The 288,358-nt window shown below is 37.7% G+C and overlaps 2 protein-coding genes and 1 non-coding gene across 3 annotated transcripts; all 3 read right to left on the bottom strand.

The window, feature by feature from the left end:
* Positions 1-48,112: 48,112 nt before the first annotated feature.
* On the bottom strand, positions 48,113-67,167 carry GBP5 (guanylate binding protein 5). Its single transcript, XM_077120347.1, has 11 exons — positions 67,001-67,167; positions 63,978-64,186; positions 63,235-63,362; positions 61,978-62,087; positions 61,518-61,711; positions 60,907-61,149; positions 59,778-60,058; positions 58,763-58,975; positions 57,807-57,909; positions 57,330-57,511; positions 48,113-49,288 (listed from the first exon to the last, which is right to left on the bottom strand). The coding sequence occupies exons 2-11, from the start codon at positions 64,165-64,167 to the stop codon at positions 49,169-49,171; spliced, it is 1,764 nt and encodes a 587-aa protein (XP_076976462.1). The 5' UTR covers positions 64,168-64,186; positions 67,001-67,167; the 3' UTR covers positions 48,113-49,168.
* Positions 67,168-94,789: 27,622 nt separating this feature from the next.
* On the bottom strand, positions 94,790-218,623 carry LOC143649106 (guanylate-binding protein 6-like). The gene is given in 12 exon segments (XM_077119354.1): positions 94,790-94,987; positions 95,794-95,984; positions 96,307-96,409; positions 110,381-110,578; positions 110,580-110,594; positions 111,278-111,561; positions 112,270-112,515; positions 127,394-127,590; positions 127,767-127,876; positions 137,735-137,862; positions 216,647-216,652; positions 218,434-218,623. Coding segments are annotated over 12 exon segments (1,866 nt in total).
* On the bottom strand, positions 153,793-153,955 carry LOC143651037 (U1 spliceosomal RNA). Its single transcript, XR_013159783.1, has one exon. It is a non-coding gene; the product is annotated as a U1 spliceosomal RNA (small nuclear RNA).
* Positions 218,624-288,358: the final 69,735 nt, after the last annotated feature.

The raw sequence follows: 288,358 nt of genomic DNA, 5'->3' as shown, positions 1-288,358 counted from the left end.
CCTTTATTTCTGTGAGGTCAGTGGTTATGTCTCCTCTTCCATTTCTGATCTTATTTATTTGCATCCTCTCTCTTCTTCTTTTTGTCAATCTTGCTAAGGGCCCATCAATCTTATTGATTTTCTCATAGAACCAACTTCTGGTCTTATTGATTTTCTCTATTGTTTTCATGTTTTCAATTTCATTTATTTCTGCTCTGATCTTTGTTATTTCTTTCCTTTTGCATGCTTTGGGATTCATTTGCTGTTCTTTCTCCAGTTCTTCCAAGTGGACAGTTAATTCCTGCATTTTTGCCTTTTCTTCTTTTCTGATATAGGCATTTAGGGCAATAAATTTCCCTCTTAGCACTGCCTTTGCTGCATCCCATAAGTTTTGATATGTTGTGTTTTCATTTTCATTCGCCTCAAGGTATTTACTAATTTCTCTTGCAATTTCTTCTTTGACCCACTCGTTGTTTAAGAGTGTGTTGTTGAGCCTCCAGGTATTTGTGAATTTTCTGGCATTCCGCCTATTATTGATTTCCAACTTCATTCCTTTATGATCCGAGAAAGTGTTGTGTATGATTTCAATCTTTTTAAATTTGTTAAGACTTGCTTTGTGACCCAGCATATGGTCTATCTTTGAGAATGATCCATGAGCACTTGAGAAAAAGGTGTATCCTGCTGTTGTGGGATGTAATGTCCTATAAATGTCTAAGTCTAGCTCCTTTATAGTAATATTCAGATTCTCTATTTCTTTATTGATCCTCTGTCTAGATGTTCTGTCCATTGATGAGAGTGGGGAATTGAAGTCTCCAACTATTATGGTATTTGTGTCTATTTCCCTTTTCAGTGTTTGCAGTGTATTCCTCACGTATTTAGGGGCATTCTGGTTCAGTGCATAAATATTTATGATTGTTATGTCTTCTTGTTTAATTGTTCCTTTTATTAGTATATAGTGTCCTTCTTTGTCTCTTTTAACTGCTTTACATTTGAAGTCTAATTTGTTGGATATTAGTGTAGCCACTCCTGCTCTTTTCTGGTTGTTATTTGCATGAAATATCTTTTCCCAACCTTTCACTTTCAACCTATGCTTATCTTTGGGTCTAAGATGTGTTTCCTGTAGGCAGCATATAGAAGGATCCTGTTTTTTAATCCATTCTGCCTGTCTATGTCTTTTGATTGGGGAATTCAGTCCACTAACATTTAGTGTTATTACTATTTGGATAATATTTTCTTCTACCATTTTGCCTTTTGTATTCTGTACATCATATCTGATTTTCCTTCTTTCTACACTCTTCTTCATACCTCTCTCTTCTGTCTTTTCGGTTCTGACTCTAGTGCTCCCTTTAGTATTTCTTGCAGAGCTGGTCTCTTGGTCACAAATTCTCTCAGTGACTTTTTGTCTGAGAATGTTTTAATTTCTCCCTCATTTTTGAAGGATAATTTTGCTGGATATAAGTGTCTTGGTTGGCAGTTTTTCTCTTTTAGTAATTTAAATATATCATCCCACTGTCTTCTGGCCTCCATGGTTTCTGCTGAGAAATCTACACATAGTCTTATTGGGTTTCCCTTGTATGTGATGGATTGTTTTTCTCTTGCTGCTTTCAAGATCCTCTCTTTCTCTTTGACCTCTGACATTCTAACTAGTAAGTGTCTTGGAGAATGCCTATTTGGGTCTATTCTCTTTGGGGGGCGCTGCACTTCTTTGTTCTGCAATTTTAGGTCTTTCATAAGAGTTGGGAAATTTTCAGCGATAATTTCTTCCATTAGTTTTTCTCCTCCTTTTCCCTTCTCTTCTCCTTCTGGGACACCCAGAACACATATATTTGTGTGCTTCATATTGTCCTTCAGTTCCCTGATCCCCGTTCAAATTTTTCCATTCTTTTCCCGATTGTTTCTGTTTCTTTTTGGAATTCAGATATTCCATCTTCCAAATCACTAATTCTGTCTTCTGTCTCTTTAAATCTATCATTGTAGGTATCCATTGTTTTTTCCATCTTTTCTACTTTGTCCTTCACTTCCATAAGTTCTGTGATTTGCTTTTTCAGTTTTTCTATTTCTTCTTTTTGTTCAGCCCATGTCTTCTTCATGTCCTCCCTCAATTTATCGATTTCATTTTTGAAGAGGTTTTCCATTTCTGTTCATATATTCAGTATTAGTTGTCTCAGCTCCTGTATCTCATTTGAACTATTGGTTTGTTCCTTTACTGGGCCATATTTTCAGTTTTCTGAGCGTGATCCATTATCTTCTGCTGGCATCTGAGCATTTAGTAAAATTTCCCTGGGTGTTGGACCCAAGAGGTTGAAGATTTTTCTGTGAAATCTCTGGGTTCTGTTTTTCTTATCCTGCCCAGTAGGTGGCGCTCGTGGCACACGTTTGTCTGCGGGTCCCACCAGTAAAATGTGCTGTGGGTCATTTAACTTTGGAAAACTCTCGCCGTGGGGGAGGTTCGCCAGCTGAAGCGGCTTGGAAGAGTGCCAATCTGAATCTCCCAGCCGGCCTGGGGATCCGAATGCGGGGAGGGTAGCTGACCACCGCAGCCCGGGAGAGCGCCCGTCCGAATCTCCTAGTGGGCCTGGGGCGCCAAGCGTGGTGGCACGATGCCAGTCACCGCGGCTTGGGGGAGTGCACCGTTCCCAGCCGGACTGGGAAGCCACGTGTTTGGAAGGGACCCCGGTCACTGTTTTCCGCGGCCTGGGGATCTCCGATCCAATTCTCCCAGCTGGTCCGGGGGGCCGCGCGTGGGGAAGCGACGCCAGCCACTGTGGCTTGAGGGGACCACCTGTCCAATTCTCCCAGCCGGCCCAGGAAGGAGGGAGGGAGGGACTCCGGCCGCCTTCCGCCCCGGCCCGGGGATGCCCGCGCCCCTCGGCGATCTCACCGCAGCGGGTTCTCCCAGCCAGTCAGCCGTTCTAGAATGGGGTACGCTGTCTTCTTGATCTCTGTCGTGGTTCCGGGAACTGTTCTGTATCGTTTCTACTCCCCTAGTAGCTGTTCTGGAGGAGGAACCCATGGCAATGTGACAGTATCCGATCCCTCAAAAGGCTCTGGAAGTTTAAGACAACTTTTTTATGTGCATGTGTTTCACCTCCAGGAGAAAATTTCCTTTCCTCTGTTCCTTCTCCAAGAATCCAGATCTGATCTGTTTTTGTGCAGAATCTTCTTCCCAGCTGCTCTGGTTTAACTTCTCTTCCTTATTCAATGCCCTCTTTTATTATACTTTTCAACCCTTGGACACAACTTGCCCTTCAACAGATCAGTTTTCCCTTTTTTTCTAATGAGGCTTTTCTGCCTCTTGCTGCCTCCTATTCTAGTCTGCAAGTATATATGCAATATAATTGAAATGGAATGGGTTTTAAAAAGGGGAATTTATTAAGTTGCAAGTTTACATATTCTAAGGCCGTGAAAATGTCCAAATTAAAACAAGGCTATAGAAATGTCCAATCTAAGGCATCCAGGGAAAAACACCTTAGTTCAAGAAGGCTGATGATAATTAGAGGGCCTCTCTCTCAACTGGAAGGGTGCATTGTGAACATGGTGATATCTGCTAGCTTTCTCTCCTGGTTTCTTATTTCATAAAATGGTTCCCTCTTAGAGGGTACCAATAAGCAACCCCACTTTGAATGGGTGGAGACACATCTAATCAAAAGTTACCATTATGATTGGGTGGGCCACATCTCCATGGGAACAATAAGAAAGCACCCACCCAGCAATTTTGAATGAGGATTAAAGAACTTGGCTTTTCTGAGGTTCACAACAGATTCAAACCAGCACACTTCCCCATTAGGGTAGCCCATTCAAGGGAGCCAAATGGAGTCAATACTCCAAAGATCCATTTTCTCATTTATGTTATCCAGTAATCAGAGATCAGGTTGTGTGTGTCCACCTCTTGCCCACAGTTCTGCCATGATCTGATTACAGTTTCAAACATACAGTATTGAATAGGGATTATTCTACCTTTATGAAATGAGATTTTGATTAAAACATGGCTTTTCTAGGGGGCATACATCCTTTTAAACCAACACAGTAATCAACAGTTTCCTAGTTACTGTTCATAAGATTCATTTGGAAAGTGTCATAATTTTTTCTGATGCAGCTTGTGCATGGACTGTGCATTTAGAAACAGTGCACAATAAAATAAATAACAAATTTAGATTCTTGCAATCCTTCCTTCTCTCCATCCCTCCTTTCTTCCATCCCTCCCTCCTTCCTTCCTTCCTCCGTCTCCCTTCCCTACTTTCTTTCTTTCTCTCCTTTATTCTTTCCTTCTTTCTTTCTATTTATAATTGCTATGTCTTACTGTTGAATTCAACCCTTTATCAGTACATAGTGGCCTTCTTTATACCTCATTTCATTTTTTGATTAACATCCTTTCTTTTTCTGATATTATTATAGCTATCTCAGCTTCCTTTTGGTTAATTTTTGTATGATATAATTTTTTCTCCCATCATTTCACTTTCAACCTACTTGTATCTTTGGGTCATGCTTTTTTATCCATTCTGCCAATCTCTGGCTTTGACTAGAGTGTTTAATCTATTTACATTTAAAGTAATTACTGATATTCAGGAATTTCTTCTGCCATTTTGCAGTTCGTTCTTTTTAAGTCATACCTATTTTTGTATGACTTTTCCATTAATGAAACTATTCCATTAATGCCCTTTCCTATTTATTTGTACTTTTTTGTATTGTACCATTTTTTAGTCCCTTCTCATTCCTTTCTTTATATATTTTTCATATATTTTCTGTGGTTACCACAGGGATTAAATTTAACATCCTAAATCTATAACAACCACATTTGACTTGATAGCAATGTAACTTTAATAGCATACACATACATATGTACTGTTCCTTTACCACTTTATCCCTCGCTGTGTAGTACTTGTTACATATTAAATTTTATACATTGTATATGCAAAACTATAAATAGATTTTTCATGACTTTTTATGCATTTGCCTTTTAGAACCTGTAAGAAATAAAAAGTAGAGTTACATTTGGAAAGCACGATAGAATACTTTGGCACTTATAATTACTCCTATCATTAGATTTCTTGAGGTATTTATTTCTATATACTCTTCACTTCACTGTCTTGTATCCTTTCCTTTCAGTCTGAAGAACTCCCTTTAGTATTACAAATAGAGCAGGTCTAATGGTGACAAATATCTTCAGTTTTTGTTTCCCTGAGAATATCTTAATCTCTCCCTTGTTTTTGAAAGACAATATTGCTGGGTATAAAATTCTTGGTTGGCAATTATTTTCTTTCAACACTTTGAATATTTTGTCCTACTGCCTTCTTGCTTTTGTGGTTTCTGATGATAAATGAGCATTTAATCTTATTGGAATTCCTTTGTACATAACACGTTGTTTTCTTTGGAAGCTTTCAGAGCTTTCTCTTTTTCTTGGCATTTGGCCATTTGATAAATATGTATCTGGGCCTGGGGTCTTCAAGTTTATCCTGTTTGATGTTCCTTAGAATTCTTGAATGTGCATATTCATGCCTTTCATTAAATTTGAAATGTTTCCTGTTATTATTTATTTGAATATTTCTTGTACCCTTTTCTCTCTTTTCCTTCTAGAACTCCCATATTAAATATATTGGTATGCTTGATGGTGTGGCATTGGTCTTTTAGGTTTTGATCACATTTTTTTCTTCTGTATTCTATTCTATTCATTCATTTTGCTTTTTAATTTTTTAATTTTTAAACAGTTTTTATTGTGAAATATATACAAAAAACAATAAATTTCAAAGTACATTTAAAATTTTTGTGTGTGTGCTGTATGGTAGGGGTCACATATGATTCTTTTTCCATGCGAATGTCTCATTACTGCAGTGCCATTTGTTGAATTTTGGGTGGTGGTGGTGGTGGTGTACTGGCCAGAAATCGAGCCCTGGTCTCCCATATGGTTGGCAAGAATTTTACCACTAAACTACCCATGCACCCCTCAAGCACGTTTTTTTTTTTTAACATGGACAGGCACTGGGAATTGAGCCTGGGTCTCTCGCATGGCAGGTGAGAGCTCTGCCTGCTGAGCCACAGTGGCCGTCCCTCAAAGCACATTTTAACAAGTAGTTTTAGAACAAATTTCAAAATATGATATGGGTTACAGTTCCACAATTTCAGAGTTTCCTTCTAGCTGCTCTAAGACACTAAATAGACTAAAAAGAAATATCAATATAATGATTTAGTAGCCATACTCATTTGTTAAATACTATCTTCTCTGATACAACTCCTTCTCTTTGATCCTTCCTCTGCTTTTTTAGGGATATCTGGACAATAGCCATTCTAACCTCTTCATGTTGAAAATGGGTGTCAATGGGGTGGGAGATGCAACTGGTTGATGCTCATGGAGAGACTGGTAACTCGGGGTTTCAGGGTTTATTTGGTCTAAAGACCATCTGTAAATTATAGACTTCTGAAAAATAAACATGGTGAAATTTTTGTAGTGTCTCATAAAGAGACCTGGATATTCTTTAGGGTTTAGAAGAATACTGTTTGTTGGGGCTTGGCAGACAATGGCAATTACCAATATCTAGCTGAGGCTTGCATTAGAGTAACCTGCAGAATAGCCTCTCCACTCTATTTGAATTCTCTTAGCCACTGATACATTTTGTTCCATTTCTTTTCCCCCTTCTGGCCAAGTACGCATTGCCAGTCCCACAGTGTCAGGACCAAGCTCATTCCAGAGATGCCAGGGAGACTTACATCACTGGATATCATGTCCCACATAGAGGTGTTCACTTTTTTTTTCTGTCTTTTGTCTTAGTGCCTGAATCATTCCAAATGTCTTGACTTTGAGTTCACTGACTTGTTCTTCTATCATTTGCCATCTCTTGTTGAAATCCTCTAGGGAATATAGTCTTCAACTCCAGTGTATCTGTTCCCTTTCAAAACTTTCTCTTTATTGAGTCTCATAGTGTTCATTCATTGTTTTCCTGGGACCATTTAGTTTTTTCTGTGTTTTCTTTTATCTCCTGGAGCATAATGCAGACCATTTTTTAAAAGTTTTATTCAGTATGTCCAAAGTCTGATCTACTTTATTGATGATTTCTGGGTTTTATCACATTACTTTGGATGGGGCATCATTTCCTGTTTCTTTGTTTGTCTTGTAATCTTTTGTTACACACTGAGCATCTTAATATTATAAAGTGTTAACTCTGGTGTTTAGTCCCTGAGCTCTCTGTTCCTTAACAAGTAGTATCCAGCTACTGATATGATATAGATTTCTTGGGGTTGCCAGAAACTAGCAAAAACAAACCAACTTATGCAAAACACCATTTGAAGTCTATGCATATTGGCTCCATTTTGGCTGGTACTCTCCTTCAGAGTTTAGCCTTTCAGTCATGAAGATCAACCTGAGCAAATGAGGTCCTTCCTGTCTTTTCTGAGACTTCATCTAGTCCTGGCATGTGCTTTCCTTGGGCTTTGGATTTCCTCCATTTATAGGTCACAAATGACCCTCAACTCATAAGAGATAGACTTTCTTTCCCTCCTTGGTGTTTCATTGCATGACTTAAAGCAGGTAAGCCTTTGCCTTAGGCCACTTTAATTTAATTTTTTCCTTCCATTGCTTTAGCTGCCTTTTAGAGGCTTCTGCCATTCTGGGAGGGCAAGTAAGAGGCAAGTTCAGCAGTGATACTATTAACCTGGAATGGGTGCTGCAATTCAGGAGCAGGAGGACAATTTCTCAGCTTCCCATGCTTGCTCCTTGTGCTCTTCTCCTACATGCAGCTCCTTGTGAAACCAGGCCATTAATTTTTGAACCTGAAAAGTAAGCTGGATATTACAGTCACCCAGCTAAGGGTAAGGATGAGGAGAACTGAAACAGAGTGCACGCACTTCTTGGGTATTAACTGTTGAGGAACTTCATGGTTTTCACTGAGGTCACAGACTCGAGAGTGTGGGGTAGGTCAGGGTGGAAAAAGTTCATGGTTAACCACACAACCGGTTTCAGAATCCAAGTGTACTCCCTCTTTTGCAATTCTTTTGTCCCCCTCCCTCCCCCCTGGTAAATATATTTCACCAGGTTAAGTTTTAAAGTTTAGGTTGACAATATTTTCACTAGCTTGTCTCTTAGGAATTTTCTTTCTTTGAGGGAAGAGGTTTGTTTCTTTTGTTTCATTTTTAATTTTTTCCTTGCTCATCTATTTTCTTTTCCCCTTTCTGTTATTAAAAAGTTTTATTATTAACATATTACTTTTCCATTAACAATAAAAATACCTATATGCATAAATATAGGTGTTTTAAATCTCAAAGATATTTACTATTATTTTCTGGCACATTCTTCCAGATTTTTTTGTCTGCTTATACTGGGATGAATCCAGATTTTGGGGTACCTGAAAGGTTATATAATTTGCATGCCATCTTTGAATAAAATAATGGAAAAACAAATTCAAAAGTGGAAATTTATTTAAAAAGAGCCAAGAAATCCCAATGAATAAAATTTTAAAAGGCTGACATTACCTCTCAGTTTTCATTTTTTTCTTCTTTTGGGGTTTTTCTATGCCATCATATCTGAATTTCAATATGAACAATAACTCTAGAAAATTGTTAGAGCGATTAGGTATTTTGACTGTTTTTCTCTGCCCAGAATGAGTGTAATGAAAAGATGCTATGATGTCAATTCCATTTTGACCAATAAACATTTCTGTGAAATTAGTTCTTTGACAATAACAGTATTAAAAACTAAAAGCAGTCATATATTAAAGATTCAATTTTTATAGCACTTTCAAAAAAAGATTCTTAATTGGATAAACTTGTATAAACAGAAACTTTTGCAAGGAATAAAATATCAGAAAATTAATTCTTAGCCGAGAATTTTACATCTGCCTTTTCACTTTGATATACAAAGCAAAACTGGGAATCATTGTTATGAAAAAGTGTGTTTAATATGAATTTATAGCCTTTCTTTCCTAATAGTAAATATAAACATGTACTCTTGTGAAATCCTGGTAAAATTAGATGATCAACTTTTCAAATTGTCTTCACTTGACAGTATTAAAATTAGGCATTGCTATTTTTTCTTGCAAATCTTGGTGGCACATGTACTGGTACATGTAACTCAAATGTGGGAACCATTGCTCTTGGATATTTAAAGATGAGCAAGCAAAGTTCTCACTTTTGGTGAATCTATATCTTCCAGGGAGCAAATAGTATGAAATAAAGGAAGAAGCAGTGGGTGTTAAAATAATGTTGCAAGTAAAGTGAGTGGTTCTCTATAGAAGCAGCAGTTAATTATACTAGGATGATACCTAGATGAATTCATGAATGATGTGCCATTAGTTCTGGAGCTTAAAGGATGACTCATATTTTAGCAAGAAGTGATAGGAGGAGATACATTCTGGAGCAAAGAAAGGGAATGAGCAAATAGGTAATGGTAGGAAAGGACCACCAAAAAATCAGCCAGGATCTATGGAAGCCAGGGTAACAGGCAGATAGAGGATGAGATTGAAAGCTCTATTGTCTCATGTTCATGGACTTTATTTCACAGGCAGGTAGTCTTGAAGCTTATTAAGCATATTCAAAGCTGTGCTTGAATGCCATAGCACTGATGGCACAGTGAGAGAGTAAAGTAGGGATTCTGGAGATAGAGGTCATTTAAGAGGCTGTTACTGTAGCTTAGAAGATATGTGACAGTCTTACCAATCTAGGTTTATGTGGATGGCTCCACAGGATTCAGGATTCAGGGATTTAGATTCCTTTTAACTTTTTGTACTGTACCCATTAAGGCATTGTACTCACTTGCAAATTCAATGCTTAAATGTTGCCATGTAGGTGACTCAGACAGTAGGAAGGGAAAAGAAGGAAAGATACATTACAGGCTCAAAGTTCTCTGGCTCAGACCCACAAGTGAAAAGTAATTCTGTTCTTATACCAAGTGTCACTGAAATTTCACGGCTACATCTAGCTGTAGGAGCAATTAGAAAAATATAATCCTGAGTGAGATTGCCACAAACTCATCTTGCAAAATAGAATTATATAATATTTAGATTTGAAAGGGGAATGTAAGCTTGAGGTCTAAAAGTTTATGTATTCAACCGTATCAGAGACAGATTTTTTAAAGTCCTGAAATTAAACCTTGCAAATTCAAGTACTTGAATCTAAGTTGGGCTAAGTGTAGTGTCCCTGTACTTCCTTTGATGCAAAACAAACAAACAAACAAAAACCAGAAATTGATGGAGGAGGAAGATGGGCACATGACCCGATTCCAAAAAAAGACAGGGCTTCTTTGTCTGTATCTGGATCCAGGAAGTTTTCTTCCTTCCTTCCTTTTTGTCTTTTCTGTCTCCCCTCACTTTGCTCTTTCTCTTGCTCTTTTCTCTTCTCTCTTTAAGTTTTGATAATGAGGGTATAAAATGTGAATTTAGAGATGAGAAAAGTAAACCTGTCTAGGTTTTTTCATCTTGTAAATAAGTACTAGATTATTATTTGCAATGGAGATAAAAATAAACTTGGGGCCTTACCTCCATATTTCATGGTTTGCAATTGCTGCCAGCAAAAATAACTTTTAAAATTACATTCCATAAATCTAAGTCACAAGCATTTACTAAATGGTTTCCTAAAACCGATAGAGCTTAATGAGGCTTTATTTACCTGAAATGATTTTTTTTCATTTTCTACTAACTTAATTTCATCATGAAGGCCTAGCATCTTGGGTTTGAAAGTAAGTATTTATTTAATACTTACTTTTTCTGTACTTGGGGCCTAGTGGAATTTCTCAGACAAGAAAAGTGTCATCTTAACATCCTGCTACCAAAAGTCTAGATAGCAAATTTTGAGGTGAAAGATTCCAATGCTACTTAAGCACCACCTCTTCCAGAAAAGCACAAACCTCAAGTAGTTTCAATTATGAAAACTGTTGAGAGTAATTCTTCAGTTGAGAAAAATTGATTACAAAAGACTAATAAACTTTCTTGGACAAAATTCATAGCTTTGGTCAATACTAAAATAGGAGAGGGTAGCTACTGTGACATACAATTTAAAACAACTCCAAACTAAAATCATCTTGGATATTATGAGCATAGGAAGAAAAAACAGAAAAAGAATGAGAATTCGGAGCTATACATAATGAATGGAAATGGACTTTGTTAGGTCTAGTTGGCTGTAATAAAAATGTCTCCTTCTCCACAAGCTGGAGTAAAAGTTGCATCACTAGATGGAAAGTACAGCCTCAATTCACTCTTACTGTACCCAGAACACAGGCCTTAATTGAAAACTGAAATAACTGAAGCTTTTAATTTGCAAGCTATATAAATATTTAAGGGGGAAAAAAGAGTCTTAATTAAGGCTTGCTCACTAGAATGTTATATTAAATATTTGTGAGTTTATAGGGTCAAGAATTTCACCCATGCCTCTCTCTGAGAGGGTTAAGCTGGTCACCCCTGAGCTCTCTCCATGTATGTTTAACCCATGGTGCCTCTTTTCACTCATTCACCCTTACGTGAAATAAGACTTGGCTTTGTGCCATATCCCTGATGGCCCCCACAGGTACTCCCTGGTGTACAGCCCCAGACTCTTGGCCATTCTTCCCATGGGTGGACCCCTCATGGACTCAGATTGTTCTGATTCCCCTGAACAGCAGGTTCAGTGACTTGCAAGTGAATCTAATAGGAATCAGCACCTTACCGTTATTTCCAAATTCCATCTAGAAAGCATCTTAACAGGAGTTGGTTGATGTGGTCCCCTCCATGGCCTGTTGTCCCTTTTAAACAATTCCAATGGTCCTCTGTGATGGCCCATTTAAAGTTGACTAATTTTTGAATTTGTTATGAGGGGGTTAGGTTTTACTGTTATACGGATTGCCCATTCTAACTCCTCTTCAGAATCTATTCAATAATGGGAAAAATCTCTTCTTGGTTTAACTTTCCTTTTTACCTTTTCTTGTGGGAAGAGTTGTCTACTAGAACTACTAGCATGGGAGAGAAAGCAGGATGCAACATAAAGCCTGAAGAGCTCTAGCTTTATTATTGGATTAGCCACTCTAAAGAGGTAACACTGTAGTGGAGTTTTTGTTCAGGTCTGTGGTTTTCTCTAAGCTTCTTGAATCTAGACAATTTACCAAGAGAATTTGCCTTCTCATTCACCTCTAGCACCATTTTGTTATCTTGGAGCATAATAATCTTTGTTACAAATGTAAGAGTATACTGCAACACATAAACTTCATAATACTTGCTCATCTAATTCCTGCGATGGGAAGTGATTTAGATGTCACTGAACTAAATTGCAAGCCATTTTGTTTTTGTTAAATTTCCTAAGGTGTCAAATATAAAAAAATTGCAGCAGTGGCTTTACTGGGACCTAATCTGGTTAGGTGCCATCTCTTTCCTCTTTTCCTCTATCTTTATTTCTCCTTTTATCTTTCAGTATCCCCAAACTGTTCAATCTAGTTAGCTGATTTAAGCTTCCTATTTTGTTCCCTCTCTATATACTTGGTTCATCACAAAGATAAGAAAACAAGGGAAATTTCTACTTTCTAGGGCAGTAAACATTTGGAGGAAAACTTATTAATCCAATAATAAAGCTAGAGCTCTCCAAATAACTCCTTTTTTGCAATGGCTACTAAGATCACAGCTAACATCAGCATCTCCCCCCCCCCCCCATGATGTGCTTAATTTCAATTATTGAGAATGAGCTTGGCCATTTACACAATCTGGAATGAGTTTAAGCCCATGTAACCATGACATCCCCTGGTTCCACCACATATCACATTATTTAGAAGTTGCTGGCCCAACTGAGCTGTAGAAGAAACAAGATACGATTACTCAAGATGTAGTTAGGAGGTCAACTTGGAGTATGACCCTTTGAGTATGGGCCACCAACCTTCTGGGTGCTGTATATATTTTAAACTCATAGTCATTATATGGTGTTGTGTTCCCAACAGGTGTATTGCATGGTCTGGAGATCAGGAGAGGAAGGATGTGTGGATCTATTTACCATCACTCACAGTAACTTTTTAGCAGGAACTTGTGCTTCCTATCCCTGCATCTCTAGACTTGTGGTTCTAGAAGTCGTGATTCCCAGAGAAGGATTACTTCCTTCAGGGGCCATACTAAACCTAAAGCTGTAGTTGCTGCCTGTTCCATCCAGGAATCTTGTGCCACTTCACCAACAGTCACAGAAAAGAGTAAACATACTGGTAATTGATTAGAGTAATTGTCCCTGATCATCTTGAAGTGGTAAGGTTGCTGATGCCTAATAAAGGCATGGAGGAATAAGTTTGGCAACAGTAATAACATGTAAGTCTTAACAGGATATATGTTCCTTACAGAACCTGTGTTTTGGGAAGGAGATAGAGATATTGAAGACTAAGAAATTATGATATATTAGAAATGAATGTTTTAATTTCTTTGCAAACATTTAATCATAACTTCTAAACAAATAGAAAAGAAAAAGAAAAAATAATATATACTCTATCAAAAAAGAAGACACAAAAGAGAGAAAAGACATCTATTAAAGGAAAAACAATTTTTAAAAGCATGTAATGGTATAATGGATTCAAACCCAGAACAAAACAGTATTGTAGTAAATAAATGAATTAATGCAACAGGAATAATTCATAGTGTGCTGAGTGGACAAAAATAAATTGAACTGGGTGGGCCACGGTGGCTCAGCAGGCAGACTTCTTTTCTGCCAAGCCGGAGACCCGGGTTCGATTCCTGGTGTCTGGCCATGTAAAAAGTAAATAAATAAATAAATAAATTGAATTTAGATATTGGGAGATATCTAAATGCAAGAATTTGGAATGGTTAAATATAAATTAAGGGGAATTAATAAACTATAAAGAATAAAATAAAGAAATTATAGTGTGTGTTTGTGTCTGTAATGTAAATAGTATAATGAGAAACACACTATAAGAACAATAAAGCGGACTTCCTGGAAGATGGCGGCTTAGTAAGATGCGCGGATCTTAGTTTCTTCTCCAGGACAGTTACTAGGGGAGTAGAAACGATACAGAAAGCGCCCAAAGCCACAACAGAGATAAAAAAGACAGCGTACCCCATCCTGGAACGGCTGGCTGGCTGAGAGAAGCAGCTCGGGTGAGATCGCCGAGGCGCGCGGGCCTCACTGGGTGGGGCGGCAAGCGGCCGGAGTTACTCCCTTCCCCCTTCCCGGGCCGGCTGGGAGAATTGGAGAGGCGGTACCCTGAAACCAAGGCGGCTGGCGCCCACACCACGCGCAGCCCCCCGGACCAACTGAGAGAATTGGATCGGAAATCCCTAGGCCGCGGAGAACGGTGACGGGTGGGGGAGGCCCCTTCCAAACCCGTGACTCCCGGGGAACGTGCACTCTCTCGGGCGGGCTGCTGCCGCTGGCGCCCTCCCGCCACGCTTGTCACCCCGGGCCGACTAGGAAATTCGGACGGGCTCTTTCCCGGGCTGCGGTACCAGCAACCCTCCCTGCGCTCGGACCCTGGGCCGGCTCAAGCCGCTTCGGCTAGCGAACTCCCCGGACGGCGAGAGTTTTCCAAAGTTTAAGGTTCCACAGCACCTTTTACTGGTGGGACCCGCAGACAAACGTGTGCCACGAGCGCCACCTACTGGGCAGGATAAGAAAAACAGAACCCAGAGATTTCACAGGAAAATCTTCCAAACTTTTGGATCCAATACCCAGGGAAATCTGTCTAAATGCGCAGACGCCAACAGAAGATAACGGATCACGCTCAAATAATTGAAAATATAGCCCAGTCAAAGGAACAAACCAATAGTTCAAATGAGATACAGGAGCTGAGACAACTAATGCTAAATATACGAACAGAAATGGAAAACCTCTTCAAAAACGAAATCGATAAATTGAGGGAGGACATGAAGAAGACATGGGCTGAACATAAAGAAGAAATAGAAAAACTGAAAAAACAAATCACAGAACTTATGGAAGTGAAGGACAAAGTAGAAAAGATAGAAAAAACAGTGGATACCTACAATGATAGATTCAAAGAGACAGAAGATAGAATTAGTGATTTGGAGGATGGAACATCTGAATTCCAAAAACAAACAGAAACTATCGGGAAAAGAATGGAAAAATTTGAACAGGGTATCAGGGAACTCAAGGACAAGATGAACTGCACAAATATACATGTTGTGGGTGTCCCAGAAGGAGAAGAGAAGGGAAAAGGAGGAGAAAAACTAATGGAAGAAATTTTCACTGAAAATTTCCCAACTCTTATGAAAGACCTAAAATTACAGATCCAAGAAGTGCAGCGCACCCCAAAGAGATTAGACCCAAATAGGCGTTCTCCAAGACACTTACTAGTTAGAATGTCAGAGGTCAAAGAGAAAGAGAGGATCTTGAAAGCAGCAAGAGAAAAACAATCCATCACATACAAGGGAAACCCAATAAGACTATGTGTAGATTTCTCAGCAGAAACCATGGAGGCTAGAAGACAGTGGGATGATATATTTAAATTACTAAAAGAGAAAAACTGCCAACCAAGACTCCTATATCCAGCAAAATTGTCCTTCAAAAATGAGGGAGAAATTAAAACATTCTCAGACAAAAAGTCACTGAGAGAATTTGTGACCAAGAGACCAGCTCTGCAAGAAATACTAAAGGGAGCACTAGAGTCAGATACAAAAAGACAGAAGAGAGAGGTATGGAGAAGAGTGTAGAAAGAAGGAAAGTCAGATATGATATATATAATACAAAAGGCAAAATGGTAGAGGAAAATATTATCCAAACAGTAATAACACTAAAAGTTAATGGACTGAATTCCTCAATCAAAAGACATAGAATGGCAGAATGGATTAAAAAACAGGATCCTTCTATATGCTGTCTACAGGAAACACATCTTAGACCCAAAGATAAACATAGGTTGAAAGTGAAAGGTTGGGAAAAGATATTTCATGCAAATAACAACCAGAAAATAGCAGAAGTGGCTATACTAATATCCAACAAGTTAGACTTCAAATGTAAAACAGTTAAAAGAGACAAAGAAGGACACTATATACTAATAAAAGGAACAATTAAACAAGAAGACATAACAATCATAAATATTTATGCACCGAACCAGAATGCCCCAAAATACGTGAGGAATACACTGCAAACACTGAAAAGGGAAATAGACACAAATACCATAATAGTTGGAGACTTCAATTCCCCACTCTCATCAATGGACAGAACATCTAGACAGAGGATCAATAAAGAAATAGAGAATCTGAATATTACTATAAAGGAGCTAGACTTAACAGACATTTATAGGACATTACATCCCACAACAGCAGGATACACCTTTTTCTCAAGTGCTCATGGATCATTCTCAAAGATAGACCATATGCTGGGTCACAAAGCAAGTCTTAACAAATTTAAGAAGATTGAAATCATACACAACACTTTCTCGGATCATAAAGGAATGAAGTTGGAAATCAATAATAGGCGGAATGCCAGAAAATTCACAAATACCTGGAGGCTCAACAACACACTCTTAAACAACGAGTGGGTCAAAGAAGAAATTGCAAGAGAAATTAGTAAATACCTCGAGGCAAATGAAAATGAAAACACAACATATCAAAACTTACGGGATGCAGCAAAGGCAGTGCTAAGAGGGAAATTTATTGCCCTAAATGCCTATATCAGAAAAGAAGAAAAGGCAAAAATGCAGGAATTAACTGTTCAATTGGAAGAACTGGAGAAAGAACAGCAAACTAACCCCAAAGCAAGCAAAAGGAAAGAAATAACAAAGATCAGAGCAGAAATAAATGAAATTGAAAATATGAAAACAGTAGAGAAAATCAATAACCCAGAAGTTGGTTCTATGAGAAAATCAACAAGATTGATGGGCCCTTAGCAAGATTGACAAAAAGAAGAAGAGAGAGGATGCAAATAAATAAGATTAGAAATGAAAGAGGAGACATAACTACTGACCTCACAGAAATAAAGGAGGTAATAACAGGATACTATGAACAACTTTACGCTAATAAATACAACAATTTAGAAGAAATGGACAGGTTCCTGGAAAGACATGAACAACCAACTTTGACTCAAGAAGAAATAGACGACCTCAACAAACCAATCACAAGTAAAGAGATTGAATTAGTTATTCAAAACCTCCCTAAAAAGAAAAGTCCAGGACCAGACGGCTTCACATGTGAATTCTATCAAACATTCCAGAAAGAATTAGTACCTACTCTCCTCAAACTCTTCAACATAATCGAAGTGGAGGGAAAACTACCTAATTCATTCTATGAAGCCAACATCACCCTCATACCAAAACCAGGCAAAGATATTACAAAAAAAGAAAACTACAGACCAATCTCTCTAATGAATACAGATGCAAAAATCCTCAATAAAATTCTAGCAAATCGTATCCAGCAACACATTAAAAGAATTATACATCATGACCAAGTAGGATTCATCCCAGGTATGCAAGGATGGTTCAACATAAGAAAATCAATTAATGTAATACACCATATCAACAAATCAAAGCAGAAAAATCACATGATCATCTCAATTGATGCAGAGAAGGCATTTGACAAGATTCAACATCCTTTCCTGCTGAAAACACTTCAAAAGATAGGAATACAAGGGAACTTCCTTAAAATGATAGAGGGAATATATGAAAAACCCACAGCTAATATCATCCTCAATGGGGAAAAATTGAAAACTTTCCCCCTAAGATCAGGAACAAGACAAGGATGTCCACTATCACCACTATTATTCAACATTGTGTTGGAAGTTCTAGCCAGAGCAATTAGGCAAGAAAAAGAAATACAAGGCATCAAAATTGGAAAGGAAGAAGTAAAACTATCACTGTTTGCAGACGATATGATACTATATGTAGAAAACCCAGAAAAATCCACAACAAAATTACTAGAGCTAATAAATGAGTACAGCAAAGTAGCAGGCTACAAGATCAACATTCAAAAATCTGTAGCTTTTCTATACACTAGTAATGAACAAGCTGAGGTAGAAATCAAGAAACGAATCCCATTTACAATCGCAACTAAAAGAATAAAATACCTAGGAATAAATTTAACCAAAGAGACAAAAAACCTATATAAAGAAAACTACAAAAAACTGTTAAAAGAAATCACAGAAGACCTAAATAGATGGAAGGGCGTACCGTGTTCATGGATTGGAAGACTAAATATAGTTAAGATGTCAATCCTACCTAAATTGATTTACAGATTCAATGCAATACCAATCAAAATCCCAACAACATATTTTTCAGAAATAGAAAAACCAATAAGCAAATTTATCTGGAAGGGCAGGGTACCCCGAATTGCTAAAAACATCTTGAGGAAAAAAAACGAAGCTGGAGGTCTCGCGATGCCTGACTTTAAGGCATATTATGAAGCCACAGTGGTCAAAACAGCATGGTATTGGCATAAAGATAGATATATCGACCAATGGAATCGAATAGAGTGCTCAGATATAGACCCTCTCATCTATGGACATTTGATCTTTGATAAGGCAGTCAAGCCAACTCACCTGGGACAGAACAGTCTCTTCAATAAATGGTGCCTAGAGAACTGGATATCCATATGCAAAAGAATGAAAGAAGACCCATCTCTCACACCCTATACAAAAGTTAACTCAAAATGGATCAAAGATCTAAACATTAGGTCTAAGACCATAAAACAGTTAGAGGAAAATGTTGGGAGATATCTTATGGATCTTACAACTGGAGGTGGTTTTATGGACCTTAAACCTAAAGCAAGAACACTGAAGAAGGAAATAAATAAATGGGAGCTTCTCAAAATTAAACACTTTTGTGCATCAGAGAACTTCATCAAGAAAGTAGAAAGACAGCCTACACAATGGGAGACAATATTTGGAAATGACATATCAGATAAGGGTCTAGTATCCAGAATTTATAAAGAGATTATTCAACTCAACAACAAAAAGACAGCCAACCCAATTACAAAATGGGAAAAAGACTTAAACAGACACCTACCAGAAGAAGAAATACGGATGGCCAAGAGGCACATGAAGAGATGCTCAATGTCCCTGGCCATTAGAGAAATGCAAATCAAAACCACAATGAGATATCATCTCACACCCACCAGAATGGCCATTATCAACAAAACAGAAAATGACAAGTGCTGGAGAGGATGCGGAGAAAGAGGCACACTTATTCACTGTTGGTGGGAATGTCAAAGGGTGCAACCACTGTGGAAGGCAGTTTGGCGGTTCCTCAAAAAGCTGAATATAGAATTGCCATACGACCCAGCAATACCATTGCTAGGTATCTACTCAAAGGACTTAAGGGCAAAGACACAAACGGACATTTGCACACCAATGTTTATAGCAGCGTTATTTACAATTGCAAAGAGATGGAAACAGCCAAAATCTCCATCAACAGAAGAGTGGCTAAACAAACTGTGGTATATACATACGATGGAATATTATGCAGCTTTAAGACAAGATAAACTTGTGAACCATGTAATAACATGGATGGACCTAGAGAATATTATGCTGAGTGAATCCAGCCAAAAACTAAAGGACAGATACTGTATGGTCCCACTGTTGTGAACGGACATTCGAGAATAAACTTGAAATATGTCATTGGTAACAGAGTTCAGCAGGAGTTAGAAACAGGGTAAGACAATGGGTAATTGAAGCTGAAGGGATACAGATTGTGCAACAGGACTGGATATAAAAACTCAAAAATGGACAGCACAATAATACCTAATTGTAAAGTAGTCATGTTAAAATACTGAATGAAGCTGCATCTGAGCTATAGGGTTTTTTTTTGTTTTTGTTTGCTTGTTGGTTTGTTTGTTGTTGTTGTTTTTTACTATTACTACTACTATTATTTCTTTTCTTTATATTGACATTTTATATCTTTTTCTGTTGTGTTGCTAGTTCCTCTAAACTGATGCAAATGTACTAAGAAACAATGATCACGCATCTATGTGATGATGTTAAGAATTACTGAGTGCATATGTAGAATGGTATGATTTCTAAATGTTGTGTTAATTTCTTTTTTTTCTTTCCGTTAATAAAAAAAAATAAATAAAAAAAAAAAAAAAAAAAAAAAAGGAGCTAGACTTAACAGACATTTATAGGACATTACATCCCACAACAGCAGGATACACCTTTTTCTCAAGTGCTCATGGATCATTCTCAAAGATAGACCATATGCTGGGTCACAAAGCAAGTCTTAACAAATTTAAGAAGATTGAAATCATACACAACACTTTCTCGGATCATAAAGGAATGAAGTTGGAAATCAATAATAGGCGGAATGCCAGAAAATTCACAAATACCTGGAGGCTCAACAACACACTCTTAAACAACGAGTGGGTCAAAGAAGAAATTGCAAGAGAAATTAGTAAATACCTCGAGGCAAATGAAAATGAAAACACAACATATCAAAACTTACGGGATGCAGCAAAGGCAGTGCTAAGAGGGAAATTTATTGCCCTAAATGCCTATATCAGAAAAGAAGAAAAGGCAAAAATGCAGGAATTAACTGTTCAATTGGAAGAACTGGAGAAAGAACAGCAAACTAACCCCAAAGCAAGCAAAAGGAAAGAAATAACAAAGATCAGAGCAGAAATAAATGAAATTGAAAATATGAAAACAGTAGAGAAAATCAATAACCCAGAAGTTGGTTCTATGAGAAAATCAATAAGATTGATGGGCCCTTATCAAGATTGACAAAAAGAAGAAGAGAGAGGATGCAAATAAATAAGATCAGAAATGGAAGAGGAGACATAACTACTGACCTCACAGAAATAAAGGAGGTAATAACAGGATACTATGAACAACTTTACGCTAATAAATACAACAATTTAGAGGAAATGGACGGGTTCCTGGAAAGACATGAACAACCAACTTTGACTCAAGAAGAAATAGATGACCTCAACAAACCAATCACAAGTAAAGAAATTGAATTAGTCATTCAAAAGCTTCCTAAAAAGAAAAGTCCAGGACCAGATGGCTTCACATGTGAATTCTACCAAACGTTCCAGAAAGAATTAGTACCAATTCTCCTCAAACTCTTCAAAAAAATCGAAGTGGAGGGAAAACTGCCTAATTCATTCTATGAAGCCAACATCACCCTCATACCAAAACCAGGCAAAGATATTACAAAAAAAGAAAACTACAGACCAATCTCTCTAATGAATACAGACACAAAAATCCTCAATAAAATTCTAGCAAATCGTATCCAACAACACATTAAAAGAATTATACATCATGACCAAGTAGGATTCATCCCAGGTATGCAAGGATGGTTCAACATAAGAAAATCAATTAATGTAATACACCATATCAACAAATCAAAGCAGAAAAATCACGTGATCATCTCAATTGATGCAGAGAAGGCATTCGACAAGATTCAACATCCTTTCCTGTTGAAAACACTTCAAAAGATAGGAATACAAGGGAACTTCCTTAAAATGATAGAGGGAATATATGAAAAACCCACAGCTAATATCATCCTCAATGGGGAAAAATTGAAAACATTCCCCCTAAGATCAGGAACAAGACAAGGATGTCCACTATCACCACTACTATTCAACATTGTGTTGGAGGTTCTAGCCAGAGCAATTAGACAAGAAAAAGAAATACAAGGCATCAAAACTGGAAAGGAAGAAGTAAAACTATCACTGTTTGCAGACGATATGATACTATACGTCGAAAACCCGGAAAAATCCACAACAAAACTACTAGAGCTAATAAATGAGTACAGCAAAGTAGCAGGTTACAAGATCAACATTCAAAAATCTGTAGCATTTCTATACACTAGTAATGAACAAGCTGAGGGGGAAATCAAGAAACGAATCCCATTTACAATTGCAACTAAAAGAATAAAATACCTAGGAATAAATTGAACTAAAGAGACAAAAAACCTATATAAAGAAAACTACAAAAAACTGCTAAAAGAAATCACAGAAGACCTAAATAGATGGAAGGGCACACCGTGTTCATGGATTGGAAGACGAAATATAGTTAAGATGTCAATCCTACCTAAATTGATTTACAGATTCAATGCAATACCAATCAAAATCCCAACAACTTATTTTTCAGAAATAGAAAAACCAATAAGCAAATTTATCTGGAAGGGCAGGGTGCCCCGAATTGCTAAAAGTATCTTGAGGAAAAAAAACGAAGCTGGAGGTCTCGCGCTGCCTGACTTTAAGGCATATTATGAAGCCACAGTGGTCAAAACAGCATGGTATTGGCATAAAGATAGATATATTGACCAATGGAATCGAATAGAGTGCTCAGATATAGACCCTCTCATCTATGGACATTTGATCTTTGATAAGACAGTCAAGCCAACTCACCTGGGACAGAGCAGTCTCTTCAATAAATGGTGTCTAGAGAACTGGATATCCATATGCAAAAGAATGAAAGAAGACCCATCTCTCACACCTTATACAAAAGTTAACTCAAAATGGATCAAAGATCTAAACATTAGGTCTAAGACCATAAAACAGTTAGAGGAAAATGTTGGGAGATATCTTATGGATCTTACAACTGGAGGCGGTTTTATGGACCTTAAACCTAAAGCAAGAGCACTGAAGAAGGAAATAAATAAATGGGAACTCCTCAAAATTAAACACTTTTGTGCATCAAAGAACTTCATCAAGAAAGTAGAAAGACAGCCTTCACAATGGGAGACAATATTTGGAAATGATATATCAGATAAAGGTCTAGTATCCAGAATTTATAAAGAGATTGTTCATCTCAACAACAAAAAGACAGCCAACCCAATTACAAAATGGGAAAAAGACTTGAACAGACACCTCTCAGAAGAGGAAATACAAATGGCCAAAATGCACATGAAGAGATGCTCAATGTCCCTGGCCATTAGAGAAATGCAAATCAAAACCACAATGAGATATCATCTCACACCCACCAGAATGGCCATTATCAACAAAACAGAAAATGACAAGTGCTGGAGAGGATGCGGAGAAAGAGGCACACTTATCCACTGTTGGTGGGAATGTCAAATGGTGCAACCACTGTGGAAGGCAGTTTGGCGGTTCCTCAAAAAGCTGAATATAGAATTGCCATACGACCCAGCAATACCATTGCTGGGAATATACTCAAAGGACTTAAGGGCAAAGACACAAACGGACATTTGCACACCAATGTTTATAGCAGCGTTATTTACAATTGCAAAGAGATGGAAACAGCCGAAATCTCCATCAACAGAAGAGTGGCTAAACAAACTGTGGTATATACATACGATGGAATACTATGCAGCTTTAAGACAGGATAAACTTATGAAGCATGTAATAACATCGATGGACCTAGAGAACATTATGCTGAGTGAGTCTAGCCAAAAACTAAAGGACAAATACTGTATGGTCCCACTGATGTGAACAGACATTCGAGAATAAATTTGGAATATGTCCTTGATAACAGAGTCCAGCAGGAGGTAGAAACAGGGTAAGATAATGGCCAATTGGAGTTGAAGGGATACAGACGGTGTAACAGGACTAGATACAAAAACTCAAAAATGGACAGCACAATAATACCTAATTGTAAAGTAATCATGTTAAAACACTGAATGAAGCTGCATCTGAGCTATAGGTTTTTGTTTTGTTTTGTTTTGTTTTGATTTTACTATTATTACTTTTATTTTTTTCTCTATATTAACATTCTATATCTTTTTCGGTTATGTTGCTAGTTCTTCTAAACCAATGCAAATGTAGTAAGAAATGATGATCATGCATCTATGTGATGATGTTAAGAATTAATGATTGCATGTGTAGAATGGTATGATCTCTAAATGTTGGGTTAATTTCTTTTTTTCCGTTAATTAAAAAAAAAAAAAAAAGAGAAGGGATAATTGGAGATGAAGGGATACAGACTGTACAACGGGACTGGATATAAAAACTCAGAAATGGACAGAACAATACTACCCAATTGTAATGCAATTATGTTAAAACACTGAATGAAGCTGCATGTGAGGTATAGGTTTTTTGTTTTTGTTCTTTTTGTTTTTTTTTCTTTCTATTATTGCTTTAATTCTTATTCTGCTGTCTTTTTATTTCTTTTTCTAAATCGATGCAAATGTACTAAGAAATGATGAATATGCAACTATGTGATGTTATTAAGAATTACTGATTGTACATGTAGATTGGAATGATTTCTAATTGTTTTGTTAATTCTTTTTTTAATTAATAAAAAAAATGTAAAAAAAAAAAAGAATTAATGATTGCATATGTAGAATGGTATAATCTTTAAATGTTGGGTTAATTTCTTTTTTTCCGTTAATTAAAAAAAAAAAAAAGAGAAGGGATAATTGGAGCTGAAGGGATACAGACTGTACAACGGGACTGGATATAAAAACTCAGAAATGGACAGCACAATACTACCCAATTGTAATACAATTATGTTAAAACTCTGAATGAAGCTGCATGTGAGGTACAGGTTTTTTTTTTTTCTTTCTATTATTGTTTTAATTCTTATTCTGTTGTCTTTTTATTTCTTTTTCTAAATTGATGCGAATGTACTAAGAAATGATGAATATGCAACTATATGATGTTATTAAGAATTACTGATTGTACATGTAGATTGGAATGATTTCTAATTGTTTTGTTAATTCTTTTTTTCATTAATAAAAAAATGCTTTGGTTTTTCAAAATAAATAAATAAATAAATAAATAAATAAAAAAGAACAATAAAGCACATCTTGACATATAATCTCACCCAAATGATGAAAATCCCTGTCTTCCAAGAAGATACATTGTTATGTTCGTACGAACCTTACAACATAGACTCAAAATTGAGCAAAACCGACAGAACAAAAGAAAGAAATAGACAGGACAACAATTTAAAGACATATTTGTCACAATTCTCTGACTGATAAAATAAACCTACAAAATCAGTAATGATTATCAAGATTTTAGTATGATTAATAAAATTGAACAAATGGGTATTCAGTGTATAGATCGCTGTGCCAAAACACTGCAGAAAACATCTATCTATCTACCTATCTGTTTTCTAAACATTTGAGAGTAGGTTGAATCCATCAAGCTCCCTGAATACACAATACTTCCATATACATATAATAAAAACAAAGATATCAAATAACCCATTAAACAAAAAAAAGAGAATAAGGATATCAAGTTTAAGAAATTAACATGAAGTTTGCAGTCTATATTTCAATTTTTTTCTTATGTCCCAATAAGGTCTTTAGAACCTTTTTTGCTCTCTTAATAGATCCAGTCCAAGATCATGTATTTATTTGCTACTGTCAGCTTACTCGCCTTTTAAAAAAATTGTAGAAGCATATATCCCATGCTAATTATTCCCAAGCATACCATTTACTGGAAATAATCACACTCACAAATTTGTGATAACCCTCACCACCATCCATTACTAGAATCTTCCCACCACCCCAAACAGATCCTACACCTATTATGCTGCAATTCCCCATTCCTCCCCCCGCCTACCGCCGGTAACATGTCCTCTACTTTCTGACTATGAGTTTACATATTCTAGCTATTTCATATAAGTGGAATCATACGATCTCTCTCTCTCTATGTATGATTTATTTCATTCAACATGATGTCTCCAAGGTTTATCCACTTAGTGACATGCATCAGAACTTCATTCCCTTTTACAGGGTCAGAAATATTCCACTGTGTCTATATAACATTTTTTAAAATGCATCCATCTGCTGATGTTATTTGGTTTGCCGCTCACCTGCGGATCAATTTTTGGTTCACGCCCACCATTTGGCTATTGTGAATAATGCTGCTACGAACTTTGGTGTACAAATATCTGTCCAAGTGCCTGCGTTCAAGTCTTTTGAGTGTAGGCATAGAAGGTGCATTGCTGGTTCATGTGGTAGTTCGTTGGTTAACTTTTTGAGGAACTGTCGAACTGTTTTCCACTACATGACTGAAGCCCGGGATGACCTGCTGCAGCCATTGGTGCATGTCCAAGAGGGATCAGCTCATCAGGGAGCACCTGTCACCTCTCAGCTTCCTCTAGACACACCGCAAGGCTGAGCTGCCCAGAGCCAAGGGTCTGCGGGGCAGACCGCAGGAAGTGATTTGGCTCAAGCACTACAGACCAGGGGCGGGAGGAAATTTTCTGCCTCACTCTCTGAGCTGCTTCCTAGGTGTGGCTCCCAGGGAAGTGGGATTTTTTTTTTTTTTAAGAAGATGAAAGGAGGTATACAGGTTTTTTATAGCTTTCCCAGCATCCGGATGCGGAGAATCGAAATTGAAAGTACAAAAAGCTTTACAGTTGAAAATTGTCGTTGTTTTTAACGGGACGGGAGACCGGAGTGGGTGCGGTGCGGCTGAAGGGAAAGTCCGCGGATAACTTCACACCCGGCTTGGGGAAACCGGCTCATTCCCATTTCGCAGTTATTTTAGGTTTTCTTAGCCCCCACCCTGGATATAGAACACCAGAGGGGATATAAGCGGAGTAACACTAGTTTGAGAATATTTCAACAGCCTGTTCTTTAGGGGTATTTTGTCAGAGATGTGCATTGTTGAAAATTTTTACTTGCTCATTTCTCTTTTTTTCTCTCCTCTCCTTTTAAAAATATTCTGTTATTAACAGGAGCACTCCGTTCATAAAAAGCAAGAATGCATATACGTTTGTGCAGGTGTGTCTATGACCCCTAATATTCTAGTTCAGAGAAAATCACTATTATTTTGTTGTATATTCTTTCTGATATTTTTCTCTGCTTCTTCTAAGGAATATCCGGGTATTCGAGGGCATGAAGATTATACAATGTAGGAGTCTGCTTTAAATAAAATAATACAAATTTGGAAGTGAATATTTATTTTTTTGATATTTATTTTAAATGACATCATAATAAACAACAAAATTTTAAAAACAGACAACTGCTACTAACATTGTCCTGTTTTCAGTTTTTACTTGGGTTAGGCCCTATCATATTTGAATTTCAGGATGAACATTTGAGAGATGTACAACAGCAATGTATAGGCAGTTAAAAATTGCGTCCCATTGCACTAAGTTACAGAACTACAATTTTATGATCAAATTGCAGTTTTTCTACATCTGTTGCTTTATAGATGGATATATCATTTTACTGGATTCTTGTGGATTGAACTGTGAGAGTTGTGACAATGGTTGGCTTTAGAAGGTTTGTCAGTTGTAATAAGAACATTTAGGGTATTAGTCATTTTCAATGTCTGTACCTGGCTGGTGATTTAGGTGTTAATTTTCTAATTATATTTTACAGTGTACATTTTAGGTTTTATGTACTGCTCTGTCTGAATCACATCTCACAATTTTTAAAAGAACAAAGGGGCTGAAATTTATCAAAATACCACTTAAAATGGTAAGGAATTTTGTTGTAATTGATTGAGATATGGACTCAAAAGAGGTTCTCTTTTTTTTCTTCTTAAATTAGATAAAATTGGAATTATTAAGACTTTTTTCCACGTTAATAAGAGATTTTTGCTTCCAGAGATAAAGTAGGGATACTCTTCTCTATTTCTTCCAATATATACAACTAAACATTATATATAAAGCAAACAATAGAAGACTTATAAAAGTGGAGAGAAGAAGGCAGGTTGGCAAGGGACCTTGGGACCTAAGGAACGACGTGGCTGTTTTCTTCCCTAATATATATACAAGATTTGGTGATAGAAAAGCTGACAACCTAGACATACCAACTGGTGTGGAAACCCATGATACAAGGATGTTTTCTGTAGCTAAAGGACGAGGAAAGAGGTAACCTAACAAGACAAAGAAAATTTTAGACAAACAACGCAGAAAAATCTGCTGGCAAGCCCATCCCCTATAAGAAAAGACCAAGTATGGAGCTTAGAAGTCCACCTGCACCAGGCTGTACGAAAGCACGTCAGTCCCCCTGCTGCTGTGGTATCAGATCCATTATGAATTTGGACTTGCATTCTCATTGAATGGCCACAAGCGCCTCCTCTTCCTCTTCCTCCTCCTCCTCCTCCTCCCTCTGGTCTACCTTCTTGAATGGTGTTGGGGAAGCCTAATGGAGAGGCAGGACTTTCATTCATCACTGCCCAGCTGCCACCAACCACTGAATGTAATCAGTGTAGACCTCATGGAGAGCTGAAACCCCCACCCTTGCCCAGCTGTACAAGAAGCCTCTTCTTCCAAGACATCAAGAGAGGCTGAAGGGGAAGCCTAGAATTCCACCCCACCTGCAAGTAATGAGAGGACAACCTTTCCTGTCTTTGCCACAATAACAGTAATTTCAGTAGCTGAGCTACTGAGAAGATGAAAATGAATAGGATCCTGAGAACTGCAGGGGTGAAGTTTTGTTTGGTTGGAGCAAGGATGGTTCTTACTTGTTCAGAAGGGTAGGAAACAGAGAGAGGAACAGGAAGAAGAGGGAGAGAAGAAGAAATGAATATGGGAATAAAAATTGTCTTTATCAGAGTGAGTTGGGTTGTCCTTTCATGTACCCTGGAGGAGGAGTGATCAGTGTGAGGCAACTACTGGTTTATCAGGATATACTCACCATCGTTCTGCTCTACCAGCCAGTTAATCAGGTCACATTTCCCTGTGTGATCCCTCTCTACAATAGCTACAGATAAGGAATCTTGTAAAGATTCTTTAATGTTTCCAGATTCAACCACAGCTGCTGATTCTTGTTTTCTGTAGTATCCTGTAAATCCCCCCAAAAATCTCTCAGGAGTATATTAAACCACATGCCATTTTTTTGATACAAGACTATCCTGTATATCGAACTATGGATACCCCATAGTTTCTCAATAATAAGACTAGCATTGGGAGTTAGCACAGCTAACTGTGTTCATCATTTGCCTAATCTCAGTGAAACTGGTGAGGACCTATTATGTATTACCAACCTCAAAGACTTAACGTCTGTAACAATGCTGTCTATCATTTATTGAATCCCCATTGTGTCCAGTCCTGGTCTGGGTGACTTACATACATGATCATATTAACTCTTACAAAACCCTGAAGATTAAAGATGCATATTCTTCTTTAGTAGATAAAGTAAATGCAGTAGGAAAAGGTCGAAAATTTTGTACAAGATTATATATAGTGAGATGCAAAATCCAGAAGTTAAACACACATCTCTCTATTACTGTATTTCTTTCTGCAAAAACTTACTTGGAATAAACAGTTTAAAAACTTTTTTTAGTCCCATAAGTCCTTTATAAAGAAATAAAAAGGATTTTCTATTTATTTTTTCAAACCAGTCTTTGTAATATATTAGTGATCTGAATAGATGCTGTTATTTCTTTGTGCCTGCCAGTAATCCTACAAACCACTAAGAAGTTTCCAGACTAATCAGTATTTACATGTCTCATCAAGGAATTCGGTTCACTTCACATTTTTTGAAGACTGTATAACCTTGGCATCTAGACTTAATTCATGCTTCTGCTCTCTTTTTCACCAGATATTTGATGATTGGTTTTTGTGACCAGATACTGTGCTCCATTTTGGTGTACAAAGATGAACAAGATACAGTCTCTGCCTCCAAAGTGCCAGAAAAACTAAAAATGCTAGAGATAGCTTCATTTGTGAGTAACAGAAAAATCCCAGCAAACTGTGGCTTAAAGAAGATGAAAGTTGTATTTGTGGTGGTGGTGGTATTTTAACTCTCACATAATATTCCAGAAGTAACTAATCCTGGACTGGTATTAAGAATCTACTTAAGTCAGTAGGCACACAGCGTTCTTCACAAAGCACTTCTCAACCTGGATTTCGTAGTCTTCTACTTAGGAACCTGAGAAGGATATCAGAATCAAAACTGAAGATAATTATTGGTGTTCTTAACCACTTGGGATGTGTACCCCGTGTCAGTGGTGTATGTGTATGAGTGAAAGGAATTTGGAAAGTCCACTTCATCCAAGTGCTCAACCTTCAGGAATCACAAAATCATCTGCTTCCCTATCTCTTCCCCATCTCAGACCCTAGAAGGCTTTCACAGGACCATTTCTTTATGTAGCTTTCACCATTGGATTAGGGTCCTTAGTACAAGTAAACAATAGAAAAATTTAATTACTTCACCAGCTAATACCTTAGAAGATACTTTCTTTGGTAGCAGTATGGTTATAGAAGAGTTTTCCTTTTTTTTTCTTCCAATTTGCTACTTGCTCTTGTGAAAAGCTACCCAGTTTGATGAGTAATCAGTATTTGTATAAAATAATTAGGATATATGGGTAAACAAAGATAGCCACCAAATCATCTCCTTAAGATTTTACATATCTGCTTATTGGAAATATTTTCTACACAATGGTTCCATCCAATTCAATATCTTTTTTCCCTTCCACTACCCACACAAATATGCTAGGTTCCAGGACCTCTGGCCTCCCAGAGGAGAAGATGTGGACATGCCAGATGGGGTGGTTAGAAAGGTCTCTTTGAGGTTACGTGTAAGCTGAGAACAAAGGCAGATAACTGTTTGAGTAGTGGGGTGGTGAATATATCTGAATATAATTTAGGAAATACAGTTTCCTGATGGTTAGCCATGAGCTCAGAAAAAAGAGCAGAACAGACAAATAAGCATGGGGGGAGAAGCAGTGGTTACTAAATTTTTAACATTAATAAATATTATGTTCATTGTGATATTGACCTTAGAAGAATAGCAGAGTATAATTCATAAATACATAGGTTTGAGGCCAAGGTGTTTGTTTTCAAACTACATTCTAATGTTCTATTATTCTGCAATCTTGAGCAATTTACCCAACTTCTTTCTCTTGGTTTTCTCATCTATAAAATGGAAATAATAATAGCACCAGTCTCTCAGCACTTCATGAGAAATGAGTTAATACCTTTAAGGTACCTTAAATATTTTCTTTATTATTAGGGGTAAAAGTGAGCTCACAACTCAACCTGTCTGGATAGATTATTTTAACAAATGAAATACAGGGAGCCCAGAATAAGAATGAGGGCCTTTAATTCTGTATAGCTTAATGGAATGCCTGGATATATCCTAGAATATATTAAGCAGGTAATCAAAAAGTATTGACAATGTCCCTTGAGGGATAGGAGAAAAAATATGGACCTATTAAACTTTACCGTCAGGTAATCCCCTGACACTGTGTCAAACTTTAAGGACACCCAAATCAATAGGCCAAGCCTTTGATCTTGAGGTTTACTCTTGTAAAGCTTATGTAGGTAGCAGAGAAGCTTAGCCAACTTATAGGTATTCCTGAGAGTTACTTGTCGAGGACCTCTTCTGTTGCTCAGATGTGGCCTCACTCTTTCTAAGCCCAACTCTGAAAGTGAAATCCTTGCCCCCCACTCCATATATGGGACAAGATATCCAAGGGTGAAAGTTTCCCTGGCAGTGTGGGAAATGACTCCCAGGGATGAGTCTAGCCCTGGCACCATGGGATCAAAATTCCATCCTGACCAAAAAGAGGAAAAACTGTAACTAATAAAGTACTAGTGGCTGAGAGAGTTCAAATAGAATCAAAAGGCTACTCTGGAGGTCACTCTTAAGCAAGCTTCAGTTAGACATTGCTACCTGAATGTCTAAGTTATAACTTGCCAAACCTCAACCAAAACCGTTCCTGCCAATCCTGAAGACCACCTAGGGCAATATATAAGATCCTGCAAGTGTTCCAGGCACTAGGGTAACTTTCCAGAAACCTACAACCTTCAGATGGGTCCCTGGACCATATAAATCCTGAAACCTAGAGGGCCCAGCCTCTTCTAACATCAGCTTGTTCCATCTCCCCGCCCCATAGTAGTGACAGACCCTTCCAACATGAACAAGAATGACCATGGTCCAAATACCCTTAAAGAGTGAGATAGAAAGATCAAAGGTGACGGTGGAGTTACACAGAGAAGGTAGGGTTTAACAAACGAATATGACGGTTGAGTCATTAAATTGATATTTATTTTAGTCTCCAGTATCTTAGAGTAGCTAGAAGTAAAAACCTAAAATTGTGGAGTTGTAACCCATACCAAAGTCTGAAATCTGTTCTACGACTAATTGTAGTGCTGTACTTTGTACTGTATTGCTTTTTTGTATATATATGCTATTTTTGAAAAAAAGCAAAAAGTCGATGTGATGATAAAAAAGTATTTATTCCTTCTAGCCTCCTATATTCTGGAGCAGCCAGAAAGACAAATCCGAGATGATGGTATCATAGCTCTTGACAAACTCTGGGATCTGTCCTGTAACTTGAAGAGTGCTTTGAAAGCTATTGCTTTTTTCTTTCTTTGTTTTGTATATATGCTATATTACACACAAAAAAAATTTTTTTAAAGCCAGGAGAGCAATTATATATGATCGGGGTGGGGGAGGAGTTATTAATTTGTAGGAGGCACAAGAAGCTTCTGGGGTAGTGATAGTTTTCTTTTTCTTGATCTGGATAATGATTCCTGGGATATGTCTATTTATTGATATTTCACTGAATGTTCACTTTTGAGATGAGTACTTTGCTGTTCTCATATACTTTAAAAGTTAAAAGAATCTCTGGCTGAAGTCCTTATATTAATAAAAAGTCTACGTGAGGTTTTAACTGTAAATCCACTGTCTCAAACAAAAGCAACAGGAAAACATGCTTCAAACTGGTGCCTGTTCTGTGTCAACAATCAAGAAATAGAATTCAGAGACTCTTGTAAAATCACTGGACAATTTAAAGCACCATATAAAGTTAAGATTCTTACCTAAACTATCTGGAAAATAAGTTTAGATTGAAAATAACCAGTTGGTATGTCAATGGATTTGGGGCTATGTTCTACTCTAATCTGAGAGAAATTGGCAAGGACACACTGATTCTGTCTTGCCTGTGGCTTTCCTTACTTTCTGTCTGATTAATTTTCTGCAAATAATAAAATCTGAAGTTGATTTCCACATTTCTTCATGAATAAAAGTTTAGGGTCAATTTGAGGACAAAATTTAAAGTTTTTTTTCTTGCTAGAATAGTGAAAATGAAAGTAAGAGTAAGGCAGGACTATTTCAAAATAGGACTTATGGTAAGAAATCAGCTGCTTTTTCTTCTGATCAATACAAACTATTGCTTATGTCAGAGAACCGAAAATAACTCCAGGTCAATGGAATGTTTTTGTGAACTTTGTACATAAAAGAATTGAATATTTTGCCTGTCCTCCAAAATCTATTACAGTTAAAATTATTGTCTGTAGATAGTATTGGAAATGTTAATATGTTAAATGTTAAATAAAGTTAGTACGTCTGTAGATAATTATCTATGGATAGATTTGGACATGTTGGTTGGGAATTATTTAATTCATGGTGTGTGTAGTATTTTTGAAAAAGCATTTTTATTTCTGGAAAACCTAATTGATCAATAATGTATGTAGAGAAATATACCAGGATATATAATTCAAAATTAACAATATTTTTAACTCACTGAAGGGATTATAATTACACTTTATTTTTATAGTCTTCTGTGTGTTATATCTTTTCAATGATTGTGAATCACATATAATCATAGAAATGCACATACATAACAATAACATACTTTCTAATTTTAACACTCTGCCTGGAAAACTACCCCTGATTTTTAAAAAAATGATCATCTTGAAGATGATCTAAAACATAAACCTTTTGGTTCTAAAGACGCTTAGCTATTTTATATGGTTTCAACATTTGGTCTACACAATGTATACAGATATGTAGACTGTAATGGGAGGCACCATTGTGAAATTTTTGTTAATTTTATGTACATTGACTCCTTCCTCTAATGCCACAAAAACCTTTGGCCTAGATTTTTCCATTGTGAAGACTTAATTGGCTCAATGCTATCTTAGAGTCAATCTATAAATGCTTGAAAGTAACCAGTGCAGGGATAGTGATTTTAACTCTGCCATACCACACAACCTCCAGCAGTTCTAAAATTAGGTTATAACAGTAACAGACACCACTTGAGCTACATGACAAATCAGTGAGAAGGATGAAAACGGAAGTCATGAGGGTGTAGATAAGTGGTTAAGTGAAAAGCAGGTGCATAATTCAGCTCCATTTTAATAACCGTCCTTCTATTGCACAACCTTTAGTCAGGTGTAAATGGATCGACTCCAATTAAAAGATAGCTGCTTGATTCAAGTTCCTCATATGTAAAATAAGAGCTTGCATCCTTTTGTAGGTGAAGTTCTTCAGGTGTTGAGGGGATGATATGCAAGCTCTCTACTCTGCCTGCACAATGTGGAGGCAGACACATGGCACCCAGTCCCCTCGAAGTGCAGCCACTGCCAGTGTGCTGCGCATAGCACATACCACAATATCCTGCAGCTTCTGTACAACCCAAGTCTCATGGCCATCAGACCAACAGCAAGACGGTCAGCACAGCAGTTTGCATTTGATTGGTAGGACCTATTGTTTCCTTGGTTGTTTGAACCCATCTTTATTTTGTGAGTCTGAGTAACAAGATATCCCTCCACAGTGCAGTTGTCTTTATATAAAAGCAATACTCCAGATAGTAGATTGGCTTAGGGTTTAATCTTTGAGTGCAAAAATCAACCCGCAATGTATGCCCTATAAATATATCAATGATGGATTAAAAATGGTTGCAAATTTATTGCTGCTCCTCCTATGGAGGAGAGATTCCATTTCTTCTTGCACTGAATCTGGACCTTGTAATTTATTTTGATCAATAGTACTCAGCAGAAGGTGTGTGGTGCATAAGGCTGGCTCTTAAGAGATCTGTGGCTTCTGCCTTTGCTGCTTGGAACATTCCCTCTTGGAAGCCAGTTTTAGTCTGGCATGTTGTGAGGATGCCCAGGCTAGATACACTGAGAGGGAGCAATGCCTCTTGGAAGTGCCTCAGGTGTCAGACCTGTACGTGAAGCCTTTTGGGATTTTCCAGAACAGCTCAGTCAGTAGCTGAGGAGAGAAAGACCACTCTGGGAACATGGTATGGGACTCTGAGCACAGCGGCCAGAGCTGTCCGTATGTTATGGTCCCCAGTAGGAGATTTGACTGGGGAATCTTCCTGGCTCTGAGGGTATATATTCACATTTCAAAAACAAAATGGTAAGAAGATATACATTGCTGCCCCTATCCCTGACTATCCTGTAGGTAATCATCGTTATTAGATATTTCTATCTTCCCAGTGTTTCTTTATGCAAGCACAAGCAATAAAAAATCTATTTGCACACATACTGATTTTAAATGTAATTTATTGAGATATATTCACACAGCATAGAAACCTACTGAAATATACATTCATTGGTTCACAGCACAATCACCTGGATGTGTATACAGCCCTGTGATCAAATTTAGAACATTTTCATTACCCCAGAAAATAAATAAAATTAAAAAGAAAAACCTAATCCTCCCATACTCCTTATCCTCCCCTATTATTAACACACTGTGTTGGTGTGGTACATTTGTTACTGCTAATGAAAGAGTATTAAAACATTTCTGTTAACTGTGGTCCATAGTTTGCAATAGGAACATTTTTCCCACATGCCCCCTTTATCATTAACTTCTTATAATAATATGCACATGAATTTTTTTATAGATGAAAATAATCTCTTACTTCCCTCTTACTTAAAAGCTGGCAAACTATTCATTGTATACACTACACCCCAATCATCCTTACTTCCTTTTCCATGTCTTCATATAGTTCCCTCCTGCAATGAGTAGGGTTGACCTGTGAAAAGAATCTTGCAGAAATGGCAACTATGACATATTAATTAGTAAAGCTATGGATATTAATTAACAAAGAAATTTATATTAGTTCTCTGTTGCTGCTGTAACAAATTGCCACAAACGTAGTGATTTAAAATAGCACAAATTAAAGGTCTTACCAATGAATGTCAAAAGTTTCAAAGAGTTAAAATCAAGGTATTAGCCAAGCCATGCTCCTTTTGGATGCTCTGAGGGAGAATGTTTCCTTTCCTTTCTGCCTTCTAGAGGCTGCATAGCTTGCCTTGGCTAATGCACCCTTCCACCCTCTTAAAAGCCAGAGCAACTTCATATATCTCTCTCTGACTCTGATACTCCTGCCTTCTTTTGGGGGGTTTACATTGACCCACCAGAATAATACAAGATAATCTTCCCAACTCAAGATTCATAACATAATCATATCTGAAAATTCCCTTTGCTATTTATGGTAACATATACCAAGGTTTCTAGATTTAAGATGTGAATACCTTCAGGAGTATTATTCTACATGCCACAAATGCTTTAACTTCACTCCAAAACTCTCCCATTAACAACCACCAGGGTGTTGCTGGCATTTTTTATTTCAACTTGCCAAAAGAAAAAGAAAAAAATTAATTATCTTGCTACGGCTGCCACTTTTACTATCACCACATATTGGGTCTGTGTTTATTTAATTTACCAATGTCTTTAATTTTTCTGTCATTTACATTTATTATATACCTATTCTAAAGTGTGTTGTATATTTTTCCTTCACCTTTCTAGTGATAAAATCTTCAAGGTTTTAGCTGGCAGGCAATTATGCCCCAAATTACATTTGCCAGCTATTCTCAAGGCTAGGTATGGTCATGTGAATAAGTTACAGACAAAGGGAATGTGAATTGAAAGGATTGTGTGCATCATGGTGGTTTTTACCTGTAAGAAAAGTTCTTTTCCTCTCTATTATTTTCTCCCTTCCCACTGTCTGGCACTTGAATATGAATGTATTGTGCTTTATTTCACTTGACAGGTTAAGGCAACATCCCAATGGATGTTGGAGCCCTAAGATAGAAGAAACTTTGGTCCCTGAACGGTCTCAAATGGTGATCCATGGGCTGGAACCACCCAATTCCCTGGACCACCTAACAGCATGACCATTTTCACAAGAGAGAAATGAATTTCTATCTTATTTCAGCATTACTTGACTCTCTGTTCAGATCACTGAACCAATATCCTGTTTAGCATATTATTCTCATATAATCTGCTTATTCTATGAAATGAACTTCAGAATAATTCTTTGAAATTTCCCAAAAATTTTAGGTAAGATTTCAATATAAATTTTAATATTATATTTAAAAATCTTTTTAGGAAGAATTTATAGCTTACAAGTAATGAGTCCTAATTTAAAAATTTGGTAGGTTGTTTCTATTCAGTCAAATTAAGGGAGCCAGCATGATCTAGTGGTTAAAAGTCAGGTTTTATTTATATTTTAGAATTTAAACTAGCTTTAATACTAGCTTTTGGTTTTATTGCCTCTTGAAATAATATCTCCTACACATTTTGTAATTTTAGAGTGTATGTCTAACTTATTTGTGATTCTGTATAATGTCAGTATGTGTGCATCTTTCATGAATAATAGGGGAAAAGGATGTAATGTATTTTCTCTTCATCATGTAAAACAAAATACACACAGAAACAATAAAAACTGTATTTCAAAGATTCTCAAAAATTCCTTTTTCCATACTTTTGTTTATCTGAAAATGAAATGCATCTTCCAACTGACAGAGTGTTATTCATTCTTTCAGTCAATAATTATATGCTGAGAGCCTATTGTGATCCAAACTCTATTCTAAAAGATGCAGGTACAGCAATAAATAAAATACTATCATACCCATGATTCTGCTGGGAACATAAACCAAAAAACTAGTAAAATATTCAGTATGTGATCCATAATAAGTTCCCCATGGAGCAAAATTAAGAAGCTAGAGGGGATAGGGAGTGCTGGGAAAAGGGTGGGCAATTTTAGATACACTAGTGAGACAAGACTTCACAGAGAAGGTGACGTCTAAGCAAAAATCTGAAGGAGATGAAAGGAAGCCTATCTTAAAGCCTACCTTAAAGAATAATGATCTTGAGACTTCCTGGAAGATGGCGGCTTAGTAAGACGCGCGGATCTTAGTTTCTTCTCCAGGACACCTACTAGGGGAGTAGAAACGATACAGAAAGCGCCCAAAGCCACAACAGAGATAAAAAAGACAGCGTACCCCATCCTGGAACGGCTGGCTGGCTGAGAGAAGCAGCTCGGGTGAGATCGCCGAGGTGCGCGGGCCTTACCGGGCGGGGTGGCAAGCGGCCGGAGTTACTCCCTTCCCCCTTCCCGGGCCGGCTGGGAGAATTGGAGAGGTGGTCCCCTGAAACCAAGGCGACTGGCGCCCACACCACGCGCAGCCCCCGGACCAACTGAGAGAATTGGATCGGAAACCCCCAGGCCGCGGAGAACGGTGACCCCGTGACTCCCGGGGAACGTGCACTCTCTCGGGCGGGCGGCTGCCACTGGCGCCCTCCCGCCATGCTTGTTGCCCAAGGCCGACTAGGAAATTCGGACGGGCTCTTTCCCTGGCTGCGGCGACCAGCAACCCTCCCTGCGTTCGGACCCCGGGCCGGCTCAAGCCGCTTCGGCTAGCGAACCCCCAGGACGGCGAGAGTTTTCCAAAGTTTAAGGTCTCACAGCACCTTTTACTGGTGGGACCCGCAGACAAACGTGTGCCACGAGCGCCACCTACTGGGCAGGATAAGAAAAACAGAACCCAGAGATTTCACAGAAAAATATTACAACCTTGCTGGGTCCAACACCAAGAGAAATCTGAATAAATGCCCAGACGCCAGCAGCAGAAGACAACTGTCCACGCTCAAAAGATTGAGAATATGGCTCAGTCAAAGGAACAAACCAATAGCTCAAATGAGACACAAGAGCTGAGACAACTAATGCTGAATATACGAACAGAAATGGAAAACCTCTTCAAAAATGAAATCGATAAATTGAGGGAGGACATGAAGAGGACATGGGCTGAACATAAAGAAGAAATAGAAAAACTGAAAAAACAAATCGCAGAACTTATGGAAGTGAAGGATAAAGTAGCAAACATAGAAAAAATAATGGATAGCTACAATGATAGATTTAAAGAGACAGAAGATAGAATTAGTGATTTGGAGGATGGAACATCTGAATTCCAAAAAGAAACAGAAACTATAGGGAAAAGAATGGAAAAATTTGAACAGGGTATCAGGGAACTCAAGGACAATATGAACCGCACAAATATACGTGTTGTGGGTGTCCCAGAAGGAGAAGAGAAGGGAAAAGGAGGAGAAAAACTAATGGAAGAAATTTTCACTGAAAATTTCCCAACTCTTATGAAAGACCTAAAATTACAGATCCAAGAAGTGCAGCGCACCCCAAAGAGATTAGACCCAAATAGGCGTTCTCCAAGACACTTACTAGTTAGAATGTCAGAGGTCAAAGAGAAAGAGAGGATCTTGAAAGCAGCAAGAGAAAAACAATCCATCACGGACAAGGGAAACCCAATAAGACTTTGTGTAGATTTCTCAGCAGAAACCATGGAAGCTAGAAGACAGTGGGATGATATATTTAAAATACTAAAAGAGAAAAACTGCCAACCAAGACTCCTATATCCAGCAAAATTATACTTCAAAAATGAGGGAGAAATTAAAACATTCTCAGACAAAAAGTCACTGAAAGAATTTGTGACCAAGAGACCAGCTCTGCAAGAAATACTAAAGGGAGCACTAGAGTCAGATACAAAAAGACAGAAGAGAGAGATATGGAAAAGAGTGTAGAAAGAAAGAAAATCAGATATGATATATATAATACAAAAGGCAAAATGGTAGAGGAAAATATTATCCAAACAGTAATAACACTAAATGTCAATGGACTGAATTTCCCAATCAAAAGACATAGATTGGCAGAATGGATTAAAAAACAGGATCCTTCGATATGCTGTCTACAGGAAACACATCTTAGACCCAAAGATAAACATAGGCTGAAAGTGAAAGGTTGGGAAAAGATATTTCATGCAAATAACAACCAGAAAAGAGCAGGAGTGGCTATACTAATATCCAACAAATTAGACTTCAAATGTAAAACAGTTAAAAGAGACAAAGAAGGACACTATATACTAATAAAAGGAACAATTAAACAAGAAGACATAACAGTCATAAATATTTACGCACCGAATCAGAATGCCCCAAAATACGTGAGGAATATACTGCAAACACTGAAAAGGGAAATAGACTCATATACCATAATAGTTGGAGACTTCAACTCACCACTCTCATCAAGGGACAGAACATCTAGACAGAGGATCAACAAAGAAATAGAGAATCTGAATATTACTATAAATGAACTAGACTTAATAGACATTTATAGGACATTACATCCCACAACAGCAGGATACACCTTTTTCTCAAGTGCTCATGGATCATTCTCAAAGATAGACCATATGCTGGGTCACAAAGCAAGTCTTAACAAATTTAAAAAGATTGAAATCTTACACAACACTTTCTCGGACCATAAAGGAATGATGTTGGAAATCAATAATAGGCAGAGTGCCAGAAAATTCACAAATACGTGGAGGCTCAACAACACACTCCTAAACAACGACTGGGTCAAAGAAGAAATTGCAAGAGAAATTAGCAAATACCTCGAGGCGAATGAAAATGAAAACACAACATATCAAAACTTATGGGACGCAGCAAAGGCAGTGCTAAGAGGGAAATTTATTGCTCTAAATGCGTATATCAGAAAAGAAGAAAAGGCAAAAATTCAGGAATTAACTATCCATTTGGAAGAACTGGAGAAAGAACAGCAAGCTAACCCCAAAGCAAGCAAAAGGAAAGAAATAACAAAGATTAGAGCACAAATAAATGAAATTGAAAACATGAAAACAATAGAGAAAATCAATAAGGCCAGAAGTTGGTTCTATGAGAAAATCAATAAGATTGATGGGCCCTTAGCAAGATTGACAAAAAGAAGAGAGAGGATGCAAATAAATAAGATCAGAAATGGAAGAGGAGACATAACTACTGACCTCACAGAAATAAAGGAGGTAATAACAGGATACTATGAACAACTTTACGCTAATAAATACAACAATTTAGAGGAAATGGACGGGTTCCTGGAAAGACATGAACAACCAACTTTGACTCAAGAAGAAATAGATGACCTCAACAAACCAATCACAAGTAAAGAAATTGAATTAGTCATTCAAAAGCTTCCTAAAAAGAAAAGTCCAGGACCAGATGGCTTCACATGTGAATTCTACCAAACGTTCCAGAAAGAATTAGTACCAATTCTCTTCAAACTCTTCAAAAAAATCGAAGTGGAGGGAAAACTGCCTAATTCATTCTATGAAGCCAACATCACCCTCATACCAAAACCAGGCAAAGATATTACAAAAAAAGAAAACTACAGACCAATCTCTCTAATGAATATAGATGCAAAAATCCTCAATAAAATTCTAGCAAATCGTATCCAACAACACATTAAAAGAATTATACATCAGGACCAAGTAGGATTCATCCCAGGTATGCAAGGATGGTTCAACATAAGAAAATCAATTAATGTAATACACCATATCAACAAATCAAAGCAGAAAAATCACATGATCATCTCAATTGATGCAGAGAAGGCATTTGACAAGATTCAACATCCTTTCCTGTTGAAAACACTTCAAAAGATAGGAATACAAGGGAACTTCCTTAAAATGATAGAGGGAATATATGAAAAACCCATAGCTAATATCATCCTCAATGCGGAAAAATTGAAAACTTTCCCCCTAAGATCAGGAACAAGACAAGGATGTCCACTATCGCCACCATTATTCAACATTGTGTTGGAGGTTCTAGCCAGAGCAATTAGACAAAAAAAAGAAATACAAGGCATCAAAATTGGAAAGGAAGAAGTAAAACTATCACTGTTTGCAGACGATATGATACTATACGTCGAAAACCCGGAAAAATCCACAACAAAACTACTAGAGCTAATAAATGAGTACAGCAAAGTAGCAGGTTACAAGATCAACATTCAAAAATCTGTAGCATTTCTATACACTAGTAATGAACAAGCTGAGGGGGAAATCAAGAAACGAATCCCATTTACAATTGCAACTAAAAGAATAAAATACCTAGGAATAAATTTAACTTAAGAGACAAAAAACCTATATAAAGAAAACTACAAAAAACTGCTAAAAGAAATCACAGAAGACCTAAATAGATGGAAGGGCACACCGTGTTCATGGATTGGAAGACGAAATATAGTTAAGATGTCAATCCTACCTAAATTGATTTACAGATTCAATGCAATACCAATCAAAATCCCAACAACTTATTTTTCAGAAATAGAAAAACCGATAAGCAAATTTATCTGGAAGGGCAGGGTGCCCCGATTTGCTAAAAGTATCTTGAGGAAAAAAAACGAAGCTGGAGGTCTCGCGCTGCCTGACTTTAAGGCATATTATGAAGCCACAGTGGTCAAAACAGCATGGTATTGGCATAAAGATAGATATATCGACCAATGGAATCGAATAGAGTGCTCAGATATAGACCCTCTCATCTATGGACATTTGATCTTTGATAAGGCAGTCAAGCCAACTCACCTGGGACAGAGCAGTCTCTTCAATAAATGGTGTCTAGAGAACTGGATATCTATATGCAAAAGAATGAAAGAAGACCCATCTCTCACACCCTATACAAAAGTTAACTCAAAATGGATCAAAGATCTAAACATTAGGTCTAAGACCATAAAACAGTTAGAGGAAAATGTTGGGAGATATCTTATGGATCTTACAACTGGAGGCGGTTTTATGGACCTTAAACCTAAAGCAAGAGCACTGAAGAAGGAAATAAATAAATGGGAACTCCTCAAAATTAAACACTTTTGTGCATCAAAGAACTTCATCAAGAAAGTAGAAAGACAGCCTACACAATGGGAGACAATATTTGGAAATGATATATCAGATAAAGGTCTAGTATCCAGAATTTATAAAGAGATTGTTCATCTCAGCAACAAAAAGACAGCCAACCCAATTACAAAATGGAAAAAAGACTTGAACAGACACCTCTCAGAAGAGGAAATACGGATGGCCAAAAGGCACATGAAGAGATGCTCAATGTCCCTGGCCATTAGAGAAATGCAAATCAAAACCACAATGAGATATCATCTCACACCCACCAGAATGGCCATTATCAACAAAACAGAAAATGACAAGTGCTGGAGAGGATGCGGAGAAAGAGGCACACTTATCCACTGTTGGTGGGAATGTCAAAGGGTGCAACCACTGTGGAAGGCAGTTTGGCGGTTCCTCAAAAAGCTGAATATAGAATTGCCATACGACCCAGCAATACCATTGCTAGGTATCTACTCAAAGGACTTAAGGGCAAAGACACAAACGGACATTTGCACACCAATGTTTATAGCAGCATTATTTACAATTGCAAAGAGATGGAAACAGCCAAAATCTCCATCAACAGAAGAGTGGCTAAACAAACTGTGGTATATACATACGATGGAATATTATGCAGCTTTAAGACAAGATAAACTTATGAACCATGTAATAACATGGATGGACCTAGAGAATATTATGCTGAGTGAATCCAGCCAAAAACTAAAGGACAAATACTGTATGGTCCCACTGATGTGAACGGACATTCGAGAATAAACTTGAAATATGTCATTGGTAACAGAGTTCAGCAGGAGTTAGAAACAGGGTAAGACAATGGGTAATTGAAGCTGAAGGGATACAGACTGTGCAACAGGACTAGATACAAAAACTCAAAAATGGACAGCACAATAATACCTAATTGTAAAGTAATCATGTTAAAACACTGAATGAAGCTGCATCTGAGCTATAGGTTTTTGTTTTGTTTTGTGTTGTTTTGTTTTGATTTTACTATTATTACTTTTATTTTTTTCTCTATATTAACATTCTATATCTTTTTCGGTTATGTTGCTAGTTCTTCTAAACCAATGCAAATGTACTAAGAAATGATGATCATGCAGCTATGTGATGATGTTAAGAATTAATGATTGCATGTGTAGAATGGTATGATCTCTAAATGTTGGGTTAATTTCTTTTTTTCTGTTAATTAAAAAAAAAAAGAGAGAAGGGATAATTGGAGACGAAGGGATACAGACTGTACAACGGGACTGGATATAAAAACTCAGAAATGGACAGCACAATACTACCCAATTGTAATGCAATTATGTTAAAACACTGAATGAAGCTGCATGTGAGGTATAGGTTTTTTGTTTTTGTTTTTTTTGTTTTTTTTTTCTTTCTATTATTGTTTTAATTCTTATTCTGTTGTCTTTTTATTTCTTTTTCTAAATCGATGCAAATGTACTAAGAAATGATGAATATGCAACTATGTGATGTTATTAAGAATTACTGATTGTACATGTACATTGAAATGATTTCTAATTGTTTTGTTAATTCTTTTTTTAATTAATAAAAAAAAAAAAAGAAAGAAAGTAGAAAGACAGCCTTCACAATGGGAGACAATATTTGGAAATGATATATCAGATAAAGGTCTAGTATCCAGAATTTATAAAGAGATTGTTCATCTCAGCAACAAAAAGACAGCCAACCCAATTACAAAATGGAAAAAAGACTTGAACAGACACCTCTCAGAAGAGGAAATACGGATGGCAAGAGGCACATGAAGAGATGCTCAATGTCCCTGGCCATTAGAGAAATGCAAATCAAAACCACAATGAGATATCATCTCACACCCACCAGAATGGCCATTATCAACAAAACAGAAAATGACAAGTGCTGGAGAGGATGCGGAGAAAGAGGCACACTTATCCACTGTTGGTGGGAATGTCAAATGGTGCAACCACTGTGGAAGGCAGTTTGGCGGTTCCTCAAAAAGCTGAATATAGAATTGCCATACGACCCAGCAATACCATTGCTAGGTATCTACTCAAAGGACTTAAGGGCAAAGACACAAACGGACATTTGCACACCAATGTTTATAGCAGCATTATTTACAATTGCAAAGAGATGGAAACAGCCAAAATCTCCATCAACAGAAGAGTGGCTAAACAAACTGTGGTATATACATACGATGGAATATTATGCAGCTTTAAGACAAGATAAACTTATGAACCATGTAATAACATGGATGGACCTAGAGAATATTATGCTGAGTGAATCCAGCCAAAAACTAAAGGACAAATACTGTATGGTCCCACTGATGTGAACGGACATTCGAGAATAAACTTGAAATATGTCATTGGTAACAGAGTTCAGCAGGAGTTAGAAACAGGGTAAGACAATGGGTAATTGAAGCTGAAGGGATACAGACTGTGCAACAGGACTAGATACAAAAACTCAAAAATGGACAGCACAATAATACCTAATTGTAAAGTAATCATGTTAAAACACTGAATGAAGCTGCATCTGAGCTATAGGTTTTTGTTTTGTTTTGTGTTGTTTTGTTTTGATTTTACTATTATTACTTTTATTTTTTTCTCTATATTAACATTCTATATCTTTTTCGGTTATGTTGCTAGTTCTTCTAAACCAATGCAAATGTACTAAGAAATGATGATCATGCAGCTATGTGATGATGTTAAGAATTAATGATTGCATGTGTAGAATGGTATGATCTCTAAATGTTGGGTTAATTTCTTTTTTTCCGTTAATTAAAAAAAAAAAAAGAGAAGGGATAATTGGAGATGAAGGGATACTGACTGTACAACGGGACTGGATATAAAAACTCAGAAATGGACAGCACAATACTACCCAATTGTAATGCAATTATGTTAAAACACTGAATGAAGCTGCATGTGAGGTATAGGTTTTTTGTTTTTGTTTTTTTTGTTTTTTTTCTTTCTATTATTGTTTTAATTCTTATTCTGTTGTCTTTTTATTTCTTTTTCTAAATCGATGCAAATGTACTAAGAAATGATGAATATGCAACTATGTGATGTTATTAAGAATTACTGATTGTACATGTAGATTGGAATGATTTCAAATTGTTTTGTTAATTCTTTTTTTAATTAATAAAAAAAAAAAAAAGAATAATGATCTTGCTAGAGGAAGCAACTAGTGAAAATATAACTAATCAGAACAAAGACGCCATGTTCCAAAACAAGAAGTGGGCCAGGGTGGCTGGAGCAGAGTGAGTTAAGAAGACAATAGTAGGAAATTAGCTCAAAGAAATAACAGAAGCCCGATCACGCAGGCCGGAGATGTCCTTGCTTTTCATTTTCAATGATATGGGCTATCATTGGATAAATTTTGAGTGAAAAAGTGATACGATCCTAGTTTACTGTTTGCCTTTTTTTTTTACATGTGATTTTACTGAGATAGAGTCATGCCATATAATCATCCAAAGTATAAAATCACTGGCCCACTATATCATCATGTAGTTGTGCATTCATCACTACAATCAATTTTTGAACATTTTCATTACTCCAAAAACGAAAATAGGAATAAAAATAAATATAAAATAGAGCACACAGAACAACTCATACCTGTTATCCCCTCCTATTTCCATCCATTTTTGTCTTTATTTTCTTACTCATCTGCCCATATACTGAATAAAGGGAGCGTCAGTCACAAGGTTTTCATGATCATATGGTCACATTGTAGAAGTTATATGGTTATACAATCATATACAAGGCTATTGGATTACACTTCAGCAGTTTCAGGTATTTCCTTCTAGCCATTCTGATAAACTAGAAACTAAAAGGGGATAGCTATGTAACGCATAAGAATAACTTCCAGAATGACTTCTCAGCTCTATTTGAAATCTCAGCCAATAACAGTTTGCCTTTTTAACTTTTCAAAGACTAAGCCCATTTCTTAACTTTCTGAAAACTTGGTGTGTGTGCTGTTTATTTTCTAGTGAACTAATTTATATTTTCTTAGTTTTTTAAAGCCCTGAATAAGTGTTTGCTACAGATTGATGACCCTTGAGGAATCTCTGGTCAGAAAGTTAGTATTTAATGCTTTTCCTCCTTCCAAATCATATGGGCATAGTTTTTCTCCTGTCAAAGGAAGTTTAAAGGGCAGGCCACGGTGGCTCAGCAGGCAGAGTTCTTGCCTGCCATGCTGGAGACTTGGGTTCGATTCCCGGTGCTTGCCCAGGCAAGAAAAAAAAGGAAGTTTAAAGCAAATCTATAACTTAAATAAGGGGAGATGTCATATTTTAGACTAAAAATAATTCACAATAGAAGCACTATGAAGATCAGAAAGTATAAACCAGCTTTTGGTCATTCTAGGGAATTTTCAGCGTTCACTTGCAGTGCCTCTTCTTATAATTTTGCACTCAATGACCCTCCTCAGTCCTATGAGATCTAAATATTTGAGAATGACAGAGAGACAGGAAAGCTGGTAGGGAGGAACATGTTTGGACCACTGGTGAATACAACATGGTCTTTGGACGTTTATAAAAGAAAAAGATGATCTTTATTTTTCCTTGGAGATACAATAGAAAATGCATTGGATTAGAAATCTGAAGCTATCAACATGGTCTATAGTCTAACAGCATCAAGCTGTAGAAACTAAGATACATTTTGCTGAGTCTCAGGTTTCTGTAAAATCTGTTAAGATGGATAGAAGTAAAATCAATATTGAATAAGTACATAGAATTGTTTTTTTCAGCCATAACATTCGTTTGTACATTAAAATGTATTTTATTTTCTCCTATACGAATTGAATGGCTTGCAAAGGTAATTATAGAGTATTATCAGACAAATGTCCAGTCAAATATGCTGTGGTTGTATCTCCATCTTCTGAAATGTCCATTCAAATCTAAAAATACAGTTGAGTAACACCAGACCTTTCCTACGGGAAGTTCAGAATTAACAAAAGTCTCCAAAGAAATTACGGAAGAACTGACATTAGCATGTATCTGCATTTCTTCTATAAAGTAAGCTATATTTTCAGCAATTGAAAAAAATCCATGCTCCTATAATATAACTAACTTGGAAATTCTTATAATTATATGGGAGACAATAGGATTTTGTGTAATGTTTCCATAAATTTAAAAACCTTACTGTACTTAGAAAAAACAACAAAAGAAAACCAAAAAAAATCTAATAAAATGTGCTTTATCTACTGATTTAAAGTAATTCTTAATCTCTTTAAGGAAAGTCAGAAGGCTTTCCTATAGATGTTCAGTAATTGAGGGAAAATTAAGAAATAAGGAGAGTCTTGGTTTTCAAAAGTTTTATGTATGTTTACGGTTAAAGTGCAAACAGATACGTTTATATAATACATAAGTTTTTTTAAATCAGTAGGGTTTTATGGTGGATTTAATTGTGTGCCCCAGCCTGGATGTGTTCTTGCTCTTGGTCTGCATTCTGGTAGGGGGATATTCATTGTAAATAAGATCTCTTCAACATGTTACTTCTGTTAATTTGTGGCCCCACTGAATCGGGTTGGGTTTTAATATGAATTATTGGAATCCTTTACAGGTAGAGCAAAACTCAGAGCAAGCCAGAAAAGGCCACTATGCACATTGCCATGTGACAGAAAATTCAAGGACCAAGGGCCAGAAAAGGCCACTATGCACATTGCCATGTGACAGAAAATTCAAAGACCAAGGGTCACTGGCAGGTAGCCCCAGAATGCTACAGTATTCTGAGAAAAATATCACCCTACTGACAGCTCAGTTTTGGACTTCTAAGCTCAAAACCATGAGCCAACTCACTATTGAAGCCCATTCATTGCATGGTATTTGCCACAGAAGCCAGGAAACTAAAACAAACATGAATGCGAGAATTGAGATAATTTAACTCTAGCATCATAAATCAGTACAAAATTAAATTAGCCCCATCATATTTTTGGTACGCTATATAACATCATTTGTACTATGCCTTCATAAGTTTGAAAAGATTCTAAACCTGGAATACACAGTATTTTAGCCTACAGTCAATCATTTTAAGTGCTGAAATATCCTATTTAAGTTATGCCGTGTGTGAGGGTAAAGAAGAAAGGGAAAGTGTCTATTGTAGCCCTTCAGCCCCCTGACACATTTTCTATTTCATGCTAGTAATTCCTTTCATCTCCTGGAGGATCTGAATTTCATTTTGTGGTTATTTGCATTTATCTTGGAATGTCTCCATCTAGACTGTCTATTAACAGTGCCCATGAATCATATCATTGAACAGCTTCCACCCATTTGGGCACTGTACATTATCTCTACGAAGAAGCTAATTTAGTTGTCTTTACCATTGGTTCTTCCCTTTGATGGCACTCAGCACATACCCACTTGGCAGGAGTGGGCCCAGCTGAGCCCAAGGCTTTGGTCACGTTCCATTTGACTTGTCCATGTGGTAAGATCACTTTCAGTGTCCTTAGATAGATGTGGAAAACCAGAGAAGTGGCATTGAAACAGAAAAGAAAGCATCTCCTGATGGAACCAACCCAATAATACCCCAAAACAAGGCAGTGATAAAATGCCTTTTATTATATAACTCATACTCTCCTTAAGGAAGTGAGCATCATTTAAACTATTGGACTGTTGAGAAATACAATTTACCAATTACAATGACCATAACTTTATGACTCTCTGTAGAAGTTTGATATAACAATTATGAAGGTCATGTAAATGATAATTGTCTTAAGTATCATAGTTTTTCATTCCAGGTCTATGTACACTGAAGGTGAACAAGAAAAGGAAGTGCTGACATTTGACTCTTTAAAGTAAGGTACATGGATCACCGCCTCGCGAGCTGGCAATTCTCTGGTACTGCTCAAGCTGATTTTGAAGTCTTCTTTGTTCTTCTTCTAATTGCCGTTTCAGCATTTCAGCTTGTTGCTAAAGAGTGATAAAGAAAATTAGAGATTAGCAAAAAGCAATCTCCTAACCACTGGGAAAAAGTCCAAACCATTGACGTTTCCTTATTTATTTTAGCCCACCAGTAGCAACAGATCCTCTTTGAATTCTTTTCCGTTCATGCCCATTTTACCTTTCACTGTGGGGTTTTCTACTTCTATAATTATTCACCCTTCATTTCTTTCTCTAGCTCCAGAACCATCATTATCTCTCTTTTTTTTTTTTTAAACAAGATAGGCTTTTATTTATCTCTTATGTAAATGACATCTGGAAGTAGGTAGTCTATGCTTCATAGACATTGGAAATCCAGGCCCCTTCTATCTTTCTGTTCCATTCTTCCAGTCTATGATTTTTATTCTTTTTTTTTTATTAATTAACAAAACAATTAGAAATCATTCCAATCTACATGTACAATCAGTAATTCTTAATAACATCACATAGTTGCATATTCATCATTTCTTAGTACATTTGCATCGATTTAGAAAAAGAAATAAAAAGACAACAGAATAAGAATTAAAACAATAATAGAAAGAAAAAAAAAAAAAACAAAAAAAAACCCTATATCTCACATGCAGCTTCATTCAGTGTTTTAACATAATTGCATTACAATTGGGTTGTATTGTGCTGTCCATTTCTGAGTTTTTATATCCAATCCCGTTGTACAGTCTGTATCCCTTCAGCTCCAATTATCCCTTCTCTTTTTTTTTTTTTAATTAATGGAAAAAAAGAAATTAACCTAATATTTAGAGATCATACCATTCTACATATGCAATCATTAATTTTTAACATCATCACATAGATGCATGATCATCATTTCTTAGTACATATGCATTGGTTTAGAAGAACTAGCAACATAACCGAAAAAGATATAGAATGTTAATATAGAGAAAAAAATAAAAGTAATAATAGTAAAATCAAAACAAAACAAAACAAAACAAAACAAAAACCTATAGCTCAGATGCAGCTTCATTCAGTGTTTTAACATGATTACTTTACAATTAGGTATTATTGTGCTGTCCATTTTTGAGTTTTTGTATCTAGTCCTGTTACACCATCTGTATCCCTTCAACTCCAACTGGCCATTATCTTACCCTGTTTCTACCTCCTGCTGGACTCTGTTATCAAGGACATATTCCAAATTTATTCTCGAATGTCTGTTCACATCAGACATCCTTTAGTTTTTGGCTAGACTCACTCAGCATAATGTTCTCTAGGTCCATCCATGTTATTACATGCTTCATAAGTTTATCCTATCTTAAAGCTGCATAGTATTCCATCGTATGTATATACCACAGTTTGTTTAGCCACTCTTCTGTTGATGGAGATTTTGGCTGTTTCCATCTCTTTGCAATTGTAAATAACGCTGCTATAAACATTGGTGTGCAAATGTCCGTTTGTGTCTTTGCCCTTAAGTTCTTTGAGTATATTCCCAGCAATGGTATTGCTGGGTCGTATGGCAATTCTATATTCAGCTTTTTGAGGAACCGCCAAACTGCCTTCCACAGTGGTTGCACCATTTGACATTCCCACCAACAGTGGATAAGTGTGCCTCTTTCTCCGCATCCTCTCCAGCACTTGTCATTTTCTGTTTTGTTGATAATGGCCATTCTGGTGGGTGTGAGATGATATCTCATTGTGGTTTTGATTTGCATTTCTCTAATGGCCAGGGACATTGAGCATCTCTTCTTGTGCATTTTGGCCATTTGTATTTCCTCTTCTGATAGGTGTCTGTTCAAGTCTTTTTCCCATTTTGTAATTGGGTTGGCTGTCTTTTTGTTGTTGAGATGAACAATCTCTTTATAAATTCTGGATACTAGACCTTTATCTGATATATCATTTCCAAATATTGTCTCCCATTGTGTAGGCTGTCTTTCTACTTTCTTGATGAAGTTCTTTGATGCACAAAAGTGTTTAATTTTGAGGAGTTCCCATTTATTTATTTCCTTCTTCAGTGCTCTTGCTTTAGGTTTAAGGTCCATAAAACCGCCTCCAGTTGTAAGATCCATAAGATATCTCCCAACATTTTCCTCTAACTGTTTTATGGTCTTAGACCTAATGTTTAGATCTTTGATCCATTTTGAGTTAACTTTTGTATAGGGTGTGAGAGATGGGTCTTCTTTCATTCTTTTGCATATAGATATCCAGTTCTCTAGGCACCATTTATTGAAGAGACTGCTCTGTCCCAGGTGAGTTGGCTTGACTGCCTTATCAAAGATCAAATGTCCATAGATGAGAGGGTCTATATCTGAGCACTCTATTCGATTCCATTGGTCGATATATCTATCTTTATGCCAATACCATGCTGTTTTGACCACTGTGGCTTCATAATATGCCTTAAAGTCAGGCAGCGCGAGACCTCCAGCTTCGTTTTTTTTCCTCAAGATGTTTTTAGCAATTCGGGGCACCCTGCCCTTCCAGATAAATTTGCTTATTGGTTTTTCTATTTCTGAAAAATAAGTTGTTGGGATTTTGATTGGTATTGCATTGAATCTGTAAATCAATTTAGGTAGGATTGACATCTTAACTATATTTAGTCTTCCAATCCATGAACACGGTATGCCCTTCCATCTATTTAGGTCTTCTGTGATTTCTTTTAGCAGTTTTTTGTAGTTTTCTTTATATAGGTTTTTTGTCTCTTAAGTTAAATTTATTCCTAGGTATTTTATTCTTTTAGTTGCAATTGTAAATGGGATTCGTTTCTTGATTTCCCCCTCAGCTTGTTCATTACTAGTGTATAGAAATGCTACAGATTTTTGAATGTTGATCTTGTAACCTGCTACTTTGCTGTACTCATTTATTAGCTCTAGTAGTTTTGTTGTGGATTTTTCCGGGTTTTCGACGTATAGTATCATATCGTCTGCAAACAGTGATAGTTTTACTTCTTCCTTTCCAATTTTGATGCCTTGTATTTCTTTTTTTTGTCTAATTGCTCTGGCTAGAACCTCCAACACACTGTTGAATAATGGTGGCGATAGTGGACATCCTTGTCTTGTTTCTGATCTTAGGGGGAAAGTTTCAATTTTTCCCCATTGAGGATGATATTAGCTGTGGGTTTTTCATATATTCCCTCTATCATTTTAAGGAAGTTCCCTTGTATTCCTATCTTTTGAAGTGTTTTCAACAGGAAAGGATGTTGAATCTTGTCAAATGCCTTCTCTGCATCAATTGAGATGATCATGTGATTTTTCTGCTTTGATTTGTTGATATGGTGTATTACATTAATTGATTTTCTTATGTTGAACCATCCTTGCATACCTGGGATGAATCCTACTTGGTCCTGATGTATAATTCTTTTAATGTGTTGTTGGATACGATTTGCTAGAATTTTATTGAGGATTTTTGCATCTATATTCATTAGAGAGATTGGTCTGTAGTTTTCTTTTTTTGTAATATCTTTGCCTGGTTTTGGTATGAGGGTGATGTTGGCTTCATAGAATGAATTAGGCAGTTTTCCCTCCACTTCGATTTTTTTGAAGAGTTTGAGGAGAATTGGTACTAATTCTTTCTGGAACGTTTGGTAGAATTCACATGTGAAGCCATCTGGTCCTGGACTTTTCTTTTTAGGAAGCTTTTGAATGACTGATTCAATTTCTTTACTTGTGATTGGTTTGTTGAGGTCATCTATGTCTTCTTGAGTCAAAGTTGGTTGTTCATGTCTTTCCAGGAACCCGTCCATTTCCTCTAAATTGTTGTATTTATTAGCGTAAAGTTGTTCATAGTATCCTGTTATTACCTCCTTTATTTCTGTGAGGTCAGTAGTTATGTCTCCTCTTCCATTTCTGATCTTATTTATTTGCATCCTCTCTCTTCTTCTTTTTGTCAATCTTGCTAAGGGCCCATCAATCTTATTGATTTTCTCATAGAACCAACTTCTGGTCTTATTGATTTTCTCTACTGTTTTCATATTTTTAATTTCATTTATTTCTGCTCTGATCTTTGTTATTTCTTTCCTTTTGCTTGCCCTGGGATTAGTTTGCTGTTCTTTCTCCAGTTCTTCCAAGTGAACCGTTAATTCCTGCATTTTTGCCTTTTCTTCTTTTCTGATATAGGCATTTAGGGCAACAAATTTCCCTCTTAGCACTGCCTTTGCTGCATCCCATAAGTTTTGATATGTTGTGTTTTCATTTTCATTTGCCTCGAGGTATTTACTAATTTCTCTTGCAATTTCTTCTTTGACCCACTCGTTGTTTAAGAGTGTGTTGTTGAGCCTCCAGGTATTTGTGAATTTTCTGGCATTCCGCCTATTATTGATTTCCAACTTCATTCCTTTATGATCCGAGAAAGTGTTGTGTATGATTTCAATCTTTTTAAATTTGTTAAGACTTGCTTTGTGACCCAGCATATGGTCTATCTTTGAGAATGATCCATGAGCACTTGAGAAAAAGGTGTATCCTGCTGTTGTGGGATGTAATGTCCTATAAATGTCTGTTAAGTCTAGCTCCTTTATAGTAATATTCAGATTCTCTATTTCTTTATTGATCCTCTGTCTAGATGTTCTGTCCATTGATGAGAGTGGGGAATTGAAGTCTCCAACTATTATGGTATTTGTGTCTATTTCCCTTTTCAGTGTTTGCAGTGTATTCCTCACGTATTTTGGGGCATTCTGGTTCGGTGCATAAATATTTATGATTGTTATGTCTTCTTGTTTAATTGTTCCTTTTATTAGTATATAGTGTCCTTCTTTGTCTCTTTTAACTGTTTTACATTTGAAGTCTAACTTGTTGGATATTAGTATAGCCACTTCTGCTATTTTCTGGTTGTTATTTGCATGAAATATCTTTTCCCAACCTTTCACTTTCAACCTATGTTTATCTTTGGGTCTAAGATGTGTTTCCTGTAGACAGCATATAGAAGGATCCTGTTTTTTAATCCATTCTGCCATTCTATGTCTTTTGATTGGGGAATTCAGTCCATTAACATTTAGTGTTATTACTGTTTGGATAATATTTTCCTCTACCATTTTGCCTTTTGTATTATATATATCATATCTGACTTTCCTTCTTTCTACACTCTTCTCCATACCTCTCTCTTCTGTCTTTTTGTATCTGACTCTAGTGCTCCCTTTAGTATTTCTTGCAGAGCTGGTCTCTTGGTCACAAATTCTCTCAGTGACTTTTTGTCTGAGAATGTTTTAATTTCTCCCTCATTTTTGAAGGACAATTTTGCTGGATATAGGAGTCTTGGTTGGCAGTTTTTCCCTTTTAGTAATTTAAATATATCATCCCACTCTCTTCTGGCCTCCATGGTTTCTGCTGAGAAATCTACACATAGTCTTATTGGGTTTCCCTTGTATGTGATGGATTGTTTTTCTCTCACTGCTTTCAAGATCCTCTCTTTCTCTTTGACCTCTGACATTCTAACTAGTAAGTGTCTTGGAGAACGCCTATTTGGGTCTAATCTCTTTGGGGTGCGCTGCACTTCTTGGATCTGTAATTTTAGGTCTTTCATAAGAGTTGGGAAATTTTCAGTGAAAATTTCTTCCATTAGTTTTTCTCCTCCTTTTCCCTTCTCTTCTCCTTCTGGGACACCCACAACACGTATATTTGTGCGCTTCATATTGTCCTTGAGTTCCCTGATACCCTGTTCAAATTTTTCCATTCTTTTCCCGATAGTTTCTGTTTGTTTTTGGAATTCAGATGTTCCATCCTCCAAATCACTAATTCTATCTTCTGTCGCTTTGAATCTATCATTGTAGGTATCCACTGTTTTTTCTATCTTTTCTACTTTGTCCTTCACTTCCATAAGTTCTGTGATTTGTTTTTTCAGTTTTTCTATTTCTTCTTTATGTTCAGCCCATGTCTTCTTCATGTCCTCCCTCAATTTATCGATTTCGTTTTTGAAGAGGTTTTCCATTTTTGTTCGTATATTCAGCATTAGTTGTCTCAGCTCCTGTATCTCATTTGAACTATTGGTTTGTTCCTTTGACTGGGCCATATTTTCAATTATTTGAGCGTGATCCGTTATCTTCTGTTGGTGTCTGCGCATTTAGACAGATTTCCCTGGGTATTGGATCCAGAAGTTTGGAAGATTTTTCTGTGAAATCTCTGGGTTCTGTTTTTCTTATCCTGCCCAGTAGGTAGCGCTTGTGGCACACGTTTGTCTGCGGGTCCCACCAGTAAAAGGTGCTGTGGGACCTTAAACTTTGGAAAACTCTCGCCGTCCGGGAGGTTCGCTAGCCGAAGCGGCTTGAGCTGGCCCGGGGTCCGAACGCAGGGAGGGTTGCTGGCCGCCGCAGCCCGGGAAAGAGCCCTTCCGAATTTCCTAGTCGGCCCTGGGGGACAAGCGTGGCGGGAGGGCACCAGCGGCAGCGGCCCGCCCGGGAGAGTGCACGTTCCCCGGGAGTCACGGGTTTGGAAGGGGCCTCCCCCACCTGTCACCGTTCTCCGCGGCCTGGGTATTTCCGATCCAATTCTCTCAGTTGGTCCGGGGGGCTGCGCGTGGTGTGGGCACCAGCCGCTGCGGTTTCAGGGTACCGCCTCTCCAATTCTCCCAGCCGGCCCGGGAAGGGGGAAGGGAGTGACCCCAGCCACTTGCCGCCCCGCCCAGTGTGGCCCACGCGCCTTGGTGATCTCACCCGAGCTGCTTCTCTCAGCCAGCCAGCCGTTCCAGGATGGGGTACGCTGTCTTTTTTATCTCTGTTGTGGCTTTGGGCACTTTCTGTATCGTTTGTACTCCCCTAGTAGCTGTCCTGGAGAAGAAACTAAGATCCGCGCATCTTACTAAGCCGCCATCTTCCAGGAAGTCCCATCATTATCTCTTAATCTCTGAAATGTTGGGGCCCCCAGAATTACATCCAGAGGGTCTTTTTTCCCTCATTCCATACAATGTCTTTCAACAATCTCAGTCACCTTTTTAATTCAATTATCATTTATATACAGATGAATGTCATTTATTCTCCTAAGAACCTTATCAAACAACAGGGCATCTAGGTGGGTATACAAAATCAGGTGAAGTATCTGAGACTAGGATAAGGGATTTGTTCCAGATCTACAGTTTTGGTGGAAGAAGAAAAAAAGAGCAAGGAAATCTAGGACCCCAGGTTGACCATACTGCCCCTTTAAAGCAGAACTGCAATCTCAAAAAGTGTCTTGCGATGGCATCTGGAAAACTAATCACCTATAGGTAGATTGGTCACCTGGGGGTAAAGGGCAGTGTGCCCTTTGTCTCATGAAGATGCTCACATAGGTAGTTCACACAAGATTTGCAGAAGCAAAAATCTAGCTACCCCACTTACTAGGGAAGATGATCTTGATAATTTTCTAGGCTGTGTGCTTTTGCCATTTATGGTTACCTCTTTGGAATTTAATTATTCTCATCTAAAAAATGGGACCACAATAGCTCTGCTCCACAGTGAATAATTAGATGAGGAAATGCATGTAAAACACTTTGTTCAGTATTTGGTAAATAAAAACTACTTCTTACTGAGTGATGATAATAATAAGTAACGATAAAACAAAATCCACAAGTTAAAGGCTTCAGAAACCAACTCAAGGACAAGGGCATAGAAACAGTAACTTGAAATTAATTTAAAGGTGATCTATGATCCCAGCAAAGGTCTGTTCTGAGTAATTAACAAATTAACAGAAAAGACTGCTTAATACCATGGGCTAGCTATATAGTAAATAAATAGATGACATTCATCTGTGTATAATGATAATTGAAGTTAAAATGTAAAATGTGACTAAGATTCATTTATACTCAACAAATTATAGTGCTTATTCTGTCTCAGATGCTACTCTAAACACAAGTATTAACTCATTTAACGATCAAAGCATCTCTTTGTAATAGGGATTAAAGTCTCCATGGTACAGAAGAGGAAGCTGAGGCACAAAAGGGGTTAGAATAACTTGCCCAAATCAGGTATTTTAATAAGTGGTGGAGATGGGAGCCATATGCAGGCAGACTGGCTCCAGAGTCCTGCCCTGAACTGTGGTATTAGCCCTTTTGTCCTTGCTTCACGAGCTCATCATCACAGAGAGGAGAAAGAAACCTATGCTCTCAAGATAATATAATTGATGAACACCTGGTGTTGACGTTCCCGGGCCCTCTGTTCCTCTGCCAGCCTGCGCTCTCTTTCCAGCTGCATTTGTCTCACTTGTTCCTGATGGATTCTTTCCCTCTCTGCCATCATTTGCTGGTTCTTCTTTTGCAGCTCTTCCAACCTTCGTGCTTCAGCCTGGGCAGCCATCGCTCTCTCACGTGCCTCTGTAGAGAAAGAAGAGAAAGACAAACCTCTCTAGGATTAAAATGTCCCTTCCTTCTGCCTCCCACTCTTTTTTGTTATGGTTGCTACTTCGTAGAGAAAATTTCCCTACAGTCTTTTTTTTTTTTCTTTTTAGGTAACCATAATACAGCTGATTGTACACTCAGATACGGCCTTAGGAGCTAAGAAGCATCTTTGCCATTTTGTTCTAGTTGAATATCCTGGGTGGGCCAACCCAAAATAATTTAAAATTTGTAGACATTTCTGGTTTACATGACTCTTCCATTTTGTTCTCACCTTCCTCTTCCTTTTTCTTTTTTGTGAGAGCCTGGTCCGTCCGTAGAATTGCATCACTCACCGTCTCCTTGGACTTTAAATATTTCTGCAGAGTTTCCTCAGCCTAGGAACCCCCAAAACATGAAAGTAAAAGTAGGAAATGATGATCAGGGATGTTGTAAACAGCTGTATTTCTTTGTCTTCCCAGCATCTTTTCCTTCCCAGAAGTGCTCTGCCTGCACCTGGTGGATCTGTCAATCAAGCCTCTCCTGTCTCAGGGGTGGTCCCCATACCGGGTCAGCCAATCACGGCTGGGTACAAGGGATTTGTTCACAGGTGGGGCAACACCACACTTGGGTCCTAAAAATATTGATATGGCTACCAGGGGAAGAAAGAAGTCTCTCCCCTGAGTGCATTAAGGACTAGTTAAATTGGAGTTGTTAGTGTCATCTTGGCTGCCATGTGGGGTGAGCCCTTCTGAGAAGCCAGTAGCGAGGAAAATGGAATAGAAAACATGAAGGGGAGAGAGAAAGGTTGGAAGGGGAAAGAACAATGCCAATAATTAAATTCCCGGATGTAGCTGGGCTTGAAGCTAAATTAAAATCTTTTACTTTGAGTTAATTTAAGCTAATGAAGGTTTTTTTCTTAAATTAGTTTCAAATATTGGGATTCTGTCCTACCTAACCAAGGTGGTCCTCTTGTTTTAAGTGGTTGCAATAAAAGTCTGGGGATTATGCTGATAGATGAATTTAATGCGGTGACTATCATGAGAGTATAAATCCTGTTCTAGGAACGCCAATATCAGGCAAATAGTAGGTATTCTAAGTATGCTTATCGAATGAAGGAGTAATGGCTAAGCGAAGACATGGATCTCATCTGTGAGTCTTTCCACCTGTTCTTGCTGTTATGAAAGATGTTCCCACCTGCCCTCACCCCCAACCCCCAGCAGTTCCCCACAGTTAATAAAGCTAGGATACCTGGATTCCCTTTCTGGGCTTTCGATAGTACTCTGCCTTCAGCTTTTCTGTCTTCTGAATGAAGAGTAGATGTCCTCCTGGTTTAGAATAAATTCCCTCCTTCACTTCTCTTTCTAGAGGGCCGAAAATATCCTGAAGCAAAGCTGAGCAGTGATCCGATGATGCTTTCAAGTTCTGTTTACAAATGTCATCTTGTTTTGCATCTAGACTGGCCTTCAAAAAGGAAAAGGCCCACAGAGAAGATATTAGAAACAATTCGGTATCCTGGTAATGATCCTCAAAAAATAATCTATATTTTTTTCTAGAAACTTAGAGAAATACAAGCAAGACTATATCCCTTCTACCAGACCCTGACAAGTTCCAAGAATGTTACTCTATAGAAAAATGATATTCACTTTTGGGTTTCAAATCTCTTGGCACCTTTTCTGCTGCTTGCTATCTCTGCTTTAGATGTAATGTTCAGGTCATAGATCTCTAAATTTATGCCTTTATTTTAAACATAAGCTACTATTGTGTAACATTCTTAGATTCCTTATTATGCTGAACCTAGGACTTCAAATGAGTTCAATAATGAATTAATTGTGGTACCACATAATGCTGCACTGGTTTTCAATGTCTTCACTTTCTTAGCTTTTGGCTGGAATAATATCAACTTAGTTTACTAAGCCTGGATACACAATCTTTTAGAAGATCCAACTGACAATTTTGTGTTCTTGATTAATAAAAAAGATAAATTCATACATCATAAATGCAACTCTTTAAAGGAATAAGATTTTTTTTAATTGAGTCATGGAGTAACAAGGTAAAGGTGAGTTATGTGTCTGTGAATATTTCAGAGTCTAGAGGGCCTAGAGTAGTTACATTTGCATATATAAATTATATGTATATACAGTGATATCTTCGCTACCCAAGGGATTATCATTATTTTTCAGTCCAGTAAGAACTGCTTCTCTTGGGTCCCATTTTTTCCCTTCAACTGACCCTAATCTCCATGAACTAGAACACAAAAACTTGCCTCTAATTCCTTCTGGAACTTCTGGTCCACATCCTTGAAAGAGTTCTTCATGAAGACTTCAGTGGCCTCTCTCTCACTGGCCCTGTGCAGATCCAGCAGCTCCTGGAGGGTTTCCGTGGGCAGCTGCAGCTTCTGGCCCATCTGCTTGTCATAGTGGGCAATGGCTTTTTGTACTGCAGCCGAATTCTCTATCTGGGCCAAGGCCAGGATTGTATTCCTCATGCAGGGCATGGTCCCATTGCTGATGGCATTGACGTAGGTCAACACCAGGTTCTCTAGACCTTCATTGACAGAAGAAATGCTTGTATTATTTGCAAAGAAAGAGGGCATACTGTCTACTGAGTGCATTGCCTGAACTTTGTTTACTGCTTTATTTTGCTAAGGTTGCCAGAATGCAACACACCAGAGATGGATTGGCTTTTATAAAGGGGATTTATTTAGTTACAAATTTACAGTTCCATAGAGGAAAGGCAGCTATCTTTCATCTGGGTTTCTCTGTCACATTGGAAGTACATGGCAATGTCTGCTGGTCTTCCCTCCTGGCTTCTAAGTTCAAATGGCTTTCCCCAGGGTGATTCCTTTTTGCATCTCCAAATGTCTGGGTCTGTGTGGGCTCTGAGCTCTGAGATGAGTTGTGCTGAGCTTCTGAACTCTCTTCTGACCTCTCTCTTTTAAGACTTCCACTCATTGTGGAAGGCACTCAGCTCAGCCAACCACAGACGTGATCAACATAGATAAATTTCACAGGCTGATAATTTAAGTCCACAGCAACAAAATAACTGGACACCTGGCCAAGTTGACACTTTTTGCTTGGGCCCAACTTTCCTCAATTGTGTAACAATAATTTATGGAGTTCTGAGGCTTAGAGCCATTAAGGAAAAAATGGACCAAAAAGTCTGCTTAGACTTCTTTTAAAGTTCTCAACAACTTGGGGATCTGCTTGTTTAATGTTTGTACTGACTAAACTCCATTTCGATAAGGAAGATATCTGTCTTGCTCACCTTGTGCCTATACACAAGGCTATAATGTATAATAAGTACCCGATATATTTCTGACATTGGAAAGAGAATCTTATGTCTTTTATTCTTTACATTGACTTAGGAAGGAATATCTTTAAAAAGGAACTCACGAGGTCCATTGACCTTGATCTCTCCTGAAAGTGTCTTGGTCTTTGAATGGCTGTAGATATAGGAAGAGAATTCTGCAATTTGTTGCACAAATTCTGGATCCAGCTCATCGTCTTTCAGTGTCTTGAGGACGGCAAGTTTCTTCCGATGACTGGGTGAGTTGAAGATAAAGCATTTCTTTTTTGGAAAAAACTTCTGTATACATAGACGGGGCAAATTGGAATTTTGAACATATTGGTCAGTACCTGGAGGAAGAAAAATAAGATTTACTTAGCATAGCATATATTTTATTTTAATCTGCTTCCTCAAAAAAAATCCCTTCCACCCAATGTTATTTATTGCAATATATCCTCACAAATTCTAAGCAAAAAGATAAAAGATAACTAATCAGGAAAAGAAAAAAAGAAAAAAATACTTGCTGCAAGAACAAGAAGGAAATACAATTTAATAGTGGTTTTATTAGGTCATTATAAATTAATAATATTAATTATTTATTTGGTGGGATAACCAGGTAGTAAATATAGGAAATTATAAATTTAACCACCTACACACAAAAAAAGACAATTTCTCTTGTTTCTTTTCTCCCTCTTTACAAAATAGAAGCTCATGTTACCTTCCTTTGGCCTCAGTGAAATCTCCAAGTACTCATCTTCAGTTATGAGCTGTCCATCTGCTTCCAGCTGTAGGTAGAAGTCTCTTAGAGTCCACACTAAGTCTGGAAAGTTCTCAGAGTTAACTGTATCTTCAACCTCATTAAGATCAGTTGAGGATCTTACCCTGAGCAAATCTGTCCATTCAGTTACATTGCTGAGATGTCATTAAGGAAAACTATCAGAAAACAGCCTGCCTCTGATAAGCCCATATTTAATTCCATCTTTCCCAGGATCTCTATTCCCAGGACCTTTGGGTCCTAACTCATCATTTCATCAGTAAATATACATGTTCTTTTCCTTGCACTTTGAATGTTTTTCATATTTTAATTTTTTATGCTTGAATCACCAGGATCCACCAGCTGTTGAGCGAGCACTGGAGAGCTTTCTGGCTTTGTGTTTTCTGGGACCACAAAAGGATACTAGAGAAAGTTGATGGCTTGCTGGTCAATGGCATTCATGGTATTATATACCAAAGTGCTGCTCAGTAGTATTGTCAGTGCAAAAATCTGGCTATCATTCTCTGCATCATCCTAGAAATCAGAACAAATTTAAGTCTGTCTCATGGCATTGTAAGGTGTGTAGTGGTTAAAAGTAAGTCTCTATTTTGCAAATAGTAAACAAGACTAAAATTAAAATGACTGGCAGAAATATAGGAAAATTGGATAGCTCTATAGTTAGCACTGATGATTTTATACTGGACCATATATTATCAACACACCAGTTGCTCTAATACTATTGCTAAATCTTTACAAAATGGAGAGATTGAGCAGGATCATTAGTGTCCTTAAAATCAATATTTTCTATTATAAAAGACAAAGTTTGCCTATATGTATTATATATAGTTATATAACAGTTATGCCCAGGCAGTTCACTATGGAGATAGTAGGTTTATAAGTAGTAGGTTTATAATTACTATCTCCATCTCACAGGTGAGAAAACTGTGTCTCAAATTGAGGCTGATCATCTCTGAATCTTGGTAAATCAAAAGCAGATTCAAACCATAAAAAATGAAGGTTCAAGGGAAAGTCTCAATGGTATGATAGAGCCAGCTCATATCATCTCATGAGAACTGAGTGTATACATCTCTTCCCAACTCTGAGTTTAATGACTTCAGTTTGGTAGCTTGAAATCAGCTATGATGGGAGTATTTAGAAAATCAGCAAGTACTACAAATTCAGGTGTTTTCCCCTATGTGCTTGGTTATCAAACACGAGCACATCACTGGAAAAATCTCATATTCAAATGATAAATTGGATAAAACCAAAGAGAAAATAAAAATTGGGGGAAGATTTCAATTCAGAAGGACTGAAAAACACAAGCATTTTTGTCAAAAGTTAGAAAGTGTCAGAACCCTGATTTAAACATGAGTTTGTCTAATCCAGAGCCTAAGACCTTAACCACAATTCTCGGTAGGAGCAGACTTATGACAGTGATTCTATTTGCATTATTTTTAACACATCTGGGTTAATTTGTATAGCTCAACATTGATGCAGTATCTCCTAACCATAATTCTGGCTGATATTTTTTTTTCACTTCAGGTTCCCATACTTTGACTATTCAAACAAGAAATAAAAGGTATATTCTAGTCAAATGGAAGTACAAATTTGGAAAAATCCAGGTGTGCAAAGAATATTCAGAATTGAGGTGGTTAATCAAAATTGAATCCTCCTCACTTACCTTCTCTATATCTCCCAGGCCCTCAGTGTCAAGCAGAACTAGGGTGTGGTCTGGTTTCTTAGGATGAGGCACACACCACATCCAGATGCCTTTGGTGTGAGACTGCACTGTGGATCCAACAGAGAAACCTACAAAGAAGAGAGAGAATGTGACTGGCGCTTGCAATAGCAGACAGGCTTGGAAATGGAGGTAGAAGTTAAGGTGAACCAAGAAAAGAAGACAGCAGAAAGTACAGCCAGTACTTTCTGAGCGACCAAAAGAAAAATGGGAAAATGAGAAAAATTTTTTTCAAGTGACAAAGAGGGTCACATTAAATAGATCCTGTGGCTTTTGGGGACGAGGGGTCTACTGTAGGGAATCCTACTACTTCTTAGATATTTGGAGACTACTGAATACCGTAAGTTGTAAATGTGATGTTTCTAATAAGAATAGCATATTACTAAGATGTTCATAGTTTATAATAATGGGTGGACAAGTTATTTCATTGCTGTCTTAATCCGTATGAGGGAAATGGATTATGCTTTTTACAAGAAGATACTAAAGCAGAAAAAAAAGTGATATGTAAGGAAAGAGAGCATCCCTTTATCTCTCAGATCATAATAAGAAGTCCAGACATAGCCTGAACATTAGCTTTCAATTTCTAATCTTTTGTCTAAACTTTGCCTTCTGCAATCATCACAGTAGACCATATGCAGTGTGGGTGAGCAGAGGGGGCTTATCTAAGCTTTGCTGATGCCACTCACCCTTTTTCTTCCCAGCCAGCTTGTTCATCAGGTAGGATTTGCCTGTGCGGTACAGACCCACAATAGCCACCACCACAACAGGCTGGTCGATGGCAGACAGGATCTTCAGAGCTTCCTGATTAGTCTTCAGTTCCCCTTTAAGGTTCTCAATGAGGCACACTGGGCCCGGCATGTGGCTCTCTGGGGCCATGTCCACCTTGTTACTTTATCTGCAAGGGAAGAGATGGGATGGGATGGACTGGAATTTCCAGTCTTTAAGTAGAGCAAGTTACCTTGCTTCCTGAAGCAAGAGTCATTTTCCAGCAAAATTCCTGGAGAAATTTTTTTTTAAGTGACAAAGAGGGTCACATTAAATAGATCCTGTGGCTTTTGGGGATGAGGGGTCTACTGTAGGGAATCCTACTACTTCTTAGATATTTAGTGCACACAAGGAAACCCATTTTCTGGGTCTGACCTATTGCTGCTAGCTTGAATCAGACTTACTCCATTCATTTTTGACTTTCTTATTTTTACCTCCCTGAATCATCGGATTGATTTCTTATGACTATTTCTGATATCACACTTCTTACTTTTACCCCATATCAACTTGCTTTACTTTTATTCAGGGATATGTCCAATCAATCTGTATTATAGTAAATCCCACTGGGTCATTATGTTAGCATTAGCTAACAAATCAACAAATATGGTTATTTTTCTTCTTAGAATGATGTTGTTAAAAGAGCTTTTATACATAGTTTTGTTATGACTTCTTTAACTAAAAATTTATGATAATTTCATGGTTGAGAAAGAGAGTGAAAATACTTCCTTTAATAATGCTTAACCAATCAATTACTTTCTAACTTTTAGGCATTGATGCCCATAACCTGAGAAGTCCCTGATAAATTAATTTTAAATTGTATGAGATCAAAGCAAATGCAGGCATTTCTGCCCTGTTTTATCGTAAAGAATACTTTTCTTTCATTTTAAAAGTGATTTACTACAGAAGCTAAAAACCACCATCAATCTAACTTCCTTTTGCTGAAATCTCACAACTAAAAGATCTGGATTCTCCTTTTCTTTACGAGAAGACTGCAAAAAATGTTGTTTTGTTTCATTTTTACAATTATAAAGGCTCATTTTCCCCTGCACCCTTACTCATAGCTAAGACCCCCAAAATCATTCAGGTGACAGATAAATTAAGACAGAATTGTTTGGGAGTCATTGAAGACCCCTTACATATGGCATACCACCAGGGCGGGGGATTCTCGTAATGCTCAGTTCATTCATGATCCAGAAAGAGGGATTCCACAATGATTCTAATCTGTTACCAACGCCATATTGATGCCTTATATTTGTGGAGCTCGGTTGCCTGGCATGTACGTAGCAGAGGTCATAACAGTTTTTTTATTAGAAAGATATGGGGACATAACAGAGGACATAATAATTAGCTAGAAAAAGTGAAGAAACACAAACCAAATCTATATACAGATTTTGGGACCATCCAAACTTTTGTGGTTCAGGATGATGTCACTAATGGGAAAGGAAACTAAGTTTTCAGACCTCCTTATGAATCACATTGGTGCTGTGTATCTATATTAATATTATTTTACACATTGTACCCACATTATCTGGGCAATAATCTCCAAAACAACTTCGCAATTTCCACATGATTCAAATTCCATACCCAGTGACGGCTCTGCCCTTTGTAACCCAGCCCATGACGTACGCTGTGGGGTGCATTTTCCCTTACTTTGCCAGAGTCTCATAATCTTTTGAAAATCAAGACAATGCAAAAATGGACTGAGACACAAACCAAGCAATACACATTTTGGCTTTGAAGTAATGCAGATCTGACTTCCAAACCCCAATCCTGCAGCTGTTTAGGTGGATGACATTTGACATTTCACTTAGCAATCTGAGCCTGTTTTCTAAAAATAGGAAAAAGTAAATACATAGTTGGATATAAAGCTGAACAATGCACATCATTAACAGTCCTAGCTTCAAAAAGAGAGAGCTGTAGGAGAGGAAAAGTGCAAAGAAAGAAAACACCAAGAAATATAGGTAAAAATGCTCAGGAGTGCTAGAGATGGAGTTTCTAAAGACAACATCTCTATTAAGCCATACAATTTTAGTTTTTATTTTGTGTTGCTGCTGTCATTTGCTTTTGCCTTCTGTGGCATTGTTTTTGGTTTGAATTTAGAAGAAGAGGAAAAGATCCTCAGGAAGGAGACCAGTGAAAAACAATGCATGATCTTACTATGACATACGCATCATGATGAGAGATGCATGATCCTATGTCATAGTAAGATAGTCAATGAAAGAGAGAGTCCCAAAGAGTAAACAAAATTATCAGACAGTTTTGCATAAACTTTAAAAAAAACAACAACACAGTTTTGCTTTTAAGCGTTCCATAATGGTGAAGGCAGTAGAGTAGTAAAAACAGAATCCAACACAAAAGGACTAAGGAGTAAGTAGAGGCTGGGGAACTGAAACTGGTAAGTCAGATCTATTTCTAAAAGAGGAAATCCAGATCCACCTTCAAATAAATTACATGACTATGTCTAAAACTATATAGCTGTTTTTATGAAACCTTTTCATTTGTTACTCTGGGTTTCAACTTTTTTTCTTTTTTGTCCTTAACAATCTTAGCCAGCAATTTACATTGAATCTCATTCATTGCTCCTCCTCATAAAAATAATGCAATTATAGTCTTTGAAACTTTCAGGCTACAATTTGAATCACCTTCATCAAATTCCATCAAAGACAAAGAAAGGTAACTTAAATGGCAATTGTGCTCCCAGATTGGTCATAAGGTGGAAAAGGAAGATAAATAGTGTTAAGACATTCAAACTCTCCATTTGGCCCACACACGTGCATCGGCTTAATTCAACAGTAAGCAAATGTAACCAACACTTACTGAATTCTGCTTTTTGATAGTACCATAATTTAATCTTTACCAAGGTCTGGTCAGACTCAGCTGCATCCTATCACAGATAGACTGTTTTTAAAATGCAAATCTCCTCCCATACTTTCCCCATACTCACTTTAACTATAAAACTGAGGGCAGAGATCCTTTGAGATCCTAAGAAAACAGCTGCAACAAAAACTTGGTAAGAGTTCTAACTTTTGTCCCTTGCCTTAGCTGTGTGGTTTCTTTGTGCTGTTTTGTTTTCCCTCCTCACACAAGACCGCTTGAAAATTGGATTCTGAAATAGAAACTAACCAAAGAGAGCTGGGCTTTTAAAATCTGTCTATAGGAAACTGAAACCAAAGAGCAAATTTAACATCTAAGTAAATAAAAAAGGGAATTTCCTGAACCAGTTGATGACTTGCATGTGTTCAATTGCCCTGATTTCTTAGAAATTGCATACTGTTACTGCAAGATCATTTTGAGATTATTTTTAAATTTTGAAATGTAGTTTGAGATGTAATGATATTTTATATCCAGTTCTGAGGCAGTGTAGGGGGAATATTACATTATTTTAAGATCTCATTTTCTCAATGTAAGATGCACTCACATAGGAACAAGTTTTAGGGCTTCACACAGCATCAAGTGTTGCTTTTCCAATAGATGCAGTAACTGAAGATTTATACTAATCTACAGGAAGGAACAAAGGACTTGGTGCTTATTATGTAATGAATGATAAAGAGGATATTATTTATTGAATATTGGATGCTCTGTGCACAGTGTTCACAACCTTGTATGGATCACTCTATGTTAATTCTCACAACATATATTTTCTCCCAATTTTATAAAACTGGGCACAGAGAAATTTAGTAACTTGCCCCAAATGCAGCACCATTAATGAGAGAAGTTAAGGATTTATAGAAAAAAATCATACATAAAATAAGCTCCCATGTGCCAGCCTGTTTAGAAACATTGTAACACCTTGTGACAATTGACAAAAGCACAATTTTATAACTAACTACAGTCCATGGTTTGACTTGAGTTCACTGTTTATGTTGTACAGTCCCGTGGATTATTTTAAAACATTTTATTCTAGCAAAATATATGCAATCTAAAATTTCACCTTTAAACCATATTCAAATAAATACTTCAGTGCAGCTCATTGCATTCAAAGTGTTGTGCTACCATCACCATCATCCATTACCAAAATTTTTTCATCCTTCCAAATAGAAACCCTGTACCATTTAAGCATTGACTCCTCATTCCTTATCCCTACCCCACTGCCTGGTAACCTTTACTCTGGACTCTGACTCTATGGCACTGTTTGTTCTAAATAATTCATATTAGTGAGGTCATACAATATTTGACCTTCTGTGTGTGGCTGGGTAACTGAAAACAGAAGCTGGCTCAAATGTAATAGATGCGTTTTCCTAGCCACCTGGTTGTTCAGTGCCTCTCTGAAGTGTACACTCTCAAGGATTCCCACACTTTATGCCACGCCTATAAGTTCATCCACAGACTTCCTTGTCTCTAGTATGTCTTGTTCTCTCCAAACCTTGGCGGATGAGCTAAATAGGGCATAGAGAACTTAAAACCAAGCTGGTGAGTGGGTGAGTTGATTGACGCCCCTACTGCCAGAAGCTCCCTCTAGGGGTGGTCCTGTGTATTTCCTCTATATTCCTAATTTGAAAGAGCTGGAAATAAAGTAGATTAAGTGCCATTTCTTTTCCTGAATATGGCTTCCAGATCACTTATCTTTTTTGTTTAATCTTTCAAACCACACACCCCCAAAGAAAAACTCAAAACAACAAACTACAACAGCAAAACACTTAAGGGGTCTTTGAAGCCCAGGGCATCAGACTTTACTACTAGTTTCTCTCTTTATTGTGGGCATCTCTGACCTCTCAATCCATTCACCAACATTTGGCAAAGATAATCTTCACTTCCTTCTTTGAAGAATTGTATCTTTCCAGCTGACTTGTGTATCTTTATTTCTTGTAAATCATTGTTTTTATCTACCTCGCAGGCCATTCTTTTTTCTGTATTCTCTGCATTTCTTAAATCTCTAAATACTGTAGCTCCTCAATACTTGGTATTTTTTTTTTCCCTTCAATCCAACCATGACTGGATTAAATCTGTATAAATGATGCCCAAAATGATATCTCCAGCTCTAACTTCACCCTTGAGCTTCAAGCTTTTAAATTCAACTGCCTGTTTGACATGTCCATCTCTGTGTTCAAATAAATATCTCAAATTTAACACATCCAAAATAAAACTCTTGATATACCTCAGTGGTCCAAAACCTGATTCACCCACAGTTTCCCTCATCTGAGTAAAAAATAACTCCTCTCATCCTTGATGCCTCCTTTTCTCTTCCTGCACAAATTCAACACAAAAGCAAGTTCTGTCAGTTCTAAATTTGAAATACATCTAGAGTTAGATGAATCTCATAATTTCTAGTCCATATCTGTATTAGTTAGGGTTCTCTAGAGAAACAGAATCAACAGGGAACACTTGCAAATATAAAATTTATGAAAGTGCCTCACGTGACCGTAGGAATGCAGAGTCCAAAATCCACAGGGCAGGCTGTGAAGCTGATGAGTCCAATGGATGGCCTGGATGAACTCCACAGGAGAGGCTCACCAGCCAAAGCAGGAATGGAACCTGTCTCCTCTGAGTCCTCCTTAAAAGACTTCCCATGATTGCATTTAGCATCACTAATTGCAGAAGACACTCCCGTTTGGCTGATTACAAATGGAATCAGCTGTGGATGTAGCTGACGTGATCATGACCTAATCCTATGAAATGTCCTCATTGCAACAGACAGGACAGTGCTTGCCCAATCAGATGAACAGGTACCACAACTTGGCCAAGTTGACACCTGTCCCCAACCATGACAATATCCAATATCATCACTCACCTGGAATTCTATCCTAGAGTTCTAACTCTCCACCTGTATTCATTATTCTTCCCTTAGATTCTACTTCAGGTCTAGTAATATTCACATTTAAAAAAATTAATTGAAAAACTATGTATGCAGAGAAAAGTAACCAAATTGTTTTTAGTTTTGTTTTTATTGTTTGGTTTTGTGAAAATGTTGTATGGCAAGACAAGCAAGTGCCATTCTAGAAAATAAATTATTTTGCTCTAGCCAGGTAGAATAATTATGATACACATTTTTTTCATGGGAGAAGGAGTATACATTTATCTTCTTTCTTAACATGTACCAGTTTAATCACTCATGTGAACTTCAACAAAACAGAACCAAGGACTAGTCTTCATTGGACAAGAAGCTTAATGATCTCTGTGTTTCCTGAACCGAATGGTAGTTAGATACAACATACAGGAGAAGATTTCAATGTCTCCTTTTCATTTTTGCAAACAATACTATGGTCAACTCTTGTTTACCAGCAAACAAAGCAAATAGGAAACTGGCATTCCTAACATATCCTTGGTCTTGTAGCCACAAATGTATTAATGTGGCTGAGGTTTTGCTGTAAAAGTTCATGTAGTTCCCAAAGTGTTGTTTTAGTTTGCTGATGCTGCCAGAATGCAATATACTAGAACTGAGTTGGCCTTTATAATGGGGATTCATTAAGTTATATGTTTACAGTTCTAAGGCCATAAAAGTGTCCACCCTAATGCATGCAGGGAAAGATACCTTGACTCTGAAGAAAAGGCCAATGGTTTTTAGGGTTTCTCTATCACATGGGAAGGAACATGTTGACATCTGCTGACTTTCTCTCCCGACTTCAAGTTTCAAATGGCTTCTCAGGGGCATTTTCTTTCTGCATCTCCAAATGTCTCTGTCAGCATTGGCTCTGAACTTTTTCCAAAATGGTTCCCTCTTAAAGAACTCCAGTAAGTGCATTAAGACCCATCTTGAATGGTTGGGGGCACGTCTCCATGGAAACCACTTAATCAAAAGATTCCACCTCCAATTGGATGGGTCACATTTCTATGGAAACAACTTACTAAAAGAGATCCCACCCACAATTGGTTGGGTCAAATCTCCATGGAAATGACCTAATAAAAAGGTCACACCCTAAATAATAGGTCTGCTCCCACAGGACTGGGTTGGGAAAAAGAACATGGCTTTTCTAGAGTACATAGCAGTTTCAAGCCAGCACACATGTTCTAAGTTCACTTTTGTTTTCTAAGACCTTGAATCTGCAAATATTTGTGTCATAAATAATTACTGCCTAACAAGCTAACAGAAATTTGTATTGTCACCAGTCACTTTCTCTCAATTAAAATACCTAGTTAATAGTGTGAAAACGTGAGATCACTTCAGAATTATTGCTCCACATTAATCTTAAAAATTCTAAACTAGCCTTTCACTGTTTATTTTAGGGACTACATTATCCTGGCACATCTTCTTTAAATGTTGAAAGTGCTACTGGCAGTGATTACTAAGAAAAAGGACATTGAAACAAAAATCTTATCAATTGACAATTGTAGGTTTTATTCTTTCTAATTGCACTACCAACTGGCACAACAATTAAAGAAATGCAACAATTACAATTTGGACTCTCACTCGTGCTTCTCGATAAAATTTGTTTATTGCCGTGACTCACAATGTCCTAAATTCCAAAATTCTGGAGTTTGTAAGTAGTTCCAGTTATTCAAAAATTTATCATTGTGCTTTTTTTTGTCATTGTGTTTTAAAAATTTTATTGTGACATATATATAACAAAAGCTGCCATTTTAACCAATTTTAGTTAATGCCATACAATTCAGTGGCATTAATTACATTTACAATGTTGTGCTATCATGACTATGACACAGTACGAGAAATTTTTCATCATCCCAAACAGAAACTCTGTGTCTGTTAAGCAAAAGCTCCCTGTTTTATCCTCCTCCAGCCCCTAGTAACCTCCATTTTACTTTCTGTTTCTATGAATTTACCTATTTTAGATACCTCATAGAAATGGAATAATATAATATTTGTCCTTTTGTTTCTACCTTATTCATGTAGCATACTTTTTCAAGGTTTATCCATGCTATAGCATGTATTCATACTTTATTCCTTTTTATGACTGATTAATATCCCCTGTGTATGCATATACTGCATTTTGTTTATCCATTCATCTGTTGATGGACACTTAAGTTGTTCCCACCTTTTACTCCTGTTGATAATATTGCTCTAAGCACCGCTGTGCAGGTAACTTTTTTGTGCAGGTATTTCTGTTGTTTCGTTTGTTTGTTTTTTGCATGGGAAGGCACGGAGAATTAACCTGGGTCTCCAGCATGGCAGGCGAGTACTCTGCCTGCTGAGCCACTTTGCGGCCTCGCCCCCCAAATTTGTTGTTTTAAACCACCCAGTTTGTAGTAATTTGGTACAGCAAGGCTAGGAAACTAATATCGCTAGAGAGAGCAGGCTTTCTTGAGGCTCTTTGTCCTTTTCTTTATTAGAAAAATTGTGAATTTACAGAACAGTCATGCATAAAATACAGGATTCCCACACACCATACCACCAATTGCTAATTTTGCTGGAACATTTGTTACAATTGATGGTAGCACATTTTTTTTTCTTTTTATAGCAATGTTACAAATTGCTCAGTTAATACAAGATAATATCTACAGGGTGGGCCGCGGTGGCTCAGCGGGCAAGAGTGCTTGCCTGCTATGCCGGAGGACCCTGGTTCGATTCCCGGCCCCAGCCCATGTAAGAAACAAACAAACAAACAAAATATAATAAAACAAGAAAATGTTTAAAGATGTTTCCCTTTCTTCCTCTCTTCCTTCCTTCCATCCTTCTCTCTGTCTTTCCTTCCCTTCCTCCCTCTCTCTTTAAAAAAAAAAAAAAAAAAAAAAGATAATATCTACAATGACAATAACTCCACTGTAGTAAGTGGGTTCAATCCCTACTTATTTTTGTTCATTCCTCAGTCTTGAGGGATTTGAGACAGTGACCACTCTGGCTGCTTCAAGCTGAGGAGAGCTGTAAATTACAGGGCAGAGGAATGGACTTATTTTGCTTGCCATTGAAGATACTCCTTGCTTTTGGGATGAGGTTGATCTGTCCTTATCTCTCTTATTTGTCCAGGGCTGGACAGAAGAACTGAGGGGTCAGCGTTGATTGCACACTTGCTGGGTTTCAGAGCTCAGTCAGCATAAACTCAATCCAGAAGATTTAAGTCTCTGAGAAATAAACTTAACAAATACAGTGAAAAATTATAAGTTAAAGTAAAAGAAGTAGAAGAATTATGATTATGGTATTTATGAGTGACTATAACTGTTATATTGGAGAAACAGCTTTTCATAGCGTCCCAGATAGGGCCTGCAAAGGGGGTGTTCTAGTTTGCTAGCTGCCAAAATGCAGCATACCAGAAACGGAATGGCTTTTAAAAGGAGGAATTTAATGAGTTGCTAGTTTACAGTTCTAAGGCCAAGAAAATGTCCCAATTAAAACAAGTCTATAGGCATGTGCAATTTAAGGCATCCAGGGAAAGATACCTTGGTTCAAGAAGGCCAACGACGTTCAACATTTCTCTGTCAGCTGGAAGGGCACATGGTGAACATAGCGGTGTCTGCTGGCTTTCACACGGCTCTACCAAAAGGGACTCTCTCCAAAATGTTTCTTCTTTTAAAGGATTCCAGTAAGCAACTCCACTTTCAGTGGGTGGAGACACACCTCCATGGAAATCATCTAATCAAAAGTTACCACCCACAATTGGGTGGGTCACATCTTCATGGAAGCAATCAAAATGTTCCCACCCAGCAATATTGAATGAGGATTAAAGGGCATGGCTTCTCTGGGTCCACCACAGATTCAGACCAGCACAGGGGGTGTGGATTTCATTTAGCTGTGTGGCTTGGTTATGTTGTCTGGATATCCCCAGCACTCTCAGGGGCACTTTTGTTTGAGGCTTTGCACACTATGGCAGTTTATGAGCTCTGGCTGATACCTGCATAAAAATAACTTCCAGAATAACCTACTGACTGTATTTGAAGACTCTTAACCATAGAAACTTTTTTTAATTTAATTTTCTTCCTTTTGCTACAGATCTTTCTCAGAATTTGACAGAATTGAAGCTAGAAAGGCAGTTCTATAACAAAAGTTGGACATTTCAATACTCTGCCTTCAATAATAGATAGAATAGCCAGACTGAAGATCACTCAGTAAATTGAGGGCTTGAACAATACTATCAACCAATAAGATCTTATGAACATATACAAAACTCTCCACCTAAAAACAGCAGAATTGACATTCTCAAGTGCACATGGATCTTCTTCACAATAGATTGTTTGTTAGGCCATAAAACATGTCTTAATAAATTTTTTAAAATATTTAATTCATAAAAATATTTTTGCTGACCACAGTGAAATGGAACTATAAATCAATAACAAAAGGGAAATGGAAAAATTCACAAATATGTAGAAATTAAATACACTTTTAAACAACTGATCAGTCACAGAATAAATCACAAGTATAACTATAAAATTCCTTGAGCTGAATGACAAGAAAATACAACATACCAAAATATATAAGATGCAGAGAAATCAGTGCTGGGGGAAATTTACAGCTGTAAATGCCTGCATTAAAACAGAAGGCTGTCAAGCTGATTAAATGTACACTTTAGAGAACTAGAAAAAGAAGATCAAACTAAATCCAAAGTTAATAGAAAGAAGGAAACGATAAAGATCAGAGTGAAGATATATAGAATAGAGAATAGAAAAACAATAAAGAAAATAAAACCAACAGTTAATTCTTTGAAAAAATAAATAAAATTGGCAAAATTTTAGCTGGGTTGACCAATGTATAAAAGAGAAAACTCCAATTACCAAAATAAAAAATGAAACTGGGGACAGACATTATGTCAATTTTTTTAAAATATAAAGGATTAAAATAGTATACCATGAATGATTGTGTACCAACAACTTGGGTGATATATGTGTTCTAGTTTGCTAGCTGCTGGAAAGCAATATACCAGAAGAGAACGGCTTTTAAAAATGGGGAATTTATTAAGGTGCAAGTTTATAGTTCTAAAACCATGAAAATGTCCAAATTAAAGCAAGGTTATAGAAATATCCAGTCTAAGGCATCCAGGGAAAGATACCTTGGTTCAAGAAGGCCAATGACATTCAGGGTTTCTCTCTCAACTGGAAAGACACATGCTGAACATAGCAACATCTGCTAGTCTTCTCTCCAGGCTTCTTGTTTCATGAAGCTCCCTCAGGGGCATATTTCTTCTTCATCTCCAAAGGTCTCTGGCTGCCTGAGTTCTGTGGTTCTTGTGGTTCTCAAACTTTCTTCAAAATGTTTCCTCTCTTAAAAGATTCCACGAAGCTAATCAAGACCCACCTGGAATGGGTGGAGTCACATCACCCTCTAGGCTGCCTCCACAAGACGGATCAGGATTAAAACATGGCTTTTCTATGGTACATAATCCTTTCAAACCAATACAATAGGTGAAATGAAAAAACTTCTAGATACATATAAACTACTAAAATTGATTCAAGATGAAAGAAAATTTGAATAAACTTATAACAAGTAAGGAGATTGAAACAGTAATCTAAAATCTCCTATCAAAGAAAAGCTCAGGACAGTTGGCTTTTCACCAGCACTGGTAAATTCCATTAAATATTTAAAGAACAATTAGTACCAATTTTTCTCAAATTCTTCCAAAAAAAATAGATGAAACACTTCCTAACTTATTTTATAAGGCCAGAATTACTCTGGCACTAATTTCAGATAAAGACAATAGAAGACAAGTAAACCACAAGCCAGTATAATTTTGAATAGACTTGCAAATATCCTCAACAAAATACTATAGAAATATATGGAAACATCCTCAACATGATGAAGGAATGTATGAAAAACTCAGAGCTAACATCATCCTCAATGGGGAAAAACTGAAAACATTTCCCCTAAGATCAGGAACAAGACAAGGATGTCTACTGTCACCACTGTCACTCAACACTGCGTTGGAAGTTCTAGTCAAAGCAATTAGACAAGGAAAAGAAATACAAGGCATCAAAACTGAAAAGGAAGAAGTAAAACTCTCACTTGTTTGAAGATGATGTGATACTCTATGTTGAAAACCCCAAAAAATCCACAACAAAACTACTAGAGCTGATAAATGAGTACAGAAAAGTGGCAGGTTACAAGGTCAACACTCAAAAATTTGTAGTGTTTCTGTACACTAGTAACAAGCAATCTGAGGGGGACATCAAGAAAAAATTCCATCTACAATTGTAACCAAAAGTATAAAATATTTAGGAATAAATTTAACTAAGGATACAAAGACCTATACAAAGAAAACTATAGGAAATTGCTAAAAGAAATAACAGAAGACAGAAATAAATGGAAGAGCATACATGTTCATGAATTGGAAAACTAAATATGGCTAAGATGTTAATTCTACCTAAATTGATTTATAGATTCAATGCAATACCAATTAAAATCCCCAAAATTTACTTTTCAGAAATAGGGAAACCAATAACCAAATTTATCTGGAAGGGCAAAGTACCTCACAGAGCTAAAAGTGTCCTGAGAAAAAAAAATGAAGTCAGAAGTCTCACACTACATGACTTTAAGGTGTATTATGAACCTACAGGGGTCAAAACAGCATGGTACTTGCATAAAGATAGATATACTGACCAATAGAATTGAATAGAGTGTTCAGATATAGACCCCCTCATCTATGGACAATTGATCTTTGATAAGGCAGTCAAGCAACTCGCCTGGGACAGAACAGTCTCTTCAATAAATGGTGCTTGGAGAACTGAATATCTACATGCAAAAAAAATGAAAAAGATCCATATCTCACACCCTATACAAAAATTAACTCAAAATCGATCAAAGACCTAAACATTAGGTCTAAGACCATAAAGCTTTTAGAAGAAAATGTAGGGAAATATCTTATAAATCTTATAATAGGAGGCAGTTTCCTAGATCTTACACCCAAAGCATGAGCATTGAAGAAAGAAATACATAAATGGGAACTCCTCAAAATTAAACACTTTTGTGCATCAAAGAACTTTGTCAAGAAAGTAAAAAGACAGCCCACACAATGTGGAACAATATTTGGGAATGATATATCAGATATCAGAGAAGGGTCTAGTAGCCAGAATATATAAGGAGATTGTTCAACTCAACAACAAAAAGACAAGTAACCCAATTACAAAATGGGCAAAAGACATGAATAGACACTTCTCAGAAGAGGAAATACAAATGGCTAAAAAGTACATGAAAAGATGCTCAACTTCCCTGGCTATTAGGGAAATGCAAATCAAAACCACAATGATATATCATCTCACACCCACCAGAATGGCCATGATCAATAAAACAGAAAATGACAAGTGCTGGAGAGGATGTGGAGAAATAGGCACACTTATCCATTGTTGGTGGGAATGTCAAATGGTACAACCACTGTGGAAGGCAGTTTGGTGGTTCCTCAGGAAGCTATGTATAGAATTGCCATACGATCTGGCAATACCATTGCTGGGTGTCTATTCAGAGGACATGAGGGCAAGTACACAAATGGGCATTTGTACAGCAATGTTTGTAACAGAATTGTTTACAATTGCCAAGAGATGGAAACAGCCCAAATGTCCATCAACAGATGAGTGGCTAAACAAGCTGTGGTATATACATACAGTGGAGTATTACACAGCTGTAAGACAATAAATTCATGAAATATGTAACAACATGGATGGACCTTGAGGACATTATGCTGAGTGATATTAGCCAGGAACAAAAGAACAAATACTGTATGGTCTCACTGATATGACCTCACAGTAATGAATGAACTTGGAGAATTTCAGTCAAGAGATAAAAATAGGGTAGATTTTGGGCAATTGGAGTGGAAGGAATGCACATTGTACAACAGGACTGATTGTAAAAATTCAGAAATGGATAGCACAATACTACCTAATTTTAGCACAATAATGTTAGTACATGGAATGAAGCTGAATACAAGAATGATAGAGAGAGGAGGGCTGGGGGCACAAATGAAACCAGAAGGAAAGATAGATGATAAAAGACTGAGATGATAAAAGAAGGAGATGATAAAATCTAGGAATGCTTAGAGTGTACAATGATAATGACTAAATGTACAAATTAATAAATATTTTTGCATGAGGAAGAACAAAGGAATTTAAAAGAATGGTAATATAAATAGCTACTGAAAATTTCTCCCTGTAGATTCAATTAAAAAACAGGATAATTTAGAATTTTTCAGAACTCTGGAGGAAGATATAGACTGGAGAAAGAACCAAAAAAAAAAAAGTGCTGAATTGAAGAGAAAGGCTAATATCAGGTAGGAGACCTCTGTATCAGAGTGGTCAAAGCTTTCTTTTACTCCTCACTTGGTCTCACATAAAGCACTAAAAAGACTCGGAAACAGCATCCAGAATACCCTCCATCAGGCACAGAATATAAATTCTCTCACAGCAGTGAGACAGACCCCCACCATTTGGAGACCCAGGGGATGGAGGAGGTCAGTAAGGGATAAAGAATCTGAGAAAAGGTAGCCAGAGTCTGTAATTCCAGCACTGGGTCTAAAAACCCTTCCTCCATCCCCAAGAGAAACAGCTGCAGGTGGACTGATCCCTAACTGGGGGGCAGCTGAAGACTGGATCAGCTGAGGGAGTCCTCTGCCATAAATAAAGTGGGAGACGTGACCTACACTGAGTCAGATTTTGGCCAGCAAAGGTGGGGGGAACAGGACACCCACAGCTACAGCCCTGTCCAGCCAGAGGTAACTTGGGCTACAAGGCAAAATGCTTCTGAGGATGGTTAAATGTCAAATAACACCATCTGCTGGGAAGACAAGAAACTGCAAAGGAATTGAAGGGCTTTTTCAGAGAATCTTGAGGAAAATGTGTCAGAACTGTTGGAGCTCATTTAGACCTGCTTGGAAACATGCCCCTGCTTTGGCTGAGACATACAGATGACCCCATTGTTAAAGCAGTGCTCTAATAAAAATAGGCCTTGTGGGCTGGCAAAAAGCAGACCACCACGGGGCCCAGCAGACTTGTTCTGCCCACACACAGAGACCTTGTTCTGGTGCCCAGTGCCTGCTCCCTGTCCCTGAGGTAGACCAGAGAAGCCTGTTTTTTGAGGGAGACCAGGGTCAGAGCCAAACTGACAACTGGTCAGTGAGAAAGATGAACAGATAGAGACCAAAAACAACTAACAAACAAAAAATAATAGGAAAAAGAGAGAAAATGACCTTCAGAAAAAAGTAAGCAAGAAAATCAGATGCCTCAACAGCAGCAAAAAACACGATGCATACGAGGAAGCACAAGGATATCACCCAACCAAAGGAAAAAAATGAACACGTTAATTGAGATACAGAAGTTGAAACAACGAATTAAAGGTGTTCAAATAAATCTTCTAAATAAATTCACCAAGTTGAAGGAAATGTGGGGAAAGCGATTGTCATGGTCAGGTTCATGTGTCAACTTGGCTAAGTTGTGGTACCTGTTGTCTGGTTGGGCAAGTGCTGGCTTGTCTGTTGCAATGAAGACATTTCATAGAATTAAATCATAATCATGTCAGCTGCGTCCACAGCTGATTCCATTTGTAATCAGCCAAATGGGAGTGTCTTCTGCAATAAGTGATGCTTAATCTGATCACTGAAAGCTTTATAAGGAGGATTCAAAAGAGACAGGCTATTCCTGCTTTGGCTGGTGAACCTCTCTTGTGGAGTTCGTCCAGACCCTCCATTGGAGTCATAGGCTTCACAGCCTGCCCTATGGATTTTGAATCTGTATTCCCGCAGTCACATGAGACACTTTTATAAATTTTATATTTGCAAGTGTTCCCTGTTGATTCTGTTTCTCTAGAGAACCCTAAATAATATATCTTGGTGCCAGGAGTGGTTCTTAAGAAACAGAATCTTAGAAATGGGTTTTTATGAATGGTTTTCTACTCTGACTGGACTCAAAGGCACTAAGGATTCTGATTCCCATAATCAGAATGACATTCCCAATCGTGGAGTGAGTTGGCAAAAGAGATAGTCAAAATATCACCATTCGATTCTCCTAATGCTTCGCTTGTATGAAGCCAGGCTCTGGGAGATAATGTTTTTGACACCTTTACAGAGTTTTGTAGAAATAAAAGTTATAGAGATGTTGGCTGGTTGTTGTTAGATACACTGGCTACATTAAGGAGTGAAAGGGATGGGCTTAAGGCTTCAAACGAGAAGCTTAAGCACCATCTGACAGATGTGGACGTTTCTATGAGTATCCTGAAGGAAAATATTGTTTCCTGTAGCTGTAGACTAGAGATCTCTGAAAATCAGACTCAGAATCTTATTGTTAGAGTAGCAACTTTACAATGTAAACTGAAATCTCAATGTTTCATGGTGTTTCCATTAAAGTGAGGGCATTGACTGGAAAGGAGTGGGACCCTGAAAAATGGGATGGTGACATATGGACTGAGAATGATGTCAGGGGTGAGGTAGTAACCCTAGATCATGCTGAGTCTTCTCTAGATAACACTGTAATAGTTTTTCTTGAGGACACAACTGCCCCACCTCCAGCCTGCCTTGAGAAGTTGGCCACACAACCTCCTCCTGAAGGGATTAGCCCTAGAGTGATTAATACTGTTTCACCAGATGAATATGCAAATGAAGGCCCTGAAGCAAATGGCTTGGAAGATATTTCTAATTCTTTTCATGAACCACCCCCACCACCCCTCATTTCTTCTAGACCTATAACTAGACTAAAGTCCAAACAGGCCCCTAAAGGTGAGGTACAAAGTATCACACATGAGGAGGTACATTATACTCCAAAAGAATTGTGTGAGTTTTCCAATTTATATAGGCAGAAATCAGGGCAATATGTGTGGCAATGGATTTTAAGGATGTGGGATAATGGTGGGAGGAATATAAGACTGGATCAGGCTGAATTTATTGATTTGGGCCCACTAAGAGAGATTCTGCATTCAATGTTATAGCTTGAGCAGTTAGGAAAGGTATTAACAGTTTGTTTGGATGGTTGATTGAAACATGGATCAAAAGGTGGCCAACATTACCTGAGGTTGAAATGCCAGAACTGCTCCAGTATAATGTAGATGAGGGGCTCCAGAAGCTTAGAGAAATTAGAATGTTAGAGTGGATTTATCATGCAAAGCCTGCTCTTACACCCCAGGAATGTCCGGAAGATGCACCTTTTGCCAGAACAGTGAGAAATAAATTTGTGAGACTAGCATTAGCATCCCTGAAGAACTCTGTGGTTGCACTTCTCTGTAGGTCAGATATTACTGTAGGAACTGCTGTCACTGACCTGGAATCCTTAAACACAATGGGGATGACTGGATCCCAAATTGGCAGAAGCCAGGTGGCAGTACTTAGTGGCCAAAGACAGGGTAGACGTGGCCATTATAATAGACAGCAAACTCAAATCAGGCATCAAAATTATATGACACACAGAGATTTGTGGCATTGGCTAGTTAACCATGGGGTACCTAGAAATACAATAGAAGGGCAGTCTACTAAATTCTTGTTCGAGCTATATAAACAAAAGAGTTCTAGGTCAAGTGAACAGAAGACTAACCTGAATTACAAAATCACAGAGTCATGGCCCCTTAATCAATTTCCAGATTTGAAACAGTTTACTGACCCAGAGCCCCTTGAATGAAGGGGAGGCCAGGTCCCTATGGGGGAGAACCCTGTTACACTGCCACAAATTTATACAGCTAATCTTCCTCCAAGCCTTCCCCAAGGAGACTGATGGCCTTTTGCCAGGTTAACTGTGCACTGGGGAAAAGGAAATGATCAGATATTTCAGGGATTATTAGACACTGGTTCAGAAGTGACATTAATTCCAGGGGACCCAAAACATCACTCTGGTCCAACATTCAGAGTGGGGGCTTATGGAGGCCAAGGGTGATCAATGGAGTTTTAGCTCAGGTCTGTCTCACAGTGGGTCCAGTGGGCCCCTGGACCCATTCTGTAGTTATTTCCCCAGTTCCAGAATGTATAATTGGTATAGACATACTGAGCAACTGGCAGAATCCCCACATTGGCTCTCTAACTCGTGCAGTGAGGGCTGTTATGGTGGGAAAGGCCAAGTGGAAGCCACTAGAACTGCCCCTACCAAGCAAAATAGTAAATCAAAAGCAATACCGTATTCCTGGAGGGATTGCAGAGATTACTGCCACTCTTAAGGACTTGAAAGATGCAAGGGTGGTGAGTCCCACCACATCCCCGTTCAACTCTCCTATTTGGCCTGTGCAGAAAACAGATGGGTCTTGGAGAATGACAGTGGATTATCGTAAACTCAACCAGGTGGTAACTCCAATTACAGCTGCTGTTCCAGATGTAGTATCATTGCTTGAGCAAATCAATACATCCCCTGGTACCTGGTATGCAGCTATTGATCTGGCAAATGCTTTTTTCTCAATAGCTATTAGTAAGGACCACCAGAAACAGTTTGCTTTCAGCTGGCAAGGTCAGCAATATACTTTCACTGTCCTACCTCAGGGGTATATCAACTCTCCAGCCCTATGTCATAATCTTGTTCGCAGAGACCTTGATTGTTTCTTCCTCCCACCAGACATCACACTGGTCCATTATATTGATGATATCATGTTGATTGGACCTAGTGAGCAAGAAGTAGCAACTACTCTAGATTTACTGGTAAGGCATTTGCGTGTCAGAGGATGGGAGATAAATCCAACAAAAATACAGGGGCTTTCCACCTCAGTGAAATTTCTAGGCATCCAGTGGTGTGGGGCATGTCAAGATATCCCTTCTAAGGTGAAGGAGAAGTTGCTGCATCTGGCCCCTCCTACAACCAAAAAAGAATCACAATGCCTAGTTCGTCTTTTTGGATTTTGGCGACAACATATTCCTCATTTGGGTGTGCTACTCCAGCCCATTTATCGAGTGACCAGAAAAGCAGCTAGTTTTGAGTGGGAACCTGAACAAGAGGAAGCTCTGTGACAGGTCCAGGCTGCTGTACAAGCTGCTCTGACACTTGAACCATATGATCCAGCAGATCCAATGGTGCTAGAAGTATCAGTGGCAAATAGAGATGCTGTCTGGAGGCCCCTACAGAAGAATCACAATGCAGACCCTAAGGATTTTGGAGCAAAGCCTTACCATCTGCTGCAGATAACTACTCTCCTTTTGAGAAACAGCTTTTGGCCTGCTACTGGGCCTTAGTAGAGACTGAACGCTTAACCATGGGCCACCAAGTTACCATGAGACCCGAGTTGCCTATCATGAGCTGGGTGTTGTTTGATCTACCAAGCCATAAATTGGGCATGCATAGCAGCACTTTATTGTAAAATGGAAGTGGTATGTACAAGATAGAGCCAGAGCAGGTCCTGAAGGCACCAGTAAGTTACATGAAGAAGTGGCACAAATGCCCATGGTCTCCACTCCAGCCACATTACCTTCTCTTTCCAAGACCAGAGGTATGGCCTCTTGGGGAGTTCCTTACAGTGAATCGACTGAGGAAGAGAAAATTCAGGCCTGGTTTACAGATGGTTCAGCACGATATACAAGTACCACCCAAAAGTGGACAGCTGCAGCACTACACCCCCTTTCGGGGGTGTCCTTGAAGGACAGTGGTGAGGGGAAATCCTCCCAGTGGGCAGAACTTCGAGCAGTGCACCTGGTTGTTCATTTTGCTTGGAAGGAAAACTGGCCAGAGGTGCATTTGTATACTGACTCATGGGCTGTTGCTAATGGTTTGGCTGGATGGCCAGGGACTTGGAAAACCATAATTGGAAAATTGGTGACAAAGAGGTCTGGGGAAGAAGCATGTGGATAGACCTTTCTGAGTGAGCTAAAAACATGAACATATTTGTGTCCCATATGAATGCACACCAGAGGGTGACTTCAGCAGAGGAAGGCTTTAATAATCTAGTGGATAAAATGACCCATTCTTTGGATACCAGTCAGCCTCTTTCCCCAACAACTTCTGTCATTGCCCAATGGACTTATGAGCGAAGTGGTCATGGTAGTAGGGATGGAGGTTACTCATGGGCTCAGCAACATGGACTTCCACTCAACAAGGCTGACTTGGCTACAACAACTGCTGAGTGCCCACTCCCTTCATGGAAGGGGCAGTGATTTGTTTTAACTGGAATAGACACATACTCTGGATATGGGTTTGCTTTCCCTGCATGCAATGCTTCTTCCAAAACTACCATCTGTGGGCTTACAGAATGCCTTATCCATCGTCATGGTATTCCACATAGCATTGCTTCGGATCAAGGAGCACACTTCACTGCAAATGAAGTGCGGGAATGGGCACAAGCTCATGGAATTCTTGTTCCCCATCATCCAGAAGCAGCTGGATTGATAGAACGGTGGAATGACCTTTTGAAAACTCAATTACGGTGCCAACTAGGTGGCAATACCTTGAAAGGCTGAGGTAATGTTCTCCAGGAAGCTGTATATGCTCTGAATCAGCATCTGCTGTATGGTGCTGTTTCTCCCATAGCCAGGATCCATGGGTCCAGGAACCATGGGTGGAAATGGAAGTGGTACCACTCACTATTACCCCTAGTGATCCACTTGGAAAATTTTTGCTTCCTGTCCCTGCTACCCTGAGTTCTGCTGGTCTACAGGTTTTAGTTCCAAAACAGTGAGAGCTTCCTCCAGAAGAAACAACAATGTATCCACTGAACTGGAAGTTAAGACTGCCACCTGGTCACTTTGGGCTACTTATGCCTCTGGATCAACAAGCCAAGAAGGGGATTACAGTATTGTCTGGGTTGATTGACCCTGACTATCAAGGGAAGTAAGACTGCAACTACATAATGGAGGCAAAGAAGAGTTTTCTTGGAATATAGGAGATCCCCTAGGGCGTCTTTTAGTAGTACCATGCCCTGTGATTAAAATAAATGGAAAACTGTAACAACCCAATCAAGACAGAACTACCAATTGCTCTGAAGCTTCAGTAATGAAGGTTTGGGTCACCCCACCAGGCAAAGAACCACGGCCAGCTGAAGTGCTTGCTGAGGGTAAAGGGAACATGAAATAGGTAATGGAAGAAGGTAGTGATAAATATGAATTATCACCACGTGATCAGTTCCAGAAACAAGGACTGCAATGCTGTTTTGTTCATGTTATACTATTTAAGTTGTAAGATATCAAGTTTAAGAATGAATTTTACCCAAGGATTTGTACCCTATTCTGGAGAGATTTAATGTGTTTCCAGTTATATGCAAGACAGTTGAGTATTGTTAGCTGAAAGAAAAAATGTATGTTTGTTTTTTTATTTAGAAATTTGGTATGGTTTAAGTTGGTATGTATGGCTGCAAAGTCGACAAGGTGGACTGTCATGGTCAGGTTCATGTGTCAACTTGGCCAAGTGGTGGTACCTGTTTGTCTGGTTGGGCAAGTGCTGGCTTGTCTGTTGCAATGAGGACATATCATAGAATTAAATCATGATCATGTCAGCTGTGTCCACAGCTGATTCCATTTGTAATCAGCCAAAGGGGAGTGTCTTCTGCAATAACTGATACTTAGTCTAATCACTGAAAGCCTTTTAAGGAAGATTCAGAAGAGACAGGTTATTCCTGCTTCAGCTGGTGAGCCTCTCCTGTAGAGTTCATCCAGACCCTCCATCAGAATTGTTGGCTTCACAGCCTGCCCTACGGACTTTGGATCTGCATTCCCACAGTCACATGAGACACTTTTATAAATTGTATATTTGTGAATGTTCCCTGTTGATTCTGTTTCTCTAGAGAACCCTAACTAATACAGAGATGAAGGATATAAAGAAGACACCGGGTGTTCTTATAGAAGAACTTGAAAAAACAGATGGCAGTAGCTATGGAAATGAAAGTCACAATAGAAGAGAGAAAAAACATAATGGAGACTTACAACAGCAGATTTGAAGGGGCAGAAGAAAGAATTAGTGAGATAGAAGATAGGACATCTGGAGTACCATGTAAAAGAACAGATAGGGAAAAAATGGGAAAATATGACCAGGGTCTCAGGGAACTGAATGATAACATGGAGTACACGAATATATGTGTTATGGGTGTCCCAGAAGGAAAAGGGGCAGAAAGTATAATGGAAGAAGCATTCACTGAAAATATCCCCACTCTCATGAAAGACATAAAATTACAGATACAAGAAGTGCAGCACACCCCAAACAGAGTAGATCCAAATAGATCTACTCCAAGACATTTACTATCAGATTGACAAATGTCAACAACAAAGAGAGAATTCTGAGACCAGCAAGGAAAGAGACAATCCATCACAAACTAGGGAAGCTTGATAAAACTCTGTGTGGATCTTCAGCAGAAACCATGGAAGTGAGAAGGTAGTAATATGGCATATTTAAGATATTGAAACCACTCTTCTCTATAGATAGAACAACCAGACAGAAAATCAGCAAGAAAATAGGGAAATTAAGCAATTTGATAAATGAATTAGACCTAACAGACATATATGGGTCATTATACCCCAAAACACCAGGATATACATTCTTCTCTAGTGCACATGGAACATTCTCTCAGATAGAGTATATGCTAGGGCACAAAACAGGTCTTTATAAATTTAAAAAGTTCAAAATTATTCAAAGCACCATCTGTGATCACAATGGATTGAAGCTGGATATCAACCACCAAAGAATGAGAACTTTCACAAATATATGGAGATTAAATAACACACTCTTAAACAACCAGTGGCTCAAAGACAAAACTGCTAGAATAATCAGGAGCTATCTGGGGAGAAATGAAAATGAGAATACACTATATCAGAACTTATGAATCGAGGATTTAACTGCTCACCTGGAAGAACTTGAGATAGAACAGCAAACTAACTCCAAAACAAATAGATGAAGAGAAATAAAATTAAAGCAGAGTTAAATGGATAGGAGAGCAAAAGAACAATTGAGAGAATCAATAAAACCAAAAGTTGGTTCTTTGAGAAAATCAATAAAATTGAAGGTCCCCTAGCAAGGCTGACAAAGTAAAAAAAGAGAGAGGATGAAAATAAACAAAATCAAAAGTGAGAGGGGGTCGTTACCGCAGACCCTGAAGAAATAAAAGAAATCATAATAGTATATTATGAACAACTATATGTCAACAAACTAGACAACTTAGATGAAATGGACAAATTCCTGGAAACATACAAACAGGCTACACTGACAAGAAGAAATAGAAGATCTCAACACACCAATCACAAGTAAAGAGAGTTAATCAGTCATAAAAAATCTTCCTACTAAGAAAAGCCCAGGCCAGATGACTTCAAAGGGGAATTTTTTCAAGCATTCTAAAAAGAACTAACACCAGTACTACTCAAACATTTCCAAAAATTTGAGGAAAACGGAACACTACCTAACTCATTTTATGAAGCTAACATCACTTTAAATACTAAAACTGGGTGAAGATGCTACAAGAAAGTAAAACTGTAGCCCAATCTCCCTAATCAATATAGATGCAAAGTTCTCAACAAAATATTGGCAGACTGAAATGAAGTGGGAGGATTACCACCACACTCCCCGATTTAAAAACTTATTGTAAAGCCACAGTGCTCAAACAACATGCTACTGGCACAAAGATAGAAGTGTTGACCAATGGAATTGAGAGTGCAGAAATAGACCATCAAATCTATGGTCAAATGATCTTCAACAAGGACCCCAAGTTACTGAACTAGGACAAAATGGTCTTTTCAATAGACGGGCATGGGAGAACCGGATATCAATAGCCAGAACAATGAAAAATGCCCCCTACCTTACACCTTATACAAAAATTAACTCAAATTGGATCAAACACCTAAACATATGAATCAGTACCATAAAAGTCCTAGAAGAAAATGTAAGGAAACATATTCCAGACCTAGTAATATGAGGTAGCTTCCTAAAGTTTACAAGCAAGGAAAGAAAAAGTAAATAAATGGGAACTCTAATGCTTTTGTGCCTCAAAAGACTTTGTCAAAAAGATTAAGAGGGCGGGCCACGGTGGCTCAGCAGGTAAGAGTGCTTACCTGCCATGCCCGAGGACCCGGGTTTGATTTCCGGTGGCTGCCCATGTTAAAAAAAAAAAAGATGAAGAAACTATCGACTCAATGGGAGAAAATATTTGAAAATCACACATCAGATAAAGATTTGATGTCATGTATACATAAAGAAATTATACAATTCAACAACAAAGAACAAGCAACCATATCATTGAGCTAATGATATGGATAGACATTTTTCTGAAGAGCAAATACAGATGGTTAAAAAGCACATGAAGAGACGTTCTTTCTCATTAGCCACAAGGGAAATGCAGATCAAGATTGCAATGAGATACCACCTCACACCTATAAAAATGGCTGCTGTTAAACAAACAGGAAACTACAAATATCAGGATGTGGAGAAATTGAGACACTTATGTATCGTGGTGGGAATGTATAATGGTACAGTTTCTACACACTAGGGTAGCTCTCCAAAATCTGGAACCTCCAGATAGTTCCCTGGACCAGGTAATTCCTGAAATGCAGAGAGCCCAGCCCTTCCAGAACATCAACTAGTTTCATCCCCCATCCCATATGATCGACAGCCCCTTCCAGCATGAAAAAGTTAGAATGGGCATAGCCCAAAAACTCCTAAAGAGTAGGAGAAAGATCAAAGTTGATGGTGAAGTTATATACAGAGGAGCAGAGAAGGTTGGGTTTTTTAACAAATGATTGTGAGTGTTGAATCATTATACTGATATTTCTTCTAGCCTCCAGTATTTAGAGCAGCCAGAAATAAAAACCTAACATTGTGGAATGTAATACCAAACTCTGAAATCTGTTCTACAACTAATTGTTGCAATGTACTTTGAAATGTATTGCTTTTATGTATATATATTATTTAAAGAGGAGGAGCATACAGAAAAGATAGAATTTAAAATGAGTATGACTGCTGAATCATTATATTGATATTTCTGTTGGTGTCCAGTGTCTTGGAGCAGCTAGAAGGAAAAAAAAATCGTGGAACTGTAACCCATACCAAGCTTCAAAATCTTTTCTATAACTCCTTGTTAAATGTACTTGGGTGCGGTTCAATGGCGGCTCGGGAGGCAGAAATCTTGCATGCCAAGCCAGAGACATGGGTTCGATTCCCGGTGCCTGTCCATGCCAAGACAAAATGTACTTGGAAATTTATTGCTTTTTTGGTATATATGTTATAGTTCACAGTAAAAAAATGTTAAATAAAAAGAAAAAGATTATATGCACTGCTCTGAAAGAGCTTGCACATTGTGTTGCTTCCCTTAATCCAGTTTTCAAAAGGCAAATCAAGCCATTGATATAATTCTTTTGTTTGGTACCTTGCCTGTGTTTTTGGTTCCAGCTTTCCCAGGAACACCACATCTTCAGCAAAACTCTTGACCTTTTATGACTATTAGGTATAGGATAGAGATTTAGCACCTCTTTAAGTGATGAACAAAATGTTAAAACTATTCATTCATCCAACTATTCTTGATTCTTTCATTTATTCAGTCAAGCACCCACTTTGGTTTTACTATACTTTCCTGTTATTGCTTTAGATCCTTAGAACTAATAAATGAATATCTCCTAAAGCAACATGTAACTGTATTCCCAGACATTATAAACAAGACTGAAGCTACACTTTAAAGGAAGACTGTTAGTTTCCATGCAATAGGTATCAATTACTAAACAGTAAAGAAAAAAATCATTTATAGCATTTATTATTGCCTAAATAATATTTTATTATTATTTCTAAGGTCTCTATAAAGTATTAAAATTCACAAAACCAAGAGCTTTACCTGTTGTGTTCTGTTCTCACTTTGTAGAGATGAGGACAATCACAGGTACAGAATGTGAATTTAATTAGCAGTTCCAATCATTGAATCTACGCATTTCTTAATAAGTATTAAAGTAGATGTATTAAGATTAACTTAAAATCCTGTTTGATTTGATTTTCTTTTCTTTCTGTTTTTTTTTTTTTTTTTTTTTTGCATGGGCAGGTACCAGGAATCGAACCTGGGTCTCTGGCATGGCAGGCGAGAACTCTGCCACTGAGCCACCATGGCCCACCCTGTCTGATTTTGTATTAGTTCAAGATTCTCCAGAAAAACAGAACTGAGAGAGAAAGATTTATTATAGGAATTGGCTCAAGCAACCATGGGGATTGGCAAGTCCTAATTTCATAAGACATGCTACAAACTGGAAACTTTGCTAAAGGTGAGGTTTAATTAATTTCCCCCACGAGAAACTGGCTGGCTTATGTAGAAGCCGAAATTCTTCTCTTATTTATGAAATTCTCATTTCTGGCTTTTAAGATTTCCAACTGATTGGATGAGGAGACTCCCTCATTCTTGAAATCATCAATCTTCTCCTTTGTTGATTGTAAATGCAGTCTGCTTTGCATGCAATCAACTGACTATAGATGCAGGTCTACCTATGAAATACTTTCATAATAAAACTCAGTGCTTGTTTGACCAAACAACAGGACACCATATTTTATTCAAGTTGACATGAAATTAACCATCACAGTTTTGTTCAATTCAGAGTATATTAGCTTCCTCTTGTTGCCCTAATAAATACTACAAATTTAATGAGTTAAAATAATGGAATTTATTATTTATAGTTCTATAAAGCAAGTCAAAAATGAGTCACCAGGCATGTGTTGGCTCTGAAAATTCTAGAGTAGAGTTCATTTCCTTCTTGCTTCTAGAGGCTTCTTGCATTCCTTGGCTCAAGGCCTCATCCTCCAGAAGTACTGTATCTTCCAATCTCTATTTTTATGCTTCTGTAAAACACACTGCCTTTTTCTGACCTGAACCTTCCTGCCTCCTCTTATAAAGAACACTGTTATTACGTGGGCCCACAGAGGTCATCCAAGATAATCTCCCCATTTCATGGACTTTAACTAATTCACATCTTTAAAAAAATTTCACCATGTAAGGCAACATATTCACGAATTTGAGGATTATAATATGGTCATATTTGTTGGGGGAATTATTCATCTTACCACGTTGGTGTCTCTAGTCTAAGTAATTAGACAAATTTAATTCAACCTTTTAGTTGGAACAGATATTTGTATAGGACAGCTTGCTCTTTAAAGAAACTCTCTCATTTACTGTCCACATATTCTTTTTGTTCATTTCTCTCCTAAAAAGGACAAGCCACTCTTCCCTCTGAACCCCTGAAGGCACAGTGGAAAGAACACTTTAAAATCTCCACTGCAAATGTGTCTGCATCCTCAGAGAGGCACAGAGACTGTGATACATGAGGCAAGAAAAAGAGGCAGAATCAGAAAAATTTCCTTTCTTCTACTAGCCTTTTAACAGCAGATTATTCAGTACATTCTATATCTAAATATATTCTGAGGGATGTACAGAAAAGTGAAGAAAAAAAAAAGGTCCCTGTCCTCAGATAAACTTTGCTATTGAATTAGAAACAAATATCGAATCCCAGTTAGTTGCACCTCAGCCCAGAAATCTATTTATTACCCAGACCTCATGTGCCCCTACGTTATCAGGGGTCCATGATGTCCTTCTGGTATCTGGTTATCAATGACAACTTGAATCTTGATTACTAGAGTCCACAAAATGTTTGGGTTTTCCCATTTCCCGTCTGCACAGGTTCTCATTGTAAAAAACCAGAGGTCCTGTAGGGTGATTCATTATCATTTCTCCTTGTGCTGGGCCCTTATTCCTGGGGACCCAGCTTCTCTTCCAGGCAATGAGCTCAGATTTGAAACTGGCTCAGATTCAGAATAGGGACTTGTAAAATTTTTAACACTATTTTTCAATCTCTTGATAAACCATGCGTGATTGTTCATGAATTGCTGTCTTCACATCTCTTTGGATCACTATTCTATTCACCATCTTCAGAATTCTCCCTGTCAAGCCCAGCTGGCTACCATTTCAACTGTGCTGCTCATCACTCTAATTGTATCTACTTCACTTCTGATAGTTCAGTGCCAGGCCCTGCCCTCCACTGTGTCAGAGTCCACGTTTCCTAACTCCACGAGTGAGTCCAGTTCTGCAATGGGACATTGACCCATCTATCCTGGCCACAAAGGAGTAGCTGCCACTGAACTTTTAATGGTGGACAGACCCCTTTCACCAAAGCTTGTTTTTATTATGAGGTAATTCTACTTCTCACAACTTAAAACTATAATTCAGGCGCAGAAAAGAGAGGCCAATTTAATTGAGATTTTGAAGGGTTTCAGGAAAATTTATACCTTAATTTTGAAGCAAATATAAGGCTTTAAAAACCAAGTCAACTTTGATTGTACACTTTGGATGATTACGTATTATGTAAATATATAATACATATCAATAAAAAACAAGGTTAAGATAAACATAGGATTACGATGTAAATTTGTGCTTTCTGGAACTCTGATACCTCATTTAATTGACTGATGCCATTTCTAGGAGCACTGAACAATTTCACTTCCTAATGGTCAATTTCACATTCCTTTTATTATTTCATTACTAATATTATACTTTAAATTTTTATTTCTTACTTGATCATTTCTTCCTTGATCAAGTGGTAATATGAGCTCTCTTTGCAAAATTCAAAATATAGAGTATATAACAAAAAGCACATCTCTCCCATTTCTCATCCCACCTGGGTCCCCCCAGAAGGAAACAACATTACTAGTTTCTCGTGGATTCTTTTTCTTTGCTTTTCTTTTTCTTTTTCTAGGGAGAAATCACACTATACACACTGTTTGGCACTTTACAATATATTTTGAAGATTGTTCTATATTACTACATATAAATTCTTTTTGTGGCCTTATTTACTGGCTAAATTGTGTTTCACTATATGTATGTACTCTTAAGCCTATACCACTAGTCCTACGTAAATGTACATGTAAGCAGTCTGCTATCTTTTGCCATTAAAAGCAATGCTGCCATGAACCTCTCAGATATGATATGGATATGGATGTGTGTATTATATAAAATTATATATAATTTATAAATTATATATAATTTCACAAGTGTTTATTTTCTAAAAGTTAAAATGATAGATCAAAGCATATATACATTAAAATATAAGTTGGGATGTTTTCTCCAAATACATTATACAATTACAACTACCATAAGAAAGTGGCTTTTTCCCAAACTTTTCTAACACAGTGCACTTTCAATTTTTTTGATCCCACAAATATGAGAAGTGACAGATTATATCTTACAGTTTTCATTTCATTTATCTAATTATGAATGAGGTTATGAGGTTGAATATATTTATTTTCTATAAGCTATATACTCATAAATATTGAGTTTTGACCTCATCCTGGATATAGGTTAAATAAATTAGCTCTTTTAATAAATAGAAAATATCTTTTCGGAGTGTTGTCTTCTGACTGCCTTTTAAAAAATATTTTAATTGACAAATTTTTATACACATACAACCCATACATGGCGTACAATCAACGGCTCACACCGTCATCACATAGTTGTGCATTTATCACCACGATAATTTTTTGGACATTTGCATCACTCCAGAAAAAGAAATAAAAAGAAAATCTCATACATCCATACCCCTTACCCCCTCCCTCTTACTGACCACTAGTATTTTGATGTACCCAATGTATTTTACTCCTTATCCCCTTACTATTTATTATTTTATCAACATTTTTTTTTACTCATCTGTCCCTACCCTGGATTTTATCCTTTTAGGAGCATGAGACACAAGGTTCCCACAATCACACAGTCACACTGTAAAAGCTGTAACAAATCATCTTCAAGCATCAAGGCTACTGGAACACAGCTCAATAGTTTCTGGTACTTAACCTTCAGCTACTCCAAAAGACCATAAACTAAAAAGAGATAGTCATATAATGCATAAGAATAACCTCCAGGATAACCTCTCAATTCTGTTTGAACTCTCTCAGCCACTAAAACTTTATTTTGTCTCATTTCTCTCTTTCCCTTTTTGTCAAGAAGGCTTTCTCAGTCCTATGATGCCAGGTCTTGGCTCATCCCAGGATTCTGTTCCACGTTGCCAGGGAGATTTACACCCCTGGGAGTCATGTTCCAAATAAGGGGGAGGGCAGTGAGTTCACCTGTCACATTGGCTTAGAGAGAGAGAGAGGTTACATCTGAGCAACAGATTAGGTTCTCTGGAGGTGTGACTCAGGCTTAATAATCAGTAAGCTTCATTGAACAGATTATCATTTACCACTTTAAGACAACAGATTCTGCAAGTTTATTTGTATCTCTAAGCTATATCTAGTCTGTTCTGTTGCTCTGCCTGTATTGTTGTGCGTCAGTGCTATACGGTCTAATTACTATAGTTCTATAACAGGTTTTCATTTGGAGCAGATGTGGTCCTTCTTAATTACTCTTCTTCTGTATTACACTGGCAATTTTTAAAGCATTTTAAGCATTTTGTTTTAAGCTTCTCTGAAGTTAACCTGCCTACCTTTATTAAAACATCTTTATATATCAGAACAGATAAAATTTATAGATGAATTAAGGAATAATTGAGTTAAATATGTATATTGTGCATAATTCTTGTTTTGTGACTTTCAGTAGCATTCTTGATAAGATTTTTCCAAGATTTTCTTTTATTTTTATTGCAAATCTGATCTATTTCTCTATTGTATCTCCTAAACCAAAGGGTGATAAACTTTTTGTCTCAAGAGCCAGAAAGAAGATATTTTAAGCTTTGTGGGACATACAGTGTTATTTTGTAACTACTGAACTCTGCTGCAGTGGTATGTAAACAGCCATAAACTAATGAGCATGGCTTATTTGTTTCAATGAAACTTTATCTACAAAAACATGCACTGGTTCCAGATTTGGCCTTGGTTCAAAACAGTTTATTTTTTTCTTTAAACAATAAAAGCAACATTTAGTTTATCTAGTCTATGCCCTGCACTGATCTCCTCTAGTAAGCACTTTTTATGTTTAAAACTCGACTGAATAAAAGTAAAAAGCATACACATTAAGATAAGTCAGAGCATCTATCCATATTTTACAATTTTCTTAAAAGAAAAATAATTCTATTTAAATAGTGAGCTCAATTATCTTAAATAGAAAAAAATAATTCTATTTAAATAGACCAACTAGTGTAGCAGAAGCAGATAGGATTGAAGTTGCTTCAGTGGCACAACTGTCCAGGGTCCTGGAAACCTGGGGAGTTTCATCATTTTGGGCAACCTCAATTTCCATTCTCAGATGAATTATCTTTACATTCATACTCTCAATTTTCTTCCTAAGTCTTTCAGTAGGCATTTCGTTTTGCATCTAAAAGGGGGCATGGGAAGAGGAAAAAGTCAATTTTTAAAAATCTCCATTGTATCAAGAATCAATTTTTACTATCTCTATTTGACTTATAAAAGTGGTCTCTCATATTAGATCATGAGTGATTAACATTTAATGCAGGGACTATCTTTTGACCCAGCCATGAACTATAAGAGGAATCATCATTTACAATCTTACTAATATTCACCCACCATTAGGATTTTGCTGGGGTGCTAAGCCAGGCATGCAGACAAATGTTATAATCTGTTACAGCCAAAAACGCTGGTTAGAAAGGAGCCATTGGTCTAGATTGCACTAATTCTCAGCCTCATTTGGAATGGCTGACTACCTGTATATTAGAAATAATGGGAACCTCCAAGCTGATCACAAAATTGAATATAAACATTTTGAGTGCTCCTGATAATTGTTCATGACCTTGGCAAAGCAAACCAGTTGCTGCTTACATTAAACACATCTGGTTGCAATATCTACTTAATACAAAAGGAACTCTGTTTAACTTGGTTCCATGAGATCATCCTGGAATCCCACCTAAATATCAGCTCAAACTTTGAAGAGGTTACTTATATTTTCAAGTCCTTGAAGGGGCCAAAGTCATCCTGGACTTTCCAGAGTCTCAGTGTGGAAGAGAACAAGATTTCTTTAAAAATCAGAGAGATCAGTTTTAATGAATCAAATGTAATAAATGGCAATGGCGTTCTCTTTATGATTTTGCTTTAACCTTCATCCATCCCTTTCTGAGTAATCAAGAGAATGATATTCATTAACTGCCTAGACCCTCCCAGACTTACCGTCAGCGTATGATCCAGCAGCCTTTCCATCTCTCTCAAGTAAATATCTTTTTCCATCTCCAGCTTGTATCTTAGTTGGGCTATGTTTTCCTCGAGGCTCCTCTGAGCTGCCATCTGTTGTCGCTGCTCCTTCAGTTTCTGTCTTAGTAGCTCCTGCTCCTTCTCAGCTGCCTTCTTTTGGGCCCGCTCCGCTACCCTATAAAAATTTTGACAGAAGAAGCTCAGATTTGCACATGGCCTTGATCAGAAACCAAACAAAACTTAAAGGAAGGTGAGAAATCTTTTAAGACTCCCAGTGATCACACCGTCAAAAGCAGGTTTTAGAATGTGGTAGGAAGGGCCCCATCTGGCTAGTTGGACATACAAACACAAATTCTTCACTATTTTCAGAATATTTTAGCAGAGCATGTATTCCACGGGAGAAGCTACTTGTTCCAGGAAGCCCCTTTTGTTAGGTCAGAGGGAATGTAGCAACCTCCCTCCCCTGCTATGAGCTAAGCTTTCCAATGGTACCTGCTACTGCCTTTTCTGCAAGGGTGAGGCCTTTATCTGACTGCAGGATGGAGTTCTCTATTGCTGCCTGTGACTGCAGGAAGTTCTGGAGGACTTCATTCGCCTGGGAATAAAACAATAGCAAATTATTTATTTATTTATTTATTTATTTTTATTATTATTATTTTCTTATCCAGGGCAGTGGCCACTGTTCATGTGTGATCACTGAGTTCTTGAGGTGTGGCTAGTTGGAACTGAGCTGTGCTGTAAGGTCAAAACACATGCCAGACTTCAAAGATGCAGTACAAAAACAACGTAAAATAGAATGTAAAATACCTCATTAATATATATGGATATACTTTGCAATGCTAATACTCTTTTTATATTGGCTTAAAATATATTAATGAAATGAATTTCACCTGCTCTTTTTGTTTTTTTATGTGGCACTTAGAAAAAGTTGAAAAGTACAGAAATGTCTCACATCTATAATTTGCATTAAATTTCCATTGGAAAGGGCTGTTATGGAACATCGACTTTTTTTTTTTTTTTTTTTTAAAGGAAAGACAGAGAGAAGGAAGGAAGGATAGAAGGAAGGAAGGAAGGAAGAAAGGGAAACATTTTTAAACATTTTCTTGTTTTATTGTATTTTGTTTCTTTGTTTTTGTTACATGGGCTGGGGCCGGGAATCGAACCGAGGTCCTCCGGCATAGCAGGCAAGCACTTTGCCCGCTGAGCCACCGCGGCCCGCCCCAACATCGACATTTTTGTTTCATTCAAGTCACGTGTTTCCATAGTTTGAATCACAAAGGTAAAACTTGTGTATTTTAAATACTCAAAATATAGACGTTTCTAGATTAAAACTTGCAGTCTCTCCTCTGGCCCCAAACCCCCTTGTGGAATCCCTGCTGTCCATGTGTTCCTCTTTGTCTTTGAAAACATATTAATATACAAACATGTACGCAGAGGTACAGGTTAGGGGGTTGTCACTGCTTTGTTCAAGAACAAGATCAGACCACACCTACAATTTAGTAACTTGCTTTCTCCATCTAAGTATATCATGGAAACCTTTCTCTAGAGCCATTTAATATAGCAGGACTATTGAATCCATTCAGTGAAATGTCTTTACGGTTGTTTTATCTGCCAAAATATATTCTTATGCTATTTTTAAAACCACTCTGGAAGAACTGCTTATTGGATAAGATACAGGGTTTTCAAATGACAAGGTGTACTTGATAGACATCCAAGTATTTGTGAAATGCAAATGTGCTCGTTTCTCTTCTCTGTCTAATTCCCTGCAAACCTTCCCTCTGTGCTCGTGACTGAACTCAGCTTCCTGAGTGGGGCTTTCAGGGTTGGACACAGTTGAAAACACCACCATAATTCCCCGACTCCCCTCCTGCCACACTAACCGTCACCCATTCGGAGCTTCGTTTAGCTATTTGAGATTTAATATTTCTCTTTGCCCCCAAACATTCTAAAAGAGTGTTTCCACAGTCTTGAATCAGAATTGTACCAGTTAGTAAAGAATTTAGAGCAACACTGAGGAGATTAGTTATGCACAATGACATCTATCCATGTTACTTTTGCATCCTGCATAAAGCACACTAGTGAGAAAAAGCAGACCAAGATGGCAAAGGAAGATACTCCTGGGTTCTGTTGACCAACAGAACTTTTGAATAACAAACTAAAACTAGCACAAAGATCTTTCTCAGCATTCAGAAAATAGTTAAAGATTTGCAGTAGCTGGGCAAACACTGAATCAGGAAAAAGGCACTTTAAAACTAAAGGGAAATCTAATGGCACCCTTCATGACCTTTCCCTTACCCACTTCAAAGCTAAGTGGGGAGGCAGTAGGCACTCTCAGTGCAGGTCCCTGATCCCACTTCCAGATGAAACAGAGGAACCCTTATGGATGGACTGCATGCGTGTCTGTCTGTGCCAAACTGTCTAAAGGAAGTCTGAAGTAGTAGATCAGTACACTCATTACAGGCTTTTTATCCCAGACCATGTCCTGCATGTAGGGTGGCTCTTGGGACATCAGGAACATTGCAACAGAGTGATCAAGACTCAGGAATTTGGAGCAAAAGATTGGGGGTTTGGGAGCATCTAGTGTGGTGCCCAGGATCCAAGAAGAAAGACTGTTTCCTGGGGAAGGAGGTCATTAGGATCTGAGTAGACAGGGAATTTCTAGGGTGAAACTTGAAAGTCCAGGATGTGGTGCATATGTAGAAAAGACTGGGATGACCCTATAATTTTGCTCAGGCTGATTTTTAGATGCATTATTAGGTATTTAAATTTTAGAAGAGGGCTGTTAAGATAATCTGCAAAGATTGGGAAAGGTGTTTTATCCCCTTTTTATGGGGGAGGGGGGTACTTAGCTCTTGGCATTCAAATAATTTTGTCATAATAATAGCCGAATACAAAGACTTTTTAATAATTATCTTAAATACACTCAAATAGCCAAAAGAGAACCTGGACAAAGAACTAAGGAAAGTCAAGGAAAACAACAGATTAAAAAGATAAAAATAATTTTAATAAAGAGATAGAAATAATAAAAAAGGAACCAATCAGAAATAGTGGACATGAAAACCACAGTTAACTGAAAATTTTAAAATTCCCTGGAGAGGATCAAGAGCAGATTATAGCTGGCAAAAGAAAGAGTCAGTGAACTTGAAGATAAGACTGTAGAAATGATGCAGTCTAAGGAGTGACAGTAACAAGAATGAAAAAAGGGGGTGGGCCACGGTGGCTCAGCAGGCAAGAATGCTCACCTGCCATGCCAGAGGACCCGGGTTTGATTCCCTGTGCCTGCCCATGTTAAAAAAAAAAAAATGATAAAAGGTGAACAGGGCCTAAGAGACCTTTGGATCACCATCAAGTATAGCAATATATGCATAATAGGAGTCCCAGACAGAGAATAGAGACAAGGACAGAGGGAATATTCAGAAAAATAATGACTGAAAAATTCCCAAATTAAACCAAAGATATGGACACACACATCCAAGATGCCCAACAAACTACAAATACGATAAATTCAAATACACCTGTACCAAGACACAACATAATCCAACTGATGAATGCTAAAGAGAAAGAGAGAATCTATCTTGAAAGTCATGAGAAAAGCAACCCATCTGCAAAGGGAGCCTCCATAAGATTAAGTGCTTAATTTCTCTTCAGAAACGATGGAGGCAAGAAGGCAGTGGGGTGACATATTTAAAGTCTGACATATTTAAAGACATATTTAAAGTTTGGCATAAAAATGCCAAACAAAAATCCTATATCTGGCAAAACTGCCATTCAAAAATGAGGGAGAGATTATGACATTCCCAAATAAATTATAACTGAAAGAATTCAACACCACAAGACTGTCTCTACATGAAATATTAAAGAGGGTTAGTCAGGTTGAAAGGAAAAGACACTAGGCAATTGATCAAAGCTGTATGAAGAAGTAAAGCTCTCAGGTAAAGGTAAACACATGGGTAAATGTATATGCTGATACTATTGTATTTTTGTTCATAACTCAACTTTCTAGTTCTTACAGGATCTAGAATCCAAACACATAAAAATGAATCATAAATTTATGATTTTGAACACAATTAAACAGGCAAGAACTGTCTGAAGCAATATTTTGAAACTCTGGAAGTCAGAAGAACATTGTACAGCATCCAGGGAAGAATGGAGGAATTGGCTGTTATATACAGAAAAGAACAGTAAATTACTATCTCCACACAGTGGCTTCCAGCACCATCCCCCACTCTTGTGGCAGGCTGACGTGGTATCAAGTCCTCAGCTAGCTTGGTGGTGACATAAATGGACATAAAAATCCACTTCCCCAAGACCAAGGGTAGGCAGAGCCAATCACAATTCATGGCTATTGATTAGCAACTTTGGCTTGTTGGGGACCAGCTCTGAGGGTAGCTACTGTTTCAACCCATTCTGGACAAAAGCAGCAGTGGCCATTGCTTCAACCTGCCCCAGCTGGGGCAGAAGAGACTTAAAAAGGCTAAGCTACCTCAGGGATGTTGGGGACAGTTGGCTGAAGGGCTGCATATGCTGGCAGGCTAAGAAAACTCAGCTTTGGGAAATCAGGGAAGAAACTCCTGGCATCCTTACTGATCCCCTCCATAAGGTACTTTGCAACAGGTCTGTGCCCGCTTCATGGTTCCCTGACCTTGATTCAGCTGGGAAGACTAACTTGGGAAAGCCCTCTTCAGCATGCCCTTCCTCCCAGACTTTGCCCTCAATGCAAAAGCAGCTTGACACAATGAAAGGAGTGGAAATATAGATGTGGGCAGACAGGACAAAGGCTTTCTGACTTTAAAACGTACACCAATAAAATGGATAACTTAGATGAAATGGACAAATATTTAGAAACACACAAGCTACTAACATAAACTCAAGAAGAAATAGAAGATCATAACAAACTGGTTGCTAGTAAAGCAACTGAATCAACAATAAAAAACCTCCCAACAAATAAAAGTCCAAGACCAGAGGACTTCTCAGGGGGAACTCTATCAAACTATTAAAGAAGAATTAACTCCAATTCTTCTTAAACGCTTTGAAAAAATTGCAGAAGAGGGAACACTCTTTAATTCATTCTGCATGGTCAACATCATCCTCATACCAAAGCCAAATAAAGATATCAAAAGAAAATAACATTACAGACAAACAACATCTCATATGAACAGAGATGTAAAAATCCTCCATGAAATACTAGCAAACTGAATCCAACAGCGTAAAAAAAGAATTATACACCACAGTCAAGTGGGATTTATCCCTTGTATGCAAGGTTGGTTCAACATAAGAATATCACCATGTAATACATCACCTTCACACAATGAAGGAGAAAAACCATTTGATCATCTCAATTAATTCACAAAAGGCATTTGACAAAACCCAGATCCCTTCTTTTTTAATGTTTTTATCCACAAATGTTCACACACATACATTCCATACATGGTGTACAATCAATGGTTCACAATATCCTCACATAGCTGTGCATTCACCATGATCATTTTTTGGAACATTTGCATCACTCCACAAAAAAGTAAAAAAATATATATATCATATCCCTTACCCTCCCTCTCATTGACCACTAGTATTTCCATCTACCCAATATATTTTACCCTTTTTCCATATTATTATTTATTTATTTTTTAATCCATATATCTTTTAACTCATCTGTCCATACTTTGGATAAAAGGAGCAACAAACACAAGGTTTTCACAATCACATTGTAAAAGCTGTAACATTATACAATCATCTTCAAGAATCAAAGCTACTGGAACACAGCTCAACAGATTCAGGTACTTAACCTCCAGCCACTCCAATACATCATAAACTAAAAAGGGATTTCTATATAATGCTTAAGAATAACCTCCAGGGTAACTTCTCTAACTTGTTTGAAATCTCTCAGCCACTGAAATTTTATTTTTTCTAATTTCTCTCTTCCCCCTTTTGGTCAAGAAGTCTTTCTCGATCCTTTGATGTCAAGTCCTGGCTCATCTCAGGAGTTCTATCCCACACTGCCAGAGAGATTTATACCCCTGTGGGTCATGTCGCACGTAGGGGGTAAAGCAGTGAGTTTACCTGCCAAGTTGGCTTAGAGAGAGATGTCATATATGAGCAACAAAAGAGGTCCTCTGGGGAGGGAGTGGTGACTCATAGGTATAATTTTAAGTAGACTTAGCCTATCCTTTGCAGGAATAAGTTTCATAGGAGCAAACACCAAGATCAAGGGCTCTGTCTAAATTGATTTGGTTTTCCCACTGCATGCACGTATATCAGAAATTCTTCAAATGAGGCAGCTGAATACTTCCTCCTTTCTCTCCAGTTTCCCAGGGGGACTTTGCAAATACTTCTATCTTCACTGCCCAAATTTCTCTGGGATATATCGGGGTATCATATTAACCTGAACAAAGCAACAAAATGTCATGTCTAATTCAAGAGTCCATGTATTTATGGTGTTCAACTAAACTGACCATACAAGTTAAATTAGGAAAATGTACTACTCAAAATATAAATTTTGCACCAAATAAACATCTCTCCCTTTGGTCTACCTTAAAATATGGATATATCATCTTTACCCTGTATTCTGATTTACTTTAGTTCTATCCAAATCAGCTTCATTTATATCTCTCACCAAAGTCTGGTCTCTTTTTCAATTTTTTAAATAGCTTTTTAGTAGCAGAGCATAGCTTCAGAGATCTAACTATGAGTCTCAGGTGTCACATAAATATCCAAAGTTTCTAGGAATGATCAGGTTATAAACAAACAGCTCAATCTCTCAGAATTTAGAAATAACAGTTACAACTCCTGAATATATGTGACTGCTGTAAGAGCTTACAATCTAAGACCCTTCGCAATAAGCCCTAACCTGATAACTAATTTTCTCAGCTTCAGATCACCAAGTTTTTATATTATAGTTAGTTCATATGATTGAGGCATGACATTATTTTTGTTCTTGACATTTCTTTCAACATGTGGTCCTTAAGGATCATACACCTAGTTGCATGCCTCACAATTTCATTACTTCTTGTGGCTGCTCAGTAGTTCATTGTATGTAAACACCATAGTTCCCCCTTCCATTTCTCAGTCATTGTACCCTTAAGCAACTTCCATCCACTGGGAATCATGAACATTGCCACCATAAACACTAATGCCAGCATCCCTTCTTGATAAAGACACTTACAACAGTAGGAATAGAACCTGCATGCCAGAGACCTGGGTTTGCTTCCTGGTGCCTGCCCATGTAAAAAAAAAAGAAGAAAGAAAGAAAAGGCATCCAAACTGGAAAGATATAAAACTTTCCCCATTTGCAAATGACATGATACCCTGTAGAGAAAATCACAGCAAACTTTTACATGAATTCATAAAAATGGTGGGGTTACAAGTCAACATTCCCAAATCTGTGGTGATTATATACACAAGCAATGAACAATTAGAATAAGAAAATTTTTAAAATTCCACTCACAATAGCAACAAAAGAATAAAATATCTGGGAATTAATCTAACCAAGTATGTAAAGGGTTTGTACACAGAAACTACAAAACGTTGCTAAAAGAAATCAAAAGAGACCTAAATAAATGGAAAGACAGTTTGTATTCATGAATTGGGAGACAAAATATCATTAAGATGTTAAATACAACGCAGTCCCAATTAAAATTCCAACAATCTTTTTTGCAGAAATGGGGAAGCCAGTCATCAATTTTATACAGACGTGAAGGGGCCCCATATAGCTAATGCCATTCTTAAAAAGAAGGTTGAAGTAGGAGGACTCACACTTCTGATCTCAAAACTTATTACAGGACTTCCGGAAAAGATGGCGGCTTAGTAAGACGCGCGGGTCTTAGTTCCTCCTCCAGAAAAGCAACTAAAGAAACAGAAACAACACGAAACAGCTCCCGGAGTCACCACAGAGACCAAAAAGACAGCGTACCCCATTCTGGAACAGCTGAACGGGCAGGGAGAATCTGCTGCGGTGAGATACCCGAGGGGCGCACGTTTTCCTGGCCGGGGCAGCTGGCGACTGGGGTCCCCTCCACGCATGTGGCTCCCCGGTCTGACTGGGAACATTGGATAGCGGGGCCCTCCCGTCACGCTTGGCATCTCGGGCCAGCTGGGCAATTTGGACCCGCACTCCCCCAAGCCGCGGCTAGCGACCCCCGCCTCCATGCACGGTTTCCCGGGCCGACTGCCCTGCAGACAAACGACCGCCACGAGCACCACCTACTGGGCAGGAAAAGAAAAACAGAGCCCACAGATTCCACAGAAAAACCTTTCAACCAGCTGGGTCCCACACCCAGGGAAATCTGATCAAATGCCCAGACACCAGCAGAAAATAATGGATGACGCTCGGAAAATTGAAGATATGGCCCAGTCAAAGGAACAAACCAATAGTTCAAATGAGATACAGGAGCTGAGACAACTAATACTGAATATACGAACAGAAATGGAAAAACTTTTCAAAAACCAAATCAATAAATTGAGGGAGGACATGAAGAAGACATGGGCTGAACAAAAAGAAGAAATAGAAAATCTGAAAAAACAAATCACTGAACTTGTGGGAGTGAAGGACAAAGAAGAAAAAATGGAAAAAACAAGGGATACCTACAATGGTAGATCTAAAGAGACAGAAGCTACAATTAGTGAACTGGAGGATGGAACATCTGAATTCCAAAAAGAAACAGAAACTATAGGGAAAAGAATGGAAAAACTTGAGCAGGGAATCAGGGAACTGAATGACAATATGAAGCGCACAAATATACGTGTCGTGGGGGTCCCAGAAGGAGAAGAGAAGGGAAAAGGAGGAGAAAAACTAATGGAAGAAATTATCACTGAAAATTTCCCAACTCTTATGAAAGACCTAAAATTACAGATCCAAGAAGTGCAGCGCACCCCAAAGAGATTAGACCCAAGTAGGCATTCTCCAAGACACTAGTTAGAATGTCAGAGGTCAAAGAGAAAGAGAGGATCTTGAAAGCAGCAAGAGAAAAACAATCTGTCACATACAAGGGAAACCCAATAAGACTATGTGCAGATTTCTCAGCAGAAACCATGGAAGCTAGAAGACAGTGGGATGATATATTTAAATTACTAAAAGAGAAAAACTGCCAACCAAGACTCCTATATCCAGCAAAATTGTCCTTCAAAAATGAAGGAGAAATTAAAACATTCTCAGACAAAAAGTCACTGAGAGAATTTGTGACCAAGAGACCAGCTCTGCAAGAAATACTAAAGGGAGCACTAGAGTCAGATACGAAAAGACAGAAGAGAGAGGTATGGAGTAAAGTGTAGAAAGAAGGAAAATCAGATATGATATATATAATACAAAAGCCAAAATGGTAGAGGAAAATATTATCCAAATAGTAATAACACTAAAAGTTAATGGACTGAATTTCCCAATCAAAAGACATAGAATGGCAGGATGGATTACGACCCAGCAATACCACTGCTAGGTATCTACTCAAAGGACTTAAAGGCAAAGACACAGACGGACATTTGCACACCAGTTTTTATAGCAGCATTATCTACAATTGCAAAGAGATGGAAACAGCCAAAATGTCCATCAACAGACGAGTGGCTAAACAAACTGTGGCGTATACCTATGATGGAATATTATGCAGCTTTAAGACAGACTAAACTTATGAAGCATGTAATAACATGGATGGACCTAGAGAACATTATGCTGAGTGAGTCTAGCCCAAAACTAAAGGACAAATACTGTATGGTCCCACTGATGTGAACCGACATTCGAGAATCAGCTTGGAATATATTAATGGTAACAGAGACCAGCAGGAGGTAGAAACAGGGTAAGATAATGGGTAATTGGAGCTGAAGGGATACAGACTGTGCAACAGGACTAGATACAAAAACTCAAAAATGGACAGCACAATAATACCTAAGTGTAATGTAGCTAGGTTGGAACACTGAATGAAGCTGCACCTGAAATATGGTTTTTTGTTTGTTTGTTTGTGTGTTTGTATCTTTTGTTTTTGTTTTTTTTCTTTTTCCTTTATATATATATATTTTATTAGTATTATTATTTTAATTCTCTTCTCTATATTAACATTCTATATCTTTTTCTGCTGTTTTGTTAGTTCTTTTCCTAAATCAATGCAAATGTACTAAGAAATGATGATCATACATCTATGTGATGATACTAAGAACTACTGAGTGCATGTGTAGAATGGAATGATTTCTAAATGTTGTGTTAATTTCTTTTCTTTTTTTGATTAATAAAAAAAATTAAAAAATAAAAAAAATAAAAAAAATAAAAAAAAAACTTATTACAAACCCACAGTAATTAAAACAGCATGGTACCTGCTCAAGGACAGACATGTAGAATAATGGAATCAAATTGAGAGCTCAAAAATCAACCCTTACATTTATGGCTAATTGATTTTTACAAGGATACCAATTCCACACAATAGGGAAAAAACTGTCTTCAAGAAATTGTGCTTGCATTGATTGTACACCATATATGAAATGTCTGTATGTTTTGGTCCGTCAATGAAAAGAAAAAAGAAAAAAAAAAGAAATAATAATAAAGGCAACTTAAACCACAGCTTGTCTCATTAAATATTTGCTGAATAAAAAAAAAAGGTATAAAACTGTCAAAAAGAAAAAGAATCAAAGCAACTGGAATATAGTTAAACAGTTTCAGGTACTTCCCTCTAGTCATGCCAATACACTAAAAAAAAAGTGCTCGGAAAACTGAATCCCCATTTTCAAAAAAGAAGGAGGCCCTCTATCTTTCACTGTATATATAAATATACTCAAAATGGATCAAAAGACCTAAATATAAGAGCCATAACTATCAAGCTTCTAGAAGAAAACATAGGGAAGCATATTCAGGTCTGATATTTGGCAATGGTTTCTCATGCTTTACACCCAAAGCCCAAGCAACAAAAGAAGAAAACAGATAAATGGGAACTCATAAAAATTTTTAAGTTTTGTGCATCAAAGGACTTTATCATGAAACTAAAATTTCAACCCTCTCAATGGGAGAAGACATTTGGAAAAAATAAGAAAAATTATGGTACCTGAAAAAGATTTCCTTTCCAGAATATATAAATAATTCTTTCAACTTAAGAACAAAAAGACAAATCAATTTTTAGAAGTGGACAAAAGACCTGAATGGACATTTCACCAGAGAACTTATACAAATAGCCAGGAGGCACATGAAAAGATGCTCAACATCACTAGTCATCCAAAAAATGCAAATCAAACCATGAGATACCATTGCACATCCACTTGAATGGCTGCTATTAACAAAATGGAAAATAACAAGTGCTGGAGAGGATGAGGAAAAATAAAAACACTCATTCATTTCTGGTGTCAATCTAAATATTGCAGCTGCTGTGGAAGCCAGTTTGGAGTACCTCAAGGAACTGAATATAGGGTTACCATATGACCCGGCACTCCCATTAGTAGACATATACCCAAAATAATTGAAAGCAAGGACTCAAACAGATATCTGCACAACAACGGTCATAGCACTATTATTCACAATTGCCAAAAGATGGAAGCAACCTATGTGTCCACTAACCGATGAATGGATACATAAAATGTGGCATATACATACAAAAAGAGTATTATCCAGCCATAAAAATGAAGTCCTGATATTTGCAATTGCATGGATGAAGTACTGAGATATCATGTTGAGTAATATAAACCAGACACAAACAGACAAATATTGTATGATCTCACTGATTTGAAATAATTTGAATGAGCAAACCCAAATGTCAGAATCTAGAATATAGGTTATCAGGGATGGAGTGGAAATGGCAAATAGGAAGTTAAGGTTTAAAAAATACAAAGGTCTCTGAATGATGGAAATGTTTTTGTAATGGATGGTGGTGACTATAGCTCAAAATTGACAGCACTAAAATATACAGATCTGAATGTGATTAAAAGGGGAAATATTAGATTGAATATGTGGTAACAAAATAAAAATTTAAAAATAATTCCATGGAAAAATAAATTTAAAAATCCATGGGGCTACACTACCCAAATAGTGACCCCTAAGTTAAACCATGGATTGTCATTATAGTACAATTATATAAATGTTCTACCATCAATTGTATCAAATGTTCTGTACAAATGCAAGGTGTGGTAGTTAGGTTCAGGTGTCAACTTGGCCAGGTGAAGGTGCCTAGTTCTTTTGTTGTGGACGTGAGCCAATGGTACGTGAATCTCATCTGTTGCTCATTACATCTGCAGTCAGCTAGGAGGCGTGCCTACTGCAGTGAATAATGTTTGATTTAATTGGCTGGTACTTAAATGAGAGACTCAACATAGCACAGCCCAAGCAGCTCAGCATACCTCATCTCAGCACACGTAGCTCAGCCCAGGCCTTTGGAGATGCAGAAAGAAATCACCCCGGGGAAAGTTGTTGGAACCCAGAGGCCTGGAGAGAAGATCAGCAGAGACCATCCTGTGCCTTCCTGCATAAGAACCTCAGTTGAAAGCCAGCCGCCTTTCCTCTGAAGAACTAACAAAATAAATTCCCTTTTATTAAAACCCAATCCATCTCTGGTGCATTGTATTCCAGAAGCTAGCAAACTAGAACACAAAGTGTTAATAATAGTGTGGTATATGGGAATCCTGTAGTTTAAACATGATTGTTCCAAAAACCCACAACTTCTCTAATAAAGAAAGAAAAAAAATTTCAAATCAATAAACTAATCTCATACCTGCAAGAACCAGAAAACTAACAAACTACATCAAAATTGAGAGCAGAAAGGAAACAAGATTAGCAATAAGTGAAACAGAGAATGGGGGGAAATAAAGAGGTAATCAATGAGACCAAAAGTCAGTTATTTGAAAAACAATCAATAAAATTAACAAAATTTTAGCTAGAATTACAAAGAAAAAAGAGAGAAGGGAAGAAAAAAACAAAAATCAGAAATAAAACGGGGGCATTGTTAGTGTCCTTACAGAAATTAAAAAAACATTACAAAAACATTCTGTGAATAACCGGACACCAACAAATTAGATAACCCACATAAAAAGAACAAATTCCTAGAAACACACGTTCCTTAAACATACCTGAAAGGAAAGAGAAGATCTCAATAGAGCCATAACAAGCAAAGAAATTGGATTTGTAATCTAAACCAACTCACAAGGGAATGTCTGAGACCTGATGGTTTCATTGGTGAATTTTACCAAACATTCCAAGGAGAATTAATGCAAACTTGCTCAAACTCATCCAAAAATTGAAGAGATGGGAGAGCTTCCTAGTTAATAATATGAAGCCAGCATCACCCTCATATCAAAGCCAGATAAAAATATTGCAAGAAAAAAAATTTGTACAATATATGTGATGGTTTAAAGTTGTATGTACCTCAGAAAAACAATATCTTTAAAGTTAAGCCATTTCTGTGGATGAAAATTCATCGTGGAGGACCTTTCGATGAGGCTACTTCAGTTAAGGTGTGACCTACCTCATTCAGGATGGGCCTCGTTCCTATTACTGGAGCCCTCTATAAATGGAATGAATACAGAGAGAGAGAAAACCACAGAAGCAAGAAACAGAAATCAACGAGAGAAAACCACAGAAGCAAGAAACAGAAATCAACGAAACCCAGAAGCGAGAAGGAGAGACCAGCAGACACAGCCACGCGACGGAGGAGACACATCGCTGGCAGCCAGCCTCAGAACACCAGTCACGAAGAAAGCACCACCTTCATGATTTAGACATTTTCACAGGCTCAAAGAGTAAGTTAATACATTCCCATTGCTTAAGCTGAACCATTTCATCATATTTGCTTCAGCGACCTAGGAAACTAAAACAATCTCCCTTATGAAAATAAATTTTTAAAATCCTCAAAAATATGAGCATAATACCTTAAAATTTACATCACACTCCTCTCCTTTGGAAGGGTTCTAGGTGCCATCTTCCCAATGTAAAAATACTGTTCTCCCCTTCCACTGCCTGGATATGTAAACTTGAGCAAGTTATTTAGTCTCCCTATGCCTCTCACTTTACTGTGCAAATGTGGGGAATAGGGGAAATGGGTCATAATATTGTTGGAGAATTAAATTAAAGTCTTTAAGGAAAGAGCATAATAATACACCTGTCATACAGGCAAAAAGTGTTCAGTATGTCCATTTTATTAATATTATTATGATTAAACTCACTATCACCATTGTAGTCTAAGATCACAGATTTATAGCATCACAATTTTAGACAAAATTGTCTATTTATTTGGCTCACTCTTACCTTAGATAAGCGTCATGTGCAGAGATTCCCACTTTTACTTGAAAATCTTTGGCACGTGGCACAATGCCTGCTCAATAATTTGAGAAAGGAGTGAATAATTTCTATTCTTTCTCTTTTAAGTTTCTGATACCCATACTTTCTCATGAGGAATGAAAATTTCTGCTCTCTACAGAAATAAATAGTAAACAGTGAAATTTCTGCTCTCTACAGAAATAAATAGTAAACAGTGAACATTAAAAGCTAAAGGTATACTTTATGTTATGAGAGTCCAATGCTCTCTATTCCCCATAAGTGCTGCTGCTCTCAGGATTTCAGGAGAGCCCCTTGACTCTATCCTGTCAACTTTCCCACGATCCTTTTCTTCCTCACCTTTCCTCCTTTCCTGGAAACCTGCCAATATTGATGTAAAATCCTTTTCTTTGGTTCTATGTAGAGATTGTAGCCTCCAGGGACACAGAAAGTTCCCGCTGAAATCTTTTCCATCAAAGGCTCTAAAAGGCGATCTAGTATAGCCTGACAGTAATCAATAGATGCCTTCTCATTCTGCAGCATGAACTCCTCTTTCTTATTTTTTTATGATTTCCTACAAGGGAAATGGAGAGGCAGGTCACCAAAAGACAAGAACCTGTGAGATCAACTTTCAAAGAATCTAGTAGCAGAGATGAACTAACTGCAGGCCTTTGGGGAAAAGAATTACAGTGAAATAGGGCATGCGGTAGGTCAGATTCAGGAGTTCGATTTACTCCCGACTCTGAAACTCTCTTGACCTCCCGCGGCTGGGCTTCGGGTCCCTCATCTTTGCGATGTTAGGGTTGCAGTGCATAATTTCTATAGTTCTTAGCGGCTGCAGTGTTCCGTGAATCTATCTTCAATAAAATGACAAAACTAAAAGCAAAATAAATATAAAGAATGGCCCAAGATATTCTTCCCAGAGAAACAGCATTGCTAGACATGGGAGTGAGTGCACAAGAAGTGTGGCCAGAAGACTACTAACTCCGGGGAGCTCTGTGCGGGTTTTGGAACCATGCTGGCATTCACTTAAGAAAGAATCAGTGCCGATTTTAATTGAGGGACTGGACAGATTCTGAATTAATTTCCCAACCTTTGGAGGTAAAAAGAGAGAAATTTTGTCCTCTATAATTCCCTCATGAGTATTCAGACTATTTTAACCTGAAGGCTAGATGAGCCATGGGGTCAATTATGTGGATGTCAGGCATTGTTCCAGAAGGGCAGGTTTCGGAAAGAACAAATGCTAAGGAAAAGTACCATTAGTGTCTTCTGGAACTCCCGGTTGTCATCCTTGAAAGAGTGCCTCATAAAGACTGCAATAGCTTCCCTCTCACAGCCTGTGTGGACATCCAGCAGCTCCTGGAGCGTGTCTGTGGGGAACGTCACTCTCTGCACCATCTGCTCCTTGTAGTAGTGTTCAGCTGCCTTCTGCACGGCCGCTGAGTTCTCAAACTGCACCAGAGTTACCACCGCGCTCTCCAAACAAGGCACCGCTCCACTCTTGATGGCATCCACGTAGGTCACCACCAGAGTGCCTAGCCCTGAATGAGGCAGTAAATTTAGGGATAAATATCAGGTTCTCACTCAACAGGATCCAACATTCTGAGATTAAGAATCTAAAACCTCACACACACTTACACACACCCTTACATATTTCTACTATTATCACCTTCGTTTTCTATGATCATGTTCCCTTTCCTGTTTCTTAAAAAAATAAGAAAAAAATTAAATAACAATCCTCATCTAACATAACCAGGGGTGTCAGGGAAAGATGATTTCACTTAACTCAAATTCAGATGAAAACGGACTATACAGCTAAATAGGTGAGGCAGGATAATTTAGGCAGTATTTATTTCTAGTTCTTAAGTTTTGAAGGGACTCAAAGCTAGTACTTATTTTGGACTGCTTTAAACTCAGAGAAGAAAACTTCTCAAATAAAATTTCTCTGAGAAAGCAATGTTTCTATTTTTGTAATAGCTAGTGATTTTGCAATCAATGATGGGGTGCCTCATGTATGTGAGCCCAAGGCATCAATGAAAATATCTGGTGTTCTGGAGAGGAATTTGTCAACCCCATGAAGTGAGATAATTACAAAATTACACACATTTCTCTTAAGGTTTTGAATATTCTACATAAACTTTCACATATAAAATGATACAAAACATGGAGGAAAATGTATTATAATTAAATATTTGACACCTGCTACATGTTAGACCACACAATATACGATCTTGTAAAAGGAAACTCACGATTTCCGGTGAACTTGACTCCCCCACTGAGCGTCTTAGTCCTTGCGTGGGTAAAGATATACGAACAGAAATTATTTGATTGTTCCTGAAATTTAGGATCCAGTTGGTTTTCTAAGACATATTCAAGATGGGCTAGGAGCTCTTTTTCATATTTTGGCCGGTCAAAGACAAAACACTTCCTTTTTGGAAAAAACTGCTTGATGCACTCTCGAGATTGGTTGGAATTCTTAACATTGGGATTCTCGCCTAAGGAAAAGGAAAAATAGAGGTTAGAGTAAGCACAATCTTGGACCAAGACAGTTGAAGATTTTTCTGACTAGGGATTTTCAACATTTGAAGTTTGCTACACTTAAGGACCTCCTATAATATATTCATTGAATAACTTATGATAGATCAAGCTTATATTAGTGAATCTCTCTGGAGAGAACTATTGAGAAACGTTTGCCTCAGGTACAGACACCTATGCTGGTAATCTCAGAATGAAGCATGATGCCTAGATTATTTGATGTTATCAAATCATGAATGAATTAATGGTCAATATCAGTTTCTGGTCTATCCTCACCCATGCTAGAAGTAAGCTGTCAGACCAAAGTGAAGAGAAGATATAAACAAGGATATTGGAACAATGATTAGCATAGGACAGATGACCCTTTGTTCAACTAATGAAAAATTTTTTCAGCAATACAAACAAGAATTCCCACACTACAAGGTATTTTTCAATAGAAACATCTGAAGACTAAGCACTACCCACATGCAATTTGAACAACTCACCACTACTTTAGAAGCTCATTGATTTTATCAGCAACCCACTTAAAGGAAATAGGAAAGTACAATGAAAGATTTGGTAGATAGTGACTGTGCTGGTTTGAAAATATTTATGTACCCTAGAAAAACTGTGCCTTAAATCTAATCAATCTCGTGGAAGTACCAGCTTCTTCTAATCCCTATTCAGTAGTGTAGTTTGGGAATTTGATTATCTCCACAGAGATGTGACTCAATCGATTGTGGTATTAAACTTAATTCGGACTAAAGAAGAAAAGGAAAAAGACACAACTTCAGACCCTAACTATTCTAAACAACAAACTCTCTCCGACCTTTCTCTATTCCCTCTCTCTCACCCTAGCTACACAGGAGCATGAAAATCTCTTAAATGTGCAGTTGTGTGTCTTCCAGGTGGCCTAATTACCACAAAAGAAGATGTACTGAGCCAAGTGATCCTAATCACTCCAGTAAATCCCTCACCCATCTCAAACCAAACCAACCTAAGTACAACCTCAGTAAATCACTGACCCCATCCAGGTGAACCATCTCTATCGTCCAGTACTTTTCCTTAAACCCACTCACAGCCCTTAAAAATGAATGTAATCAGACTTCTAGTATATCAGATTGGAACAATCGGCAGAAACTAGAAGAGTCATGTTTCTCAAAACTATGGAAAATATTCAAAGGGTTGTAGTAAATGGGCAAGAAAACACAGCTTTAAAAATGGTAGGAGAAGCTTGTGATGCTCTTGCTGGCCCCTCCACCCACTCCCTGGCCTGGTGTATTGCCTGGCTGTGCTCACAGTATGAATCCTTGGGCCTCTCCCAAAGAAATCTAGAACAACCCTTAAGCATTATGTGTACACTAGGTTGCCTGTATGTTAGTCCCAACGTATTTTGTGTTAACATGAAAGACTGAACCAGGAAACTCATCTCTGACTTGACCTCCCAGAACTTTCCTGTAGACAGAAGCAGCTTACAGACAGCTGAAGCATTGTAAGAAACAATTAAGTCAGAGTGGACTGGGGCAAACATGACCTGCTTTAAGTCATAAAATAAAGCACCATGCAGAGGGGGAGAAAGTCTATTTTAGAGAGAGTAGAAGAGGTATTTGCATTCCTGTAAATAGATGAATTCTTAATACCATGAGCAAGCCCAAGCCCAGAACAAGACACAGACTCGGAAAAGGAGGAAGGATCCTGCACTTCATATTTGACTTGGGCTGAGCTTTTTGATAGGAAGGCAACTCTGAAAGACAGCACCAGCCAATGCAGAGCCAATTTGAAAAGACTTAAAGGTGCTTTTTGCATTAATTTGTTTTTGTTAGCTATTGGCACTCAAGGAAATATCTGTCATATTTTTCAGTTTGTGAATGCTGCCAGAATGCAATATACCAGAAATGGAATCGCTTTTATAAAGGTGATTTATTAAGCTACATGTTTACAGCTCTAAGGTCACAAAAATATCCAAAGTAAGGCATCCAGAGAAAGATACCTTGACTCTGCAGAAAGGCCGATGTCTGTCACATGGGAAGCCACGTGGCTGGCATCTGCGTACTCTCCCAGCTTCTGGTATCAAATGGCTTTCTCAGCCCTGTGGATCATTCTGGCTTCTGGCTTCTGGCTTGCTTAGCATCTCATGGGAAGGCAGATGAAGATGTCTGTTCATTGCTGAATCTACAAACGTCCATGACTAGGTATCTCTTCCTTGTCAGCACACCAGGAGTCTCCAAATGTCTATGTCACTTCTGGTTCCTGTCTATGTTCTGTCAGCTCTCTCAGCTCCTGGAATCTCCTGGGGTTTCTGCTTTTCCAAATATGTGTGTCTGCATCTGCATTTAAACTTTCTTCTAAATATTTCCCCGTGTTGGCTCTTTTAAGGACCTCAATAAACTAAGTAAGATCCACCTTGAATGGACAGGGTCACATCTCCATCTAATCAAAAGGTCCAACCCACAATTGGCTGTATCACATCTCCATGAAAACTATTCAAAGTTTTTACCCTAAACAATAGGTCTGCCCCAATGAGATTGGATTAGGAAAAAGAATATGGCTCTTCTGGGGTACGTATCTTCAAACCAGTACATCTGGATATAAAGTTAAGAAACAGACAGCTCAGGGAGCTAAATCCAAGAGTTAATACTTTAAAATACTATGGTGCTGCTTCAGCAGCACATATACTAAAATTGAAACTATATAGTGGCCCTTGTTCAAGGATGATACACAAATCAAATAAACAGGAAATTATGGCCCATCCAAAGGAACAAGATAAAAACACAGAAACCATCATTGAAAGAGTTTGGACTTTAGATATCAGGGCAAAAACTTTTACAACATGATACTCAACGTGCTCGGGGAGATAAAGGGAAACAGGGGAAAAGAACAAAATGATATCAGAAAAATAATGAATGAACAGTGTGATAATCATATTAAAAAAGTATCAAGAAGAAATACTGGGCCGGCCTTTCTCGACTTCGGCGCTCGGGTCTTGGGGTCCCGGGTTCCTCAGCACACCCAGCTTCAGCCGCCCCCGGAGCCTGCCTCCAGTCCTTCGGAAGTCCCGGCGCCAGCCCGGGCCCTTGGCTGGGAGGATGACGGAGCTGCAGTCGGCACTGCTACTGCGAAGACAGCTGGCAGATGTTTTCAGTCCCACTTCTCACTACTGACCTTCCTCGTACGACGGTCACTGAACTGGCGCCTCTCTGGGGTTCCACCCAGAAGATTAGCCTCCCTTCTTCGCTGCAGCCCCCTCTACCATTAAAAAAAAAATCTCAGGACTTCCTGGAAGATGGCGGCTTAGTAAGACGCGCGGATCTTAGTTTCTTCTCCAGGACACCTACTAGGGGAGTAGAAACGATACAGAAAGCGCCCAAAGCCACAACAGAGATAAAAAAAGACAGCGTACCCCATCCTGGAACGGCTGGCTGGCTGAGAGAAGCAGCTCGGGTGAGATCGCCGAGGCGCGCGCGGGCCTTACCGGGCGGGGTGGCAAGCGGCCGGAGTTACTCCCTTCCCCCTTCCCGGGCCGGCTGGGAGAATTGGAGAGGCGGTCCCCTGAAACAAAGACGGCTGGCGCCCACACCACGCGCAGCCCCCGGACCAACTGAGAGAATTGGATCGGAAACCCCCAGGCCGCGGAGAACGGTGACGGGTGGGGGAGGCCCCTTCCAAACCCGTGACTCCCGGGGAACGTGCACTCTCTCGGGTGGGCCGCTGCCGCTGGCGCCCTCCCGCCACGCTTGTTGCCCAGGGCCGACTAGGAAATTCGGACGGGCTCTTTCCCTGGCTGCTGCGACCAGCAACCCTCCCTGAGTTCGGACCCCGGGCCGGCTCAAGCCGTTCGGCTAGCGAACCCCCAGGACGGCGAGAGTTTTCCAAAGTTTAAGGTCCCACAGCACCTTTTACTGGTGGGACCCGCAGACAAACGGGTGCCACGAGCGCCACCTACTGGGCAGGATAAGAAAAACAGAACCCAGAGATTTCACAGAAAAATATTACAACCTTGCTGGGTCCAACACCAAGAGAAATCTGAATAAATGCCCAGACGCCAGCAGCAGAAGATAACTGTCCACGCTCAAAAGATTGAGAATATGGCTCAGTCAAAGGAACAAACCAATAGCTCAAATGAGACACAAGAGCTGAGACAACTAATGCTGAATATACGAACAGAAATGGAAAACCTCTTCAAAAATGAAATCGATAAATTGAGGGAGGACATGAAGAGGACATGGGCTGAACATAAAGAAGAAATAGAAAAACTGAAAAAACAAATCGCAGAACTTATGGAAGTGAAGGATAAAGTAGCAAACATAGAAAAAATAATGGATAGCTACAATGATAGATTTAAAGAGACAGAAGATAGAATTAGTGAATTGGAGGATGGAACATCTGAATTCCAAAAAGAAACAGAAACTATAGGGAAAAGAATGGAAAAATTTGAACAGGGTATCAGGGAACTCAAGGACAATATGAAGCGCACAAATATACGTGTTGTGGGTGTCCCAGAAGGAGAAGAGAAGGGAAAAGGAGGAGAAAAACTAATGGAAGAAATTATCACTGAAAATTTCCCAACTCTTATGAAAGACCTAAAATTACAGATCCAAGAAGTGCAGCGCACCCCAAAGAGATTAGACCCAAATAGGCGTTCTCCAAGACACTTACTAGTTAGAATGTCAGAGGTCAAAGAGAAAGAGAAGATCTTGAAAGCAGCAAGAGAAAAACAATCCATTACATACAAGGGAAACCCAATAAGATTTTGTGTAGATTTCTCAGCAGAAACCATGGAAGCTAGAAGACAGTGGGATGATATATTTAAAATACTAAAAGAGAAAAACTGCCAACCAAGACTCCTATATCCAGCAAAATTATCCTTCAAAAATGAGGGAGAAATTAAAACATTCTCAGACAAAAAGTCACTGAAAGAATTTGTGACCAAGAGACCAGCTCTGCAAGAAATACTAAAGGGAGCACTAGAGTCAGATACAAAAAGACAGAAGAGAGAGATATGGAAAAGAGTGTAGAAAGAAGGAAAATCAGATATGATATATATAATACAAAAGGCAAAATGTTAGAGGAAAATATTATCCAAACAGTAATAACACTAAATGTCAATGGACTGAATTCCCCAATCAAAAGACATAGATTGGCAGAATGGATTAAAAAACAGGATCCTTCTATATGCTGTCTACAGGAAACACATCTTAGACCCAAAGATAAACATAGGTTGAAAGTGAAAGGTTGGGAAAAGATATTTCATGCAAATAACAACCAGAAAAGAGCAGGAGTGGCTATACTAATATCCAACAAATTAGACTTCAAATGTAAAACAGTTAAAAGAGACAAAGAAGGACACTATATACTAATAAAAGGAACAATTAAACAAGAAGACATAACAATCATAAATATTTACGCACCGAATCAGAATGCCCCAAAATACGTGAGGAATATACTGCAAACATTGAAAAGGGAAATAGACTCATATACCATAATAGTTGGAGACTTCAACTCACCACTCTCATCAAGGGACAGAACATCTAGACAGAGGATCAACAAAGAAATAGAGAATCTGAATATTACTATAAATGAACTAGACTTAATAGACATTTATAGGACATTACATCCCACAACAGCAGGATACACCTTTTTCTCAAGTGCTCATGGATCATTCTCAAAGATAGACCATATGCTGGGTCACAAAGCAAGTCTTAACAAATTTAAAAAGATTGAAATCTTACACAACACTTTCTCGGACCATAAAGGAATGATGTTGGAAATCAATAATAGGCAGAGTGCCAGAAAATTCACAAATACGTGGAGGCTCAACAACACACTCCTAAACAACGACTGGGTCAAAGAAGAAATTGCAAGGGAAATTAGCAAATACCTCGAGGCGAATGAAAATGAAAACACAACATATCAAAACTTATGGGACGCAGCAAAGGCAGTGCTAAGAGGGAAATTTATTGCTCTAAATGCCTATATCAGAAAAGAAGAAAAGGCAAAAATTCAGGAATTAACTATCCATTTGGAAGAACTGGAGAAAGAACAGCAAGCTAACCCCAAAGCAAGCAAAAGGAAAGAAATAACAAAGATTAGAGCACAAATAAATGAAATTGAAAACATGAAAACAATAGAGAATATCAATAAGGCCAGAAGTTGGTTCTATGAGAAAATCAATAAGATTGATGGGCCCTTAGCAAGATTGACAAAAAGAAGAAGAGGGAGGATGCAAATAAATAAGATCAGAAATGGAAGAGGAGACATAACTACTGACCTCACAGAAATAAAGGAGGTAATAACAGGATACTATGAACAACTTTACGCTAATAAATACAACAATTTAGAGGAAATGGACGGGTTCCTGGAAAGACATGAACAACCAACTTTGACTCAAGAAGACATAGATGACCTCAACAAACCAATCACAAGTAAAGAAATTGAATTAGTCATTCAAAAGCTTCCTAAAAAGAAAAGTCCAGGACCAGATGGCTTCACATGTGAATTCTACCAAACGTTCCAGAAAGAATTAGTACCAATTCTCTTCAAACTCTTCAAAAAAATCGAAGTGGAGGGAAAACTACCTAATTCATTCTATGAAGCCAACATCACCCTCATACCAAAACCAGGTAAAGATATTACAAAAAAAGAAAACTACAGACCAATCTCTCTAATGAATACAGATGCAAAAATCCTCAATAAAATTCTAGCAAATCGTATCCAACAGCACATTAAAAGAATTATACATCATGACCAAGTAGGATTCATCCCAGGTATGCAAGGCTGGTTCAACATAAGAAAATCAATTAATGTAATACACCATATCAACAAATCAAAGCAGAAAAATCACATGATCATCTCAATTGATGCAGAGAAGGCATTCGACAAGATTCAACATCCTTTCCTGTTGAAAACACTTCAAAAGATAGGAATACAAGGGAACTTCCTTAAAATGATAGAGGGAATATATGAAAAACCCACAGCTAATATCATCCTCAATGGGGAAAAATTGAAAACTTTCCCCCTAAGATCAGGAACAAGACAAGGATGTCCACTATCACCACTATTATTCAACATTGTGTTGGAGGTTCTAGCCAGAGCAATTAGACAAGAAAAAGAAATACAAGGCATCAAAATTGGAAAGGAAGAAGTAAAACTATCACTGTTTGCAGACGATATGATACTATATGTCAAAAACCCGGAAAAATCCACAACAAAACTACTAGAGCTAATAAATGAGTACAGCAAAGTAGCAGGTTACAAGATCAACATTCAAAAATCTGTAGCATTTCTATACACTAGTAATGAACAAGCTGAGGGGGAAATCAAGAAACGAATCCCATTTACAATTGCAACTAAAAGAATAAAATACCTAGGAATAAATTTAACTAAAGAGACAAAAAACCTATATAAAGAAAACTACAAAAAACTGCTAAAAGAAATCACAGAAGACCTAAATAGATGGAAGGGCATACCGTGTTCATGGATTGGAAGACTAAATATAGTTAAGATGTCAATCCTACCTAAATTGATTTACAGATTCAATGCAATACCAATCAAAATCCCAACAACTTATTTTTCAGAAATAGAAAAACCAATAAGCAAATTTATCTGGAAGGGCAGGGTGCCCCGAATTGCTAAAAACATCTTGAGGAAAAAAAACGAAGCTGGAGGTCTCACGCTGCCTGACTTTAAGGCATATTATGAAGCCACAGTGGTCAAAACAGCATGGTATTGGCATAAAGATAGATATATCGACCAATGGAATCGAATAGAGTGCTCAGATATAGACCCTCTCATCTATGGACATTTGATCTTTGATAAGGCAGTCAAGCCAACTCACCTGGGACAGAGCAGTCTCTTCAATAAATGGTGCCTAGAGAACTGGATATCCATATGCAAAAGAATGAAAGAAGACCCATCTCTCACACCCTATACAAAAGTTAACTCAAAATGGATCAAAGATCTAAACATTAGGTCTAAGACCATAAAACAGTTAGAGGAAAATGTTGGGAGATATCTTATGGATCTTACAATTGGAGGCGGTTTTATGGACCTTAAACCTAAAGCAAGAGCACTGAAGAAGGAAATAAATAAATGGGAACTCCTCAAAATTAAACACTTTTGTGCATCAAAGAACTTCATCAAGAAAGTAGAAAGACAGCCTTCACAATGGGAGACAATATTTGGAAATGATATATCAGATAAAGGTCTAGTATCCAGAATTTATAAAGAGATTGTTCATCTCAACAACAAAAAGACAGCCAACCCAATTACAAAATGGGAAAAAGACTTGAACAGACACCTCTCAGAAGAGGAAATACGGATGGCCAAGAGGCACATGAAGAGATGCTCAATGTCCCTGGCCATTAGAGAAATGCAAATCAAAACCACAATGAGATATCATCTCACACCCACCAGAATGGCCATTATCAACAAAACAGAAAATGACAAGTGCTGGAGAGGATGCGGAGAAAGAGGCACACTTATCCACTGTTGGTGGGAATGTCAAAGGGTGCAACCACTGTGGAAGGCAGTTTGGCGGTTTCTCAAAAAGCTGAATATAGAACTGCCATACGACCCAGCAATACCATTGCTAGGTATCTACTCAAAGGACTTAAGGGCAAAGACACAAACGGACATTTGCACACCAATGTTTATAGCAGCATTATTTACAATTGCAAAGAGATGGAAACAGCCAAAATCTCCATCAACAGAAGAGTGGCTAAACAAACTGTGGTATATACATACGATGGAATATTATGCAGCCTTAAGACAAGATAAACTTATGAACCATGTAATAACATGGATGGACCTAGAGAATATTATGCTGAGTGAATCCAGCCAAAAACTAAAGGACAAATACTGTATGGTCCCACTGATGTGAACGGACATTCGAGAATAAACTTGAAATATGTCATTGGTAACAGAGTTCAGCTGGAGTTAGAAACAGGGTAAGACAATGGGTAATTGAAGCTGAAGGGATACAGACTGTGCAACAGGACTAGATACAAAAACTCAAAAATGGACAGCACAATAATACCTAATTGTAAAGTAATCATGTTAAAACACTGAATGAAGCTGCATCTGAGCTATAGGTTTTTGTTTTGTTTTGTGTTGTTTTGTTTTGATTTTACTATTATTACTTTTATTTTTTTCTCCTTATTAACATTCTATATCTTTTTCGGTTATGTTGCTAGTTCTTCTAAACCAATGCAAATGTACTAAGAAATGATGATCATGCATCTATGTGATGATGTTAAGAATTAATGATTGCATGTGTAGAATGGTATGATCTCTAAATGTTGGGTTAATTTCTTTTTTTCCGTTAATTAAAAAAAAAAAAAAAGAGAAGGGATAATTGGAGATGAAGGGATACAGACTGTACAACGGGACTGGATATAAAAACTCAGAAATGGACAGCACAATACTACCCAATTGTAATGCAATTATGTTAAAACACTGAATGAAGCTGCATGTGAGGTATAGGTTTTTTGTTTTTGTTTTTTTTGTTTTTTTTCTTTCTATTAAAAAAAAAAAAAAAAAAAAAAAAAAAAAAAAAGAAGAAATACTGGAGTTGAAGATAACCATAACAGAAATGAAAAATTCCCTAGAGGGGTTCAACAGCCTATTGGAACTGACAGAAGAAAGAATCAGTGAAGTAAAAGAGACAGAAAATTGAACGATTCATCCTGAGGAGCAGAAAGAAAAAGAGTGGAAAATGTGAACTGAGCGTTTGAGACCTCTAGGTTATCATAAAGAATACTAAGGGGAGTTCCAGAAGGAGAAGAAAGAGGGAAAGGGGCAGAAAGAATATGCAAATAAATAATGGCAGAAAACTTCCCAAATTTAATGAAAGACAAGAATATGCATATGCAAGCAGCCCAATGACCCAAAAAGGATAAACTTAAATAAAGCCATGCCCAGACACAAAGGAGTCCAATTGTCAAAAGACAAAGACAAACCATGGAAGCAAAAAGGCAGTGGGATGAAATATCTGAAGTGCTAAAAGAAAACAATTGCTAACCAAGAATTTTATATTAGGCAAAACTGTGTCTTTCAAAAATGAGGGTGAGGGGGGTGGTGCAATGGTGGTTCAGTGGCAGAATTCTCACTTGCCATGCCAGAGACCCGGGTTCAGTTCCTGGTGCTTGCCCATGTGGGGAAAAAAAAAGTACATAACAGTAGAGTCTTAAAATATATGAAACAACTATTGACATATCTGAAGGGAGAAAATTGGTTCTACATTAATAAGAGACTTGAATGCACCATTTTCATTAGTGGGTAGAACATCTAGAAAGATGATCAATAAGAAAATAGAGACTTGAAAAATGTGATACCAACCAGACCTAATAGACATATATAGGACACTAGAATCAACAGCATCAGAATACACATTTTTCTTGAGTGCACAAGGATCATTCTCCAGGATACACCATATATTAAATCATAAAGCAAGTCTGAATACATTTTAAATTATATAATGTATCATCTCTGACCACAAAGGAATGAAGTTAAAAATCAATAACATGGGAAGAACTGGAAAATTCACAAATATGTAGCAATTAAACAATGTTCTCTTTAAAAACCAATAGATTAAAGAGGAAATCACAAGGGAAACTAAGAAAGAGCTTGAGGTGAATGAAAATGAAAGCGTAACATACCAAAACTTATGGGATATGATAAAGACAATGCTCATAGGGAAATTTATAGCTTTCAGTGCATATAGAAAATGGAGAAAGCTCTCAAATCAGAGACCTCATTTCACGATTTGGGATATAGAAAAAGTAGAGTAAACTAAACCAAAGTGAGCAGAAGGAAGGAATAAAGATTAGAGCAGAGACAAATGAAATAGAGGATAAATAACTAATAGGAACATGATTTCAGGATTGAAATCAACATTGTTGATTTCTTTCAGCATCATTGAACTGAAAGAAATATCAGTTCTTTGAAAAGATCAATAAAATTGACACACTTTAACCTGGCCTGGTAAAAAATAATGAAAAGAAAAACCAGAGAGAGAGAGAGAAGACACATAAGTAAACTCAGATAAGAGATGAACAGAGGAGCATTACTACTGACCCCACAGAAACAAAAGAGATTATGAGGGTAATATAAACAACTGCATGCCTACAAATTAGATAACCTAGATTAAACAAATTCCTAAAACAAAAAAACTACTTACACTTGACTTGAGAAAAAATAGAAGATCTCAACAGACTAGTAACAAGAAATCAAAAAATACCCAGAAAAGGAAAGCTCAGCAACGTATGACCTCACTGGTGAATTTTACCAAGCATTCCAACAAGAATTAACAGCAATCCTGCTCCAAACTCTGAGAACACCGGGGTGTTAAGCACTCTTCCTGAACAACAGGGAGGAAGGCCCACCCTCTCCAAGTTCTGGGATAGGCTAACCCTATTTACACATACAGAAGGACGTTCTCTCTTGACTCCAAGAAGATATCTTTAGTCAAGACCTCAGCTTCCATGGTTCTGTTCTTGAAGTGATTTTTCCTTCAACTGTCCCTTTCCTGTCTCTTTTAGTCCAGGCTGGCAGTGGTTCCATTCACACAGATCTCACACAAAAAAACTTGTCAGTTTTGCATGTAGTGTACAGAGGTCCAAATCATGAGATGAAAGCACTTTCCACAAATCTTTCTGGATTAACTGCATTTCCAGTCCTGACTTGTACTGAAATGGTTGACTGGTTCCGTGTTCAGTTAATCCCTCACGTGGAGAACTTTTCTTTGAGGACTCAGTTTCAAAAAGCTCAGAATTTTCCAAACCATCAAATTCTTGTTTCTTTGTGACATGGAGCTCAGTCCTGCTCTTATCCCTTTCCTCTCACATTTTACAATGTTTCAAGGAGAAATGAAGCTGCATTTTTTATTTTTAGCTTGGAAAAGTCCTCAATAAAATATCCAATCTCATCACTTTCAAATTCTGCCTTCCATCCAACATCAGAACTCAATTTTGCCGAATTCTCTGGCATTTTCAAACAAGGGTCATCTTTCTTCCAGTTTCCAATAACACATTCCATCATTTCTGTCTAAGGCCTCACTTGAAGTAACTTTAGCATCCATATTTCTACTAACAGTCTCTGCAAAACAATCTCAGTCTTTTCTATCAAGTGCCTCACAATTCTTCTCACCTATACCCATCCCCCAATTCCAAAGCTATTCTCAAGTTTTTGGTATTTTCAATGATAGCCCCCAACTCTCCTGGTACCAAAACCTGCTTGGTTTCCTAGGCCGCTTAAAGCAGATAGCTTGAAATGTGTTAGCTTAAACAATGGGAATTTATTAGCTTGCAGTTGAGGCTGAGAATTTGTCCATCTCAAGCCATCATCAAGGCAAGGCTTTCTTCTTGAAGACTGGCTGCAAACAATCCTGTCTCCTTTGCCACATGACAAGACACATGAAGGCATTTTCTGGTCTCTTTCTTCTCTTCTAGGTTTCACTGCTTTTTTGATTCTTGATTCTATCTGTGGATTTCTCTTTCTCTCTGTATTCATTTCATTCATAACGGACTCCAGTAATAAGATTAAGTCTCATCCTGAAGTAGGTATGTCACTGAAGTAGCCTTAGCAAAAGATGTTAATTACAAATTTGGAGAAATTATTTCAAAAAACTAGCTATTCAACAGGCATTTAATATCCATAATGTAAAAGAAGTCCTACATCTCAAAACAAGAGGACAGAAAACCCAATTTAAAAATGGCCAAAAGGCTTGAATAGACATTTATTCAAAGAATGCATACTGTTTTTAGTTTGTAAGTTGCCAGAATGCAATATACCAGAAATGTAATGGCTTTTAAAAACGGAATTTATTAAATTGCGAGTCTACAATTCTAAGGCTCTGAAAATGTCCAAGTTAAGGCATCTAGAGAAAGATACCTTAACTCCAAAAATGGGCCGATGAAGTTCGTGAGTTTTCTCTCAGCTGCAAGGGCACATGGTGATGTCTGCTAGCTTTCTCTTCTCAAGTCATAAGGCTTCCCCAGGAGCATTTTCCTTCTGGATCTCCAAATGTCTCTGGCTGTGTGAGCTCTGTTGGCTCTAAGCTTTTTCCAAAATGGTTCCCTCTTAAAGGGCTCCAGTAAGCAACCCCACCTTGAATGGGTGGAGACACATCTCCATGGAACCCATCTAATCAAAAGTTACCACCCACAACTGAGTGCCACATCTCCATGGAAACAATAAAAATGATCCCACCCAGCAATATTGAATGAGGATTAAAGAACAAGGCTTTTCTGCAGTACACACAGATTCAAACCAGCACACATGCATATGCCCAAAAAGTACATGAAGAGATGTTTAACATTATGAGTCACTGGGGAATGAAAATGAATACCAAAATGAGATGCCATATCACACCCACTAAAAAAAAAAACAGAAAAATTACAAGTGTTGGAGAGAGAGAATGTGGAGAAACAGGAACACTTGATCATTTTGTTGGGCATATAAAATGCTGCAGCCACTCTGGAAAACAGTTTGGCAGTGCCTCAGGAAGCTAAATAGAGAATTACAACGTGACCCTGCAATCTCACTTTCAGGCAACATCTAGAGGAACTGAAAGAGGGACTTGAACAGATATTTGCACAGCAGTGTTCATAGCACCATTATTTACAATAGCCAAAAAGATGCAAGCAACTCACGTGGTCATTCACAGATGAATAGACAATCAAAATTTTGTATGCATGCAAAGTGGAATATTATTCATCTGTAAATAAGAAAGAAGCTCTGATATATGTGACAATATGGAGCAAAGTTGAATACTTCATGTTGAAGGAGATAAGCCAGACACAGAATGACAAATTTTGGATGATTTCACTGATATGAAAGAATTAAAAAAAAGAAAAATCATAGAGTCAGAAGACAGAATACTGTTAGCAGGGGACATAGTGGGATAAATTAGCAAATTCCTAAATGCTTGTGGGATATCCCATAATGGGATAAATTAGCAATTTAGTCTTCAATTGCTATGAAGTTTCTGTTCTGGGTAATGGAAAAGTTTTTTTAATGGATGATGGTGATAGTGGCACAACAATGTTAATATAATTATCACTGATTTTTATACTTGAATATAGTTAAAACGGGAAATTTTAGGGTGCATACATGTTATAAGAATAAAAATAAAAAAATAGGTCACAATAATATGAATAGTGAACTATAAAGTATAGTTACTTTATACTGATTTATACTGATTCATCAATTTAACAAAAGTACCACACTAATTCAAATTGTTAATAACAGAGCCAGCTGAGTGTGAGTGGGGGCATCCGGAACCACCTTTTATGCATGATTTTTCTGTAAACCTACAACAGCTCTAATCAATAATAAAGGTAAAACAGTGCAGTTTCTTCTATGACATTAGCAATATTATAGAAGTATATACTAGAAATAGATCTTCAGGTCTATCCAGTATGTAAGATCACTTTTGAAGAAGATGTAACCATCCAAGCATGAGTCTGCTATTATCTCTCCTTGAGAATAAATAACTGAGTGAAACATGTTTTATTGTGATTACACATATTATTTAGGTAGTTGTTTTCCAAAACACTTAAAAGGGGTAGTGTGATAAGCAACACAAGTTGGTCTTTGGAAAACTTCAACATCCAATGTAATGTGAATACTAAGGTACAACTTATCTAAGTTGCAAATTGATTTTGAATAATTTCATTCCATATTAACTCCTACTTTTCCTGGGTAAGTTTATCAAGAAATAACTACCTAACTTCCAGTCACCATTTCCATGAGTCTTAATCCAGTCCTGAAAAAATATGGGACCCCAGAAATGATGGAGAGCGTTTAATAGTCACCAACCCCTATTGGACCGTCCACTACACTGATCAAGCTCTACCATACCAGGAATCAGCTTCAAGGCATTCTCCAGGTACTCGTCTTCTGTGATGGGCTGATCATCTAACTTCAGTTCCAGGGTGAAATCTCGTACAGCCCAAATAAAGTCTGGAAAGAAATTTGCAAACTCTGTTGAATCTTCTTCTCTACTAGGGTTTGGGGAGGACTTTGCCTTGATTAGTTCTGTGAGCTCTGCCACATAGCTAGGACTTAGCTAAGGAAAAGAAAATTCCAACGCACAAATCCCTTACAAAAATTATTATAAAGACTTTCTTTGCCCTGTGTCCCCTCTCTCTAACACAGGCAACTGAGCCACAAGGAATCAGAATCTGATTTGGTCCCCATTCTTGGAAGTCCTTAATAAAACATGGAAGGATACTGCAGCTGGTCCAAGGCATTATTGTTGTTGGTGCTCACGCTATTGTAGACAAAGGTGCTGCTCAGAAGCACGGCCAGCGCAAAGATCCACGAGTCGTTCTTGGGGTCACTCTAGAAAACACATTAGAGCAAACATTTAGGAATCTACTCTTCAGAAACTTGTTCAGTTATTTATTCAATCATTTTTTCATTTATTATTTCAGATAGTATAATGTTGGAACAAAGAAAAACACCCTTGAAAACAGAATTAAAGGCATATCTCAAGTTTGGAAGCTACATTTATCATTCTTGTAACATCAATTTCCTCATCTATAAAAGGATTTTAATGATACATTTCCAAATTTTTTTTTCACCTTAAATAGGATGAAATGAGACAACATGTACAGAAAAAAAAGGAGAGCACCTGATGTGCAATTAGTTGTTCAATAATAAGTAATACTATATATTCAATTAACACTTTTGTGTTAAACAACACAACACAATTGTGTGCACAATTAAGCACATAATTCCAATTAAATTAAATATTTATGGACTATTACTAAATGTTACCCATTTTGCTTAGTTACAGGGAAGCAAAGATAAATATGATAATTTTTATTCTCAAGATGGCTATCTCATGAAATTGGCAAACATTAAAAAAAGAAATGCAGGACTTCCAGGAAGATGGCAGAATAAAACAAGTTGAATTCACTCTTGCTCCAAGGGACAGCCAGAGAAGTGACAGAAAAATGACTGGGAAAGCAGTTCCAGGGTGCAAATAACCTGAGAGAGTCTTCTACACTACACAGGGAGGACTTGGATGAAAAAGCTGTGGAATTGTGAAGCAGAGAACTGGAGATCACCCAGTTACTATAGAGTCTAACATACCCCTTTCCAAATGGAGGCCCAGAGCCCTGAGGAATGCACAGAGAGGCAGGCATGCGGAAGTAAGCCAAGCTGTGCTCCATGAACATGCCACACCCACACATGATTCCACCCCCCAGGCACTCAGCCCCACACACTGGGACCTGAGCATCTTAGCCCTGCATCTCCCACCCTGCCCCCTCAACCCCTGTACCCTGTCCCTCCAGTGTATGCATGTACCCCCACCCCAGTCCCTCCCCACATCCCACACAGGCACACAAATACACCCCAGCCTCTCAACCCCAAGCACCCCTGTCCCAGCTTCCCTCCATGACCTGCCCATGTACAAACTTGCACTCCACCCCCACCTCCTGCAGGCACTCATGTGCAAATCTGTGCCCCCCTGGCCCCCACAATGTGCATATGCACACCCCTACCCCAGACCCCCAATGCAACCTGCACACCTGCACTCAGACCCCTGCACCTCACCCCCGTGCCCCACACCCAAGCATGAGTACACCCACGTCCCAGCCCACCTGCCCCTGCACACACATGCAACTGCATCCCACGCCCCTACTCCAGCAGCCCAACCCATGTGTGTGCACACACCCATGCCCTACCCACACACACTCCAACTTCTGAACACTGAACCCCGCACCCCAATCCCCACCCAAACCCCCCAACCCCTCACACTCTGTAGACTGCCCCCCTTGCACCTTGCACTCTTGCACAGCCCCCTCAATTCGCCTTCCACCGTGCTCTGCTTCCATGTCCCTTACGCCGTGCCCTCCCCTGTGCTTCGAGGCCTCCTGAGCCACCACCCACCCCCATAATCCCAACCTTCACACTCTTGGGCACCAGCACAGTGCCCCTGCCCCATGCTTAGCCTGCATCATGTATGGAAATCACGATGTTACACTCCACCCCACACCCCGAGTGCTGCCCTTTGCCAATCACACAAATTCAAAACCTCAGACTACTAAGGGAACTCAATTTCCAAAGTAACCTTATTAAGATAATTAAATACCTTGAAGGCAATAGACAATCCCAAAGCATATGAAGATGTAGACAGATATAGCCCAGCAAAATGACCAAATTAAAATACTGGAGAAGACACAGACTTTGGAACAACTAATCAAAGATTTTCATACAACTCTACTGAATAAATTCAATGGGTTGGATAATGGCATAAAGGAGATCAAGAAGATACTAAAAGAGCATAAAGAAGAATTTGAAAAAAAAAATTTTAAAAATAGCAAATATCACAGAGATAAAAGATATCATGGACCAAATCAAAATACACCAGAGATACACAACAACATAGTCGAAGAGACAGAAGAGGAAAATCTGAATTGTATCTCAGGGATATGATGGATAACATGAAGTGCACAAATATAAGAATCATCGGTGTCCCAGAAGAAGAGAAGTCTAAAGGGCTAGAAAGTTTGGTGGAGAAGATAATGGAGGAAAACTTCCCAACCCTTATAAAAGATATAAATAAGCAAATCAAAGAAGTCCAGTGAACCACAAATAGAATAAACCCAAATAAGCCTACTCTAACACATACTAATCAGTCTGCCAAGTGTTGAAAAGAAGCAGACAATCCTGAAAGTGGCAAGAGAAAAGCAATCTACTACATACAAGGGAAACTACTTAAGCCTGAGTTCAGACTACTCGACTGGCACCATGGAGGCGAGAAGGCAGTGGTATGATTTATTCAAGATCCTGAAAGAGAAAGAGTTCCAGACAAGAATACTGTACCCAGTCAAATTGTCCTTCAAAAGTGAGGGAAAGATTAAATTTTACAAAGACAAGCAAATGCTGAGAGAATTTGTCAACAAGAGACTGGCCCTACAAGAAATACTTGAGAGTTCTATTGGCTGAAAAAAGAAAAAAGACAAGAGAGAGAGGTCTGAAGGAGCACACAGAACTGAGAAGTACTGGTAAGGGTTTTTCAAGAATAAAAAGAGAAAGAGGGAAAAGAATATATAGATCTGACAAATAAAATCCAAAAGATAAGATGATAGATTCAAGAAATGCCTTTACAGTAACAACTTTGAATGTTAATGGATTAAACCTACCAATGAAAAGTAAAGATTGGCAGAATAGATTAAGAAATATTATCCATCTATACGCTACTTCAAGAGACTCATCTTAGACCCAAAGATACAGATTGAAAGTGAAAGGATGGGACAAGATGTTCCATGCAAGCTATAACCAAATGAAAGCTGAAGAAGCTATAGCTATACTATAAGACAAAAGCTTATACTTTTGTCTAAGATCAGACAAAATAAACTTAAATGGAAAGAAGTCATTTATGAAACATTCCAAAAAGAATTAACATCAATCTTGTTCAAACTCTTTCAAAAAACTGAGGAAAAACAAACTCTGCCTAACTCATTTTATGAAGCTAACATAACTCTAATACCAAAACCAGGTAAAGATGCTAAAAGAAAAGAAAACAGCATGCCAACCTCCCTAATGAATATAGATGCAAAAATTCTCAACAAAATATTAGCAAATCAACCACAATGACGCATTAAAAAAATTATACACCATGACCGAGTGGAGTTTATATCAGGAATACAAGGGTAGTTCAACGCAAGAAAATCAATTAATGTAATTCAGCACATTAACAAATCAAAAAGGAAAAATCACAGATTCATCTCAACCGATGTTGAAAAAATATTCGACAAAATTCAACATTATTTTCTGACAGGAACACTCCACAAGGTTGGAATCAAAGGAAATTTCCTCAATACGGTAAAGAGCATATATGAAAAACCCATAGCAAGCATCATACTCAATGGGGAGAGACTGAAAGCCTTTCCCCTGAGATTGGGAATGAGACACCTTTGTCACTACTATCATTCAACATTGTACTAGAAATTCTAGCTAGAGCTGTCATGAAGGAAAATGAAATAAAAGGCATCTTCATTGGAAAAGAAGTAAAACTTTTATTATTTTCAGATGACATGATACTATACTTTGAAAATCCTGAGAAATCTACAACAAAGTTACGGGAGCTAATAATCAAATTCAGTAAGGTGGCGGGATATAAAACCAATGTGCAAAAATCAATAACGTTTCTATTCACAAGCAATGATCTAAGTGAGGAAATAAATTCATTCAAAATAGCAACTAAAAGAATCAAGTATCTAGGAATAAACTTAAGAATGTAAAGGATCTGTACACAGAAAACTACCTAACATTGCTAAAAGGAATTAAAGATCTAAATAGGTGGAAAGACATTCATTCCCTGCTCGTGGATAAGAAGGTTAAACATCATTAAAATGTCAGTTCTACACAAATTGTTCTACAGATTCAATGCAATGCCATCAAAATTCCAACAATCTATGTTGAAGACCTGGAAAAGTTAGTTATCATATTCATTTGAGGGCAGGCTATGGTAGCTCAGCAGGCAGAGTTCTCGCCTGCCACGCTGGAGACCTGGGTTCGATTCCTGGTGCCTGTCCATGCAAGAAAAAATTCATTTGAAAGGGAAATAGATCTTGAATACTTAAAAATATCCTTAAAAAGAAGGAGGAAGTGGAAGGATTTTGAAACTTTTTATAAAGTCACAGTGGTCAAAACAGCATAATACTGGCCTGGCACAATGATAGAACTGTTGACCAGTGGAATTGAATCAAGAGTGTGGAAACAGACCACCAAATCCAAATCTAAGGCCCCAAATCCACTGAACTGGGACAAAATAGTCTTGTCAATAAATGGACCTGGGAGAACCGGATATTAATAGCCAAAAGAATGAGAGAGGACACTTATCTTACGCCCTATCGAAAAAATAACACCAAGTGGCTCAAAGACCTAATTATAAAAACCAGTACCAAAAAACTCTTAGAAGAAAATATAGGGAAACATCTTCAAGATTTAGTAATAGGACGTAGCTTGCTAAACTTTACCTAAACTTGTACCTAAGCACAAGCAACAAAAGAAAAAATAGATAAGTGGGAACTCCTCAAAATCAAATGCTTTTCAACCACCGGGAACTCCCAAGAAAATAGGCCAAGTCCTGGATTTTGAGATATTTCTGTAGGGGAGAAGCTAAGACTACTTATAATGAGGTCCAAAAGTTGCTTCCAGGAAGTGTCTTTGTTGCTCAGATGTGGAGTCTCTTTCTCTCAACCCAACTCTGCAAGGAAAATCACTGCCCACTCCATTATGTGGTACAAGCCATTCAAGGGTGAAAATTTCCCTGACAACTTGGGGCACGACTCCCGGAGATTAGTCTAGCCCTGACACTGTGGGACCATCAATACTTTCCTGACCAAAAAGGGGAAAAGAAGTGTGCAGCAACAGTGGCTCAGAAAGATCAAACGGAGTCAAGAGGCTATTCTGGAGGCAGCTCTTATGCATACTTCAGTTAGATAGTACAGTTGCCATGGTTTGCTAAACCCCAATCAACCTCATCCTGTGGATTCTTAAGAACACCTAGGGCTCTAAATGAGACTCTATAAAGGTTTCATGCATTACAATTGCCTTCCTGGAACATCTAATTCATGGAGGGTTCCTAGGTCAGGTAAATTCTGAAACTCAGAGGGACCAGCCTCTCCAGGATTATTAGTTAATTACATTGCCCTTTCCTTTAGTGTGGACACCCCCTCTTAACATGAAAAAGACAGAACAGGCTTTGCCCAAAGATCCCTATAGTTTAGGAGGAGGAAGTATAACAGAGAAAATGGGATTTAACAAACCAGTATGGCTGATGAATCACTATATTAATATTCTTTCTAGCCTCCAGTGTTTTGGAGCAGCCAGAAGGAAAAATCTGAGATGACGGAATGGTAGCCGAAGACAGTAGTTCTGTAATTAGTAGTTGAAGTGTGCTTTGAAAATTATTACTTTTTTCTTTCTGTATATATGTTATATTAAGAAAAATATATACATAAATAAATCAAATAAGTAGTACACATAAATAAATCATACAACTCAACAACAAAAGAACAAACAACCCAATTATGAACTGGGCTAAAGATATGAATAGACATTTTTCCGAAGAACAAATACAGATGGCTAAAAAGCACATGAAAAGATACTCACTTTCATTAGCTATAAGGGAAATACCGATCAAGCCTACAATGAGATACCACCTCACACCTATAAGAATGGCTGTTATTAAACAAACAGGAAACTATAAATTTTGGAGAGGATGTAAAGAAACTGGGACACTTAGGCACTGCTGGTGGGAATGGTACAGCTGCTGTGGAAGATAGTTTGGTGGTGTAATACCATTACTCTGTATATAACCCAGAAGAGCTAAAAGCAATGACATAAACAGAGATTTGCACACCGATGTTCATAGCAGCATTATTCACAATTGCCAAAAGATGGAAACAATCCAAGCGCCCATAAACAGACAAGTGGATAAACAAAATGTGGTATATACATACGATGGAATATTATATAGCAGTTAGACGATATAACATCCTGAAGCATATGACAACATGGATGAACCCCGAAGACATAATACTGACTGAAATAAGCCAGATGCAAAAGGATAGATACCATATGATTTCACCATTATGACCTTGATAAAAGGTAAACTCAGAGACTTATAACAGAATATAGGGGAACTAGAGATACACAGAAGCTAGAGATGTGTGAACTGGTAGGCAATGAGGTTGAATTAAATGTAAGAGAATGGATAGAAGTGAAAGCAGTTCATCAGAGGGTCTATAAGTAATATTGCCATATTAAAGGTGAGGATGATCGAAAGGGGTTGTTTAGAGCCATATATTCCACCAATTAATACTAAAAATATAAATAAGTTCTTGCAGAACTACTTCAAGTGTTTGAATCTTGTACAAAGAGTTTTTAATACTGTGGCATAGAGAGAAAACTACTGTTTCGTGCTATGGGCTCTGATTAATAAGAAAACATCAACAGTATCACAGCAATACCAGGGGTAAATAATTGGGGGGGGAGGACAAGAGTTAAGGGGATTTTCTATTTGGTGAAGGTGGGTTCATCGTTTATTTTTCTCTTTGGAGCAATGAAAATTGTCTAAAATTGAGAGTGTTGATGATCCTACCACTAAGTGAGAATAATGTGATACATGGACTATTGACTTTGGATATTATACAGAATACCCAATGGATGGAGGTGGCTGAAGGATACAGTGGCAGTAGTAGTATGGCGAACTGTGGTGTATACACATGATCGAATACTGTGCTGCTACAAAAGGAATGAAGTCATGAGGCATGCAAGGTTGTGCATGAACCTGTGGGACATTATGTAATGCAAAATAAGCCAGAAAAAAAGAGCAAATATTTTATGATCTCATTTAAAAAATAAATATAAGAGAATTGGGGCCTAGATTGTAAGCTCTTACAGCAGTCACATTTAGTCTGGAGTTATAATTCTAGATTTTGAGAGGCTGTGCTATATATGTATAATCTGATATTCCCCTGGAACTTTGGGTACCTATGTAACACCTAAGACTCAGAGTAGGAATTCCACAGGTCTGAAATTCAGCATTACCACATATAACAACAGTTAAAGAAATTGAAAGAGATCAGGTTTCCGTTAGATGTAAGAATGGAGCCGACCGGATCGGGACTAAGGCAAATCAGAGTACAGGGGTAAGCAGGACATTGTCTGTATTTTAGAACTTCACCTACTCTATGAGACCAAGGGAAGAGAGGTTTACTTTGTCCAAAACCTAAATTTTCTGTGGCACATAATTTAACTCAACCTACCTGAATAGATCATTTAAAGAACCCAAACACCTGGAGCCCAGAATTGGAACGATAGCTTGTTATTCTGTATAGCTTCATGTAATGCCCAGAAATATCCCAGATTATGCTGAGTAGATAATTAAAAGTATTGGCAAAGTAACTTGAGGGACCAGAGTAAAAATATGGAACTATTAAACCTTACCACAGGGAAACCCCTGATACTGTCTCAACCATTAAGGTCTCCAAAGTCAATAAATAGGTCAAGCCCTTGATCTTGAGGCTTGCTCTTGTGAAGCTTATTTATTTAGTGGAAAAGCTAAGCCTACCTATAGTTATGCCTAAGAGTTACTTCCAGAGGACCTCTTTTCTTACTCAGATGTGCCTTCTCTCTCTCTAAACCCAACTCTACAAGTAACATTATTACCCTTCCCTCCACGTGGGACATGACATCCAGGGGTGAAAGTAGTCCCTCTGACGACGTGGGATATGACTACCAGGGATGAGCCTGGCCCTGGCACTGTGGGATTGACAATGCCATCCTGACCAAAAGGGGGTAAAGAATTGTAACAAATAAGGTATCAGGGGCTGAGAGAGTTCAAATAAAGTCGTGAGGCTATTCTAGAGGCTACTCTTATGAAAGTTACAGCTAGATATTGCTATTAACCATGGTTTGCCAATTCCCAAACAAAACCATTCCTGCCAACCCTAAAGAACACTTAGAACTCTATCTGAGATTCTACAAAATTTTCATGTACTAAGATTTCCAGAAACCTTCACACTTGATGGGCTCCTAAGCCAGAGAGGCCCTGAAACCCAGAGGAGCCAGCCTCTCCAAAATATCAACTAGTTCCATCTCCCTGTCCCATGTTATCGACAACCCTTTCCCACATGAAAAAGTTAGAATGGGCATAGCCCAAATACCCCGAAAGATTGGGAGAAAGATGAAAGGAGAAGGGAGAGTTATAACAGAGAAGATAGGATTTAACAAATTAGTATGACTGCTGAATCATTATACTGATAGTTCTTTTAGTCTCCATTTTCTTGGAGAAGCTAGAAGGAAAATTCTAAAATTGTGGAACTGTAACCCATATCAAACACTGAATCTGTTCTATAACTAATTGCTGCGGTGTGCTTTCTTTTCTGTATATATGTTATTTTTCACAATAAAAAAAATGCAGCAAAGATGGTAGTATACACAAAGGGTTTACATGTTGTAATATATCTAAACAGTAAAACCAATAACTATGCTAAGTCTGTCAGGGTGGAACAAAAGCCACTGATGTTAGAGAAAGAGTACATGTGTGATATGAAATCTTCCTGGAAAATTTAAGCTGGGTGCAAAGAATTTGTAGAATATGGACTTGAAGAAATGAATGGATCATGCAAGTAAAAAGACCGGTGTAATTCAAACTCCATTTTTCTAGAATTAGAGTACAATAAGCACAGAGTTATTAGGTGTAACTGGAGCACAACAGAGGGGAGATACAGGAGATAAGGTTTGGAAGAAAACTTTGGTACAGGATGATGAAGAGCCTAAAAGGTAGGTTGTATTATCTAAATCATTGCAGAAGCCAGCAATTTAGTTTAGTAAAATCTCATATGTGCTTGAGGGTCCTTGAGAAAATGCAAACCCTAAGATCTAAACCTAGGCAACTCTGTTTGGGAATTTGGAAAAGAATATGTTACTGAAAGAACCCATTTCCTAAATTCTAATTATTTAAAAGTAACCAAGAACAGAAAAAGCCAGACTAATGATGAATTGTAATAGCTTTTGATACCAAGACTTTATCTGTGTTTGATACATGATTTTTAAAAGTAAGGACAGAATTTATGTCTCCTCTTGGACTGAAATGGAAATTCACAAAAATGTAGACATATTTCCAATTTAATCTTCACATGAGGTGAGAGAGTGAGAGATTATTCACTTTAGCCCTTATATAAAGATAAACAACCTAATATCCATCTAATAAACTTCTTGCAAGTCAGTCTCCACCGCTATTCTGCTTTCCAGGGAGCCCACCGGCAATGATATCAAAGCACTGATCACATGGCATTATATCAGACTGCATTTGTGTGTTCTCCTCAATCTGACTGAAGGCTCTTTGAGGGCCAGACCTTTACCTGTTCAATAATATCTCTAATACTAAGCCCAAGGGCCCGGAATAAAACTGCTCAATAAGACTTATTAAGTTGGATGAAATCATTCACTTCATTGCTCATATTTTTTTTAATTGCCTAATATGCCACATTATCTAATCTTACCTCACTTACTTAGAATTGAGATACAAAGAGATGAAAGTGTGCCTTATTCTCCGTAGTTGCATTTTGAGATTTCATGAACAGATAGTTGTATTTAAATGATGGAGGATCATGAAGAGGTCCAGGAGAAGATCCAGAGTAAAGAGGATTTCACTGTGACCCTGTGCCTTACCTTTTCCACATCCCCCAGTCCCTCAGTGTCCAGAAGGACAAGGGTGTGGTTTGGCTTGGAGGGGTGAGGTAGACACCACATCCAGATGTCCTTTGTTTCAGACTGAACCGTGGAGCCCAGACGGAAGCCTGCCAGGGAAAAGGTGCAACAAACAGTGACAGTAAGTAGGTCAGGAAGTCCAGGGGCTTCAAAGTTTGATTTGTGGGGAATTAATTAGCCAAGGATACAAGATGGTGCTTCTTCTATTTCATCAAGGATGTCGTACTTTTTATATCATCTAATCACCTATTTTTAACAGTCAAACTCTTCCACATCACAAGGTTTTCATGTTTATGTGGCCTATCAGTAGACCAGGTGAGGGAAAAGATAGACTGCAAGAGGAAAGCCTTAACTTTTCAACGATCATGATTCCCTAAACAAGTTAGGCTAGTTAGAGCTATTGTAATTACATCAGTCTTTCAATATTCAGAAATAAACAAGACAATTCATTCACTAATTATTTATTAAGTTTCTATTATGTTCCAGGCATTAGGGATAGAGTCAAAGCTGAAGAGATATGGCAATAACTAAAATAAACAGAAAAACCTGACTTTCTGGTCTTACAGCCAATATGTGTCGACAATCTACTATTTGGAAGCTTATGAGCCAGTGAGGTGTGGTCTGATCTTGACGGACTCTTGTCCGTATGGGGAATGCGGAATGAATAGAAAAGTATACATTTATAAGTTCCCATTAAAGGCTGTGGCTGTTGCATCTCACTTCTGAGAGATCCTCTGAATCATAACTAATTCAAGAGATTTCAGCACTATTTAAAACAAGGAACACTAACATCACATTCATGGGATTTATGTTGAGGGGAAACAACTTCTGCAAGCCCTGCCATGGAACCAGGACAGGAGAGGTGCTGGTGGGTGATTGATGTACTTCTACATTCTCATTGTATGCCCAGCCCATAATAATCAGTACATTTGTCTCAGTCTGCCAGGCTGCCATGATAAATTTCACACAATGGGTTAGCTTACATAATGGAATTTATTGGCTCACAGTTTTGAAGCCAGAAGAAGTCCAAACTCTAAATACTGGCAAGGCTTGCTTTCTCCTCCAAGACTCTGGTGTTCTGGTATCGGCATACCAGAAATCCTTGGGGTTCTTGACTTTCTCATCACATGGTGATGTCCTCTCCTTTCTCTAATGAGTTCCCCTGATTTTCTCCTTTTCCCTGTGGCTTTCTCCTTATGAGGCATCCAAGCAACCCATTTTAAGACCCACCCTCTTTCAGCTGGGCATACCCTGACTACAAATACCATCTTTAAGAGGTCTTATTTAGAACAGGTTCATGACCATAGAGACATAGATTAAGATTAAGAATATGTCTAAATTGAGGTACATAATTCAGCCTATTACAACGATATCTATTTTTCCTAATATTTCATTTTCACCAGCCTGGTGTCAAGGATTCTTTGCATTGAACCGCATACTTCTGGTGGATAGGATTTGGATGTCCTACTCTACCAGACATTCTGCAATACCAAGACACTATGCTTTAATAAGAATTTTCACGAAGGCTGCCTAAAACCACATAAAGGCAATAATTGGTTAAATGTCAATATACTTGTTAATTTTTCTTTTACTCAAGTAAAGAAGTATTTATTGAGTTCTAAGTTCTACACACTGTTCTTATTGCTGAAAATCTAGCAGCCAAAACTCTCAAATAAGGTTTCTAACTCTATAGGTTTATGTTTTAATATAAGAAAACAAGCAATGCAGAAATATAAATAAACAAAATATTTGCATAGTGTGTTTGGTTTAAATGGAGGGTCACCATGAGACAGAATGGGTGTTTGTGCAGAGCCTAGAAGGAAGAAAAGGACCTAGCTGTGTGAAGGATTAGTAAACACGGGACAGCAGACAGAAGGAAAAGGAGGTGCAAACATCTGAAGATAAGAAAGACTAGCATTTAGTGAGAATAAAAAGGAGGCTAGTGTGGCTATAGATTAAACATTTGTAGAAAAAAATAGATAATTTTGGAGAAATAAGCAAGACTAGGTCAATGGGGGCCTGTGAAGTATGGATTTTATACAGGTATGATGGAAGTTCAAGGGAGGCATTAAAAGCAGTTATAGTAAATATCACTCTAGTGGCTTTGACGAGAATTGAGTAGAGAAGGTCAAAGTGGAAAAAAGGAAGCCACACAGGATGCTACCAAAGTACCACCCCCACTAATTCCTAAGTTGGGGAAAGAGAAAATAGCTGAATTAAATAACCATTCTCTTCTAAAATCATTACAGGCCCTGCAATCTGCCATCTAGCACACCCGGGAACTGGTGAAGGCAGCCTATCCGGGACCAACGAATCCTGTCCCTAACAAAGATCTATTTCAGGTGCAGCCCAGAGACCTGGTCTGGATTAAAAGGCTTCAGCCAGCCACCTTGGAGGCCTGGTGGATGGGACCCCTGCCAGTAATCCTCACAACCCCGACAACCGTAAAATTTCGGGAAAATGACACTGGATTCATCACACCCGGGTCAGGAAGGCTGCCCTAGACCAGCTCCCTGGAAAATGGACCATCCAGCAACCGAGGGTCCACTCAAGATAAGACTTCCCAGAAACCCCTCTGGGTCCTCCTGATATCCCTGGTGGGGGTCATGGGGAAAAACGCTCACCAAGTTATAATCTATCCCTAGTCCGTGAAAGGTTATGAAAGCGGGAGGAACGCCGAAAAACTGAAACCAACTAGTATGAAAGTTTATTCACCTGGTCCCCGTGGCTTACAACTCTGCTTTCCGCTGTGGCAGGACCAGTAGTCCTCATCCTGCTGGGGCTACTGACTGGTTCTTGTATCATAAATTGCCTCACCGCATATACTAGAAAAAGAGTACAAGCTGCAAAATTATTAGTCTTATGGCCCCATTATCAACAAGTCCCTTCTATCAACAAGGAAACAATGATTTGATTCTATTATTAAAAACCAGTGGGGAATGTGAAGTGTTGAGATAATGTTCTATTGCTAAAAACTTAGCTAAAATCAGGGTCACAAAACTCAGCAAGCATCCTGTTATTGCAAAAGAGCTAACCTCTCCTTTTCTGCTTCTGTACCTGCTTGGTTGCTTACTTGTTTCAAAAACCCCAGGATGTGGTTTATACCTTTAAAAGCCTGCACAAAATCAGGCTGGGGACAGAGGGCAGACGCCAGCCAGCTAATAAAGATTCCTAATTGGCTTGCAATATGATATTGTGTGGTCTTTCTGTTGATGCGCCCCACTACGCCTGCATCACTTCCTCCTCGGAGTCATGGTTGTGCTTGCCTTTTTCTAGTGATAAAACCTAGAATAAAACCTCAAAATTACATGTTGAAACGCTATCTATTGCCGCCCAATAAAATCAAACAAAAAAGTTCATCTTTTAATATGTTTATACCCTATTCTTTCAAATGTTGAGTTAAAATCTACTCTGATTTTATGAAATCGTGGTAAAATTATATAGTCAGTTTTTAAAATTGTCTTAGTATTATTAAACTTAGGCAATACAGTTTTTTTATGGTAACACTTTAGGGCACATTTTATTGTTAAATGTATTCCAAATGTGCGATTCTTGTCTATTGAACATTCAAAGATGAACAAAGTAAAGGTCTCACATTGGCAAAAATATGCCTTGAAGAGGTCAAATATTATTAAAAAAAAAGCAAGAAGAGTTGAGTCTTAAAATGATGCTACAAATAGTGTGTGTGACCTGTACAAAGGAAACAATTATATTAATTAAATTCGAAAAGTTTATTATAGATAGATTCATTGGGGAGATGCCATTTCACTTCAACCTTGAAGGGTAACTCCAATTTCAACAAAAAAGAGATCAGAGGAAGTGTATTTCAGAGCAACGGATGTAAATGAACAAATATAAAATGGTAGGAGTAAATACTTGGAATCAGACAAGGTCCACTATCACCAGTGTAAAAGGTTCATTGAGGATGAGGTTGAAAAATCATTTAGGACCTGGATCATTGACTTTTGCCACAGGCAGTTGGTCTTTGAAGTTTATTAAACATGCTCAGAGCTGTGTTCCTTTTCTCTGATGGCAGGAGGTGAAAGGGGAAATGGGAGATAGAGATCATATAGGAGGCTGTTGGTTGCTATAGCTGAGAAGACATGTCACAGTCCTACCCCTGTAGGCTTCTGTGAAAGCATCGCTCCACAGGGTCATGAAGGAAATCGTATTCCAGCCCATCCTGCTGTTCTGTACTTTCCATGGTGTTGTACTCATCTGCAAGATCAAAGCATGACTGTTGCCACATCTGTGATCCAGATAATGAGAAAGGAAAAGAGGAATGAAAGAGCAGCTAGAAAATACAATCTCTAGCCAGGTTGCCATGAGCTGATATTATAAAACAAAATGATACGATATTTAAATCTGTTGTTTGTCATCATTTCATGTGATTTTGGGCCACATCTTTGGAGAAGATGTCTATTCTAGCATTTTGTCCATTTTTAAAATAGGTTATTTCTCTTTTCATTGTTGAGTTGAAGGATTTCTTTATATATTCTGGATATTATATTCTTATCAGTTAGTTGGTGTCAATATTTTCTTCCATTGAATAGGTTGTCTTTTTCCTTTCATGATAAAGTCCTTTGATGCACAAAAGTTTTGATTTTGTTGTGGTCCCATTTGTCTATTTTTGATTCTTTTTTTTTTTACTTGTGCTTTTGTTGTAAAGTCTAGGAAACTATTGATAACACAAGGTCCTGAAGATATTTCCCTATAGTTTCTTCTCAAACATTTATAGTTCTTTTTCTTATATTTAGGTCTATGATCCATTTTGAGTTAATTTCTATATATCTGTGAGGTAGGGATACTTCTTCATTCTTTTTCCATGAACATCCCATTTTCCCAGCACCATTATTTGAAATAAACATTCTTTCCCCATTGAGTGTTCTTGGCACCCTTGTCCAAAATCATTTGGTCATAAATGTGACAGTTGATTTCTGAACACTCAGTTTGATGCCATTGATCTATATGGCTGTTGTTGTGTCATTACCATACTGTTTTTTTAAAAAAAAACATTCACGCACCCATACAGCAATCCAAAGTATACAATCAATGGCACAAAATATCATTACATGGTGTATTCATTACCATATCATTTTTTGAACATTTGCATCACTTTAGAAAAAGAAATAAAAAGAGAAAGACCATACATCTCATACCCATACCCCAACCCCTCCCTCTCTTTGACCTCTAGTATTGCAATCTACCCAATTTCTTTTTTACCCCTTACCCCCCCATTATTTATTTTTTTTTTTTGCCCTTATTTTTTACTCATCTTTCTATAGTCTCGATAAAGGTAGTGTCAGCAACTTTTTCTCTTTTGTGAAAACCAGGTTTTCACAATCACATTATAACATTGTAAAAGATATATAGTTATACAATCATCTTCAAGAATCAAGGCTACTGAAATACAGTTCAATGGTTTAAGTACTTCCCTCTAGCCACTTCAATACAACATAAACTAAAAAGAGATGTCTATATATTCCATAAGATTAACCTCCAGGATAACCTTTCAACTCTATTTGAAATATCTCACCCACTGAAACTACATTTTTTCTCATTTCTCTCATCCCCCTTGGTCAGGAAGTCTTTCTCGATCCCACGATGTCAGGTCATCCCTACAAGTCCTGTCCCATGTTGCCAAGCAGATTTACACCCCTAGGAGTTATGTCCTATGCAGGGAGGAGGGCAATGATATCACCTGCTAAGTTAGGTTAGAGAGAGGACACATTTGAGCAACAAAAGAGGTTTTCTGGAGGTGATGATGATGATGATGATGATGATGATGATGATGATGATTTTAACATGGGCAGGCACCAGGAAATGAACCCAGGTCTCTGGCATGGCAGGCGAAAACTCTGCCACTGAGCTACCGTGGCCCGCCCACTGGGGGTGATTCTTAAGCATAGTTACAAGTAGGTTTAGCTTCTCCTTTGCAAAAATGAGTTTCATAGGGTGAGCCCCAAGATCAAGGGCTTAGCCTATTAAATTGGTTGTCCCTAATGCTTGTGAGAATATCAGGAATCCCCCGGATAAGGAAGTTGAATATTTCCTCCTTTCTTCATAGTCCTCCAGAGGGGTTTTGCAAATACTTTTTCATTCTCTGCCCAAATTACTCTGGGATGTATCTAGGCATCACAATGACCTATACACACCAACAATATCTCACTCCCTACTCAAAATTCCATGTAATTATGGTGTTCAAATAAACTGACCATACAAGTTAAATTAGACACTGTGCTACCAAAAATACAAATTTGCACTGAATAAGCATCTCTTTCTTTGGTCTCACACAGAAATTGAGGTTCCAAATATAGACCATATAGACCATAGCATCCTTTTTTCCCCCATAACATCCTTTACCTTGTATTCTGGTTTACTCTAGTCCTACCCAGATCAACTGCATTCATATCTCTAGTTGAAGTCTGATCACTTTTTCAACTTTTTTAACAGTTGCTGTATGGGTTAATGCTGATTTTCACAGCTTCAGGGCTCTAACTCTGAGTCTCAGGTGTCACATAAATACTTGAATCTCCAGGTTATACACAAATAGCTCAATATCTCAGAAATTAGAAATAACAGTTACAACTCCAGAACAGATACGACTGCTATAATAGTACAATCTAGGACCCTTTACAATAAGCCGTAACCTGGTAACCCATGCACTCGACATCAGTTCTTCAAGTTTTTGTATATTTTGTATTTAGTCCATATGAGTGACATATGACATTTTTCTTTTTGTTTCTGGCATTTCATCCAACATACTGTCCTCAAGTTTCATTCACCCAGTTGCATGCCTCACAACTTCATTCCTTCTTGCAGCCACTCCAGCCAGTCCATTGCATGTATACACCACAGTTGTCCCTTATATTCTTCAGTCGAGGTTCACTTAGTCCACCTCCATCCATTGCAAATCATGAACACTAACACCATAAAGACAAGTGTACAATTTTGTGTCCCCACTCAGAGTTCCTTCAAGTATACACATAGCAAGAGAGATGCAGGATCATATGGCAACCCTACCCCTAGCCCCCTGTGGAATCATCACACTGCCCTTCAGAGGGACTTCATCACTCTGCTTCCCTACCAAGAGTGATTAGGTCCATCTTTTCACATTTTATCCAGCACTTGTATCTCTCTGCTCATTTTCAAACAATTTTATTCACACATCATAAGATCCAACCCAAGTAAACAATCAATGGTTCCCGATATGGTCATATAGCCATGCCTTTACCATCGCAATCTACATAAGGACATTTCCTTCCCTTCTGCAAAGAATCCCTTACCCCATATCCCCTGCTTATTGACATTTAGTTTTGGCGTATTGCTTTTGTTACATTCAGTGGAAGCATATCACAATGTTACTATTAACTATAGACCCTAGGTTGCATTGACTGTATTTTTTTCTGTATAACATCAGTTCTAGTTTGCTAGCTGCTGGAATGTGATAAACCAGAAAAGGAACAGCTTTTAAGAAAGGGATATTTAAGGGCAGGCAACAGTGGCTCAGTGGCAAAATTCTTGCCTGCCATGCCGGAGACCCAGGTTCAAGTCCCAGAGCCTGCCCATGCCAAAAATAAAGGGGAGGGAGAATTTAATAAATTCCAAGTTTACAATTCTAAGGCTGTAAAAATGTCCCAATTAAAGCAAGGCTCTAGAAATGTCTAAGGCATCCAGGGAAAGAAGGCCAATGACATTCAGGGTTTCTCTCTCAACGGGAAAGGTACATGAGAATATAGCAACATCTGCTAGCTTTCTCTCTGGGCTTCTTTTTTCATGAAGCTGCTCCAGGGGCGTTTTTCTGTTTCATCTCCAAAGGTTTCTGACTGCATCGGCTCTCATGGTTCTCGTGGCTCTGCTGTGGTTCTCTCCCTCTTTGAAATGCTTCCTCTTTTAAAGGATTCCAACAAACTAATCAAGACCCACTTGGAATGGGTAGAGCCACAACTCCATCTAATCAAATGTTAATATCCACAATTGGGCAAGTCACATCTTTGGGGAGATAATCTAATCAAGTTTCCACACAGCAATGATGAATGAGGATTAAAGGACATGGCTTTTCTGGGTTATACCACAGATTCAAACCCACACACCATCCTATTTTCAACACCATGCAATGCTGACATTGATTTATTCTCCATCATGCAAGAGTACTCTTATATTTGTACATTTAATCACTATTATTGTCTACTCTAGGCATTGCTAAATTATATCATCTCAGTCTTTATCCTCAATCATTCCTTCTGGTGTCATACATGCCCCTAGCCCTTCTCCCTCAAACATACAAATCAGCTTCATTCAATGTATTCACATCATTGCACTACCATCAAATTTCTGGATCTTTACAATCAGTCCTGTTGCATATTCTGTACTCCTTCAGCATCAATGCCCATCTCTACCCTCTTTCTATTTTCTGATAACCTGTGTTCTTAACCTCAACTCTCAAAGTTCCCTCATTGATATTAGTTCATATTAGTGAGACCGTATAGTATTTGTCTTTTTGTTTCTGGCTAATTTCACTCAGCATAATGTCCTCAAGGTTCATCTACATTGTTACCATGCTGTTTGAATATTGTGATTTTGTGTAAGTTTCCAGATAGGGAAGTATGAGTTCTTCTTTTTCCAAGATGGCTTTGACTATGCAGGGACTATGCAGGGCCCCTTCCCTTTCTATATAAATTTGATGACTGGCTTTTTCATTTTTACAAAGTAAGTTGTTAAAATTTTTATTGGGATTACACTGAATCTGTAAATTGCTTTGGGTAGAACTGGCATCTTAATATTAAGTTTTCCAGTCCATGAACATGGAAAACTTTTCCATTTATTTAGGTCTTCCTTGGTTTATTTTAGCAATGCCTTATAGTTTTCTGTATTCAAATCCTTTTCATCATTGGTTAGATTTATTTCTAGATAATTATTTAGTTGCAGCTGTAAATGGAATTATTTTATTAATTTCTATTGCAGATTATTCAATATTATATAGAAATGCTACAGACTTTGGGGTGTTGATCTTGTATCTTACCAATTGGCTGCATCATTTATTCATTCCAGTAACTTTGCTATGGATTTTTCAGGATTTTCTATATCTAGGATTGTGTCACTTACAAATAGAGAAAGTTTTATTTCTTCCTTGCTATTTTGGTTGCCTTTTATTTCTTTGTCTTTTCTAATTTCTCTGACTAGAACTCCCATTAAAATGTTGAATAACATTCATTTCCCAGTGACTGCCCATACAAAAAAAAAGTTGAAAAACTGTAGTGACAATGGGCATCCTTGTCTTGCTCTTGATCTTAGAAGGAAATCTTTCAGTCTTTCATCATTGACCATGACATTAGCTGAGGGCTTTTCATATATACCTTTATCATTTTAAGGGAGTCCCGTTCTTTTCTTTTTATCAATAAGTGTGCTAGAGTTTTCAAACGTCATTTCTGCATCACTTGAGGTAACTATTTTCCCCTTTGCTCTGTTAATGTGATCTATTACATTTATTGATTTTCTTATGTTGAACTGCTCTTGCATACTTGAGATGAATCCTACTTAATTATGATGAATAATTCTTTTGAGGTACTGTTAGATTTGGTTTGTTAGTATTTAGTTGAGGAATTCTGCATCTATATACATAAGGGGTATTTGTCCCATAGTTTTATTCTCCTATGGAATCTTTATCTGACTTTGTATGTGGGTGTTGTTGACCTTATAGAATGAGTTAGGAAGTATTCTCTCCTCTTCAATTTCTTTTTTAAGACTTTTAGGATAGGTGTTAATTCTTCTCAGAACATTTTGTAAAATTGACCTGTGACTCTAGCTTAGAATTTCTTTTGATTGGGGGTTTTTGATTACTAATTCAATCTCTACTAGTTATTGGTTTGTTGAGATCTTATTTTTCTTCTTAATTCTTAATTTTTGCATTTTTCCTTACATTATTAATTTCTGGCTTCATTGTGTTATGGTTGGAGAAAATATATTATATGATTTCAGTATTTTTTAATTTATTGAGACTTGTTTCATAGCATAACTTATGGTCTACCTAGAGAATGATCCATGTGCCCTACAGAAGAATGTATATTGTGCTGTTGTTAGGTGAAGTGTTCTATATATGTCTGTTATGTCTAGCTGGTTTAGAGTGGTGTGCCAATCTTTTATTTCCTTATTGATCTTCTGTTTAGATGTTTTATCCATTACTGAAAGTAGTGTATTGTATTGAATACTCCCACTATAAATGTATAATCATTTATTTGTCCCTTCAAATCTATCAATGTCTGCTTGATATATTTTTGAGTTCTGCTGTTATGTGTGTGTGTATATATATATATATATATATATATTTATAATTGTTAGGTCTTCTTATTGAATTTACCCTTTATCAGTATATGGTGATTCTCTTTGTCCCTTATTGATTTTAATTGACTTAAAGTTGCCCTTATTTGATATTAGGATAGCTACTCCAGCTCTCTAGCTACCCCAGCTCTCTTTCGGTTACATTTTTATATTTTTGCCATCCTCCCGTTTTCAACCTTACTATGCCTTTCAGTTAAGGTGATTCTCTTGTAAACGGCGTATAGTTGGGTCATTCATTCTGCCAGCATCTGCTTTTTGACTAAGGAGCTTAATTTATTTAAATTTAAGACTGTGAACAGTTTTTATATTGACATTTTCCTAGTTTGTGTTTGTAAGTCTTATACATTTCTTGACCCTCAAATTTCCCATCAATGCCTACTTCTGTATTTATTTGGCTTTTTGTATTGTACCATTTTGAGATGCTTCTTATTTCTTTCTGAGTATATTTGTGATGTATTTTCTTTGTGGTTACCACAGAGTTAAAAGATTTCCTAAATCACATTTTATTTGTTATCCGCTTTTCTTCAATAACATATGCATAAATTGTTCCTCTACCCCAAATCCCTCCTATCTTTATTTGCACTTGTGACAAATTTTATCTTTGTGTATTTATTGTATGTCCAAAATCATCAATATATCATTCTTTGCATGCATTTGCATTTTAGCACCTATATGAAGCAAGAAGTAAAATTACAAAACAAACAATAAAATACAATAGTATGGACATTTGTAATTACCTATTTGGATAGCCTTACCTAAGGTCTTTATTTATTTATATTGTTTTGATCATCTGTCTAGTATCCTTTCTTTTCAGCCTGAACAGCTTCCTTTAGTATTACTTGTAAGGCAAGTCTGGCAGTAACAAAATCCTCAATTTTTGTTTATCTGAGAATGTCTTAATCGCTCCCTTATTTTGGAAGGAAAGTCTTGCCAAAATATAAAATTTTTGGTGGATAATTGTTTTCTTTCAGTGCTTTAAATATTTCATCTTACAGCCTTCTTGCCTCCACGGTTTTTGATGAGAAAGCTATACTTAATCTAATTGGGATTCCCTTGTACCTAACTCATTGTTTTTCTGTTGAAGCTTTTAGAACTCTTTCCTTGTATTTGGCATTAGACAACTTGATCAATATATGTTTGAATGTGTTTCTCTTTTTAAAAAAATTATACTGTTCATTGGAATTCTTGAATGTGCATATTCATGTCTCTAGTAAATTTGGGGAGTTTTCTGTCATAATTTCTTTGGTATTCCTTCTGCTCCTTTCTCTCTTTCTTCTCTTCTGTGGCCCCAATAATGCATATATTGGCAAGCTTGATGGTGTCCCATGGGTCTTCTAGACTCTGTTCATTCTTTTATAGTCTCTTATCTTTCTGCTCCTCAGCCTGAATCATTTAAGTTGCCTTGCCTTTAAGTTCACTAATTCTTTCTTCTGCCACCTCCAATCTGCTGTTCAAGCCATTTGGGGAATTTTTCATTTCTGTTTTTCTGCTATCTTCAACTCCAGTGATTTCTCTGAGATATTCCCATATTGTTCAATCATTGTTTTTCTCACACCCTTTAATCCTTTTTCCTTTATCTACTTGAGCATATAGAGGCTCATTATTTTAAAATCCCTATCTTGTAAATCAAAAACCTGATCCTCTTAGTTGATAATTTCAGTATTCTTATCTTGTTCCTTTGGACAGACCATTATTTCTTATTTCTTTATCTTGTAATCTTTTGTTGCACAATGTATGTTTTCATATTTTAAAGTGTTAACTCAGGGATTTAGTCCCTGGGCTGTCACTTAAGTTTGTATCCAACTAGTGATATGACAAAGATTTTCTTGAATGCCAGGAGCTAATCAAAACAAACAAATCAAGACAAAATCACCTTTCACTCTCCAAATTGCCTCTGCTTTGGCTGATGATCTCCTTCAGAGCTCAGCTCCCCTATCAAACAAACCAACTCAAAGCAAATGGGAAGACCAGGGTCCTCTCTATCTTATCTGAGCCTGCATGGAGCTCCAATCAGGGATCCTGCTTCTTCTCTGGGTCTGTGCTTGCTAGAGGCCCCAGGAATTCTCCATTTACAGTCTGCAGGAATTTGACTGAATGCCCCCTATGACAGTTTGAATATATTGTGTACCTCAGAAAAAAACATGTCCTTTAATCCTCATTCAATATTGTTGGTTGGTATCTTTTGACTGTTTCCATGGAGATGTGACCTACCCAATTGTGGGTAGTAAATTTTGATTAGATGGTTTCCATTTAGATGCATCTCCATCTATTCAAGGTGGGGCTGCTGACTGGAGCTCTTTAAGAGGGAACCATTTTGAAGAAGGACAGAGAGCCACCAGAAATCAAAGAGCCAACAAAATGGGCAGAGCCCCAGGGAAGCCACTGAAGAAGCCTCAAGAGAAAACTAGCAGATGTCACCACGTGCCTTTCTAGTTGAGAAATCCCGAACTTCATTGACCCTTTCTTTAGAGTTAAGATATCTTTCCCTGGATGCTTTAATTTGGACATTTTCATGGCCCAAGAACTGTAAGCTAACAACTTAATAAATCCCCCTTTTCAAAAGCCATTCTGTTTCCGGTATATTGCATTCTGGCAGCTTACAAACCTGAACACTCTTTCCATTCCCTTGGCATTGACCTCCTCTACCTTTTGGGTACTGTTTTGATTGACTTAATCCAGGTAATCTTTACCCCAGTTCATTCCAACGTGATTGTTTCTCACACTCTCCCTGCTATCTGCAAGCAGCCTCTCTGTCGTCAGAACAAACTCTGGGAGGGTGAACCCAAAGCACGTTCTCTGGCGAAGTCTCTCAAAATTCCACCCTATCGATGGGCACTGACATACATGTACCCCAGGATGCAAACAAACTTTCTTATACTGTTATTTCACTATACGAATTTTTATGTTCTTTTATAGTTTATTCTTAACTTGTTTGTGACTTTGTGTTTAAAATGTCTTTCATATAAACTATATATATGTGTTTCTGTCTTTCATCTGAGGTCACCACCTTTCTAATAATAAAATTACTGACACATAGGAACCACTCTGCTCTCTCTGGAACAGGGTTTGGAGGACTAGCTATTTATATTCCACCCAGGAACCAATAGGCTGAGCCAGGATACAGCTGCTATACCCACTGCCAGCACCCAGGAGGCTGGGGAAATGGGATGGTAGTCAGCAGGGAGAGTGAAACTCACTGGTCTTTATCACAGTTGATGGAAAAAGTAAATTGAGACAATATATTTTTGCCTTGAATAGATGTGAGAGAGATAGTTGGCAGTCATAATGAGATATGGATCCCAGTGATTACTTTTAAAATGACAGATATTTGGGCATATTTGTTCAGGGAGAGAAATACCCAGTAGAGAAAGTAAAACATGATGTGAGAGCAGACATAATTGCAAGAGTTTACTGCTTGAGCAGTATAGAAAAGAAGGGATTATGAGCTCTAGTGCTGAAAATTTTCCTTTCATAGGGAGCCAAAATAACAAGAGTAAATAAAAATATAAGGGTTAGAAAAAGGAAATTTGCAACCACTTTCCTGGCAGAATAATTCTCAAAAATACCAACTATATCACATAATCTTCCTTTGTGACAAACCACACATGCTTTCTATTGACTCTCATACAGATAAAATGCTTTCAAATAAATTAGAATGACCAGATATTTGCCTTATATTTCTGCAGAGTCTATCCCTCATCCCACAAACAACTCAGCCACCTGAGACCAGGCCTGTTGGAAAAGTTTTATTTTCATGTTTTCATTTCTTTACACTAGACTTCTAACTTGTCAAGTGGATTCACTATTGCCCTCCTAGATTCTACTCTAGGGCTAGTGATTTTCTCTTTTCAAAAATATTAATTGAAATGTAGCCTACATAGAGAAAAGCAACCAAATTTTCCTTTTACAGTACATGATTTCCAAAACGTCTGTTTGTCCTTGAATACCATCTAAGTCAAGTAATAGATTATTACCAACCCCCACGCCCACCCCAGAAACTTCACCAAACACTTTCCAAATTTCTACTCCCACCCTTCTCTCTCTAAAAAACTATGGTAGACACTTTCGGACACCTCCTAGTATTCACACTTTTGTGTAATCCTCCCCCCCCTTTTTTTGAGAGTGTGAGTTTAACCTATGATGTACTACTAACAAATAGAACTTGGAAAAAGTGATAGAATATTACTCTCATGACTAGATTACAAAATACCGTGGCCTATCTTGCTAGTATTCTCTATTTTCTTTTCTTGCCCCATTCATTTTGATGATCAAGTTGCCATGTGAAGAGGCCCAAATGACAAGGAACTGACTACGGACTCCATCAAACAGTGAGTGAGGAATTGTGGCTTTAGTCCAACAGCTCATGATGAAATGAATCCTGCCCACAATCACCTGAGGGAACATTGGAACTGCAACCTTCCCCAGGGGAGACTTGTCATCCCTGCAGCCCTTGCTGCCACTTTCAGTACAACCTGCGAGATGCCCCAGAACAAGAAGCCAGCTAATTGATACAGTGAGAAACTAAATGTTGTTGATTTGAGGCACAGAATTTGGGAGTAATTTATTATTCAGTTGTCCAGTGCTCCACAAGATCATCAAACCTCAATATTTCTGCCTTTTTCACTTGGCAGAGGTGGAATGGTCATATATTGTGAGTCTATTAACTCACGTATGTGAGCATATTTTCATATGTTTATTGGCCATTTGGATATCATCTTTTCTTATTTTGTTATGAAAAATGATGACATTTATGTATGTGTCTATTTTTTACATTCCTTTATCATTCAATCCTTTTTGAGATCCATACATGTGTGTATGTGTGTGTGTGTGCATGTGTGTGTGTATACACTGCATAGTTCTTTAGTAAAGATATGGGCATGAGTATAGCATTTGTATTTTCAATTGAAACACATTCTGCAGTTTTCAAAGTTTCAGTTTTTCTAACACCATCCCTAGTTTGGGTTACAGAAAATTTCTATTTCATCTCTTGTACTTAATGTCATTGTCAGTCTCATGCAGTGAATCTAATAATCAGGATATTCTGTCTTCACATGTAAGATATAAAAACTTAGGGCAAGAATTTCTGGAATGGTCCTTAATTACCTATTCTGAGAGTTCTCAATCCTGTATTAGTTCTTGATGGATTTATTCACTCTGATAAGGTTATCTATTGGATAAAAGAACTGATTGTCTAATTCATCTTGATCTGCTCAGGCTCCTGCTGGGGACAGCAGGCCAGTGAGAGGTTTCCATTTTATTCCTGTGACATTTGCCTGTTTTCAAGAGATAGCTGAGACCTTACTGGGTCACTGTCCTATCTCTTAACAGCTTGCCTTTTGCAGTCATGATGAAGCTGAATCTTAGTTTTTGCATGGTAACTTAGTTTTTGCATGGTGACATAGAATGAATAAAAGCCTCTTACCAGCACCACTCCCTAACACAAGTCAATCCAAATAGCTAATGTGAGTGTGGTAAATTGTACTGATGATTAGGGAGAGGACATCTTTCTCCTTATGCTTTGTCTACCCATCACAACGTTAAAGGGAAACATAAGCCCTTCTGTCCACCTTGGCCCAATCCCATTCTTCCTCGATGGCTCCACTCTTCCCGCTATCCACTACCTTCCTTTTGAGGGCAAATCCAATTTCTCTAACAAGACAATTTAGCAGTACTTTTTTTTTCAGGGGAGAGCGCGCACACAGTCCCCACTACCACAAATTATGCAGTCGATTTTCCCGCATGTGGGGAAATTGCAGGGGTCAGCACACCCGCAGTACAATGGACAAGCCTCGCCCTGGGAAAACCATCTTCATGATCATGGTGTCTCCCCTGCCAGGTAAGTATGCAGCAGTATTTTTTTTTACTTCGATTTCAGCTGGTTTTACTTCCTTGTGTTCTACCCTTTATTCCAATAGACATATCAATAAAGTTTTAACAGCATATCTATCTCCCTTCCCATCAAGAATATGGGGCTGAGATGTTAAAAGAGTAAACAATTGTTTTACCTATTTATGACATATTATCCCAGCAGCCCTCCTACAACCAAAGGAAAAGAAGGCTATACATAAAATCTATTAAAGTTGATAATGCAATCACCACTGCCTTGGAAACCCTGTGGCAAAATCTAGCACAGTAGAGCAGAGCAGGAATTAGACATTTGCCGGGATCAGGATTTCTTTGGCGAAGAACCCAGATCAGCAGAAACTGCACATGCCATGAAAATTTTCTTTCCTATGACTCACAGGAGGTTCTCAGTGGGAGAATATGGTATCTAGAGAAATTCTGCATAGACACGTTCAGGGGGTAGAGGTTTAGTTATCCTTGAATGCTTTTTATGCAGTCTACTTTGGATTTAGATTTTAAAAAGCAGATACTTGTTTACTAGTGCGGAAATGGAACCAATTTCTAGATATAAATGGCGCTCCATTGCTTTCAGTTTCTATTTGGATTGCATTTACAGGAAATAGCATTTCAAGTAAACTTAAATTGACCTTAAATTGACCTTTTCCTTTCTGGAAAAGTTTAGATCACTTTAAAGTATAATGACTGGAAATGTGTGCAATTTGGGTTAGGAGGATAAACAGCACACTTGGGAATTGTAGCACTTTTTTCTGGTTGTTTTTCAACAGCAAGCTTGTGGCATCAAACTCTTTTAAAACTTGCACCCTCAGGCTGGTCATTTTAGGAATCTTCTAGTGGGCATTTTATTAGGGATATGGAATGGCCTAGGATCATCAATTGAACCTTCCCTTTCATTCTCCATACAGAAGTACAGAAGTCATGGTGTGTGTGCGTGTGTGTGTGTGTGTGTGTGTGTGTGTGTGTGTGTGTATGTGTGTGTTAATGAAACCCCATTTAAGAAGTCATGTCATTTGTCTGCAGAAACATCTTCTTAGCTTCTTAAGCATGTAGATAGGGTCTAGACTCAATACCACAGCCTGAAACATCCTACACATTCTGGATCCTGCCTCTCTTGTCCTCATCCCAGGCATTCTCCTTCAGCCATAAACCTTCATTCAGATGCCAGACACACCAAGCTATCCCCAATCAGAACTTTTGTACAAATTCTTCTTCTGCCTGTAATTCATTCCCTTGTTCCTTTCCTAATTTGTATTCCTATTAAAAACTCATCTCAAATCTTTTTCCTTAGGGATAATCTCTGACTGACTAATCTAAATTGGGTCTCCTTTCTACACTTAGTCACAATATGCCATAGTGTTCCTTTACAATGTTTTTTCAGAAATTGGAATTCATTCTTTTGGTATGACAATTTGTTTAATGCATTATTTCTGAGTAAAAAATTCATAAGCACAGAGATGTTGGATTCAGTGACTGTTTTGCAAACTTCATTGCCTTCCATGATACCCAGCATTTGGTATTGTGCATTGTCCAATATATATTTATTGAATGGCTAAGTGCAATCATGCTTAAAAGTACATGCTTCAGTGTAAGTCAGAGCTGCATGAAAATGGCTATTATATCTTGACATTATTACTTGAAAGGAAAATTATGGAAAGTCAATTCCACAGTGCATTAAACATGACTTCATGAAGATAAGCTTCTGTCACTATTTTATTTTATTTACATCTTCTACTTTGGAAATTTAAAAAATTGATCTGTTTTCATTGATGTCACTAGAAATTGATGACATGTACACTTAAATAAACAAAAATGATGTCCATACTATGTACAAATGCACATGGTATTGAATCAACTTATCATACTTAGACACTGAGAGAAAACATTTTTTTTGAGTGTTAATGTTATTTACCTCAACGTCCATAGTTTAAGACAATATCTGGTATTCAGCAAAAAATTAAAATGTGCAAGAAACATGGCCAGTCGTAAGTGATAAAATATTTTTTAAACCATCACAAAAAAATGCCCCACATGGTGGGATTATTAGATTAGGGCTTTGACTTTGAGAAAGAAATTTTTTAAATGCACTGTAAAATGTGGAGAATTCAGCTGGAAGATGGATAGTATAAAAACAGCCAAATAGAAACGCTGCTAGTAAAAGCATGGAATCAGAGATGAAGCACAATTTAAAAATGTTTATCAGCACACAGTACACTACAGAAGAAATAACAATAAACTTAAATATGATTCATAGAAATGGTCCAAAGAAACAAAATAGGCAAAGAGAGAGAGAGAGACAAATAAAGGAATCGATGATTCAAAATCAGTGGGAAAATATCAAGCAGTCTAACATATCTGTCAGTGCAGAGCAAAGAGATGAGAGAGGAAATATGTAAAGAGATGATGAAGAAAATTTTCCAAAGGGAAAAGAAAAATGAAAGAAAACGTCACACTAAAACAAGAACCTCCGAAAATATTAAGGCCTAATAAATGCATGGCAAATCATCCCTAGGCACATACTATCCAAGTACTGGAAATCAAGGGTAAAGACAAATTCTTTAAACACTCTTTGAAAATGAAGGTGAAATAATGTCTGTTCACACAGATAACAGTTGAAAGATTCAGTTCCCACAGGTCTGTAGTATAATAGATGTATTTTAAAAATTACCTTCGATGGAAGGAATATGGGACCAGGTAGAAAGTTGGTTCTGTAGAAAGGATGAAGAAAGTGAGAAAGGGAAATACCTACATTGATAAGTATAAAGAACACTTCAAAAAAATATCTGTTATATGATTAAATATATTCAAATAATGACAGACCCTTTAAAGTGAAAGTGATATGAAGTAAATTGGGAATTATAGCATTAATAAAAGAAAATATATGATAACAAAAAAACACCAACTTAGGAAGAATGTAGCAGAAATATACTATTCTAAAGATTTTACATGGTCTCTGAAGTAAAAGAAAATTTTGATCCAGATTGTAAAAAGTTTAAGATGCATGTTGCAATTTAAATATTAGTCACAAAAAAGCCCTCATAAATAATGAGACACAAACAATAATTAAATAGAGGACATAAAATGGGCTACACAAAAATAACTGTGATGTAAAAATAGGTTCATATATGTCAGTAATTTTATTATTAGAAAGGTGGTGACCTCAGATGAAAGACAGAAACACATACAGTTTATATGAAAGACATTTTAAACACAAAGTCACAAACAAGTTAAGAATAAACTATAAAAGAACATAAAAATTCGTATAGTGAAATAACAGTATAAGAACGTTAAGAACACTTAGGGTGAAAATTAGTATAGGTATAGAGAAGGTATGAACAATGCCATCAACCATCTTGATTTAATAGATTACTTACAGGTCTATGCACAATAACAGCAGAATACAAATTCATCTCATGTGTACATGGAACAGTCAACTAATAGAACATAAGTTGACATTTAGAAGTATGTGCTAAAATAATGATTAAAACTAAATGAAAAATTCCTAAATATTTGCAAATACAATAAATCGCACTTACCCAAAGAATTTAGAAGAAATCACAAATAAAATAGAAAATATTTTAATTGCATTGTAATAAAATGCAACATATCAAAATTTGGGCAATGGTGCTACAGTTCCATTACCATGAAATTTATGTCTTTAAAAGTTCATAATAGGAAGATAGCGGCTTAGTAAGACGCGCGGATCTTAGTTTCTTCTCCAGGACAGCTACTAGGGGAGTAGAAACGATACAGAACAGCTCCCAAAGCCACAACAGAGAAAAAAAAGACAGCGTACCCCATCCTGGAACAGCTGGCTGGCTGAGAGAAGCCGCTCAGGTGAGATCGCCGAGGGGTGCAGGCGTCAACGGGCGGGGCGGCAAGCGGCGGGAGTCACTCCCTTCCCCCTTCCCGGGCCAGCTGGGAGAATTGGAGAGGCAGTCCCCTGAAACCGCGGTGGCTGGCGCCCACACCACGCATGGCCTCCCAGACCAACTGAGAGAATTGGATTGGAAATCCCCAGGCCGCAGAGAACGGTGACGGGTGGGGGAGGCCCCTTCCAAACCTGTGACTCCCTGGGAACGTGCACTCTCCCGGGAGGGCCGCTGATGCTGGCGCCCTCCCGCCACGCTTGTTGCCCTGAGCCGACTAGGAAATTCAGACGGGAACTTTCCCGGGCTGCGGCGGCCAGCAACCCTCCCCGTGTTCGGAACCTGGACCGGCTCGCACTCTTCCAAGCCGCTTCGGCTAGCAAACCTCCCGGACAGCGAGAGTTTTCCGAAGTTAAAGGTCCCACAGCACCTTTTACTGGTGGGACCCGCAGACAAAACATGTGCCACGAGCGCCACCTACTGGGCAGGATAAGAAGAACAGAACCCAGAGATTTCACAGAAAAATCTTCCAAACTTTTGGATCCAATACCCAGGGAAATCTGTCTAAATGCGCAGACGCCAACAGAAGATAATGAATCACGCTCAAATAATTGAAAACATGGCCCAGTCAAAGGAAAAAACCAATAGTTCAAATGAGATACAGGAGCTGACACAACTAATGCTGAATATACATACAGAAATGGAAAACCTCTTCAAAAACGAAATCAATAAATTGAGGAAGGACATGAAGAAGACATGGGCTGAACATAAAGAAGAAATAGAAAAACTAAAAAAACAAATCACAGAACTTATGGAAGTGAAGGACAAAGTAGAAAAGATAGAAAAAACAATGGATACCTACAATGATAGATTCAAAGAGACAGAAGATAGAATTAGTGATTTGGAGGATGGAACATCTGAATTCCAAAAACAAACAGAAACTATTGGGAAAAGAATGGAAAAATTTGAACAGGGTATCAGGGAACTCAAGGACAATATGAAGCGCACAAATATACATGTTGTGGGTGTCCCAGAAGGAGAAGAGAAGGGAAAAGGAGGAGAAAAACTAATGGAAGAAATTTTCACTGAAGATTTCCCAACTCTTATGAAAGACCTAAAATTACAGATCCAAGAAGTGCAGCGCACCCCAAAGAGATTAGACCCAAATAGGTATTCTCCAAGACGCTTACTAGTTAGAATGTCAGAGGTCAAAGAGAAAGAGAGGATCTTGAAAGCAGCAAGAGAAAAACAATCCGTCACATACAAGGGAAACCCAATAAGAATATGTGTAGATTTCTCAGCAGAAACCATGGAGGCAAGAAGACAGTGGGGTGATATATTTAAATTACTAAAAGAGAAAAACTGCCAACCAAGACTCCTATATCCAGCAAAATTGTCCTTCAAAAATGAGGGAGAAATTAAAACATTCTCAGACAAAAAGTCACTGAGAGAATTTGTGACCAAGAGACCAGCTCTGCAAGAAATACTAAAGGGAGCACTAGAGTCAGAACCGAAAGACAGAAGAGAGAGGTATGGAGAAGAGTGTAGAAAGAAGGAAAGTCAGATATGATATATATAATACAAAAGGCAAAATGGTAGAGGAAAATATTATCCAAACAGTAATAACACTAAATGTTAATGGACTGAATTCCCCAATCAAAAGACATAGAATGGCAGAATGGATTAAAAAACAGGATCCTTCTATATGCTGTCTACAGGAAACACATCTTAGACCCAAAGATAAACAGGTTGAAAGTGAAAGGTTGGGAAAAGATATTTCATGCAAATAACAACCAGAAAATAGCAGGAGTGGCTATACTAATATCCAACAAGTTAGACTTCAAATGTAAAACAGTTAAAAGAGACAAAGAAGGACACTATATACTAATAAAAGGAACAATTAAACAAGAAGACATAACAATCATAAATATTTATGCACCGAACCAGAATGCCCCAAAATACATGAGGAATACACTGCAAACACTGAAAAGGGAAATAGACACAAATACCAGAATACTTGGAGACTTCAATTCCCCACTCTCATCAATGGACAGAACATCTAGACAGAGGATCAATAAAGAAATAAAGAATCTGAATATTACTATAAAGGAGCTAGACTTAACAGACATTTATAGGACATTACATCCCACAACAGCAGGATACACCTTTTTCTCAAGTGCTCATGGATCATTCTCAAAGATAGACCATATGCTGGGTCACAAAGCAAGTCTTAACAAATTTAAAAAGATTGAAATCATACACAACACTTTCTCGGATCATAAAGGAATGAAGTTGGAAATCAATAATAGGCAGAATGCCAGAAAATTCACAAATAGGTGGAGGCTCAACAACACACTCTTAAACAACGAGTGGGTCAAAGAAGAAATTGCAAGAGAAATTAGTAAATACCTCGAGGCAAATGAAAATGAAAACACAACATATCAAAACTTATGGGATGCAGCAAAGGCAGTGCTAAGAGGGAAATTTATTGCCCTAAATGCCTATATCAGAAAAGAAGAAAAGGAAAAAAGCAGGAATTAACGGTTCACTTGGAAGAACTGGAGAAAGAGCAGCAAACTAATCCCAAAGCAAGCAAAAGGAAAGAAATAACAAAGATAAGAGCAGAAATAAAAGAAATTGAAAACATGAAAACAATAGAGAAAATCAATAAGGCCAGAAGTTGGTTCTATGAGACAATCAATAAGATTGATGGGCCCTTATCAAGATTGACAAAAAGAAGAAGAGAGAGGATGCAAATAAATAAGATCAGAAATGGAAGAGGAGACATAACTACTGACCTCACAGAAATAAAGGAGGTAATAACAGGATACTATGAACAACTTTACGCTAATAAATACAACAATTTAGAGGAAATGGACGGGTTCCTGGAAAGACATGAACAACGAACTTTGACTCAAGAAGACATAGATGACCTCAACAAACCAATCACAAGTAAAGAAATTGAATTAGTCATTCAAAAGCTTCCTAAAAGGTCCAGGACCAGATGGCTTCACATGTGAATTCTACCAAACGTTCCAGAAAGAATTAGTACCAATTCTCCTCAAACTCTTCAAAAAAATCGAAGTGGAGGGAAAACTGCCTAATTCATTCTATGAAGCCAACATCACCCTCATACCAAAACCAGGCAAAGATATTACAAAAAAAGAAAACTACAGACCAATCTCTCTAATGAATACAGATGCAAAAATCCTCAATAAAATTCTAGCAAATCGTATCCAACAACGCATTAAAAGAATTATACATCATGACCAAGTAGGATTCATCCCAGGTATGCAAGGATGGTTCAACATAAAAAATCAATTAATGTAATATACCATATCAACAAATCAAAGCAGAAAAATCACATGATCATCTCAATTGATGCAGAGAAGGCATTTGACAAGATTCAACATCCTTTCCTGTTGAAAACACTTCAAAGGATAGGAATACAAGGGAACTTCCTTAAAATGATAGAGGGAATATATGAAAAACCCACAGCTAATATCATCCTCAATGGGGAAAAATTGAAAACTTTCCCCCTAAGATCAGGAACAAGACAAGGATGTCCACTATCACCACTATTATTCAACATTGTGTTGGAGGTTCTAGCCAGAGCAATTAGACAAGAAAAAGAAATACAAGGCATCAAAATTGGAAAGGAAGAAGTAAAACTATCACTGTTTGCAGACGATATGATACTATACGTCGAAAACCCGGAAAAATCCACAACTAAACTACTAGAGCTAATAAATGAGTACAGCAAAGTAGCAGGTTACAAGATCAACATTCAAAAATCTGTAGCATTTCTATACACTAGTAATGAACAAGCTGAGGGGGAAATCAAGAAACGAATCCCATTTACAATTGCAACTAAAAGAATAAAATACCTAGGAATAAATTTAACTGAAGAGACAAAAAACCTATATAAAGAAAACTACAAAAAACTGTTAAAAGAAATCACAGAAGACCTAAATAGATGGAAGGGCATACCGTGTTCATGGATTGGAAGACTAAATATAGTTAAGATGTCAATCCTACCTAAATTGATTTGCAGATTCAATGCAATACCAATCAAAATCCCAACAACTTATTTTTCAGAAATAGAAAAACCAATAAGCAAATTTATCTGGAAGGGCAGGGTGCCCCGAATTGCTAAAAACATCTTGAGGAAAAAAAACGAAGCTGGAGGTCTCACGCTGCCTGACTTTAAGGCATATTATGAAGCCACAGTGGTCAAAACAGCATGGTACTGGCATAAAGATAGATATATCGACCAATGGAATCGAATGGAGTGCTCAGATATAGACCCTCTCATCTATGGACATTTGATCTTTGATAAGGCAGTCAAGCCAATTCACCTGGGACAGAATAGTCTCTTCAATAAATGGTGCCTAGAGAACTGGATATCCATATGCAAAAGAATGAAAGAAGACCCATCTCTCACACCCTATACAAAAGTTAACTAAAATGGATCAAATATCTATACATTAGGTCTAAGACCATAAAACAGTTAGAGAAAAATGTTGGGAGATATGTTTTATGGTCTTAGACCTAATGTATAGATCTTTGATCCATTTTGAGTTAACTTTTGTATAGGGTGTGAGAGATGGGTCTTCTTTCATCCTTTTGCATATGGATATCCAGTTCTCTAGGCACCATTTATTGAAGAGACTGTTCTGTCCCAGGTGAATTGGCTTGACTGCCTTATCAAAGATCAAATGTCCATGGATCTTACAACTGGAGGCGGTTTTATGGACCTTAAACCTAAAGCAAGAACACTGAAGAAGGAAATAAATAAATGGGAGCTCCTCAAAATTAAACACTTTTGTGCATCAAAGAACTTCATCAAGAAAGTAGAGAGACAGCCTACACAATGGGAGATAATATTTGGAAATGACATATCAGATAAATGTATTGTATCCAGAATTTATAAAGAGATTGTTCATCTCAACAGCAAAAAGATAGGCAACCCAATTACAAAATGGGAAAAAGACTTGAACAGACACCTATCAGAAGAGGAAATACAAATGGCCAAAAGGCACATGAAGAGATGCTCAATGTCCCTGGCCATTGGAGAAATGCAAATCAAAACCACAATGAGATATCATCTCACACCCACCAGAATGGCCATTATCAACAAAACAGAAAATGACAAGTGCTGGAGAGGATGCGGAGAAAGAGGCACACTTATCCACTGTTGGTGGGAATGTCAAATGGTGCAACCACTGTGGAAGGCAGTTTGGCGGTTCCTCAAAAAGCTGAATATAGAATTGCCATGCGACCCAGCAATACCATTGCTGGGTATTTACTCAAAGGACTTAAGGGCAAAGACACAAACGGACATTTGCACACCAATGTTTACAGCAGCATTATTTACAATTGCAAAGAGATGGAAACAGCTGAAATCTCCATCAACAGATGAGTGGCTAAACAAACTGTGGTATATACATATGATGGAATACTATGCAGCTTTAAGACAGGATAAACTTATGAACCATGTAATAACATGGATGGACCTAGAGAACATTATGCTGAGTGAGTCTAGCCAAAAACTAAAGGACAAATACTGTATGGTCCCACTGATGTGAACAGACATTCGAGAATAAATTTGGAATATGTCATTGGTAACAGAGTCCAGCAGGAGGTAGAAACAGGGTAAGATAATGGTCAGTTGGAGTTGAAGGGATACAGATGGTGTAACAGGACTAGATACAAAAACTCTAAAATGGACAACACAATAATACCTAATTGTAAAGTAATCATATTAAAACACTGAATGAAGCTGCATCTGAGCTATAGGTTTTTGTTTTGTTTTGTTTTGATTTTACTATTATTACTTTTATTTTTTTCTCTGTATTAACATTCTATATCTTTTTCGGTTATGTTGCTAGTTCTTCTAAACCGATGCAAATGTACTAAGAAATGATGATCATGCATCTATGTAAGGATGTTAAGAATTACTGATTGCATATGTAGAACTGTATGATTTCTAAATGTTGGGTTAATTTCTTTTTTTCCGTTAATTAAAAAAAAAAAGAGAAGGGGTAATTGAAGCTGAAGGGATACAGACTGTACAACGGGACTGGATATAAAAACTCAGAAATGGACAGCACAATACTACCCAATTGTAATGTAATTATGTTAAAACACTTAATGAAGCTGCATGTGAGGTATAGGTTTTTTTATTTCTTTTTTGTTTTTTTTTCTTTCTGTTATTGTTTTAATTCTTATTCTGTTGTCTTTTTATTTCTTTTTCTAAATCGATGCAAATGTACTAAGAAATGATGAATATGCAACTATGTGATGTTATCAAGAATTACTGATTGTACATTTAGAATGGAATGATTTCTAATTGTTTTGTTAATTCTTTTTTTAATTAATAAAAAAAAGTTCATAATAGAAAAAAAGACAGGTATAAATTATCAAAATTTCCATTTTAAGAACCTAAAACAGTAGAGTTTATTAAGCCCAAAATAGGTAAAATTTAGAAATAATAAAGATACAAAAAGAAACCAATGATCAAGGAAAAAATAGACAAAAATAAGCAAAGCTAGCATATGGGTTGTGAAAAATACTAGTAAAATTGAGAAACTCCTTGCATAACTAAGAAAGAGAGACACACAGGAAGAAATAGAAGAGAGAGTATGAAATACCGATAAAAATAGATAACAAGTATAACTCATAGATATTAGGAAATTTTAAAGTGTCATCACTACCAGTCCTATAGACATAGAGATGTTATGATGTGGAGAACACAGATAATTTAATATGGATAAATTGACAGCATTAGGATATGGCAAATACTTGTAAGACACAGCTTTTGATAACTCATACAGAAAAAAATTCAAAGCCTGAATACAAGTATAGTTTTAAAGATATTCATTCATAATGAAAAAAGGTCACACACACATAAACAAATGCAACAAAACACTGGGCACAATGGCTTCAACTCATAAATTATAACATACATAGAGGGGAAAATAATATCTATCTACACATAATCTTTGGAAGGTAAGCAAGAAGACACACTGCCAATTAATTTTATGAGACTACTATAACAATGATAACAAAAGAAGAAATGGACATCAAAAGAAACAAAATTTACAGTCAATTGTCCCTGATGACAGAAAAATACTTAATAAAACTTTAAAAAGTCAAAAAGGATTTTACATGACCAATGAGGTTTACCACAGAACACAAAAATAAAAGATGTGGCTCATCCCATTATCAAATAAGTGCAGTGTTTTAGTTTGCTAATTGCCAAAACAATATACCAGAAATGGGTTAACTTTTACAATTGGGATTTATTAGCGTATAAGCTTACCGCTCTGAACCCATGAAAATGTCCAAATCAAGGCATCAACAAGCCATGCTTTCTCCCTGAAGACCAACTGCTGGCAATGTTGGACTCCTGTCACATATTAGTTTGCCAGCTGTCGGAATGCAATATACCAGAAATAAAACAGCTTTTATAAAGGGAATTTAATGAGTTACAAGTTTATAGTTCTAAATCTATGGAAATGTCCAAACTAAGGCACCAACAAGAGGTTACCTTAATTCAAAGAAGGTTGATGGGTCAAGAACACCTCTCTCAGCTGGGGAAGGCATGCTGATCCCTTGTTCCTGGGCTCCATGCTTTCAGCCTCTGTTCTTGTGGGGATTCCTTACTTTGCTTCTCCAAGACTGTGTTTCATCTCTTGGCTTCCCTTGGCTCTCCTAGGGTTCTGGCTTGCTTAAAATCTCATGGTGATGTCTGCTGGGCTCCACGTATCTCCAGACATCTGTATCTCTGATCTCCAAATTTTGGCATCTGTGTCAACTCTGCTCTAAAGTTTCTGTCAGCCCTCTCTCTGTCAGCTCTTAGGTTTCTGTCATTTCTGTCAGCTCTGACTCTTCAAAATGTTTCCTGTTTTAAAGGATTCCAGTAACTAATGAAGACCCACCTGGAATAGGTGGAGTCACATCTCCATCTAATCAAAAGTCACACCTATAATTGGGCATGGTACATCTCTGATGAGATAATCTAGTCAAAGTTTTCCAACCTTAAGTATTGAATCAGGTTTAAAAGAAATAACTGCCTCTACAAGACCGAATCAGGATTAAATATGGCTTTTTGGGATGCACAATATTTTCAAACCGACACACATGGCAAGGTACATGCCGCATCTGCTGGCTTTTCCAGTCTCTCCAGATTTCATTACCCCAGCTTCTGGCTTCAGTGGTTTCCTCTCTGAGATTCTATGATTTTCTTTCTGAGCTTCTGTGTGTCCTTCTCTCTTACCTTCTGTGCTTTCTCTCATCCTCATACAAATGACTCCAGTAAGAGTACTAAGACCCACCTGGGATACACCTCAAATGAAATAACCTAATCAAAATGACCCACCACAATATATCTACCCACAGGAATGGCTTAGTTTAAGAACATGATCTTTTCTGAAGTATATAAAACCTCCAAACCATCACATGGAGGAATACCACATGACCTTATAAAAATTTTCAGAAAAAGCATTAAACAATATATAACGTCCAGTCATGATTTCTTTTAGGAAAAGCTCTTAGAAAACTAGGAAGAGAAACTAGCTCCCTCAATCTGAAAAAATACCATCAATAAAAACCTATAGATAATGACATAATTAATAGTTAAATATTGAATTTCCCCTCTACTGTGAAAAACAAGGAAAGGCTTGTCTCTCACCCTCCCTATTCAACACTTGACTGTCACAGCCATTGCAAGAAAAAGTCCAGAAAAGTAAACAAAAGGGGCATTAAATTAGAAGAATAAGTTAAATGGGATAGACAGGCAAATGACATGACTAATTCCTTGTAAAATCTAAAAATTCTACAAATAAGTATAGGAAATATGAAGTGAGTATATGAATCAATGTTAATGTACAACATATTTAAAACTCCATGGTTATATATGTATATATTTGTTGTGAATAATTAGAAGCTAAATTATATTAACTCTTTATAATAATATGAACAAGTACAGAAGATTAATAACAAATTTAATAACCTGTAAGATTGTTATACTGAAATTCAAATATTGCTGTATTTAACTAATGCCTAAATGAATGATGACATATACCATGTTCATAGATTGGAAGATTGTTAAGATGGAAATTTCCTCCAAATTTATTGCAAATTCCAAAATAACTCTAGCCAAAATCCCATCATATTATTTTCCTAAAAAGCAAGAAACTGTTTTTTAAAACTTATTTTAAAAGGAAAGGAACTTGGTTACCCCAAACAATCTTTAATAAAACAAAGTTGGAGGAAACACCCTAAGTGATCTAAAAAGTTATTATAAAGCTATAGAAATCAAATGAGTTTGGCAGAAAATAGAAAGCTTAATTAGATGATTGGTAAGTATTAGATTGTCCAGCAATAGTTCCATATACCCAGACCATAAAATAATTTTCAACAAAATGCCAAGGCACTTCATGGGGAGATAAAAATCACTTCAACCAATGACACTGGAACCACTGGATAATCAAATGGATAAAAAGGGGCATGATGCTTACCATATGTCATACAAAAAAATTGACTTTTTTTAATAAGCATTTTTATTGTGAAATATAACATATATACAAAGAAAAGAAAGAAAAAGCAATAATTTTCAAAATACACTCCAACAAGTAGTTACAGACAGATTTCAGAGTTTGTTACAGATAACCATTCCATTACTTCAGATTTTTTCATTCTAGTTGCTCCAAAACACTGGAAGCTAGAAGAAATATCAGTATAGTGAATCAGCACATACTCATTTGTTAATTCGTATTTTCTCTAAGTCCTTCTTCTCCTGTGTTCCTTCTCCAACCCTATAGGGATCGTTAAGCAATTCCCATTCTGATGTTTTAGTATTGAGAAGGGTGTTAACACTAAAGAACAGGGGGACATAATTAGTTGATAATCTTGGAAAGGCTTGTCTCTCTGGGTTTGAGGATTTATCTGGCCTAGGAACCCTTTGAAAATTATAAGCTCCAGGAAAGCAAACCTAGTGCATGAAACTTTAATAGAGTCTCAGTTTGAGCCCTAGATATTCTTAAAAGTTTACTGGAGTGACTTAGTGGTCAAGATAGTGGCTTAGTGAGGTGGGGAATTTAGTTCATCTTCCAGAGAAGCTAGTTAGTAGCCAGGAACAACTGCTGGGGCCGCATCAGCAACTGGACATACAGCACACACCAGTCTGCACATGCTGGACCAACTGAGATCCCACTCTGCCTGCTGAGCCACGTGGCTCACCTTCTCTATTGTTTTTATGTTCTCAATTTCATTTATTTCTGTTCCGATATTCCTTATTTCTTTCCTTTTGTTGCATTGGGGTTAGTTTACTGTTCTTTCTCTAGTGCTTCCAAGTGAACAGTTAATTCCTTGATTTTTGCACTTTTTTCTTTTTTTGATATAGGCATTTAAGGCAACAAATTTCCCTCTTAGCACTGCCTTGTGCTGCATCCCATAAATTTTGATATGTTGTGCTTTCATTTTCATTTTACTCAAGTTTTTTATTGATTTCTCTTGTAATTCCCTCCTTGACCAACTGGTTGTTTAAGAGTGTGTTGTTTAGCCTCCATGTATTTGTGAACTTTCTGGCCCTCTCCCTATTATTGATTTCCAACTTCATTCCTTTATTGTCTGAGAAAGTGTTTTATAATATTCAATCTTTTAAAATTTATTGAGACTTTCTTTGTGACCCATTATACGGTCTATCCTTGAGTCTAAACCATGAGCACTTGAGAAAAAGGTATATCGTGCTGTTGTGGGGTGTAATATTCTGTAAATGAATGTTAAGTCTAGTTTGTTTACTGTATTGTTTAAATTCTCTGTTTCTTTATTGATCCTCTGTCTAGATGTTCTATCCATTGATGAGCAGGGAACTGAAATCTCCAACTATTACATTGATGTATCTATTTCTCCCTTCAGTGTTGTCAGTGTTTGCCTCATGTACTTTGGAGCATTCTGGCTCGGTGCATAAATATTTATGATTGTTGAGTCTTCTTGTAGAATTGTTCCTTTTATTAATACATAGTGTTCTTCTTTGTCTTTTGTTTTACATGTGAAGTATAATTTGTCAGATATTAGCATAGCTATTCCTGCTCTTTTCTGATTGTTGTTTGTATGAAATATCTTTTCCCAAACTTTCACTTTCAACTTATTTTGTCTATGGGTCTAAAATGAATCTCTTGTAGACAGTATACAGATGAACCCTGTTTTTTGACCCATTCTGCTAGTCTATGTCTTTTGATTGGGAAATTTTCAGTGATTATTGCCTCCATTAGTCTTTCTCCTCTTTTTCCATTCTCTTCTCCTTTTGGGACACCCACAACATATATATTCATGTGCTTCATGTTGTCATTCAATTCCCTGAGATCCTACTCATATTTTTCCATTCTTTTCCCTATATTTTCTTTTGTGTGTTGGATTTCAGATGTCCAGTCCTCTAGTTCACTACTCCTTTCTTCTGTCTCTTCAAATCTATTGTTTCAGGTTTCCATTGCTTTTTGGTTTTGTTTTGTTTCATTTCTTCTATTGTGACTTTCATTCCCATAAGTTCTGTAATTTGTTTTTTCAAACTTTTGATTTCTTCTTTTTGTTCACCCAATGCCTTCTTTATATTGTCCTTAACTTAACTCATTGATTTGACTTTTGATGAGATTTTCCATGTCTGCTCAAACATCCTGAATTAATTGTTCCATCTCCTGTATCTCATTTGAATTGTTAGTTTGTTCCTTTTACTGGGTCTTATCCTTGATTTTCCTAGTATGATTCATTTTTGCTGGCATCTAGGCATTTGGTTTCCTTAATTACTTTATTTCAGTTGTTTTCCTCTTTTTACCTTGGATTTTATTGTTGGATGGCTTTGTTCTCTATCTGTTCTTTTACATTCATTTCAACTTATTCTAGACCTCTAGCATAGGTTCTGATCAGAATTTTTCAGTTCTTGTTTTTCTGTTTCTTGCCCTGCATATATGGAGCCTTTTTTTTTTTTTTTTTTTTTTTTTGAGGAGGGTCTCCTCAGATGTTATAGATCCCAGTCAGATTTTCCCAGACTGAACCGGCCTCTTTTCAGGAGGAAAGAGTAATCTGTATCAATTTTCCCTGTAGGTGAAACCCAGCAGATTGACAGTCTTTCCTATGAGTCTTCTAGTTTCTGTGTTTTTCTATCCTGCCCAGTATGTGGTGCTTCTCTGTCTGCAACTTCCCACCAGTGTAAAGCGGTGCCTTTAATTTCAGCAGACTCTCTCTGCTGCGGGCATGATTGAGATAGTGGTGAAGTTAGAGTTTGCTTCAGTTTTCTGGTTCCTGGGGACTGAATCCCTTGAAGGAGGGATTCCACTGGAGCTACGCCCCACCTTTCTCTTGGGGAAGGTAAAGCCTTTAGTGATTTAACTCCTTTCACCTGACTAGTTACTTTGTCTCTCAGACAAGCTTAATTCCACCCTTGCATGGGGCAGTGCTGGAGACCTAGGAGCCTTGCGGTTCTTAGGGACAAGGCAAAAAACAAACAAAAAAAGGATTCTTTTCAGGGCAGGACCCCTGCTTCTTGGGTTTTGTCTATCAGGAGCTTAAGCTGATGCATAGCTTTATGTATCTCCAGGCTCTATGTGACCTTTTCTTTGGATTCAGCCCTTTTCAAATATTTTGCAATGTCCAACTCAAGAAACATCTTTTCTTTTTTCTACCAGCCCTCTTTGCTGGGGCAAAACCTCCTAGTGCCTTTATCTCTTATTCCATGTTTATCTGAGCTTGGGGCCTATTTTCATAGTCAGAATTTGTTAATTAATTCCACAATTAGAGGTTGGATGAGGTAAGCCTTTGCTGCTAGTAAATTATGTTCCTTTCCTCTTGGGGAAGCAGGCTGCTGTGCTCATGGGAGAGGGGTGTCAGCCTCCATGGGTTGGGGGACTTACAGAAAGAATTAGTACCAACCCTGCTCAAACTCTTCAAAAAAAATGAAGAGGAGGGAAGGATACTTAACTCATTCTATGAAGCCAACATCACCCTCACAGCAAAGCTAGACAAAGATACTACAAGAAATGAAAGTTACAAACCAATCTACCTAATGAATCCAGATGCAAAAATCCTGAACAAAATACATGCAAATCAAGTCCAGCAACACATTAAAAGAATTATACACCATGACCAAGAGGGATTTATTCCAGGTATGCAAGGATGGTTTAACATAAGAAAATCAATTAATGTAATATACCAAATCAATAAATCAAAGCAGAAAAAAACACATGATCACCTCGATTGATGAAGAAAAGGCATTTGACAATATTCAATGTTCTTTCTTGATTAAAACACTTCAAAGCATAGTAATAGAAGGGAACTTTCTCAACATAATAAAGGGAACATATGAAAAACCCACACTAACATCATCCTCAATGGGGAAAGACTGAAAATTTTCTCCCTAAGATCAAGAACAACACAAGGATGCCCACTGTTACCATTGTTATTCAATGTTGTGCTGGAAGTTCTAGCCAGAGCAGTTAGACAAGAAAAAGAAATGAAGGCATCCAAATTGTAAAGAAAGAAGTAAACTTCTCACTATTTGCAGATGACACTTTACTGTATGTCAAAAATCCCAAAAAATCCACAGCAAAGCTACTAGAGCTACTAAATGAACACAGCAATGTGGCAGGGTACAGGATTAATACCCCAAAATCAGTAGTGCTTCTATACACTAGCAATGAGCAATCTGAGGAGGAAATTTTTAAAATTCCATTTATATTAGCAATCAAAAGAATAAAATATTTAATAATGAATTTAACCAATGATACAAAAGACTTATACACAGAAAGCTACAAGAAATTGCTAAAAGAAATCACAGAAGACCTCAATAAATGGAAGGGCATACCACACTCATGAATTGGAAGACTAAATATAGTTGAGATGCAATTTTACCCAAAGCGATCATAAGATTCAATGCAATACCAATTCATATTCCAAAAATTTACTTTGCAGAAATAGAAAACCAATAACCAAATTTATTTGGAAGGGCAGCGTGCTCCAAATAGTTAAAAAATATCTTGAGAAAGATGAAGCGGGAGGTCTCACACTGTCTGACTTAAAAGCATTTTATGAAGCTACAGTGGTCAAAACAGCATGGTACTGGCATAAAGATAGATATACTGACCAATGGAATCACATAGAGTGTTTAGGAATAGACCCTCTCATTTGTGGAGAATTGATCTTTAATAAGGTGGTCAAGTCAACTCACCTGGGACAGAGCAACCTCTTCAACAAATGGTGCTTGGAGAACTGGATATCTATATGCAAAGGAATGAAAAAAGATCCATATCTCACACCCTATACAAAAACTAACTCAAAATAGATCAAGGACCTAAACATTAGAGCTAAGACTATAGAACTTCTAGAAGAAAATGTAGAGAAATATCTTTTTTTTTTTTTTTTTTTTTAAAGGAAAGACAGAGAGAAGGAAGGAAGGAAGGAAGAAAGGGAAACATCTTTAAACATTTTCTTGTTTTATTGTATTTTGTTTTTCCGTTTTTTGTTACATGGGCTGGGGCCGGGAATCGAACCGAGGTCCTCCGGCATAGCAGGCAAGCACTTTGCCCGCTGAGCCACCGCAGCCCGCCCCAGAAATATCTTATAAAACGTGTAATAGGAAGTGGTTTCCTAGATCTTACACAGAAAGCACAAGCATTGAGGAAAGAAATAGATAAATGGAAAAGCTTCAAAATTTAACTCTTTTGTGCATAAAGAACTTTGTCAAGAAAGTTAAAAGGCAGCTTATGTAAAGGGAGACAATGTCTTGAAATCACATATCAGATAAGATTTCAGTATCCAAAGTATATAAAGAAATTTTTCAACTTAATGACAAAAAGACAAACAACCCAATTACAAAATGGGCAAAAGACATGAACAGACATTTCTCAGAAGAGGAAATACAAACAGCTAAAGGCACATGAAAAGATGCTCAACTTTACTGGCTATTAGGGAAATGCATATTAAAACCACAGTGAGACATCATCTCACACCCACTAGAATGGCCATTATAAAAAAAGAAAAAACAGAAAATGACAAGGTCTGCAAAAGATGTGAAGAAAGAAGCACACTTATCCACTGTTGGTGGGAATGTAAAATGGTACAAACTGCTCTGGATGGCAGTTTGGAGGTTCCTCAGGAAACTAAGTATAGAATTGCCTTATGATCCAGCAATCACATTACAAGGCATATATTCAGAGAACCTGAGAGTAAGGACACAAACAGACATTTGCACACTGTGTTCATAGCAGCATTATTTACAATTACCAAGAAATGGAAACAGCCCAAATGTCCATCGATGGATGAGTGGCTAAACAAGCTATGGTATACACATACAAGGGAATATTACACTGCTGTAAGACAGAATAAAGTCATGAAGCACATAACAATGTGGATGAATCTTGAGGACATTATGCTGAGTGAAATTAGCCAGAAACAAAAGGATAAATACTGTATGGTCTCACTAATATGACCTAACATTAGTGAGTGAGCTTTGAGCATTGAAGTTAAAAATCACAGGTTATCAGGAGATAAAAATAGGGTAGACATTGGGCAATTGATGATGAAGGTATACAGATTGTGCAGGACCAATTGTAAAAGTACAGAAATGGATAGTAAAATACTACCTGATTGTAGCACAATAATATAAGTACACTGAATAAAGCTGAATGTGAGTATAATTGAGGAAGAAGCACTGGGGGCACACGTGAACCCAGAAGGAAAGATAGAGGATAAAGACTGAGATGGTAAAATTTAGGATTGCCTAAATGGACAATGATAGTGAGTAAATGTACAGATAAAAATAAACATTTTTGCAAGAGGGAGAACAAATGAATGTCAACATTGCATGGTGCTGAAAACAGATGTTATATGGGCAAAAGTATAATCAATGCAAACTGGGGCCTTTAGTTAACAATAACATAGGTTTCCACTGAATGTACCAAAGGCATTATGCCAAAATTAAATTTCAACAGGCAGAGGGCATGGGGGAGGGGTATGGATGCTTAGTTGGAAGAAAAGAAAATGTCTTCATATAGAATTTGGGGGCAAAGGCATGTGTATACACTTTGGTTGGATTGTAGAATGTGTGAATAAAACTGTTTAAAAATGAACAGAGAGAAACAAGTGCTAGAGAAAATTCAGAGAAAGAGATGTACCTGTTTATTGTTGGTAAAGAAACTGAGAGGTACAGCCCCTTGGAGGGCAGTGTGATGATTCCACAGCATGGTAGGGGTGGAGTTGTCATATGACCCTGAACCCCCACTGCTCAGTATATACCTGGATGAACTGAGTGTGGGGGACACAAATGGACATTTGCACACTGGTGTTTATAGCAGCAGTGCTCTTGATCCATAATGGATTGAGGTGGCCTAAGGGTACAATGATGAGGAATGGAAGGGAGAACTATGGCGTAGACGTACAATGGACTTCTGTGTGACCACAAGAAGGAATGAAGTTGTGAACAAGGCATGCAACTAGGTGCATGAACCTTAAGGACTGTATGTTGGATGAAATGTCAGGAACGAAAAGACAAATATTATCATGCCTCAATCATATAAGACTAACTATAATATACAAACTCAGTGAACTGAAGTCGTTAACATGGGTTTTCAGATGGGGCCTATTTCAAAGGGTCCTAGATTGTAAGCTCTTACAGTAGTCACATATATTCATGAGTTGTAACTGTTATTTCTAAATTCTGAGATACTGAGCTGTTTGTTTATAACCTGGCCATTCCCAGAAACTTCAGGTGTTTATGAATACATCTGAGATGCAGAGTTAGAGCTCTGAAACTATGAAAGTCAGCAGCACCCCATACAGGAATTGTTTAAAAAGTTGAAAAGTGATTAGACTTCAAGAAGATATATGAATGAATCTGATCTGGATAGGGCTAAGGTAAGTCAGAATACAGGGTAAAGGATGATATGTCCCTATTTTAAAACCAACTTCTACATAAGACCAAAGGAAGGGATGTTTATTTGGTGCAGAATTTATATTTCAGGTACTACATTTCATAATTTAGCTTGTATGGTCAGTTTAGTTGAATGCCATAAGTACATGGAATCTTGAATAGCTCATGAGATTTTGTTGGTTTGTCCAGGTTAGTGTGATTCCCTGATATTTCTCAGAGTAATTTGGGCAGTGAATAAAGAAGTATTTGCAAGGTCCCCTTGGGGGACTGGAGAGAAAAGAGGAAATATTCAACTTCCCCATTTGAAGAATTTCTGAAATTCTTGCAAAGAGTGGGGACAACCAAATCATTAAGTCAAGCCTTCAATCTCAGGGTTTGCCCCTGTGAGACTTATTCCTACAAAGGATAGGCTAAGCTTACTTAAAATTAGGCCTACGAGTCTAATTAGAGAACCTCTGTTATTGCTCAAATGTGGCCTTTCTCTCTAAGCCATCTCAGTAGGTGAACTCATTGCCCTCCTTGCCATATGGGACATGACCCCTAGGAGTATAAATCTCCCTGGCAACATGGGACAGAACTCCTTGGATGAGCTGGGACCCAAGGGATTGAGAAAGCCTTTTTTGACCAAAAGGGGGAAAAGAGAAATGAGACAAAATAAAGTGTCAGTGGCTGAGAGATTTCAAACAGAGTTGAGAGGTTATCCTGGAGGTTATTCTTATGTATTATATAGATATCCCTTTTTAATTTATGGTGTATTGGAGTGGCTGGAGGGAAGTACCTGAAAGTGTTGAGCTGTTCCAGTAGCCTTGGTTCTTGAAGATGATTGTTTAAAGATAAAACTTTCACATTGTGACTGTGTGACTGTGAATACCTTGTATCTAATGCTCCTTTTATCTAGGGTATGGACAAATGAATTAAAAAAATAGATGAAAAATAAATAAATAATTGTGGGGACAAAAGGTAAAATAAATTGGGTAGATGTAAAAACTTGTGGTCAGTGAGAAGGGAAGGGTAAGTTATATGGTATGTATGAGGTTTTTTTTTATTTTTCTGGAGTGATGCAAATAGTATAGAAAATGATCATGGTGATGAGTATAGAACTATGTGGTGATATTGTGAGCCATGGATTATACACCATGTATGGAATGTATGTATGTGAAGATTTCTCAATTAAAATAAAATAAATTAGTACCGCTGCAAAAAAAAGCAAAACAAAACATGTAGCACCATGATCTACTTCTGGAACTCCTGATTGTCACCCTTGAACAGTCTCCATGTTGATCCATGAAGATAGCTACAGCTTCTCTTTCACAGCCACATGATTCTGTCAGGAACCACATTCGCTAGGCCATCTGCCCCTTGTAGCGGTCAGCTGCCCTCTGCACGGCCTCCGCGTCCTGACACAGGCCAGCACCATCACTGTGTTCTCCAAACAAGACACGCTCCACTGTCAATGGCATCTACAGAAGTCTCCACCAGAATCCACAGCTCTGAATGAGGCAGGAAATGAGGAATAAATAATAAGTGCTCATTCATTGTTTTCCAAGCTGTAGGGATCAGAATTCTGATAATCACTGAAATAAAAAATGAAAGACTATTTATAAATAAAAATTGAACTTTTATTTTCTCCTTTTGTGAATACATCTTCTTCTAATAATATTATTGTTTTTAGCATTCACAAAGATTTTTGCTTCCCCAGTTCTTCACATCATGATGTAAATTACTAATCATGGTCAATAATGCTCAGGTTCACCCTGAAAAAAGACTTTCTCATCAAATAAATTAAGAAGAAGTAGGTTAAACTTGCAAAGTAAAACACACAAATAAAGCTAGCTATATAATTTCTGTGATCTAGTGCAAACTGAAAATGTGATATCCTTTGTTTAAAAATCAACAAGAATTTCAGGACAGTAGTACAGAGCATTAAACCAAGAACAGGTCAATTTTGAGCACAGGGCACTGCAAACCCATAAAGGGATCATGCTCACAAAACTCTCCCTGTACATAACATTGTATGAAATCCTGCTTCTCAAACTCTTAAGGGGCTTTCAGAGACTCATGGCCTCCCATATATGTTCTAAATTGTGTAAATTCACAAATATATTTTATGCCTTCTCTGAGAAACAATTATCTCACAGATAATTCTTCTCACCACCACTCAGATATTCTCTCTTTAACTCTATATTGTCTTTTTACAATTAATGGATGTGGATATTCAGATATATTAGGCTTCACTGATCCTCCATATGGGGGAATTTAATTAAGAAACATGTAATTTTATTTGTAGCAGGAACATCTGCTTCTTTACACCCACATATAGATGCAAAGAAAATAACTGACATACACAAGTATAATCAAGGCTTAACCACATACATTGACGCTCAGAGTGGTGATTTGAAGCAAATGCTACTCACTGTCTCTGATGCCAATGATTCCCTCTCTCAGGTCTTAGTCTTCACAAGCGTGAAGATACAATGACAAAACTTTTATGATTTCACCTTGAAATTACTGTCCAGCTGGTCTTCTGGCACGTCTTCCATATGGATAAGAGATTTTGTCACTTGTTGGGAAGCCAAGACAAAGCACTTTCCATTTTGAAAATAAATGTCTGACACACTCTGTAGGCATTTTGAAATTTTGGATTTTGGGATTCTTTCTAGCACAAGTGGAAAAAGAGTGATCATTGCAAAGACAGCCTTCAGACAAGGGAAACAAGGACTTTTATTTCTAAAAATTCTTGATCTTTAATGGAATGATATCTTAATGTTTTGTTTGTTAATTTTTTTAATTAATAAAAAAAATTTTTTTAAATCCTTGATCTTTGCAACTCTTGAGCCTGTAAAGCACCCTTAATCCAATCATGTGGCATTTCGATGATCAGCCTTGTGGCAATCTATCAAAAGCAAGGAATATCCATTTCCGCATGGAGTAAGTGTCAATAAAGTACTTCTGGAAGAGGATTGTGGGAACAGGCAGAGTAGCAAGCTCCAGAATTCAGTACGTCCACCAAAACAATTATTAAATCAGCAGCAACTATCTGAAACAACTATTTCAGAACTCCAGAGCCCACTAGAACACTGAACAACATCCAGGGAAAAGCGAGAGAAAGAGGCTGGTAACTTACAGCAAAGGTTAGTAAATTCCTCTCTCTGCTTTGCAGTTACATGCACCCATCCCCCACTTTGGTGGCAGGTTCCCATGGTATCCAAGCCCGGGCTAGCTAGTAGTGACAGAAAGGGACATAAAAATCCTCTTCCTGATATTAGGGGTGTACACAGTTGATCACTGGTCATGGCTTTTTATTAATAACTTTGGATCACTGGTGGCCCAGTTCTGAGATCAACAATTATCCCCCCCCCCAGGGCTGCATTTGTTGAACAGGCTAAAAAAATCCTCAGCTTTGGGAGGTATGGGAAATTTTCCTGGCACCCCTCCTGATCCCTTCCCCAGGTCTCTGTGGAACCAACCTGCATTCCCTTCATGGGTCCCTAGCCTTGATGTGGCTGGGAAAGATTGCCTTAGGAAACTCCTCTTTCATGTGCCTTTCCCCCACTCTCCACCCAATAAAAGCAGCTTGAAACTTTGAAAGGAGTATAAGAAACTGTTGACATGGATGGCCTGGAGCAAAAACTTTAAACACCCAGGAAAAGAAAGAAAGTCTGTCTCCTGGGAAATAGAGGGGGCACTCAAACTCCTGTAAATAGGGGAAATCTGACACAACTAATAATCACAAGCCCAGGACAAGACACAGGCCACAAAAAAGACAGAGAGGGCCTTGCACTTTACACCCACCTTTGGACAGACATTCCTGATAGGAGAGCTGACACAAAAATCCCTATCTTATCACTAGTTGGTTGCAAAATCAAGAAACAGATGTCTTAGGTAATAAATTCAAGTTATTATTTTAAAATATGAAAATGTACAGCGTGTAACAAAAAAGTGCAAGACAAAGAAAAAGGAAATGGTGGCCCATCTAAAAGAAGAGGAAAAAAATCACAAAAACTCCTATGAAGAGGACAGACTGTAGACATACTGAATATACACTTTAAAAAATAACCTGAAAACTCCTTAAGGAGATAAAGGAAATACAGAGAAAAAAAAAAGTAAAGGATAGGATGGGCCATGGTGGCTCAGAAAGCAGAGTTCTGAACTTCCAGGCCAAGATGGCGGCTTAACAATGTGCACATTTTAGTTCATCCTCCAGAACAGTTACTAAATAACCAGACACAGTACAGAACAGCTCCTGGGGCCACGTCAGTGACCAGACACACAGCATACCCCAATCTGGACCAGCTGGACCAGCTGTGAGCACCCTCAGAACTGTGAGTTTCTCAATCCATGGCGGCCGCCCCTCCCCCACAGGTTGCTTCCCAGAGGGAAAAGGAAAGAGACCTTTTGCAGCAGGGGCTGAGCCAAACCAAATGCTAATTGTGGAATTAATTAACAAATTCTGACTACTAAAAATATGCCTCCAGCTCACGTGAACCTGGTCAAAGCAGAGGTCACTCATTTTTGCCACGAATCCAAGGGAGCAGGGCTGACAGAAAAAGGAAAAAAAAAAAAAAGAAGGAAACAGAGATTTTTGTGGCTGTGTTTCCACAAAGGCTTGACTGCCTTTGGATACAGTGGCAGGGCTTCTCAGCCTGCAACTGCCCCAGGCATAGGCAGAAACAAACTCATTTGAGGGCTTGTCTGGAGCCTGTGCCTTCCCCAGGGAAGGGGTGAAGCCCAACTCAGGTGGAGTCCTTCCCTCAAGGAATTCAGATACCAGGGCTTAGTAATTTGAAGCCACCAAAACCAGCCTACAACCTCTCCTCTGTCTCCACCAAGCCCCCAGCCAAAGTTAAAGGTACCACATCATCTTATGCTGGCGGGACCTACAGGCAGACAAGAGCCACCTACTGGGCAGGATAAGAAAAAGAGAGTCCAGAGACTTCATAGGAGAGTCTTTCAACCTGCTGGGTCTCACCCTCAGGGAAAACTGATGCAGGTGACTCTTTCCTCTAGATAGGAGGCAAGTTTGGCCTGGGAAAATCCGGCTGGAGTCTATAATACCCAAGCAGATCCTCCTGGGGTGGGGGGGAAGGCACTGTACAAGCAGAGCAAGAAACAAGAAAACAAAAACCGAAAATTCTCCTCTGTTAAACAAAACTCAAGCTAGGGTCAAGATAAAGCCGAATTGAATGTCAAAGAACAGGTAGACAACAAATTCATCCAGCAAGAAAACCCTAGGTAAAAGAAGTGAAAGCAATCTGCAGAATAAACTAATTAAGGTAATTAAATGCCTAGATGTCAGCAAAAAATAACAAATCACACCAGGAAGATATGGCCCAGTCAAAGGAACAAACCAACAATTCAAATGAGATACAGGAGCTGAAACATTTAATTCAGAATATACGAACAGACATGGAAAACCTCATCAAAAACCAAATCAATGGGCGGGCCGCGGTGGCTCAGCGGGCAAGAGTGCTTGCCTGCCGTGCCGGAGGACCCCGGTTCGATTCCCGGCCCCAGCCCATGTAAAAAACAAACAAACAAACAAAATATAATAAAACAAGAAAATGTTTAAAAATGTTTCCCTTTCTTCCTTCCTTCCATCCTTCCTTCCTTCTCTGTCTTTCCTTAAAAAAAAAAAAAAAAAAAAAAAAAACCAAATCAATGAATTGAGGGAGGATATAAAGAAGGCAAGGAAAGAACAAAAAGAAGAAATGGAAAGTCTGAAAAAACAAATCACAGAACTTATGGGCATGAAAGGCATAGTAGAAGAGATGAAAAAAAACAATGGAAACCTACAATGGTAGATTTCGAGAGACAGAACATAGGATTTCTGAACTGGAGGATGGAACACCTGAAAACCGGCAAGAAAAATAAAATATAGGGAAAAAAATGGAAAAATATGAGCAGGGACTCAGGGAACTGAAAGAGAATATGAAGCACACAAATATACATGTTGTGGGTGTCCCAGAAGGAGAAGAGAAGGGAAAAGGAAGAGAAAAACTAATGGAGGAATTTATCACTGAAAATTTCCCAACTCTTATGAAAGACTTAAAATTACAGATCCAAGAAGTGCAGTGTACCCCAAAGAGAATAGATCCAAATAGACGTACTCCAAGACATTTAATAATCAGAATGTCAGAGGTCAAAGAGAAAGAGAGAATCCTGAAAGCAGCAAGAGAAAAGCAAACCATCACGTACAAGGGAAGCCCAATAAGACTATGTGCAGATCTCTCAGCAGAAACCATGGAGGCAAGAAGACGGGGGATGATATATTTAAATTATAAAAGAGAAAAACTGCCAACCAAGAATTCTATATCCAGCAAAACCGTCCTTCAAAAATGAGTGAGAAATTAAAACATTTTCAGACAAAAAATCACTGAGAGAATTTGTGACCAAGAGACCAGCTCTGCAAGAAATACTAAAGGGAGCATTAAAGACAGATACAAAAAGACAGAAGAGAGAGGTGTGGAGAAGAGTGTAGAAAGGAAGACTATGAGTAAAGGTAAAAAGAAGGAAAATTAGATATGACACATAAAATCCAGAAGGCAAAATAGTAGAAGAAAGTACTATCCATGCAGCAATAACACTGAATGTTAATGGATTAAACTCCCCAATCAAAAGACACAGACTGAAAGAATGGATTAAAAAACAAGACCCATCTATATGCTGTCTCTACTCAAAGGACATGAGAGCAAGGACACAAATGGACATTTACACACCAATGTTTATAGCAGCATTATTTACGATTACCAAAAGATGGAAACAGCCAAAATGTCCATCAACTGACGGGTGGCTAAACAAACTGTGACATATACATACAATGGAATATTATGCAGCTGTAAGACTGAACAAAGTTATGAAGTATGTAACAACATTTATGGACCTTAAGGACATTATGCTGAGTGTGATTAGCCAAAAACAAAAGGGCACATACTGTATGGTCTCACTGATATGAACTGACATTAGTGAATAAAGTTGGAATATTCCGTTGGTAACAGAAACCATTAGGAGATAGAAATAGGGTTTTCTATCTGAAAACCTTCTGAAAAACTGGAGCTGAAGGGATACAGATTGTGCAACAGAACTGAATATAAAAACTCAGAAATGGACAACACTACCTAACTGTAATACAATTACGTTACAACACTGAATGAAGCTGAATGTGAGAACAATAGAGGGAGGAGGGCTGGGGGTTCAAATGAAAGCAGAAAGAAAGACGATAAAGATGGAGTTGGCATAATCTAGGAATGCCTAGAGTGTATTATGATAATGACTAAATGTACAAATTTTAAAATGTTTGTGCATGAGGAAGAACAAAGGAATGTCATTACTACAGGGTGCTGAAAATAGATGGTAATTAATATAAATTTCAACTTATGTGTGAAACTAAATTAAAAAATGTTTATTTGGTACAAAATTTAAATTTTGACTAGTGCATCTCTTAATATAACTTATGTAGATAGTTTGTTGAACAACTTAAGTACATGGAACCTTGTGTAGGACATTAGATTTTATTAGTTTGTCCAGAGTGATGCCCCAATGAATCCCAGAGTGATTTGATCAGTAAGTGGAAAAGCATTTTCAAAGGCCCCTTCAGGGAAAGGTGAGAACAGGGGAAAATTCAACCTCCCCAAGTTGAATTATTGATACTCTCACAAGCAGTGCAGACAACCAAAGCTATAGGTTGTTCACATGAAACTTAACCCCACAAAGGATAGGTCAAACCTACTTAAAATTAGGCCTAAGAGTCACCCCCAAGAGAACCTCTTTTGTTGCTCAGATGTGGCCTCTGTCTCCAGCCAACACAACAGGCAAACTCACTACCCTCCCCTTGTCTACATGGGACATGACTCTCAGGGGTACGGACCTTCCTGGCAATGTGGGACAGAAATCTTAGAATGAGCTAAGACTCAGCATCAAGGGATTGAGAAAACCTTCTCGACCAAAACGGGGAAGAGTGAAATGAGACAAAGTGTCAATGGCTGTGAGATTCCAAACAGAGCTGAGAGGTTATCCTGGAGGTTATTCTTATGCATTAAGTAGATATCACCTTGTTATTCAAGATGCAATGGAGAGGCTGGAGGGAACTGCCTGAAAATGTAGAGCTGTGTTCCAGTAGCCATGTTTCTTGATGACGATTGTATAATGATATAGCTTTCACAATGTGACTGTGTGATTGTGTCCGATGCTCCTTTTATCTACCTTGTCAACAGATGAGTAGAACATATGGAATAAAAATAAATAATAGGGGGAACAAATGTTAAAATAAATTCAGTTTGAAATGCTAGTGATCAATGAAAGGGAGGGGTAAGGGGAATGGTATGTAAATTTTTTTTCTTTTTCTTCTTTTGTTTTATTTTTCTGTTGTCTTTTTATTTCTTTTTCTGAATTGATGCAAATGTTCTAAGAAATGATCATGATGAATATGCAACTATGCGATGATACTGTGAATTACTGATAATATATGTAGAACGGAATGAGCATATATTAAGGATGTTTGTGTTTCTTTCTTGTAATTTTTTTATTAATAAAAATTTTTTAAAAATTTAAAAAAATAAAAAATAAAAAAAAAGAAGTCAGAGTTCTCACCTGCCATGCCAGAGACCTGGGTTCAATTGCCGGTGCCTGCCCTCCCCCCCTCCCAAAAAGTAAAGCATAGCCAAAAAGCAATTAATGAGCAATATGAGATTCCTAGTAAAGAAATATAAATTTTGAAATGAACCAAACACAATAAGTGAAATGAAAAATAGCCTGGAGGGTTTCAGTAGCAGATTGGAGCTGCCAGAAGAAAGAATCAGCAAACGCAATGACAAGATAGTTGAAATTAGCCAGGCTGAGGTACAGAAAAGAAACAATTATAAAAAGCAAAAATATCCTAAGAGATCTTAGGATACCATCAAGCATACCAATATATGCATTATAGGAATCCCATGGGGTAAAGAACGAATGGGACGAAAGGAATATTTAAAGACATAATGGGTGCCTGCCCATTCAAAAAAAAAAAGACAATGATAGAGCGCTTTTAAAACTTAGCAAAACACATGAATGTGCACATCCAAGAAACCCACGGAACACCAAACAGAATAAACATGAAGGAAAACACATCCCGTCATATACTGATCACACTGTTGAATGCAAAGGACAAAGAAAGAGTTCTGAAAGCTGCACAAGAAAAGCAATGTGTTATTTACAAGGGAGTCCCAGTGAGGTCGAGTGCTGGTTTCTCTTCAGAAACCATAGTGGCAAGAAGGCAGTGGATTGAAATACTTAAAATGCTGAAAGAAAATAATTGTCAACCAATAATTTTACAACTGGTGAATTGTTCGTGCACAACTGAGGGAGAGATTAAGATACTCCCACATAAACAAGAGCTGAAAGAGTTCATCACTATTAGACCCACCCTATAAGCAATGTTATCAGGATGTGATGGTTAGGTCCATGTGTCAGCCTGACCAGGTTATGGTACAGCAAGTACTCTCCTAATTGTTACTGTGAGGACATTTCATGGACTTAAATTATCAGTAAGTTGATTGCATCTATGGTTGATTACATTTACAATCAACTGAGAAGATTGCCTTCAACAATGACAGAAATCTTATCCAATCGGTCAAAGTCTTTAAAAAGAGAAGTGAGTATTTCAGCAGTCAGAAGAGAAAATTTCCATCTCTCCTTCAACCTGCCAGCTTCTCCTGGGGAATTAATCAAAAACCTTCATTGAAGTTCCCAGCTTGCAGCCTGCCTTACAGAATTTGGACTTGTACGTCCCCTCAGTTGTGTGAGACAATTTTTATAAAAACTTATATTTACAGATATCTCCTATCAGTTCTGTTTCCCCAGAGAACCCTGACTAATACGCAGGAGTTCTTCAGACTTAAAGGAAAGGACTCTAGAGACTGGTTCGAAGTAGCATAATGAAATAAAGACCTGCAGTAAAGGTAACCATTTCGGTAATTATAAATGCCAATATTATTGTAGTGTATTGTTTGGTGGGTAACTCCACTTCTTATTTCCTAAAGGTGCTAAAATGAAAATACACAGTACAGGAGCAGTGTAAGTATATGCTATTGAAGTCAAGTTGGTATCAAATCAAATATGCTTGTTATATATTTAGTTTCTCAGATTTTAACCCCATGGTAACCACAAAGAAAATAGATGAAATATATATCTGGATAGAAATGAGAAATCATGCAATACTATTCAACAAACAAAACAGTGAATAAATATGAAAATGCACAATAATAGAAGTACTGAGGAACAAAATTAAAAAGTATAAGTTTTATAAAGACTAAATAATGAAAAGTCCTGCATTGTCAGTAGTGACTTTAGATACAAATGAAGGAGGCTGATGTCATCAACACAGTGACTTAAATGATTGTTGGTAATTTCTCCTTAGAGATTCAGCAGAATAAAAGTCATAATCCCACTTGTACAGAACTCTGGAGAAAAGTATAGACTGGAGAAGAGTTCTACAAAAGCTGAATCAGAGGAAAAGAAAAATATCAGGGAGGAAACATCTGTCCTGGACTGGTTAGCCCTCTCCTTTCCCCTCACTCCATCTCACACACCTCAGGAAGTGCACAGATATAGAGCTGGGAACCTTCCCACTGTCCACCACAGACACAGCCTATAAATCTCTCACAGCAGTGAGAAAAATCCCCAACTATACGCAGACATAGAGATCCAAGCCCACAGAGACTCACAGCAAGACTGGAGCCAGGCAGGAGGGCAGAATATAGAAGGGAAGCCTCGAGTAACTTTCCAAAATGGAGGACTAGGGATTGCAAAACATCCCTTAGTGTAACAAGCAGCCAGGTTAGACTACCAAAATCAAGTGTCTGGGGACATGAAAGACGGGAGGACATACCAAGACACAAGTCAGTAATGGACAAAGAGTCTGAGGACACATGGACAGAGATTGTAGTTTCAGCCCTGAGTCCTGGTGTCCCTCTCCTGCCCATGAGGGAAAAACAGAGGTAGGGCCAATCCTTGCCTGGGGAAAGGTGGCACGCTGGGGCACCTGCAGGAATCCACCACTGCAAGTGGAAGTGGGGAACACAGCCCCATATTAAGCTAGATTTTGGACAATGAAGTAAGGGCACAAGAATCCTGCAGCTTCAGCCACACCCTGTCAAATGCTGCCAGAGCTCCCTGAGGTCATTCAGCCCCATCCTGCAGAGGTAGCTGGGGACTCAAAGATAATTCAGCCCCACCTGGTCAGACACTACCTAAATCCAAACAAACCCACTCGAAAGCACCTACTTGGAGACAAAAAGCTTCTGAGGATGATGAAATCACTGAACAGTGCCATCTGCTGGGTAGATCAGAAAGTGCAGGGGAATTAGGGGGCTTACCAGAGCATCTCCAACCTCTATCCCAGGTACAGTCAGAGCTGGTCTAACACTCTGCACAGGTCCCTGGCCCTGGTTTGGCTGAGAAACACAGACAACCCAATGTCAAAAAAGTGCCCTAATATAAACCCAGGTTTTGCTGGATAGCAAAAAGCAGATCACTCCTGGGCTCACTGATGGCTGCCAAGGTAGAAATTCTCAGTCCCACAATCCAAGGTCTTTCCAGGCAGGGGCCTAGGAATCATCAGACACATTGTACCAACAGGCAGGGTCTCACTCAAACGCCCACTTCCTGCCCCTGGAGTCAGCACTCATGGAGAGTGGAGGCATTGGCTGGATTGTAGTCTGGGTGTGGCCTGGCCCAGCAGGCTGCCACAGTTGGGCAGATGTGGGATTGTAAGGAAGAGCTGGCCCAAGAGACAGGGAGAGTGCACTCGTATAGACTGCTTTTCTGACCTTCAACACAAACTCAAGCAAATATAAAATCTTAGGCAAGCAAGGGAAATTAACATTAAAAATAATCTTATAAAGATAATAAAATGCCTAGAAAAAGATATAAATATGCAAATCAAAGAAACCCAATGAACTCTAAGTAGAATAAATCCAAATAGACCCATTCTAAAACACATACTAATTAGATTGTCAAATATTGAAGGAGAAAGTCCTGAAAGCAGCAAGAGAAAAGCAATTCATTACATACAAGGGAAACTACATAACACTAAGCATTGACTACTCCACAGCCACAATGGAGGCTGAAGGCAGTGCTATGAAATACTTAAAATTCGGAGCAAGAAAAATTGTCATCCAGGAATTCTTTATCCAGCAAAGCTGTCCTTCAAAAGTGAGGGAGGGTATGAAAAGGTTAAATGATCATAGCCCAGATATCTCTGAAGATTGAGGGAAAGATCAAATGAGACGAAGGTGGTGTAACTGAAAAATTAGGATTCAGCAAATAACTGTGACTACTGACTCATTGTATAGATATTTCTTTTTAGAGTCTAGTGTTTTAAAATAGCTGGAAGGAAATACCTGAGTTGATGAACTATAATACAGTAGCCCTGATCTCTGATAATGACTGTACACTATATCACACACAAATATCACACAAATAGTTGCCTATGTTTGTATGGATCTACTGATGGATGTTCTGTTTTGGTGCCACTGAACAAGACTACAGTGTCAATACAACACTATCATAGTAGACCAACTTCTGTAGGTATAAAAATTGGGCAGTATTTCAATTTTCTATAGCTTCTGGAATGCAAATTACATTTCTAAGTCTATGAAAATGTCCAAATTGAGGCATCTGGAGAAATATACCTTGATTTTGAAGGCAGGACACTGGCATCCGAAACACCTCTATTAGTGAGAAAGGCATGCAGCTCGTATCTACTGGTTCTTGCCCCTGGTTTGTTGCTTTCTGCTTCCAATTCCAGTAGCTTTCTCTTTAAGGGAGCCTGTGGGTCTTACATATTGATAAAAGGGACATTCACCAAGAAGAAATAACAATCATAAATGTTTATGTTCCCAATCAAGGAGCTCCAAAGTATGTGAGGCAAAATTGGCACAATTGAAAGCAGCAATAGAACATTTCTATAATAATAGTGGGAGAAATCAATGCACCATTCTCTTCTACAGGTAGAACAACTGGAAAAAGGATCAATAAAGAGAGAACCTTAGTAATGTGATAAATGAATTCGATATAACAGACAAATTGTTGTTGCATCCCAAATATATTGTTCTTTTCCAAAACACCAGGATATACATTCTTCTATAGAATGTTCATGGAACATTCTCCAAGACATATCACATGCTGCAGTACAAAACAGGTCTCAATAAACTTAAAAAGATTAAAATTATTCAAAACACTTTTTCTGACCATAATGGAATGAATCTGCAAAGAAACAATTTTCACAAATACATGGAAGTTAAAACAACTAGTGGGTCAAAGAAGAAATTGCATGAGAAGTCAATAAATATCTGGAGATGAATGAAAATGAGAATGCAACACATCAAAACTTACAGGAAGTAGCAAAGGCAGTGCTGAGAGTGAAATAATAACTCTAACTGCATACATTAAAAAGGAAGAGCTAAAATCAAAGACCTAATTGAACAACTGAAGAAGCTTGAGAAAGAACAGCAAACTAACCCTAAAGCAACTAGGAGAAAAGTAGAAATAAATAAACTGGAAAACAAAGAAACAATAGAAAGAAGAAACCCAAAAGTTGGTTCTTTGAGAACATTAACAAGATTGACAAGCCCTTAGCTAGACTGACGAAGCCAAAAAAAGAGAAGATGCAAATAACAAAATCAGAAATGAAAAGGGGATCATTTCTATGGATGCTGGAAAAATTAAAAATTTCATAAGAGGGTATTATGAACAAATGTATGCCAACAAACTAGACAACTTAGAGGAAATAGACAATTCCTAGAAACACATGAACATCCCACACTGACTCAAGAAAAAAGAAAGATCTCAACAAAACAATCACAAGTAAAGTGTTCAATCAGTCATCAAAAACCTTCCTACAAATAAATGTCCAGAGCCAAATGGATGCACAGAGAAATTTTACCAAAGTTCCAAAAAGAACTAACACCATTCCTGCCCAAACTCTTCAAAAAAAGTGAAGAAAAAGGAACACTACATCATACTAATACCAAAATCACATATAGATACTATTAGAAAGGAAAAGCACAGACCAATCTCCCTAATGAACATAAATGCAAAAATTCTCAACAAAATACTTGCATATCAAATCCAAAGGCACATTTTAAAAAGTATACACCATGACTATGGTGTTTTGAAAGGATTTTTGAATCCTACAAAAGCCCTGCTTTAATCCTAATCCCATTTTGTAAAGGCAGCCATTTCTTTTAATCCCTATTCAGCACTGTACATTGGAAACTTTAATTAGATTATCTCCATGGAGGTGTGACCCAATCAAGTATGGGTATTAAATTTGATTAGGCGGAGATGTGTCTTTATCCATTCCAGGTGGGTCTTTATTAGTTTATTGGAATCCTTTAAAAGAGGAAATATTTCGAAGAAAGTTTCAGAATGACACAGCCACAAGAAACAGAGTCCACCAGCCAGCGACCTGTGAAGATGAAGAAGGAAAAACACCTCCCGGGGACCTTCCTGAAACAGGAAGCTGGGAGAGAAAACTAGAAGATGATGCCATGTTTGCCACATGCCTTTCCAGAAGCAGAGAAACCCTGAACTTCATTGGCTCTCTTGAATCAAGGTATCTTTCATGGATGCCTTAGCTTGGACATTTCTATAGACTTGTTTTAATTTGGACAATTTCATGGCCTTAGAAATGTAACTTGTAATTTACTTAATTCCCCTTTTTAAAAATCCATTCCATTTTTTCTGGTATGTTGCATTCTGGCAGTGAGGAAACTAGAACAATGACCAAGTGAGGTTCATTCCAGGCCTGCAAACATGGCTCAACATAAGAAATCCATCAACATACTCATGTTGACATAACATGTCAACAAATCAAAAGGGAAAAATCACATGATCATCTCAGTTGGTGCTGAAAAATCACTCAACAAAATTCAGCATCTTTTTCTGATAAAAAAAGCTTCAAAAGGTAGGAATCGAAGAAAACTTGCTTAATATGATAAAGAGCATATATGAAAAACCCATGGCCAGCATCACACTCAATGTTGAGAGGCTGAAAGCTTTCCCCTAAGATCAGAAATCAGACAAGGATGCCCATGTCATCACTATTATTCAACATTCTGCTAAAAGTTCTACTAGAGCAATCAAGCAAGAAAAAGAAATAAAAGTCATCCAAATCAGAGAGGAAGAAGTAAAACTCTAATTATTTGCAGATGATATGATCCTATATTCGGAAATTCCTGAGAAACCCACAACAAAGTTACTTGAGCAAATAAACAAATTCAGCAAAGTAGTAGGATATAAGATTAATGCACAAAAATCTGTAATGTTACTATATACAAGTAATGACCTAACTGAAGAGGAAATTAAGAAAAAATTTCCATTCACAATAACAACTGAAATAACTAAGTGCTAGGAATAAACTTAACCAGGGATGTAAAGAACCTCTACACAGAAAACTACAAAACTTTGTTGAAGAAAATCAAAGAAGACCTAAATACATGGAAAGATATTCCATCATCATGGATAAGAAAGCTAAATGTCATGAGGATGTCAATTCTACCCAAAACGATCTACAAATTCAATAGCAATACCAATAAAAATTCCAGCAACCTACTTTGCAGACTTCGAAAAGCTAGTCACCAAATTTACTTGGAAGGGAATGAAGCTTCAAATAGCCAAAAATATGCTAATAATGAAGAACAAAGTGGGATAACTTACACTTCCTGATTTATTATAAAGCCATAGTGGTCAAAACAACATGGTATTGGCACAAAGATAGGCATATTGATTTGTAGAATTGAATTGATAGTACAAAAATAGATCCCCAGATCTATATTCAATTGATTGTTTAAAATATTTTTATTGATACATCTTCACACTCATAAAGTCCATACATGATGTACAATCAATGGCTTACAATGTCAACACATAGTTGTGTATTCATCACCATGATCATTTTAGAACATTTGCATCACTCCAGAAAAAGAAATAAAGAGAAAAAAACTAAAATATTCCATACCCCTTATCCCTCCCTCTCATGGACCACTAGTATTTCAATCTATCTAATTTATTTTACCCCTTATCCCTCCTATTATTTATTTATTTTTCATCCATATTTTTTAGTCATCTGTCCAAACCCTGGATAAAAGGAGCATCAGACACAGGGTTTTCACAATCACACAGTCACATTGTAAAAGTATAGCATTATACAATATTCTTCAAGAATCAAGGCTATTGGAATACAGCTCAGCAGTTTCAGGTACTTCTCACCATCCACTCTAATACACCACAAACTAAAAAGGGATATCTATAGAATGCATAAGAATAACCCCCAGGATAACCTCTCAATTCTGCTTGAAATATCTGAGCCACTGAAACTTTACTTTGTCTCATTTATCTGTTCCCCCTTTTGGTCAAGAAAGCTTTCTCAATCCTTTGATGTCAGGTCTTGAAGAATGCTGGGAGTTCTATCCCACATTGCCAGGGAGATTTACACCCTTGGGAGTCATGTCCCATGTAGGGGGGAAAGCAGTGAGTTTACCTGCTGAGTTGACTTAGAGAAAGAGGCCACATCTGAGCAACAAAAGAGGTTCTCTAGGGGGTAATTCTTAGGCATAATTATAAGTAGACTTAGCTTATCTCTGCAGGAATAAGTTTCATAGGTGTGAACCCAAAGACTGATAGCTCAGTCTATTGATTTGGTTGTCCCTACTGCTTGTGAGAATATCAGGAATTCCCCACATGGGGATAGGTTCAATTGATTTTTGATAAAGTCCCAAAATACACTGAACTAAGACAGAAAAGCCTCCTGAGAAAAATGGGACTGGAAGAACTGGATATCTACGGCCAAAGGAATGAAAGGGGACCCCTAGCTCACTTCTACACACAAAAAAAAAACACAACTCAAAGTGGACCAATGACCTAAATATAAGAGCCAGTACTATAAAACTTCTAGAAGAAAATATAGGGGAACATTTTCAAGACTTAGTAATAGGAGGTAGCTTCACAGACCTTACAACCGAAGCACAAGCAATGAAAGAATAAATAGATAAATAGGAACAGTTCAAAATCAAATGCTACTGTTCCTCAAAGGACTTTGTAAAAAAGGTGAAGAGGCAATCAATTCAGTGGGAGAAAATATTTGAAAACCTTATATCTGATAGGGATTTCATATCCAGTATATATAAAGAAATCATAAAACTCAACAATGAAAGAAAAAACAACCCAATTATAAAATTGGCAAAAGATGTGAATAGACATTTTTCTGAAGAGTAAATGCAAATGGATAAAAGGCATATAAAAAGACATTCATCAGCTATTAAGGAAATGCAAATCAAAATCCCAATAGGTGTCATCTCATACCTATAGGAATGGCTGTCATTAAACAAACAGGAAACTACAAATGTAAGAGAGGATGTGGAGAAATTGGAACATTTTGCCACTGCTGGTGGGGATGTAAAAGCAGTGGAAATTCCTCAGAAAGCTCAATATCAAGTTACCCATGACCCAGCAATTCTACTACTTGTTATGTACTCAGAGGCACATAAAGCAGTAACAGGAACAGACATTTGCAGACCAACTGTGCTGGTTTGAATATATTATGTACCTCAGGAAAACCACATTTTAATCCTGATCCAATTTTGTAGGAGCAGCTGTATCTTTTAATCCTAATTCAATATTGTAGGGCAGAAACTTTGATTAAATTATCTCTATGGAGATGAGACCTGCCCAATTGTGGGCGTGACCTTTTATTAGATGAAGATGTAACTCAGCCCATTCAGTGTGGCTCTTGACGAGTTTACTGAAGTACTTTAAAAGATGAAACATTTTGGAGAGAACTTAGAAATGACATAGATGACAGAAATTTCATAACAGGACTGACACATACACCAAAACTTGGAGAACAGAAATATGGATGCTTAGAGATGCTTGGAATCCAGCAGATATTACAATGAGATGTTAAGTAAGCCAGAACCTGGAGAGAGCCTAGGGAAGCCATGTGATGAAAACCAGCCCTGGAGAAGCAAAGTAAGGAACCTCACAGGAAAAGAGGCTAAAAGCAATTGAGCCCAAGAACAAGGAACCAGCAGGTGTCAGCCACATGACTACCCAGTCGACAGCAGTGTTCCTGACCCATTGATCTTCTTGAATAAGGTATCTTCCCCTGGATGCCTTAGTTTGGACAGTTTTATATGCTTAGAACTGTAACCTTGTAACTTATGAAATCCCCCTTTTTAAAAGCCACTCCAGTTGTGTTATGTTGCATTCCAGCAGCTTGCAAGCTAACACACTGTGCGGTTTGAAAGGATTATGGACCCTAGAAAAGCCATGTTTTAATCTTTATCCATCTTGTGGAGGCAGCCATTTCTTTTAATCTCTATAAAGTACTGTAGATTGGAAACTTAATTAGATTATCTCCAAGGAGATGTGACACACCCAATTGTGGGTACTAACTTTTGATTAGAGGGAGATGTGACTTCACTCATTCCAGGTGGGTCTTGACTAGTTTACTGGAATCCTTTAAAAAATAAAAAATTTTGGAGAGAGTCAGGAGATCCATCAGAGCCACAAGAAAGCCAGGAGAACCACAGAGTCAGATGGAGAGGAAAATGTCCCTGGGAAAGCTTCATGAAACAAGAAGCCTGGAAAGAGAGCTAGCAGACATTGCCATGTTTGCCATGTGCCTGTCCAGTTGAGAGAGAAACCCTGAACTTCATCTGCCTTTTGAAACACGGCATCTTTCCCTGGATGCCTTAGATTAAACATTTCTAGAGTCTTGCTTTAATTAGGACGTCATCATGAGCTTAGAACTGTAAATTTACAACTTAATAAATTCCCCTTTTTAAAAGCCATTCTGTTTCTGGTATATTGTATTCAAGCACCTTACAAATTAGAACAGTTTTTGGCATAAGAGAAGTGGAGTGCTGATGGGGTTTGCAAATACCAAACATACTGGAACAGCTTTTTAAATGGATAAGAAGAAGATTCTGCAGGAGTTGTGAAGAGCTTGATAAAGAAGGCCTAGGATGCTTTGAAGAGATTGGTGGTAGAAATGTGAACTCTAAAGATACTTCTGATAAGATCTTAGACAGAAGTAAGACATGTGTTATTGCAAACTGAAAGGAAGATGATCCTTATTTTAAAATGGTAGATAACCTGGCAAAATTGACCAGTGATTTTGGCTGGAAGGCAGACTTTTAAAACCATGAACTTGGATATTTAGCAGAAGAGACCTCCAAATTAAATGTGGAAAGTACAGCCTGGTATCTCCTTTTAGCTTATAGTGAAATGTAACAGACAAATTAAATGAGATAAGGTACTATAGAAAATTTAAATTTTGGATAAAATGAACATTTTTTTCTCTTGAGCTCATAAAGTTTTAAAACACAGACAATATTATTTTTAATGCTATATTTTTATTTACTTTAGTTTGAACCTGATCAGTTTCAATCATATCTCTAATCAGAGTATGATTTCCTTTTCAGTTTTTTTTTTGCAGTTGCTGTATGGGGTAATAATGCTGACTTTCAGAGCTGGAGAACTAACTTGAGTCTCACATGTCACACAGATATTTAAAGTTCCAGAGAACTACTATGAGATTATACAAAGAGCAAAGCATTTTAGAATTTAGAAATAACAGTCAAAGCTTACAATTTTTTGTTTGTTTGCTTGTTTTTTCACATGGGCAGGCACCGGGAATTGAACCCAGGTCTCCAGCATGGCAGGCAAGAACTCTGCCACAGAGCTACTGTGACCTGCCCAAAGCTTACAATTTAGGCTCTAATTTTCTTATAAGCACTTTTAAATGAAGCTACTTTTGGAAATAAAAGCATTAGACAGTTGTTTTATATTGACAAACCATAGCAGAGGTTTTGCTCTCTTTCACCTTTACACATTTACCAGAGTTATGTTAATTAACAGATAAAACAGAATTTATTTGTCCTTCCTTTCTTTTACAGTTTTTTTGTTGTTGTTGCAGATGAAGCTCTAACTTAAAGTTGACCACATATACTTTTAGAGAAGGATTAGTGAAAAATAATGTGACAGAGAAGTAAAATTTGACTTTTTATGTTCTGTAGCCTTTTTCTAAGAATAACTAAAACTATAACTAATGACAACACTCCATTGTTAATGTCATACAGATTAGTACCAGGATACAACATGGACAGTGAGGACATTGTCAAATCATTAGGAATGTTGTACAGTCTTTAGATATATGAATGATATTTTAAATATACAAATTTAATTAGCAACAGGATAGATAACTTATTTTAAATACTGCAATACATCCCAAACACTCCTATGCAATATCCATGCTGACTTTCAGAGCTGGAGAACTAACTTGAGTCTCACATGTCACACAGATGTTTAAAGTTCCAGAGAAGTACCAGATTATGCAGAGTTTATAGAATTTAGAAATAACAGTCAAAGCTTACAATTTTTTTGTTTTTTTGCATGGGTAGGCACTGGGAATCGATACTAATCATAACTATTTTAACACCGTACTTTTACAAGGTGAAAGAACATGTTTTTGTAACCATTTTTCTTTAAACATGAGCCTTATTTTCTGAAATAAAGTAAACAAACATTGAAAAGGATATTCTGATGTAAAATTTTTGTTTTCTAGAGCGAGTACTCAGGAAATTAAGAATAAACTTAAAACTTTACACTATTTTTGCATGAGGAAGAACAAAGAAATAACAATATTGCAGGGTGTTCAAAATAGATTACAAAAACATTGTAAGCTTTGACTGTTATTTCTAAATTCTATAAACTCTATATAACCTGGTACTTCTCTGGAACTTTAAATATCTGTGTGACATGTGAGACTCGAGTTAGTTCTCCATATTTTAAATAATTCATATTTTAAAACTTTAACTTATGTGTGAGACTAAAGAACAAAATGTTTATTTGGTACAAAATTTATATTTTGACTAGAGAGTTTCCTAATATAATTTATATGGACAGTTTAATTGAACACCATAAGTACATGGAACCTTGAACAGGGCATGAGCTTTTGTAGGTTTGTCCAGAGTGATGCCCCAATAAATCCCAGAATGATTTGAACAGTGAATAAAAGAGTTTATGCAAAATCCTCTTGGGGGAATGGAGAGGAAGGGGGAAAATTCAACTTCCTCATTTGGAGAATTTCTGATATTCTCATAAGCAGTGGGGACAACTAAATAAATAGGCCAAGCCCTCAATCTTAGAGTTTGTTCATATGAAACATATCCCCATAAAGGACAGACTACGTCTACTTAAAATTAGGCCTAAAAGTCACCCCCAGAGAACCTCTTTTGTTGCTCAGATGTGGCCTATCTCTCTCTCAGCCAACAAGGCAAGCAAATTCACAGCCCTCCCCCTCTACATGAGACATGACTCCTAGGGGTGTAAACCTTCCTGGAAATATGGGACAGAAATCCTAGAATGAGCTGGGACTCAGCATCAAGGTACTGAGAAAACCTTCTTGACCAAAAGGGGGAAGAGAGAAATGAGACAAAATAAAATATCAGTGGCTGAGAGATTTCAAAAAGAGTTGAGAGGTTATCCTGGAAGTTATTCTTACACATTTCATAGATATTCCCTTTTTAGTTTAAGGTGTATTAGGGAGGCTAGAGGGAAGTGCCAGAAACTGTAGAGCTGTGTTCTAGTAGCCATGTTTCTTGAAGATGAATGTATAATGATATAGCTTTCTCAATGTGACTATGTGATTGTGAAAACCTTGTGTCTGATGCTCCTTTTATCCACAATATTGACAGATGAGTAAAAAATATGGATTAAAAATAAATAAATAATAAGGGGAACAAATGTTAAAATAATTTGAAATACTATTTCAAAAGATGGAAATACTAGTGAACAATGAAAGGGAGTTGTAAGGGATATAGAAAAAATAGAGGGAACAAAGGTTAAAATTTCTTGAGTAGATGGAAATACTGGTTACCAATGAGAGGGAGGAGTAAGGGGTGTGGTATGTGTGAGTTTTTTCTTTTTTCTTTTTATTTCTTTTTCTGGAGTGATGCAAATGTTCTAAAATATGATCATGGTGATGAATATACTACTATATGGTGATATTTTGAGCCATTGATTGGACACCATACATAGAATGCTTGTATGTTAAAAATATTCATGCTTGTATGTTGTTTTGGTTTGATAATACAAAATAAATTTTTAAAAAACTTTACATTAAGGGCAAACTTACAATCCACATTATTTTAACAGGGAGAAAACTACCAAACTTTCATTTGTAGGAATCTACAGTTTGACAAAAGCCTTTTTAATGTATGCTAAATGGACTTATTAAATTTGGGGGCAGCATTGACTATGACAGGCAGAATCCACTTCTATAAACTTTCTATAACTTTCCATATTTTTTCAGGGCTTATAGTTAGTGTAAAAACAAAATTCACTCTTAATCAGAGAATATGATAACCTTATGGAGGATAATAAAGATATTATCTATCCCACCCATATTTTTATTTATTTAGACTGCACATAATCAGAAATAAATTTGATAATAAATTCACAAAGATTTTTCAACATGTTTGCTTCCTTCCAATAACAGTATATATGAAGGGGAGAAGAGACAGAGATACTACAAAGTAATGGAAGAAGGAAGAAATTTATGTTTGGGTTTGGAACACTGCCAAGCATTTATATACTTTATGCTCACAACACACAAATGATTACTTTAGAATATGCTTAAAATTTCTCAGTTTAATCCAACACTACCTTCAAAGGTCACAAAGCTCCAAGTTCAGAATATAATCAGTTTTTCGATATTTGAGGGAATTATATCTAAATCTCAATTTCATATAAAACTCAAGTTTTTCTCAACATTATTCCCAAATGCTAAATAATAGCAAGAATAGGTTAGTTCACAAAATAAAGTTATGGCTTCTAAATAAACTAGTTCAGAACTCAATTTATTTAAATGCTACTTTCTTATTTAAAAGTCTTACAAGTGTCATCTCTTCTATGAGGTTTTCTTAGGTTATTTAAAAAAAATTTTTAAACATACCAACAAACAAACATGAACATTTTTATCATATGATCATTCCATTCTTGGTATACAATCAATAACTCACAATATCATTACATAATTGTATATTCATCACCATGATAATTTCTTGGAACATTTGCATCAATTCAGAAAAAAAAAAAGAAAAAAACTCATACATACCATACCCCTTATCCCTCCCTCTCATTGACTGCTAGTATTTCCATCTACCCAATATATTTTAGCCTTTGCTTCCCCTATTGTTTTCTATATCCCTTACCACTCCCTTTCATTGATCACTAGCATTTGAATCTACTAAATTTATTTTAACATTTATCCCCCCTATTATTTATTTTTAATCCATATGTTTTACCCATCTGTCTATACCATAGATAAAAGGAGCATCAGACACAAGGTTTTCACAATCACACAGTCACATTGTGAAAGCTGGCCATTGGAACACAGATCTACATTTTCAGTACTTCCCTCCAGCCCCTGCAAAATACCTTAAATAAAAAGGTGATTTCTATATAACGCATAAGAATAACCTCCAGGATAACCTCTTGACTCTGTTTGAAATCTCTTGCCATTCCCTCAGGGAGACTGTTCAAATCACCTAGGTTAAATTAGGAAATGCACTAGACAAAAATAAATTTTGTACCAAATAAACATTTTTTTCTTTAGTCTCACATATAAGTTAAAACTTTAAATATGCATTATCATCTATTTTCAACACCTTCCAATATTGACATTCCTTTGTTCTTCCTCATGCAAAAACATTTTTTAATTTGTACATTTAGTCACTATCATTGAACACTCTAGGCATTCCTTGATTATACCATCTCAGTCTTTATTGTCTATCTTTTATTCTGATTTTGTTTGTGCCTCCAGCCTTTATCATTCTCACATTCAGCTTCATTCTGTTAAGTAGTATTGTGGTATACATTTCTGAATTTTTACAATCAGTTCTCTTGCACAATCTGTATCCCTTCAGCTCGAATTACCCAATATCTACCCTATTTCTATCTCCTGATGGTCTCTCTTCTTAACTGAAATTCTCCAAGTTCATTCCTAATGTTAGTTCATATCAGTGAGACCATGTAGTAATTGTCCTTTTGTTTCTGGCTAATCTCACTCAGCATAATGTCCTCAAGGTCCATCCATGTTGTTACATGCTTCATGACTTTATTCTGTCTTACAGCTGTGTATTATTTCATTGTATGTATATACCACAGCTTGCTCAGCCACCTATCTGTTGATGGATATTTGGGCTGTTTCCATCTCTTGGCAATTGTAAATAATGCTGCTATAAACATTGGTGAGCAAATGTTCATTTGTGTCCTTGCCCTCATGTCCTCTGAATAGATACCTAGCAATGGTATTGCCAGGACATATGACAATGCTATACTTAGCTTCCTGAGGAAATGCCAAACTGCCTTCCACAGTGGTTGTACCAATTTACATTCCCACCAACAGTGGATAAGTGCACTTCATTCTCCACATCCTCTCCAGCACTTGGTCATTTTCTGTTGTATTGACAATGGCCATTCTGGTGGGTGTGAGATGATATCTCATTGTGGTTTTGATTTTCATTTCCCTAATAGCCAGGGAAGTTGAACATCTTTTAATATGCTTTTGACCATTTGTATTTCCTCTTCTGAGAAGTATCTGTTCATGTCTTTTGCCCATTTTATAGTTGGGTTGTTTGTCTTGTTATTGAGTTGAACAATCTCCTTATATATTCTGGATACTAGACTTTTATCTGATATATCATTCCCAAATATCGTCTCCATTGTGTAGGCTGTATTTTTACTTTCTTGACAAAGTTCTTTGATGCACAAAAGTGTTTAATTTTGAGGAGTTCCCATTTATCTATTTTGTTCTTCAATGTTCATGCTTTGGGTGTAAGATCTAGGAAACTGCTTCTTATTATACGATTTATAAGATATTTCCCTACATTTCCTTCTAAAAGTTTTATGGTCTTAGATCTAATGCTTAGGTCTTTGATCCATTTTGGTTTAATTTTTGTATAGGGTGTGAGACATGGATCCACTTTCATTCTTTTGCATGTGGATATCCAGTTCTCTAGGCACCATTTATTGAAGAGAATGTTCTGTCCCAGGTGAGTTGGCTTGACTGCCTTATCAAAGATCAGTTGTCCATAGATGAGGAGGTCTATATCTGAACACTCTATTCAATTCCACTGGTCAGTATGTCTATCTTTATGACAGTACCATGCTGTTTTGACCCCTGTAGGTTCATAATACACCTTAAAGTCAGGTAGTGTGAGACCTCTGACTTCATTTTTCTTTCTCAGGATATTTTAGCTATTTGGGGCACCCTGTCCTTCCAAGTAAATTTGGTTATTGGTTTTTCTATTACTGAAAAGTAAGTATTTGGGATTTTAATTGGTATTGCACTGAATCTATAAATCAATTTAGGTAGAATTTATATCTTAATTATATTTAGTCTTCCTATCCATGACCACATATGCTCTTCCATTTGTTTAGGTCTTCTGTGAGTTTTTTTGGCAATTTCTTAGTTTTCTTTGTATAGGTCTTTTGTACCCTTAGTTAAATTTATTCCTAAGTATTTTATTCTTTTGGTTGCAGTTGTAAATGGAATTTTTTTCTTGATTTCCCCCTAAGATTGTTCATTACTAGTGTATAGAAACACTACAGATTTCTGGGTGTTGATCTTTATCTATCTGCTTTTTAATGTCTTTCATTTTTATTCTTTTATTACTACTATCTTATGCTATGCCCTAGGACATGTTTATTTTAATTAAGATATAAATGCTTTGAAACTAAGAATAAAGTTTTCCCTATTCATGACAGCATTTACTAACAGAAATATACTGATTGTCTTTAACAAAGCCACTACAAATTCAAATTCTTCCACATACTGAAGTAACAAATGGTCAAGTAAATAAAAAGGAATTCTTCAAAACCCAGATAATCAAGGTCATTTAAAAAATCCACTTATGTTTCTAACTGAACTTTATTGATCCTCAAATAGGATATATTTGAAGAATCTGCCTATTCTTATTTTGTTATTTTGTCTTCTTATTTATTCTAGTGTCATCATTACCAAGACCATTACTCAGTTCATGTAACCTTGCCTACTTGGGCTTTTTTTTTTTTGCCATTTAAAAGTCTTTATATATTATTTCAGTTATACCTCATAAGCAACCTCTGAAGGAACTGCTATCCATTTCCCTATTTTACATGTGATCAGTATGAAGCCCAGAAAGTTTACAAAATTTGTTTATATTAGCAGCATATACGTAATAGAAGAAATATTTGAGCCCAAGTAGTCTCACTCTAGAGCCTGTGCTCTTTGCTCTAATTATACTACCTTCTAGTGGAAAATTCTTCTGCTGAAACTTGAACCTTCCCCTGCTCTCAGTAGCCATCCTTTCTCATGGGACTTCATAGTATGAGAAATGATTGTGCAGGATGCATGGGGATGCTCCTCCAAATTGGGTTGGGCAGTAGGAGTACTACCTCTGCACTTCATGGCCTGGGATGGGATTTGACCATCAATATTACCACCCCATGGTTGGAGAATTAAAGTCAAGTCATTCAGACTATTGCCTACTTAGGCTATTTTTTAAGGGGAGTTTTGAGAATGTATTCATAATACTAGCTTATTTTATTAGTAACATGGTATAAATTTAGGGAAAACACACCCAAGCAGAATAAAATGGCATTTGTTCAATTCAAAAATTGATTACAAATTTCTTTTATCAGAGGTTGAAAGAAGCTATTTGTGTTCATACCTTAAAATTACAAACAATTTTAAAAGTATATTGACTATCAAGTTCTGGAAAATATATGGCAATTTTTTCATTTGTCCTAAGACTAAATCCAGGAAAACTTTTCTATATCTTTCAAAAGATGTTTTATTTTACTTACTTCAATAATTAGATTTTAGTCAGTGACTCTTATCCCAAGGCTATCCATATTTTACTAATGATCTGATTACTGTGGTTACCATTGTAAAAGGTATTATTGAAAGAAATAATCTAAACAAACATGGGCTATTCTGTGGTAGCATTTTTATGCTTACCATTTCTAATTGCCAGCCCCAGTAAAAAAGAATTTTAAATCACACCTCCCCATCTGCCCTTGTGACCACCTTAGGGGCTTAGGCCCTGGGGGGCAGGGATTAGTGGGACAGAAGGAATGAAGCCTGGTTTGTTGAACTTGCATTTAAAAGCTTTTAGGTGAGGGTCAGGTGGGATTTGAGAGTTCCTATACCCTTCTTTTAACTATTTTCAATTATTAGAACTATTTTACTAAAAGCTGTGACTGGGACAACTGGAAGGGCCTTTCTTTGCCTTTCCCAGAGGGAACCCTTCGGTAATTTCCTGCTGCCCTTTGGGAAATTCCAAGTGCAGTTTATTTCTAATGTCCAAGTTGGTTTATAGTAATTATAAAAGGAAGTCTTTTGAATCTTGCATCCAGAAAATTTTCATTCCTTTATTTCAGAAGTACTAATTTATATATTCATATAAAGACACCTATATTTTAAGCTGTTCAAATAGAGCTATTTAAGAATTTTTTGTTAATTTGCTAATAAATTCTGGAGGTATGAGAATATACATTGAAAAGGCAGAAATAGAAATTTAGTTGCACAGAAACACAGACATACTTTTGAGAGGGGCAAATAAAAGATTGAATATACATTATCTCATCCCATTTCTGCCTTTTTTGCAGAACAGTTTTAACTGTAATATCTATAACTGTGGTGGTAGCAGCTTTCTATAGAGTCTGTCACAGGCCGTTTCTCTTATTGAGGCCAGATCATGCTACAGAAATAAACCTTTTTCTGATAGACTCATAACCTAAATCTTTTCCATTTTCAATACAGCCCTAAGGTTCCTATTTTAAAGAATTTCTATAATCAGGGAGCCAATTAGGAACACTTGACCAATACAAATGCAGTAAGACACCACTAACAAATTTAAACAGACATATAACACTTATTATATTTAAGTAAACATCAATTAATAACTAGACAAAACATACCAACTAACAATTAAACAGGCATTAAATGTGTGATTAGCAATTGAACAAACATTAAATAGTCAGTATACCTAAGAAACACACCAGCTAACTGTTGAACAGGCTTCCTTAGTTTTATAGAACACCAATGAAATACCAGTTGATTGTTGAATTACTTATTTTCCAGGGGTACACTCAACAGACAAATTTGGATCAGGGCTTCAGCCTGCATACAGCATGGTATCCAGAAAACAGAAAGGTGAAGATGCCAGAGTAAAGAGGATTGTTTTCAAAGCAGGACCAGACCTTAAAGCTAGGTTCCAGTGGACTCAAACCACCATAATTACTCCCAAATCCACTTTTACCCTCCTGATGACACACTCACCCATTCAGATGTCTGGGCATGGAACTGGAAACAGTTTCTCTCTTTGAAGCTTTTTAAGGTGCCAAAAGTCTCTGCAGTGCCAGCAGAACAGAGAAATCTGTTTGCCAAGCCTCTAAGCTAAATATAGTCCAGTGGCCATAAAAAGGTTTGGTTATGGTGCTTACCTGCTCCACTGGGGCTTCTGAGCTTGAGCATCATCCAATCTGGGTCGCTAAATTGTTACCAGACCAAGTAGTGGATTTTTTGCCTAGAGTGCTCAAATGACCAATTCCTGAGACACAGGGGTTTCAAAGAGAGAAAAAGTTTATTATTAGGGATACAGCAGGAGAGCAGGTGGTCTATCAGCCCAAAATCTGTCTCCCTGAAAACTCAGTAATTCTGACCGCTTTATAACATTAAAAGGTTTTGGGATAATGAGCACAATGACCCCAGATTATGTAGTTAGAGGTAATTTAATTATTGAGCATGTGCAGATTGATTGCATGCTTAGTCACAGAATGTATGTAAGGAGATGGCAGCCTTAAAATGGTGAGTGTGATTTTTAGCATTATAATGATGTATAGGCAACTTATAGGTTAAAGTCTAAGCTACTGTTCATGTCAGGTGGACCCAGTCTTGGCTACCAAGATAACTGTGAACAAAAAAAAGAGGAGGGTACTGATCTAAAAAATAAGCCCAAGATAACTTTGGACTTCACGTGGGTTAGTTCTAGACTGACTCTTCATTAATAAACATTAGGGGCTGTCTTTAGTGGTCCCAAGCTTCTAAAGTCAGAAAACTGGATAAATGGGTACAAATGAAGGTTAGTCACAAGGATTTTACAATCACAAAGACAAGATAAAGGCTATACAATCATTACTAGAGATCAAGTCAGTGGGATTACAATGTAAAGATTTCAGGTATTTCCCTCTGCCTACTCTAATATATCAGAAAGCATCAAGAAACATCCATAAAATAGTTCAGTAATCAAAATTATCCTTTAAATCCTAATTTCTTGGTTACAGAAGGGTGTGGGGACTTAATAGCCAAGGCCATCTTCATAAAGAAGAATGAAGTTGGAGGACTCACCCTTCCTGATCTTAAAACTTATTACAAAGCCACAGTAATCAAAACAGGCTTGTACTGGCACAAAACCAGACATATGGACCAATAGAATATAATTGAGAGCTCAGAAATACACCCACACCATTATGGGAAATGATTTTTGACAAGAGACAAAGACCATCCCATTGGGAAAGAACAGTGTCTTTGACAAATGGAGGGGAGAAAACTGGATGACCATTTGCAAAAAAAAGTAGGTCCCTGTTCTAAAAAATAAACTCAAAATGAGTCAAAAACCTAAATATAGGAACCAGAACTATCCAACTTCAAGAAAAAAAAATAGGAAAACATCTTTAGGACCTTCTGTTAGGTAATAGCTTTTTAGAATTTAAACCCAAAGCACTAAATAAAAAATTAGATAAATTGGATCTCACCAAAATTAAAAACGTTTGAGCCTCAAAGGACTTTAACATGAAAGGAAAATGACAACCTACACAATGGGAGAAAATATTTGGAAACCACATATCTGTTAAAGTTTCAATATCCAGAATATATAAAGAAATCCTTCAACTTAACAACAAAATGACAAAAAACCCAAGTAAAAGATGACCAAAAATCTTGAGCAGACACACCTCCAAAGAAGATACACAAATAGCCAGAAAGCACATGAAAAGATACTCAACATCATTAGCCATCAGAGAAATGTAAATCAAAGCCTCAAATAAATACCATTTCATGCCCATTAGAATGAGTGCTATTTAAAAAAAAAACAGAAAATTACAAGTGTGAATGAGGGTGCAGAAAAATAAGAACACTCATTCATTGCTGGTGGGATTGTAAAATTTGCAGCCAACGTGGAAGACAGTTTTGCTAATCCTCATAACATTAACTACAGAATTACAATATGAACCTGCAATCCAACTACTTGGTATATCTACAAAAAACTGAAAACAGGGACTCTTACAGATATTTTCAAACTGATGCTCAAAGCAGCATTATTCACAATTGCCAAAAGATGGAAGTAACCCCATCACTCGTGTCCTTTCATTCATGTCCATCAATGAATGAAAGGATAAAATGTGGCATGCACATATGATGGGATATTATTCAACTCTACAAAGGAATGAAGTTTTTACACATGTGACAACATGGATTAACCTTTAAAACATCAGGTTGAGTTAATCAAGCCAGACACAGAAGAACAAATATCATATGATCTCACTGGTATGAAATAATTAGAATAAAGAAGCACATAGTCAGAATTTAGAATATATTAGGTTATCAGTGGACAGGGTGGAAATAAGGAATAGGAAGTTAAAGCATAGACTTCTGGGAAGATGGTAGAATAGGATAGGCTGAGTTCACCCCTGTTCCATGGAACTAGAGAAGAGACAGAAAAATGACTGGACAGCAGTTCCAGGGTGAGAGTGACCTGACAGTGTCTTCTACAGTATATAGTAAGGTCCTGGATGAAAAAAGATGAAGGATATCAATGCAGACAACAGGGTGTGGTGGGCTCAGTTGTGACTCCACCAAGGACAAGAGGCCATGCCCAGGAAAGTGCCCACCTTTGCAGCTAGCTTGGGAGATCACCTCCCTCAGTTCTGCAGCATGGAACTTCCTTGGGGAAACCAGAAGCCAGTAAACAAGCTTTCCCTGATCATAGAGACCATCCAACTAGTGCACAGAACATACCGCTCCCCTTTACATACGGAGGCTCAGAGCCCTCAGGAGTGCATGGAAAGAGAAGCAAGGATGAGGGAGCAAGTCACACCATGTCCCATGCTTTTGCAACTCCACACCCCAAGCCCTGGTATCCTGCACTCCTGTGCAACACACCCCACATCTTCACACCCCTGCACCCCTGCCCCCTGCCCTGCACCCCTGCCCTATACCCCACACACCCTTTACCATACTCAGTCGGCATGCATTTCTGAAATATCCAGTCCCACAGCCAGAGCCTGGGGACTACCTGACCCATCAGGCCCACAAGCAGAATATCTGCTGAGGTGCACACTGTCCACCCCCAGCCCTGGGGTTGTTGACTCTCAGTGCACACTGGGGCCAGCAGACCTGGATGGAATTGCACTGGGTCTCCATCCAGCTCACCTGGCTGCCACATTCAGGGAGAGGCAGGATTGGGTGAAAAAGGAGTCCAAGAGCTCCATCTGCTGAGAAGAAATGGAAAGAGAAGTCTGGCAAATTGCATATCTATCTAGTTACAAACAGACCCTCAAGTAAAGTTGCATCCTCTACATAGGGTCTGGGCCTTGGATTTACAGGAAATCACTGACAAACAATTGAAACAGGAGAACTTCAATGCAAACCCAAGCAAATACAAAACTTATATGACTGAGGGAAATCAACTTTCAAACTAACCCTATGAAGATAATCAAATGCAATGAAGCCAACAGAAAATCACAAAACATATGAAGATGCAAGTGGATAAGTCCAGATGAATGACTAAATTAAATCACTGGAGGAAACACAGACTTTGGAAGAGTAATCAAAGATGTTCATACAAAAGATATTTAATGGGAACTGCGAAAGCTTGGGAGGCAAGATGGCGGCTTAGCAATGTGTGTGTTTTAGTTCGTCTTCCAGAACAACTACTAAATAACCAGAAACAGTAAAGAACAGCTCCTGGGGCCACGTCAGTGACCGGACACACAGCATACCCCACTTTGGACCAGATGGACCAGCTGTGAGCCTCCCCAGAACCATGAGTTCCCCAAGCCTCGGTGGCTGGTGCTCCTCCCACACAGGCTGCTTCCTAGAGGGGAAAGGAAAGAGACTTTAACAACAGCAGGGGCTGAGCCCAACCAAACACCAATTATGGCATTAATTAACAAATTCTGACTACTAAAAATATGCCTCCAGCTCACGTGAACCTGGTCAAAGTGGAGCTCGCTCATTTTTGCCCTGACTTGAAGGGGGCAGGGCTGACAGAAAAATTTTAAAAAAAGAAAAGGAAACAGGTTTTTGTGGCTGTGTTTCTACAAAGGCTTGACTGCCTTTGGATTAAGCAGCAGGACTTCTCAGGTTGCAACTTCCCAGGCATAGGGAGAAAGGAGCTCGTCTGAGGGTTTGTCTGGAACCTGTGCCTTTCCTGGGGGAGGGGGTGAAGCCCAACTCAGGTGGAATCCCTCCCTTAAGGAAATCAGATACCAGGGATTGGCAATTTGAAGCCATTAAAACCAGTCTACAACCTCTCCTCTGTCTCCCCCACGCCCCCAGCCAAAGGTAAAGGTACCGCATCATCTTATGCTGGTGGGACCCACAGGCAGACAAGCGCCACCTACTGGGCAGGATAAGAAAAACAGTGCCCAGAGACTTCATAGGAAAGTCTTTCAACCTGCTGGGTATCATCTGCAGGGAAAACTGAGGCAGGTGACTCTTTCCTCCTAATGGGAGACAAGTTTGGCCTGGGAAAATCTGGCTGGAGTCTATAATACCCAATCAGATCCTCCTAAGGGTGGGGGGAAAAAGCCACCATACAAGCAGGGCAAGAAACAAGAAAACAAGAACTGAAAAATTCTCCTCTGTTTAACAAAACCTAAGCTAGAGGTCCAGAATAAGCTGAACTGAATGTCAGAGAACAGATGGAAAACAAATCCATCCATCAAGAAAACCCTAGGTAAAGGAAGTGAAAGCAATCTCCAGAATAAACTAGATAAGGTAATTAAATGTCTAGATGCCAGCAAAAAATAACAAATCATACCAGGAAAAAAAAGAAAAGCAATCCATCTCATTGAATATATGGCCCAATCAAAGGAACAAACCAACAATTCAAATGAGATACAGGAGTTGACCAATTAATTTAGAATATATGAACAGACATGGAGAACCTCATAAAAACCAAATCAATGAATTGAGGGAGGATATAAAGAAGGCAAGTATTGAACAAAAAGAAGAAATGGAAAGTCTGAAAAAACAAATCACAGAACTTATGGGCATGAAAGGCACAGTAGAAAAGATGAAAAAAACAATGGAAAACTACAATGGTAGATTTCAAGAGGCAGAAAATAGGATTAGTGAACTGGAAGATGGAACATCTGAAATCTGACAAGAAAAAGAAACTAAGGGAAAAAATGGAAAAATATGAGCAGGGACTCAGGGAATTGACTGACAATATGAAGCACACATATATATGTGTAGTGGGTGTCCCAGAAGGAGAATAGAAGGGAAAAGGAGGAGAAAAACTAATGGAGGAAATTATCACTGAAAATTTCCTAACTCTTATGAAAGACTTAAAATTACAGCTCCGAGAAGTGCAGCAACCCCAAAGAGAATAGATCCAAATAGACCTACTCCAAGATACTTACTAATCAGAATGTCAGAGGTCAAAGAGAAAGAGAGAATCTTGAAAGCAGCAAGAGAAAATCAATCCATCTCATACAAGGGAAACCCACTAGAGACTATGCATAGGGTTCTCAGCAGAAACCATGGAAGCAAGAAGACAGTGGGATGATATATTTAAATTACTAAAAGAGAAAAATTGCCAACCAAGAATTCTATATCCAGCAAATTGTCCTTCAAAAATGAGGGAGAAATTAAAACATTCTCAGACAAAAGATCACTGAAAGAATTTGTGACCAAGAGACCAGCTCTACAAGAAATACTAAAGGGAGCACTAGAGACAGATACAAAAAGACAGAAGAGAGAGGTGTGGAGAAGAGTGTAGAAAAGAAGACTATGAGTAAAGGTAAAAAGAAGGAAAATTAGATATGACATATAAAACCCAAAAAGCAGAATGGTAGAAGAAAGTACTACCTGTACAGTAATACCACTAAATGTTAATGGGTTAAACTATCCAATCAAAAGACATAGACTAGCAGAATAGATTTTAAAAAAGGACCCATCTATATGCTGTCTACAAGAAACACATCTTAGACCCAAAGATAAACATAGGTTGAAAGTGAAAGGTTGGGAAAAGATATTTCATGCAAATAACAATCAGAAAAAAGCAGGAGTAGCTATACTAATATCCAACAAAATAGACTTTAAATGTAAAACAGTTAAAAGAGACAAAGAAGGACACTATGTATTAATAAAAGGAACAATTCAACACGAACACATGACAATCATAAATATTTATGCACCAAACTAGAATGCTCCAAAATACATGTGGCAAACACTGAAAATACTGAAAAGAGAAATAGATGCATCTACCATAATAGTTGGAGACTTCAATTCCCCACTCTCATCAATGGACAGAACATCTAGACAGAGGATCAATAAAGAAACAGAGAAGTTGAATAATACAATAAATGAGCTAGACTTAACAGACATTTATAGAACATTACACCCCACAACAGCAAAGTACACCTTTTTCTCAAGTGCTCATGGATCATTCTTGAGGATAGACCATATGCTGGGTCACAAAGCAAGTCTCAACAAATTAAAAAAGTTTGAAATCATACACAACACTTTCTCAGATCATAAAGGAATGAAGTTGGAAATCAATAATAGGCAGAGTGCCAGAAAATTCACAAATATGTGGAGGCTCAACAACACACTCTTAAACAACCAGTGGTCAAGGAAGAAATTACAAGAGAAATTAGTAAATATCTTGAGGCAAATGAAAATGAAAACACAACATATCAAAACTTATGGGGCACAGCAAAGGCAGTGCTAAGAGAGAAATTTATTGCCCTAAATGCCTATATGAAAAAAGAAGAAAGGGCAAAAATCAAGGAATTACCTGTCCACTTGGAAGAACTAGGAGAAAGAACAGCAAACTAACCCCAAAGCAAGCAAAAGGAAAGAAATAACAAAGATTAGAGCAGAAATAAATGAAATTGAGAACATGAAAACAATAGAGAAAATCAATAAAACGAGAAACTGGTTCTATGAGAAAAATCAATAAGATTGATGGACCCTTAGCAAGAGTGACAAGAAGAAGAAAAGAGAGAATGCAAATAAACATGATCAGAAATGGAAGAGGAGACATAACCACTGACCCCACAGAAATAAAGGAGGTAATAACAGGATACTATGAACAACTTTATGCTAATAAATACAACAATGTAGATGAAATGGACAACTTCCTAGAAAGGCATGAACAACCAACTTTAACTCAAGAAGAAATAGATGACCTCAGCAAACCAATCACAAGTAAAGAAATTGAATCAGTCATTCAAAAGCTTCCCAAAAAGAAAAGTCCAGGACCAGACGGCTTCACATGTGAATTCTACTGAACATTCCAGAAAGAATGAGTACCAACCCTGCTCAAACTCTTCAAAAAAATTGAAGTGGAGGGAAAGCTACCTAATTCATTTTATAAAGCCAACATCACCCTCATACCAAAATCAGGCAAAGATATTACAAAAAAAGAAAACTACAGACCAGTCTCTCTAATGAATATAAATGCAAAATCCTCAACAAAATTCTAGCAAATCAAATTTAGCAACACATTAAGAGAATTATACATCATGACCAAGTAGGATTCATCCCAGGTATGCAAGGATGGTTCAACATAAGAAAATCAATTAATGTAATACACCGTATCAACAAATCAAAGCAGAAAAATCACATGATCATCTCAATTGATGCAGAGAAGGCATTTGACAAGATTCAACATCCTTTCCTGTTGAAAACACTTCAAAGGATAGGAATACAAGGAATCTTCCTTAAAATGATAAAGGGAATATATGAAAAACCCACAGCTAATATCATCCTCAATGGGGAAAAATTGAAAACTTTCCCCCTAAGATCAGGAACAAGACAAGGATGTCCACTATCACCACTATTATTCAACATTGTGTTGGAAGTTCTAGCCAGAGCAATTAGACAAGAAAAAGAAATACAAGGCATCAAAATTGGAAAGGAAGAAGTAAAACTCTCACTGTTTGCAGATGATATGATACTATATGTTGAAAACCTGAAAAATCCACAACAAAACTACTACAGCTAATAAACGAGTACAGCACAGTGGCAGGGTACAAGATCAACACTCAAAAATCTGTAGTGTTTCTATACACTAGTAATGAACAATCTGAGGGAGAAATCAAGAAACGAAATCCATTTACAATTGCAACTAAAAGAATAAAATACTTAGGAATAAATTTAACTAAAGAGACAAAAGACCTATACAAAGAAAACTACAAGAAACTGTTAAAAGAAATCACAGAAGACCTAAATAGATGGAAGGGCATACCATGTTCATGGATTGGAAGACTAAATATAGTTAAGATGTCAACTCTACATAAATTGATTTACAGATTCAATGCAATACCAATCAAAATCCCAACAACTTATTTTTCAGAAATAGAAAAACCAATAAGCAAATTTATCTGGAAGGGCAGGGTGCCCCGAATTGCTAAAAGTACCTTGAGGAAAAAAAATGAAGAGGTCTCACGCTGCCTGACTTTAAGGCATATTATGAAGCCACAATGGTCAACACAGCATGGTACTGGCATAAAGATAGATATATCGACCAATGGAATCGAATAGAGTGCTCAGATATAGACCCTCTCATCTATGGACATTTGATCTTTGATAAGGCAGTCCAAGCCAACTCACCTGGGACAGAACAGTCTCTTCAATAAATGGTGCCTAGAGAACTGGATATCCAAATGCAAAAGAATGAAAGAGGACCCATATCTCACACCCTATACAAAAGTTCACTCAAAATGGATCAAAGATCTAAACATTAGGTCTAAGACCATAAAACAGTTAGAGGAAAATGTTGGGAGATATCTTATGGATCTTACAACTGGAGGCGGTTTTATGGACCTTACACCTAAAGCAAGAGCACTGGAGAAATAAATAAATAAATGGTAGCTCCTCAAAATTAAACTCTTTTGTGCATCAAAGAACTTCATCAAGAAAGTAGAAAGACAGCCTACACAATGGGAGACAATATTTGAAAACGACATATCAGATAAAGGTCTAGTATCCCGAATTTATAAAGAGATTGTTCAACTCGACAACAGACAGCCAATCCAATTACAAAATGGGAAAAAGATTTGAACAGACACTTCTCACAAGAGGAAATACAAATGGCCAAAAGGCACATGAAGAGATGCTCAACTTCCCTGGCCATTAGAGAAATGCAAATCAAAACCACAAGAGATATCATCTCACACCCACCAGAATGGCCATTATCAACAAAACAGAAAATGACAAGTGCTGGAGAGGATGTGGAGAAAGTGGCACACTTATTCACTGTTGGTGGGAATGTCAAATGGTACAACTGCTGTGGAAGGCAGTTTGTCGGTTCTCCAAAAAGCTGAATATAGAATTGCCATATGACCCAGCAATACCATTGCTAGGTACCTACTCAAAGGACATAAGGGCAAAGACACAAACAGACATTTGCACACCAATGTTTATAGCAGCATTATTTACAATTGTAAAGAGATGGAAACAGCAAAAATGTCCATCAACAGATGAGTGGCTAAACAAACTGTGGTATATACATACGATGGAATATTATGCAGATTTAAGACAGAATAAAGTTATGAAGTGTGTAACAACATGGATGGACCTTGAGAGCATTAAGCTGAGTGAGACTAGCCAAAAACTAAAGGACAAATACTGTATGGTCTCACTGAAATGAACTGACATTAGTGAATAAAGTTGGAATATTTTGTTGGTATCAGAGACCACCAGGAGATAGAAATAGGGTAAGATATTGGGAAATTGAGCTGAAGGGATACAGATTGTGCAACAGGACTGAATATAAAAACTCAGAAATGGACAGTACAATACTACCTAACTGTAATACAATTATGTTAAAACACTGAATGAAACTGCATGTGAGAATGATAGAGGGAGGAGGGCTGGGGACATAAATGAAATCAGAAAGAAAGATAGATGTTAAAGATTGAGATGGTATAATCTAGAAATGCCTAGAGTGTATAATAATGGTGTCTAAATGTACAAATTTTAAAAATGTTTTTGCATGAGGAAGAACAAAGGAATGTCATTACTGCAGGGTGCTGAAAATAGATGGTAATTAATATTTTTAAATGTCACCTTATGTGTGAGACTAAAGCAAAAAATGTTTATTTGGTACAAAATTTGTATTTTGGCTAGTGCATTTCCTAATATAACTTATGTAGATAGCTTGATTGAACACCATAAGTACTTGGAATCTCAGGCAGGACATGAGATTTTGTTGGTTTGTCCAGAGTGATGCCCCGATGAATCCCAGAGTGATTTGATCAGTGAGTGGAAAAGTATTTGCAAAGTCCCCTTCGGGGAATGGTCAGAACGGGGAGAAATTCAACTTCCCCAAGTTGAATTCTTGATATTCTCACAAGCAGTGTGGACAGCCAAAACTATAGGCTGAGCCCCGAGTCTTGGGGTTCATTCATATGAAACTTAACCCCACAAAGGATAGGTCAAGTCTACTTAAAATTTAGGCCTAACAAGAGAGCCTCTTTTGTTGCTCAGATGTGGCCTCTCTCTCCAGCCAACACAGCAAGCAATCTCACCACCCTCCCCCTGTCTACGTGGGACATGACTCCCAGGAGTATGGACCTTCCTGGCAACATGGGACAGAAATCCTAAAATGAGCTGAGACTCAGCATCAAGGGATTGAGAAAACCTTCTCGAACAAAAGGGGGAAGAGTGAAATGAGACAAAGTAGCAATGGCTGAGAGATTCCAAACAGAGTCGAGAGGTTATCCTGGAGGTTATTCTTATGCATTAAGTAGATATCACCTTGTTATTCAAGATGTAATGGAGAGGCTGGAGGGAACTGCCTGAAAATGTAGAGCTGTGTTCCAGTAGCCATGCTTCTTGAGGATGATTGAATAATGATATAACTTTCACAGTGTGACTGTGTGGTTGTGAAAACCTTGTGTCTGATGCTCCTTTTATCTACCTTGTCAACAGATGAGTAGAACATATAGAATAAAAATAAATAATAGGGGGAACAAATGTTAAAATAAATTTAGTGTGAAATGCTAACGAAATCAAGGGGTAAGAGGTATGGTATTTATCATCTTTTTTTTCTGTTTTCGTTTTATTTCTTTTTCTGTTGTCTTTTTATTTCTTTTTCTAAATTGATGCAAATGTTCTAAGAAATTATGACTATGCAACTAAGTGATGATAATGTGAATTACTGATTATGTATGTTGATGTTTTAGTTCATTTGTTAAATTTTTTTAATTAATAAATAAATTTTTTAAAAAAGATGTTCATATGGATCTCCTAAATTCAATGAGTTGGCTAATAACATAAAGTATATCAAGAAAGACACTAGATAAGGATAAAGAAGAATTTAAAAGAATAAAAAGAAGATAGCAAATATCACAGAGATGAAGGATACCGTAGACCAAATAAAAAATAAATGACAGACATACAACAGCAGGTTTGAATAAGTAGAAGAAAGAATAAGTGAACTAGAGGACAGGACAATTGAATTTGAATGCACGAAAGAATAAATGGCACAAAAAGATGGAAAATTTTGAATTGAATCTCAGAGATATGATGGAAAACATGAAGCAAACAAATATAAGCCTCACTGGTGTGCCAGAAGGAGAAGAGACCAGTAAAGGGCTAGGAAAATTAGTTGAGGGGATAATGGGGCAAAGCTTCCCAATCCCTATAAAAGACAGAAATATACAAATCAAATAAGCCAAATGAATACCAAATAGAATAAATCCAAATAGGCCTACTCAAAGACAACTACTAATGAATCTGTCAAATGTTAAAGAGAAGGAGAAAGTCCTGAAAGTGGCAAAAGAAAACTGACTCACCACATAGAAGGGAAACCACATACGACTGAGTTTGGACTACTCTAACGGCATCATGGACACAAGAAGACAGTGGTATGATACCTTTAAGATCCTGAAAGAGAAAGACTTCCAGCCAAGAATTATTTATCCAGGCAAGTTGTCCTTTAAAGTGAGGGAGAGATTAAAATTTTAACAGACAGAAAAAGGCAAAAAGAATTTGCCAACAAGAGACTGACCCCACAAGAAAAAGTACAGGGAGTTCTGTCAGCCGAAAGAAAAGACAGGAGATGGAGATTTGGAAGAGGGCACAGGATTGAAAAGTATCAGTAAGGGTAATTTAAAGGATAAAAAGAGAAGAAGGGAAAATAATATATAGATCTGACAAACAAAATCCAAAGGATAAGATGGTAGATTCAAGAAATGCCTTCTCAGTAATAACTTTGAATGTTAATGGGCTAAACTTACCAATTAAAAGATACAGATTGGCATAATGGATTAAGAAATATGATCCATCTATATGCTGCTTAAAAGAGACTTATCTTAGACCTAAGGATCCAAATAGATTGAATGTGAAAGGATGAGAAAACATGTTCCATGCAAGCTATAACCAAATAAAGCAAGAGTAGTTATAACAATATTAGACAAAATAGACTTTAAATGTAAAAGCATCATAGGGGACAAGGAAGGACACTACATATTAATAAAAGGGACAAGTCATCGAGAAGAAATAGCAATCATAAATGTTTATGTTCCCAGTCAAGGAGCTCCAAAGTACATGAGGCAAACATTGGCAAAATTGAAGGGAAACGGTTCAACAATCATAGTAGGAGACTTCAATTATACCACTCTCCTTTATAAATAAAAAAAAGCAGAGGATCAACAAGAAAATAAAGAACCTAAACAATTTGATAAATGAATTAGAACTAAGAGACATATATAGATCATTATACCTCAAACAGCAGGATATATATTTTTCTCTAGTGCTCATGAAATGTTCCCCAGGACAGATCATATGCTGGAATAAAAAATAGGTCTTTATAAATTTTAAAAGATTTAAATTACTCAAAGCACTTTCTCTGACCATAATGGAATTAAGTTGGAAATCAATAACCAGCAATGAACCAAAACTTTCACAAATATATAGAGATTAAATGATGCACTCTTAAAAAATCAGTAGGTCAAAGAAGAAATTGCTAGAGAAATTAGTAAATATCTGGAGATGAATAAAAATGAGAATGCAACATATCAGAAATGAAGGGATGTGGCAAAGGCAGCACTGAAAGGGAAATTTTTACTCTGTTTATAGTGAAAAAGAAGAAAGACTTAATGGCTTACCTGGAGGAATTAGAGACATAACAGTAAATGAGCCCCCAAAGCAAACAGAAGAAGAGAAATGTTCTAGTTTGCTAGCTGCTGGAATGTAACACATCAGAGACAGATTGGTTTTTAATAAAAGGGGCTTTATTTTGTTAGTTCTTCAGATGAAAGGCAGCTAACTCTCGACCGAGGTTCTTTCTTACATGGGAAGGCATAGGGTGTCTCTGCTGTCCTTCCCTCCAGGCCTCTGGGTTCCAAAGTTTTTCCCTGGGGTGATTCCTTTCTGCATCCCCAAAGGCCTGGGCTGAGCTGCGAGTGCTGAGAGGAGGTATGCCAAGCTGCTTGGGTTGTGCTACGTTGAGCTCTCTCATTTAAGCACCAGTCAATGAACTCAAACGCTATTCATTGAAGCAGGCATGCCTCTTAACCAACTGCAGGTGTAATCAGCAATAGATGAGGTTCACATACCGTTGGCTCATGTCCACAGCAACAGAACTAGGTATGTTCACCTGGCCAAGCTGACAACTGAATCTAACTACCACAGTAGGCCAGATAAGTCCTGAAACCCAGAGGAGCCAGACTCTCCAAGAACATCAGCTAGTTTCATCCTACTACCCCATATTATTGACACTCCTCTCCAACAAGAAAAAGTTAGAATGGGTATAGTCCAAATACCCCTAAAGATTTGGAGAAGGATCAAAGAAGAAGGAGAAGCTATAATAGAGAAGATAGGATTTAACAAATGAATCATTATATTGATATTTCTTTTAGTATCCCAGGATCTTGGAGCAGCTAGAAGAAAAAACTTCCAATTGTGGAACTATAATCCATACCAAACTCTGAACTCTGTTCTATAACTTTGAAATGTATCACTTTTCTGTATACACATTATATTTAACAATAAAAACTATTAAAAAAAAAGAAAGCCAAGGCTTCAAATGTACAAAAGTCCTATTTAGAATAATGGAAATGTTTTGGTGGTGCACGGTGGTGATCGCAGCACAACACTGTGAACATAATTAATAGAATTAATAGCACTGAAATATATATCTGAATGTTGTCAAATGAGGAAACTTTTAGACTGTATGCATGATAATCGAATGAAATTTTTTTTTAATCCACAGAACTGCACTACACAAACAGTGAACCCTAAGTTAGGTCACGGACTATAATTAAGAGAATTATAAAAATGTGCTTCCATCAATTGTAACCAATGCAAGGTGTTAATAACAGGGTGGGATATGGGAATCTTGTATTTTACACATGACTGTTCTGTAAACCTACAAGTTCTCTTTGAAAAAAATTTTAACAAAGAAGATATAAGGAAAAATTCTAAAATAAAAGAACTCTGTGCTGACCTTTTCCTCATCTCCCAGGCCTTCTGGAGACCAGGAAGAACCAGGCTGTGATTTACCCTGGAAGGATGTGGTACATACATTATCCAAATGCTTTTGTTTTCAAAATGTACCATGAAGCACATATAGAAACCTGCAAGGGAAGGGGAGAAAGTAACAGTGACAGGAGATAGTCAAGGAAGCCCAAAGACTTCAATATCAACTTCTAGAATTGTAGGTACCCCATAGATGATGGCTCTTTTCCCATTTCATCAAGGACATCCTATTTTCTGTGTCATCTATTTCAAGTTGCAGGGTGATATAATCTGTGAGAATATTGCTGAGCAAGGACTCAAGATAGAGACACAGAGAAATCTACCATACGAGACAAAAGGGAGGCCTTTGGTAACTATTAATGAGAGCAGATCAAAGAAGGGTGGAGTTCAGAGTCAACAGGGAGTGGATTGGAGACTTATGAAGGGAAGAAGTGGAAAATGGAAATAGAGACAATATTAGTTTTGCTTTGAAAAAACAGTAAAAAATAAAAAAGAAAGAAAGAAAAATGGGCATTAGTAGCCGCAGAGATATTCAAGCACATTGGTATGTTAATGGGAATAGTCCATAAAGAAAGCAAAGCAGCTTGCAAAAGAGAGGGAGCAAAATTGCAATTGTGCAGTCCTTAAACATGTTAGAAAAGGTTGGGATTCTTAGCACTACTAGGAGAAATTTTCCTTAATAGGAGGAAACCAAATAATATTTGAAGAGATTACAGTAAAATACCAATTTGTTGGTGAGAAATAGAAGTTTAGTTTATTTAGAAGAGTTGGCTTCTCAGTTCATGTATCCCTAGAGAAATATTAAGAAGCTGAGATAAAGCTAGAATCAAGCAAATGGCCCCTACCCCAAGAAAACACTTTACACATTCTTTTCCTGCCAGACAATTCATCAAGTAGGATTTTCTTGTACAATACTGTCCTACAATGGTCACCAACACCACAGGCTGAGAAATCTTGTCAAGAATCTGTATAGCTTGCTGGTTTCCCAAAAGCTGCTTGTTCTTATTTCCCACCAGACAAATGGGAGACATCATGGTGGTGGGTACAGATGCCATGGAGGCCGGCAAACCCAGAAGAGCTTCTCAGTGGAAATGAGATCACACAGTCCTTCTCTTCCTCATGGGGATCCAAGGCATGGAAACATCATCTTAGGGATCATGGGACTTACGTGCTTTTCTAGTGCACAAAATGTAAACTGACATTAGCAGACAGTGGCATGCCTCCTCCATCGTTCTCCAAATCTCCGATGACATTAGTAATGAAAAACAGAATACTATTACTACCATAATGATAATATAATTCAAGCATACTTATTATGCATTGAGGGCCTACAATATGCCAAAACCTGTAATTCAGGCCTTACATATCTGAACTCATTGATAATTACATAAACCTGTAAGTTATGAATTATTAGACTCACTTTGAAAATGAGATAAATGAGTTTCCCAATGGTAAATGAACGAGGCTTAGAGCCAGGATTAAAAACCTGGACAATCCGTATTACTGTCATGTTACTGCAACTACTTACCTGCCAGAATAATTTTCCTTAAATATAATGATTACCCTATAAATCCCTTGGATAAATAACCCAGAGTACCTTTCTAGTGACCACCAGATCGTAAAATGTGCTCTCTAATGCATTCGTGTGACCTGATGAGCTTCTCTTTTATCTGCAGATAACCGAGTAATAAGAATAGGAGCAAGAAATAGAGAATGGATTGGCTGTGCAGGAATGAGGTAGAGCCAAAGAAAATGGGCTTACTTGCAAGAAGGAAAGACAGAAGAGTATCCTTAATCTTCAGAGATAAAGACTCAAGTACTTGCTGAAAAAGGTCAAGTTCTCTACAACTTACTTCCAAAAATGACAAAATAAGAGCAAGAATGAGAATGAACGTGGTAAGGGACTGTGCAAGCGTGACCTTTCCCTGGAACCCATAAATAAACCCTGTGACAGGTCCAGACGTGTCAGCCTGGCACTTAGGACAGAAGATGAATGTGAGTTGACCCCCCTTTTAGGGGATCTTGATATAAGACACATCTAGCAGATAGTGGCCTGCCAGCACATTCTTTCCCTTTTGCCCTGAGTGGATTCGAACATTCCTTGGAGTTTACTTGGCTAAGTATGTACCTTTTATGACACCTGAACCAGCTGCACTGCTACATCTGTTCCCGGTGGGAAGCGGGCAGGGTCCTTCATTTTATGGGTGCGCTCATACCACCTTCCTGCATTGCCTATGGAACGAGACCCACTGACCATGGGAGACCAACTCCTGCTAATGCAGCTGAGCTGCTTTGCCTGTTGTGTATGTGCGTGTATGTGTTGTGTATTGTTTCTCCCAGTGCCATTGTGAGTCATGCTTTTGTTGGAGACCCCAACACCTGCATAAGACAGAGAAGGCAGAGACCCTGGACAATTGTCCTGGGGACAGGCATTGTTATGCTCTTCTACCTTGGGTGCCGCGGGTACATAAATAAGAATGAAAATAAGAAAAAGAATAAAAGAACGCATATATAGAGAGGTATATATGTGTAGTAAGAGGAAAAGGCAAAATATCACCAGAAGCCATATCAAAGTAAAAGTTTAATTTAAAAACAAAGTATTAAAAGAAAAGTTATCCCATGGGTGTCTGGCACAGTTTTTATTGCCATTTTCTTAAAATGCTTTTCCATGATAATTGTCTATTTTTTCATAATAAAACTGTAGAAACATAACATTATGTTCATAATTATTAAATGCTGACTTTCATATTTATAGGCTAAATGTTTAAGATGTATAATACCTTCAAAAATACCAGTTCCATCATTTACTATTTGACTAGCCTTAAACAAGGAGCCTCAATAAGCTAAACTTAAGATTCATAGGGTAGAATTATAAGGGTAATAAAATTACCCTTTAAGAATAAAATTACAGATCCAAAGTAGAGGGTGTTTTGACAATTAGATGAGATAATATAAACTTGTATTTTAGCATGGTATGCAGCACAAAATAGATTTCCAGTTAATATTTGTTAAATTAGATGGAGATTAGCTACAGTAAACTGCAATAAAATTTTATATTGGGAAATGCATTTCAACACAATCTATAAAGTGTAAATTATTAAGAAGTAAGATATACAAATTAACTTGTAATCAGAAAAAAACATTCATTCAAAAGCTGCTCCTGCAACAGCCTCATTTGTCTGATTTTTCAGGCTGTGGGAAGCAATGAATATGGAGGTAAAACATGAACCCATAACAGCTACATTATAATTACTAGTATTGTCTAGTCTCCTCTTTAAAATGAAGATTAAAGGAAGCTGTTGGACGGCATGATAGTTATGGAAATAATTCATAAGCACCAGATCTGTAGTGTTTTAGCTGTGAATGAACCTTGGAAATTTTAACCTCAACTCAACAAAGTACAGATGTCCCATGCTTTTCAGAGTGGTTTTCAAATTTTGATGTACATAAGAATAGCTGAAGAGATTATTAAAACCCAGACTCCTAGGCCCAAGAGTCTATATGTTTAACAAGTGATGTAAGTGGCTCTGATATCCTTATGAGAAGCAAACAGACACACACACACACATGCACACACAATTTTTATTATATTGTCTATAATATAAAGATCAGTGATATAGGCACTAATCTTATTTTTACATAGAAATTTACAGATATCTAGCTGAATGCTTATTATTTATGGCTAATTAAAAGATAAATAAGAAACTCCCTTCAGATTATGGTTGCCTGTAAACTCCTATAAGAGATTAAAATTGACTGTATTCCAAGGACGCGCTACATTGCCTGACAGAGAGAATGGAGAGGCTCTCATCCATTCCAATTAATGCTACCATGAGTTGTTGTTTGAGGAGCAGCACATCTGGGAAACATGGTGTGCCCGGCTGTCACCTCACAGCTGCCTTTGGTCCGAATGGAGAAGCTCAGCTTCCCCAGAACTAAAGCCAGTGACACACCCCTGCTACCAGACCACCAGATAACCTGCCCTTTCCCCCCATTTCTCGGTTGCCATTTTGAAACAGAAATCAAGAGTTTTAAGTTCAAGACCACACTTCATGTAAAAGGAAGTGAACGTCCCTGTTCCACAGCACCACAGGTATAAGACAATCTCTCTCCTCGCACCTTGTGCAATTTTCTCCTGCCTCCTTTCTGTCCCTCTTTTGCAGAAGCTGAAAAAAAAAACTTTTTTAGCTGAGGGGTTAGTCATTTTCCCATGTGAAATGGTGCACACTGAAATTGAAAGGAAAAACAATTCATGATATTTTTAAATATTTAGGAGAGGCCTGTCCATATCAGATGAATAAACTGTGAATACATTTGTTTAGTGCAGAAGGAAAAGGAGGTTAGAAAAATCCACAATTCTCCACCGCCAAGCCTTAGTAAATACACTTCTGTCAGCTTTCTTTTCTCCTCCCCATCTTGAAAGGCTTTCACAAACTCTCTTGTTGAGACATGTTCCCCTGTGTGCACACACAAAAAATGGAAAATCAAGGCACAAATGTACACAAAGCTGTGTAAACCAAGTATATTTCAAATATAGTTCTCCTAGTGGGGATTCAGAGTAACATGATTAGGAAAGAGCTCATAATGCTTAGAATACGTTCCCTAATTTAAAAACATATATATACAACTTTAATTAAGCAAATAAACAGTTTTCACAACAAAATAATTAGAAAAAAGATAAGCAAAATTAAAAATAACTAATCTCTAATTTCTTTATCTAGAGATGTCCGCTATTGACATTTTGACAATATTCTTGCTCTCCCCATACAGGAACCCTCTCCTAAATCCATGGAGATTCAGCCAATCAAATCAGTTTTAAAGGAATTTATTCAGCCAGATAAGAGAAGTGATTGGGCATGCATATTTGTTTGTGGAGGAAAGAATTGGGAAAAGGTATATGAAGGGGGAAATGCTTGAGAAAGCTGGAGTATATGAAGACAAAGGGAATTCTCTTCCATCTTCTTCACTTGCATCACAATACTCCTTATCTATACTCCCGCCAAACTCTTCCCTCATCCATCTCTATATGAATTCTCTTGTCTAATGTCAGACCTTTAAAAAAAGTTCCTATATTGTGCAAACCCAAAATAACCACTGCTCCCAAAGTCCTCTCAATATTACACGGTGGATATTTGTTAACCTCTTCCTTCTCGATGCACACGCTTCTGGATTCCACCCAGCCCTTTCTTCCATGGTCTTCCAGGAGAAAGGAACCACGAGCAGAAAGTCCACAGAGCACCAGAAAGCAGGACAGCCAGACACTACTGGCCTGCAAAAACCTCACCATCTCACCTCCAGCACTGCCTCAGGCTATAAATCTAAGAACCTTTCTCATGGTTGTGAAGATTCTGGCCCCACACCCAGGTAGCAATAGAAACAGGGAAACATACCTTTCAGATCTATAAATAAATGGGAATTGAAAAACTAAGTTTTGCAGCTTTCCATCACATGAAGAACCTATGACAAGAGCCTGCACATAGGTAGATTTTTGAGGAAATACATTGGAGGATAAGGAAGAGACAAACTGGGAATGAGGAAAAGAAAATCCATGAACGTTATTGAGTCATTGTAGATATTTAGGACTCAATCCTTCTGGGGAGGTTCCATTAAGTGAGAATCTGCTAGTCTTGGAGTATGTGTTGTGACTTTGAGATCTGAGATGAGTTAGATCTATTGCATCCTTATGCAACATAAGGTGACAATATGGAAGTCTGTGCCACCTGCTTACATGTTTATTTCTTTTCAGTTAGACTAGCTGTTGCTCCACCCAACCAACCTTGAGGTTTGGAAGATCTGACAGTTTCTAGTTCATGATGGACAGTACTGCTCACATTGGACTTGATGTCCAATATTCAGAAGCTCAGTTTCTATTTGGTCCCTGTTGTATCCCAGAAGCAGCTCTTCAAATAAGTCGTCATTCTCTGCTTAAGTCTGACATCACCCTTCTACTTGCCAGCTCTCTATTCTTCTATCTATACAAGTCAAGAAACTCCTAGTCAGCTGCTCTTCTATTTTGACCTTAGGAACAACGATGGGTTACTAGCCATTTCCACACATCTCTGCAGATCAAGGCCCCTAGTTTGCCAATCCAGCTTTGTTACATTTTACGGTACTAAATTCCACTTTGCTTCTGTTGATTGAGGGTCTCCATTTTGGAATCCTACCAATGTTGTTAGCAGGAAGCAATTTCTCCTGCCAATCCTGGTCTATAAAAGACTCCCACCACTGAGCTTTCAAAGATACCTGTGCTTCTGCACCAGTGTATTCCTTATTGCCTTAGTGAAAGGATTTTTTTTTGGACCTCCTGATGAACATAATTAACAGATTTTCTGATTTCACAATAAGAAGTTCATTAAAGCATCCCATTTCCATGAGTCTTCCAATACCTAACTCAACATGTTATCAGAGCTATTTTAGCACCTCTCCCTCATTAACTGTAGGCCATTTTGCATTCACTAAAGCGTTACCAGCAGTGTATAAGAGCAACCTCCAGGTGCCTTTACCCCAAAATTAAACCACATATTACAGGAGAATACTCTAAAAACTCTTCCTTTCTGGATTCAGCACTGTTAAGATATACTCACACATGTTTTTCTCTGATTCCTGCTATCACAAATAAGCCAGGTCTTACAATTCTATAGATGTATATGTGTAATAGTCAGTAATCTCCAGAGAAAGAAAACCAACAAAATGCATGTGGGTCTATGTGTGTGTATACAAACATTAAGACATATTTATTATACGGAATTAGCACATGAATTTTTAGAATCTGGCAAGTTCAAATTCAGAAAGCAGGACAGAGCCTAGAAATTCCAACGAATTGTGTTAAAAGTCTTTAGACCAAATTCCTTAGGGGAAACCAGCAGGCTGGAAATATTGGTGAGAATACATATTGAAACCTTGAGACAGAAATCCTTCTGATCTCTGGAACCCTCAATAATTGTGCCTAGGACTTGAACAAAAGGATGAAGCCACCCACATTATCAATGGTACTCTTCTTGTAAGATACTAATTTCATCTATGAAATGCCTCCACAGCAATAACTAGGACAGTTTGGACACCATGACCCAGCCAAGTTGACAGGCAGAATTAATCATAACTATATCTTTTGTCAACTTAGCACTCATACACATCTCCTTAAACTGTACTTAATCTCAAAATAGAGACAAAAACAAAGTCATACTTCTACCTAACATGATACAACTATCCTCCATAAAATAAGTACTAACCTTTTCCCCCAAAGAGAATGAAAGCCCTTGGGTTATGTTCTCCTTCTCCTGGAGATCCTAAAACTTAAATACTATGATGTAAACTTAATACAACTTATGTTATTAGATAAGGGAATAGAGAGAGGAAAACACAAATAAGCATATATACATCTATATATATTTACAAATATATTAATAACAAAATAAGGAGGAAATACTCAAAACAATTGTTCTCATTTCCGCAACTGACCACACGGCTGTAACTAGTATTTATATCTGCTGTCTTCTACTACCCATTCTACTTTCCTTTTAATCTCACCAAGCATCTCAACTGGTCATGCTTATTTGCCTGTTGGGTTGACCCGAAACTTCATTCACAAAAAGTCTGGGCCATTAGTAATCTGGCCTGAAATGAGTTGTGGTTTTCCACTGATTTTAATCACAGGGCATAGTAGTACTAAGAAATGCCATAAGATTTATCTGACATTCCATATATAGTCTTCCTTACCTCCACTATGTGGTAGCAGCCAAATTTCCCCTTGATAATCAGAATCAAACACCCTAGCCAGTACAGAAATTCCCTTATTTGTCTATTGATTCAGAGTCCTGAGGTGCCCAAAGTGATTAGGTGGCAGTCTTAACTTCCAGTTCAGTGGAATCATTATTGTGTCTCCTGGTAGAAGTACTCCTCTCTTTGGAATAAAGCTTCTAGACCATAAAATCTCAAAGTCATGGGAATAGGAAGCAAAAATATCACTAGTGGACCACTTGGGGTGATAGGGACAGATGCCATCCCATTTTCACTTCTCAATTCCTGGACCCATGAGTCCTGACTATGGAAGAAACAGCACTATAAAATGGATGCTGATTTAGTACATAAATAGCCTTCTAGAAAACATTGCTTCAGACCTTTGAAGCATTGCCAACTAGCTGGCACCACAATTGAGTCTTCAAAAGGCGCTTCCACCATGTAACCAATCCAGCTGATTCAGGGTGATGAAAAACATGGTAAAAAAAAAAAAAAAACACATTCCATGAGCATGGGCTAATTTAATTGCCACAGTTCATTTGCTATGAACTGACTTCCTTAATTGGAAATAATGCTGTAGCAAATATCATGACAGCAGAAAGCTACTCTATAAGTCCACAAATGGTGGTTTTGATGGAGATATTGTGTGCAGGGAAGGTTAAATTCATGTGTCAACTTGGCCAGGTGATTGTGTCCAGTTGTTTGGTCAAACACTGGCTGTATTGTTACTGTGAGGACGTTTTGTGAACTTAAATTATCAGTAAGTTGGTTGCATATATGGCTGATTACATGTATAATCAATTGAGGAGACTGCCTTCAACAATGAGAGAAATCACATTCAATCAGTTGAAGGCTTTAAAAGGAGATATGATTATTTCAGCAGTCAGAAGAGAGAATTTCCATCTTTCCTTCAGCCAGTTAGCTTCTCTTAAGGAATTCATTGAAAACCTTCATCAGAGTTCCCAGCTTGCAACCTGCCCTATGGGATTTGAACTTGTGCATCCCCACAGTCATACGAGGTCATTTTTATTAAAATATCATATTTATAGATATCTCTCATTGCTTGTTTCCTTTAGAGAACCCTAATACAGTGTCTTTTCCAGTTAGAAAAAAATGCTGCCCCTTCCATGATGGAAGTGGTCCAATGGAATCTACCTGCCACCAGATAGTTGGGTGATCACTCCAGTGAATGATGCTGTATTGGGAATACAGTGTTGGTCTTTGCTCCTGGCAGATTAGTCACTCAGCAGTGACTATAGGCAGGTTAAACTTAATGACTGGAAGTCCAATCTGCTGAGCGTATGCATAATCTCCACCCCTGCCACCATGACCGTTATGTTCATTAACCCATTGGGCAATGACAAGAGTGGCTGGGGAAGAGATTAAATGGTATCCATACAGCAGATCATCCTACCCACTTGCTTATTAAGATCCTCCTCTGTTGAGACCACCCTTTGGTGAACATTCACATGGAACACAAAAATCTTCACAATTTTTTACCATTCAGAAAGTTCTATCCATACACCTCTGCCCCAGGCCTCCTTTATGCCAGTTTTCCAATCGTGCTATTGCTAAATCCCTGACCATACATTTCTGGCAGCCCATGGATCAGTATACATTGCATCTCTGGCCATTTTCCCTTTCAGGCAAAATGAACAGTCAGGTGTACAGCTCGAAAGTCTGTCTGCTTGGAGGATTGCTCTTCACCACTGTCCTTTTTTTTTTTCCCCCTAATTTAAAAAAAATTTTTTTTATTAATCAAAAAAAAGAAAAGAAATTAACACAACATTTAGAAATCATTCCATTCTACAAATGCACTCAGTAATTCTTAGTATCATCACATAGATGTATGATCATCATTTCTTAGTACATTTGCATCGATTTAGGAAAAGAACTAGCAAAACAGCAGAAAAAGATATAGAATGTTAATATAGAGAAGAGAATTAAAATAATAATACTAATAATATATATATATGTATAAAAAGGAAAAAGAAAAAAACAAAAACAAAAGATACAAACAAACAAACAAAAAACCATATTTCAGGTGCAGCTTCATTCAGTGTTCCAACCTAGTTACATTACACTTAGGTATTATTGTGCTGTCCATTTTTGAGTTTTTGTATCTAGTCCTGTTGCACAGTCTGTATCCCTTCAGCTCCAATTACCCATTATCTTACCCTGTTTCTAACTCCTGCTGGTCTCTGTTACCAATGATATATTCCAAGCTGATTCTCGAATGTCGGTTCACATCAGTGGGACCTTACAGTATTTGTCCTTTAGTTTTGGGCTAGACTCACTCAGCATAATGTTCTCTAGGTCCATCCATGTTATTACATGCTTCATAAGTTTAGTCTGTCTTAAAGCTGCATAATATTCCATCGTAGGTATACGCCACAGTTTGTTTAGCCACTCGTCTGTTGATGAACATTTTGGCTGTTTCCATCTCTTTGCAATTGTAGATAATGCTGCTATAAACACTGGTGTGCAAATGTCCGTCTGTGTTTTTGCCCTTAAGTCCTTTGAGTAGATACCTAGCAGTGGTATTGCTGGGTCGTAATCCATTCTGCCATTCTATGTCTTTTGATTGGGAAATTCAGTCCATTAACATTTAGTGTTATTACTGTTTGGATAATATTTTCCTCTACCATTTTGCCTTTTGTATTATATATATCATATCTGACTTTCCTTCTTTCTACACTTTACTCCATACCTCTCTCTTCTGTCTTTTTGTATCTGACTCTAGTGCTTCCTTTAGTATCTCTTGCAGAGCTGGTCTCTTGGTCACAAATTCTCTCAGTGACTTTTTGTCTATAAATGTTTTAATTTCTCCTTCATTTTTGAAGGACAATTTTGCTGGATATAGGAGTCTTGGTTGGCAGTTTTTCTCTTTTAGTAATTTAAATATATCATCCCACTGTCTTCTAGCTTCCATGGTTTCTGCTGAGAAATCTACACATAGTCTTATTGGGTTTCCCTTGTATGTGACAGATTGTTTTTCTCTTGTTGCTTTCAAGATCCTCTCTTTCTCTTTGACCTCTGACATTCTAACTAGTAAGTGTCTTGGAGAACGCCTATTTGGGTCTATTCTCTTTGGGGTGCGCTGCACTTCTTGGATCTGCAAATTTAGGTCTTTCATAAGAGTTGGGAAATTTTCAGTGATAATTTCTTCCATTAGTTTTTCTCCTCCTTTTCCCTTCTCTTCTCCTTCTGGGACACCCACAACACGTATATTTGTGCGCTTCATATTGTCATTCAGTTCCCTGATCCCCTGCTCAAGTTTTTCCATTCTTTTCCCTATAGTTTCTGTTTCTTTTTGGAATTCAGATGTTCCATCCTCCAGTTCACTAATTGTAGCTTCTGTCTCTTTAGATCTACCATTGTAGGTATCCATTGTTTTTTCCATTTTTTCTTCTTTGTCCTTCACTCCCATAAGTTCTGTGATTTGTTTTTTCAGATTTTCTATTTCTTCTTTTTGTTCAGCCCATGTCTTCTTCATGTCCTCCCTCAATTTATTGATTTGGTTTTTGAAGAGTTTTTCCATTTCTGTTCGTATATTCAGCATTAGTTGTCTCAGCTCCTGTATCTCATTTGAGCTATTGGTTTGTTCCTTTGACTGGGCCATATCTTCAATTTTCCAAGCGTCATCCATTATTTTCTGCTGGTGTCTGGGCATTTGATCAGATTTCCTTGGGTGTGGGACCCAGCTGGTTGAAAGCTTTTTCTGTGAAATCTCTGGGCTCTGTTTTTCTTTTCCTGCCCAGTAGGTGGCGCTCGTGGCGCTCGTCTGTCTGCACGGCAGTCGGCCTGGGAAACCGCGCGTGGAGGCGGGGGTCGCTGGCCGTGGCGGCTTGGGAGAGTGCCGGTCCTAATTGCCCAGCTGGCCCGAAACGCCAAGCGTGACGGGAGGGCCCCGCTATCCAACGTTCCCAGTCAGACCGGGGAACCACGTGCATGGAGGGGACCCCAGTCGCCAGCCGCCCCGGCCGGGAAAACGCGCGCCCCTCGGGTATCTCACCGCAGCAGATTCTCCCTGCCCGTTCAGCTGTTCCAGAATGGGGTACGCTGTCTTTTTTGTATCTGTCGTGACTCCGGGAGCTGTTTCGTGTTGTTTCTGTTTCTTTAGTTGCTTTTCTGGAGGAGGAACTAAGACCCGCGCGTCTTACTAAGCCGCCATCTTCTCTGGAAGTCCTCCCCCTCACCACTGTCCTTTAAGGATATCCTAGAAAGAAGCTGGACATTGCTGCAGCTGTCCACATTTTGGTGGCGCCTATATAATGTGCAAAAACATCTGTAAACCAGGCGTGAGTTTTCTCTTCTTCAGTCACCTGATCATAGGGAACTCCATGAAAGGTCACAGATGTGGTCTAGGACAGAGAAAGTAATGTGGCAAAAGGGAACTTTGAGTATTTTGGGCACTTCCTCATATAACTTACGTCTGGCTTCAAGGTCTACTTGAGCCCAGTCTTAAATATACCATTTCTATTTGATGATGGAATACTGCTGTGCATGCTCAACTTTATGGCATGATGGCTCAGACAACATCCACTTTATAATGGACAGCTCAAATTTCATGGAAACTTGGTGGCTCATGGTTAATCAGTCGGGACAAAAGCTAAAACTGTTTCTCAAGAGGAGAATACTTATCCACAGAAGATGGCAGAGCTTTGGTCCAAATCCTAAGGATCTGCACTGTGGCTCAGCCAGAGGAGCCTGTCAAAGGCTTCAAATGGCACCTCTATCTGCCACTGACACTTCAAGCACCATTTTATCTGCTGGATCAGATGATCCAAGTGGCAGAACAGCTGCATGGCAGTCTTGATTTTTGCTGAGACTTCTTTTTTACTGTTCCGTACTCAAAATTAGGACCTTTTCAGAACACTCAGTGAATGGGCTGGAGTATTACACTCAAGTGAGAAATATATTGCCTCCAAAATCCAAAAAGGCCAATAAGACACTGTGCCTGTTTTTTTTTTGGTTGTAGGAGGAACTAGATGCAATAATTTATCCTTCACCTTAAAAGGTATATCACAACATGCCCCACACCTTTGGGCACCTAGAAATTTCTCTAAGGTGGAAGGCATCTAAATTTGTGTGTTTGTGTACATGGTCTGGGAAACGAATCCCTGAATTTTTATTGGGTTTATTTTCTACCCTTTGATACACAAATGCTTTACTAATAAGTCTAGAGTAGTTGCTACTTCTTTCATTAAATCCAATCAGCATAATGCCACAATGAAATGTGTTGTGTGGAAGGGAAGGATGATTAAGTTCCCTGTGGACTAAATTGTGACATACAGCTAAAAAGTTGCTATATACCACTGAGGAAGGACAATGAAGATGTATTGCTGGCCTTGCCAACTGAAAACAAACTCCTTTGATTTTCTTTACTGACAGGTATCTATAAAAACATTTGCCAAATCAATTTCTACATACCAGGTACCAGGGATGTGTTATTTCATTCAAGTAATGCATAACACATCTGGAACAGCAGCTACAATTGGAGCCACCACCTAGTTAAGTTTATGATAATCCACTGTCATCTTCCAAGATCCTCTGTTCTCTGCACAGACTGAAAAGGAGAGTTGAATAAAAATGTGATGGGAATCACTATCCCTGCGTCCTTCAAGTCCTTGATGATGACACTAATCTCTGAATTGCTCCACCAATGTGGTATTGCTTTGGTATACTATTTTCCTAGGTAGAGGTATTTCTAGCAGCTTCCACTTGACCTGTCCTACCATAATAGACTTCATTCCATAGGTCAGGGAATCAATGGGGACTCTACCAGTTGCTGCTTATGTCTATTCAAATTGTGTATTCTGAAACTGGGGAAATCATCACAGAATGGTTTTGGGGACTTGATGGACTCACTGTAAGATGGACCTGAGCTAAAATTCAATTGCTACCTTACCTCCATAAGCTTTTACTCTAACACGTGAACCACGGTGATGTTTTGTGTCTCCTGGAGCTACTCTCAGTTCAGAGCCAGTAACAAGTAATCCCTGCAGTTACCCTCCTTGAAAGTGTGTAGGTCCCTTTAGGGAAAACTGTAAGAATATTGACATTAATATAAATTTTGGGCCATATAGCAGGGTCCTTCCTAGAGGGAACTTTGCCACTCATTAGTTCAAGTGATTTTGGGCCTGAAATTCTCTCAGTTTGGAAACTGATGGAGTGGCTATGGCTCTATTTTTGTGATTCAAGTTAGACTTCTGTTTATTTGACCTAGAACTCTTCTGCTTATACAAATCAAGTAAGATTTAGTAGACTACCCATCTATTTCACTTTTAGGTACCCTGTGATTAACACCATAAGTCTCTGTGAGTCAGACCATTCTAATTACTGCTTTGACTCTGCTGTCCATTACAGTAATGATGTCCAACTTATCTTTGGTGATTGGTGCTGCCATTTGGTCCCTGCTACCACAGAATGAAATTATTCCCATTTAATTTAAGAATCCCAATTCAGTGACAAAATTTCCTCCTGTAATTTCTGACCTATAGAGAAAAGAGACCACAGAACTCTTCAAGGATACTGGTCTCTACTCACACATTTATCTTTCACAGTTCTCAGTGAACTGTGGGGCTCTTTGACACTCCCAGAACCGGTGAGCATGTGTTACATTATAAATCTACTCTAACATTGCAATCATCTTCAACCTTTGGAAACCTTCATCTGCATTGTACCAAAGCAGTATTCCCCAGGTTATGTTTGTATAAATTGGAAAAATCATGCCATTCTTTTGGAGTGTAACATATCACCTACTGGGGCATATTTTATACTTTACCTTTCAGAGCCTAGTGGAACTTCAGTCTATTTTTAGCTTGGAAGCAAAGAGGGATGGTGGAAGTGGGTCCTGAGGAGACTTAGTACCATCTTCTATGTCAACTATCTCAAGTGAGGTCACTGCAGTTTTGTCTGGTAAAGCGGGAATGACCTTCTCCCACAGGGTTGGAAAGGTTGCTTTCTCAAGTGAGGCCACTGTAAGTTTATTCAGAAAAGCAGGGTTATTCTCCTAAGACAGAGGTGGGAGTTCTGCTTCTACTGGCATATAGTAGTATTGAGCAGTGAATTTAAGGACATTATGTTCCCAGTTCCATCAGGGTTTTCCAATAGGTCCCCAATCAGATTTTCAGGATCACATTCTTTCCCAATCAATGCCCTCACTTTAACAGTAGACATACTACAAGGTTGGGAATTCAATTGAGGTTGTATCTCAGCTACTTACACAATGAAATTATGGGTTTTATTATCAGAAATCTCAACTCTGTGGTTACAGGAGATAGTGGTTTCTTTTAAGGCACAGATAGAAATTTATTCAAGTTAATTTATGTGATGAATGCTTGAACTGGAAATTTGAAACCTTGAGTTCCTGTATTTCTTCCTCCATTTTCTCTAGCATATTTAGGAGCAACAAGCCAGTTTCACTATACTCATTGTCCTAACACAAAGTTCTAAAGTATCAAATACAAGGTCACCTATAATCTTGCCTCTTACAAGTATTTGACTAGGGGCATTCAGTGATGATATTTTACTTAGGTCTATTGCCACTACATTCCATGGACTAGTAGTGTCCTCTTCACCTTTGGAAATACAGTAATTAGGGCCTTTATATCTAATCAGATTAAATAACAAGTCCCACCAACCTCATAATAAATTCAGAAATTTCATCTTAAAGATTTTGTGCCTTCTTAACCACTTCATGGACCAAAATCTTTATCAGCCAAAGTTCTCCAGAGAAACAAAACAAATAAGATATGTATGTATGTGGCGGAGAGGGGTGGTGGTGGTGGTGGTGGTGATGTGTGTGTGTGTGTGTGCACGTGCGCATGTGTCTGGAGAGAGAGAGAAAACTGTAAAGAATTGTATTGGCTTATGCAGAAGCTGGGACTTCTAGTGTGAGTTGATGTTGAAGTCTTGAGGCAGAAATTATTCTGACCCCTGGAACTCAGTTCTTGCTCTAAGATGTCCACCTTATTGAATGAAAGCCATTCACATTATTAAGAGTAATTTCCTTTACTTAAAATGAACTGCTTGTATATACTAATCCTATCTACAAACCAAACCAGCACCACAACCTAGCAAATTTTACTTCTAAAATTAGCCATTATAGTATGTTATTTCCTTCTAAAGCAATTCCATGCAGCTGCTATGCTATGACCTGATGTTATGAAGGTAATAAGGCAAATGAGTCTGATCTTCAGCATCATGACATGAATCACCTGTCCTAGCTGAATCTTTGCATGGTTTCCAAGTAAAAGTAGGTTGCTCTCTTCAAACAAGCTGGAGAGAGAAGCTCTTGTGCTAGCAGAGGATGCAGGATCCTCCACCCAGATGTTCCAATCCCAGGTCTTGGGCCCCAATATTTCATTGTTAGTGTCTCAAGGCTATGCATTCCATTTTCATTTTAGTTCTGCTACCCTTGCAATTAATTTATGCAACCAAGTTCTAATACAAACTTCTCCTATGGTCTCTTCAAATGATGTTTTAGGTGTTTGGTTTTTTTTTTTTTTTTGTCTTGGATAGCACATACTATCCAAGTAAATGGCTAATCTGCAGCAGTCTGCATATTTCAATGTTTCTAAAGCCATTAAGAAATGCAACTACATAGACCTTATTAATTATTCCCATGCCACTCAAGGACCAACACTTATACCTCCTCCAAATAATCCATTAGAGAGAATCTAGGTCATAGATCTGCAAACTTTTTTCATAAAGGGACAAATATTAAGTAATTTTAAGATTTATAGACCAACTGTTTCTGTTGCAACTATTCAGTGAAAACATCCATGGACAATACGTAAACAAAATGACAAGGTGGTATTCCAATGAAATGTAATTACAAAAATATGCAGTGGGGTAAGTTTGACCTATGGGCCTTAGTGTGGTGACCCTTGGCCCTGACAAATATAATGTACTACCTACTCAGTGTTATCAGCACAATGTGTATCACTGTAGAACTGGTTAATGATCCAAAAGAACAATGAAGTACAAAAATAGGCAGTAACAGAAGAATTGAAGTGGGGAAAGGGTGTTAAGATTTAAAAAAAACAAAAATCAAAATGGCACATGAAAGTCCTGAATTATCAGGAGTTACTTTAATTATAAATGGATTAAACTCTCTAGCCAAAAAAACAGAGATTGGCAGAATATGTAAAATAGTATGATCCAACTATATGTTGTTTACAAAAAACTCACCTTAACTTCAGAGTCCCAAGTAGGTTGATGGTGAAATGATGGAAAAAAATAATCCATGCAGATAGCAATCAAAAGAGATCAGGGTTTGTTATATTAATATCAGGCAAAATAGGCTTTAACTAGAAAACAGTTCAAAGGGTAAAAGAAGAGCCCATATATTGATAAACAATGGTCAATTCATTAATATATAATGATTATAAACATACAGGCAACATCAATAGGGCACTAAAATAGGTGAAGCAAACATAGACAACTTTGAAGAGAGGAATGGACAATCTAGTAGGAGGCTTCAATACATCATGTTCGGTAATAGATGGAACATCTTGCAAGAAGATTGCTAAGGAAGAAGAGGACTTGAACAATACTATAAATCAACTAGACAGAGCAGATCATATAGAACACTTCCTTCAACACAGCAGAGTACACATTTTTCTCAAAGGCACATGAATCATTCTCTAGGAAAGACCATGTGTTAAGTCACAAAAGATGTTTCAATAAATTAAAAAAGACTGAAATGCAAAGTATCTATCTTAGCTTCCCAGGTTGCAATGAAAAATGCCACACAGTTGGTTGACTTAACCAACAGGATTTTATTACCTCTTGGTTTCAGAGACTAGAAGTCCAAAATTAAGGTGTCAGAATGGCGATGCTTTCTCCTCAAATTCTGTAATATTCCAGTGCTGGTTTATCACAATTCTGGAGGTTTAGTGGCTTGGATCTTTGCCTCAAACCATAAGGAGATCTATTTCTCCTTGTCTACTCTTCCAGTTCTCTACTAACTTCTAGCTTCTGGCTACTACTTGCAGCTTTCTCTGACTTCTGACTTTGGGTTTCTTCTCTTAATAAGATCTCCAGTAATATGAATTAAAACACACTCTGATTCAGTTGGTGATATATTAACTAAATCTTTAAAAGTTCCCATTTACAAATGGTTTCATACTCACTGGCATGCAATTAAGGTTAAGAACACGTCTTTGTTGGGTTGTATAATCCAGGCAATCACAGTATCTTCTATGAGAAAATGGATTGAACCTAGGAATCAATGAGAGAAGGAGAACTGGAAACTTCACGAATACGTGGAAATTAAGCAATATAACCTAAAAACAACCAGCGGGGTAAAGAAGAAATCAAAAGGGAAATTAGGAAATGTCATGAGACAAATGAAAATGGGAACATAGCCTATTAAAACTTACGGGATATAGCAAAGGCATGCTGGGGGTGGTGTGTAGCTCTAAATACTAGCATTGAAAAAATAAGATCTCAAATCAGTTGCTTCATCTCACACCTGAAGGAACTAGAAAAAGAAGAGAAAACCAAACCAAAACTGATCAGAGGAAAGATTAAAATGGAGATAAATTAAATAGAGGATAATAATACAATAATGTAAACTGATGAAACCAAAAGTTGATTCTGTGACAAGATGAATAAAACCTCTAGCTAGAATGACAAAGAAAAAAAGAGAAAGGACCCTAATAACAAAAACCAGAAATGAAAGGGGTTATATTGCTACTGACTTTCAGAAATAAAATAGCCTATAAAAGAATATTACGGACATAAGGATACCAACAAATTAGACAACTTAGATGAAATGTACAAATTCCTGGAAACACACAAATAACCTAAAATGAATCAAGAAGAAATAAATTTCTAATTTGATACTAATTCTCCACAGGCCAATAACAAGTAAACAGTAATCAAAAACTTCCCAACAAAGAAAAGTTCAGAACCAGATGGATTTGCTGGTGAAATTTCTCATTCTAAGAAGGATTAACACTAATATTTCTCAACTTCTTCCAAAAAACAGAAGAGGAAGGAACACTTCATAATTCATTCTATGAGGAAAGTATCACCTTAATACCAAAGCCAGGTAGACAGCACAAGAAAAGGAAATTACAGACCAATATTCCTTATGAATATAAGGAATCCTTAAAAATCCTCAACAAAACATTAACAAACAAAATCCAACCACACATCAAAATATTGTACACCATGATGAACCCTGATTTATTCCAGTAATGCAAGGGTGCTTCAATATAAGAAACTCAGTAAGGATAATACACCTTAGTAGATAGAATTAAAGAAAAGGGACAAATATGGTCATCTCAATTGATGCATAAAAAGCATTTTACAAAATCTAGCACCACTTCTTGATAACACTAACTCTGAAAGATAGGAGAGAAAAAAACTGTTCAACACGGCAAAGGGCATAAATATACTATGAAGTGTATATGAAATAAAGTAAACAAGAATACAAAAGGTCTCTACATAGAAGGGATTAAATACTAAAAGCAACAAAGAAGATCTGAATAAGAAGGGAGGTATTTCATGCTCCTAAATACGATGCTAATTCTCGTTTTTATTAATCTATGAATTCAAAGGATAGGATTAAACTCCAGCTGGATATTTTGAGCATCTTTTAAACTTGATCTAAAATGTAAATGGAGATGTAAAAATCCATGAAGCGCTAATTCAGTATTTTAAAACAAGAAGCAGATGTAGCAGAAAAGAATAGTAAAGAAGGCCATGAGTTCTACGCTACATGTCATAACAACAGAGTTGAAAAGGTTCAAGGGAAGTGGAACAATGGAATAGAATGAAGAGAGTGATGGTTAGGCTCTGGTGTCAACTTGGCCAAGTGATGATGCCCAGTTGCCTGGTCAGGCAAGTCCTTGCTTGTTGCCACAAGGATATTTCATGGGGTTGATAAATCAGCAGGCTTGTATTAAATCATCAGTTGATTGCATCTGTGTCTGATTACATCTGTGGTCAACTAAGGCATATCTCCCACCAGTGAGATAATCCAATCAGTTGAAGACTTTAAAAAAAGAGACTTTTTCATTGCTTCTTCAGCCAACGAGCTTCTCCTTTGGAACTTGTCCAGACCCTTCATGGGAGCTTCCAGTTTCACGTTCTGTCCTAGGATTTTGGATTCTTCTGTTCCCACAGTTTTGTGAGACACCTTCATAAATCTCATATTTACACATTTCTCCTGTTGTTTCTGCTTCTCTAAAGAGTTCTAATTAATACAGAGAGCTCATAGTTAGACTCTTGAGTATGTGGGAAAGATATACAATGACTTCTATACCACAATCTTTGTAAAAGAGTGAATTGTTTGGGAGTTGGATTTGGAGAAATGGACTCAATAAATGCAGAAATAATACTGGATCTATAAAAATATCACACACTATTCCTAGCTAATTGTGCAGCAGCAGCCATACTTTTCATCAAAAATAAAGATCAATAACCTTAGTTCCCCCTCTTTAAGTGGCAGGAAAGGACCCAAAAATAGCCACATGACTGTCTCAAATGCAATTCATTAGGACCACTGCAGTGATTCCTGGTGGAAGCATTTCCACTTTATTGGTAAGACTTCTAAACCATCAAGGTCCCTGCTAGTGAGAACAGGAGACTGTACATTTGCCAGGGATTTATTTGATACTGTCAAATCACACTTCCACTTCCTACACTTGATTCTTGGTCCCTTACATTCTGGTATTAGATAAATATTATACAAGTTCAGAGCCTGTACCTCATCTTGAAGAGTATTACCCCACCCTCTCAAGGAACAGTCTCCCAGCAGGTGCCTTTAATAAACCATTCCACCGTTCTTTAAGGCCAACCACTTTTAGATGATAGGATACATGATAACCAGTGGGTTTTGTTGGCATGAACCCATTGACTCATTTCTTTTGCTGTAAAATTAGTCCATAAAATAAATATCTTGGAGCAGGCCATGGTGGCCCAACAGGCAGAGTTCTTGCCTGCCATGCCGGAGACCTGGGTTCGATTCCCGGTGTCTGCCCATGCAAAAAATAAAGAAATATCTTGGTCACAGCAATGCTGAATAAAATGTGATGATGATGACTAATGTGTTCTGTAAACCCACAGATGATGAGGTTGACAGAAGCATTTTGGGTAGAGAGGGCAAGCCCATCTCTATAATACAGTGAGCAAAAAGCTCCCTCTCAATGATGAAAAGAGTCCAATATGTTAATCTGTCAAAAGTGGCTTATTCATCTCCTGCCACTGAATGGTGCCATAACAGTTCAGTCTCAGCCCTGTTCTCGGCGGCTTAGGCACTCAGAAATCCTGGATCAGTGTAACTTCCACTCTGCTGCTATAGCCACTTTGTTCATGAGCACAGGATTGGCTGGGAATAGAGGCTGAAAAACAACACGGAACAGGGCATGTTATCCACATCAATTTGTAGCGTTTACTCTGAAGTGGGAGCCCATTGATGAACATTTACATGTGAACATACTTACAAAGAACTAAAGGTATTATAAAATCTCTAATTATGGGTCATGTGGTCATTACCTCTGGCGGTCCGAAGAAACCATATATACAAATGTGAACAATGGCTGGGCAAGAGCAAACGCAAACACAGGGATCCATAGCCATCATGAGTATCCGCTTTTTCACTTGCTGGAAATAGTCCCTAAGCTCTCACTAGAAACTAGAAAAGATGGCCAAACAGACAAAAAAATTTCTTAGCTCCTTTGAGCAGATATATGGAAAAAGAGCGTGTCTATTACACCTATCTGAGCAATATCAAAGTGAGTTCCTGCCTGGGCCACGCATGCTTTCTGGTGGGACACTCCAACTAATTGTATAACTCTCAACAACACAGCGCTGCTAATAACTCCTAGTTAGGCCAGAAAGGAAGACGTAGTGATGGATCATAGTCGGTGATAATGAGGATGAGGCTGGTTTGATTGGCTGAATACCTGCCCAAGTCTGCAGGCCTCTGTGAGTAGGTGAAGAAACCTAATTTGGCTACATGGCACAATGGTTTTTAGGTAGCCTCAGTGTGGTGGACATTGGTGAAATTTATAGATAGAAGCTTTGTGAGTATTGCAGGCTGCATTTATTGGACTTGACATGTTCATCCCAGGCACAGGTTAAGATGCAATACATTTCCACGAATGAAGTACAAGTCTTAATATACCTAAGAGATAAAAGCTTGAAGGCACTGCTATCATGTGGTAACTAAAAATCCTAAATTATGCAATAATATATAAATGATTGACTTCTCCTGTGACAAGTGCTTTATCAGTAGCCTGTTATATATCTACATAATATAATAAAATTCTTGATGGAATCTATCAAGAATTGTGAGCATGATAACGTAGAAGTTCACATATACAAGTATACCAGCACCTAATGATGCCTTTGCCTCACTGGCTGTCATTTAGGCTAATTGAATTTACGGGAGAGGTGTTAAGGTCTTAAGTTCCTATGGGGAGGATGTATTTTAATTTGGATTCTCCCCTTACTTCCTTGGGAAAAAAAAAAATTGGAACCACAGAGTTTAATTGTGGAATCATAACAATAAGTCAGGACAAGGGAGAAGGGAGAGTGAGAACAGGAAGAAAGGAAAGACAAAAGGTGTATTCCTGAGTTGGTTACCATTGTGGGCGGCTGGAGCTCCCTCCCAGTGTGGATATTCTGCAGAACTGCGTAGAATGCATTTTAGAATCATCTCTTTGGAGGACAATGTGGAATACTTGTCCATCAACACAAGTTTCCAATAGGTTGAGAGCCTGAAGGGTCTTTAATTCTCCTGAACTTACCAACTGAATCTTTGCCAAAAATTGGCAGCCTTCAGAGGAGACCCCACACATGGGTAGCTCATTCCCCCAGTCCTAGCTGATTTTCCTCTCTCCCTTTCTCCACCGATAAATCACAGGCACCCCACAGAAATAAAAAAGATTATGAAGATTACATTAAGAACTGTATGCCAACCAATTCGATAACCTAAATGAAATAGACATATTGCTGAAACATATAATTTACCAAAACAGACTCAAGGATAGAAATTTTTAGTACATCTGTAACAAGAGTGAATTAGTAATTAAAAATCTTCCCACAAATAAAAGTCCAAACTCAGATGGCTTCAGCATAAAATCTAACAAATATTTAAAGAATGAAAACTTCACAAACACTTTTAAAAATTAAAAGAGGGGTAAGCTTTTCCTAGCCCATTCTAGTAGACTGGTATTACCCTGATAAGAAAGCCAGATACTATAAAAGAAAGGACGAGACTAATATCCTTTATGAGGAAAGGCACTAAAATTCTTAAAGTACTAGCAAATTGAATCCAGCAACATCAATATACACCAAGACGAAGTGGGATTTATCACGGGAATACAAGATCGATTTAACATCCAAAAATCAATTAATGTAATAGACCATATTAATAAAGTACAAAACCGACATAATCCTCTCAATAGATGCAGCAAAAGCATTTGACAGAATCCAGCATCCAGAACGAAGTAGAAATGGATCAGAAATCTAAATGTAAAAAATTAAACAAGTACTTGAAGAAAACATGGATAAATTTCTTCATAGTCTGATAGTAGGGAAGGCCTTTCTTATTTTGACTGAAAATAAGAATTTCTTTTTGATTTTAAAAAACTTTAGCATGAAGAAAGCAAAGTAAAATCAAATCACACCAGGAGAAAATACTTGCAACTTATATCCTACATAAAGTGTAATGACTAATATATGAAGTACTTATTGAAATGAAGAACAAAAAATGCCAAACCTCATGGAAAAATGTGAGCAAAACATTGTTCATGGAAAGCATATATACAAATGCCCCCTAACACAAAAAAAAGATGCAAAAAATGAAAATTAAAATTACAATTTGAGAAATTTCAAAAGCTTAACAACAAACTCTTGTTAAGGCTACGGGGAAACAGGCTGAGTGGCCAAACTGTGAAGAAACACACTGTTCATTCATTGCTAGAGGGAGCACATATAGTACATTGACAATGGAAGGAGATTAAGAGCAATCTAAAAAATTACACATGCTTTTACCCTTTGACTCTGCAGTTCCAATTTTAGATATCTACCCTAAAGAAACAACTCATAAACAAGGTTATTTATTTCAGCATCATTTCTAATAACAGAGGATAGGAAAGAACAAAAATTTCTATAAACTAGAGGTTTACATTATAGAGTGCTATAGCATTATATGAAAATGAGGAAGTTCTCTGTGACCTGATATGGAATGATTTCCAGAATACATTGTTAAATAGAAAAAAGAACATTGTAGAACAGTTTATATAGTTTGCTACCTTTTGTAAAAGGACAAAATAAGAATATATTGCATATGTGCACATGCATATATTTTGTTTAATTTATTAAAAAATAAAACAGGGTGACTGTTCTAGATGAATCTGAGCAGGCAACTTATAAATGCAAGACATGAATCCTGGTTTGATTTTGGTTCAAAAAATAAATAAAATAGCTATAAATGTATTATTAAAAGCAATTGGTACTGGAGACCCGAGTTTGAATCCTGGAGCCTGTCTATGTCAAAAAAAAAAAAAAAAGCAATTAGGGAAATTTGAATAAGGGTGACTATCAGATTATATTAGGGAATTGCTAGTATTATTACTATTCCATTAGATTTATGTAGCATGACTGCTTTTTCAGAAAATATCCACAAGAGGGCAGCAGAGGTTTTTTTAAAAAACAGCAGTGCTCTTGGCAGAACTAAAAATAAAGTACAAAAATAGTTATTTAAAATATTGCTCTTTTTATGGAACAAAACCAGGTTTCAAAGAAGCAATACAATGTGCTTCTCAAAGTGAAAGATCTTGGAGTGGAGGGAATAGCATAATGTAAAAGAGCAAGATTTTAGGAGGAGACTCAGAGCAGATAAGCAAAAGATGGCGGAAGAGGCATGGAAATCTGAATCCCCCAAAACATGCTATTACCAAAACATAAGAGGAATGAAAGGAAGTGAAGAATTGAAAGAGATCAACATTTTCAGAAACGGCAAGAAATATTAGGCAGCAAACCAAATACTCCAGAATATTGCACTCAGGGATAATTTCATATTCAATTGGGGCAACTGCCTATGTAAGTAGTACCTGAGAGGCACTGTGAATCCCATCCATCTATAAATATCCACCCTTCAAGTATCCCAGTGTGGTAGTTAGATTCAGTTGTCAACTTGGCTAGGTGAAGGCACCTATTTCTGTTGCTGCGGACATGAGCCAATGGTGCACGAACCTCATCTTTTCCTGATTACATCTGCAGTCAGCTAAGAGGCGTGCCTGCTGCAATGAATGACATTTGACTTAATTGGCTGGTGCTTAAACGAGAGAGCATAAACCATGCGGCATTCCTCATCTCAGCACTTGCAGCTCAGCCCAGGCCTTTGGAGATGCAGAAAGAAATCACCCTGGGGAAAGTTGTTGGAACCCAGACGCCTGGAGAGAAGGCCAGCAGAGATCGTCCTGTGCCTTTCCACGTAAGAAAGAACCTCAGTTGAAAGTTAGCTGCCTTTCCTCTGAAAAACTTACGAAATAAATCCCCTTTTATTAAAAGCCAATCTGTCTCTGGTGTGTTGCATTCCGGCAGTTAGCAAACTAGAACACCCAGATTATTTGTTACTATGATCATTTGTGATTAGAGGACCTGTAAGTACATACGTGGTAAGAAATTATATTTTGAGATTTTATTTTATGAGGGTTTTTTTTTTTTTTTCACTTTCTGGCTTCCTTTTGTTCTTTTGAAATAAAGAGCTGACTCCATGTTTCATTTCTTGGGGAGAGGTCTGTAGCAGTGCCAAAAGCAAAAGGAGCCCACAATGATTTCCAGGTTTTGTTTCACAAAGCCTAAACCCTTTAGATGTTTGATGGAGGCTAGAAAAAGCAAAGGGGAATTTGCAAACAGGGTGTCCTGGAAGAAGTAAGCAAAGTTGAAGGGCTTTCCCCAGCCCAGGAAAAGAAATTCCTCTGGGAGAGGAGAAAAGGGCAAAAAAGAATGTGGGTCTTTTGAAGTCAGGGAGGAGGGAAGTGACAAGACTCCATAAAACAAAAGTTGTTGTCATTTTAGACAAATGATATCAAGACGAGACTTGTAGTTGAGGCTGGAAAATGTCACTAAGGCCCAGGACAAGCATTCCTTACTCAAACCTGGAATGTTAAGCTGTGTCCTTACAGCTTCAGGAGTAGGGCTCATCCACAACACAGTTTCCATTGTGGTCACTTTGGTAGTACATTGCGGTAGTAATGACCAACTACACAATGGCCAGGCTTAAAGACATTTGTCAGCAAAATGGGAAGAGCATTTTCTCATCCTTCTCCAATTATATTCATTTTGAATTTTTCCCAGGAGAAATTTATTATCCAGGTTATGAACCACATAGGCCCTTTGCTTTCCACTTCAAATTCCTTTAGTCTATTTCTCTGAAGGCAGGAATAGAGGTGATAGAAAAGAGAAGTGGGAAAACCTGAGACAAGGGTTTTCTTGTCAATGTCTAATGGGAACCAAAGCATTACTATGGTGAAAGTGAACTTGACGGGTTATCTGTGGTTTCCATTTTCTCCCTATTGATTAATATCAATAAAGTACTGGAGATCAGCCTGCAAGTTTATTGACTATTGGATTAAAATCAAGATGATTTTCTTACTGCTCTCTAGACCATCAGACGCAGTAGAAAGAAAAAGGGAATGTTTTCAGTCTAGACGACCCAGAAGTCTTTAGTCACTGAGGCGGAACTGTCTCTTCTGTGCTCTCAAGTATTTATTTCCCTTTTTCCTTTAAAGTACCTCCTTCTTTTCTCTCTGCCCTTAAACCCCAGACACAACCCCCTTTTTCTTTGTGCTTTATAATAATACTCTTTTAAAATAAATGCTAGGTCACAGCTATTAAGCTGTGACTGTATATGCTTCGCATACTCCTCTGGTTCTGAGTGTGGAAGCAAATGGCTATAAGTTTGAAGGCCTTTTTATTTTTTTCTAAATGAACTTATGCTTGTACATCTTCCAGACTGGGGGACCTAGCAGCATAGCAAGATGATGAAACTGGTCCCTGTGTAAGTCTGCTTGTGATATCCCCTCATCTAAAAATATTAATTAAGCATTTATTATGTGCTGGGCTATCAAAACAAGGAAAATATCGTCTCTACCATTAAAGGGTTTCCAGGTAACCACAGAGAGACAAAGTGGAAGTTATTCAGATTTGCAGTCAAATTTCTGGGGCACTCACCATAAGCAAACGGTGTCTACCCAGAATCTGCCATAAAAAAAAAGTGATCATTTTCTTCTTGTTCCCTGATTGAAAAGTGCATTCCTGCCCCAGTCAAGACATTTTTTAAAAAGTTAACTCTGTCCCCAATACATACACACAGTTTTATTAATCATTTTGTCCTACTTAATCCATGGACAACCTGGCACAACAGAGCGGCAGAGTTTTGGAAAAGACACCCAAATCCTGAGCTGAACTCAGAGTAGCCCATACTTCGTGTTTCCCATTGGCTCTCTCCAACCCCAATGTGGCTTTTGAACATTCAGTCTGCACTTGGCACAAACTAGGTGCTGACTACTGATTGACCTAAGCTTTTTCAAAGCTTAAGTTGAATCATTTTGAGTAAGTCAACCGAAACAGCCATCATATTCCTTATAGTTGAACTGGGTGGGGAAGGGGGTGACTCAGCCTTTCATGGGCTCTTCTCTGTGCTCAGGCTGCTGCCTCACTTTCCTGCAGGGGACTTGCGGGTAAGGAGTGTGGAGAAAGGTGACCGCTCTCGCACTTCTCACAGAGTCCTCCAGGAAACCTAACCTGTTGGGGCTGGAGAAACTGCACGACAATTACACTGAATTTTAGTAGCCAACAGAGGCAACCTGGTGAGAGTATAGTTTTTAAATCATTAACAAGAGCCAGCCAAACTTTGTTTTTGCTGGAATCATTTCTTTAGTTCTGAAGCTGAGATTGTGCTAAATGGAATGTGGGGGATTCCAGAAGGAATCACTGCTCAGCCTACATTCATACCTTTAGTTTGAAACAGATTCCTGTCATAATGCAGATATTGTCAGGAAAGAAATCCATTAAGCCATATGGATCATCTACACCTTAGTCCAACTGAGTTTCAGATGCTCTCCTGAGAGCAAATTGACAAGAACAGGGAAGACGCAGTACAAGGAGAGTGGGAGAGCAGGGACTCAAGGGGAAATGAACACAGATCTACAGGAGAGGATGGACACCGAAGGCAGACAGGACAACCACAAAATTTTGCTACACTAATCTTACTTTGAATAGGGTAACTTAAGCTGGCCTATCACCATGGTTGCATTATCTTTTTTTTTTTTTGAGCTAAACAACTCAATTTTAGCATAACCTAAAATTAACCACTTTCAAGAGAACGATTCAGAATATTTAGTGCATTCACAATGTTATATGGGAACCACTTTCTACATTTATTTCCAAAACATTTTCATTACCCCAAAAGGAAACCTTAGGCCCATTAAGCAGTTTCTCCTCATTTCCTCCTCATGCCCGCCCCTGGCAAGCATCACTCTGCATTCTATCTCTCTGAATTTACCTATTCTGGGTATATGATAGAAATGGAATGTGTGTGACCTTTATTCCACCTTCTTTTGCTTTGAATAATGTTTTCAATGTTCATCCACATTGTAGCGTGTATCAGTACTTCATTCATGAATAGTATTACAATGTATGTATGCACAACAATTTGTTTATGTGTTCATTCATGTGTTGATGGGCATTCAGGTTTTTTCCGCCTTTTGGGCATTGTGAACCATGCTACCTGAACAGGCATGTACACGTATTTATTTCAGTACCTGTTTTCAATTCTTTGGGGTTTATACCTAGGAATGGAACTTCTGGGTCATATGGAGTGGTGCTTTAGAACTATATACCCTAGAAAAACCTGTTCTTAAACTTAATTCATTCCTGTGAGTGTGAACCCATAGTAAGTAGGACCTTTTGATGAGGCTATTTCATTTAAGGTATGGTCCAACTCAGTCAGGTAGGGTCTTAATCATATTGCTAGAGTCATTTATAAGAAGAATGAAAGTCAGACAAATACAGAAAAAGTCACAGGAAGCAAGAAGTAAAAATTAAGAAAACCCAGAAGAGAGGGAAGAGTCCAAGAAAGGCTGCCACGTGCACTGCTATGTGACAGAGGAGCCAAGGACCAAGGATCACTTGCAGCCAGCCCCAGAATGCCAGTCTTTGGGAAGAAAGTATTGCTGATGATGCCTTGATTTAGATTTCTCTTAACCTCAAAACCATGAGCCAATAAAGTCCCATTGTTTAAGCCAACCCATTGCATAGTAGGTACTTTAGCAACAAGAAAACTAAAACAGATTTTGGCACGCGGAGTGGGGAGGTACCATTGCAAATTTCAAAAAAAAAAAATGTGGAAATGGCTTTTGAGTTGGATAATGGGTAAAGGCTGGAAGATGTGAGGTGCTTGGCAGAAAAAGCTTAAACTGCTTTGAAGAGATTGTTGGTAGAAATATGGATCCTGAAAGTACTTCCAATGAGGCTGAAGCCTTAGAAGAAAATGATGAATGTGTCATTGGAAACTGGAGGAAAGGCATTCCATGTTTTACAGTGGCAGAGAACATGGAAAAATTGAGTTCTGATGTTGGATGGAAGGCAGAACTTAAAAGCAATGAACTTGGATATTTAGCTGAGGAGATTTCCAAGCTAAGTATATAGAAAGTGCAGCCTGGTTTCTCCTTCCAGTTTATAGTGAAATGAAATAGGAAAGGGAAAAGCTGAGAACTGAACTCCTGGGCACAAAGAAACCAGAAATCGATGCTTTGAAAAAATTGGAGTCTATTCAGATAGCGTACTCTTAGACTAGGTCCAGAAGCGGCTCTATCAGAGACTGCCTTGAGCTTCCAGAAAGTAAGTCCTCCAAAGAATAGGGCTCCATGTGAGGGTTTAAATGAACATGAATCTACTCAGTCATTTCAGCGGAAGTCAGGACTGGGTAATGCAGTTATATGGGAAGGATCCATGGAAATTCCTTCTATTTTATCATTTAAATTCCTGTGAACTATGCACAAAGCTAACAAGGTTTTCACAAAATTTGTATGATCAAGACCACTGCCACCATGGAAAGAGAGAGACAGATATGGGATAAATGGAAGGAAGGATATATTCAAGGGCAGAACCAGAGAAATTGAGGCCGGAACCGAAATAATCTCCTTGAACCAAGAGAGTGGACCCAACAAATATGTGGAAATGGCATTTTCACCCCTGCTTTTGTAAGGGGCAGGGCATCAACCCTGGTGCTTGAAGGGGGTGGGCCCTCTACCCCATTGCTCAATAAATGTGCTGCCACCCCAAGGTCAGAGATGGCGGGGCCTGTGTCCTGGCATTGGTGAAGAACCTGGCTGCTATCCCCATTCTCAGAGAGTGTGATTCCTATGTCCCCACGTTCATGGAGAGACTGGCCTCCATCCTGATGCTCAGAGAAGGTGGGGTCCTCACCCTGATGATGCCTTGATTTGTACTACTCCTGGCCGCAAAATTATAATTCAATAAATTTCCATTGTTTAAGCCAACCCATTCCAGGGTATTTACTTTGACAATGAGGAAATTAAAACATATAGTAATTCTATGTGCTCTAGTTTGCTAGCTGCCGGAATGCAATATACCAGAAACAGAATGACTTTTAAAAAGGGGAATTTAACAAGTTACTACTTTACAGTTCTAAGGCTGAGAAAATGTCCCAATTAAAACAAATCTATAGAAATGTCCAATTTAAGGCATCAGAAGAAAGATTCCTTGGTTCAAGAAGGCCGACGAGGTTCAACGTTTCTCTCTCAGCTGGAAGGGCACATGGTGAACATAGTGGTGTCTGCTGGCTTTTTGTGGCTCTGCCAAAAGGGACTCTCTCCAAAATGTTTCCTCTTTTAAAGGATTCCAGTAAGTGACACCATCTTCAGTGGGTGGAGACACACCTCCATGAAAATCATCTAATCAAAAGTTACCACCCACAACTGGGTGGGTCACATCTTCTTGGAAACAATCAAAATGCTCCCAGCCAGCAATATTGAATGAAGATTAAAGGGCATGGCTTTTCTGGGGTCCACCACAGATTCAGATTGGCACATTCCACACTTTGGACCCCAAAAGACATGCTCTTTCCAAATGTAAAATACATTCATTCCATAACAATATCAGAAAACCTTAAACCTTTCCGTAGCAATACAGACGAAGTACCAAATTAGAGACAGTATAGAATCTCATCAAGTCAGTTACAGGCATGGTCTGTCCTAAGGCAAAATTCTCCTCTGGCTCTGGACCTGTGAAACTCAGAACACGTTATTTACTACCAACATATAAAAGAGGAACATTTATAGGAGACATATACCCATTTCCATAGGGAGGAAGGAACACAGAGGTCACCGGACCCAGACAGTTTCGAAAATCTGCAGGGAAAAGTCCATAAGATTTCAAAGTCTGAGAGTCATTTAGCTTCAGGGCTTCTGAAAGCAGCAGTCCCACCCTTTCCAAGTGCCTACACAGAGGCGCCTCTCTCCAAATGCAACCTTAGAGAACACTGGGGAGACGCCTTTTTCTCGGCTCCACCCTTTCCAAGCATTGGGGCTGCACCCAGGCTCTCTGCCATCTCTGGGGCACACGCTCAACCCCTCCATGTGGTGGCAGCCAGGCTCTCCCCAAACCCCAAGGAATGTGCTTCACCTTCTCCAAGGCCTGAGGCAGCATGACTCTTCCATTGCAATGAGACGGAAGGCCCATCCTCTGCCTTTGGGGCAAACTCACCCTTTTCACAAACTTGGGTGGGTCCGCTCTTCTGGCCCAAGGCTTCTTGACTTCAGACCTCAGCCTCCATGGTTTTGCCTCTGAAGTTATTTTTCCTCCAATGTGTCCCTTCTCTGAGCCCCCAAGTCTAGACTGGCAGCAGCTCTGGTTATACAGGTCCCACAGCACTCTCGTTGGCTTTCTATGCAATAGCCTTGGATCATGCCCATCAAATATAAGGATTTTCCACAAATCTTTCCTGGACAACTCCATGTCCAATCCCGGCTTTCTCTGAAATGGCTGACTGGTTCCACATTTGACCAAGACCTCATGTGGGGTACTATACTCTGGGGTGTCCCTTCCTGAAGGCCCAGAATTTTCCAGAACTTCAATTTCTGGTTTCTTTGTACCCAAAAGTTCAGTTTTCAGCTTATTTCTTTCCTGTTGCATTTCGCTATAAGCTGCAAGGAGAAACCAGGCTGCACTTTCGACATTTAATTTGGAGATCTTTTCTGCTAAATATCCAACTTCATGGCTTTTAAAATTTGCCTTCCAGCCAAAGCCACTAGTCAATTTTGCCAGATTATCTGCCATTTTAAAAGAAGGCTCATCTTCCTTCCAGTCTGTAATGACACACATCTCATTTCTGTCTAGAACCTGGTCAGAGGTATATTTAGAGTACACATTTCTACCAAGATTCTCTTCAAAGCATTCTAGGCCTTTTCTATCAAGCACCTCACAACTCCTCCAGATTCTTCCCCTTATCCATTTAAAAAGCTGATCCAACATGTCTGGTATTTGAAAACTGCAGCAGCAGCACCCCACTTCTAGTACCAAAATCTGTTCTAGTTTGCTAGCTGCCAGAATGCAATATACCAGAAACAGAATGACTTTTAAAAAGGGGAATTTAACAAGTTGCTAGTTTACAGTTCTAAGGCTGAGAAAATGTCCCGATTAAAACAAGTCTATAGAAATGTCCAATTTAAGGCATCCGAGGAAAGATTCCTTGGTTCAAGAAGGCCGACGAGGTTCAACGTTTCTCTCTCAGCTGGAAGAGCACATGGCAAACATAGTGGTGTCTGCTGGCTTTTGTGTGACACTGCCAAAAGGGACTCTTTCCAAAATGTTTCCTCTTTTAAAGGATTCCAGTAAGTGACACCACCTTCAGTGGGTGGAAACACACCTCCATGAAAATCACGTAATCAAAAGTTACCACCCACAATTGGGTGGGTCACATCTTCATGGAAACAATCAAAATGCTCCCAGCCAGCAATACTGAATGAGGATTAAAGGACCTGGCTTTTCTGGGATCCACCACAGATTCAGACACTATGCTTAACTTTTTAAGGAACTATCAAACTATTAAGCCACTATAGTGGCTGAATCGTTTCACATTCCCATCAGCATTATACCACATCCTTGCCAATTCTTGTAAATTTCCTTTTTCAAATATTATTATTATCCTCATACTAATGATTGTTGAGCAATATCTCAGTGTGGTTTTGATTTGTATTTCGCTAATGCCTAATGATGTTGAGCATCTTTCGTGTACTTTTTGGCCATTTGTAAATCATCTTTGGAGAAATGTCTGTTGTGCTCCTCCACCTATTTTTCAGCTGGATTGCTTGTCTCTTTATTGTTGAGTTGAAAGAGTTCTCTGTATACCTGAAAAATAGACCCTTATCAGAAAAATGATTTGAAAATACTTCCTCTTAATCCTAGGTTTCCTCACTTTCTTCAATATACACTTAATTTTTACAAAGTCTGTGTTGGATAAAGTTCTGTAGAGAAACAGAATCAGCAGAAGATCTCTGTAAATATAATACAAACGTGTCTCATGTAACCATGGGGATGTAGAGTCCAAGGTCTGTAGGGCAGGCCACAAGCTGACAGCTCCAGTGAAAGTCCTCAATGAACTCTCAGGAAAGGCTGACTGGCTGAAGCAGGAAGAGTAATGGTCTCTAGTAAACATACATTTATAATTGTTATATCTTCTTGACGAATCGACCCTTTTATCAATATGTAGTTACCTTCTTTGTCCTTTTTCAGTTTTTAGTTTAAAGTCAAGATTATTTTTCTGATATTAACATAGCCACCTCTGCTCTCTTTTGATTACTATTTTCATGGATATCTTTTTCCATCTTTTCACTTTAAACATATCTGTGTCTTTGAATTTAATGTGTGCCTCTTATAGACAGCATGGAGTTGGATCATGTACCTTTATCCTTTCTGTCAATCTCTGCCTTTCAATTAAAAGTTTAATCTATATACATTAAAAATAATTACTGGTTAGGAAGAACTTACATCTTCCCCTTTGCTAGTTTTTTTCTTTATGTCTTATAAATGTTTTTCTACCTTATATCCTCCATTACAACTTTTTTGTGTTTAATTGAATTTTTTGCGTACTGCTTTGATTCCCTTTTCATTTCTTTTTTAAATTAGTTTTATTAGAGAAGTTGTATATTTATAGAAAAATCAAATAGAAAATGCAGAGTTCCCTTATGCCCCTCTCAAACATGCAGATTTCCCCATTATTAACACTTTGCAGTAGTGTGGTACCTTTGTTACAATTGATGAAACAGTATTATTATAATTATACTGTTAAATATATTAATGGTTTACTTTAGAATTCATTGTTTCTGTTGTAGAATCCTATGATTTTTAAAAATTTTATTCTAGTAACATAAATACTAACTAAAATTTCCCTTTTAACTACATTCAAATATATAATTCAGTCATGTTAATTACATTTACAATGTTGTGCTACCATCATCACCATTCATTACCAAAATTTTTCTATAACCCCAACAGAAATTCTGCATAAATTAAACATTAAGTCCCAATTCCTTATCATCCCCTCCAGTCCCTGGTAACCTATATTCTTGTTTTTGACTCTGTGAATGCTTATCCTGCTTACTTCATCTCAGTGAGATTATACAATATTTGTCCTTTCTGTCTGGATTATTGAATTAACATGATGTCTTCAAGGCTCATCCAAGTTGTCATATGTATCAGAACTTCTTCCTTTTTATGAATGAATAATATTTCATCAAATCTGTGCGCATATTTTTTAGAAATTTTCTTAGTGGTTTCCACTGATATTACAATTAACATCTTAAATTTATAATGGTGTAGTTTGAATTGGTATCAATTTAGCCTCGATAGTATACAAAAACTCTGCTTTTATACAGCTCCATCACTACTTTTTAATGTTGTCATTGTCACAGATTATGTGTATACATTGTGTGTCCATTAGCACAGATTAATAATTATTTTATGTATTTTCTTAGAGGGTTTACAAACCCAAAATACAATAATGCTGGCTTTTATATTCACCTGTGTATTAACTTTATTGGAGTTCTTTATTTCTTCATGTGGCTTTGAGTTACTGTCCTATGTCATTTCATTTCTGCCTAAAGGGTGCCCTTAAGCATTTCTTGTAGGGCAGATCCACTAGCCATGAGCCACCTCAGCTTTTGTTTATTTGGAAATGTCTTCATTTTTCCTTCACTTTTTAAAATTTCTTTTATTTTTAATTGCGGTAAATGTACATAATGTAAAGATCATTTTAACCATTTTAAGTGAACATTCTGAGGCTTTAAAGACATTTTCAACATTGTATAATTCTCACCACTCTATTTCTACAGTATTTTCATCACCCAAAACCACAACTCATTTTCTAAGGCTAGCTTTGCTGGATATTGAGTTCTTGGTTGATAGATTGTCTGTCATGATTTTTAAAATGCTACCCCAATTCTCTTCTGATTTCCATGAGTTCTGTTGAGAAATGAGGTGTTAAGCTTATCGAGGTGATGAATCACTTCTCTCTTGCTGCTTTTAAGATTGTTCTTTATGTCCCTGAAATTCAAAAATGTGACCCTAGATCTTGCTAAGATGGTGGTGTAGGGAAGTGGGGAATTTAGTTCATCCTCCAGGGCTGCTAGAAAGTAGCTAAGACCTGTCTGTCTGGAGCAACTGTTTCGGAGCCTCCCACAACTAGACACACATTGTACACTAGTCCAGAACAGGCAGGAGGGCTGAGATCACAATGCAGAACTGTAAGCCATAGAGACTGGCACCCTTTACCCACTGGCATGGCTGGCTGGTTTTGAGTCACTTCCCCATGGTAAAAAAGAATCAAGGGAAGGTAGCTCAACCAAGCTCCAAATGTGGAATTAATGAACAAATTCAGACTGTTGAATACAAGCTCTGAGCATGGATACACTCGGAGAAAGCACAAAAGTAACAAGGAAGTCTCTCCCAGCAGAGAACAGCTAGGCTGATAGGAAAAAAAAAGGCTTTTGGAGTCCACTGAGCTCAGAATACTAGAAAAGGGCTGTGCACCAAGAAAAGGAGTACTTCCAGCTTTTGATTGGCAACACGGGGAGTCCAGCTCTGAAAAGGATTTTTTGTCCATGCTTTTTTTTTTTTTTACTTTGTAGCAACCCATTAAATAAAGCTGCAGGCAGTCTTGGGTTTCAGCACTGCCCCAGGCAAGGGCAGAGTTAAGGGATGTCTGAGAGGCAAAGTAACAAATCAGATGAAGAAGATAATTGCTGAAAGGGCATATTTCCCCAAGAAAAACGGGGCACAGGGCCCAGCTCAAACAGCAACTCTCATTCAGATAATTCAGATCCCAGGGGTTGGAAAACAGAAACAGCTTAAAAGGTCTTTCTGCCTAGCCTTTGTCTCAATGCCCCTAGAAGGGAGGAGAGAATTAAAGAAACTATACCACTTTACACTGGTAAGGGCCAGCTGTGGGCTGACAAGTACCACCTGCTGGGCAGTATACAAAAAGCACAGAGACATGAGGCCTAATAGAAAGTACTGGCACCCTGCTCAGTCTCATCCTTAGAGACCAGTAATGCTGATTACAACCTCATCCTGAGTCCTGGAACTGTTTAATCTGGGAAAATCTGGTTGGGGCAATACTGTCTGGCAGGACAAGAACCAGAAAAACAAGAGCTGAAAAATTCTGATCAGCTAAAAGAAGTTATGCTAGAGGCCTAGAATAAATTGAACTGAATGTCAAAGAACAAAGCCAACCAACAAGAAAACCCTAGGAAAAAGAGAAAATGACCTTCAGAACAAACTAATCAAGGAAATTAGATGCCTAAACATAAATAAGAAATCACAAGGTATACTAGAAAGCCCAAAGATACAGCCCAGTCAAAGGAACAAGCTAACACTTCAAATGAGATACAAGAGTGGAAACAACTAATTATAGATGTGCAAACAAATCACCTAAATCAAATAACAGGGTGAGGAATATATGGCAAAAGAGATGAAAGACATAAAGACGACACTGGGTGACTATGCAGAAGAACATAAAAGCCTTGACAAAACTTATGGGAATGAAAGGCACACTAGAAGAAGTGAAAAACACAGTGGAGACAAGCAACAGCAGATTTGAAGAGGCAGAAGACAGAATTAGTGAACTAGATCTGAAATCTGGCATACAAAAGAATAGGGAAAAAAATGGAAAAATATGAGCAGGGTGTCAAGAAATTGAATGACAACATGAAGCACATGAATTTACATGTTATGGGTGTCTAGAGGAAAAGAGAAGAGAAAAGGGGCAGAAAGAATAATGAAGGAATTAATCACTGAAAATTTCCCAACTCATATAAAAGACGTCAAATTACAGATCCAAGAAGCACAGCATATCCCAAACAGAATATATTTGCACAGACCTACTCCAAGCACTTACTAATAAGATTGTCAAATGTTAAAGACAAAGAAAGTATTCTGAAAGACACAAGACAAAAGTGACCCATCACATAAAAGGGAAGTTTGATAAGACTGTATGCCTATTTTTCAGCAGGAACCATGGAGGTGAGAAGGCAGTGGTATGATATATTTAAGATACTGAAAGAAAAAAATTGCCAGCCAATAATTCTATATCCAGCAACACTGTCCTTGAAAAATGAGGGAGACTTTAAAATATTTTCAGAAAAACAGAAACAGAGAGAGTTTGTGATTAAATATACAAATACAAGAAAGAAAGTTTTTAAATTAGGGAAAACAAATGGTTATCAACAGTGTGTAAGGTGTTGAAAATGGGGTGGTATAAGAAAAAACTACAATCAATGCAAATTAGGGTCTATAGTTAACAGTAACATTGTAATATGCTTCCATTCATTGTAACAAAGGCAATATGCCAAAACTAAATGTCAGTAAGAGGAGGATACAAGGAGGGGCCTGGGATTCTTGTTCTTTTTGTTTCTCCTTTTTGTTTTGTTTATTCTTCATTGTTTTCTTTTCCTCTTCTTTCTCTGTGGAAGAAATGGAAATGTTCACATATGGATTGAGGTGCTGAATGCATAACTATGTGATTGTACTGGGAGCCGTTGATTGTTTACTTAGGATGGATTTTATATGAGTGCTGGAGAAAATGTGGAGAGAGGGAGATGTACCGATTCACTGTTGATAGGAAAATAGAATGGTGAAGCCCCTCTGGAAGGTAGTGTGATGATTACACATCAGGCTAAGTATAGGGTTGCCATATGATCCTGCAATCCCATTATTAGGTATATTCTTGGAAGGACTGAAAGCAGGGTCACAAGTGAACATTTGCACAATGATGGTTATGATGGCAGTGTTCATGATTTGCAATGGAAGGAGTGGGCCTAAGGGTACCTAGACTGATGAATGGAAGGGGGAACTGTGATGTAGACATACAGTGAAAGATTAAGCAGCTGCAAGAAGGAATGAAGCTATGAGTATGAACCTTGAGGATATTATGTTGAGTGAAATAAGCCAGACATGAAAAGACAAATATTATAATACTTCACTAGTTAGTTTCACAAGAGCTAACTATGTGAAAACTGAGAATTGAATTTGAGGGCATAGGTTATCAGACAATAGAACATGGGCAGAGATTAGCCAATCAATGATGAAGAAGTACAGAATGTTCAATGAGGCATATTTAAAGATTCTTAGATTATAAATTCTTATCGTAGACACATCTATTCCTGAGTTTTAACTGTTATTTCTAAATTCTGAGATGCTGAGCTCTTTATGTGTAACTTGGCCATTTCCTGGAACTTTGGGTATCTGTGTGACCCCTGAGAATCAGAGTCAGAGTTCTGCAGCTCTGAAAGTCAGTATTACCCCATACAGCAACTGTTAAAGAAGCTGAAAAAGAGTTCAAACTTCAATTAGAGATGTGAATAAAGGTGATCTAGTTAGGACTAAGGTAAATCAAAATACAGGGTAAAGGATGATATTGACTATATTTTAAAACTTCAACTTCTGAGTGAGACTCAAAGAGAGATGATTATTTGGTGCAAAATTTATATTTTCTGTAGCACACTATCTAATTTAACTTGTATGGTCAGTTTATTTGAACACCATAATTACATGGAACCTTGCATAGGGAGTGAGATCTTGCTGGTTTGTACAGGTTAGTGTGATATCCCAGTATATCCCAGAGCAATCTGGGCAGAAGGTAAAAAAGTATTTGCAAAGTCTCCTTGAGGAACTGGGGAAAAACGGAAATATTAAGATTCCCTACCTGGGGAGGACCTGATATTCTCCTAAGAATTGGAAACTACCCATTTGATAGGCCAAGCCCTCAATTTGGGGGCTTGTACTTGTGAAAGTTAATCCTGCAAAGGAGAAGTTAAGCCTACTTACAAGTATGCCTAAGAGTCACCCACAAAGAGCCTCTTCTGTTGCTGAGATGTGCCTTTTATCTCTAAGCCAACTGTGCAAATAAAGTCACTACCCTCCCCCCTACATGGGACATGACACCCAGGAGTGAAAATCTTCCTGGAAATGTGGTACATGTCTCCCAGCGATGAGCCAGGACCTGGCATCATGGGACTGAGAAAGCTTCCTTGACCAAAAGGGGGAAGAGAAATGAAACAAAATAAAGTTCCAGTGGCTGAGAGATTTCAAATAGAGTTGACAGGTCATTCTGGAGTTTACTCTTATGCCTTATACATCTCTTTTTAGGTGTATTAGAATAGCTAGAAGGAAATACCTGAAACTATTGAATTTTAATCCAGTAGATTTGATTTTTAATGATGATTGTATAACTATATAGCTTTTACTGTGTGACAGTGTGACTAACACTTTATCCAGTGTATGGGCAGATGAGTAATAAAATAAAGACTAAATAAATAATAGGGGAGTATAAAGGGTATGGGATGTTTTGGGTATTCTTTTTGTATTTATTTTTTGTTTTTATCTTTGTTTTCAAGTAATGAAAATGTTCTAAAATTGTGGTGATGAATGCACAACCATATGATGATACTGTGAGCCACTGATTGTATACTTTGGATTTTATATGGCATGTGACTATATCTCAATAAAATTGCATATAAAAACAATAATGTGATCCATTACGAATACGTAGTGTCTCAGTGTGGATCTCTTTCCATTTATCTTTCTTACAGTTCATTGAGCATCTTAAATGTATATTAATGACTTTTATGAAATCTGAAAAGTTTTCAGTCATTATTTCTTTAAATATTCTTGATTCCCCTTCCTCTTTCTCCTCTCCTGGGATTCCCATTATGTGTTTATTGGCATGCTTGATGGTGTACCACAGGTCTCTTAGGCTCTGTTCATTTTTCTTAATTCTTTTTTCCTTTCTGCTCCTCAGACTGAAATCAAGTTTCAATTGATCTGTCTTTTAAGTGTGCTGATTCTTTTTTCTGTCTGTTCAAATCTGCTATTAAAACCCTCTAGTGAGTTTTCATTCCAGATATAAATTCCACTAATGCTTACAAAAAATCACAGAAAATATGAGACCACTTATTATCCATCAGATGGCAAATATAAGAATCAGAAAACACTAATTGTTGGGTAAAAGGTATAAACAGGATATTCATTCTTCTGGTGGAAGAAGAAACAGGGTAGCCTTTTGATTCAGTTTACTAAATCTGCTGGAATGCAGTATACCAGAAATTGGTGGGTTTTTACAATGGGGTTTTATTAGCTTACACATTTTCAGTTCTAAGACCATGAAAATGTCCAAATAAAGACATCAGCAGAATGAAACCATCTCTGAAGAAAAACTGCCGGCATCAGGGACACTTCTGTCACATGGAAAGGCACGTGGCTGGCACCTGCTGGTCCTTCATTCCTGGGTTTCCTTTCTTTCAGCTCCTGCTTCAGTGGCTTCCTCTCTCAGCTACTGTGTGTGTCCTTGTCTCTCAGCTTCTCCAGGGCTTCTCTGAGATCTCTGGGCTTCATCTCCTGGCTTTTTCTGTGTCCTTTATCCTCTTACAAGGGAATCCAGTAAGGGGATTCAGACCCACCTTGAATGGGCTAGGTCACATCTCAATTGAAATAACCTAACCAAAAGGTCCCACCTGTAACAGGTCTGCCCCCACGGGAACGGATTAAAAGAACGTCACCATTTCTGGGGTCCATAACAGCTCCAAGCTGCCACACCTTTCTAAAGAGCAATTTAGCAATACTTCTCCTATTATACAACCATACTCTTGAGCTCTTGAGCAGGTTATAAAAGGGACAGGTAAATGGATATTCATCACAGGAAGGTGGTTAGAGAGTTTTGGAGCAGCATAGACCCGCATCACTATAAAATACAATATTAATATGTGCTAGAATGGACAAATCTTGAACAACACATGAGTGAAAAAAGTAAGAAACAGGCATACTCTGTAGCACAACATGTCATTTAGTTAAAAATACATACTGTATAAGACAATACTATATGAAGCATATTAGAGAGGCTTTGTTCAGAAGGCAGCGAAGGAAATCAACATAAGAATTAGAGGAAAAAGAGATAAGAATGTTAAAATGAAATTTAATTAAAATAAACTGATACATTGCACAGACTCACACCAATGAACTTAACCCTCCACACCTAAGCTCCAATTTTTAAAAAGAGTGAATTTGCCTGATGTCATATCCTAAATTAGAATGAAAGCCCAGGCTTTAGTAGTATTGATAGCCTCATCTACTGAGAGTGTGATCTGTACTATTATCATACTAAAAGCTTACATATATTATCTCATTTAATCCTCACAAAAATTCCATATTGTCATTCTCATTATAGAGATGTGTTATTTGCTTAAGGTCACATGGATAGCAAGTAAATAACGTAGCTGGGATTTTAATTCAGATCTATATGACTCTGAAGTTTGTGCACTGTATTCCTTGACATCTGCTCACAATTTAAAGGAAGTAGGTGAAGCTTTCAAAAACAAGGTCTTCCTCTCCTAACCCATTCCCTGTCTTGTATCACTGACCACTTTAGTTGTTATGATAGTTTGAATCATGACCTCTCAAATATGTCCACATCCTAATCGTAAACCTGTGAATGTTTCCTTATATGGCAAAAGGGACTTTGCAAATGTGATCTAGTCGAGAATCTTGAGGCAGGAAAAGTAGCTCAGATTATTCATGTGAGCCCAACGTATTTACAAGAGTCCTTATTTACAAGAGAGATGCAGGAGGAGTCAAGACAGGAGTAAGTAGGAGATGTGACTGAAGCAAGAGGGAGGATGGGTGCCAGGAAGAGGGCATGAGCCAAGTAATGCCTGCAACCTCTGGAAGCTGAAAAAGGCAAGGAAATGCATTCTTCTCTGAAGCCTCCAGAAAGAATGCGTACTTGCCGTGATTTCAACCCTTAAGACTCATTGCAGACTTCTGATTCCAAAACTGTAAGAGAACAAATTTGTGCTGTTTGAAGCCACTAAATTGGTGGTGATTTTTTACAGTAGCAATAAGAAACTAATTTATCAATGGTATTTCACTCACTTCAAGATCTTTAGAGTCATCATAGAAGTAAATATATTTTCAGTAAGGTCCAACCACCAGTCAATACCAAGTCTGAAACTAGCATCTAGTTCTCCTGATGCCTCAGTTCAAGGCTCTTTCCACAATATCTTGCAAGCAATACACCTAAGTCTCTAGAATAATAACAATAGGAAATTTTAAATCAAGTAAAATGTAGACATTAAAAGTGGGTGCCAAAATTCATATTTTGACTAGTGCATTTCCTAATTTAACTTGTATGGTCAGTTTAGTTGAACACCATAAGTACATGGAACCTTGAATAAGGCATGAGATTTTTGTAGGTTGGTCCAGGTTAGTGTGATGCCCCAATAAAGTCCCCTTGGGGGAATGGGGAGAAAAGGGGAAAATTCAGCTTCCCTATTTGAAGAATTCCTGATATTCTTGCAAGCAGTGGGACAGCCAAATCAGTAAGCCAAGCCCTCAATCATGGGGTTTGCCCCTATTAACTTGTTTCTGCAAAGGACAGGGTAAGCCTACTAAAAATTAGGCCTAAGAGTTACCCCCAGAGAGCCTCTTTTGTTGCTCAGATGTGGCCTCTCTCTCTAAGCCAACTCAGCATTTGAACTCACTGCGTTCCCCCAACCCCGACATGGGACATGACTCCCAGGGGTGTAAATCTCCCTGACAGTGTGGGACAGAAAGCCTGGGGTAAGCCAGGACCTGGCATTAAGAGATTGAGAAAGTCTTCTTGACCAAAAGGGGTGAGAGAGAAATGAGACAAAATAAAGTTTCAGTGAGTTTTCAAACAGGGTTAAGAGGTTATCCTTGAGGTTATTCTTATGCATTATCTAGATGATATTGTGAGCCACTGATCGCATACTAAGTACGGAATGTTCATATGTTAAGAATGTTCATGTTTGTATGCTGTTTTGTCAATAAAAATTTAAAAATAAGAAAAGGATATATGTTTGTATGTCAAGCTTTTACAATAAAAATATAAAAAAAATTAAAAAGTGAATACCTTCATTTAGCCCAGAGTGGTAATTATTATTTCTGGATTTTGAGAGGCTGTTTTATATACATATTACCTGGTATTTAGCATTAAGAACATAGCCAGTCAGGTCAGGATTAAGGTAATTCAGACTACAGGGTGTGCTGGTTTAAATCTGTTGTGAAACCCAGAAAAGCCATGTCCTTTAATCCTCATTCAATATTGCTGGGTGGAATCTTTTTTATTGTTTCCATGGAGATGTGACCCACCCAGTTGTGGGTGGTAACTTTTGATTAGATGGTTTTCATGGAGGTGTGTCTCTACCCATTAAAGGTGGGGTTGTTTACTGGAGCCCTTTAAGAGGGAACCGTTTTGGAAAAAGTTTGATGGCCATGAGAGCTACGAGAGCCACCAGGACCAACACAGCCAACAGAATGGACAGAGCTTGGGGAAGCCATTGAAGATTCCTGGAAAGAAAGCTAACAGCTGTCGCCATGTGCCTTTCCAGCTGAGAGAGAAACCCCCTGAACATCATTGGCCTTCTTGAACTGAGATATCTGTTCCTGGATGCCTTAGAGTGAACATTTTTATAGCCTTGATTTAATTTGGGCATTTTCATGGCCTTAGAACTGTAAACTAACAACTTAGTAAATTCTCCTTTTTAAAAGCCATTCTGTTTCTGGTATGTCGCATTCTGGCAGCTTGCAAACTAAAACAAGGGGTAAGGGAGACATTGTCTATATTTTAGAATCTCATATACTCTTTGAAACCAAAGGAAGAAAGCTTTACTTTGTCCAGAACCTAAATTTTCTGTAGCACATAACCTAACTCTTCCTGTCTAGATAGATAATTTAAACAATCCAAAAACAGGAAGCCCAGGATAAGAATGAAGGCCTTTAATCCTATATATCTTAATGTAATGCCTGGATACATCCCAGAGTATATTAAGCAGATAATCAAAAATTATTGTCAAAGCCCCTTGAGAAAAAATATGGAACTATTAAGCTTTACCACTGGCAAAACCCCTGATATTGTGTCAAACATTAGGGACACTCAAATCAATAGGCCAAGCCCCTGATCTTGAGGTTTGCTCTTGTGAAGCTTATGTATGTAGCAAAGACACTTAGCCTACCTATAGCTTAGGCTATGCCTAAGAGTTACTTTTGGAGGGTCTCTTTTGTTGCTCAGATGTGGTCTCTCTCACACGCTCTCTAAGCCCAACTCTGTATCCAGGGGTGAAAGTCTCTCTGGTGGCATGGGAGATGACTCCCAGGGATGTCTGACCTCGGCACCATGCCATCTTAACCAAAATGGGGAAAAGAAGTGTAACAAATAAGGTATCCATGGCTGAGAGAGTTTAAATAGAGTTGAGAGGCTATTCTGGAGGTCACTCTTACTCAAGTTTCAGTTAGGCATTGCTATCTACCATAACTTACCAACCCCCAACCAAAACCATTCAAAAAAATCCTAAAGAATACCTAGGGCATTATATAAGATTCTACAAAAGTTCCATGCACTAGGGTAACATTCCTGAACCTACAACCTCCAGATAGTTCCCTGGACCAGATAAGTCCTGAAATGCAGAGGGGCCAGCCTCTTCAGAACATCAAATAGTTTCATTCCTCCATCCCATATTATTGACAGCTCCTTCGAACATGAAAAAGTTAGAATGGGCATAGCCCAAATACCCTTGAAGAGTGGGAGAAAGGTCAGAGGTGATGGTGGAGTTATACAGAGAAGGTAGGGTTTAACAAACGAGTGTGATTGCTGAATAATTATATTGATATTTCTTTTAGTCTACAGTGAATTACAGTCACTAGAAGTAAAAACCCAAGATTGTGGAATTGTAACCCATACCAAACTCTGACATCTGTTCTGTATCTCCTTGTTGAAGTGTACTTTGAAAATCATTACTTTTTCTTTCTTTTCTTTGTATATATATTTAATAATAAAAAAAGGTTTTTTTAAGTGGCTGCTTTATTTACAATGGAGCTCAAAGTTGAATACCTGTCTCAAATACCAAATAATTTTTGTGATTCTGTCACAGAGAATAACCCAAGGTACACGAATAAATCTCTCTCTCTGCCTAAAGTTCTATACCCCACAGTTTGTGAAGTACAAAAATTCATTTTGATTTAACTACTCTGTCAGTACAATCTACATATACTAATAGGTTCTTAATAAAATCCATTTTCAAAAGGTGATGACAATTACAAATAATGCTACCCTAGAGGTTACTGTGATAATGAAGAAAAAAATATTTACTGGATTTGAACTCAACAACTGCATTCAACTTCCAACTTTGCCATTAGCTTTATGACCTAGGAAAGTAGATTCACTTCTCTGGGTCCTATGAATGACCTACATAGTCTATTACAGCTCTCCCACGCTAGACTAAATCATTCAGTGTTGCCCTAAGGAAACAGCACTATCATTAGGCACTGAGCTGTGAGCCAGAGAGGATCCCTGACATTCACTGAACATCACCTGCCAGCTTGGTGCTGTACTCTGAGTTTTATCTCTTGTTACGTTGATCAATACTCACAGCTCCACAAGGTAGTATTATGATACATATTTTACAATTGAGTGGATCATGACTTGGAGAGATTTAACACATGCAAGTTCATTAGCAGATGTTGGTTAGAACTAATTCTGTCGGACTCAAAACCCAGTGGTCGGCATTGTGCCATCTCTTCCCCCCAAAAATAATAGTGACTAACATTCATACAATGTTTTTTAGGTTACAGACATACTTGCATCCATTAGTTAATTTAATCTGATCAGCAACCTGTGACAAAGCCAAGGAAGATGGGGAAACACGTTCAGATATATTTAAGGAACCTATTCAAGGTGAGAAAGCTGGAAAATAGCAGAGATGAATGAAACATCAATTCAGGTCTGTTCCATTTTGCCCCAGAATCCTACTCTACCACTATACAAAACTCAGACCAAATTAACAGAAAAATTGTTGTTAGGACAGGTCATACACAACTTTTTTCTCTTGTCATATTCGTAAATGGAAATATTATGTAGTTAGCAGACATATCATAAAACCCAAATAGCTATGCATCACAGCAAACTAGTCCTATAAGTAAATTCCTATCTGACTAAATGCTACCAATTTTGTGGAGTCATATAAGACATAAGATATTTTTTGAGACATAAGATGATATTTTTTTTGCAGGAGATTGATCTCCTTTTTGTAAGTCATTACAATATATTTCAGGGCAATTGGATTATTTTTTGTAAATAAAAAGGCAGTTTCTTTTGTTTTGTCTTAAACAATGTATGTATGGTATGAAGAAGGTGGTATCAAGAACATGGAGAAGGTAGGAGAGGAAGGGAAGGAGAGGCATGGGGGAGAAAGAAAGGGCAAGAGAAGGGAAAGGAGATAAAGGGCAATTTCATAATGATAGCTATTTTAATTCATGAGAAAAATAACAATTTTAAATTTGATGCATATAATAACAGAGCCTTTATATCGATTCTCAATAAATTCCAAAGGATTGAAATCATATAGACTATATGTTTGTCCACAATGTATTAAGCTAGAAATAAAAATTGAGAAGTAATTGGAAAATGTCCATATATTCCAAATAACACATGAGTCAAAAAAAAATATTCTAACTTCTCTTTTAAATGGTAAATGGGTATATGCTTCCTTAATTTGAATGATAGTCTCAGGATTTATTTTTGCTCTCTAAAATGTAGGGCATATTTTGCTCTGTTGGAAAAATCCAGCATGTACTCTTGCACAATGCAATTCCCTGCTTTATAGAAACACATTTTGATAATCAGGATTGAATCTCCATGCTTAATCTTAATAGACTCCCACACTGTCTCAAGTTAGTTATTATTGTTGGAGAAGCCAAGTTTATATAACAATTTTTTTAAAAATAACAATCAAATTAAAAATAGATTTGATCACTTTATTCCAATTTTGTACTATGGTGTGCAACTGCTGAAGGAGAAAGAGTGTCTCTTTCATGTTGTTTTCTGTAAGCCTAATTACTCCAGAGTTTATGGGTAAAGACAATATTGTAGTCAAATAGTTTCTAACATGATACATTATTAACTGACAGTTTGCTTCAATTGGAATTGTATTTCTAATCCTTATTAATAACTAGCCAAAACAACAATCTCAAAAATCCTATTTTGAATGATAGATTTATCTGGTGGTAAATTTCTCTCACTAGCATTGCCATTTACTTTGATTATGAATTAGTAATCTATAACTTAAAATAAATCACAGATCCCCCAAGAAAAGATGATGAAGAATCAGAGATTGTGCATTTTTAAAGGATGTTTCTGCGCTATTTTAATTAGAAGCTTAAAAGTATGTGGAGTCATTTCACATTATTTATGGTAAAGGGAATCAGGAATACTTTAAAATCATGTACATTTCAAAAGCTGATTTTTCTATCAAATATTTCATCATTTCATAAATTCTGGAGCTGGAAGACACATGTTCTGCAACATACTAGCTGCACACGTTAACCTTTCTGAGTACATCTCCTTATCTATTATACGGGTTATAATGATGATATCTAACGTAAATGTTTATTTTTATCATCATATAGTAATGACTATGAAAATGTTTTGTGAACTATAAATGGGAATTAATCTTGGGTATTAATACATAAGAAAATAAATTTGTTTGAATTTCAAATTCTAATGGAAGTGGGGCAGTGCAATGGTGGCTCAGTGGCAGAATTCTCACCTGCCATGCCAGAGACCCAGGTTCAATTCCCGGAGCCTGCCCGTGCCCCCAAAAAATTCTAATGGAAGTTATTAGCTTTAGAAGACAAAGAGAATACCTATTTGTAAACTTATCCCTGTTTTACTACCACATTGAAAAGGTAGAAAAAGATACATAAAACTCTCAATAAATGAACGGCATGATTTGACCTGGGTACAGTTGAACCTGTGGAATACTGACGAGCTTTAAAAAGTGTCTCCAGGTTATTTCCCACTCTAACTGTAGAGGGGCTTGTTGATACAATTCAGGAAAAAATTACAGATACTCTACCACATGGAGGTGCTAGCGTTGTGTGTTACAAAGAGAAAAATGAGTAAGGCAAAATCTCTGCCTTGAAGAGCAAAGACTAATGAATAGTCAATAAAACATTAGAGAGTGAGAAACACAAGGGATAAATGGTCCTTAGTTATCCATCAACAGTTGGCATAATCAGCTTCACATTATTTCCTCATCCCAACTCTCTTGCTTTGGCTCTCTTTCTCTCTCTTTATTCTGTGTTTCTTGTGAATATGAATATAAATGCACAATTGATTATATGCTCATATATCATCTTAATAGCCTCTGGAGTAATATCTTACCTACAATACTTCTTGTACCCAAACATATTCTTGTTCCTGTCTTTTCTTTTTCAGCAAGTGGCATGACAATCCACTTCCTTTCTATATTACAGGGAGCCTAAGAAAATAAGAATGAAAATAAACATAATTTTTAAAATGAGCTTGAAATCATAGGGAAGATGTCACTTCATCCTGAAGACGTGAAGTTTATTTCCCCTCCCCTTGAATTTGGGCTGTGTTTGTGACTTGCTTTGACACAGAGAATGTGGCAGAAGTGACTCTATGCCAGTTACAGGCCTAAGTCTTAAGAAACATGGCAGCTCCTGACTTTGCTCTCTTGGAAGCCAGAGGCCATATAACAAAGTTCACCAACCATAATAGAGAAAGCAAGTCATGAGGATGGACAGATGGATGGACGGATGGATAGATGGATGATAGATAGATAGACAGATAGATGATAGAGAGAAGTTCTAGGTAATAAGAGATAATGAAGGAAAAGAGAGTGGCCAGCCATCTCTTAGCTTGTCCAGCCACCCCAAGCGAGGGACCAGATATGCAAGTGAAGTTCCTGCATCCTTCAGTCTAGTCAAAGCGCCCAGCCAACCCCATGTGGAGGAAAAATAAAGTCCCTGCCAAGCCCTGGCCAAATTGCATAATCATGAGCAAAGGAATAGTTGTGAATAGTTGTTGCTGCCTATTGTTTCAGTTAACAAGTTACATTTGTTATAAACTGCTATTATTGCTGTGTAAATAAGCACCCCAAATCATAAGCAACTGGTAACTGAAATACTTAGGAACTGGGTTTATGTTATATTTTACTTTTTGCAACAGAACCAAAGGTCATGAATATATAATGACTTGCTCTGTTTAGCAACTTCCTGTTATATGCAGCTTAGTGGTGACTATAAATCTTTTGCTAAAATAATGCTAGTAATGATTTATTTTTGCTGTCCAAATTTGGAAATTGCAAAGCTCTGGGCAAATATCCCATTTATCCCTCAAAGGTAATGTACATGGTTTTGAGAGATTAAGATAAAAAGTCTGTCTTTGGAGAGATATGATTTTTAAAACTGGGTTATCTAAACAAAGTATAAATGGGAAATTATTACTTCCAAAGTATTTTCAGCTTATTTAGTTTGAAACATCAAAGACTGATTTTAGTGAAGTAGGAGAGTTTGCAAAAGAAAGTAAATAAAGTCAAAAAATCAGAAAACACTTTACAATAGCTAGAAACAAACTGAAGTTAATTTTTCTTGTTTCTGCTAACCTGGGAAAGAAATGGATAAAGGAGCTCCAGAGCCAATCTCCATCCTCAGAGTAGGCATTAGTTTCAATCTCCTCCTCCACTAAAGTTCAAAAAGAACAACTTAAAAAGAGTAGCATTTCCCTGGTTTGAATTTCAGATCCCAAAGTCTCTTCCCTGGAATTGGAAATGCCTAGAATACGGGGGGGGGGGGGGGGGGGGGGGGGGGGATAGGCTAGGAAAGATTTCTAGATATTAAGAAATATTTTAAATGACTAGAAGTTGACTCAGAAAACTATCTGCTACATGTGTTGATCCATTTATCACCTGAGTTGAGCATTGATTAAGGCAGCCAAGGACCCATCCCTTCTCATTAAGTCGCATGTATCCTTGTCAATACTGCAAGTTCAGCCCAAAAGGACACCATTCCTCTCCAAACCTTTTAATTTTCTTGGCTGCTCAAGCAAATATCATGCAATGGGTTGGCTTTAAACAATGGAATTTATTGGCTCAGTTTTGAAGCTAGGAAAAGTCCAAATCAGGGCATCCTCAAGGTAATGCTTTCTTCTCGGTGACTGCGGCATTCTGGAGCTGGCTGCTCCTTGATGATCCTTGGTCTGGACTCTTTTGTCACATGGCAATGCATATGGCAGCCTCTCCTGACCCCCCCCCCCTTCTCTACCTGATTCCATCGACCTTTAGCTTCTTGTTTTCCACACTTATTCTCTATCTGTTTGAATTTCATTCTTCTTGTAAAGGACTCCATAATAGGATTAAGACCCATCCTGATCGAGTTGGGTCACACCTTAACTGATGTGACCTCATCAAAAGCTCCTACTAATAATGGATTCATAATCACTGGGATGAATTAAATTTAAGAACATGCTTTTCCGTGGCACATAGCTCAAACCACCATAGCAAGGATACACGAAGAGCTGCATGAATAGCCTGAACTCAGTTCCGATTGGGCAGGTGCTAAAACTGCACCAAAGTGCCAAAGTGCTTCGGAAAGCTGTTGAATCAGTACACTGAACACCAACTTTCCGTCCAGGAGGGTTTTTCTCTACCTAATGAGAAAGTAAAGTGTTGTATTGTTGACTTTAGAGTCCAACTGAACTGGAGTCCACAAGTCCACCCCTTATTTTGAGAAGATCAACTAGTTTTCCTGAGTCTCAGTTTCTTCAGTTATCAAATGGAACCTACCATGAGTGATTATGATGAAGATGTATATAACTACCACAGTCCCTAGAATAGGGCAAATGTTTGGCAAATGCCTAACAGTGTGTGCTGTAATGATTATGGCACGTGGTGGGGTGGGGGTGGATGCAGAGAAATTTGATCTCTCTGAAGGGAGACTTTTTTTTTAATGCTATACTCCTAGCTCCTGGCAGTTTCCTGGCACATAGCAGGCAATCAATAAATATTTTATATTTGGGGAGTAAAGTAAGGAATGAGTGAATATTAGTGCTAGTATTAGCACTTCAATCTCAAGGCCAGGCATATAATTGCTTGCATTAAAAAGGGCAGCATATGTGCTAAAGAAAAGCATTACGGCATCCCTACAGCACTGCAGTATGGTAGTGACATCGGATCCTGCATCAGATCCTGCAAGACCTAGAAGCCCATTAAGGCAGAGAACGACTGAACTTTGCGTGATACCTCAGGAATCATCTGTTTGCCATCCTTTCACCATTATTTGAATAGGGCCAAGAGGGTTAGTCAGGTTAACTAAGGGATCTAGACTATTAAGTGATCAGGTTATCTTTTCTTTGTTTAATCTGACCTACTCCCAGAGAAAGAGTGGAGCCTGGAAAAATACTCACTAGACATACGAAAGTATTGAAGTGGCATAGATATAACTATTACTTTGAAAAATAATAGAAAGTTGGAGAGAGGTAATAGAGGGAGTGCCAAAAGTAGACACTCCCAGGGTTAAAGGAAAGTCAGTATAGAACGAAACCATAAAAGAAAATATGTGGTCACATGGCAAAAATCTTTCATCATATTCTGAGAGATTAGCAATATTTTCTCTATATTCAGTGAAATCAAATATGGCATCATAGGAGGCCAGAGATTTTGAGCCCTTGTGATCCTTTCAGAAAGAAAGAACAAAAGACTATTATATAGATAGCATTTGAAAAATTTTGGAAACTAATAAATAGTGCCAGCTCTCACTGAAATTAATAAAATACCTGGGGTCAGTGATACAGAAGGGAGAAACAGGATGCTTTCAGGGACGCACCTTTGTGAGGGCTGAATCTCCAGAGCAAGAATGAATAATAATGAAGAGAACTAACTGTCAAAATAGATGACTAGAGTCATGATACGGTAGTTGGTTGAGATTCAACTCACACAGCAGACCAATCTGTGGTACTCTAAGATCTTTCCAAAATATCCCATCTGTATTGCTGGGGAAAGCAGAGATGAGTTCTCTCATCTATTCACAGAAGACAGATTTCAGTGGCTAAAATGACCCTATATTTGGCACGTTTTACCCAGAAAAACTGAGCATTTAATGTGCCAAGAGAAAGAATGTTTTCCACAATTATAAAAGCAATATGTATTCATTAAGTAAGTGAAAAGAAGAAAATAAAAAACAATCCCACTTACCAGAAGAAAAAAAAGCACTATCAATATAGTATCTTTTCATGGTCTCTTATAATCATATATTTAAAATACATATTTAATAAAATTGGGGTATATCATGCAAAAATGCCAATAGGCTATAATTGCCAGAACTAATCATTTTCTTAATGCACGTTAAGTTTTCAGTGTTTTCAAGAGGCTAAACCCAGTTTTCAAGAGCCTAAATTGTTTTACCTTAGCTAGTATGCTAATTAGAAAAGAAACATTGATTTACATGTAGCTGGAGTATTAACAATCTGGCCCTTTGTACACACAAAAAGATATATATTTATTTATTCTCTCTAAAATCAAGGGAGTTTTTAAAGTTGTTTTTTTGTTTTTGATAAAATGGTTGGTTGAAAAAGCATGCATTTTGACATTATATGAACCTGGATTCTAAACACCTTTCTCATATATTTACTGCATAAACATGGTTAGTTGTAGGTATCTGTTCATCCAAATCAGGGACATGAATACTCACCTCACAAATTGTCCTGATGCTAAATGAGATGCTAAGAAAGAGTACTTAATTTCTGGGTCTGAAATCATCATTTCTGTCTCAGGAGAATAGGAGAATTTTGTGATTAACTTAAATGGGACACTAAGAGATCTTACCACAGACCCTGGCACAGTTAAGTAGTAAATAAGCATCAGTTACCTCTGTTTCTTTTCTCCCTACCTTAATGTTCTAAGAGAATCAAAAACAAAGTTTTAAAAAATTTTGAAGTAATATGACCTAAATGTAGTTTCCTGTCCAAATGGATGTATTTTTCAGACGGTTCCTCAAATAGATGAAACTATGTAGCTGTAATGGTAACAGGTAGATCCCTAAAGCTGGTGCACAAATTGAATTTTTAAAATCTAATTATTAATAATGATTTTAAACCAGAGTTCACAACTTAAAAGAATCCTATGAATTATTCTTTTGTAGAACAAATAGCCACCAATTAATGTTTATATATTGGATTACTAGGCTCCTATATGAAAAGTTCCTCTAAAATAAGATCTCTTCTTAAACTTCTTTGTAAGCCAAAAATTATATATTTATTCAACTATGCTAGTAGATTTTGGAAATCACAATTGTATTGTGAAGTATCTATTGTCTTTCATATCTAGAAACATACTATTGTCGGGAATATAGTAAGATTTCATTTATTCAGAATCATGGGGCCATTGTTTGTTACATTTCATTCCTCCACGGTCAGGCTCTGCCTGGTGAATTTGTGTGTTATAACCCAGTATATAAGCATATACTCCATGTAGTGTATAGTAGATGCTTTATGACTTTTGGGGGTTCTTTGTTGATTTTAGCAAATATTAAGCTATTATTCCCTACTGATACTTCATTTTGAATTAATATAACTTAAGCAGAGACCCAAGGATTGGCAAGAGGAGAAATAATATTGAAAACAGAGAGGGACTGAACCCCTCCACTGAAAGCTGACTTTGTCTGGAGTTGTGGGGGTACTGAAGTGGGAAGAGGGAGGCCACTGAGGATAAAATTCATGGCAAATGGAATGCATCTGAGTGAAAATACATTGAAATATTAAAAATTGATATATGCAAAGTATAGGTTAGTGTGATGGTTACTTTTTTATTTCAGCTTGGTTTGGCTTTAGTACCCAGTTATTTAATCAAACACTAATCTGGCTGTTGCTGTGAAGGTATAGGTAGATGTGCGTAACACCTACAATCAGTTGACTTGAAATAAAGGGAATTACCTTGGATATTGTAGATGGGTCACAGCCCAATCAGCTGAAGCCCTTATGAGCAAAAACTGAGGCTTCCCAGGGAGGAAGAAATTCCACCTCAAGAGTGCAGCATAAATCCTGCCTCAGTTTCCAACCAGCCCTACAAATTTTGAATTTGTCATAACGGCGTGAGCCAACTGTTTAAAAACAAATACGTCCCTGTGACTATATTCTATTGGTTCTGACTCTCTGGAGAACCCTGACTGATACAGTTAGATTGTCTTGGTTGCATCATAGAATAATCCTGAAGACAATAGTACACTAAGGGCCAGTCTGACTTGGTAGGAATTTAACAATAGAAGTGGTCATCTAGCGGCAGATGCTTCAAGTGTTCTGCCTAAGCCAGCTATGACATCTGAATCTATTTTCACTGGTACAGATACAGAATCACTTCTTAAGGGAAATTTCATTTTAAGCTCTCCTAGAAACTGCACTTGAGAAACCTTAAACAAAGATTTAATTGCCATCTGCTAAAAAAAAATATTCAGGCATGACACATTTAAACAATGTGAAACCAAAGAGATTAAAAATATGGTTCAATGATAGTGCCATTCTTTAGCTGGCATTGAAAAAAACAGATGTTAGAGGAAACTTTAGAAAGTATTCCATTTGAATATAATAGATCTAAAATTTTCCCAGATGTCTTTGTTATATCCTCCCACAACATTCATCTGCCAATGGGGTCTTTGTGATTTTTTTTCATCGGAATTATTCATTTGTCAAATTGCCCCGGTATTTCTGGATCTGAAATCATAATTTTTCTATTTCAAGAGAACAGAAGAGCCTTGTGATTTAAAATTACCATTTTCCAATATTTCTAGGTGTTCAAATGGCACACCATTTGCAGTCTTGGGTGCTGTTTCCTGACTACTTTGAGAGAATCACTTATTTAGTAATGTATTTTGAGTGAGCAAGATAAAGTGAGAGAGTGAGTTCTCACTTGGAACTACACTTTCACTGGCATGTATCGATTGATTTAGTTAGCCTCCCAATTTATAATTTCTGTGGAGTCTTGCTCTTACTGAATGACAATTTCTCTTTAATCTAATCTGGAAAGGCAAAGGCTTTTTGAAATGGTCGCTAGGATCTACTTCACTCAACGTCTTCAGTGAAAGAAGAGATTTATCACATCCATCCATGAGCACAGCTCAGTCTTCAAATCCTCCTTCACTCTCTTCTTCTGAAGAATTATCACATTATCCCTTAATAAAGAGAAACCAGGTGCTATACTCTATTCACAAAATATAGCTCTTTTTGAAGAAATCACCGCAGGATGCTGTTTAAATTGCTTTTCATGCAGTGCCTAAATATTTAGCACTTGATCCAACGATGGAGATTAGGTGGTATGTAGTACCACTTAAAGCCTCTCCACTGACACTTATCTTGAACAATATTTACCATACAGGGCTTTTGCTTTGGGGAAACAGCCCCACCTCTTGCTAAACAGAATAATGTGAACAGTTTGAGTGGGACATTGGACCCATCTGCAAATCTTCCCAAACCCTCACTCGATGGATAATATTGACCAAGAGATCTCAGGATTGTTGACTTTATGACAAGGCTACTCTCAGAAGTTTAGGCCAAAGCCAAAAGCTTTTCTTGTGTGTGCATGGGCAGGCACCAGGAATCTAACCCAGGTCTCTGGTGTGGCAGACGAGAACTCTGCCTGCTGAGCCACCGTGGCCTGACCAAGCCAAAGGCTTTTGTGCTGTTGAATAGCCACTCAGATGATTGAGCCCTGATTTTTTTCTGTTTTTATTATTTCATTCTCGTCTCTATTTCCTCTCCTTTATTCTTCTTTCATTTCTTTCTTCTTATCTTTTTTTGGAAGGCTTCGTGTAGGTGATAGACAGGCCTTATAATCAAGCTGCATCTGAGACCAAAGCCTAGCACCAAGCTGAGTTGCCTTGACCAGAACAGCTACTGTCTTAACTTCTCCATCTGCAGAAATGAAAGAATGATATCTAACTTATAAGGTTGCTATGAGAATTAGAGGTACTACGTGTAAAGCTCTTAAGCTAGTGGAAAGTAGTCAAAAGTACCTGTTATATTATTTCAAATTACTATGATTATGATTAAGATAGATTATTATTATTATAGCAGCTGCTTTTGCGCTCTACTCTGAATCCCTTTACCCAACCAGAGTTTCTACCTACAACTCCCCTGGGTGTTGGCAGCTATATGCTCACATCACATCCCAGAGATGTATAGGAACTTGTACCCTTCGATGCCCCCACTACTCTAAAAGTTTCTCTTGAGAGCACTCCCTCAATAAACCACCTACCCAAGAATCCCCATTTTATGTGCTTTGCTTCTAGGAACCCTAACCTATTATTATTATTATTATAAATATACCTTAAGTTTTCTATTAGCATCCAAAGATAAACCAAGCAATCAGCTAAGACAACACATGCATGCTGCACCAACAGTTTAACCTTCCTATATCACCCTTAAACCCTGGCCAGCATTTATTATTAAGTTCCAAATTCAGTTTGGGGAATACTGGAAACAGGAGGCATTTTTTAACACTTTAATTAAAAAAAAAATCAATATACCTAATAGTAGTCCTGAAATAAAAATCAAACAAGTTAAATCCAATAAAACCAAAATAACCAGTTAGATTGTTTTGTTCACTTCTTAAACTTTCTACAAGAGAGTTTCACTTAAAGCGTTTAAGTGCTGATACGTACCTACAAGTGAGTGAAACATGCATTCCATTCAGTGTTCAAATATAAGTAATATGCATGATTCACAGTTCTTTTGGCATCATGTAGACTACATCTCAAAATTATTTCATTAGTGGAAAACAACAACAAAAGGAATCACTTGGCGTGTTTAACTCAAAGACCTTATATGTGACAAAGTTCAGGTTCAAAAGGTCTACCCATACTTGAAATGCTATGCCTATTGTTATTAGAATTGGCTGTTATTACACAACACTGATTTTTAATAGCAGCTTTATTGAGATACAATTCACATACCATAAAGTTCACCCTTTTAAAGTGGTTTTTAGTATACTCACAGAGATGTGTAACAGTCACCACTATCTAATTTCAGAACATTTTCATTTCCCAAAAAAGAAGCCCCTGTCTATTAGATGCTCTCTCTGCCCCTCTCCCCAGCCCCTGATAATCACAGATCTATTTCTGTGGATTCACCTACTCTTGACACTTCATATGAATGGAATCATGAAATATGTGGCCTTTTGTGACTGGCATCTTTCACTTAGCATGATGTTTTCGATGCTCTTGTATGTTTTAGCATGCATCCATACTCCATTACATTTTTTTTCATTTTATCATTTTTGTTCATCACTTTAACATTTAAAACTTCAACCCCAAACAGTAAGTTGTTAAGAGTTAATAAGGAAACAAGTAAAAGGAGAAAATACTCCCCCAGAATTATAACATGGATTACAAATTCCAACCTACTTTTCATCAGTCTACTAAAGTGGTTTTCAAATTCTTTCTAATTGAAATGTTTTAACAATACTTTTGAAACATAGACCCCAAGTCATTGAATTCCATAAAATGGAAGCATCATACATGAATCGGTTATTTCCAGTGACTGACTGGTAAACATTTAACAGTTGACTCTGGCAGGAAAAAACCCTGATTTTGTAGCATTTGCCAGTTTCCATTGTGGAAATACTCCCACAATCGCCAATTTTAAGCTAACAACATGAAATCGCTGAATGCAGAATTGGGACTGCACAGCCGGCTCTTGTACATCAGTTGAAGCTGGCGCCAGACACCAGTGAGTTTCTAAAACCTTTTTCCAAAGAACCCTCTTGTGGAATCAGAGGACTGTATGAGCCTCTTTTTATAAAGTACTTAGCTATGCAACATTTATTGATCAAGTAAAAGTTTTTCAGAAGTGGATAAGCCCTACGGATTTTCCAGTCTTTCCTCATATTCACTTCAGCCCAGCAACAAGATATGGTGGCTCCGGTGGGATTGGACCTTCTGTACTATAGATTTCCAAAGGTCATTACACTTTTATGACCAAATAACATTCCATTTTATGGACATACCATACATTTATTTATCCATTCATTAGCTGAAGGATAGTTGGACTATTTCCACTTTTGAATTATCATTGAATATTATCTCTATGAAGATTCATGTACAGGTTTTGTGTGGACACATGTTTTCATTTCTCTTGGGTATATACCTAGGAGTAGAATTGCTGGATCATATGTTAACTGAATGTTTAGCCTTTTGAGCAATTGTCAAACTGTTTTTCAAAATGGCTGAATCATTTTATAATTCCACCAGCAATATATGAAGATTCTGTCCCAATTTCTCCGCATCCTCATCAAAACTTGTCATTGTCTGTCCCTTTTATTTTTAAACCATCCTAGTGGGTGCAAAGTGGTATCTCATTGTGGTTTGATTTGCATTCCCCTAATGACAAATGATGCTGCGCATTTCTTCATGTGTTTACTGGACATTTGTGTATCTGCTTTGAAGTAATATCAATTCAAATCTTTTGCCCAGCTTTTAATGGAGTTTTGTGCCTTTTTAACATTTCAGTTGTGTTTTTGTATGTTCTGAATGAATCTCTTATCAAATATTTGAAAATATTTTCTCCTATTATTTGCCTTTTCACTTTCTTGACATTTATATTTTAATTAATCCTGCCCCTCATTTTTATTAACAAAGGATGATAGAGAAAACATTTGTACAAATATGTAAATACAAGTATTCTAAAGCGCAGAAGTATAAGGCAAATAAATGAGACTTGACAGTTAAGTGAAAATCATGTCACCCCCAATGTTGTATCACTAACTTTGCATATCCAACACAGCAATGTGTGTCTATTGGCTATATTCTATTTCTAAAATCCAGTACTTCTGCACTCAAATCAGAATCGGCCATGGAAAAAGTTAACTCAATTCCTGCATTATAAACCTCACCAGCAGAGAGCGATTACGTATTTTAAATGCTTAATCTAAGTAACCTTATAGCTAGAAAAGACTAATCTTTAAAAGCTAGAAAAGTTCACCACACTTTACCATTCCCACAGAACTGAGAATATAGGATGGGAGAGTATTTATTCAGCATTCATTAACAGCTTATTGAGCTCCCACTATCCTCAGGTTAAGCCTTGGGACACCAAAGGGGAAAAAAAACACTCCTTACTTTCCAGTAATTGAGTCTACTAAGGAAGCTTGCTCCAATCTCCCTACAGCATCAAAGTAAGCATTTACTACCTAACCATTCACTCTCCTAGCCCTAACCACACACTTATACGTAGAAAATACCTGGATTAACTGTCCCTTATTTGAAAACAGCAGGTTCAGGAGGGCTTAGATATAATCTAATCAAAGTCTCTCATTTTATAGATGGAAGCTCTAAACCCAGTGTGGGTAATTGACTTACCTGAGATCATGATACCAGCTAACACTAATATGAAACTTACTATATGTATAGAACTGCTTTAATCATATTACTCATTTAATCCTCACCACAACTCAAAATTCTTAAAAACTTTTAGAAAATAGAAAAATAAGGCACAGATAAATTAAGTAACTTGACCAAGATCAAAAAGCTCATTGAAAAAGCTGAGATCTGAATTCAGGCTGTATTGCTCCAGAATCCATGTTTGTAGTCACTATGCTATATATAAGGTAGCTATTTCTAGAATTAGTCATGATTTCCATCCTTATACTGGCTTGTTGCTTTATGCTAATCATCATGGTTTCCAGCATCTTCAACCCCAATTCTACGTCCAAAAATTATCAAAGATATCATAACACATCAAAGCCACAAGTCACCAAAGTTGGAAAGAGTTGGCCCAAAGCCAACATGGATGTGCATGTTACCAGAAGGAGATGAATCTACTTGATTCCCTGAGAAAAATAATAAGCAATCTGTAATAAGTAATAAGTAGTTGGGGGGCTGTTCTAGTTTGCTAGCTGCTGGAATGCAGTATACCAGAAATGAATAGCTTTTAAAAATGGGAGTTTAGTAAGTTTCTAGTTTACAGTTCTAAGGCCCAGAAAATGTCCCAATTAAACAAATCTATAGAAATATCCAATCACAGGCATCCAGAGAAAGATGCCTTGATTTAAGAAGACTGATGAAGTTCAGGCTTTCTCTCTCAAGTGAGAAGGCACATGGTGAACACGGTCAGGGTTTCTCTTGGCTGGAAGGGCATATGGCAAACATGGAGTCATCTGCTAGCTTTCTCTCCTGGCTTCTGGTTTCAAGAAGCTCCTTGGGAGGTGTTTTCCTTCTTCATCTCCAAAGTGCTGGCTAATGGACTCTCTGCTTTGTGGTGCTGCAGCATTCTCTGCTCTCTCTGAGTCTCCTTCATTGTCCAAAATGTTTCCTCTTTTATAGGACTTCAGAAACTAATCAAGACCCACCCAAGTGGGTGGAGACACATTTCCCCCAAACCAGCTTAACAACCACTCTTGATTGGGTTATAGCTCCAGGGAGATGATCTAATTACAGATTCAAACATACGGTATTGAATAGGGATTATTCTACCTTTATGAAATGGGATTTAGATTAAAACATGGCTTTTCTAGGGGACATACATCCTTTCAAACCAGCACTGGGACTAACTTTGGCAAATGTTGCCAAGTATACATATTATTCCTCTGTCATCTCTTATCATCCTCTGTACCTTCCCACCTCTTCCTAAGTGTCTTTAGGTGTGTTGACTATTGAATCAAGCAAGAACAAGCTAATCTGTGAGACCTAAAATGGACAGAGCTAGGATCCTGAGATGACCCTGGAAAATACAAGAAAGGAAAGATGCATGTTTCAGAAGTCTTGGCTCTCACTTAATTTCATTCATTTCAATCATTATTCAGCAAGGTTTTATTTTGTGCCTACCCTGTGCAAAACATGGTACCAGTCTCTGAGGATGTACTAGTCCATGTAATAGATGCAGTTTTTACCTTCCTGCAGCCCACAGTCTCACAGCATTTCTCCAGAGGATGCTAGGGATCTGCAGTTAAGCAATCATCAGCTTTTAACCTACTGGGCCTTTAAAAGACTGCTGAGCTGCAGGAGGTTTAAAAGAGTGACTCAGCAAGCTAAATAGTTTTAGTAGATTATTCTACTGTCAGGTACACAGACTATACATTTAATGGCATATGGTTTAGAAATGACTGTAATACATTAGAGGGATTTTTGTGAACTATCAAGTAGTTTGTAAATAGAAATTATTTCTTTATGATTGATTTTTATTAGAATGCAGATATCTTTTTTGTTCTTGGGGACCCTGAAGAGTAAAATATTATAACTGTTTATTAAATTGATAAATAAACTTGGAATTTTATGTGACAATCAAATTCATTCAAAGTTGTAGTCAATCTCTGTAAATATCCTGCACTAGGAGACTTTACTGGGTCCTATATATACCCACATATTTGCATCTAATTTTTATGTTTTTAAGCTTTAAAAGCTTTTTCTTTTTTCTTTTTTTTATTTTATTATCTTTTGTATACTGTATGGTAGGGGTAACATTTCATTCTTTTTCCATGTGAGTCTCCCATTATTGCTGCAGCATTTGTTGAATCTTGTTTTGGGGGGAGGTAGGGAGTGCACAGGTTTAAAAGCTTTTTGACAGCAAGAATTCTATTGCCCTTAAATGCTACAAAGACAAAAATTTGAGGGAGATAGTGGACTACATATAAAGGTAGATGCAATGATAAGTGAGTAGAAGAATAAGCAGATGATTGGAAGATGTGTCTGCATTTAGGTATGTGAGGTAGAGTAGACAAAGCCAAAGAGGATGGTGGTTGTGGGAGAAGAGCTGCCACAGATGGGGAGTTTGGTTAGATTGGAAGTCTGCGTGAATTTATCAGGTCTATCTCTAACTTCCTCTGGAGAAAGGCTGAAAAACCGTGGCCTACAGGAAAGCGAAGTCACATCATCACATAGACTGGGGTATCCCCAGCAGTATTTTGTACATACTAGGTATAAAATAAATATTTTTGAACAATAAATGAATAGATAAAATTAAATGACATCTGAGATTTCTGGAATACAGTCTAGACCCAGTGTTTTGGTTTGCTAACACTGTTGGAATGCAATATATCAGAAATGGATTGACTTTTACAAAGGGGATTTAGTAAGTTACAAAGTAGTTCCAAAGCCATGAACATATCCAAATTAAGGCATCAACAAGATGATACCTGGACCTTGAGGAAAGGCTGCCGGCATCTGAAACACCTCTGTAAGCAGGGAAGACACGTGGCTGGCATCTGCTGGTTGTCGCTTCTGGTTCATTGCTTCCAGCTTCTGATTCTAGTGGCTTTCTCTATGTGTCCAGCAGGTCTCCTCTTAGTGTCTCCAGGGTATTTGTCTCTCAAAACGTCTGTGGGTCCTATTTTAGCTTCTCTGAGGCAAACTTCGGGTTTCATCTTAGTTTCACATCTCCCAGAGTGTTTTCTGTCTCCAAGCATCTGTGTTTTCTCCAAAATGTCTCCCTCTTAAAAGGACTCCAGTAAGCAGATTAAGACTCACTTTGAATGTCAGGGGTCACATCTTCATGGAAACAACCATATCAAAAGTCCCCACCCAAAAATAAGTCTGTCCATACCAGATTGGATTAAAAGAACATGGCTTTTCTGGGGTGCATAAAAGTTTCGAACCAGCATGCCCACCTTCTCTTTCTTTACATTTTCCAGGATAAATAAAATAAACACATGGGAAAATAGAAACTCCTACACAGACTGTCAGTCGGTTGACCCAATTCTCATGGCTGGAAGAGCTGCCACTAGAATGCAAGAATAGGACTCCAAGTCCAGTGCTCTTTCTGGCATAATCTCTTTTTCTTTTACAACATATATAATTGTTTTTCAAGTTCAGATAAAGTGCAGTGATATATCAACTCCCATTCCTAGAGAATAAGTTAAGTTGGGAGTGATGGACAGTATTTGATATGTATTGTAATGAACAGATATGCTTATATTAGGACAAGAAAAAATTATACTGAGTAAAAAAGAAATCAGGGTCTGTCTGACGTTAGATCTAGGTTACTCTAAACCAGAGAAATGGAGGGGTTTACTAGGTGGAACCTCAGAAGACAGTCACTTTTAAAGCACCAGGAAATTTATGGCCCAGATTTCAACATGATTAAGGAAACACAATTCAATTCTTTCAGGGATCTCAGAAAGAATTGTCTCAACCGCCAGCAGAACTCATCACGGCTGTTTTGCAGATCAATTCCTTCTAGCTGCGAAGTTCTGGTTCTACTTTAATTCTGGGCTCAGCCTGACTTCACAAGCAAATATTTTCTTAGAAGTTACCTTCATTGTTATGGATAGGAAAAGGACAAGGGTCAATAACTGGCTGGCTGCTGTTGTCAGATTCCAATATGTGACCCAGATGACAATATACATTCTCTAAATAGGATGCATGGGAAAATTTCAAAGAACTATATCTGGACAACTTCCCAGAGACAGATCAGCTAGGGATGTCAAACCTTCTGCGGCAGGAATTGGTGCTTTTTCTTAGGAAAATAAGCTTGAAGGTTACCTTCATAACACGTGTCAGATGGGAAGGGGCAGTGTGAAGCTAAAACGGAGGGGGCAGTCAGCACAAAGTGTGGTGAAACTTGGAGTAACTCATGAATGGTTCAGATTGGAACCATGATAAGAGATCTACTCACATAGCAGTACACAGAAGTGAACAGCTGGCCCTGCTCAATTGCAGCTTGAATTTCTATGTAACGCTACCTTATTCCAAACACACACGCGCACTGAACTTACTCATCCTGTCCTGATAATTCTCACCACTAAGTTCTTTCTCAGAATTTGCTGCAGGCTGAAGCAAAGCCCATTTTAAACCTTTGCAACCAGGAAATTGAAAATGTCAGAGAAATATTGATACCAAATAAAAGTGGTGGATTCTCTGCCCAATAACATAACATAACATTATCTGCCCACGTAATAGTCAATCCATGACACTGAGGTTTCAAAGAGAGAAAGATTTATTGCCAGGCATGAAGCAGGAGATCAGTTGGCTTGTCAGCCTAAAAATCTATTCCCCCAAACTGCAGTAATTCTGATGGTTTTGTACTATCGAAAGATGGGCAGGTTTGGGGATAATGAGCAAAATGACTCAAGATGATCAGGTTAGAGATGATTTGGAATTGGGTGGGTTAATTCTGGGTTGACTCAAGGTCCTTCATTCATAAGCATTAGGGGCTATCTTTAGTTATCATAAGATTCTAAAGTTGAAAACAGGATAAGGGGGTAAAAATGAGGGTCGATCACAAGGTTTTTACAACCTCGTAATTGAAGCTATATAGTTATATAGTGATTTTCAGAGCTCAAGACAGCTGGATTACAGTTCATAGATTGCAAGTATTTTCCTCTGTGTTACTTAGATTCAGTTGTCAACTTGGCCAGGTGAGCATACCTACTTCTGTTGCTGTGGACACAAGCCAATGGTACGTGAACCTCATCATTGCTAATTACATCTGCAGTCAACTAGGAGGCGTGTCTGCTGCGATGAGTGACGTTTGACTTAATTGGCTGGTGCTTAAATGAGAGAAGGCAATGTAGCACAGCTAAGCAGCTCAGCATTCCTTATCTCAGCACTTGCAGCTCAGCCCAGGCCTTTGGAGATGCAGGAAGAAGTCACCCCGGGGAAAGTTGTTGGAACCCAGGGCCTGGAGAGAAGACCAGCAGAGACCATCTTGTGCCTCCCATGTAAGAAAGAACCTCAGTGGAAAGTTAGCTGCCTTTCCTCTGAAGAACCAACAAAATAAATCCCCTTTTATTAAAAGCCAATCCATCTCTGGTGTGTTGCATTCCAGCAGCTAGCAAACTAGAACATCCTCTGTCTATTCTAATATACTAAAAAATAAAAAGGAATATCTATATAATGTTTCAGTAATCATAATCATCCCCTAAACCCTAACTTCTCCATTACAACTTCTCCCTCTCATTTGATCATTCTCTCAATATTGAGGGATATCTGGGCAACAACTTTTCTAACTTCTTCATGCTGAATAGGGATGTCAACATTTTGGGGTAGCAAAATAAAAGTGGTTATTTTTCTTAGAAACAATAGGGTTTCAGTGCTTATCTGGTATAGAAACAATCAGGATGACTTAAGCCTCTGAAAAATAAACTTAAAAAATAAAACTTTTGTAGAGTCTTAGACAGAGCCTAGGGTGTACTTTGGGGTTCTCAGGAACACTGTTGCCTGGGGCTTGGCATATGATGGCACTTTGCAATCTTCGGCTGAAACGTGCACAACAGTAATCTCCAGAATGACCTCTCAACTCTATCTGAAATCTCTTAGTCACTGAAACTTTATTTTGTTTTATTTATTTTCCCCATTTTGATCAACCAATCCCATTACACCAGGGCTGGGCTCATCCCTGGAAGTCATGTCCCATGTTGCCAGGGAGACTTACACCACTGGAAGTCATGTCCCACATGGCGGGGGAAGGTGGTGAGTTGCTTTGCAGAGTTTGGCTTAAAGATAGAGACCCCATCTGAACAACAACAGGGGTCCTCTGGGGTGACTTTTAGGCATTAATTATAAATAGGCTTAGCTTTGCCATTACAGAAATAAGTTTCATAAATAAATGTTTGGCTTATTAAATTGAGAGCTCTGATTGCTTCAAAGAATAGCAAGAAGTCTCCAGGTGGGGAAGTTTAAATGTTCCTCAAGGGATTCTGCAAATACTTTTTCATTTTCTGCCCAAAACACTCTGGAATGCCTCAGGGTATTACATAACATATACAAAATATCAAAAATTTATTCCCTATTCTGGGTTCGATGTCAAATAAAGTTGACCTAGGTGGTTTATATAACCTGACCAGAGAGGTTAAATTAGAAAGCGTGTTACAGAAAATTTAAATTTTGAACAAAATAAATATCTCTTCCTTTGGCCTCACAAAGAAGTTAAAGTTTTAAAATACAGACAGTATCATCCTTTATCCTGTATTCTGATTCATCTTGGTCCTAACCAGATAAGCTCCATTCACAGCTCTAATCAAGTTTGATCTCTTTTTCAGCTTCTTTACGGTTGCTGTATGGAATCAAGTTGACTTTAAGAGCTAGAGAACTTGATCTCTGAGTCTCAGGTGTCACACAGATACCTAAAGTACCTGGGAAATACCAGGTTAAAAACAAAGACCAAAGTGTCTCAGGATTTTGAAATAAAAGTTAAAGCTCAGAAATAAATATGACTGCTGTAAGAGCTAACAATTTATGCCCTAATTTTCTTATAAGCACTTTCTAAGTGAAGCTATTTTCAAAATGAAAACATTTGACAGTTGACATATTGGGATCCTCAACCCACAAACCATAGCAGGAATCTTGTCCTGTCTGGTCTCACCTTTACAAATTTACCAGGGTTATGTTAATTAGCAGGTAGAATGTAACATATTCTTGCCCTGCTTCTCTTTTAAAGACCCTTCGTGTTGAAGATGAAGTTCTGACTTATAGCTGACCACATGTACTTTTTGAGAAGCTTTAGAGCAAAGTAGTATACCTGACAAGTAAATTTGATTGTTTCCATGACCTGTAACTTTTTTCTAAGCACTACTAAAACCATGACAGACAACATCATTCTATTATCTCACATCATGCATATCACCATGTCACGACATAACATGGACAGTGAGAACATTGTCAAATCTTTAGGAATTTTATACAATCTCTAAGTATATGAATAACATTACACATGTAAATTTAGCTAACAGAAAGATAGAAAAGTCTCTTTAATTATTGTAATGTTTTCCAAATACTTCCTAGGTAATATGTTAACCTAGTTTAGCACCTTACTTTTACAAGGTGAAAGAATAAAACTTCTGCAACAGTTTTCTTTTAAAAGTGAGAAGAATCTTCTAAAATAAAGGATGATAAGGTCAACATAAACATAACATAAACCTCAACAAGGATACCATTCTGACATGATGTAAAATCTTTGTCTTCTAGACATAGTACTCAGATAGCTAAGGAAATTTTTTTATAACCTTTCATTAAGAGCAGACCAACAAACCACACTATTTTAATAGAGAAAACTAAACTCCAGTTTTGTATGAATACATGAGCAAAAGCTCTTTAAAAAATATTATAAATAGGCCTATGAAACTTCTAGTCAGCATCGATTATGACAGACAGAATTCTTTCCCAAACTGCCCCTTAACTCTTGTCCCTCTCCCCCCATTATTTGCCCCTGGTGTTGCTGTGGTACTGTTGATGTCTTCCTATGAAATATAGCCCATAGCATGGAATGGTGGTATCCCCCCTACACCCCTCTATTGTTGACTCATTTAAACAATCCAAACACAGGGAACCCAGAAGAAGAATGAGAGCCTTTAATCCTGTATGGTTTAATGTAATGCCTGGATACACTCCAGAATATATTAAGCAGATAATCAAAAAGTATTGGCAAAGTCCCTTGAGGGATGGAAGGAAAATTACAGGACTATTAAACTTTACCACCAGGGAAACCCCAGATACTGTGCCAAACATTAAGGACACCCAAATCAGTAGGCCAAGTCCTTGATCTTGAGGCTTGTTCTTGTGAAGCTTATGTATGTAGCAGAGAAATTTAGCCTACCTATCAGTATGCCTAAAAGTCACCTCTGGAGGACCTCTTTTGTTGCTCAGATGAGGCCTCTCTCTCTAAGCCCAACTCTGCTTCGAAACCATTGCCCTCCCCCTAAGTGGAACATGACATCCAGGTATGAAAGTTTCTCTGGCAGCATAGGAGATGATCCCCCAGGGATGAACCTGGCCCTGGCACCATGGAATCAACAATGCCATCCTGACCTTTTACCAAAGGCAGAAAAGAAGTGCAGCAAATAAGGTATCAATGGCTGAGAGAGTTCAAATAGAGTTGAGAAGCTACACTGGAGGTCACTCATATGCATGCTTCAGTTAGACTTTGCTAACTATCATAACTTTCCAAACCCCAACCAAAACCATTCCTACCAATCCTAAAGAATACCTAGGGCATTGTATAAGATTCTACAGAGGCTCCACACACTAGGGTAACTTTTCAAAACCTACAACCTCCAGATAGGTCTCTGGACTAGATAAGTCCTGAAATGCAGAGGGGCCAGCCCTTCCAGAATATCAACTTGTTCCATCCCACTATCCCATGTTATCAATAGCTTCTTCCAATATGAAAAAGTTATAATGGGCATAGCCAAAATACCCCTAAAGATGGGAGAAAGATCAAAGGAGATGTTGGAATTACACAGAGAAGGTCAGGTTTAACAAATGAGTATGAGTGCTGAATCATTATACTGATATTTCTTTTAGCCTCCAGTACCTTAGAGCAGCATGAAAAGAAAACCCAAAATTGTGGAATTGTTAAAAAAAAAAAAAAAAAAAAAGTACAGGCAAAGTCCCTTGAGAATGGGAGACAAAATATGGAAATATTAAACTTTACCATTGGGGAAATTCCTGATACTATCTCAAACATTAGGCACTCCCAAGTCAGCAGGCCAAGCCCTTGATCTAGAGGCTTGCTCTTGTGAAGATTTTTATTTTATAGTAAAAGAAGCTAAGTCTACCTATAGTTATACCTAAGATTTACTTACAAAGGATCACTTTTGCTATTCAGATGTGTCCTCTCTCTTTCTCTAAGCCCAACTCTACAAGTAAAATCATTACCTTCCCATCTACATGGCACTTGATATCCAGGGGTGAAAGTCTCCCTGGCAACGTGGGATATGACTCCCAGGGATGAGCCCGGCCCTGGCACTGTGTTATCAACAATGCCTTTGTGACCAAAAGCAGGGAAAGAATTATAACAAAAAATGTATTAGTGGCTGCAAGAGTTCAAATAGAGTCAAGAGGCTATTCTGGAGACTACTCTTATGTAAGCTTCAGCTAGATATTGCTATTTATCATGGTTTGCTAAACCCCAACCAAAACCATACCTGCCAACCCTAAAGAACTCCTAGAGCTCTATCTTAGATTCTACAAAAGTTCCATGCACTATGATTACTTTCCAGAAACCTAAAAGCTCCAGATGGGTTTTCAGGCCAGATAAGTCCTGAAACCCAGAGGGACCAGCCTCTCCATAACATCAGCTAGTCCCATCTTCCTATCCCATATTATCGGCAGCTCCTTCTAACATGAAAAAGTTAGAATGGGTGTAACCCAAATACTCCTAAAGATTGGGAGAATGATCAAAGGAGAAAGTGGAGTTATAACAGAGAAGATAGGATTTAGCAAATGAATATGACTACTGAATCATTATATTAATATTTCTTTTAGTCTCTAGTGTCTTGGGGCACCTAGAAGTAAAAACCTAAACTTGTGGAGCTATAACCCATACCAAATTCTGAAATCTGCTCTATAATTAATTGTTGCAATGTGCGTTGAAATGTATTGCTTTTTAGTATACATGTTATTTTTTATAATTAAGAAAAGAAGAACAAACCTAAAAAGCATAATTTTTTTAAAAAATAAAGTTTGTCAGAATAATAACTTAATTTCATTAAACACAAATATATATTTTTTACCATCTAGTTTGTTTTATCTGTAAGCTTGTATACATTTAGGGAGAAGATACCTGGTAGAATAAAATTGTATTTGTTTGATTCCAAAAATAATCATAAGGGTGGGCCACGGTGGCTCAGCAGGCAGAGTTCTCGCCTGCCATGCCAGAGACCCGGGTTCGATTCCCGGTGCCTGCCCATGCAAAATAAAAAAAGCAAAAATAATCATAAAAACAGGAATAAGGCCAGACATCGTCACCGCAAATTGTGTGTGTGTGTGTGTGTGTGGCAGTATTTGCTTTTTATATTCTTTCTACTGGAGGTTTAAAAATCTCTTTGTTTTCATAATATCTAAAAATCATGAACAGCCTCAAAGGTATATTGATTACTCTTTTGGTTTGCTAAAACTGCTAGAATGTAATATACCAGAAATGGATTGGCTTTTTTATAAAGGGGATTTATTGAGGACAAGTTACAATTCTAAGGTCATGAAAATGTCCAAATTAGGGCATCAAGAAGAGGATGGCTTCACTCAAACTCAAACATGTTTGGGGTTTCTCCGCCACATGGGTGGCACATTGCAACACATGCTGTCTTCTCCTAGCTTCTGATTTTAAATGGCTCTCTCAGCTTCTGGAGTCTCCTGGGGCATTTCCTTCTGCATCTCCAAATGTCTGCGTTCTCTCCAAAATGTCCCTTTCTTAAAGGACTCCAGTAAGAGGATTAAGACACACCTTGACTCGGGGGGGTCACATCTCCATGGAAACAATCTAATCAAAAGTTCCCACCCAATAATAGATCTGCCCACCCAGAATTGGACTAAAAGAACATGGCTTTTCTGGGGTACATAACATTTTCAAACCAGCACAACTATCAGGCTTTAGAAAATGTACTACAATTGTTTAATTTGTCCTAAGCATAAATTCAGGAAAACTTTTCCATAGCTCTCAAGGACATATTTTTTTTACTTACTGAAATTTGGCAGTTAGATCTTATTCAGTTATTCCTATCCAAAGGCTAGTTATATTTCAATAATGATTTGTTTATCATAGCTACATTGCAAAGGTATTGGGGGAAAAATTTATGTGGGGAATTCTTTCAGAACAAACATGGTTTATTCTGCAGCATTTCTTCTGTATCTAATATTTCTGGTCTCCAGGCCCAGTAGAAAGAATTCTAAACCAAGCCCATCTCTCCCCTGCCTTTCTGTACTCAACTCTTCTC

Source organism: Tamandua tetradactyla, chromosome 11 (genome assembly GCF_023851605.1).
Source record: "Tamandua tetradactyla isolate mTamTet1 chromosome 11, mTamTet1.pri, whole genome shotgun sequence".
Classification (NCBI taxonomy): Eukaryota; Metazoa; Chordata; class Mammalia; order Pilosa; family Myrmecophagidae; genus Tamandua; species Tamandua tetradactyla.
The sequence above is the reverse complement of the archived record's forward strand: the minus strand, read 5'-3'. Positions and strand labels throughout refer to the sequence as shown.

Excerpts from the sequence above, each read along its gene's own strand:
- GBP5 (XM_077120347.1), bottom strand. The coding sequence starts at position 64,167 with ATGGCCCCAGAGAGCCACATGCCGGGCCCAGTGTGCCTCATTGAGAAC. Across the intron at positions 57,512-57,806 it reads AAAGAAAAAGGAAGAGGAAG|AGGCACGTGAGAGAGCGATG; the intron begins GTGAGAACAAAA and ends CTTTCTCTACAG. Across the intron at positions 49,289-57,329 it reads CCCGGGAACGTCAACACCAG|CAACAAGCTGAAATGCTGAA; the intron begins GTGTTCATCAAT and ends ATCACTCTTTAG.